Raw genomic sequence first — 288,358 nt, 5'->3', positions numbered from 1 at the left:
ACTGTGGTGTCATTGTTGATGATTACTCATCTGATCAGCAGGGGCTCCTGAAACAAGCATGTTCTGAAGAAAAATCACTGATCAGAGAAATGAAAGCAGTTTATGTAACACACTCGGCAAGCGTTTACCCAGTATGTGTGGTCTGAGGAGCCGCAGGCAGCTGACAATAAAAGGTGATGTGCGTAGGTGTGGCAGCGTGCCACTGGGCTGGTGGCCTGGGAATTGCGTGCATTCATACCAGCTTTCTGCATTTGCTGCTGGGTCTCTTCTGAAAAGGCATTTGCACTTAAAAGTGTGAGAAGTATTTTAGTTATTCTGACAATTTCATGTCTGTCACGATTTTTTCTATTACTGATTGCGCACACAAAATAGTGTTGAATTTCTTGTTCCTCTAAGCCTGCAGTGTGTTGATATGATCAGGAAAACCTACTGATATCTGCAACATCAGTAGTTAGTAAGATTTCTTTTTGTCTTACAACAGAGTTTCAGAAGACTATTTTTACTATCCCCCCACTTATATACACGCACTTTAATAAAAAATATCTCAGTAGTAATTCCTGTTAGGAAAAGTGAGCAAGTGAGTATCGTAGGCTAGAAAGACCCCTTTTATATAATTTTCTTTTGGCTAACTCTGTAACCTCAGTGATGGATGATTTTGTTTAGATGAAGAAGTGAATAGGACCGTAATATTTCTACGTCTTTCACAGCACTTTCAAAATATTGGGAATGGGGAATGTCAGAAGCTGACATTTTATTTCTGGGAAATACTCTGTTAAACTTCTGTGTTTTTAAGGAACGTTATTCTTACCAAATGCCCTTAAGAGGGCGCTTGTTCACCACCACATTTGTTTTAAGCATCTTCTGTTATAATATTGAATTTAAAAACAATGTTCTGCTGCACCAGTTTAATGTTTGACTGAAGCGTTTTTGAGCCAGTTATGATTACTGACACCAGCAGATATTAGGTATACAACATTACTGCATTAAGTGGGCTTAATTCAGGTAAACATTTAGTCAATTGACAGGAGTGTAATTTACACCTGAAACAGCAGGTTCAAAGTAGTTCCCCATCTCATAGAAGAAATAGTTTTGCCCTAGCTGGATTCTGGTTTGGTTTGGATTTTTCTTTGGCTCTGTTTTTGCTTTTCTGTCACAGTCACTAGCAGCAGTAAACTTCCATACTTCATGCTCTGGCTTCATCCTCTGCAGCCATCTTACTATGAGTGAAGCATCACATAGCTGTAGGATACGGAACAATGCTGGTAACAAAATCAGGCTATCAAATGCTTATATTTTTAAGCCAACTGAAGAGGCATTATGTTCTATTTTCTTAAAATCCTTCTGATTAAAAAGTCATTTCATAAAGTGCTTGTTTGTAATGGTCATTGCAGCTTGATGGGTATGCCAGTGGCATCATTCTGTCATGTTTCCAGCATCTTCATTTTCAGTTTTTCTAAATTAGCTAAGGAGTGTTTTTATTCATCTTGATGCTCTTCATGTGAAGGACAGCTGCTGGCGTATGGTAAGGGAATCTTGCTCAGCAGAGAGCAACCTGCTGCCTATGGACAGCGCTGGCCAGTTCAATACTAGCTCTTACCCCTTTAACAGCATAAAGCAGTACTGCATAGATGGGATGTGACAAATCTCCCTACACTGGATTACTATATATGAATCTAACTCCAGCTTCATAATCCCTCTCATCTTTGTACTTTCTGTAGCTGTCTGTTGGGAGTGTGAAACCCGAATGCCTGAAAGAAAGTGAGCTTCAGAATACGAATGTCCTGCATTTAAAAATACAGGGTTGGCTGTGTGTATTAATGCAAAGCTGTAGGGAATTGATTTCTACTTTATCTGTATCACTTTTAAATTTATGCTTGTTTACAAATGAAATAGTATTTGCCACTAGATCTGTTAGTCTAGATCTCTGTAGTGGCTCAGTGATTAAAGCCACGCTGAGCACTGGAAAATGAAAGTGGTTGGGGAAAACTTGGCATCAGAGTAACTGGATTATGGCATATAACACTAGCTGTGATTTCAAAATAAGTCCATACGTAATAATCCTACCACATCAGTGAACACAAAGTTCACATGTAGCATTGTCTGCCTGTCTGGAGGGCTGTTCTCCCCCAGCATCCCCTTCAGATTTGACATTTTTGGTGAACTTGAAATGGTTACAGAGCACTTCCTCATATTGTTTAACTGGAGACAGCTAAACTGTATCAACAGAGCTGAGCTTTTCCCTGCCAGTTTAAGATCTGACCCTCTGCTTCAATTTTAAAGCTCTTATTTTCCATCGATAATTAATTCCTTTCATATGAACCTGAAGAAGTCAGAACAGTGGCTTCTGCATAAACATGAAGGTTATGTATAGGCCACAGAGCGAATAACCAGATAATCACCTTGCAGATTTAGTTTGCAGCAATACAAACTCTTCTAGTGATAGATATCCAAACTTTATGAATTTATAAAGGCATTGCTGGCTATTGTTTGAAATGTGCTGAATGTGTGGGCTCCTGTAAAGCCTTATGGTCATGCAGTTGTACAAGCAAAGGTAGAGCTCTGTTACTTCTAGGCTGCAATGGAAGTGGATTGCTAATACTTCTCCAGAAGAGAAATTCAGGCAGTACATTTGTTTCTTCATCACAGACGTCTGTGTGGTATTCTTCAGCTGAAACCAGCTAATTTATTCCAGTGCTGTATAGCAGGGATCTGTCTCCAAGGCTTTGTAATTTCTTTCCATTTCTTGTTAGCCTTTGTTTAATATTCATCTAGACAGAGACTGCAGATACTGAGAAGCACATATCTCTAGCATAACATTTAATTTTCTTATCGCTAGACAGGGTATAGATTCTGATACTGGAATAAGTTGATCTTTTAGGAGCTTAAGAAATATTACTTTGCCCCTATATCACCAGGTAAAGCTGATTCTCATGAAATAAGCACTACCTCTCATGTCTGAGGTTAATTGAGGAAGACATTTAATTACTTTTCCATAAACCTGCAGGACTTCTGTGCCTTTGTAAAGCCCTTGATCAGTTTATTGCTACCAAATAATTCAAAGCTGATGAGAGCAGTTGTTATTAAAATGAAAGTATCTTTTTTTTATTTTATTTTTTTATTTATAAAACAAACTTTATTGCATCTATTCCAATTTGGTAAAGAGGGCCTCTTAGGGGCTTACAAGCATATGGAAATGTTTTGATGGCTTTGTCTTTTAGAAGAGTTGATTCTGGAGTTTCAGCACTAAGCAACTTTTCCTGTCATTTGTATTTTGTTCGTAGTGCTGGGGAGACCTTGTGTCTTCTGGGTGACCTACAGGTGGCAGTGGGTGAAATGATAATGTAGCAGGGACTTGGTAAACGATTGTGACAGAGCTGCTCCCTTCCTGCTACAGGGAATATCATTAATTTGTGAAACTACGAGATTCCAGGGTTAGGAAATCAGCTTAGGAAGCCATGGGTTTACTTGGTGCACTGACAGCACCTGTTTACAGCAGAGAAATTCCTTTGCTGGCTAAGCGATTGTCATGGGGAGTGTTTAAAGCCACTGCCCGTGTGCCACAGCAGGAAAGCACAAATTAAAGCCTGTTTCCAAGGGTAGCAGTGGGGACCCTTGCCCTGGGGGGGCTCAGAGCCGCTGTCCTGAGACCTTCTCCTCAACTGTTCAGTGCATTTTGCTGTTCTCACTGCTGACATTGGAATTTCCTGTGTTGCTCTCAGGGCAAGTTTATGGGGACTGTTTCATCAAAAGGACTCTGCAGTTCACAAGTGCAATCCCTTCTAGAAGGAGAATAGGCTGGCTGTATTGTAGGGTCTCACAGTCAGTACAAAACAGTCCAGGCAGTGATTCTCCTGAAAAAAACCTGACATAATTACAATTAGCAAGCAAGAACTCCCGTCACAACTCTAACTGCTGTTAGACTATTTTCTATTTTAGCTGCTTATGTTGTTAAAATGGCACAACTGACACCTTCTTAGGCAGGCTGACTGAAACCAACATCTGAGCCTGATCTTCCGGATCCCATGTTGTGTGTCTTGTGTGAGAGCTACGTACAAGAGGTTGTCTGCAAAACTCTGGAGTAATACACGTTTCAGCTTATGCAGATTTGCCTTTTGAAGATTGTTTATGGTGAAGAGTTTAGCAATACAGAGCGTAAGTAAATAACGTAATGATACTAATAATGGAGTTGCTCAGACATTGATTACAGCTTCATTAAGCAAGATTACTCACTGTGATCTCTGCACTACAAATTAGGTTTTGATAATTTGACCTATTCTCTATTTTAATTTAGTGAATTAGAAAAATAAATTGCCAGAGCAGAACACTTCTGAAAGAAAAATATTTTTCTAACACTTCGTAAAATATTTATTTAAAATGATAAAAATTACCCCTGCATCTCTTGTTTATTCATCACAGACAAGCTCATGTAAATTATTTTTAAAGGGGACTATTTTTATATTAAAAGCCCCAGGAGTATTGCTTATTTCTTTTTTTTTTTTTTTCCCACTATTAATTCCCAAGTGATAAGAGATCTTTCCAAATAACAGTTCTTTTTTAATGAAGTACTTAACAAGTAATGCTTTAATGCAATATTTTTGTTGCTAATTTTTATTCTATGAATGTCAGATTTTTGCAGCACAGTCTAGTAGTCAGCTCTGTGGTTTTTAGAGATCTATTTGCACACAGAATCAGAGATGCCACATCTTCTGTAACAGCAAATGCAGTTTCAAAGTGGAATTTGCCAGCATGAGATGCATTAACCTCAGAATGAACGAAGGGCTTTTGCTTTATACATAGACCAAAATGTCAACATGTATTCCTAGTTTCTAAACCTTTGTGGCATGCAACATAATCCAGAACAGTGACCCAAAAGTTGGCATCAGCTAAACAGTGCAGGATCACAGCACTAACTGCTGTGCTTCTGCTAAAACAGATGGAATGAAGGTTGTGTCCATCCTCTGTGAGATTCTGTGCGTAGGTGGTGTGAAGGAATGAGGTATAAGCATCAGGCTTTGTTATGGTAACTGGACAAGCACTCTCCAGGGCTCACTTTACAAAATATGCTTTTTGTTTGTTTTTGCAAACACTGGAGCTGATTTTTGAAGTGCCTCTGAGAAAACTCCATTAGAGTTGGTAAACTCTATTTTTGGTGTGATCCAAGCGTCAGCTTCTCTAGTGTAGTTCAGCTTCTGAAGGACTTCATCTGAATAAGGTAATTTGACATCAGTCTGAAAGGTTTACTGGAATCGTCTTTACGATAAATTAAAACATGTTGGTTGATAGCTACCATTAACTCTGAAGAGGATTGCTTAAAATGGATCTTGATTCATGGGAGACTATTGTACCATTTAGAACTTCTGTAAGTCTCTCAGGCTGCAGTCTTAATTTTAGGCTTCTTTAGTGCTCATGCTAGATAGTATCCATTGCCTGTCCTCCTTTCTCATAATAAAGAAAATCTTTGGGATTGTGACAACAAAAATTTATATAGGATTCTTTTCCGTCCAAATGGGACGGAAATTTCTTAATATTAAACTATGAATCAAGTTCATGTTTAATTATTGTGTAGACAAAACTATCAATCTTCAATTATATAATTGACTATATTAATATGAAATTTTAGAGCTATACAGAGAAAATGTGCCACAAGGTAGGAATTCAATCCTGTATCTCAGTTGTTGTGTGGTTTTTTTTTTTTTTTTTTTTTTTTTTTTTTTTTTTTAATTTTTACCATTCCTCCCAACCCTGCTTATTAAACACATGGCCTTCAATAACTTGTAGGAAATTCAACTTCTTTTGGTTATGCTTAGTTAGACTTGTTTTTAACATAGCTCTCTGCTGCTAATTGTCTTTCCAGAAAGCAGCCAAAAAAGCCATATTGTCTCAGTGAGAGTATATTTGTAGTGTCAGTCAAATGCCCCCACTCTGAGCTGGTCTTTATTTATAGTCTTTATCTGCTTTTCCATTGTATCAGCCCTCAGTATGTCAGCTGAGTATCAAATTGCTGAATTAATAGAAAAACTGTAGTAAAAAATACTAGCACAAAGGTGATAAACACCTCCACATGAATTACCCTCAGCACTAATTACTTAGGCTTTGTGAGAAACAGCACACTGAAATGTTCCTGAAATAATCGTACTCTGCCTTCAACTTTTTAAAAATAGCCCCCCAAACATGCATAAACATCAGATGCTGTGAAACAGACCTCCCCTGCTAAATGTTTGTATTCTAATTAACAGATTTGCACAGTTAAATCACTTGAATGCCTGTTGGTATTATGTGTATTGTTTATAAATGCCTGTTGTCAGATGTATTGATAAACCTTTTTCTCAGATTATCAGCACTTCTTTTTTTTCATCTGCTATGACAGAAGTGGAAGTTTGCATTATTATTACTGTTAGACTTGTTACAACAGACTGAGCTGCAAGGTTCTAGGGCAAATACATCACTGAACGATGACTGGCGGTGTGCCTGCTCTATAGACACCAGAATGGGGAATCCTTCAGCAGGTTCACTGATCTTTTTCACAGCTGCAATCCTCTGAACATAGAGCAGAGCGATGGTCTTTATCGTTCCTCTTCCCTCTTGCAGAAGAAGCACATTTCACAAGAACTGAGCGACTTGGCATGCCTGAAGCATATGGATGGGGTCCATGCATGGTGGCTAAAGGATGAATGAAAGATGCTTGAGTCACCCTTCCTTGGGCTTGGCATGGGCAACCAGGCAAAGCTGGCTTCCTGAGTTACACCAGCAATGGTGACTTTTCTTTTAGAGAATGTCTGAGCCAGAGGCATGGTAGCAAGAGCAATGGAGTCAGCAGCATCTCAGCACTGGTGGGTTTTCACCATGGTTATGTTTACAGTGTCTTTTATCTGCCCTGCGTGTTATGGGAGGTTCCTTTTGTTTAGGCCCACAGGCTACAGTTGGAGTTTGCCCAAGTTTTGAGCTTTTCCTTGTAAGAAACAAGTTGAAATTCTTACATTGTCATCTCTAAGAACTTGACCTTGAAATCAACCACAAAGTATTGCAAGATACAAAGTGAAAAACCTAGTCTGCTCTGACAAGTAGTTTATATGACCTTTCATATTTAGAACAGATTTATGTTAACTGTGACCATCTCTGTCTCCCAGAATCCCTAATTTACATAAAAACTTCTTCTTTCTTCCCTTTTAAGCCAAGTTCATACTTAAGACCATTTTTTCTAAGCTTTTCAACCTTATGCTGCATGCAGTCGTGTGGTAAGATGTCTATTCGCACATTTCAGTGTGTAGTAGGATTCTTCAGCTTAACCTCTGTACTGTGACAAATCTGGCCCTTGTGCTGTGTCTCCTTAATGTCTCTGAGTTCAAATCTGATCAGCTAATGGGTGATTTGATGCATGCAGTGGTGCAGAAGATTTCAGTTATTGAAGTTAAGCCAAACTAGCACAGAAAGCATTATTAACAACTTCTGAGTCCTTCACATCAGTCTGTAAAAGGTTGCCTGAAGTCACCTTGTTCTCCCAGAAGACGTGAGCCACGACCTGTTCCTTTCTCTTATTCTCCAGCAGTAGAATGGGCTGAAGGTTGCAAACCTAGTGCCGGTGTGCTGTTCTCAGAACTGTACTGCAGGAGCCCTGGATGTGAGGTGCCCAAAACTCCTGGAACATGCTCATCACTCATTCCTTTGCTGTCAGGAGGCGGCTGTCAGTCTCTTTTGCCATGCTGACATCCACCTCCTGGGAGCCACTGTCACACTGCTCAACCTCCTCCCCTCATGCCTTGTCACTGAACAGCCATCCTGGTAAAGGCTTTCAATCACTGTCAGTCAGGCTTGGATTCAGAGGTGAAAGCCTCTGCTCTCTCCATTTATTTATATAACAGCAGCAGCAGAGATGGAATAATGACCTGCTCTTCCATTTGCCTTTCTCTCAGCTTCTTGCAGCTCGGCAGCTGTTGATGGGACATGGACTGCCTGTCCTCATCACAGCTCCTCCCTGGGGCAGGGCCTCAGGGGCTGCTCCTCTTGTGCTGCTGCTACAGCCAGCCACAACATCAGTGAGTCCCTGACATGCCCAGCAAGTGATGTCTTCCCCCATTCGAAGCTGATGTAAGGAGCTGTCAAGAAGAAGCCACTCTGCAGCATTCTGTTACTCAAGTCTGCATTTTATCAGTCTGGCAAAACTACAGGACTCAGTCTGAAAGGCACCGAGTGGTGTTTGTTTACCTGTATGCCTCTGTGCGGACACACAGATGCCCATTTACCAATGAAACGAGACATCCCTTGTAAAAACTCAACTGGACAAAAGTAGCATTGTTCTCCTCTGTCACCTGAAAATCCGTACTGGGAGAATAAGCTACTATAAACAGCTACACAGAACAATAAATAATAAACTATTGTTCTGTGTAGCTGCCAGAACCAGAGACCAGACACCGAGTATGTATTTCTTTATTTGAGCTGTAGGCTAATGTCTACCAAAAGATATACTTTATTTTTAGGTAATGTAATGGATAGCATGAACTCTCTCACATCATTCTTTTTAACTTGCATTATTTAGAAGTGCTGAATTAGTAGGAATATTCCTACAACACCATTTATTTTTGTTAAGTTTTTAAGTTGATGTATTACTGTCAGTAAAATGTATATATATATATATATTTTAACTTGCTTTCTAGAAGTGGCTACACCAGCCCACCAACATTTTAAAAAGTCAGCTTGTATTTGACTGTCACACAACAGGACCTACCTCTAAGAACTGCAATGATGTTAATGCTTTGCTTACGAGTTAATCAGAACTGCAGCAGACAATGTTTAAAAATGTCATTTATTATGACGTTTTGCTAAACAGCAGATGTGTTTTTGCTCAAGCATGTAAATGTCAAGGAGCAGAACACCTAGCAACGAGTTTGCAAGATATTTTCAGCATGCGGAGAAAGTTCATGGAGCCAGTTGGCAGACACACATTCCTCAGTGCTCAATAACCATCCCAGCTCTAGCCCCAGGTAGCTAGGCTGTCTGCCCTACCTTTTGTTTAATTAGCAGTCCACCTAGGAAATATTACTGCAGCATGATTGAAGAGGTATGCTTCTATCAGGTGTTTTCTAGCTAGTCCAGGTCTCTGAAACCACTGTACAGACCTTCTATGGAGGGAGGGTGGTGGGTTAACAACCTATCAATATTAAATCCTCATATCATAAGACGAATGAAGGTTTGATAGCGGTCTGGTCCATTCTTTTCTCCACATGCAGGATCCGTGTCCATCATGACAAAAATTTCTTTCCATTGTTCCACACACATACAAAACATTATAAAATACAACAAAATTTTCCTGCAATAGAGATCCTGCGTTTCCTCTGAACAATCAGTCAGAAGAATTGCTGCCTTTTTTGATAGGGAGACTTGTGCTTCTTTTCTTAACCAGCCTGAATTTTCCTTTGTGTAGGTTTAAGCCTGAACATTTTGTCCTGTATTCACCGTGGGCATGGAGAGCACAAAAGACTGCAAGAACTGCTGTTGTGGTCCAGAGCAAAGGTTTGTTTAACACAGCAGTCTGACTCCAACAGCAGTCACAGCAAGGTGCCTGAGAAGGAGTAAGAAAAGGACAAGCATACATGATACTGTCATCATACAAAAGCATGGCCAGATCCATTTTGGCTCACAGGATTTTCCAAGACAGTGGTGGTTTCTTTATTTAGTAAATTGCAGTGGACTGTTCTTCCAAGTTCTCAGTTTGATTCTTTCTCTTATTGTGGCTGATTTCTGGATATTTGAATGCTTTTACATCTCACGTCCTTCTTCAGATGCCTCTTGTGCAGACTCAACATAATTTCTTCTTCTCTAATAGGTCATATCTTCTAGACTTCTTATCATTTTCTAATAGACCCATGCTTTTTTTAATGACACTGGCCATATTACAGCAGCCCAGCCTTCATCCATGCTGAATATATACCTTCTTTATGTTCCACTTGCTTCTTGCTGCTCTCATTATTAACATGCTGTGTTTTCTGGGAAGCATGGTCTGTTATGGAAAGCCTAATTGGAATTTTTGGCTGTGATCTAAACAGAATATGCGATTTGCTTTTGAAGAAGCTTCCGTTCTAATTAAACTAAATGGACACAAAGGCATTCACTCCTCAGATGACTAGGTTTGAAATCTGTAACCATGGAGAATATTTATACATCTCCCTCTGTATCCGAGACCCATTCTCACAGAGGTTATTGTTAGCAAGCCTGATAAAGCTGGCACTAGCCTTAACTTATGCTTTAAGTGATCTTTCCTTTTGGACTAGGCAGAAAGTTGGCAGCCTGCCCCTGCAAGTTTGAAATTGATACCGTTCCTTCCTTTGTTTCAAAATAATAATAATAATAATAATAATAATAATAATAATAATAAACTTGTTCTTTCCAACCCTGCTGTAAAGTAAGTGGAGTGTACTCCACAAGTGGCGTGTCCAGCACAGAAGTATCACTGTATGAGTACATTGCAATGCACTTAGTGCATAAAACAGTAAGAAGGAGGCAATCTATGACAATCCATCTCCCCTTCACTTTTTTAAAATGCATTTCTTTGTGTTGGACCTCATGGCTGCAGCTCCCTCCTGAGGGGAGCGGAGGGGCAGGCGCTGAGCTCTGCTCTGGGGACTGTGACAGGACCTGAGGGAATGGCATGGAGCTGGGACAGGGAGGGTCAGGCTGGGGGTTAGGGAAAAGTTCTGCACCCAGAGGTGGTTGGGGACTGGGACAGGCTCCCCAGGGCACTGGTCACAGCACTGAGCCTGACAGAGTTCAAGAGCATTTGGACAATGCTCTCAGACATAAAGTCTGATTTTGGGGTGGTCCTGTGTGGAGCCAGGAGTTGGGCTCGATGATTCTTGTGGGTCCCTTCCAACTCAGGATACTCTAGGATTCTAGGTACGCTTGAATTATCTGAGGGCTAAAGTTGCAAATCATACTTGTTCGTGGACAGTAGCCAAGAACAGATTTCAAGGGGAAATTCAAATGACTGCAGCACAATTTGAAGAAATGTCTAGCTGATCCCAAAGAAGCACAAATAAGCTTTGGACTTCTTCCCCTTTCACCGAGGGTACTCTGCAGGAGTAGCAACACAAAAGTCGGTGGCTGTCAGTGGTGCAGTGAGGGGAAGGACGCAGTGACATAGACCATGCACAAGAGAAAATGGGCTCAGGCCTGAACGTCGTGGAGTGCTCTGTCTTTGTCCTTGAGAGTATGTGAGATGCGAATGAGTCAGTAGGATTACTCTGATCTCTGAATGTTTTTCAGGACTGGGACAGAGTGTTCAGCATCTCAAAGGGCAGGGACATCGCTGAATATCTGTGTGACAGAGAAAGCTTGGCCTCTGAGAGGAATGCAGTGATGTGAAAGCAGGAGGATCCAGGTGTCCTTGTTCCAAGTGGATGCATAATTTAGCCATTTGTTGTCTGCTGCTTTTTCAACAGCTGGCTAGTTTAACGTGATATTTTTGTTTAGAGCTGTGTACAAATTGTCCAGTCACGTGTATCTGAGAGGAACTTTTTAAAGAAAGATTGCATCTATGGAAGAAAAACCACACTGCTTCCTTTTCAGCTCCCTTCATACTCTGCCCAAATGAAATCAGCTGTCAGAAAGCTCTGACTTGGTACCAGTTCAAAAAGGTCCCATTCAATAAACATCAGCATTGTTCTGAATGCTGACAAAATCTTGCTTGCTCCTCAGCAAGCTGCAGCATTTTCCTTCCCTGTTGCAAATCATTTGGTAGAAAGGAAGGTGACAAATTTGACAGTTTTGTGGGTCCTGGTCCTCAGTAAGTATTCTATCCTGTCTCGTACAGCCATACCAGCAGCTGAGAGTCTGTCCCAGACATTAAAAACTCTATATCACTGCTCCTTTCAATCCAAATCTTATTAGCTTTCATTTGCAGAGAGGTTGCCCTGACATGGCAAAGATCATGAGCTGTATTTTTCAGATGCTGTTACTGCATAGCAGCTGAGTTGGCCAATGTATCTTTAATTTCCTTTTGGCATCCAGCCTGAGGGAACATGCAATGAGCAATTTCCTCAAACATATCAGTAGGAAATTCATCTTGTCCTGAGCCTGCTACGTGATCTAAACAGAGGACAGTATGATTCTCAGCTTTGATACTCTGAAACAGAAATGGGAATATAAAATCAGCCTCAGTGCTTGGATGGCTGTCCTTCCCCAGGGGGCATCTCAAGTGATACCACTGATTCCTTATCCTGACGTTTTCTTAGAATTTCCTTATAATGTAGCTATCAGTGGGTTGTTTACAAAGTACCGTATAGTCTGCTAAAATTGTGCAAATATTTTATTTCATGTTAAGGACAAAGAGTTTAGAAAACAAAGCAAAACCATGGAGGATGGTATTATATTTTGAGGTCTTTAGAGTCAGCCCCTCCATTATTAATTGATATTCTTAGTTTCTAGTTTGATCTTTATAAAGTCACATCTATTTTTTCTCAACATTTACTTTGACTGCCGCTAATTTATTTATCTATTTTTAATCTGACTCTTCTTACCTTTATCTCTCTCTGTTTCCCCACTTCCAAACTGTTCAAAGATCAGGTAGTTCAAAATCATCCCTCACTCTCAATTCTTCCCGCTGTTCTTTTTTCGAGTGATGGAGAGCTGCATACATGTTAATTGGAAAGCTGCATACACAATAATTGATGCTTTGGATAGGATTCTAAGATTTCTCAAGTTAAGATTGTTGTACAACCTCCCATTGCAGCTGTGTCATGTTTCGTAGTTCCAACAGCATTTTTGGCCAATACTTCTCACTGCTGTGCAGCCATTCTCTGAGCTCAAATATAGGGCTTTCTTTACTCTAAGAGGCTTGCAGTAACTCTAGCACAGCTCAGTTGCTGTTCTCACCTCCTTCATCCATTTCTTTCCATTCAGGTTGGATTTTTGAGGCTGAGACTTGCTGTCCAGGTGAATCCTCAAACCATATCTGTGAGGGACAGGAACATGAGTTGTTACGAAAAAAATAAAAATAATTTAAAATCACTTTGGTGGTTTCATTTATCTCTGTTTTAATGATAAATAAGTGCTCAATATGGCAGTCTCAATCCACCACTGAATTAAAGTTGAGTTTTCCTTGAGTAATTTTATAAGGGCTTGTAAAATGAAGCATCATCAAGCAGTGTATAAACGTGTGCTTAGAGCAACTGTAAATGTCTTCTCTTAATTTTTTGACAATGTGTTTCTTTTGACCCAGAATTCAAGGTGGAGCAGGGAACTAACTTTTGTTCTTTCTTCCATCATAATAGAGACTAAGGTTTTGACTTTTTGATTTACCATTTTCCTCTTTACCTACCATCAGGCCAGTTTTATCTGAGTAGGTTGGCAGTCCTTTCCTTGTCGTGTATGTGTGATTTTGGAAATTTTAGGAGTTGCTATTTTAGGAGTTGTTAATGGTTTTGTTTCTTCCAAAGAGGGCATGAACTCAGTGAGAGCAAACAGGGCTTCTCTCTTCAACTAGGATATGGTGGCTACTGGTGATAAATGGCAGACAGGGTGAAAATAAACACCAAAAATCATACCCCTCTTTTGGGATTAGAGCTATTTCAGTAGCTGAGGCACCTCTTCAGGACAAGGAAGACCTACCTCCCTGCAGGACCCTAATCACAAGCCATGAGGGAACAGGAAGCAATAGGGAGTTTTTTTTTTTTTTTTTTTTTTTTTTTTTAACTACTGACATTGTTTCCTTTAATTTAAGTGACTGTTTTAAATATGCTGTATGTGAAGCACTCCATGCTTCCATGGTACAAACTCTGAGAAGTGGAGTGTTTGCATTTGGTTTTGCTCTTGCAACATAGTCAGTTATGAACAGACATCAAAGTTCACCTGACAACCAAGCAGTCTATCACATCGCACAGATAATAAGTTTTTATTATCATTTTAAACACATCTACTTCTGTTCTACAGAACTTTCTTGTCAATGATAGCAGAGAGGTCTTGTTTGTTTGTTTGTTTGTTTCTCTACTAATAGCATTCTAGATGAATGCATGCTTTATCTCTTGTTTTTGCAGAATTTCTCAGGTGTGACATGGAACAGAACTAAAAGTACCTGAAAGATGTAAGCGGCGCAAAAACCACTCACATGGAAGTAGGAAGCAGATGAATCTTGGAAAGTTTTCAGTTCTTTTTCCAATAGACCAAATTTGGGGTGTTTAGTTCAGTCTTTCAGCACTTGGTATTTGCATATTTGCTTGAGCTTACCAGTTGTTTTTGAATGCATTCACATTGTACTGTGATACAAGGATGCTGTTTAAAGAACGTTTTGTATAATGGCCCTGGCAAATGACAGGATTCCATTTAAGTCCATGATCATAATTAAGTCAATGACTAATGATTAAAATTTGTCACAAAACAAACTCTAAGCTCCAGGCAATAATTACTCATTGTTTTGAATATGCTCCCAAACTTTAAATTCCTAGCCCTTGGTGCTGGAGCATCATGTTGATTGAAGATCAAAACCACCTAACATGAGCTCACTGCAGGAAAGCTATCACCCTGGTTCAAATATTTGTGGGGCAGGGTCAGCTGGGCTTTGTTTGTATCGTGATGAGAGAGATTGAAATGTTGAGAGAGATTAGGAGGAATGACGGAAATTGTTGCCTCTTCCAACACATTACTGAGCCAAAGCCTGCTCTAGCTGAGATTTGGTACTCTTCACTTCCCAAATGTATGCAAAGCAATTATTTGTAGCACTTGGAATAATTTGTATCCATTCACTGCCTCATCTAAGCTGCGGGCACTTCAAAACAAACAAACAAAAAACCTACCCACCTTGTTGTCTCCTCTTAAAAATTCCTGCAGATTTGAAAAGTCCTGCTAATTTGAAAGAAGGTGTTACTGGTTTATTTGAAGCGTTAATGTGTGTCAGACAAGAAGCAGAAGGCTGGAAATGCTGTGTGAAGTAGAACAGCTTTCTGTTTGTGAGGGAAGAGGAGGGTGGCTGCCAGACTAGACAGAGCAATTGGGCAGTATAACCCATTGTGACTTTGTATAAAAATAAAGAGATGAAAATGATTAGTGATACTGAAATGGGCAGCAGAATCATCTTTGTGAGCTAGAATAAAGCGTGTTCAAAGCAAAGGTCACTTCAGGCACTAACTGAACATCCCAGCAGACAAGGCCACTGGATCAGTGCTTGCTAAGTCTTGGGTACCTGCCCACTTCTTAGCTGAGTAAAGTTTTCTTAACAGAGATGGGCATAGCAGTGGGATGCATCTAGACCTTAGATGCAATTAAATGATTTTCCAGCAGGTACAAGAGAAAATAAGCCTGTCATTTGGAGTAAATCTTCCTAAAGAGAAGAGGCAAAGGAAATACCAGAGATTTAGATATGGAGGACCCATCCTCTGTGAAGCTACAGCTGCAGTTACCATCAGAGAGGAGAAACACTGGGACAGGGAATATGTTGTGTTTGGGGAAGGTAAAACTAATGAAAACTTCTTGCTATCAAACAACAATGTCAGTTCTAGGTGTCATTGCTCAGTGACACTTGGAAGTGCGCTACACCTCTTAGACAAACCGGGAATACCTTGCCTGGTCTTCAGCAACCAAAGTGCTGCTGCTTTTGTTGGACAGAGAAGTCCAAAGTCCACAGAAGTCAGTGGGTCCCAAATAGCTGACACTTGGTCTGTAGATATTCGAACCATTTTTTAAGACTAATGGCCTACAAGCATGAAGCATCAGAATTTGATCAAAACCAGTACATCTTCTGTCCTGCTTTTTTCCTTTCTCCCCTCCACTTTAGGAGGTCATAAATAGCCGATAGATAGTTAACATTTTGCAGCTGAGGCATGGTAAGTAGATCTGTTCGCTCAGTAGAGCGCACAAGAAAGAAATCTCTTACTATCATAAAGGACAGACGCACGTTTTTCAAGGCCTTAACTTATTCGTCTTCTCTGTGCAGGTCTGGGAATAAACACTGCTGTTAGCTAACAAAAACAGCTAAACCAGTACAGAAAACAAATATATATTAGACCTCACCAAATATGACATCTTTCTATCTCTCCGTATCTTAATCTCTGCTACTGAGCCATTGTTCAGTGCTAATCTTGCAAGCAGAATATGTCTTCAAGCAGCCACGTCTAATGGAGCCTACTGAATGCCCCAAGACCTGTGCTTTCACCCTAGCATAGTAGTGATGAAATAAATAGAAATGCCTCTGAATCCTCCCATGATAAAACCTCCATTGTCCCGGAAGAATGCTGCTTGATGTGGAGAGGGAAAATAAGCTTCAGCTGAGTTCTTAAAATGAGAAGAAAAAAAAAAAGTTTGATTTAACATGTCTGGTTAAATCTCTTTAACTCCACAGTTTTTGTCTGAAACTTTTCCTCCTTCAACGTTTTGCCGAGCTCCAGGGAAATTTCATGTTGGCTTTCAATTTCTCTAGCAGCCTTCTGTATAGCGCAGGGATTTCACTGAGGAGACAGCTCTGCCCTGGGCTGTGCTCGTTGCAAGGATGGCATCGGTGACAGCATCTCGGTCACCAGCTGTCTCAGACCACTGTGCTTTTATGTTCTGGCCCAAGCTCATGACTCTACCTACCTCTCGGTGTCTATGCGTGACTGCAGTGTCCCAGAGCAAGTGGGTGTATGCACCAAAAGGTGGAGTGATAAGGTAATTATAATTCATAGTTGTCATGTAGCGTTTATCCCGGCATTATAAAGCAATTTACAAAGGAGTGCAAGTTTTATTAAACCTGTTTTGCAAACAAAAGAAATTGAAAAGGCACCCAGTCCTATCAACTGCAGCCAGGAAGCCAGTGCCAAGCTCTGGGCTTGGAAAAAAAAAAAATAATAATAATTAAAAAGCTTTGCAAAGATCTAACATCAGCAATGGACCAGATAAAGGGCGCCAGGAGAGCCAGAATGTCAGGGAGAAGTCCTGAGGGAAAGTTTGGCAGAGGAGTAAGCGGGGTGGTATGACTGGAAGGAAGGTAGAGGAGATGCCATGGGAAGAAGAGGCAGGTCCTGTATATACTGAAAAATATGAATGTCAGTGATGGAGTCTGTGCCTTTAACCTCTTAGATGATTACTGTTGCAGCAAGGAAAGAAGCGACATCTGCTTTCTCTGTTTCAGAAACAGGCATGTCCCGACCCACCAGCTGAGAGAAACCAGAAGAAAAATAAAGCAAGAGGGAGGCCTTGCTGCCTCAGGCGCCCCAAATACAGTCGCAGTATTGATGCTAAGGGAGCCTCGGCAGAGCAAGCATTGGTCTCTTCGTTTCCAGGAAAGCCAAAGTGAGCTGTGCTCTGTGGTTCGTGGTGGGGTAGTGCGGTCCTGCTGGAGCTCGCAGGCCTACCCTCACCTCCCCAGAGCCAGCCTGGGACGCGAAGCCTGCCATGGGAGGTGAGACGGTGGGGGCATTCCCTCACAGCACAAACAACTTTGGTCCAAGGCAGTAAAAAAAGGATAGAGAGGGTAGAGGAGAAGCGAGGCTTTGCACACAGCAGTGTCTCTCACAAAGTGTTCGAGAGGGTCGGTGTGTGTGACGGTAGCAGTTGTTTTAAGCTAAACAACAAAGAATTTCTTTTCTTTTAATCACAAATCCAAGCATATGAATGTTTACAGTGTATTCTAATGATGCCTGTCACTTTGCACAAGCCATGTGCTTTATGCTGTGATAAGACTTGTGCTGTCTTGGTTTGGACTGTTTAATGCAATATAATGCAATATAAAGAAAGGTTTGGGTTTTGCATTAGTTTTACCCAAGAATTTTCTGAGCAGAACTGACAAAATGCACTAAGCTTAAACATTCATACTGTAAATGTTCCATGTAAAACATGTAGAGAGTGCTTTTCAGGAGGCTGCATGGGTGATCAGCTCTTTTCTAATACAAACAGTCCGTGAGCCGAAGTCATCAATCCAGAGAAAGCTGAAATCTGAGAGTGATGATGCTAACGGGTCACATCCACAAAATGCATGCCTTAATGTGCTTCCATCTATCATCTGCATGATGAAAAGGTTGTAAATAAAGCAGTGCCCCTCCACCATCTCTGTCAGCATGGGCTAGCTTAATTCACCACTGCCTGCTCCATCTGCTCAGGAATGCAGCGATGCTCGCTAGGGGGAGCATGTGATATTTGTTATAAGCCTTGCCTGGTGTGACTTCCATTCGCCTCTTTTCCCTGCAAGTTTTTCCCCTCCCTACTAGCATACAATTTGCTTAACAGTGCTGGTTCTTTTCATACCACTGTAATTTCGCTTCATAAATTTTAGAGTTCTCCAGTGCCTTCACGAAAAAAGCCATTTGGCTTTTTAGCAAGGCCTCGTGTTGTCGTCTGGCGATTTTAGTCTTGTTGACTGGGTTGTGTTTGGCAGGCTTCCTGCCAACAAGAGCTTGGGCTCTGCGGGGTCGTTCTCCTCCTCCCTGGAGCACAGGCAGGGGATGCTCTCCATACACTCTTCTGAATATCTACCGTATTCATTCAGTTTGCAATAATTCCAGCTAATATTTGCCTTGTATGTTCTTAGTTGTATTACCGCTTTTTATGTTGTTTGCTTTCTCTGTTCTTGGTATTTGCCCATGCAGCTTTTCTGGTAAATTTTTTCACAGCCTGTGCTTTCTATCCTGTTCCCCTATGGCTGTTTCTTATTTGCTTGTTTGCTGAATCAGAACAAGCCTGCCCAACTGTACAAGAGAAGGAGGTCTGTGCTAAATGCACAGCTGCAGAAGAAACAGGCCATTCTTCTGTTACTGTACTTTTCCTAGCAAAAAGCTTTGGAGGGAAAAAAATAAATAAATAAAGGAAAACCACTTATTTATTTTGACCAGCTACAGCCTGGTTGGTGTGCACTGCTGGGGTACCTGTTCCTGCAGTTTCCAAGAGCAAAGACCCCAATCAAGCTCTTTTTCAATTCCATGGATCAGACTCTGAGATGATGTCAATAGAGACAGCATCTCTCTCTCTCCCTGACTTATGGATCTGGATTCAGGTCTTTTTGTCAACTTTTTGCATTGAAGCAGTATTATAAAATACAATACACCCACTGTCTCTCATGTTGGACAGTGGATTTGTACCCCGCCTAGCTCAAAGGCAATTTGCTTGAGTTTTTCTCTCTTTGTGACTTGATAATGTTTTCAGAAATGCAGCACAAGAAATGCAACACACAAGGAAAGACTGTTCCAACAACTGTAGTTCCTTAGTTGCCATTAAGATAGCTGGCAAAGGCAAATCTGGAAGGACTGCTCAGACACGTTGTAGCTGCAATGGGAGGTAAATGGAAAGAAGCCCACTCTTTTCCTGGTGAAAGTTTTGGGTTTGCTTCTGTAGTGCAAACCTTTCAGCAGCTCTGCATCACTTATGAATTTGATACAGATATTTTTTTTTTTGTTACATGCATACATTTTTTGTTACCTGCCTTCATGTTTAATTTTACTTTTCATTAGATCAGGAAAGGCTGCTAGGAAGGATGAGGTAACTTACATGACCATGATCTTCTTTTTGTCACCACACAAAATGACACTTTGTGTCATCACCACTGCAAAATGTCTAGATACTTGCAGTGCAGAAATCAGAAAAGTTAGCACAATTTTATTGAATTGCAGATCACCTCCTCTGCTCAAACTTTGGAAAGTGGGCAAACAAAACAAACTATTTTAGAGTTTTTAGTCCTTCTGTGTTAGAAGCATTGTGTTTGCTTTTCTGGATCAGTCCAAAAGTTCATCTAGTCTTGTAAATAGTCTCAACCGGTAGCTACACTGGGAAAAACTTCGTAAAGGACTATATAAAACAGGATGTGCCTAAAATATCTTTCTGTACATATTTCTTTCTATCCTTTGGCAATGTGCTGAGTACTGTTTTCCAGACTGGGAGACTGGCTGGGCCATCCTCATTAATATTCACCAATGATGAATGAGTCTAATTTCTTCAACCTATTTATAATTTGGCTTCTGCAAAGTTCTGTTGTGGAGAGCTCTGGAATTAAACTGCATATTGCACAGGGGAGAAAAAGATCGTGTTTGTTCATCAGCCTGCAAGTGATTTTGAGTCCAAGCACCAGAAATGTGAGCCTTTCAAGACCTATTTCACTCTCTGGCTGAATCTGTCACTTTCCTGCTGTTAAAGTTTCTCTGAAGATTATAAAGGGCTCTGAATGGTCGTCTGTCAGTAGTGCCAGAAAGTGGTGAAATCTAAACCTAGGGCCTGTATCCGTGCTTCAAATATTGCATTTGTTTGGTGAAACTTAGCTTTGTCGTTGCAAATATGCCTGAGAGTGAAAAGGAGAATAGTCTGTTACGGTGGCAGAGGGAGTCTCAGCTCTGCCACAGAGCTCTCGAGGGAAATCTTTGGAAGGCTGGTTGTGTATCTGAGAATACCTGGTGAAAAGCAATTAAAGATTTCTAATGAGACACATCATCCTTTATGCAAGCAGCACTCTTTAATTTAGCATTATCTTTTCCTCTGCTGGTTTTGCTTTCCTCCCTCAGAAATATCTGCTTTGTGTGGATTTGTTTGTGTTTTTGTTGTTGTGTTTGTTGTTGTTGTGTTTTGTTTGTTTGTTGGCTTTAAGAAAAGAAACAAACAAAAAAGCCTCCTTCAGGTGCTGTCTAGTAGACAGTGCAGATTCTGTCTGTTTACCTCTAGGGAACGATGGCTGCTGGTGAAAAAACAAGAGCACGTCTCAGGAAAAAATTGCATGCAGTGGGCCAGTGATATATTCTTTGTACACGGCCATTTGATTACAGTCGCTTCTGTAATAGAGTGTAATAAGACAGAGAACCCAATTAACAGTCCACCAGGAGCGGTGCTGATGGTCTTTGTGCACTGCTGAGGTGAACTAACGTCAGGATTTAGTTGGGCTGGAGGCTACTGACTGCATTTACTGAATATTTGGCTTGGTAGTGAAAGATGCTGGCTTTATTCCTTTAAGGGGAGGAAGCAACGTGAAAACAAAAAGAAAGCACGACTGAAGGTTGCTAGCAGCAGCAGAGGATGGCTAGGCTCTGCTCAATTTAATTTGGCTTGACAATTTACTTTATAACTACAGATCTTTTTCCCTAACCCCCAATGACTCTCAAAGACGATTATAGGAATAGATCAAATATGCTACTAATTAAAAAAAAAAAAAAAAATCACTGTAACTTGGGATGGCTCAGTTCTGCTGTTTCTAGATGCCCTTAAAGTCAGAAACCTTGATGCAGTTAGTCTGCAGAGATGCGAATATTTCCAATGTTTGAAAGGTGTCAAGAAGAATATAGATAAATAATCAAGAATGCATCTGCTAAACAAGAATCGAAGCAGAGCATCCTCTTCTTAAAATGGCTTGTTTTGTTTCAAGAGAGGTGGGCAGGTCTCCATGTGGCTGAAGCACTACCCAGCAAGGAGATTAGCTTGTATCCGGGAGCAATCGCATTGGTGACTATTTGGAAAGCCCTGCAACTCTGTGTTAAGAAGTAGGACAGAGTTTTGCTCCTGGAAAAGATTCAGCTGCAAGGTGTGCAATGTTTGAGCTGTCACTGCCGTGACGTAGCAGAGATGTGCTCCTTCAAGTTTGCCATAACTAAGGGCTATAACAACAGTCGGTCCAAGGACTCAGGCTGGCTTTGGTAGCATCTCTTTCCCTCTTCCAGCTCAGGATCCTGAGACTGCCAGGTCTGCTGCCCCTTTCTGAATGTAAGGCATGTGCTGTTTTTTCTGGATTTGCTGATCCCCAACTCTGCAGGAGTAACTACCCCACGGGTCTCGGTGCCACCCCCATCCACTGTTGGGGCTCTCTGTAGCACTTAATCTCCTGCTAGCACTGCTGAGATGGGCTCCTTCTAGTTAGCTTGGGCACAAAACTGCCAATTTCATTGTCTTGAGCAGGACTTCAGTGTTCATCGGGAAGGCACACCTATGGCTGAGGTGGCATTTCCCAAACCACCTCCTGGAGTTGCACAGATCCCTACACCCTTTGTTGGCTGTAGGGATTCGCACGCTCACAAAGAAAGAAGCCCAAAATGTTTTATTTAGCTGTACACAGACAATGGCTGGTAGAGAAGAAGAATAATTGCCACATTTCACCTTGGGAATGCAGGCAAGTCTGATGCTCTCACCCATGCAGAACTGCACAGAAGCCCCACTGTAGAATCAGGAATGAAACCTTGAATAAAGCAGAAATGTATCCTTCCCCTGCAACACCAGGCTTCTTGATTTTGTAGTGGATGTGCCATTGTGTTCTCAGATAAAGCCAGAGCCTTCTCTGACAAAGACAAACCCAGCCTTTTCTTAGAAATGCAGGTAGGTTCATGCAGTTCTAAGTTCAAAATGTAAATATTAAAATGTCAAAATAAGGCTGCTTCTGCAATTTTGGCAGTTTGACTAAGTTGTAAGCAACAGAAAACAACATCTTACAATGGGAAACATTGGTGGATTCTAGTTGCAGTAATTACCAGCTGGAATTGTATGTGGTCCCTCCCTTGCAAGAATAACAATGGGATTAAACAACTAATTTACAATAGTCTCTTTTTATGGTAAAAGAAAATCCTTCTGGCTTCATGAATTGTATTTGGCCCATGGAGTTCACGCAAGGACTAAACCACCAGGAATGAAGATCTCATCTCTTTCTCATTTTCATGACTTCTGTTACCTGCAGCAATGTTTGATATAACTGCTTTCCAACCCTCACCAGAGAGACTCTTTCTCTTTGCCATGCCCTGGAGTTTTCAGCATTGTTCAACTGGAGCTTTATTTAGATAGGACTGTTTTTTCTTTTTTTTTTTTTTTTTTTTGGCAGTCAGTTTTCCCTTGTTAAATCCTGAGCGCTCTGGCACTCGGTCATTTCAGAGTAATTTATTCATGTTTACCTTGGTTTTCCTCCACAGAAAATTAAAAGATGCTCTCACTAATGTGGCCATTACTCTCTGGAATTGCGTCCAGTAAGCCTCTGCTCCCACAGGACCTCCCATACAGCCACACCGGAGAGGAAGCTGCTTCCTGAAGCTGTATTGTTCTCCTACAAAGCCGTTCTGTTCCTATTCTGTGCTTCTGCAGGTAGGGCTCTCACCTGGGCTGCAGAAATGTTGCTTGTGTCATCTGTTTTGCTCAGTATCTTTGAAGGCACAGTGTTTTGCAGAGATTTCTCATCCTGTCTAGCAGCTGCTGCTAGTTTCACACAAAGGAGTTCATCTCATCTCAGACTGTCACATTCATCTGGTTGGGATGTTACAGGACTTCAGTAGAGCTTAGACCCATGGTGGATCTGGCCCTTTGTACCTGAGCCCCAAAGAGCGAGCTGCAGGTGTCCTTCCTGCAGGGGTTTCTGCAGCTTCGCAAGTTTCCTCCGAAGCCTGTAACTTCGTGCAGATATCCAAAGGGGTTGCCTTGGAAACGAACCCTCCGAGCCTTCATTTATTTTCAGGGGAGCAGAAGGTCGAATGCCCAGTCAGCAGAGCTGTGTCGCGGGTACTAACGGGGAGGGGAGCCAGTAAGGCCAGAGGTACTTTTGTTTTTAAATGTCAAGAAAATGGAAAAGCGTGTGAGAAGTAAATGATAAATTTCTGTGTTGAAGATAATGGCTGAAGCAAGTGCTTTGCTTTCATGAGGGAACAGAATTCAGCTTGCCAGGAAGGTATGATGTCTGTACCTGCTTAATCATGCTTTTATCACAGGTGACAGTATTATCAGCATGACTATAGTGCCAAGCCCTTTTGTCCCTGACAGTAAATGCAAGAGAGACATCCTCAGCCCCGTGCAGCTCTGGAGAATTAAATTAAGACCAAGGATCAATCACAAAAATTGGACCAGACCTTTGGCTTCTCTAAACACTGCTGCTCCACAAAATGTGCTAAATCTACCCCACAGTTCGGCATGGAAAGATGAAAACCCATCTCCATGAATTGTTTTCCCGCCTTTTAGTGATTTATTTTGTGTATCTGACAGCAAGTGAGATTTAAAAACTCTTCTACAGTAAAACACAGCTGTTTAGAAGCTGAGCATACTGTTACTGCTCAGAGCAATACAGAGACCATGTCAAGGAGAGCAGCCCTGACGGCTGACTGACGTGTGGGTGGTCAGCTCTGCGCTGATGCTGTGATGAAGTGGGCACATCGTCCTTGTTACAGCTTGGACTCCTGCTTCTAAATGCATCTGTATGGAGAGAAGCAGCGATCAGATGTGGCGGTGGCAAGCACAAGTGGACACGGTGATTGTGTGAGGTTGGTCCATAGGGGTTGAGAGCACTCAGCCACACAGCAGCAGTATGCTGAGCAGTGAAAAGCTACACTCTCTGCCATCCTTTTTTAGGTGTTTTGCTGAAGTTCTGCTCTAGTCTGTACTGTTCTTCGGAGGAAAATTAGTGAGGAGTGATTGGGAGGTCATCACTGAGCTGCAGTATATGAACTAGAAAATGTTACAGGAGAATAGTTGTGAGAAGAGTGCTCTGAATGTCACGTCTGGAGCTGCTGACCACCTGCCTGACCAGCTGCACTGGCTGAACTAGAGCACGGGTATAATACTTCAGTTGCTGTTCTCCAACAGCCAGATAGCTGATGAGTACCTCCTTGCCTGGATTGGAGAAACTGGGAGAAATAGGAAGAAAGAAAAGGACAGACTGACTTGGAAGCATCTGTGCATCATCATACACGACTTATATATGGCCACCAACTTGATATCAACAGCTCTCAGCCGTTCAGCTCTAGTTCCCTGTTCTGCTAAACACACAAAAGCGAGTGTGGCTACCAGGTACCCTGCTGCTGTTCATCTGACACCATTTCTGACACAGCATCATTTCCTTCCCCATAAATTTCTGACTCTGTATGCATTGCCAAGTGTTAAAAGGTTTTGAAGGAAGCGAGCAAATTGGAACCACCTTATGAGAGGCAAGTTCAGTTGTGGCCAAGATTCTGTGTTTAACAAAATCCTCAACAAACAGGATGTTGTTCACCACTTACCGGCTCTGTCACATTTTGGGGTTGTGAAGTTTGTTGTATCTGGGCTGAGCATTTGTATTCAGAAATGTTTTGCTATGAAGCTGACATTTGTTGAGGTCGTGTTATCCCTGAGGGCGAAAGGGTGAGACAAGATATGGTTTTGATGAGACAACCAACAGGCAGAGAATATCTGTCAGAGCTAGCTCTTCTACAGGTGACTGCATGTTCATTCTCCTGACAGTGAGGCTTAACTTGGCTGTGACATTTAAAATAGAGAACCAGAAAATCCTGAGATGGAATGGCAGCCATAGCCACTTTAGATACAGTACAAAGTGGATTGAAAGAAGTCAATATGTTATATAAAAATAACTTAAAAAAAAAAAAAAAAAAAAAAAAAGGGTCAAGCATGCTGCTCACTCCAAGCCCTGATTTACTGCTCTACCAGCAGGACAATCCCATTGGTCAGGGGGTACATATTTTGCTCTACAGCCATTGTGTGATCACCATCAAGAGCCTTGCATACAAAAACCTTCCTGGCTTGAACTACATGTGGCTTTGGGGAATTTGCTCCATTTGAATAGGCGTGGGACTTGCGGTAGCAGTATGAAAACTGGCATCCCAGGTCCCAGAGTCTCTGCCACAGAAAGGAACCTCAGAATAGCAGCTTGCTAGGCTCACTTAACTGGGAAATGAAAACCTGTTTGGGCAGAGCAGTGTTTCAGATCTCCAAGGTTTGCAAAACCACCGCACAGCCTCATAATCGGGTTAAGGTTAAGTGGGAGACATGTAAGAAACATCTTCCTGGAGGTGATAATTATTTATAATCCCTTAGGACTGTTTTGACAACAGCAGCTATTAGGCAGCTATTGTACAGATCAAGGGTCACTCTGTGCCACTTCGACACCTTGAACTACAGTCAGTGCTGCTGCATTTGGGGCATGAGAGGTTTCTGCAAGGCCAGCTTGATGCCTTATTATTTCTTGAAGGTTCTGCTTTGGAGGTTTTGAATAAATGTACTGAACCCTGATTACCATTTTCTTTCATTTGTAAAAACAAGGAATGTGAGAGTACAAACAGCCTGCCTGGTACGCACAAAGCAGTCTCAGCAATATTTTAATTCATAGTCACAAGGCTGTCCCCCCACAATTTTTAATGAGACAAGCTTATATAGCACAAAATTATACTTGGAAAGCATTTAATTCAGCTTGATTGGAGTATCATGAAGATCTTAAGCTTATATATGTAGACAGAGCTAGAAGCAAGAATTATCCAGTAGCATTATCTTTTAATGGCTGTTTCTATTTTTGTCCTGAATTCATTTGCTTAGAATAATAGCTAAAATCTTGTGCAGTATATGGAGAAAGAATTACTGATGGTTCAGTTAGCAGACAAAGGGATAAATAGGTTTAATTTCATGGAAGCTTTGTTAGATGAATTTTGTTTAATGCCAAATCAACATTTTGTTTGTTTTTAGCTAGAAATAATTAAGCGGGATTTATGGCTAACAAGTTACCAACTGGCTAAAATGAACCATTGGCAGAATACGTGAATTCACAATAAACAAAGAACCAAGGTCACTGTTAAGTCCCCTGATTATCTCGAGATATCTTGAGATAATCAGTTGTTCATCTTCTGAGGTATTCTTTTGCTTTTCAGAGCTTAAAATTTTTAGAGGGGGCAGAAAATTAGGCTGAATATTCATGGCAGTAAGGGCAAGGAACTGAAACCTCTTTTTCTACAGGGTGCCTTAAAAAAAGTGTTTTTGTGTTGCTTATGAAATATGTATACACTTGGGAACATTGCATCTTTATTGGGTTTAATGGGTTTTAGTATATTTACAGTTGTCTGTTTTCTTTTCTTTCCTTTATTTTATTTTTATTTTATTTTTTTATTTTTATTTATTTATTTTTTTTTCTCTGCAGATAGTCTACATCTGATGTATGAAGTTTGGGAAGACTTTTAAAAGACTTTGGGCTAAATACCAGATCTGGAAACTATGAGGTAAGATCAGTCTTCTAGTGCTTATGGGTGTATTTACATTATCTCATAAAAATAGGTGCTGATTTCAGGTGCTGTCTGTATGTGCAGCTATAATAAGATTTCAGTTTGGATTTTCATTGGTCAGTTATATTATTTGATGTTCAAGATGAGCTCCAAAGATTAATTTCTCTCCATCTCCCGCATCTCACACTGAGATCCATTTTTTTATTGTTTTTTTTTCCAGCTCAGTCTTCAGGTTATTTGATAATGCAGCTGCTGGTATTCACTCCATGAAACCAATTGTCTTATGAGTTAAGTGCCATGAGGCCCTGTGCTGGCTGTTTTTATAATGACAGTTTTCCTGGGAAAATAGCAGCACACTTAGACTCAGATTCATAAATGCATGCAATTCAGAGCTTTATACTACACAGTTATTTGCAAAGAGAACAAAACAAAACAAAACCAGCCCAGGCAAAGCTCTCCACAAGCAGTAGGTAGAGCTCATTCATGTAATGATATCACTTTGAAACGGATGCTACTGAAAAATGAATGGTATGTAAGTAGCTGCCATTTCCAAATGTCACAGAATTCTTTGCCCTTAGAGGGGGAGTGCAATGCCTAGATCAGGTTAGCTTTACATTTAATATGGCTTGCTCTCCAGGCTTAGAGTTGAGAGAGAGGGAATGGATATTGATTCTGTAAGTCGCTTTTTCTATTGATCTTGCAAAATTGTTAGTGATTTGGGTAAATTGGGTAAATTGTTTGGTATACACTTGGAAAAGTTTCAGCTTGCATCGTTTAGTAGGTCCTATTTTTCTTAATAGATTAATGAATAGCTGCTGACCAAATTGCAATAGTGTGGGCATCATTGAATTTCATCTAAAATGTATTGGCTTACCTTTCTGTGTCATGTCAAGAAATGAGCCAGACTTAAATGAGGAGTTAGTTACACTTTGTGGAAAGATGTAGAAGGAGAGAGATCAAAAAGCCAATATGGTATGCCAAACGTGGGGAGGGAGGTTGACATGGAGGGGACTGAGAATAAAAAGGTGGGATCAAAGGAGGAGATGGAAATCAAATCAACCCTCTAAATTACCCTTCTCAGGTAATCTTTACATAGGTCCCCAAGTCAATTGAAAATTAATTCCTTCCCCTATTAAAACATGAAATCTAAGTCCCTTTATCATGTTGAACACTAAAACTATTTTATAAATCAGCCAGATCTGGGCAGAGTTGATTCTTCTCACCATTTTCTGCAGTGCATCATCAAAACGTGTCCTATGGTTTTTCAGCCTAAAAAGCGCAGTTGTTTTGATGGTGAGTGTAACATGGATATGCTCCACAAATAGCATATTAAATAAAGATGTGCCATTTTCTCCCCACACTAGCATTCTCCACCAATAAGAAGTATCAGTGCTTTATATTTTTACATGGATATAAAGACACAGTACATATAGATACATCTATATAGAAGCAACTTTCCTGGCTTCTACATAAGAGTGTACAGATGTAAATTTTTAGAGTCCCCTTCCTTAATGATTTACCCCATTCCAAGAGGTTTCCTAAGGATATTAAAGGCAAATGGAGCAAAGTGTTCATCTTAGGCTATCAGTACCAGGAATCAATGTTACATGATGTATGGTCTTGCACAGTGTACTGCCTCCTGGATAAAGGTTTTTATTAAGTAAAGGGCTTTTCTGAGCTCTGTTTCTCCTTGGGGAACTTTAGGAAAGAGGATTTAGAAACAGGTTTATAAATCTGTTTTGTGCTCACCCGAGGGACAGCAGATTGCTACCTTGGCTGCACTGGGCTTGTCTCAACAGACAGCACGAGGAGCTAGTTGTCAGTTCCTCTTCATTCCTTCACCTTGTTGAGTCATTTCTGCCTGTATTGAAGAAGAAATGAAAAATCCTAGTTGGTAGTTGGTATTAAAATCCAAGTTGTTCTTGCCTTTTTGGGGAAAGAGCTTTTGCTTAGAGATATATTCAGCACTTCTACAGAAATTTCTCATAGTATTGCTTGAAGAGACCCCTTTTGTTTGGAATAGACCAAATTTGTTGCTTGGATTGAAGAGGAACAGAATATTTCATCTACATTGAATGTGCTTTAGTGGGTTATTTTAGAGGTGAGTGAGTCTTCTGCTTTAAATAAAAGAGTCCAAACGTAGGTTGGACTTTGACCCCTTCCTGCCCCTGTTTCACCTCAGTCAGGTCTGCTTTGGCCAACAGAGCATGTGGAAAGGCTGTTATCCTGCAACATGGTGGGAATGACATCTCTGACCCAACATGTGAAGTGACCTCCCAGGTCAGTGTCATTTGCATAACATAATGCTTATTTATGGCACGCTGCACTTCGTAGTCTTGCTCAGGATCAGAGTGCCAATTTGTAAATATGCAAAGCTTCTCAATCTAAATCAGTAGGGCAGACAAAGTGATAAGAAAGGAAACAGAGGGGGGAAATGTCTTTTTCTGTGCATGGACAGGGACAGGAGTAAAATCCTATTGTCCTGAATGCCAGCTCCATGTTCTTCCTCAAGACTGCTCTCCTGGAATCAGCTCCCTTGAGATATCCCAGACATCATACATTTCAGGGCTTGACCATCTTTCTTCCCATTCCCTCTCTCCTTTCTTGGGCTGGCTAAGGCACATAGACTATAGATTAATTACTTCACCTTCTACAGTGGGAAACTGCAAGATTCCCAAGTGCTAACAGTTTCTGCAGCTCCCTAGGTATTGTTCCTGCCCAGCACCAATGTCACTGACCCTGGGGCTTTTCTTTAATTCTCTTTAATTATATGGAGCAGTGTGGGACAGCATTCAGCTTTTTGTTTCCTTTTAATTTTGCTAGCCTGAACTGTAATTCAAACAGCATAACAAATGTGTATTTCATTGATGGCTTCTCTGGTCTGGGGACTCATTGGCTGAAAGCTGCCATGCATGCAAACAGGAAAGCAAGTGTGTTTTCATCAAATGGCAGATTGCTTGCAGAATTTATGTTGGAGGCAGGTAATCGAAAGGTAAACACTGAAGAGCAGTCATCCCACTGCTGGGAAGAATGTATAGGGAAGCTCAGGTAGTCTCAACCTAAACTAAGAATGTTTCAGACTAGACTGGAAAAATACAGTTGAATGCAGCATGAAGCATGTAGAAATGGTACTGGTCAGCACATTCCCCAGGGCAGAACAAATTCTTTGGTCTTCCAATTTTGTGAGGGTCTTTTCTTTTGGAGGGCTTTCTGGCCACCTGTAACCAAAACTCAACACAACCCCCATTAGTCTCTGTACAGTAATGGTAGGGCTAACTCTAAATCAATGCTGCTCTCAGAGAACTAAGAACAGGTGCCAGGCAGCTGCTGTGTCAGTGCAATATGCAAAAGCAAGGACAATTTCTGACATACTGCAAATCACTAAGTTTGGTGCTTCAAAAACTGTTGCCTTCAGTCTCCTTGTACTGTCTGACAAGAAGAGCAGCAAATCAGGAGTGCAAGCACGTTCACCTTCTCCACCATTACTGGTTGATGAATAAGGTGTCAGGTGAGGTTGTTTACTTGGAGAGCAAAATGAAAGAGAGCAACCCTAGAAGAGGAGACAGTGCTTCAGGAGGAAGACAGATGCTGAAGGAGCACAAAGCTGCAGTTAATTCGTTGTAAAATATTATTTGTGCTAGATGTCTGTGATAGACAGATTTAGATTTACGTCACAGTATATACAAACATACCAGTTACTGGTAATTGGATAAGCACACACACACAAAAAAAAAATCAATGAACAATTGTTTTCTTGTTTATATTGATCTTCTCTCCATCACAATGCCGGGTGTATTTCTACCACAAGCAAACTTTCTGTAGCTGTTATTTCCTTGGACTGAGGAACAGTGAATCCCATAAACTATTCTGGCAGTAGGAAGAGATCAAGATTAAATATGCTTTAGGGAAAGGCTTGTTTATGCAGGAATTTTCTTCTTCCAAAGCTGGATTGAAACTTATTTTGTTAGAATTAGAGCTGACCTATCTCATCAAGCAGGGAATGAAACCTTGTGCTCTCTGTAGAATAAACCTACAGTGGGTTGTGTGGTGTGGATGATTTCCCATATTATACTATTCTTAAAGTCCACTCCAGTAAATTCAGTGGGGTCTAACTCAAAGTACAGCCCTATTAAAATAAACTTTTTTTTTTTCCTTTCCAGAAGCATTTTTTTACCTTGGACACAACAATAATCTTCATTTTCTAGTTTGATTATGTTATGTTTTATTTAATGTTAAAACGTTTTTTTTGGGTTCTCCCTAAGCTGGTTGTATATCCCTGCTTTAACAATAGATGTTTGTACAAAACCTAAAATCATTTTCTGACTGGTTGGCTGGATCACTGGAATTATTTTAGACTTGTTATATACACAGAAGAGTATGTCTCACATTTACTGCATGCTGCTTTTAAGGCATGAGCAGTGAGCATATCTGAAAGCATGTACTATTGCCAGGATAATTTCAGAGAGCTGTGACTGCCAGTTGGAAGTTGCTGAGCTGATCACCTGGAGCATTAATGTATTGCCATCCCTTAGCCCAGCCTTGGCACTAAACCAGAATGGTATTACTATTTCGTAGGATAAATCTCTGATAGCAAAACATTTTGAATACAGATTGAGTAGCAGAGAAATGAGAAACATGGGCTGGTGGGACCCTCAGCCATCATAAATTGGCCCCATTGGGCCATAGAGGTGTCCTGCATTTTGACAGCATTCCTCTGAGAGCTTCCTTCAAATAGGTGTAGATGAGGAGAGCAGTTTTCTCAAAATGTAGGCTTCAGAGAAAAAAAATGCAGGGAGGTCTCCCTACTAATTATCAGGAAAGAGCCCTTGTAAGTGAGGCTGGCTGCTGCTGCTGCTCGCAGGTGTGAAGCTGCAGGTTGGGGCGGCAGGTAGCTGTGGCTGCAGCCCCCTCCTCCAGCTGCCAACCAGGCATCCCAGTGCAGCTCTGGGTCTCTGTCCCTGCCCTCCTTTTCTCTTGCTCCTCAATTCCTGTGACAGAAGAAGCCTTAGACATTTTTAGCTGGTAATGAGAAGAGATCTTGAACCAGAGCTGGCTGCTGACATAAGCACAGGTGCAGCTTTGGAGGCCTGTTAATACACTCTACAGAGATGCAACAGCAGTTGAGACAGTGTGTCTGTAACACCCTGGTGATCACCAAGCAGCATGGACAGCTCTCTTGCTTTTCCAGCTTCATGGTTTTCTTTTTACAGCAGATACACTTCTGGTCATCTTTGAATCAGTAACACAAACTCAAGAGGCAGTACAAATGATAGAGAGATGCTTCAATGCATTAAAAAGCAATTGTAAAATGTTGATCTGTTGTAGACACAGTAGAGAAGATGTCCAATTTTTCTTTACTGTTCCAGAGATTACTTGCACCTCATAGGGACCAGCATTGTGCTTTACTTAAATTCATCCAGGCAGAGAATGAAAAAAAAGGTGCGTGGCACTTGTTGCCTGAACTTAACCCTAACAGAAACAGCTCTGTCTTAGCAGGGTAGCATAGCCAATAAAGGGCCATGCAGACCTAAATCCTATCAAGAAAGATATAATTCTTGCAAATATGAATCCATTTCACACAGAGGCAGGAACCTCTGGTGGTTTTTAACTTTTAGAATAAAATAATTTGAATTCCTGAGTGCGGGCTGAATGGGAAAGCAATTTTCAAGCAGACTTCAGTGGTGAAAGAGGCACTCATTTTACTGCTTTTAATTTAGAGGTTTGGGCACTGTAAGAAAAGCAGAAAATATTTTCTCCCTGCAATTTTTGTCCATCGTAATTGAAATACACCTGGCTGTAGCATTTGTTTCCATAACTGCCAAAGAGGCAAGACTGGAGTTTTCAGAATGGTTTAGAGGAAAAAGGCTTGTTGGAAGTCACTTGGGATTGCACCGAGAGCAAGGTAGGTGCCCAGCTCTTACAGGGAATCAAAAGAACTGAGGCGTTTAGCTCTGTTCATGCCAAAGAAATTCTTAATGATATATTCAACCTTGAAGTCTCATTCACGCAGAGCTGGGTGGGTTTTTTCTTTATGCAGAGTGTTTTTAAACTTACTTCTGCAAATGGAAGACTGCTGGGTTGAGAGAGGGGAAGCATACATATATTACTTCAGCCTGCCTCCAGCGAGCAACTCAGGTGATTAAAAGTTAGCCCATCAGCCTTCTGATTTGCTCAGGTGCCCTGAGGAGGGCACAGGGAGTTTGGTGTTTGAGAAGGAGCTTGACTTCTAATGCAAACCATATAATAAGATTTAAAAAGAGGTGTCATGAGCTGTGAATCTGTTGCAGATTAAAAATAAAAGATAAAGCTCTCTAATGGCACCCTTTTCTGGTCGCTATTTTTATTCTGTCCTGCTGAATGCCCATTCCTGCTGCCTCACTTAGTTGTGTGCATTTTGCTTTTCCTGACAAACCTGCAGATTTAGGGTGAAAACAGTTTGCAGCTGATTAAGGACGGTGTGCCTGGCAATTTCTTGCTACTCTCTCTTATTGTGCCCTTCGTAAAAATGACAGGCATGGTATAAATCCTAGTTTAAATCAATACCTGCAAGTGCTAATCTCTGAAGAGGAAAATGTCAAATACCTCCTGCTGTGTGCAAGGACTCAAGTTTTATGGCATCAGGTATTAAAGGCTACCTAAATTGTTCACCTTTTTCCCCTTGCCCAATGCTTTGTGCTTTCTTTTCTGCCATTCATTATGTTGTTAACCATTCTCATAAACAATGCCTTATTGGTAGGGTTAACAACCTGGGTCAGCCTTCTTATTTATCCCTCAGACCTCTTCAGAGAAATGTTTCTGAAAGCGCTCGGCGTTAGTTGCTCATTTAAGTATAACATAGCACTTCGGGTGGATCTTGGAGCCAAAATCGTTGGTAAATTTAGTCGTTATTTCAGAACCCTAAATCTTGAACGCTGCTGGTCAGCATCCTACTCGTCACCCATGGATGCTTTTGTTGCTGATTAACATTAGGGTGCATAGTGATTTTATAAGCCTGCTCTGCACTCAAAAGTGTCAGAGGAGAAAAGCAAGTAAGTAAATGATAAGATTGAAAGATCACTTGGCAGTGGGAACACAGTGTGATTCGAGGTAAAAATGATTTACCTGCCCACTTTGCATCTGCTCCATCTCTGCAGATGTATGTGCGCTGTTTTTCAAATTGAGATGATTGGACAGACCATGTTAGCTCATAAAATTATTTCAGAAAGTGGATAGGCAATTTCTGCCTTCACTGACATCCTTGATCGGCTTGAAAGATAAACTGCTCATGTATTTGGGACTGCATTTGGGACCCTGATTCTAGGAAGTACTTGAAATCATAGCTTTTTGGGGGGTGAGGGGGTATTAACAAGCCGAGAAGGGCTGAAACTCTCTATGTTACTATTTTTATGGCTCTTAGCTATTTATTTATTTATTTATTTATCTCATGTGCATGCCTGAATTTTACTTCTCATTGCATTAGTTCTGTCGCTAAAATATTACACCAATTTAGAAAAATCTTTAGTTTCAACTCGTTGCAGCCCTAGATAAAAAATGTCATTGATGCTGTATCAGCCCAAGGGAGAGCCAAGGAATACTGGGCCACTAGTGCCTTCAGATATGTCTAAGTGCTCTGTGTTTTTTTTTTTTAAGCTCAGACAGCTGCTTCTGGCACACACAAGCTCTTCAAGTACAAGCAGCAGAGAGCATGTCGGACAGAAGTCAGAACTGGGAGATTCCTGTCATCTTGAGAAACTGTAGTGGGTTTACGTGGCAAGGTTTTGGTAGCAGGGGGCTATAGGGGTGGTTTCTGTGAGAAAGATCTAGAAGCTGCCCCATGTTTGGGAAGGGCCCCATTGTTTTCCAGATCTGAGCCAATAAGCGATGTTGTTTGCACCTCTGTGAGAGCATATTTAAGACAGCAAAAAAAAAACGCTGCGCCACACAGCAGCCAGGAGTGAGAAACAGCCTGCATGTGCCAAGGTCAGTGTATGAGGGAGGGGGAGAGGTGCTCCAGGCGCCGGAGCAGAAGTCCCCTGTGGCCTGTGGTGAGGACCATGGTGAAGCAGGATGTCCCCCTGCAGCCCATGGAGTACCACGGTGGAGCAGGTGGCCCTGCACCGACGGAGGCTGCCGCCTGTGGAAGACCCCTGCCGGAGCAGATTCCGGGCCGGACCTGTAGCCCGTGGAGAGGAGCCCACGCAGGAGCAGGTGACCCAGCAGGTGCTGCTGCCCGTAGGGGAGCCAGGTTGGAGCAGTTTTCTCCTGAGGGATGGACCCCGTGGTACGGACCCATATCTGGAGCAGTTCTGGAAGAGCTGCTGCCTGTGGGAAGCCCACGTCGGATCAGTTCATCAGGGACTGCATCCCGTGGGTGGGACCCCACAGCACAGGGGACGAGAGTGACCAAGAAGGAGCAGCAGAGAAGAAGTGCTGTAGACTGACCATAACCCCCATTCCCCCGTTCCCCTGCGCCGCTCGGGGGGAGGAGGTGGAAAAGGGTGGATGGGGGGGAAGGTGCTTTTGGTTTGCTTTTTCCTTTGTTTTCTCACTTCTCTTGCTTGTTAGTAATAGGCAATAAATCTTACTATCTCCTTATGCTGAGTCTGTTTTGCCCGTTACAATAATTACTGCGTGATTTTCTCGTCCTTATCTCAATCCTTGAGCCCTTTTCACATATTTTCTCCCCATTCCTCTTTGAGGAGGGGGAGTGAGAGAGCGGCTGTGGTGGAGCTCGGCTGCCCACTCGAGCAGAACCACGACAGAAACACATTAACAAAGTATTAGCAGATCTGAGTCCGCAGCCGCACTAGATGAACGGCTTCCTAGGAACAGACCTCTGAGTTTTGGTTATGTCCCCTCAGCCATGGAACAGCACGAGAGAGGGCTGTCTGCCAGAAGAGGGGTATAGTGTTTCCAGATGGTTGCTCACAGCTACCCCAGTAAGGACTGGGTCTGTAGCAATGACTTAGGGGATTTGTTGTGAGACAGGGAGGGTTTCCACTAGAGGAGAAACTCTGTTCTGTTTCCCAACAGAAGCTGCTTTCAGCTGCTATCTTTGAGGAAGTGTCCTTGGATTGTGCATGCTAACACTAATTTCCTACTGTAAAAGTCCTGTCACAGAAAGAATATATCTAACAACCATCATTTTTTCACAGCTCTGCAACTGGGAGGACTGCTACTTTTCTGTCATTTCACACAAGAAAAGAAGCTGTAGTTCCTGTTTTATGGCAACTTTTGGAAGCCAGGAGCAAATAGGTGTTGGAGAATAATATGGGCTTACGAGAAGTAAATTTGCACCCTTTTGCCCAAGATAGCAAGTGCCAAATTCTGTTCATATAAACAGCCCTGCTGGGGAACACCAGGTCTGTGTGAAAGCATATCATGGGTCACAGGCTGTTTTATAGACATTTGCTACCAGATGAAAACAGTGCAGAAGTGCAATCCATTCTGCCTCTACTGCAGCTGTGAAATTCCTGCTGACCTCAGCAGGTTACAGTTACGTTTATGGTTGTTTGGAAAGAGTGAAGACACAGAGTACGGCTGCATGTGGGGTTGCATAAAGGCTCCCCAGAGGAGTTCAGGTGTACCCAAAGGTTTCTGTTGGGGGCACTTTTTGATGGGAGAAAGGGGCTCCGTACAGGTTTTCTAGGGTCCCACCTGGGGTTCTGATTCAAAGATCAAAGCCGAAATTTCCTTAAGTGGTATATTCTTTATTGCAGCGCTGGATGCACAGGGGATCTCTCCACCTATCGTGCACGTTCGAAGTAACAAACTATCTCATATTTATACAGCAAAACAATGAATATTCTATTAATGTATATACATATTCATTACCTAACCCCGCCTACTCTCGCTTCGTATGCTAATTAGCTTATCAGTCCTTGCGCTTGCGCAAAGCCTTCCAAGAATTGTAGGCCGGGGTCTTTGGGATGTGGGCAGTGGTCTTTGGGAGGAAGACGGTAGGTCTTCCTCGTGATGCACTTTTCACCTTTTGCTTAAAAAAATGCCAGATTGGATGAATCAGTTGTTTTCCAAGCTGCAGAAATGCCGAGTTGGCTCAAACCTAACTGAGGGTTGGCAGATAATGGGATGTTTCAGTTAACAAGACATAACAGAAGGTTGACTCAAGTTATCTCAAGTCTCAGCCTGACTGATGGTCGACAGATAACGGGATGTTTCAATTAACAAGATTCTTCAACATAACAGAAGATCGACAGATAACAAGATGTCATCTATTTCGTTCTCATTAATTTTTAACCACAAAATTTATTCTATCCTAAAGTGAGTTTATACAATATCAGTTCGGCTCAGTGTTCCGGTTCCGGTTACGTTTAGAGTTGTTCAGAAAGAGCAAAGACAGAGTCCAGTTGCATGTGGGGTTGTGTAAAGGCTCCCCTGGGGAGTTGAGGTGTACCCAAATGCTTTCATTGGGAGCACTCTTTGATGGGAGAGAGTGCTGTACCATGTGGCTGTCATCATTTAAGAAGACTGCTTCAAAAGGCTTCAGCTGCTTTTCTTCATGTCTTGTCCTGTTCCTCACAAGAAGCTTTCAGCTGTGATGCTCTGGCTCCTGTAGTGGAGAGAGCTGGATAAACCATGAGGTTGGCAGGCTAGAGCATGAACGTCCAGGGAATGTACTGATAAAAACACAGCACCATTCGTTCTTTGACAGATGCTTTTTGAGAAAGTCTGGTTTCAAAGGTAACAGCAACTCTTTAGCAGAAAAGAACAAGGAACCAGTAGCTGATTTGACAGTTTGGAGGCATTTGTTGGTGTTTATGTTTCAGACAGAAAACTCAAATACAGTGAACTTATTAACAGAAACCAATAAAAGGGAAAGTAGAGGCTGGTAACTCAATACAGAATATTTTTCCTACAGTTTTACCAGTTAGATCTGTGTTGTTAAAGTTGCTGAATATTTCTTGTTAGAATTCTCTAATTGGACATGCTTATAAGCCAAATTTCAAGTATTTGGGGTGAAACTTGCAGTTGTTTTGTTTTGTTTTGTTTTGTTTTGTTTTGTTTTGAGATATCTAAGTTGAAAGCTCATGGTGTCCTTGAACACGTCAAAAAAATGTTGATGGCAAAAGTTATGACTGAGAAGGTATCAGTCCAACTTAGCTTTTCCTCTGTGTATAGAATTAAAGCTATAATGAATTGTAATGCAATTATGAGAGCTATGGCTCCTGGATACCTGGATGTGACACTGTTAATCAAGCTGGAGGTGTGAGCTGTGAGCCAGGGCAATTTATTACACAAGGCAGAGATGGAATTAGCTATTCTTCTGGTGTTTCTGGTGGTTATATCTCCTCTAGTGAACGATGAGGAATGGAATTGTTAATATAAAGTCACAGATTTTTGAAACAGAAGTCATGGATTTTCTTGCACCTCAGTGGAAAGTTGTGAAACTGCAGATTTATTTCTAAATTCTTACTGATATTTAATATTCCCTAATATCTTGTCACTGTTCTCCCAATAATTTGGACAGGGAAGTAAATGTGTTGCTTGCAGTTGTGTCCAAGGCTTGTATTAAGATAATGGAGGCAGTTACGTATTTCAGCATAATGCAGAATTATCAGTGTTCCAGATCTTAAAACTGGAATTCAGTTAAAAATTCTGTTCTTCTAGCCCAGGCACTGCAGGATCTCATTGGTTTTGTGGAGAGATGACTAAAGGTAGGGAAAGCAATTATGAAATACATAAAATTCCAAGTGACCTGGATCTCAGTTCCTTGGGCTTCTTAATGAACCACAGTCTTAATGAATAGTGTTAATAGATCTTGCACATGAAAGAAGCAAACTTTTAACTTTATCTCATCTCAGACTCGTATTGAACGTAAATGCTTTTATTTGTTAGCTACATATGCAATGAATGACACCTTTTGTTCTGCTGGTTATTTTCTTTTACGCTGTAGTACCAAAACTACTGCATGTCCATCTCCCTCCCCTCTCTCCCCTCCCCCCACCAAAAAAAAAAAAAAAAAAAAAAAAAAAAAAAAAAAAGGTGAGAAAAAGGTGAGTAAAGGAACTACAACAACAATTTTTTTTTTCACTGAAAATGATCTCAAGCAGAAATCTTAATAGTTACGCATCAGTGTTTTCACATGTATTGCACAATGTAGCATAGTATCTCAGACAACCCTGAACTTGGAGCTGCCCCTGTTGCTTGGCACCAGTTTGTTGCTCTCAAATCCTCATGGTCCCTCCAGCATCCTTCACAGCTGTAGTAAATTCTTACATTGAAATAAACCATCACAGAACACTCAGGGTGTTGTTCAGACGGAGACCAGTGCAGTGGAGCGTTAGCAAAAGTATGGCATTGTAAAGTCAAACATGAAAGGCCAGGTAATGTCAACCTCAATCTGAAATGGGTGGGAATGGAGGATAAGAAATGTAATGAAACTTGATTAGAAGGAAAGACAAAGTAACAAATATAACCTCAGAGTTTAAAGTTTTGGTAAAGTTATAAATAGGTAAAAGCGAGGTCCATTTGTATGAACTATCGGACACCTTTGATAGGAAGTATTTGTACCTGAGCTACTTATAACTGAATTTCAGTGAATTATTTTATGCGGTAGTTCATGAAATATTCACATTGACAGACACAGGAGCTTGTTCTGATGTATTGGTTAATGGCTGAAAGACTCAGCGAAGGATGGCAAATGTCAGATCTGAGCTGAGCTAAAACATCTCTAGAGAGGTGCTGTGGAAAAGGGTAATATCTCTTGTTCTTTTTAACACCTTTCCTAGCAAACGAGATGAGAAAAAGTGGGGTGAAACTGCCTGGAGATCTTCAGTGCACCTAGCACTACAAATGGAAAAGCTCATCCTAAAGGAGGGAAGGAGTGGCAGAAGATAGATCAGCTTCACACACCCTGTGGAAGAGGTGGGCGGGAAGAAAGGAAAGGAGTAAGACCTGGGAAGTTGCAGAAAACAGTAGGTGCAGATTTACAGATCTTCTTATTGGGCAGAAGGGAGTGGGAGATGCTGACAGGGGAGCGGGAGATGCTGAGAAGCAAATCTGATTCTCTTTCGTAAACATAAAACCCATGTAAATTAAATAAAAATGTCTTGCAGCAGACAAAAATAAGTGGGAGGGAACAGAGGACTGTTTCAATGGTGGCTTCCTGCATGGATCACAAATTGTCCCAATTCCCTCTATGTGCAGCAGTCTCCCTGCAAACAACACAACAATTTCTGACTATTTAATTACCAGGGAAATACTGACAGGCTGGAGGGTATTCTGGGAAGAGGAATAATTACTTTTGAGAGGGCTTCAACTGATTGAAGTTGAAGGCCTGGACGAGAAGGGAGGGAGACAGATGCCAAATCCCAGATCAGCCACCAGATCTGGCTCTGTTCTGGATAGGAACATTCTCCTTAAATACAGTCAGTATTTTCTTCACTGCATGATCGTGTCAAATTACTCACAGCTTTTCAGTATCTTCCTACTTGCTTTTCTGTCATCACTGCGTCTGTTTGAAAGTGTCTTGAAGATGAAGTTATTTCCTGAAGGATTTCTTGTATGTTTTTCCCCCAGCAGTTCATCATTCTTATCTGCAGGTTTTATTGTCAGGAGGCAGCTTTTTTTTTATTGTTGATTTGTTTTGGTTTTCATTTTTTTCTGCAGGTTTTATTAACTAGCTCCTGCCAAGTTGTGACATTTTACTTTTCTAGAAGCTTGTCTTTGTTTCTCCTCTTATTATCATCCAGTTACTTGTGTGTTTTTTGTTGTTGTTGTTGTTGCTTGTTTTGTTTTGTTTTGTTTTGTTTTGTTTTCCCACTGAATTTATTTCTGAATTCCTCTCAATCTCCACTTGACCGAAAGGATGCAATAGCACTTACTACTCCATTTTAAGTCCCCTCTTCTTTATTGAATGAAAGAAGAATATTCTAATCTCTCTCTCTCCACTGTTAGGTAATAAAGGAAGCAAAGCCCAGACATGAGTTTGTTTGAAATATGTCTTCTTATAATGACACGTCCATCCAGATGCAGTTCATCAAAATGGAGACATCCATCACATGAGATGCATGTCAAGTCAGGCAATAAGCTTCTTGCATTTCAAGTGAATGTGTGAATTTCCCACCCGTGTTATGGGGTCACTGCATATTTTTCCTAGAGAGGACACAGATCACATTATTCGTCTTCTCTACAGACACCCATTTCATATGTGCAAATTGTTATTGGTTGCCCCTTACTGCTCTGAGCATCCAACACTCATGTATCATGTCCCAGTCTGATTCTTATCTCAGTTACAAATGGGAGGATACTGCTGGCTCCCATTGAACTTATCAGCCCTGTTATTACTATCAATCTTTTTCTGCAAAACTGTCAGCTACCTAATTGCTCCTCATCTCACGTTTGGGTAGATGATTATTACAAACTAAATGTAGGATCTCTGTTTGTCTTTCTTTTTACACTTCTTTTTTTTTTTTCAGTCCATCCCTGCAACTTTGTTCTGAATTTTGTCCTTAATAGGCCTAGAAAAATATGTTCAGATTTACATTCCAAATGAGAACTTTGAGGAGATTCACTACCACAGGAAAATCCAGTAGTCATTGTTAAGGGGAAATAGAAGGCCAAAAAAAAGGAGCTAAGAAACACACAGAAAAACCTAATTAACCAGGAAGCGTGCTTGAAGAACTGACATTTGTAACTAGTTATTTAAATAAAAGTAAAAAACAAGAAGCAGAATGTACTGCTAATAACAAAATTTATCATTCTAGGGGATGAAAAAAAAACAACCATTCTTCTGTCATTTGCATTTTAGATACCTGTCTGAAGTTAAGGAAACGGAAATAAATGACCAGTTGATAAAGGAATGTGTACTTGGAACAAATCAAGTTATGTGTGAAAAGAATGGGGAGGAATGATGTTTCTGAGAAACCTATGTGTACTGGCTTTGTTAACAAAGTTTGGAGTCATGGTAACACCTTTGTGCTTCATGAGAGTGATTGTGGTGGCTTTTCTAATTACAACGTGTTCAACCATTTCAGCAAGCAGACATTGGAGTAGAAATGCAACTCTGATGTGTGTTGATTAAAAGCAGTGGAAATCTGAATTATGCTATTGTAAAAGGGGCAACATTTGGACGTTGTAGCAAAGAATTTGCTTCTAAAAGAAAAGAATATATAGGCAAAAATACTGTTGTTTTTTTTTTACAACAAAAATAAATGTAGATGACATAAGTTATCATGTCTATTGGACCACTGCTATTGGTGCAATTTCACTGCACAAAGTTAGTATGTCATAGAATATTTCTATCTATTTATCTATATTCTTCAAAATCCACGGTCCAATCAATGTCCTTTTTCTTTAACTTGAAAAAGGATGGGGAAAAAATTTTGACTTCTGAGATCATCATGCAAGGTCCCCACTGACAGCTGCAGGAGAAAAGGAAAAATTAAATGAAGTGTTTACTGGCTTGCAATTCCTAATTTTTGGTACCAAAGGCTATTGTTGACAGTCTTATTTGTTTTCAGAAAGTTTAAATTGTTGTGATTTGGGGTTTGTTTGTTCTCAGAAAGGAATCATTGTATTAGTATAATAATTGGTAGGAGAGCTGCCTGAGGCTGCCCTCATGGTATGCCCTCAAAGGCAAGCTCCGGATCTATTCTCTGTAGCACCTTTTGTTTTTCTATCCTTTCCTGATTTGTGAGGGTGTGAGCAGCCTTGGAAAACACAATTCCAGGAAAAAAATCAAATAACAAAAGCTCACTTTCATTCTACCTGAGGCAGCAAAGCACCAAAAGGTTACTACCTAGAAAATAGTGATATCAATAGGGAGATGTTTGTGATACCAAACAGACTCTGCCAAAAAGGGAAGACTTAAATGCAAGTATAGTTTTATTTTAACAGAAAGCCACAAGAAACATTTTCTCGAAGGGAGGAAAAAAAAAAAAAAAAAAAAAAAAGCTCAAGTAACTTGTGCCTAAATCCTTGAGGGGAACTCAACGGCAGCCAAAAAGCTGATCAAAGGTGAACAAAATCCAATACCTGCCGGGGCTATTTACCAACTAGGGCCAGGCAGGTTTGTGTGCTTATTGTCCTGGAGTTGATGAGGACTAAAAAGCAGAAGTCATCTGGGATTCATCTTCAGCATTGCAAATCCCTCCACGTATTGAAGAGCTGCTTTTTCTCCTTGCCACTGAGACACTTCTCTCCCTTTTGTAAGGTATGTGGAAAGATGCGAGCACACCTGCTAGCTGATGGTGGTCCTCGTAAGATCAAAGGGAATAATAAGAAACAGGTGAACTGATAAACAAATGCAGGATAGACTAGTGATAAAAGACATAGTAACTAAGAGTAAAGCTGTTTAGTCAGAGTTGGTGGGCACTAAAACTACTGGCGTAGCCTCAAAGGAGTTTGACCTAGACTTTGTAACTGATAAGAAGAGAAAAGCATGATGAATGCCTGGTTATGAGATCATCAAAGGGCAGCTGTGGAAGTATGCTTTTTTTTTTATTATTTAAAATAATCTTTGTGACCCAGAGATATTTAAATCTGAATATGTTACTGTGAACAATGCTAGCCAGAAAAGGGTGTTTGTGATCAAAGATGCCTTGTAGATGGTTGCACCATCAGTAACACTGTGTGTTTGCAGGAATTACTGTGTATTTGCATGCAGAGTGACTTTGGCTTGATTTGATTGAGCCCTGCTTCAGGAGCAGCTAATAAATCAAGAGAAAGGAAAATACAATCTGCTGGTGTGGGCATGCTGCTCATTTCAAGTGCATCAGGCTCTGGTCAAAGTGGAGGGGGAACAGAAAAAGAATGCAATTACGTGAATGCTGTTCTGTGCTCACTGGACAGGGCACAGTGGAGGTAATAGTGAAATTCAGCAATTGTTACAAGGGATTGAATGCAGAACAATCCTGCTTTTCGCAAGGGCAGGGGATGGCCTGAGGAACAGGTCACTCCCAAACGGCAGTAGGATGTAACTGCACCCGATTCACCTCTTCCTGCCTTACACAGCCCTCCAACACTGTGTCACCGTGATTTGGACACCAACATGTGCAAAACAGTTTGGTCTCATGCTGTAAAGCATGACTGACAGTGGCTTTCAGTATAACCCTCTATTTTGGATACTTGGAGGAGGAAAATCAAAACACTACATCTCGTGGCACTCACAGGCCTTTTTGCTGCAGGCTGAACCAAAAGGGCACCAGCTCTTCCACAAAGCATAGGAGAACATCTGCAAAATAGGAAAGATTCCACATATTGATGTATAAATACCATTTTACATGCAGAAGAATAATAGAAGTACTATATTATATGAGTAGAATGTTTCCCTTTATCTTTACAGAAACCACCAGATGAAGCTTGGCACTCTTTGGTTTTACCTCGTTCTCTGGTAGAGAGCAGGAAACCTCGCTCCTGTTAAAAGCAGAGGTAGACTTTGCACACACAGGCTTTCCTTTTCCTAAATTGCAGTCTTAAGAACTGCTGTGCTGGAATCAATTCTGGTGTCAATAGGGCTACTCTATGCTGGCACTACTTTCACTTTAGCCTTAGGTAATTCTAACAGAAGACAAGCCTACAGCTCCAAAAGTGCCCGGTGGGGTGTATTTACCCACAATTTAAACAGAAAACAGGAAGGGCAGGCTGCAGTTTTTCCTGCTGAAGAGCTGAACAGAGCAGGGTCAGGCTGGCAGCTGGTGCCCACGCTGCAGTGACCCAAAACATTGAGCAGGAACCGAGCAGGAACACAGCTTTGTGTAATGTTCACGCAGATGACTTCTTCCAGGAACTGGGGCTACCAGCAGCTACACTGTTATTGCTAAACACAGTCCCTGTTTTGTTCCTTTATTTTATTCCTTCCATGATAATATATTATTGCATTCTGCCAAACCCAGGAGAGCAAACTGGGACAGTGCATATGAAATCTCTGTGTATATTCAGGCCCATTTTTGCCATCCTGGAGCTGGGTACATTTACATTATATGACATTACCTTGGGGCTAGCTGGACACAAATTGACAGTTAAGCATAGCTGTGGGCAACTGCCTTTTGGTGCACAATTGCAGTAAATAATTTAGACTAATTTCTTTTGCTATTCTGTTATGTCAGGTTTTTAACATTTGTAAGCCGTTTAAAATGAAAAGACATACTGGGGAGTTTGTTATAAACATGCCTCAAGATGCCGTTTAGAATAATTGTGATGCTCCAGCCCTGTGCAAACCTTTCACAGTGAGGAGATAAATACACTTTATTGAAACAGGAAGCATCCACAGCGAAGGCCAACATTTATGTGACTGCAGGAAACAGCATTAAAATCACTTCTTTCAAAATTCAATGCCTTTGGTGAATACACAGCCTCCACTCCAATAAAATTTTGCCTGAAGCACTGGATACTGAACTCCAACCATTCAAGGAAAAAAAAAAAAAAGTCCAATCTATCAATTATATATGAAAATTGGAGTTCACTACTTAGTGACTCAGTGGTTCAATAACATTTCTGTAGGAGAATGCTTGGTCCCTGCTTGAAGATCTGGAAGCGACTGGGAAATAAGTGCTCTCTGAGTTCATGGGACATGCTTCTTTTTATCAACAAACTTACTATACTGGAAAACAACGTGTGTCCATCCTGAAGGGTGTAGCTGGCTATGGTGTTTGGGGGAACCTGGCTTTCTTATGGGTTTTGATTCTGGCGTTCCCCCTTCACCCCTTCATAGCACTCAGAAATCCAAAAGCCACTCTCAGAACTGCAAGACATTTACGTGAGAAACATTGTGGAAGAACACTTCGGCTACTAATCTTTAATTGTTGTTGGAATTTCATCTAGATAAAAGCCAAGGAAAAAATTGTATTCCAGTTTTGTTTTTGCAAAACCTTTTAATGGCGCCAGGACCATTGGAGATGGATCACAGACGATGTCACTGCTACTCCCACTAATATCTATTCTGCAATTTATATTCGTCTTGTGGAAAATTGATCTGAAGTCTTGGTGCTTTCCTAGTTTCCAGACAGAATGAAAAAACAAACAAACAAACAAACAAACAAAAAACAAAAAAACAAAAAAACTTTGCAATGATAGAAAGAATAGAGTGGAGCAGTTCATATATGGAGTGAAGCAGTTCAGTTCAGACCAATCCCAGTTAGTTTGGGAAATTTCAACGAAGCTGTTTAATGAATTACACGGTACGTTGTAAGAGGAAGAGTGTGCAACAGTGCCTGATTCCTAATTCATGAATTTACAGTAAAAAAATTAAAAAGCTAATAAATTGTGTTCTTTCCAAAGATTGTAGCCATACTTCCATATAAATTATTTTATGGCAAGAATTCATTTTTTACATAAAATGGCTTGTACCTGCAAAACCAGTAGTAACATAGAGAGTGAAAAGGAACAGAATTCAGGAAGCGGGATTATGAGTTGTGGGTCGGGGGATTGTGGGAATTTACAGCACTGCTGTGGGGGTGACAGTATCAAGGTTGATCAAGCAAATGCAGCAAAATTACATGTGGAAGGCTGTGAATAAAAGCAGCAAGTCCAGCACTGAGCTAGAAAGAGATTGAGTTTCTGAAAGCAAACTGTAGGTTCAAAACAAATTGCGCCATCCTACAGCAAAGAGCGCATGGCTGAGGTGGAGGGGACATGCTAAAAATACGTGATGCGAAAAGGATAAAGTGGTACAGACACCTCAGGACAACTGGGAACATGTAATTTGGGAGCAGTCCGTTCAGATGCGCAGCAGGAGCTGGAGGACGAGGGAAAGGCAGATAACAAGTGACATGAAGCACTCCCCTCCCGCTCCCAAGGACAGCGGGTATGACAGCGACAGCCAGGACCTGGAATCAGCAGGAGGAGTAGCACTGGTGTCTGCAAACCCCAGCCCTGGAGTCTGCAAACCCCAGCCCAGCCAGATCCTTCCCCAGGTAGCCACGGCCGAGGTCTACAACAGGAGGAGACCTGAGAGCTCCCCAAACAGCAGGGGGAATTTGTGGCGCCATCAAGAAAATGGAATTTTCTTGTGTATCCAGAAATACACAATGCTTGGAGTCCTGTCTCTCAGCTGACATTGGGGACCTCTCTGTCCCTAACACAGCTCTTTTAAACTGCACAGAAGGTTGCACAGTAACAACCGTGTCCTCTATTTGTATTAGGGGATTGCAAAATAACAGCGTTTGTAGGATCTGGCAGTGAACCCCAAGTAATTCTGTGTGGCCGTGGTAGAGAATTTGTCTCAAGTGATTAGGAAATGTTTCTCTGAATGCTGATACAATGAATTTGGAGTAAATTATAACCAGTTCCCTTTTGTCAGGTGCTGGACTCTGATCGATTCCAGCACAGATCAGGGCGCAGTTCTTTCATGCGGGCTGTTCATAGCACAGGCTTTACTCCATGAGAAACACATCGTCAGCGTGGGAGGCCATTGACTAATGCTGCAGTGAAGGCCAAGTGACATTTTTCATGCTTTGGAAGGTGAAGGCTGTGGCGTTAGGAGCATTATTTCATGTGACGGCGCCTCCAAGTTCAGCACGTCTGCTGGGGTGAGCATTGGTAGTGGCCAGGGCGGGCAGGGCAGTGAGGCTTCTCTGAAACAGGACCTCCCCTGGCCAGACACCTCAGCATTGCTCCCCTGCTCCCCCAGGATGCTCTGTGTCATGTGTTCAATTCAACCTGCAGGATCATGACATTTTGGCCCTTTTTTCCCCACCACCCCCAGAGGACCGAAGATCATGGCCTAGCTCTAGCTCAGAACCAGCACTCGTGCCTCTTGCATTAAATCAAGAGGCAACTGGTCCCTCAGCAGCTGCAGAACGCTTTAAATTGACCCAAGGATTTATTTGCATAATGATTTGGTCCCCCCCACACACACCTTTCTGGAGGACCCCAAAAAGGAAAGAAAACTGCGGTGTTTTTCACTGCTGAGAGGATTTTTCCTGATACTGACTGAGTTCATTTTGGAAGCGTGATCCAACTGAGAGCTGCCTCAGATTACTGCTGCTGGTGCTTAGATGTAATTGAGACTGGAGGCCCATGGACAGCCAAAAGTACCTGCAAGGAAGTCTTCGATGTCTCAGGCATGTGCATGGGCACAGGACAACCTCGATGAAAAGCAACACAACACTTAAAAGGCTAATTAGGACTGTGACCCTGGAAAGGCATTGCCAGTACTGTTCATTTAGGCTGAAGCTAGAGACAGACGAAGGTATGCACTTCACATTGTAAGTGCTACTTCGGGGTTTTCCAACAAGTGCTTTGTTTGCAAAGTACAGCGGTTTTAAAGTGTGTTTTAGAGAGGTGGTGATGTGCTTAAAGCAGATGGATCATAACAGGCTGTACTGAGACAAAGAAAAAATAAAATCAAGAGTGCCCATTTATTTGTGAGGTGACCAGGCAGCAATCACCAAGCAAGAAGATGCTGGCCATGCTGGCTCTTTCCCCTCCTGTCTCATAACATCTACACACTGCAGAAGCACGTGCAGTACTACATTGCCAAAGTGCCCCCCTTATGGCCTTGCAAAAGAGCAGTGCTGGTGTTACAGACCAGTACAGAGCAGCTGAGGGTGAGAGGTTTAGAGGTGAAATCTTATATTCAGGTCTACTTCTGCTGTTGCCTTCTTTGTGAGGAGCTGTGAGCCCATAGGGTGGCCTTTTCCTTTTAATCCTCTACTTGTGTGCTTGGGGGTTCCTTAAAAGCTATGTGATGCAGCTGCAAAAAAAAAGACCTTATGACCTGTTGGGATGGAGGAGCATCCGGAGAGCCTAGGAAACACCTGTTGTCCCCAGGTGCTCTCTTCAATTACCCAGAGACCAGTCAGCAAGGATCATCATTGTACCCCAGCAGAAACTAGACAGAAACATGCTGGGAATAAACAGGACCCTCATATTTTTACTGAGGTACTTGTGAACGCCAGTGGTTAATGCTACATCCATGGCCAACTTCTCCCCGATGCAGGAAATCAAAGAAGGGACGAACAGGAGACTTTGTAAATGGCTTTATCACATGGAAAACCTTGGATTTATGGTGATAGCTGATGTGTGTTTTTTTTTTCCGCAATATGCATCAACCTGATTAATTTCATTCTATATTTATACCTGCGTGTCCTCTAATCTATCGTATGCCATAGCAACAATAACAAGCTGATTGCTGTACCATTTCCATCAATACCAGTGGCACAGAACAGATGTATTGTTGCTTCAACAATAGCAGAGGCTTCATTTCGGAAAAATATCAGTTGGGCCTTTTACTCCAGTCACAGACATTATCTTTTGTTTTCTGAACTTGTAGCGAAGGAGAACTAACAAAGTGTTTTATAACATTTTCTGTTTAATGGAATTTGTGGTAGGCAGGATTGAAAGGCAATGCAAGCAGAAAGGGAAATAATTTTGTTTTCAGCTTTCATTTGCTCAAAATTCCGTAATTTGTCCTTCTGCATCTATTACAATGCTCTAACATTTCTCCTTTCATTTTCGGTGAAAAGAAATCAGGGAAATAGCAGAAGAAAACATTACCCATGTGCCTGGTGTTTTGCTGTTTTAAGTGGTTTTAACTTTCTTTAGTTTGATCCATTTTGCTGCAGTCAGTGGGCTCTCAGTCTCCTGTCCCCAAGACACAAACCTCTGCTTTCCTTACTTTTCCCTCTCCAGGTTTCAGTTTGTTGCTGGACTGCCTTTGACAGCTGTGTGAGGCTGAGTGGTTGTATGGACAGACAGTGCAGGTTTTAAAAATTGCTTTTTGAATTAGAAGCTGTCTGGTTTGCTTTAGTGATGATGCACAGAAGACATGATCCTGTAGAAATCAGCCCTGCATGGTACTTTTCATTACATATTTGCTGCCAGAGAGAATTCGAGTATCTTAGCTCATTTTGTTCACTTTCAGAAACTTAAGGCAGGATTTTAGCAGTCCTTTGCTGCATATTCAAAGGGAGAAAAAGAAAAATCAATGACATGTTTTTAGAATTCAGTTTTCTCTGTGCTGAGAGTGTGTAATGCATCATTTCGGGTCTGTGTATTCAGCTCCACACCAGACCTTGCTGAGAAGAAGCATCTGCCAGTAACGCAGCAAGGCAAGCAAACACCTCCCTGAACAGAAACCATTAGGAAAAAATCCCCTTTTACCAGGGTTCAGAGCATGGTTTCCCAGGCAGGAAAAATGAGGAATGGCTGCTGTGGCCAGTGGCAGGGAGGAGATGCTATGCATACCCTGGGGAGGGAAGGGAGCAGTACCTGGCCTCCCTCCCACCATTTTTTTTTTGGCCCATTGGGGTAGGAGGGCCTTGTTGGTTCCGAATGTCAACATGTCCCGGAGGGCAGGTGATTTTGGTAGCTGTAAGGGTCAGAGACAGCTTTTCAGATTTGCCTGTGCTGAAATGCATGCGGCTTGTGGTCCCGCTCCTCTTCCTCAGTGAAGGTGGCTGAAGGCCCCCACTTGTCTGAATACAGGGCTCACGCTGAGCTACCCCAGGGCAGGGGCAGGGAAGGGACAGGAGCAGGGATTCAAGCTGTCCTTTGCTTCTCTTCCCAGCCTGCTGGAGGCTCCCAGCCCCCTTTGGCAACCCAGACTTGCCATCACCATCACTTCTGAGACAAAACGAGCTCGATGTCTTCATCACTGTTAGTGATGTCTTCATTGCTCCCCACACACTGCATTGCCCTGGCTGCACAGCTGTCTCATATCAGCCCACAGCCAAGGTTTCTCCTTCTGACCCCTTTCCAGGCTCTTCTCATCTCTCCTCCCCAGTTCTGCTCCTTCATCCATTCCCCAGCTATCTCCTCTGGCTCCCGCCCTCATCGTTCTGGTACTGGAATTCAGATTTATCCCCTCAGGTGGAGACAAGATTCAATGCAACTGCCTTTTCTCATTCATTCTTCTTTCATAGGAAATCAAACAAACGCCCTATCAGAAAATTCAGCCTTCTATTTTTATTTATTTATTTTTTTTCTGGGTGGAAGGGAGACCACGTTATTTGTCAAGCACACCATTTGTCAAGCACACCTTATCTCCCTTGGATCGTACATTCTTTGGGACAAAACAGTCATTGTGAAGTATAGTATTAGCCCCATCAACATTATCTATTGATTATTTTTACCCCAAAAAAAGGAAATGTGGGGAATGTTAAGTTTGCATGGAAGATTCTGGGTTGAAATGCTAAGTTTCTGGGAGCCATTCTGAAACATAAGAGATGTTCAAATGAGTTATTTTTAGTTTTGAAGTACCAAGAAAATCGTCAGAGTTTTTACTTAACGTTTTCTGGATCAAAATCCTAGCAAACAAATGCCATTTCTACAATGACAAAATAGGTATTTCTGATTTTCATCATTTTTTCTCCAAAAAAATATGTTCTTCCAAATCAGCAGTATTATAAATAACAAGGCACAGGGAGAGGGCACATAGTATGGCCTAATGAGGGAAGCTGAATGCCAGGAGGAACTTTATGTACAATTAGGTCTTTTTTTTTTTTTCTCTCTTTATTTTGCCTTCTTCAGTTCCACTTTTTCTTAAGAGTCTGAGGTCTAAACAGCTGTCATCTTCCAGAGGCCTCATTGCTTTATGATATATTGTCCTTTGCTGTTTTGTACATTATTCAGAAAAGGAAACAAACAAAAACATGTGGGTAGATTCAAAATAAATGGTAAAATGACACAAAACCCCTGAGAATTTACCCCATTTTCATCTTTGATCCTTTATTTGACTGAAAGGACATCTTTCAGAGTGGTATTTTTCTCTGGTTGGTAGCCAAAATGATGGAAAAAAAAATATATCTAGCTTTACTTGGTCGAGCTTGTCTGTCTGACACTGGAGTTGGGAAACTTCTGCTAATACAGACTTGCCAGAAAAAAAGTAGGCCAAAAATTTACAGCTGGTTTTAATTTTGTTCATGATCGCCATAGAAAATTATCGGCGTTGTTTTCTTTGATCAGATTCCTCGTATGTCCAGCTGATGTCCAGCTCTCTGAAGGCGACAGAGAGACACCAGGTGTGTGCAGCACATCTCGTGCTGACCTGACCTCGCAGTGGGAGCTCAGCAAAGAAACTCAGCAAACTTGTCCCAGGGCAGCTGCTAACTCCAGGGTGTTTTCCTGAGCTCGTTTCAGGCAATGCATGTCCTCAGGAATGCAGCAGGTACATGGCGTTACAGCACCACATGCACCACCATCAGGGGACCGATCCCAGCCCCACTGATGTGTGGTCTCCTTGAGCAGCAGCTTGTTGCAGCATGTCTGCTATTGCAATAAGGACAATTCCCAGTTTGTTTCAGAGCAAATTCTCTGCAGGAATCACTGGTGTTACTGAAGTCAGGAACTGGCACATGTGATACTGACTCCAGCCTGCAGCCTGCTCCTGCTGTAGGACTACAGCCCTCTGGTAGTTGCTAATCGCATATTTGGTGGAGGGCTGCTTAACAGTGTAGCTGAAACAGCTCTGAGCCCTGACCTTTAAGGTACTGCCTGCAGGGATATGAATATTCCTGCTCTCCAAGTTCATACATGAAACATGGCACTTTTTTTTTCTTTTTTTTTTTTCTTTTTTTTTCTGAATTCTCTTGGAAACAGATGCTGTTCCGCCTGATTTGCAATTCATGTTGGTTCGACAAATGTCCTGGTTTTGAGAGCAGTAATATTTAATGTTAGTTGATACACCAGGGTAGGCTGGGTGCCCTTTGCTTAACTCGACTAGGGAAAAAAAATCAAAAGGACAGGGTGCAACTCAGCATCCAGATGTGTTGCACCACACTGGAAATCGCCAACCAGAGAACAATTTCTAAAACAAATAGACTGCATATAAGGGTGCTTAAGGAATGAAAGGGTATAGCTCTCATATATGACAGGGAGAGACCTCAGAAATAATTGCCAGGGCACTGAGGCACTAAGAGGCCAGTAAGGAGCCCCCTTGTAGTGTCCTGAAGATCAATAAACTCTCAACCTTCCTAAGATCAGATGAACAAAATGTCCCTCGATCCCGAGTGGTTTCCTTAGCCTGGTCTTTGAAGCATTCCAGTGACTGAGATTTTGCAGGCTTTTATTCCGATACTTCATTATTCATCCTGTTAGACCACTTTCCTCACAACTCATTCATGTCTTACATTACACCATTTAAACCCATTATTTCTTGTCCTATTCACTGTGGACGTGGAAAAGAAGAGAAACCTGCTTTTCCATTGTAATGGACTCTTTCATATTTGAAGATATGTGCCTTTGAGTCTTCTTTAAAGCTGATCAGCCCAGATTCATTTCATCTTCCTCATTGGTCATGTTCACAAAGATGTGCTTTGAGCACCTTCACTGCAGCTCTTTTCAGCCATGCAACGTGACGCACTCAGACATGGCCTTTGGAGCATCAGTGCTCAAAATTAAGAATAACCTCAGTTGCTGTCTAATGAGACCTTGCTGTGCAATGCTCCTGATGCATTTTGTTAGCAGACCCTTCTGTGAAGTTTCATTTTGGACTACAGGAATAGGGAGCTTGGGGCTATCAGTGTCAGCTTCTGCATAAAGCAACTTCAAAAGACAGCAAGAGAGAAGTGAGTGCCTCAGCTGGGCTGTACTGGTAGAGCCTCACTGGTCTGTGACCGGTTCATAACAGCCGAATAGGCAGACCAACAAGCTGTCATACTATTACTGAGAAAATAGTATGCTGGAAGGATTAATTTGAAATCCCTGAGCTGTCTGTGTGGCTGTCTGTGGGGATCTGTTTTGATTCTTAGCCTTGACCCACTGATGTTAAAAGGGTTTCCCCCATAAGGAAAGGAAGCTGGAAGTTCCCCAGGTAAGCCACAGGCAGCACAAACTGAGCTGACAGACCACAGATAGGGCTGGACCTGTTCTTAGCAGGAAGATAGGATTCAGATTGTTTGGTTCCTTCCTTCCTTCCTTCCTTCCTTCCTTCCTTCCTTCCTTCCTTCCTTCCTTCCTTCCTTCCTTCCTTCCTTCCTTCCTTCCTTCCTTCCTTCCTTCCTTCCTTCCTTCCTTCCTTCCTCTCTCTCTCTCTTTCTTTCTTTCTTTCTTTCTTTCTTTCTTTCTTTCTTTCTTTCTTTCTTTCTTTCTTTCTTTCTTTCTTTCTTTCTTTCTTTCTTTCTTTCTTTCTTTCTTTTAAATTGTTTAGATTTAGTATGAGAAACTTGTGGTGGCTTGGCTGAGCAGTAAGGCATACAAGCAGGTTTATGGCACTGGCAAAATCTATTGTGCAAAGGGATACAGCCGAGTTAGAGTGTGAGGGAGTTTATGGCAATACAAGCAATTAAAGAGGAAACAAATGATCCACTGTACCAGGGGTTCATTGAGCTGTGCAGCAGCAGGTAAACACTTGTTCTGGGGTGATGATGTACTACACAGCGTGTTTAAGGAGCCAGCCTTCAGATTGTGTCCTCACAAGAATAAGATGTGTATTCTGGAGACAAAGAAGGAAAGATACAATTTGTTTCTTGCTGTTCTTTCTTATTTGTATTACAGGCACCAGGTAAAAAAGGTTACATATTTTATATAGAAGTTATATTTTATATGCACTCACTGATAAAAATCTAAAAAGCTTCCAGGCAGCAATTTATCAGAGGTTTCATTAATGTGTGTATAGCTAATCTTTCATTCTTTGAGCCATCGCTTAAGTGGAAAACAGCGTGCAGGATCCCTGTGTAAAAAATTAACCTTGGTGGGCCATTAGATAAGTCAAATAATTCAGCACATAACAGGAGGAGATTGATATTTCTGCATCGTTTCTGACATCCTGTGCTTGAAAGGAAAGAAAATAACAATTGCAGTGTAAGACAAACTGTATTATTATTATTATTATTATTATTATTATTATTATTATTTCAGGTAGTGTCACACTGGTTTGCTGCATTTGAGTGATCAGAAGCTTTCCAGAGGCCAGTGTGTCTCCTGAAGTTGCCTAGCTAAAAGTCTGAGCATCTGTCACAAAGAGTCAAGACCACAGAGCCTGAGTCAATTAAACTTGCTGTGGCCACAGTAAAGGTACATCTACAGCAAGCCAGCAATGGCAGCAGCCCAAGGTGAGACCTTACTGTGTCAGGCATCCCACCTTAGAGATATACGTGCTGCAACAGATCTTGACATTTTCGTGTTTATTACCTAAGGAGTTAAGGTGCACGGTCAGCATGGAGTCAGCGTTGCCTCCAGCCTCAGAGGGAGGATTCGGATGGTACTCCCATAGGTTGTTGCTGTTCTGAAAGGATATTGAAAGCTCAAAAAACTCTTCCAGTTAAAACACACTGCCCGTAGTCCAGCAGCATGGGCTTTCTGATCCCTTCTGGAAGACTAACTTTGTAAAAAGGGCAGCAGCTGCTACATTATTTAGCTGGACCTGCTTGTCCAGCCAAAGAGCTGCAAATACTGACCTTTGTGCTGCATGGAAGGCTCCGCTTTCCATGCTGTATAAAATCCCAAATGTTTCTTAAAAAAATCCCCCCACTTTGATATTTCTGTAGTTGAGAGGCTGTGTGTGGATATGAACAATACATTTGCAAAGCCTAATTTGATTTTCTGAAAGATCCCTAGGTCTTTCCTCCTTGCACTTCCAAATAACCTGAAGCAAAAAACTTCCAATGGACTTTTGGTTCCCTTACATGCAGATCTGGTAACACAGAAGCCAAATTTTGGAATCACCTGAGTGTTATAAGTTGCCCCCTTAATTAATTTTCAGAGAGCATTGCATTAATAATAGAAAGGAATTTATTGAGTAAGCAAGAGCAAGCAAAACAGCGCTGGGCGGCCGGGGAGTCTCGGCTCCGCCAACGGTGCGCACCTCAACCCCGCCAGGGTCCCTTTTTATATCTTGGTAATTCTGGGATTACGCAGCACATCCTGGTATGTTCTGCAACTGCACGCACTGTTGCTAGGGGGTCGTCTCTGTCCCTCTGGTGGTCGTGAAGATGAAGGCCGTAGTCTTCCTCAGCGTTGTGGTTCAACTTCTTTCTTTATTTGGTCATGTTGGCCCAGCGTGAGACAGGAAGGCAGGATGTTGATACACTAGTTTAGCAACTTATCAGGAGATGGTTACATGAGCTTTGCAGCAGTGTCTTTGAACAAAAGAGGCAACTGAGATGCAGAAGGAGAGAAGGGGAGGGGGTTCTCTTTTTTGTTACATTAAGCAAAGGAATTTTCATAGTGTCTAGCCAAGTATTATACAGCTCCTTACTTCAGCAGGGAGCTTTCGCAACTCCCGCTCCTCAAACGGAACTCCTTGTTTTTATAATGCAAAAGACAATGAACAAACATTTATTGTGTATTACACTGAGCACCCAGCTTCTCTCCTCACCTCTGCACTTGCTGCCGGTGAGGCCACCCACCTTCCATCAAGGTTCCAAGACATACAATCTAAATACTCATCTTAGATGTGTCCATTAAAGATTAAAGAGCAATGTTTACAGAATTTTTATTTTAATGTAATATATTATTTTAATATAATATATTATTGTAATATAATATATTATTCTAATGAATTACTAACGGAGATCTCAGTGCTGGATTGTCTTGCTGCTGGGCTTTTTGGCTGTGTGTATATGTGTTTTTCTGGAGGAACAGGCCCAAGAAACAGTATTTTGAAAGGGGAAAGACTGAAAAAAATGCTTGAGGAAATACATCCATCACTTTCAGAGAAACTAAAGCCTCTCGGACAGCATGTGAGATTCAGCTACAGTGGGGGTGAAGGGATGGAACGAGGCAAGGGTGGTGGCTCCCCATGAGGTAACTTGGTGTCCACCAAGTCACAAGAGGACATGACATTTAGCTGTTCCCGAAGAAATCTAAATCCCAGCAGGGCTCTTTTAGCATGGGACTCTCAGTACCTCTGTGCACCTCCTGCTTTGATGCCTCTAATGCCTCACAGAAGTAACATGCAGGAAAGGCTGACATGAAGAGCTATGAGGTGAGAACCAAGGGCCAAATCCTGTGCTTGGAGCAGGAGTCGTACTATCATGTCATCCTAACCAACTGCAAAACTGTCAGATAACAAAAATCAGGCAGTGCCATCCAGTCACACCAAAATCCTGGCTCAGCAGAAGGCCTCTCTGCACGGCCTGGGGGCAACAGCAAGGACAAAGCTCTCCCCTGTAACACGGCCAAGACAGGCTTTGAGCTCAGCCTCTGAAAGTGCAGAGCGCTCGTTTTGTTGTTCGTAGATAATCCCCCAAGCAAAAGCTGGATATTGCTCTCTTTTATTCTGGCTCTGCAGTTGCAGTGCTCGAAAAGAAAGCCCCTCGCCCCCCACTTGCTGCTCCTCTGAACTGCTGACGCCCAGACAGGCAGCCCCAAGGCGGGGCCACTGGCATTTATTTAGCTCACTGCTGCAGACCATGCCCTTAATGCCACAAACCGCCCTGGAGACAAGTCCTAATCGTCTGGGGGGGTGATTATGGTCAATTCTTCCTCCCCAGGCCCCCAGACATAAATCGGATCCAAACTGGAGAGGCAGGAAGGCACGCAAGAGGGGACGCCGGCACCGCGCAGCCCCCCTGAAGCCATGTACAGGAGCAGCTTCCTCCGCGAGGTCCGCAAGGAGAAGTACGAGCGCTCGGACGCCTACGATGAGCTGCGGGGCTCCCCCGAATTTGACAGCTTGGCCCAGGCCCAAGGTTTGGAGAACCTGCAGGAGCTCAACGAGCGCTTCGCCAGCTACATCAACCGGGCCCGCGTGCTGGAGCAGCGCAACGCCATCCTGCGCAAGCAGCTGGACACCTTCCAGCGCGTGGACGAGCTGGTGGGCTTGGACGAGGCCTTTGCCGGGCAGAACGAGTTCAACCGCCAGCGAATGCGGGAGCTGGCATCTGACCGAGCCAAGCTGGAGCGGGAGGAGAAGGATGCCCAGCGCATGCTCGACGAGTACTGCAACAAGTAAGGCTTGAGAAGGGAGGAAAAGAGGCAGCGTTGTTTCTGTACTTACATCCTGAGGACAGGTTTGGTCACTAGCTGCTTCTCTTGCATGGGTGATGTCTCGCTGTGTGTTTCAGGCTTGTGGCCAGGGACAGTGTGTAGGACTTGGGGAGCTCCAGCTCTGCATTTCATGGCCTTTCCAATCGGCTTTCCCTGTCTGTGGCAGCAGGTCTTCCCGTGGTGCAGTTTGGATGCGGGTGCTTGGAGGGCTGTGCTCCAAGCTGCAAAGAGGGAATAGCCCAATTTAAAAAGTTACATGTCTCAAAGTGAGCCTTGTGTCTGAGCAGCACAGAGTTAGGGGACCCCAGACATCTGAAGTAATGTAGGACATCTCCAAGAAACTTAATTACAGGTACCATAAGTCACCTGGGCCAGTCTGTGCTAGCCACTACAGATGTGGATGAAAAGAAAGTATTTTTTTCCTGGTATGTGAAAGGGACTTGCCTAATTGCCCTACTCTTTTTCCTTGCATCCCAATAGTTCTGTCTTGTATTACTTAAGCAATACCTGTAAGAACAGTTTTTTCCTAACCATCTCTCTTTAACGTCATAGGCACAATAAATCAAAGGGTAGGAACATTGAGGGGCTGAGGCATCCAGGTGCCTCCAGACACATGTGGTCCCTTCTCTCCAGCAAAAGTCAGTTTTGGCTATGTTGCTTAATTAACTATACAACAAGACTTGGTGAGTGCTGCTGATATAAGGACTGCTCACAGGAGAGAAGGGAAAAATTAGCAGCAGTGTAGAGACTGAAGTGGAAATTTTCATCTTCCCCACCAAAGAGTGAGGGGTGAACTCTATATAACACGCTCTAGTTTAGAAACCCTTCTCACTGACACTGTTGGGAAGGAGAAAAAATAAACGTTTTCAAGAAACACAGCCGTGGTAGAAGTACTGCTGCTCCCAGGCAGTGCTCACTGCGCTCACCAGAAACAGTTTTAATAAGGGAGAGGGTGAATCAGCGGGAGCAGCACCACATTGCTGCTGCAGATATACATACATGAGTCAGTGGAGATCTCATCCCTTGTCTCCATCAGACTTTTTGTCAGGCCTTGGCCAAATCACATCAATTTTCAGTCTGATCCTCTACGGATTTCATCTGGACTGGTAAGTGTCAGACAGTTTGTACTTCCCTTTTGTTTTTGCAACCATTTTGCACAATTGGAATGAGCCAGAAAGCAGATGTGAGACAACTGATGTGGTGACCATCTGTGTCCTGAGCCATGGTTTGGTGATACATTGCTCTCAGGAGCTGTGCAGTCCTGACACACCCTCACCTGCCCTCTGAAGCCCTGCCTGCTGCCCAGCACACACCTCCTGCTCCGCTGTGCTGCTAGAGCTATTCATGGAGCACCTGAGAAGTTCATCAGGAAAATGAGCCAGATAAAAAAAATATTAAATATTATCTGCAGCCCAGCTCAGTGACCTGCCACACAAACAGCATGTGGGAGCTGGGAGCTACAGCAAAGAGAGAGAAATGCCAAATTCCCATCTCTGCTTGTTGTCTGAAAGCACAGGACAGCCCCTGCAGGGGTGCTGAGACTTTATGCTGGAAGTGGTCAGGAGTTCACGACTCAGTGTTAGAGGCTAACAAGCACCTGATGAGGCAGTTTTGTATTGCAGTAATCGTGAGCAGGCAATTGAGCTATGAGCCAGTGCTATAATTTACCTGTCTGCTGTGATACTTGTTCATTTGTTCTCATTACACAGTGTCGGTGAGATTTTGACTAAATTCAGTGCTGGCTGCATGGTAGTTAAAATATATACGCAAACTGTGTAGAAAATACCTTTTGATGGATCCCTGTGTCCACCTGGGCAGTCTGCTCAAAGCCGTCCTGATGGCTATGCTTTCAGCTACTGAAACTCACAAATAGGCTCTCTAAACAGTATATGGGAGCAATAATTGTGATGTTGGGGTCTTGACATGCTCCTGAAGCCAGAATTATTCCCGTGCTGCAGACCTCTCCCACCCCGCTCCATGTTCAGTGGCAGCACGGTGCTCTCGCTGCACTTGCAGCTTAGGGAATTCTTGATTCATTTGGGGACATAAAGCACCTACTTCAGCATGTTGGGATTAATGAAATCTCTTAGAGTGCCACGTTGTGTACCAGTTATTGAAAAATGTCTGGGCTTTTCACTAACATAAAGAATTTTACTCTTGCAGCCCATTCATTTACTCACATTCACAGTTCAGGAAGTAGATTTATAGCTATAACCACACCTTTTAAAGCTACATTTAAACACAGTAGGCGCTGGGACCACTGTGTCTGTGAAATTAAATGTGCACGAACCAGTGGAAAGTAGATCTTCTGTTTAAATTTATTTTTAAGTCTTCTGTAGCCACATTCATAGCTTTTCACATTAACATGAATAATTCAGACTGTGCCAGTGGATAATTCTTTCTCTTGAATTTGCAAAAAAGCGTTGCTAAGAATTGTTTGGATGCAGCTCATGAAAGGGCTAATTATGCTAATTTTATTGAGCATCATTATTACAGCAGGATTACATCTGTCTGTGGGAAAGGACTGTATTTCTCTCTCCATGAGATCCAGAAGGATACTGAAACCCCGGTTTTAGCACCCCTGACTGAACAGGATTAATTAACTTCAGGAATTAAAAGTCCTGCTAATCGATCATTTCATTTAGAATGCATTCAGTGCTAATATTGTGGGTTTTGCCTGTAATACAATTCCCTGGAAGTCGCTAGGCACAGAAATTGGCGCTTGGCTCTCCCATCGGTGCGGCGCAGTGATGCTCAGACAAGATGACACCCTCTGGGGCTGCACTGGAGACCCAACACCAATGAGAGGTAACAAAACGTGATAGCTGGGATGAGCAGAGATGTGGGGACTCGGCAAAGCCATCTTCAAGCCCTGTCAGCAGGGATTCTCTGCACTGCTACCACTTCTCTGGTTGTACAGAGAGTTTTATCTGCTGCAGCTGCAGGTGAGGAGGTCCTGCCTCCCTCCATCCACTCCTCAGAGTGCTGAAATCTTGCACCATGGCTGTGAGCCACTTGACAGCAGCTTCTTGCTAATGCAGGTAGCAATGTATTCACAAATCGGCAGAGCAGAGCCTGCACAGGGCTCATCCTAGCTTGCAAGGTTTGCTAAAATGCAAACATTATTAGCCTGTCTGTCATCCTTGTAGGACCAGCATTTGCAGTTTGTGCTCTCTTTGGCCCCCTAATTTCTACTGTTTCTGTTAAGAATAGTCTAGTGAAGTGCCTCAGAAACTTGTCAGTAGAAAACTTTGCAGTAGAAAAGTTTTGTCTTGGCTTGTGGCAAGCCAGGAAGATTCTTCCTGTATTGCTGGAAGAGTTCAGCGGAGTTCAGCAGAGAGGCAGCATTTGTTCCCTCTTCATGTTGAAGGCACAGGCTTGACACCAAATTGAGTATCCGGCCACTGAAGCGCACTAAGTGGGTGGGTGTCTTGTGAATGTTTTCTCTTTGAAGGGATGCCGGCCCTTGCACTGCAACAGGGACAAGGTCTAAATAAAAAGGGCCTTGCCCTGCCCCATCTTCCAGGAGCAGACACAGCCTGTTTGTCAGCTGAAGCTGGGAGAAGTTATTTACAGCATTGCTGGAGCTGTGCTTCCCAGGTGAAGAACCAAGCCTGGCATCAGGCTCCCCTCCTGCATGCCCAGTGGTCTCACAAGGCCAGCACCTGTAACCATACAAGGGTTCGAGGGGCTTAGCAAATGTCTGTAAATCTGTAAGTGCCCCAGCAGAGAGCTGTTAACCTCAGGAAGGTGAGGTAATGGGAACCTTCATGGCTCTGTTCTGCTCTGTTTGAACCTGGCAGCTCCATCCACTCCATTTCTTTTCCCCGATGCAAAAAACAATGAATAATGCTTTTTCTTAACACAGTCCAAGAAGGTTTATTGCATCCCTAAATCTACCTGACTGAGTGAGAAAGATTTTTTTTTTCTTTTCAAAAAAGCAAACAAACCTCATGGCTCTGAAGGACCAGGAAAGGCTGGCCAGCAACCATCTAAGAAACATATGACCTCTTTTAAACACTACTCGAACGTGGAAATCAGGTTTGAAGCAGCACAGTGCTGCAGTTTGTTAGCCACTGCACCTACATACATTTCAGCATCACAGGGGCATGCACATTTCACCATAAGGGCTCTGAAGCATTTCTAAGAGGCCCTTAGCCCTTTTGCGTTGAGCTTATGGTGTGCGTTGAAAATCACTTAGAAGCAGTCCTTGTTCCAAGAGAAATCACACATTGCTAACTGTATGTGCAGCTGAAGGCTGCCAGGTGGACTGATGGCTGGGTGGCAGAGCAGGTATTTGGGTTGTTTGAGAATGAAGGAAAACAAAGCTGAGTATTCTGGTCATTGGAAGAAGTTTTGAGTGAGGACCCAGCAATCAGCCAGATTGGAGCAGGCCTGAAAGGCATCAGGACTCAGACCCTGGCACTATTGTGTTTTTTTCTTTATTACTAGGAGTGTAAACCCAGCATTACAGTGTAGTGATACATTTAATTTTCACAAGCTGCCACAACGTGCTTTATTCTTTCCCAGTTGCCAGAAATTGTCTAAGTTAATGAAGTTTTCCTTGTTGAGTACACACAATTTATAAGGTAGAAGATTGGTTGGAGGTGAGATACTTAATAAACAACAGATACAAAGGCAGTCTTGCTTTTGAAGCTGAATGTTCTTATCTGTATCCTTGGAAGTGGAGCTTGAGTTAATACAATTCGGCAAAAAAGATGTTGTTTTAGTTTAGTTAGAAAACGGCACTTGGCAGAGGAGGCACGGAAATTTGTAGGAATGACGATGAAATGAAACCTCATGGGATTTATTTGCTTCTTTGCTGTTCACAATAAGAATTGAAAACAGTCCAGTGACCTGCCCAGGTAATATCATTCAAAAGAAGGAGAAGTTGGGAATCCAGAGCACCAAGTCGAACCCTTTCCTTTGCTCTGCCGAGTTCTTCCATCGTGTTCCTGGTCAGATCCCATGAGTGAGCCCTTCCTGTTGGCTTTCCGAGTCATGCTGAAAGAGGTGGGAATAGCATTGGCTGTTCATTCTTCAGGACATAAAAAGAAAGGAGATCGAAGAAAAAAGGAAAAAAAAAAGTAATAGTAATGCATAAATAAATCTTCTGGCTCCATTCAAGGTTCATATTTTGTTTTAATGTTAAGCATATATTGTACATGACAGTGCAAATAAAAATGCAGTTTGCAGAAGGATGTGCCACTGAACTTCATCTCGTTTGTTCTGTTTGCAGGTACAGAAATGAACGTGAATATCAGCAGAAGCTAAAAGAAACCCTTGAACGCCTCAATAAGGTAAACCTGGAAAAATGGAAAAGAAAAGGTCTTCATCTTTTTTTTTCTTTCTTTTTTTTTTTTTTTTTTTCTTCTGTGGTTTCATTTACTACAGCAAGCTGTTTTGAAGTCCCTGTGACCTTCTTCTTTTGAAGAATTGCCTTAGTTCTGCAAAATCATTTGGGAATATGCCTCAGTTTTTAGACCATTCTGAAATTTTCTCTCTGTCTCGTAAACCTTCCCCCTATTTTTTGACTGCTTAGGCACCACTGACATTTTTGCTGGTGTCTGACTGCTGTTTTAAGCCTTCGGGGACCTTTAGTTTAATCCAGCCAGGTCACTAACTGGACTCCATTCTTTCTTATGGTCTGTTGCCCTATTGAATCCTAAAGAGTAGGAACTGATTTCCCTAAATAAACAGTATTTTAGTTGTAATTACACCCATGGGGGTTGTTAGATTTTAGTTCGAGGTTTGCATAAGGCTAATTCTGCTGAAGATGAGAGTTTTGGTTGAGAGGGTTGCTACTGGGATCAGTACAGCAGTGCAGCAGTCTTCTTACATCAGCAAAGACACGTTTTGTTAAGGTGTTGTAACAAAAGGGCCGACTTCAAGCAAATTGCAGGTGCAGATGTTAAGTTTGTTTCCTTTCCAGGCATTCCTCTGGGCTTCTTTAAGTATTGCCTTACTTACCAGTGGCTTTCAAACCTGTGGCAAGCCTTCATGACAAGCAGCATCACAGGAAGAACCGCCTCTGCTGGAACCCTTTCAGTTTCCTTCCAGTTTGTGTCTGTGGTTCTCTGTGGAAGAGAATTGGGAGCGAAGGTGGAAGAAAGACCATTGCAGAGATAGTATGTAGCATCCAAACTGCCTCCCAGGAAAAGCCAAAACAGCTCTCCGAATTTGTTTAAAGCAAATGGAGAAGAGATGTTGTGTTAAAACTTGGAATGGAGGAACAATTGCGATGAAAGGGTCCTTTATTTCCTTCCCCTGTTTTGCTGGCTTTTGGCCTCTTTCTCCTGAGTAAGCTGATGTGGAGCTTTCTGTTCTGCTGATACACTGTGCTGTTGTGTTGTAAAGCATCACCAGTGAGACCAGCCTATCTGAAAGCAAGGGAAACGAAAAACAAAAGCATTTTCCCCTTTGAAGGAACATTGGAAAGCCGAATGCTGCTTTTGCTTATTACATGCAGAAATATTTGCTTACCTAGGGACCTGGGGGCTTTTTTTGGCTCTCCACAAGCCTCCTGACATCCCCATTGTTGTACTGATCTTCTTCTCAATAGGACAGCAGAGGAGTGCAGAAAAGCAGCGTGCGTTCGTGATGACTGGCTCCAAATGTGCCAGTCTGGATTAGCTGCTGTCCTACAAAGCAGGGAGATGGCTCTAGAGCAGAGCGGGTACATGGGTGGCCTCCGAGCGCGTCAGCAAGCCTGGCTGGGAGGCTCGGCAGCATAATGAAACAGCTAACATCCACACATTTTTGGAACAGAGCATGCTGTGCATGTAAAAAAGAAAAATCCCCTTCTACCAGTCACATGCTGCGCCCATGGATTTTTGTGCTTTATTTTCAATGCATGATCCACTCGCTGAGGCATAATTGCAGCTGGTAATGACACGTACGTAATTTTAGAGGGACTCATTTAAATCCTTTTTTTTTAAATGTATTGCTCTTAAAATGCAACATCTGGGGTGACACTCACTGAATTCTCCCTAAAATGTTCCTTTCTTAAAAAAAAGGGGGCTGGGGTGGGACCACCAACCCTCCTATTCTGGTACGATGTCTTAGAGCTCAGTAAAGGTTTTCCAGCTATAAAGCACCATAAATCCACCACTTTTCAGTTGGACAAACTACACAGTCATTTCCAGTTAGGTCTTCTGTGAAGTACAGTGAAGTTTTCTGACAAATAACGATTGTAGCAACTTCCAAGCTACTGTGAGCAATGCAGATGGTGAAATTCAGATTTCTTGTTCTGTTCTAGTCTATAGCACCGAGGTCAAGTTTGAGTCTTTTTTTTTTTTATGTATATATATAATTACACGTATATATATGCATATAAATATAATAGAAGCTTCTGCAGCAAACTTTTTTGGGTCTTGCTCATCTGTCATGTTTAGTTCCAGAAATGGGTCCAAACCATTTGTGATTTGTAAGAACACACCAAAAGGAGAAGTGAAAATAGTTCGGACCAGTCTGTTTATTTCCTAACAGATTTTTTTCTGGGAATAGTAAAAAGGTATCAAGATACTTTAGGTCTTATCATAAACACCGGAGAAATCAATGCCTTACTGTGCTGATGCCATCCATTTAAAACTCATGCCCCATTGCAAGATTTAGCATCAAACATCGGTGTTTCCTAGTGTCTATTGCTTGGCTCCCAGCATTCAGAAAGCATATGATAAACATGTTTTAACACTGCCAGTGCTAAACTGCATTGTACACTATATTTGTGCAGAAAAGCAGGGTGTGCAATGGGAGAACGTGGTGTATAAAGCGTGGTGTACAAACTTGTTGGTTTCATAGCCCTTCTGCTGTCCCAGTAGGCTTCCCATCCCTGCTCAGGTTGCTGCCCTCATGGGACGATTCCCGCTGTGGGTTTGTGGCACTGCAGCCGTGGGTACTGAGATGTGTCTCTGCCTTGCAGGAAGCGGACGAAGCGCTGCTGTGCAACCTGGAGCTGCAGATCGAGTCCCAGTTCCTGCAGGATGACATCAATGCCACGAAGGACAGATACAAGAAGGTAACCAGCTGGGTTTGCCATCTCCTTCAGGTCTTTCTTCTGGAGACACGTGTGAGGCTTTGCCCTTCTCAGCGGTCTGTTCCAGTGGCCAATTAAAGCACATCCAGTTTGTGTTTTAGTGCATAAATGCAGCACTTTGTATATTCAGTGATCACAACACACTGCAGTGTGGGATGGATCCCAAGGGCTGGATGGCTGCAGGCATCCAAATTGACTCACTCAGGGTCCAACATTGACAGCCGTAGCAATGTTTGGCATTTGTTGACCAGTTATCACGATTTTAACACAGCAGGCCAGTCAAGCTGTCTCACAGTTCATGCTAAGAAGCTCTTGCTCTCATAAGAGAGGGTTTCCTGATCTTCTGGCTCAGCATTCCAGTTAATCTGTGGCCATTAGCCTGTGGCCAGATAATTAAATTGCAGCCAGCTTTAATACATGCAGCTCCTTTCTCCTTCTTGGGAGAGCTGCAGGGCTTTGTACCAGGCCAGGGTCCCATCTTTGCCACTTTTAAAAGAAGAGGCTCACTTTTTTGGACCACATGCAAAGGTATCTTTTGGTCCTTATTTTGCAAGAGAAATTACATAGTCTTTAAGTAAGGCTGTGAAGTGTATTATCACTTAGACAAATGCCTGTAATGTATCCCAAATGTGGTGAAACTCATAGCACCTGCAGTTGAAATCAGGACTAAAACCTCATGGAAAAAAATACGTCTTAACATAACCTGAACTTCTCTGGGTTGAAAGAACTAAATATCTAGGAACAGGCCCCAGAAGTGTAAAACATTGCGGGAAGCACCTTGCTATGACAATTGCTGATGAAAATGTTTTTTACTTCACCCCAGAACCTTATGGAAATCCAGACCTACGTCAATATTTTACAGCAGATCATCCAGACAACCCCTCGTGTGTCCCCCATAACCACTGGCATATCTGAGGTAAGCATTGCTGTCAGTAAATGCATACTGCACAGTCGGTACTAAGTAAAAAAGAATCCATGTTTATTCTTAAAGCCTGACTGATCCTCTAACTACTTAGCTGAAAACTGCAACAACTGTGATTAACTACTGGATTCTGAATAGGAGAGAAAACCTAACTCTAGCTTTGGAAAACTGAAGTGGGCAGGAGAAGGGGCACTGTGTTGGGTGGGTGCATGCCAGCATGGGTATTAGTCCCAGAAATGGCTGGGGCACAGGTGGTCAAGTAGCTGTGCTCCCATCTGAGGAGGAGCTGGCAGGACGTATGAGTATTTTCAGACAGTAAATCTTGTCTGGAAGGATCAAGATGTGGTAAAAATTTGTAAATAAAATAAATTGCTATGGACAGGATGGAAATTTGGTGATTCCCACCAATGTGAGTGGCTATGCTCACATTTATTAGCTGGAAGAAGATGTGAACAGCTACATCCATAGGGTCTAATTTCAACATAAGCTGTACTTTTACAGCACTGCCATATGATGTCTTTTATGCATAAAGTCATGCCACAAGGCTTTTCTCGAGGTTCACTGTTGAGCTTTCTATGTGTCTTTTGCCATTTTCTGATTGCCTTTATGGATTGTTTTCAGTAGCAATTTCTTTTGACTGTTTTTAATAGTGTGAAACTTACGTTCCTGTACACATTGTTTTCTTCCAACCAGGAAAAACTGGTAGCAGAGAGGAGGATCCCTGTTCTGCAGAGCCAGCTGGAGGAATACAAGAGCATCCTCTGCCAGCTACAGGCACAAAAATACAAGCTGCAGACAGAGGTACTGCCATAGCTAGCCATAAACACAACCACAGTTCTTGTAAACTCTGCTGTTTCCATGGCCTCATGGTAAATCTGAGTGGCCTTTAACAGGGTTTTGGGAGCACAGAGGAGTTGGAGACCTGGAGGTGTGCTTTCCTTTTGGTTTCCATCTTTTCCTGCAGATCTTTCATTCTTGTCCACTTGGCGGCCCAAATTATTGGGTTTTGATGGCCAGGCAGGGCTGTGCAGTGGGTGTCCTGGCCATGATGAAGCCATCTCAACTTTAGTGGAGCAGCTGGTGGGAGAAAGTTTCCACATCACAGATAAACTTCTGTGGGATCGAGTCAGCAGGAGGCTGTGGATAGAAAAGTGAGGCAAGGATGGTCTCACTGTCTTACTGAGGTCAGGCTGGAAGCTGACCCCATGAAAAATGATGGGGGATCTTCGGGGCTCTGCCCAGTGCTTCCTGTCAGTGCCACATTGGATGCTGAGCTTGCTGTGAGAATAGCTGGGTAGACTTGGTAATAAAAACTGAATGTCCTTTGACACAGGTGTCCAGCTGTGTTTGGCACCATGCATTCATCCCTGTCACTGACGAGCACTAAATAGCACCTGTCCTGTGTTTAGAAGCTACCAACAGCAAGAACAGCTGCTTTCTGCCAGTTCCTGATTTGCAGAAAACGGCTGCCCATTTCTTATTGCTTACTCATTTTCCTCATTGCTCCTGCCCATCTCCCTGACAAGCCTGCAGTAAATCAGCCTTCCTCCTCCAGCCAGTGAGCAGTGCCAAGATGCAGGAGGCGAGGACGAAGGAGGCAAGAGATGGGGTAGCAGCTGAAGGCTGCGCTGAAACCAGCCTCATAGAACTGCAAATGTCAGATCTACCTCAACACAGCTGAATGTTTTCTTAGCAGATAGGGTGAGAGAATGACCACCTTATACCCTCCAAGTGCAGCTTCTTTTGTGCCTCAGGCTGTCAGTCCTCTGTATGTGTGGGAAGGGCTGATACAATAATAAAATACCTTGTGGTGGGATTTTGGACTCTTCTAGATGGCTGTAGCAGCAGCTCCAACTTTTAGGGCATAACTTTTCTCACTAGAGTACATGGGGACAGTGGTACCCCCAGGTCTTTTCCTCAGTTTCTTACTCATGTCTGATGCTTTGTTGGAAAGGACAAATGTGCTCCAGTGAGGGCAGGAATCAATATAGTGACAAGTGAGATCACAAATCAATATAGAGACAGGAAGAGAAAATCACCCTTCTGCTGGCAAATGAAGAGATGTGCTCTTTGGGGAATTAATCGTGCTGCTTTCAAAATGAAATCTTCGTGTCCCATTTAGAGATAATTTATTAATTGATTCCTTCTCACACTTGGAGATTAAAAGAGTGAAATAAATGATTGGAAGGCAATGACATGGTTGCTTGTGACAGCAAAGGCTCAATCTGATGACTGAGTTGTCTCTGAGGGCCTTTGCTCTCATGTTTCTGAATATGACAACCACGTGGCACCCAGGTTATGGATTCCACCTTGTGATCACTGAACGCAGAAGTGGTTCACCTGTTGGTGCACTCTGACACCACAGCATAAACAAATTAATGCCAAGGGACTTACCTCCTAAATTCAGGCTCTTAAAAGGTTTTTGAAACTCTTGCCTGTAACATAGATGGATCAATCAATTATTAAAGAATCCATTAGCCAGTTATTGTCCCATTAGCTTTTTGAGAAGGCATCTCTTTAAAAAGTGTTTGAAAAAGGAAAAAGAAAATCCTAAGTGATAAAGAAACTATGATAAATAGCCAAAAATCAGCAAATTAAAGCAAGAGCAGAATTACACAGTCAAATACCCCACTTGTAAATCCTGTCCCTTGCTTCTGCAAGGAACTCACGCCACCTGCTGGTTAATGTGCACTCCAATGACTGCTACTTAGGCCTTACTGAACAAAGTCTCAAAGTCTTTTTTTTTTTTTTTTTTTTTCTTTCCTACAGTCAAAAAGCCCAGGAATAAATGAAAAAGGGTAGTGTTTTTTCTTTCTTTCTTTCTTTCGTTCTTTCTTCCTTCCTTCCTTCCTTCCTTCCTTCCTTCCTTCCTTCCTTCCTTCCTTCCTTCCTTCCTTTCTTCCTTCCTTTCTTTCTTTCTTTCTTTCTAGTAATGATCCTTCCTTATCCTCCAGTGCTTGGTCTGTGGACCACAGCTAAGGAAGAACAGGTTTTGCCTGCACACATTTTCCCAGCTGTTAAGCTCTTTCTGCCTACCAGAGATGAGAGATGGCTCCTTTTTCTCTTAAGACTCTGCCCACTCTTCACAGGCTGCCCACAGTGAGCTGCAGCTCATGCAGTAAGATGTCAGCCAGCCCCATGTGCACGAGGAAGGAGACATGACACAGCTCTTTCCCTGCTTCAGACTGTGTAGTGGGAGACCAGGGATAGACGAGGGGATGGAGATGTATTGGATTTGAATAACTAAACAAACACGGTGAAACTGTAAGTCAGCAGTGCAGCATCATACAGCTTAATAAAGCTGTTTATTAACAGTTAATACCTGTTAGACAAAATGCCTGTTAGGTGGGGATGCCAAATAATTTAGAGCTGATTCTTTTACTCTCTCACTAACTTTGTCTACCAGACAACCATGCTGGAGCAAACAATTAGAAACACCCAGCAGAGTTACGACGACGAAATTCAGCTTTACAATGAGCAGATCGAAAACCTCAGGAAGGGGATAGAAGAAGCTGAGAGGACCTTGGAGAAGTACACGACCGACTGCCGCCAGCTGGTGATCTACCAGCAGTCCCTGGAGAACGAGCTGGAACGCTACAAACGCATCATCGAGAATGAGGACAGCCGGTAAGGCTGGGTTTGTATGCTTCCAAAGGGCCTGCTGATCTCTTCCATCTCATTTGAAAAAATGTCTGTTCAAGGGCAAATGTCCTGTAAAGCAAAGCACTCCTCACAGCAAAGCCACTCTTCAGGCAAGGGAGGAAAAGGGTAAAGAAAAGTGCAGGTTGTGCTTAAATCAACAGAGGAGCACTGGCTCCCTAGATGTTGCCCATCAGCCTCACAAGAGGCAAGGAGCTGGGCTTTCACAGCAGCAGCTGGTGCCACTTAAACAGGCTGCTGCTGCAGGGCCAGACCCCTGGGTGCCCAAACCACTGCCCTGGGTCATCCAGAAGATGCAGCGAAGGACACTAACTCATAGCCAATTCAGCGTTTCACACATGGGCAACAGATTTTTAATCCAACTTCCAGCATCTCATTTTGGACAGTGTTTTGATCAGGAGTATCCCATTAGGGTAATTCTCAGCACTGAAAGTCAAGATTTGGCTCTCTCTCTTGGCTGCAAGAGGAGCTGCAGCGCTAAGCTAGACACAGCTCTGGGTCTAAGTGTCTGCACGGTGTGTATGTCCTCCCTCCAGGCAAAAATCTTCTCTCAAGTGTTGGCAGAGCAGACTTGCACAGGCCACAGATATGGTAACTGGTTTGTGTGTAAGCCAGCCTCTCATTTAAAATTTTAACCCTTAATACTACCAACTGCTCAAATATTTTCCAAGAAAGACTGCTCAGTTTTCTCTTGCCCTTCTGAAGTCAGGCGTATGCAGGTGATTCCACCAAATCTCACATTTTACTGGCCAGCATTTGCAAGGTGATGGTGTCAATTGGAGAATGCATCCTGTGACGCTTCCAAAGAGGCTCTGTTGTTCAGGAAGGATTTGTCAGAAAAATCACATCCGTTTCAGATACTCAAAGAGAAAAATCCCCACTGCACAGGTACCTCTGAAAAGCTTGGCCATAGGAGAATCTACATTTTACCACTGGAGCCATTTTTTCCCTTTGAAATGAAGTTACTGTCATGCTTTAGAAGTTAAATAACAGATATGAACGTATGTTGGAAGCTACACGGTAGGGCAAAAGATGGTGTATTTCTCTGAGAGACTCAGCCAGCTCCAGGGTAAAAGGCAGACAGAGCCACCTCACTGCAGAGTTCACTGAAGTGACTGATGGAAAGAGCTGCAGGTGCAGCTTTGCATCCCTTTCATAGCCCTGGACTGGAGGCTATTGCAAAAGCGTGTATGAGTTGAAGCAAATCTTATAGGCCAAGACTTTTTCCATACACTGACAGGCTCAAAACACTCAGGGTCTGACTCATCTGGTGCCTTCTGATTCCTCTGTCGAGGAGGAGCTCAGCATGAGACTAGCTTTTTATCTGTATCTTGAATCTTTATTTTTTCATGACTTAGAGACTTATTAAGTCTTTTTTTCCCCCCACAACAAAGGGAGTCACTCTTAAAAGTCATAAAAGGGAAAATGAGCTGGTGCCTGTTGACGTGTGCTGCCAGCTTTCTCCCTCACATCGCAATGTACGGCCGCTTCCTCGGGGGCACACCCCTTGGTCCCTGTTCTTGCTGAGGCACAAGTAGGAGGCAGAGACACAGCTGACGTACAGGTCTTGGCAGGCCTGGACTGACTGCTTGCCATCCAAAATCTCCCCATCCTTTCTAAGTGCTGTGGTATAAAGTACAAACGTGTTGCTGTGGGTTTTTATTACCAGTGCACTGCTCCCGACTCCTGCTGGTGGAAGCCAGCCTGACGCCTGTGAAAGTGCTGTGGCTGTATTGATTGTCCCAATGAACAGGCTCCCATTGCTCTCTTTAACTCCTCATCACAGAGAAATGCATTTCTTTAACCTCCGTGTTTCATTTTGCACGATTTCACTTGCTCCTGATGGAAATGAGGGGAGAGGTCTGACTGATGCGCATCTTCTCTGGCAGGTTAAACTCTGCTATAGCAGGAACGCCAGTCACACTCTTCACGCAGATCTATAGACCTGTCCAGCCTCAAGCTTCGAGGGGAAGAGGTAAACCTGTGCCACGTCTTCCTGTGTCTGTCAAGAGCAGCATCACTGTAATTTAAGCTGTTTTTCCATTTGTCTTCCATATGAACACCAGCTGCAACAGCCTGACTCAAGGCTTGTTCAGTAAATGCAGCGGTTTCAGCTTAGCTCAGCTGCCTTTGGGACAAGCTGTCAAAGGCCAAAGCCACAAGCAAACTTTTTTTTTTTTTTTTTTTTTTTTTTTTGCTTATTTTTGCAGTTTTCTACTTACGCCAATCAATAGAGCAAAGTCAAAGGCACCTGAAACTGTGCAAGGAGCTGGGGTGTATTTTGCTGGCTTGCTGCAAGTTGTCCCACACTTAGATCATGTGCAGGCAGCATCAGGACAGGGTTAGTGCGGCAGGCCGGCAGAGGATATTGCTTTCATCCTGTTTATGTGCCATGGCCTGGTCTCCTCGGGACGGAGAGCTTCCTCTGTGCTGTAGGATTGCCTGTTAGAATCAGGATGTTTGTTCCATTTCCCAGTGACGTGGGAATGGCCAGGACTAAACAGGGGACAGATTAACAAAAAGGGAATTTGTTCATAGAGCGGGGAGTTTGTAGTTAGTTACAGCACACACCATCACTCACTGTAGCTGAAATCCAAGGTCGCTGGGTTTTTACTGGCAACAAACCACTCCTGAGATTGAAGATACACTGTCTTTTGTTGAATAAGGGCTGTTTTTTTTGGAGTGCAGGTGTAATTTGTCTAGCTGTCCTGTGAAATGTAGCAGTTTTAAACGGAGTGGGCCCGTAAGGTATGAGGCCAAATCCTCAGCAGCTGTATATAACTGCTGTCCTGCCAAGGGGTGTTTTATACCCGCTGAGGATTCGGCCCATCTCGAACTATACCTCCGTGTGGTGCCTGCAAGGCTCACAGGGCACTTTATGTGCCTGTAGCTGTGACACTGGCCAAGCACAGCTGCTTTGGGAAGGCATCTTAATGTCAGTTGGTCCTCGTGTTCCTGTAATTCCCAGTACTGATCCCTCTGCCTTCTCTGCTCAAGCTACTCATGCCATGGAAGTCAGTAGCCTCCTTGTGCTCCTGCTGCTCCTGAGCTGCGACAGGGCCCACAGTTAGCAGCTGAGCATCAGCAGCCAGAGAGGCAGCAGTGTAGCTCTGCTGGCTGGGTGGCTCCCAGCTCCGCACCCACTGCTGCGTGCTGCTCCCTCCTGATCTGCCTCCCTGCCTCTGCCCCCACCCCAAAATGGCAGGGGAGGCCTGGCTGGCTCTGAGCCCCACCGGGACCCAAAACCGAGGCGTCCCCCTGCTGTCCTGTTGGAGGCCCTGCAGGGGACACCCTCAGAACCTGTCTTTGGGAACACGGGAGCAGCTGCTGCTGGCGCTCGCCTTTCCCTTTAGGCCTGGACCGCTCACCCAGCCACTCAGCACACAGTGGGAAGGTTTTAAATAAGATTTTGGGGTTTCCCCTACACTCCCCCAAACCCCTCGCAGCTTGTGGAGCTGTACAAGGCCAGGCAGCCTTTTCCCACTGACTCCCACTGCTGGACTGGGGCTCTGACTTTGGGCACGTGGCTTCAGTCTCTGGGAGATGAGGTTTGCTGTCCAGCTCAGGGAGCTGCCACAATGCCTGGGAGGATGGTGCTGAGCCCAGCTGCAGCAGCAGGCTCTAAACTCTGCTGCTGAATACAAATACAGGCCTGGTGACAGGGAAATGTGCTGTGCCGCTGCCTTTCGTGCTGCAAAGTCGCCGTGTCCTCGTGCTGTGTATGGAAGGGGCTGTCTCAGATGCCAAATCGCTGTTTGGCCAAAGGGGGGGTCAGGAAAAGAAACATCTGTCCGATGTGCCAGGGGAAGCTGTGCTCACATTTTGCTGCGTTCAGTCTCCACCTACAGCAGTGAGGGTGAGGGATGGCTTTAGCGTTTGCAGTAGCTGTGTCCAGCACTGTTTGTTTGCTTTGTTTTCATCTCCCCTAGATATCACCGAGGCTGTGCAGGAGATTGCCAGTGTAAAGCCCAGACAAAAAGCGCTGACAAAGAAAATTTTCAGGAAAAAGGAGATCATGTCTAAAGACATAACCGACGGGCTCTCACCTGAAAAAACGTATGAAAGAACTCTGGAAGTTTTTGACCTTGACCAAGATCAGATAGAGTTCAGGCATGAAGGCTCGGTCACATGTGAACCTGGGCAGGAAGGATTAAAACTTGTTGAAAAAGAAATAGTCCCAGAGGATGTACCCGACGGAGCCCAGATAAGTAAAGCCTTTGATAAATTGTGTAACATTGTGAGGGAGAAAATAAGAGTTTACAAGCGACCAGAAGCTAAAACCGATTCCCATCCTAAAGGACGTTACGTGCTGGTAACTGGGGAGGGAGGCTATGAAGAACCTTGCTTCTTGTCCTCCTCCATCCCGGCTGGGGGAGGGATCACGGTTTCCACCAGCAATGGGAAGGTGACAATCAGTGGTGATGTGGAGCCCATACCAGAGCTGCCCGAGCCCACTGAGCCATCAGAAAAGAGGGATGTCTGTGAAAGGAGGGAAGAGTTTGAACCCCAAGATAAACTGAAAGAAGAAGAGAAAGAAGACATGTTTGAATGGGACAAAAGAAGAGGAAAAATTGAGCAAGTCACAAAGTATCCAGACATCTCTGAGCCTGAAACAACTCCTTCCCCAGGTCCCATAAGCCCAACAGAGCCAGGAGTCCTTCAAGAGACAGAGTATGACCGCGAAGATAAGCAGGACCTTCTCTTCAGGGAAGCAGGCTTGCCTGGCTCAATGAGCTATGAGAAGGTGGAGGTGGTGGAGTCCATCGAGAAGTTTTCCGATGACAGAATTCAGACGTATGAAGAGACAGCAATGATCGTGGAGACGATGATAGAGAAGACAAGCAAGAAGAAACCGGGTGACAAAGGCTCCTAAGTGACACTCATCCTCAGTAGTCAACTTGTCTGGCGTAGTTCTTAAATAATGTATTCTTTTTTCCTGACCAAATGATACAGTAGTGAGAGTTTTGCTGTTTGGTATGGACTAGATTGAGACTTTGATGGCAATCCTGTCTGATGTAGGCTCACCTTTGGTGTAACAACTGTGCGAACGCTCCAGGACGAGGAGCAGTAGGCACATTCTATGCGACTTATTTTCATGATTAGGACAAGTTGAAATTAATTACCATTATTGAGTTGCCTGGCTTTCCAAAGTATCCAGGGCAGGTTGCCAGTGCATATTCCCCTACTGCTTCTCTAGCTGCCATACGATTCCTCCTCTCTCAGACAGCTGCAAATGTTAACTTGTGACATCTGGTTCCTTTAATAAAAGCTTTGCCTTCTACAGAAATACCCACTGCAGGTGTGTGTTGCCTTTACCATTGCACGCTAGGCTCTGCTATTAAAAGTTACCTGACTGGGTATGCAGGAGTCCTTCCAAAGGAGGAGCTGAAAACCTGACTTTTGTAACCTATTCCACACCTCTCTTATTTACAGTCTTTAACTAGAGGTGAGCTTGGCAGAATGCTCTTTTTGGGTATGAAGAAAAACTCTCCGTGTTTGACATAAGCTCTACTGCACATCTTCTCAGAATAAAATTTGAAGTTCCACCAAAGTAAAGCAAGGAAAACCCTTATAAAATACACTAAAAGCATAATTTTTCTTTCACCAGCACAATTAAGGTATTTAAGATTGGCAAGCAGCTTTTAAGCAGACTGCAGACAATTTAAAAGACTGCATTTTGGTATTTTCTCGTTAGGCATTTCCTTGGACTGTAGCATTTTGCAGTTTAACTCTGCTATGTGAGTCTGTTGCATCCTAGTCACCTGCAGCACCACAGGGAACAATGAGTGGTGCCTTCCCATGTCGCCCTTCCTGGAGAAGCACAAAGCAGTACTTCTGTAACATCCTCCAGAGATCCTTGACTCAGGATGAGAAAAAGAAGTCCCTGCAGATGTGCTCATGTAGAGCATGATTTAAAGCTCTGCTGCAGTAAATCATTTAGGCCTCAGCTTGACTTTAGGCTTAACAAAACCAACAAACCATTAAAGTGAAGTACCCATTGAAATGCTTTACTGGGTTGGCTCTGCACTTTTCCTTCTCCCGTCCCAGCAGAGTTTTTAAAGTTTTATTTTCGAGCCCACTGCATTGTTAGGGCTTTCCTTTCTATCTCATTATGCCCGTCAGCTGGGGAGGAAAGAGCTGGCTAGCCTGAGCTCGTGACTTCTTGACTGTCTTCTCACAGCCAGTGAGACTTTTCTTCAATATTGTTATTTTCTCCTTAGTAACTTCCAGTGCAGGTTTAGTATCGCATCTGTTGAGGCTGTTCTGTCTGGTGAAATGGCACCTTATTCTTGAAACCAGGGACAGGTGATCCCACACAGTCACTTTTTTTTAAGTCAGGATTATTTTTGGATGCTGTTTTATTGAAAAGCTGTGGGAATAGATGCCAGACATTTCTTGCTACAGGTTTTGGTGATCTTGAGTTTCTTAGCACTGTAAATAACTGCATAGAAGGGATTTATCAAAGCATGCACAGGCTGCACTCTGGTGAGCTGGGAGCAGCTGCTCAGCGTTACCCCTGCTGGAAGCAGGTTGTGACTACTGCAAGTACAAAGAAGTCTGCAGCAACAGGAAGCCTGGTTAATAATTCCGTAACAAAACAGGATGCAAACAGATTCATGCGGCATGTAGCCAGAACTGGGTAATCCCCAACCATCTTAATCTCACTGCAGTACGGAGAACTTAATGCTCAGAATATAAAAAATCCTTTAGTCAATGGAAAGGAAGCAGTATTTCAGGAGAGCCTGAGTTAGGTACCACAGGTGTGACTATCCCCTGCCACTTCCAGCTGTTCCGTGCTGGCACACAGAGGTTTTTCTGATGCTCATAAGCCCTGGTCAGTGGCTGCTCAGTGTAAAGGGGCTCCCACGGCGCAGGAGCTGGGCAGCACGTGGTGGTCCTGCACCAGCAACAACGCGGAGCTGCAGGACTCAAACCGAGCTGGTGCTGAGTGCGCCGCTGACAGCAGCCTCAGGGGAAATCAAGGACCACGAAGCTCTACGGCCTAAATGCTGATCAGATCGCTGGCCTGCCACATGCACGCACAGCAGTGGCCCAGTAGGGCAGCAGGTGATGGGCAGATTCTCATTGTGAAATACAGATGACAAGGATATAGAAAAGCACTAGTACACATTGTTGGCAGTGACAGTGCTGGCAGGGCTGTTAAATCTCCTGATAGGTGGATTAACCGCTGCTTTAAATGCAGATTCTCAAATACTAAAATGCTGAAGTGTAATGATGAAATACTTCTGAGCATCTGTTCAGTAAAGCCTGGGCTGAGGCACAGGTTAACACAGCCACGTTCCTGCCTCAGTGATAAGAGCTAGAAAAGGAGCCTCCCGGCCATCTTTTACTACTGCAGAAATAGTAAGAAATTATATTTCAAAAGCACACACACCCTGTACTATGGGATTATGTGTGTTTAAAAAGTATCCAAAAGTGTGGGTGGGAAGTAGGGAGGTAGAGGGAAACCAGTTTTTTTGTGTGTCTCAAAGTGCTCCAAACAGCAGAGAAAAGCACTGCTGTGGCAGATCCTGTTGTTTCCTCAGGGCCTGAACTGCCATTGCTTATGAAACACAGTTCAAAAAATGTCACTGTCTGTCCTGAGCATCCATCCCCTTCCCCAGTGAGAGCAGCAGTCCGGGAGCCGCACAGCCTCGCACACTTGCAGAGCTTTCCCTGGAGCCTGGCCGAACCATGTAAGTAATGCCCAAGGCTCCTCCTAGCCTGCACCCATAATCTCCTGCATCCCACCACGTCACAGAGCTAACGTAAAGCCTGTTACCATTCACGTACTGCTATCAGCTGGTTCGTAGGATCGTGTTTGTTTTCTTAGTCTCCAACATAGGACACAAATTTCCTTACCAGTATGAAAAGTATAAAAAGCAGAGGGCTAGGAAGGCATCCCGCCTATATCAGCTTACCTCCCATGTACCTATGGGTAAGCAATGATGATAGGGCCTGCCAGTTTACAACAGCTCTTTATTTTACTCAGATTATAAAACATCATCACAGGGTGTTAGTTAAACAATATTCACCTGTTTCAAACCATGAGCTTCATTTTCCCCTTTATTATAAATACTAACAAATTAACTTTATTTTCCATCAGCAATATCATAAAAACTTTGCCTAACTGGACATATTTTTTCAGCAATCCCCTGATGCAAAAATTCTGAAGAATTTGAAGTAGATCTCTATATTGTATATACACTTAACTTTATATATACTTATATCAAAACTCACCATTTCTGTTTATCGTTGTTGTGATCTTTCGCTTAATCTAATAAGTCAACATTATGAAAATATGAACAACCATCTAGTTATTTTGTTGCTATATAAGATATTTAATGATGAAACAGCCTTGCAAAATCACATGAATGCAATGGAAAGGAATGTACACATTCATTTAAGATTTCCACATGGACATTTCTGATTCCAAAACTTTTTCCACATTTTAGAAGTCCTTCAGTAGCTTCCAGTTCTCTCTGTTTCTTTGAACACATACACAAAAAGTAAGTGTGTGTATGTGTTATACATTACATACCATATGTAATTCTGTAGATATTTGTAAGCAAATATATGTAACATACTGTGAATATACATATTGTATGTAATATGGGGAGAGAGAGAGAGATACCACTGGGGTGTTCTATGCATTTAGACATACGGGAGTATGCATAAATAAATATATATGGTAAATTCTTCCCTCTGATCTGTACATGGTGCTCTTTCTGAGAATTCTGTGCCTTCCCTGAAAACCTGTTGAAGTCAGCGCAGTCCCTTTGGTTCCAAACAGCCACCAACGAACCTGTCCCCTCATTTAACTTCACAGAGTTTAGGGTTATGCCTCATGAGCTCCAGTTCATGTTTTGAAGTAGGCCTGTCTTGTCTTTTGGGTAATTTCTAAATCATCACGTTGAACATAGTTGGCACTATAATGTGTTTGAACAAATAACTAAGAGCATTTTTAAAATAAAATCACGCAGTGCCTGATTCATCTCCTGCTGAAATACCATTTATCCAAATGTGACTTCGTTGTCTTAACGGACTGCTGCATGTAACAAAGAACCTGTGAAAGGTGTGAGGCTGCTTGTCTTGGGTTTACAATGTAATTCACATAGACTTCAAGTAGGTTGAGCTGTTTATTTGCATTTGGATTTGTGAAGGAAAGAACAGGCCTTGTGAAAGGATAAAAGATGGATATTCACTTGAAATAACAGAATAAATTATACATTCTTCAATGAAATGTATGCACCATATAACCTTTGGGTTGCATTTTTGATTTGTTAGATAAATATTTACTTACTGAATACGTTTCTACCACAATGCACCTGATTACCCAGGAAAACTCTTATTAAAACACTTTAGATGAATACTCTGTATATTAAAAATACATAATAAAACTCTGAAACCAGTCACTGCTAAAAAGTAGATCTTGGATCCTCAAACATCTTAAGCACCTGCTTAAAATTAGTATTTGAGTAGGTTCACGGATTTTACTGTGAGTGCCTAAGCATTTGCAAAATCAAGACCCTTTATTATTCAAACGTTCAAATTGGGATCTCACACCTGAGAACATGTAGTGGTTGTTAGCATGAGGAATCCCCCTTGAGGGAACGTTATGTCTTGTGGCAATAGCCAGAGCAGACTCCATGGGCAGGAGAGACTGAATTTACTCACATATGAGAAGTGAAGATGGGACTGACTCTTTAAATGCCAAAGAGCAATGATTACTGACAAATCTTCCCAAACACACTACATTTTATTTCCCAAGAAGGCCAACTTTGCATTACATGTAAATAATGTAGGCATATTTTTCTCCTTAAATATATTTGTATAACACAAAAATAACTTTTTTCTTTCTTTTTTTTTTTTTTCTTTTTAATGAAATCTGAATAAAAAATTGCTCTGGGACTGAAGCTGCATACTTCAAATTTTCCCACAGCAATTTACTGACAGCCAGGTTTGCAAACCCCAGAAAACAGGGGTCTGTGCTTTCCCTATGTGCTTATGCTGCTGTAAGATGGTATATTGATTTAAATTGCCAACATTAAAAACAAAAGCCAAAAGTAAACTAAACAAAAAAGAAACAAAAAAAGCTCTTGAAATTTGTGCTTCTAGAATGCCCTGACCCTGTTTGCAATGCACTTCTTGTCACCTGGCTTTAGCATCACCTGGCCTTCCTTATTGCATGCTCATTGAACCATTCTGCAGCTGAAGTGCTAGTGTGTATGTTGTGTAAGTGTATATACTAAAGAATGCTCTGAGAAGAATTAGTTTCTGCAAATTGGATGGGTAATTTTTCTTCATCTGTGGATTATTTCTTTTTAATGGGTCTAGTGCTACTTTGGTTGAACCCAGGGGGAAAGTCCCACTGAAGTCCATGATGCAAAAGGAGCTGTTAGACATTCAAAGACCTCTCCAGCCAACCAAACTCTTTGTGATTCTCCCTCTCACAATATTTTTTTAAATGCACCCGTTATCACCAACTGCCAATGTTAAAATTCACTCTTTCTTTTTTTTTTTTTTTAATACAAACAACATGTATCACAAAAATATGAAGGGAAAAGCCATAAACGTGTTTGCAGGTATTACCTATTTGTATGACACAGAAGAAAAATCATTTACAGTCACAAACTGTACATAGTATTTGGTGGGGGACAATATATTCGTGGTTTAGAGTAAAAAAATGATTGCTTCAGTGGTAATTAAAATAATTATTGACAAGATATAAGACTTTAAAATCAAGAAAGTGTGATAATTTGGCTACAGAGACGATCATTGTAATATGTCTAACACAGAGGTTTGGATAGTAGAAAGGTGAATAGAGGGATCTGGGAAAGGAAAGACACCATCATGCAGAACAGACTAGTTCTTGCTCAGTATACTCTTCAGGCTTCTCTCCACTGCTTCGTCTAATTCTTCTTCCAGCTCTTCCTTCTTGGACATGGCCAGTTTGGACTGATAATCTTTTACTATTTGGTCTATATAGGGTGCGCTCTGGGTCCCATGCAGCATCAGTGTCCACTCCTTCAGCACTCCCCGCTGTGGCACACCGCCGACAAACCCAATCTCTAGGACCCAGGTGCCTCGGGGGTCTTCTCCCCAAGTGTGTGTGGTCATGAAAGGCCATTTGTCAAAACCCACCTTGGAGTCGTCATCCCTGGGACGCCGGCTCAGTAGAATGGATTTTGTTCCCATCGGCGAGGTCATGTTGATGTTGAGGTCTCCTCGCCTAGTTGAATTCACAGTTATAACTGCTTGGACGTGTTCAAGGTAACGGACAAAATTTTCCTTCCCCTCACAAGCATCAGTTGTAAGTGTGAGGAGCAGCTTGCCACTTGGTGGTATCTTTCTGCAGGTCAAAAGATAATGAAGCAAATGAAAAGGATATATGCAGCATGACGTGACTTATTCTAAAACCATTCTTCTGGTGCCTCACAGAAAAACCTGTACTAGCTTCCTTATTAATATATGGAAAGGTAAGGAAATAATAGCTGCAAACTTAGCCAGAAAGAAAATACTCTCATTTTAGAAAATGGTATTAAAACTGTAATTTGGAAATACATTATGAAATGTACACCTACACAGTGAGAGAAGGAATACAATTAAGAAGCATATGCTGCTATTTGAGAAATGCTAACATATATTTAATAGCTGCCTCTACTGATCACTGCTATATTGGGTAATTGCACAATTACGTCTATGGCCGATTAATGAGCCGCGGGTGGTTGTGTCAGTCACCTTAAAGGACGGCAGCAAATGACTCTGGAGTCTCAAGAGCCAGCTGCACGGATTTTCAGTGCAGTCATATTCAAGTCTGGATCCTTTCTCTGATTTGGAAACTGACTCTAAGGTTGGATCCTACTTCCAGCTCATTTGGAGAATATTTTTTTCCACGAAGATTGCTGTCCTTAAACTGCTCCCATACAGGAACACACAGGAGAAAAGGTTGCGCTTGTTTCCTGAGCTCCCGGAGTGCTAAACCTTCAGTCACAAATCTCCTGGTTGTAATAAGTCAGTCCTGAGGAAGGTGAACTCAGTGAAGTACCATTGTCCATGTGAGGGTGGACAGAAGAATTGTACCAAGAAGCATACCAGATCCCCAGATGGCACATAGGCTCAGTCCTGCAACGTTTATTGTGCAAGGACTCTGTCACCCAGCAGAAGGCAGACCCCTGACATCAACACACCGAGCTCCTTTGCTGGCGAGCTGCAGGCACGGAGGATACACGGCCTGGCAGCTCCCTTGCAAGAGCATCAGGCTGCCTCCTGCCCGCTCTGGGGAATCGCAGCTGGGAATGAATGAACGGTCTCAGCAGCAGCTGTCAGCATGGTTAGTGCCATACTTGAAAGGACCAGCATTACCCCGGCTGGTGCTCAGGGCTCCCCACGTGCTGGGCAGGCAGCAGCATCGCCCCAGCACGCCTCCAGCGCTGCCAGAAGAGGCGAGAGCGTGCTGGGGGAGAGCACATTTCTCCGATGCCTTCCCAGCTCTTGCAGCTGAGATCTGGGCAGCCCTGCTCAGGGCCCCGCGCAGCCCTGAGGATGCTGGTGCCTGGCCCACGTACTTCAATTACTCCAGTGACATTTTACTACCGCTCCCGGTGCTCACGGCGTCTCTGTGCAAAACCTAGGTTTTGCAGTAAAATGAGGAAGAGTGTCCCTTTTTAAAAGGGTGTCCCCTTTTAAGGTACACCGGCCTGACTGTGTTAATGGAACGCCTTCTTTTCACAAGAAATTTGAGTATAAATCAAACCTTTCCCTTTGCTACTGAAATAGCGAAGTCTTAAGAGAGCAGTGAGTGTTTCATTCAAGCCTCATTTCCAGGAATTCTGTTCTTCCTGAGGCGAGCTCCGGGTATTGCTCAGTGCATTGGTAATTAGCTCAGGCCTGTCTCAGCTTTGCTTTCATAGGATATAGGCTTCTTGGGAATACTTGCAGCATAAAAAGACATTCACACCCAGATCCTCAAGGCATGTAAACACTTATCTTACACTGAAAAGAAACAAAAGGTGTTGTTCTGAATTTAAGGATGCCCTGTTGCAGAAGCTGGTTTAACGTAAATATTGTATAGCTAAAGTATTTGAACACATCAGTACAATACCCTCAAGATACATTTTGTGTCCTGCAGCACAAGAATATTGCACTACATGCCAGCCAGAGGTGAAGGATGTAATCTCACAGTTGCCATATGCTTGAAATTTCTCTGCATGGGAAGCAGCATCCTCAAAACAATCTGAGTTGGCATCGTCTCACAGCTATCTCACACAAGGGACAGCGCGTTGTTAAACAATGCTTCATTCTGAGAATTGTGATAAGTGCTTTGTATCTCCTGCAGTGAATGAAAGAGGACCCCACAGCACGAGTCTTTTCTATCTATCAACAACAAAATATCAAACAAATAGGAGAACGTGCAGTGTTACCACTCCATCTGCTTTGCAGACAGCCCGACAGCTTCTCTCCATCTTTATGAGGGCTGCAGTGCAAAGTTAGCTCACTGAAACACGTGAGAAAAGGCTTGCTCCTTTTGCCCCTTTCCTATTAACTAGAATACAGTGCTCTCTGCTTCACTGGAATAATTACTCTAGGCCAGGTGAATTTCCCAAAAGAAACTAAAAGAACAAGGGGCTGGGGGAGCCAGCCACAAAAGGAGCAGAAGATGGGTTTTCCACCCTTGGGTACCGCTGCCCAGTTGTGCCGTGTGTGTTTGCCTTCACATGGAGCATAGGACCCAGCTTCAGAGATGAGCAGGGGGAGCTAACTGCCTGCCAGAAGCTCGCTCCTGTGCCTCTGTTCCACAGCTAATGAGCTATCACTGATTTAATCATCTTTGTATTTCCCTGGGCCAGCTACAATCATAAGGTTTGTCCTTTTTTTTTTTTTTGCTTTTTGCCGACCTAACAAAAATCCCTTCTCAGGGAAAGTTCCCGTTGCTAACAAGTGATTCTGCAGGCAGCAGAGACATACTGCACTTTCAGTACTGATTCCCCCAGCACTCTGCATGTTTCAGGCTGTAGGTAATTTCCTGCCGTGCTTCTGCCAATCAACAGTGCTGCTGTGGCACACACCTCTCTACCACTATTCACCTACCCAAGTATATAGGGAAAATATCCATTTATATATACAAATATATTTAGCTATATAAATACATACAGAATGCATATAGTAAATGTTGCTGCCGCAAGACCAAACTGAAAAAATAAATCAATTGTTTATGGCAAAAATGGAGTTTTTATTTCCAGAAAATCTCTGGAGATACTAAAACTTCAACAGTTTTATTTACAGTGCAGTTCAAAAGATGTAAATTTGCAAATCATGTTCATTATCTGCTGTCATTTGCTTGGGCGGACATAAATACTATAGCAGCACCATTAATGTATAGATGTATCACATATAGGGGCTCACCCATACTGAGTGCACACTTAAGCCTTTACTGCAGTATCATTAGGAGGTTTCAGCAGGGACTGACTTGGTTGGAACAACTTCGCTGCTGTTGTACGCTTTTAAAATCTCATCCTTACCTATGTCTGTGCTCTTCTAGGCACTGCTCTCAAAAGACACCAATACAAGCCAGCGTACTGCCCAACTCGAGTTTTTGGGGCAGCCATAGCTCTAGGGGAGCCTTACCGCAGCGCCAGGTATTTGGGACAGAGGAAATGCTCTGCCATCACCCAGGGAAAGCAGCTCTTCGGAACATGCCACGACCTTTTCTATCCAGTACTCCAATCTGTTCCCAGCAAGCCTCAACCACACTGCCTAATGCATGCAGTCAAACCTTCATAATGAAATTCTCCCTCTAGCGTGATCTCCATTTCTAAAAATGGGGCCACACTGAGATAAATGAAATGCCTTGTCTTCGCAAACACCATCAGTCGGCACTTAAATTAGGAATAAACTAGAAAGAGCTCAAATTCAGCCTCAGTACCCTCTCATTTGTCTCCTACCTGTAAGCACATGTAGGCCATGTCAATTAAAACTCAGATTTCACCTGGAGAACCTTGGATCCTGCAAATACAAACCCATCTGGGGGTTGGGAGTGAACTTAGTCTTTTCCTGGCTGAGCTATCTACTAGGGCAGCATTTAGATTTGATTTCTTCTTCCAATAGAATAATGATGCTTTCAAAAATGGCACTGAAACGTCAAATTTCAAATGTTAAGGACATAAATTGGCCATTATTAGGTTAGTATTTCAAACAATTAAATTGAACTATAGCTGTTGTAGTTAATTAGTATTAATTCATTCACTTGTTGACTCATTCACTTTAGCACACAAAGGTAATCAGAAAATAATTTGACTACCTAGCCTGCATTAATGATTTGAAGAACATAAACCAAACACAGTTAAATGAGGTAATATTGAAACTGAATCACTGCTACCTGTAGATGACTGTTTCAGTCTTCTGGAGATAAAACTGTCTACTGGAATAGGTCACAAGGAGATATGACCTGGCTGACGGATATTTCATGTGGCAGCAGTTTATGTAATTTACGGTGCCAGCTTCTCGGGTTTTCCCTCATGCACAGGCTGTTTATTGACACAAACTGTGGCACAAACACACCTGTAAGTATTTAGGAGAAATGGATGCTGCTATTAGCACTACTGGCACTCGCAGTGACGCTACAGATCAGCTGTCCTATGTGCCCAGTTTTCCTCCAGCAAGCCAGGAATTGAAAGATCATGTCATTCATTTTATCAGCTTACTGAAATATCTACAATGCTACTTATAATGTTAAGTTTTCTTAGAATAAAGTATTCATTATGTTTCTCTGATTATCTTGTTCTTTGTCAAGATATTTGCCTGCCTGCAGTCTCTTCGGTGCTGGCAAGAGATGAACCACAAACACTAGACTATGCACTTACTCAGGCTCCTGTATTGACCCCCCAACACAGTGGAATCGCTCGGGAACGGTCTTCCAGTCTTTTGCCATCTTAACCATCGCTCCTGCATCTAGGACACCGTAGCCAAACAAGTGGTTGAATTCCAGCCCAACGCCATTTCTGCGCCACTGATGAACTTCATCGTGAAGCTGGTTCCTTTTGGAGGTGAGGACTGTCAGATGCTGCATGTCTCTCCATGTCAGATCCAAGCTGTGGAAGAGTAGCATGTCAACAGTACAGTACCCACAGATATTAAAGAAACGCAGTGTGTTGGAGTAGGCCCTTTGGTAAAAATTGCTTCTGTGAGTCACACATAAATTGTTTCTACATACATATCAATAACAAGCTTCTGATGATTTCAGTGGGAAGAAGAATAGGTTTTAATTGTGTAGCACTTCCCCAAAATTACAAAGTCATTTCTGACAGCAACTGCTTTCAACTACACGTTAAATATCTATCGTGCAATTTTTAAGCTAATAAAATGAGAGGGATATTATAGGAGATGATGAAAATAATACAAAAAGAAAAGGATGACGACACAGTTTAGTCTAACCTTCCTCTTAGATCTTGCCCTCTTTTCCTTGCCTGCTCCTCCTGCTTTCCCCATGGACCTTCCAAGGGTCACCCAGAGAAGCTCTGATCAGATAAAGATGGCGAGCTATAACAACGAAGTCTTGCTAATTTCAGCAGACTGTGAATATGGGTTATGCGCTGTGGGGGGCTGTGGGTTTGCACCGTGAGGTATGATGGAGGTTTGTCACCGGTGATATACTAGCACGGATGGAGGCAGTTAACGTTTGTCTAGATTCCATGATCATCCTTCATCATCAGCTCTTGTCTTCCTAGATTTGCAGTGATTATGATGACAGGAAGGGCACTTGCAAGTTTTTTTCTGGAAGCTTTAGCACTGACATTGTAATTCTACATAACTAAAGCTATTCCAGTTGTTTTATGATGAACTCTTTCAACATTACAATGTGTCTGATTCAAACCATCAGCCCCAAAGGATCAGTTTTTCAGCTTTCTGTGCACCAAGTAATAAGCATGTGCGCATGCTGAACATACACCAGAATAGCCAATTCCTTCAATTTCTTTGAGGTGACACAAGGTAGCTGAAAACCAGAGATCACTTGCATCATTCTTAGTGAAACCCTTTAAGAGTTGCCCTGTGTCTTAAAACTGTACTTTCCATTTCACAGATGAGCTAGTTTTTAGAGACAGTCAGATATATATGAGCTGGGAAACATTGCAGGCAAGAGGGAAATAGTTAGCCACCCCTGCCAAGGGCACTGCAACTCATCTAGGGAAATCCTGCACAGCACAGCAGAGGAGCAATAGAGTCAGGCTGGAAGGAGAGAGGAGACACTGACAGTTCTTTGTCTTTTTCTTTTCTGTCTTCTCAGCAAAGGCTAGAGAACCAATTTCAGACTAAAAGTTAGGCTAATTTTTAGTCGTGATTTCTGCTTGTTTGGCAAGATTTATTAAGGTCTTCATGGACAGCCCAAAAGAAGAGGAGTGATAGTTAGCACTGAGATAACAGGGTAGTAGTCCAGGTTAAACATGCAGTGGTCGGAAAATTCATTAAGTCTTCATATTTTTATGACCATGTTAATTTATTACCCTGTGGCTGTCCCACTAAATAGATTTGATAGTAGAAGGATTGATCATCCAAAGTTGAACACCTGGCATGTTTGTTTGATGTGCATAAAACCTGAAAAATGAGACTTGGTCCAAGTCACGTTCTGAGCACAATTGCTCTGCTAACGGTATAAACCTTGTCTCCTCTGCTAAATCTTCATTCTCCTACATACAGCTGAAGAAACCTATGTACACAGTGTTCAGTTTGTGCCAAGATTACAGCAACTGAAGCTGTATAGCTGAGCAAATGTTGTCTCACTTCATAAAACAGCTTAACACAAAGTAAAAAGCTGGTGTAGGTTATTTTAAGAAAACCTTTTCCTCATCATTAAAAAAGATGATGAACAAGAGGTCTCCAATGTCGTGAATAGCATGGAGAAGGTAAACGGACAATGGACATTTATTCTCTCACATAACGCAGCAATTATGTAGCACAAAAGCAAATTGCCAGCGATGGGGTGAGAATCAACAAAGGAAGCATTCCTCACTGCTGCCAAAAAATATTATTACTGTGGAATTGATTGCCACTGGATGATACAGGTGCCAAATACACAGACAATATGAAAAAGAATTGGACAAATTCAAGAAGGATAAATCTGCTCGCGGCTATTAAAACGGGATAGGTTGACTGCTCCCTTTCCAAACAACTGATTGCCAAAACTGCTTGGTGAAAGATCACTCTTAATCCCCGTTTGGTATTGTCGCCCCTAAGCACGAGGAACACAATGAACTCCCACAGATACGTTCATACATTTTTGTAAGCTGGGCATTCCCCACTGGGCATGTGGAGAAACAACACAACCCGTCCCTCAGACAGGGAGAAGACAAACCCCTGGAAGCTGTGGATGTAGAGGATGGGCAGAGGGAAGTCAGCCAGCACATAGACGCCTGGTGTAAGGCTCTGGCAGGGCTGTAGCTCCATCTGTAAGTTACCAGCCGTGTTTCTGCTGTTTCAGGCAGCTTGTCAGCTGCTTGTTCTACCGGCTGTGCCACAGCCAGCTTACACGATGAACAACGTTAAACAAACCCTGGGCCCCCTCCTCTCTAGAGCTCACAAGGAATTTCTTAACAGCATACTTAGCCTCCAGGGCCAAGGCGAACACTCCGGCTGCTTCAGGGGCAGCTGCAGACGTTCCTGAGTGACGCAGGGTGCAGTTGCCATACAAGTCTGTGGTAGCCTGCAACGATATTAGAGTTAATTAATGAAACCAGCTAGGCCATTGTCCTTGCAGCTACAGACCCAGAAAAACATAGAAAGTGGAGTTTGTGTCCTTGTCCTTCAGATGAATTGTGTATTTGTTCCCAGGATCTGTTTTCTTCTTTAGACTTGTGTATAAATTTGAAAACACGGTGAGAGACAGTTACAGAAGGTGGGAACGCAAGAATAAATTATGATGTAGGAAAACAATGTTCATTGTCGCTTAGGACTCATAAACTTCTATGCATATCATTTAATTCCTATAAACATGGTTTAACCAAAGCCCTTACATTTCCCCGTGGTTATCATGCAAGTTGGAAACTAGAATTGTTAACAGCACTGAGATGGCTAACATTAGTGCAAGTCCAAAGCCAGGACCAGTAACAGGTTGCTACCTTCTATGCAGATTAGTCACTACGAGAGACCTGAGGGAAACCTTACAAGTGAATTTTCTGGTGATTAAATTAAAAAGGTGCCACAGATCGTTCCAGCTGACACCAGCACAGTGCTGATACCATGACAGAAAACAGTATTTTTTCTTCTGCTGCTGCACATGGGCCTTTAGGATGCTGCAATGGACAAAGTCTCTGGGGTTTGAGACAGGCCACGCAAAATGTATAGCTGCCTTTGGCAAGGGCTGACCTTGAGTTACCACCCTTCCATTTGTCACTCTGAATTGGACTATGTCCTTGCTAGTGTGGAGGTGCTGAAGAGCAGTGATCAGTCCAGTGGAAGAGAATCTCAGTTACACTCAAACACTGCCTGTTTTCCAGTAGTAACTACAGCCCCTAAAAGGACTTGAGCATGATTCTCCACGCTGCTCTCCCTGTGAGAGTGTACCTCTGAGGGTAATCTGAACCTCCACGTTTCCTCTGTAGGTGACTGAGTGTCTGTCTGCTCTGTGCAGCTTCCAGTGCAGCAGAAGTCTGGTTCGTGACTGCTCTGCCAGCACAATTAAGGATGATTTCAGATGTCAATGCTTTTCATTTAGATTTTTACAGAGACCTTTTATCACACTGTCTTCTGGAAAGAGGGCAATTGAACTTTTAAATCAGGTTTCTGATAAAGCACCAACAATATGAAGCTCTAAGATACGGAAGATCATTGCTGTCCTCAATGTTAATCCCACATCTCCTCAGCTGACAGTCCTGGCACGATCACGTACTGCAGATGAGAAAATATCCATCTCAACAAAGGACCATCTGCTGCTCCACAGCAGACAGGGTTGTAATGGGTCGTGGGAGTGCAAAAAGACAGCAGCGACAGGACAATAATATCTGGACTCACCACACCAGCCTCCGGATTTCTCTTCCTCCCATTACTAAAGGTGGAGGCTAGGGTTGAAGAGCAGCTTTCATCATACAGAGCTGTCCGTCCATCATTTATAGCGGAATTGATGGAGATTGTCCACATGCTTGATGCATAACCATCACAGTTACAGTCATCGTAGCTGCCCCCATCTCCAGAAGCCCAGACATAGATGCTTCCTTTCCCACCCCGGCCCTGTGAAAAGGGAAAATTGACACTTTTAGGTTAAATTGCAAATAGGAAACAGCACCCACTTTGAACAGCACATTTAATTGTGAAGCTAGGCATCTCTAAAGGAGAAAACTGGTCCAAATAAAATATACATCAAGCTTAAGCTGAAATAAAATGGACTTCTACAGGTTATTAAATCTAGTTAACTGGCAGCCACAGCCAACTGTGCAACTTCATGCACACAGAGCGTTTCCATTTATCTCCTGTTTTTCTTGATGCCCTGAAGGCTTCTGTGCCAAATGCTAAGACATTTTATGGATTCATTAGCACTTATGTCAAGGCCTAAGTGCTATGAGGAAGGTGTTCTTTTAAAAGGGATATAGGTCATCTCAGGCACTAGGTTTGTAAAATCCAATTAGGCTTGGGCAATGGCTAAAAAACCCTGCAAAACTGGCACCTTTTCCTCTCAATAGATTTCTCTCCATAGGTATCATTGACTCAGAGCTGTTTTTCTGGCAAACCAGCTTCTACCACTGAGTAGAAAATAAAGTTATGAGATCGTATGAATCATCTAGAGAAAGACAGCCTACTGAAACCACTGCAAAGTCCAGGGATGGATGGGAGAGAACAAAGTTGAAGGGCAGCTATAAAATCTCTGTTGGTTAAAGGAAAGGCATTTGTGTCCTCTTCCTTACCTTCAGATAAAGAAGAAGTGGGAAGGGATCAACCAAACTCCTTCTCATCCCATACTAAGAGAGAGGTAGAGGCTGCCTGGAAGAGTGCAGGACCTGAGAAGCCCAATACTTGGGAAAAGATCAGTGCCACTGAAAGCAAGGCTCGGGGCCCCCACCAATTCCAGCACGGCCACAGTTTTTCTCCCTGTGTTTTGACTAATGTAATCCAATGTTTACTTCCAACAGCATCACAAGGGTGCAAGGCCTCAATTTAACACTCTGTTTACACGTTGGGCAGAAAATGAGAAAAAATATCTTCTGGCCTCTTCATTGTCCAGCAAGAGATGGAAATTAAGGAATACACAAACATAGCAACTTGCGAGGGTATTTTAATAGGGAACCTTTTCTGCAAGGAATTTAAATCAAATCTGAGCTCCCAGCAGTAGCCTCTATTTTTCATCATACCCCACTGAACAGAGCAACCTCATTATTTCAAGCATGTTAGTGAATTGCATTATAATCCATTGAATTGCACAGCAGGTTTGCTGCCACTGGGGTACATAACATCTCAGGACAGAGATTTTCATAATAAAGATGATAACTATGAAAAAGCCTTCTGAAATCAGCCTGAGAACTCCCACAAAGATCTGAGATCAATCATTTGTGTTCTAAGGCAAGAGGACACTGTTGCAAAAATACATAAAAACAAAGCAATTCCAGCAAATTATAAAAAAAAAAAAAAAAAGCAAAACAAACAAACAAAACAGCCTGCATAAGGAAAACAGTTATGCCTTTTTCCCCCTTTTTATATATCCCATCTCACACTCTGACTGCTGTTATCTTACAGGGCCCAAATGTGGTCTCTGGACTTGCTTCCCAGGCTACATCACAAGCTTGCCGTCACAGCCCCCATCACAGCACCTTGCCACCATCTGTGTCTTTTGGACAGCCTCAGGGGCAGCTGGAGCACATTTCCGTCTGTCCCCAAAAGGCAGGCTGCTGCCCAGCACAGAAAGCAGGTGGCTGCAAGTGCCAGGAACAGGACGTTTGGCATGTTGTGAACCCGTTCTTTAACAACTCTTTCTTTCCAGGGAAGAAGGGAGATGAAACATGCCACTTTCATGCCATAAATTCACAGAAATAGTTTGGTGCCTGGCAGTTAGCCTCTGCCACATTCAGCATAGGAAAGCAGACTTGGCCCTGCCTGGCATATTGTCCCATGCTGCCAAAAGTGCCAAAGCATTACCCCCCATGGCTGGGGTTGATGGAAGAAAACAGGCAAAACAGATGTTGGAGGGGTCAGGTGGAATCCAGAGAGAAACGGAAATTTAGGCTTGAGTGGGGGGCAGGTTTTATGCATGCAATTAGTGTCATGGGAGAACGGTCTTGGGATATCATTCTAAAGCCGTCACATCCATGAGCATGGCTTAGTGTTTTTTGTTGTTGTTGTTGTTGTTGTTTGTTTTGGGTTTTGTTTGTTGTTTGTTTGTTTTTTTTTTTTTTAAAAAGTAATTTACCTCTTAATATTCTAATTTCAATTTCATTTCCCTCTTAGCCATGAAGGACTGGAAAGAGAAGCAATCAAATGCTACTGGACTAAGCTGATGGCAGCCCATGTGCAATATATATTTGCAATAATGCTTAGGACTTGTTTGCTTACATTTCCTACTGCCAGACCCGCAGGAGTTGGATAGCTTGCACAGGCAAACTGTTTGTTGCCTGTCCTTAAGCATTGTTCCAAGTACAGAGCAGAAATACACGGTTTCAGGGCAAGTGAATTATCAGTTCTCTGGATGGTATTTGTCTAAACCAGAAAAATCTCGGTGGGGTCAATTATGTGTCACATTTAAAGCCAGCTGAAAGCTCCTATTTGTATCTCAACCTTAAATGAACCTCAAAAGTGTCAGTGGTGTCACTCAACTTCATCTGCTGTACATTTAGACCAAAAACGACTGGAGAAGGTGCCAGTGATGTATGGTAGAAACACCAGAGGGAGTCTGCAGGAACATTTAGGAAGAAGAGGGGAGGCTGCAAGATAAGATACATTTTAAAGAGAATCGTTCCTCCAGAATCCTGTTAAAACCTGCTCATTTCCCCCCAAATCAATGCAGAGCAGGCAGTCACACTTCTGAGCCATCTGAAGCTGTAATCACGCTCAGAGCTGAAAATGGATCTCAGTGCATTGAGGAGCAGCCCAAAAGAGGCCCACACCTCAACTTGCACTAAGCCAGAACTAAATCCTGGGCAAGGCTAAACGTTTGGAAAGTTGCAGACAGTACTGAGAAGCACTCTCTGCAGAAACAGCAGGCTTTCTATTTCCAGCGCTCTTCGTGGGATACGGTGCTACTGACAAAAAATATCCCTGTGAAACTTTATTGCCCATTTTCTCATCTTTTGAAGAGCATAATCCCAGTAAAACATCTTTACTTGATTATCTTGCAAAAGTGAGCTGGCAGGGGACTGCAGGCTAATTCATTTTAACTTGAGGTACATCTTGGACTCTTTTTTCCCTTGTTATTGTGTTCATTTGTCATGCTTGCTGGGCAAGTGCCTAAACCAGTGTTTCTCAAAGTTTTCATTCCTGGATCACACTTTCCAGATAAATACTGGTGGTATTTGACAAATAGATCTCCTCCAGCTTCCCTGACCTCTCCTGTCAAGGCTACAAGTGCTCATGTGAGTAACAACTGGGCCTCTAACAGGGCACAGACTCTGCCTTGGCTCCTCTCATTCGCTTCATCCAGAGCCTGGCCTCTGGGGTTGCTGAAACTGGATGGAAGGAACATTGTGGTCTTTCTGGCATGTTTCTGATGCAGACCCTTCTCTTTAGCCTGATCATCAGTCACGGATTGGGATCAGCACTAAGTTTCCAAGCAGGATGAGCATGAAAACACGGCACAGAGGCCTGCCACGCATCACGGAGTGCCGTGCAGACAGAACTGCAGCAGGGCCATCCTGCGTGAACTGGCTGCTGCTGCTGGTGGCCCTTAGCTGGTCTGCCTCACCCCCGGGTGTTCGGTGAGGAGGGAGGACAGGCTGTTCTGGCAGCTTTTTCCTCCCCTTCTCCCTCCTCGTGGCCACACACTCGGCTGTTACGCAGAGGACGGCTGCTTGGAGCTGTGTTTCAGTCAGGCTTCCTCGTGCTTTCATCTCATATTTTGTTGACTTCAGTAGCTGGCTGACTGGTTTCTCCTAGCAGACTTCTAAAACTAATTGGGTCAAGTAATAATCACCCAAGTACAAAAGACTGTTGCGTATCAGATTGTCAAAGAACTGGGCCCTGTAATTGCCAAACCCTAACAAAATGCTTTATGTAATTTACTCCAGTCTTTATTAGGTCACAGAAGAGTACTAAACTCCCATCCACCAACCCCCAATTAATTGTGCAAATGTTAATACTTCCTTTGGCTAAAAATAATGCTTGAGCAATTTTCTCTGCCTAAATTACTGTTGAGACTGGATAGACTTCTGTTATCCAAGAGAAACGAATGGAAAAATACAGTTTTGGTGAAGAGAGACAGCAGGGAAATGGGGAGGGAACTTGAAAAATGTTGAGAAAAAAACTTTTAATAAAAAATAAAATAAATCAGCCTGCTCGAACATTTCTTCTTTCCCTTTAAAATTTGCTCTCTGACTTAAATTTGATCAGTTTCAGTAAAGCAAGCAAGAACTTGATGACCTGTGAAAATAAGCAAAATACTTCGAGCGAAATGCTCTGGCTTGGCCTAAACTAGACATGCCTTTTTGTTGGATCCTGGGCTGTGTACCACAAGTGATAATGCATAGCTCTAGTCCAGCAGTTCTGCAGGCATAATTCTGGTGCTGCTAACATAGGTAAAAACCAATCCCATCCTCTCTTCAGTAGTTCTGAGCTAGACTTTCAGTAGGAAAAAGATTTTAAACATACAATTTACTTTCCACCAGCAGCAGTGCTGGTCTCTCTGTGCAGACTTCCCAGTGTTTGTGATGTTTCCTGGCCTCACCGTTTCACCTGTGGTTCTTGCAGTGCTGTGCATAGGTTCCCAGCCTTGCTGAAAGGCAAAGGCACATGGCTGCTGAGCTGTGGCACACAGATTAGGCAGAAAACATTCCTGGGGGCAGTGAGACAGCAAAATCTACATTTTGAGGCTAAATTAGCATCTTGTTTCCTTAGAAAAACATTAATTTACATGTCAATAACGACTATTCACATTTGGAACTTAGAAACAGTCCATGTAGGCCCACGCTACTGCAACACAGCAGCTTTCTGCTCTTGACATGAAAGTCATTGAGTCTTTGTGAAGGGCAATATTTAACCCTGTTGTAGGAACACATGAAGCACAAATGATACAAGAGCCAAGGTCCTCAGGTGACCAAGGCATCCCTGAAGCAGACAGTATCACAACAGAAATCAGTGGCACTTGGGATTTGCTCCTGTCCTGTCCCCAGAGAGGCATGGCCGTTCCCCGACCCATGGCAGGAAAGCAGATGGCCACAGACAGAACTCCAAACCCAGACCATGTACACATTGAGAGGTGGTGTATCCTACCATGAGGTCAGAAAAGCTGGTCAGGCTGTTCTACCAGAGCCTGAAAAACCCTCCCACCTGATAAATGGGGCAGCTTCAGAATACCAAACAGATATGATATACTCATGTGGGGCTATAATGTGGTTAGATTCCCAGACACAATAGCAATATGACAGTAAAGGGCTCACAATGTATAAAGAAGCTTGTAAGGCTTCCTTAGAAATGGAGTAATCAGAGGCTGTCGTATCATAAACTAATTCCCCTATCCTCGCTTGGCTGCCAATAAAATAAAGTTAGAGGCATCTAACTGTATATACTTCGATAGCATGCTATCCTCAACGTATTTCAAACACAAACGCAATGTGCGTGGCCTTGACTGGAGGCAAGTGAGAAATATTTCATTTTTAAAGCTGTCCTTTCTTCCTTCATTGGTGAGCCCAATTACAGAGCCATGATGAGACTATAAATTCTTAATATTGTTCCCTTGGCAATTTATACTCGTGCAGCATTTTCTTAGGTAGAACCATATTATGGAAGCAATAACACTTTCACCAGCACATGCACAAATGGATCATGGCTTATGTATTCTGGTTGAGCTGGCAAAGTCTCAAGAAATTAATTCCGTCCATGAGCAATTCCTTGCAACCTACTAATATAAAAGCCTACATCATAAAAATGCAATAGATAGAGACCAGCTTAGCTTGATAACTTCCTTTTACTGCTTTAAATTTCTATTGCTGAAGCTGGAAATACTGAACTCATAAAGGAGCAAGAAAGAAATGTTTTCTGGGTATTGCATTAAAGACGGGATGTACCCATAAAGCATGGGTGGAATTAGTTCTTGAGCTAGTTACCTCTTCCTGAGCTTACAGTATTAGATGTCTGCTGATATAATTCTGGATATAAGGCACCAGAGAACAGAAGTCTGTAATTAAGAGAATTAAGAGAGTTGTGCAACCACTGAGATGCCATTTACTGTCTCTCTTTGCTCCCCTTACCCCAAGTTGTCTGGTCCCCAGGACAGGGAAGCACAGGTCAGACACGGGCTATGTAAATCACACAGCATTGCTCCAGCCAGCCCTATTTATAAAAGGCTACTACAGACTCACTCCCCCTTCTCTGAAATGGAAGTACCTCTCACTCAGATGATATAGCTAGCTTGTATTTGGCACTGCTGTATTTGGGCTGCTTAGTCCTGGGTCCACCACCATGGTTTCTTGCTCTGCTCTGAATTTCAGTTTGTATTTCTGCACCTGCAGTAACACCCCTCCATAGCTCATAGAGGAAATACACATGCAAACAAGCAACACATTAGGGGCGATGCAACTGAGTGTATAAGCAGCCTGGTCTCGGTGCAGGGGAGAGCCATCTCAGGACAGCCCAGAACGTTAGGCTGGAGACTTCCTGGGGCTGTAAGGAAACATACACCTTTTGTCTAGACGCCGTAACTTGCTGCTGTCCACAGATGGCGTCTAGAAGCCAGATAATAAAATCCCATGACATAAATCCATTGTAGCTCCTGGCAAGTGTGTCTAGAGAAAGAGCAAGTGGCAGCGCACGCTCTCTGGACAGCTCTTCCACCAGGCACAGCAGCATTTGTCCCTAAGCCCACTGCAGGCCACCCCCATCTGACTCGGGCACAGACTAGCGCAGTCTCCTGTCACAGCCAGAGCCAACATCAGATATCTCACAGCCCAGGGATGTTTGTGTGTCTGAAACTATTCCAACCTCTACCCTCAAGTGAGCTCATTTATCTTTGCAATTCAACTACCACTGTTCGGTGACCTGGTCATGCTTTATGGGCTACTGACCCTGAACAAAAGTTATGAGATAACACAGTGAAGAGCAGATTGCATGAAAAATGCTTGGGATTACAGCTAAATAACATAAAGCAGTTTGAGTTCCCTTCCCAACACTTGCTGATTGTGTGTATTACACCAACACCAAGTTCTCACATGTGCCATCCCATTGTGTTCAGCCTTAGAAGTGCAATTAGTAAAGAGAGCCCATAAAGGAATTGCCAATGTGATGGACAGATTCTCCAGTCCTTAATTATACTATTTACTGTTGCCTTTATTTATGCTATTTATCTCATGAGTGAAGATAACACTAAAGTGATGGTATGATTAAGACAGAAGGTAAGAATTATTTTAACAAATGCCAGGAATCGGAAATGGAAGAGAAGATTTATCAGCCTTAGCCCATCTGGTTATGAATGCATCCCTTCAAGCCATATAAACAGACATAAACAAACACGCAAATGAGAAGTCTCTGAGTTTCTGCAGTTATCATCATGTTAAAATTACCAGGTGGGTGTTTACCCCAGGCCTCCCCGCAGCTCAGGAAGGAGGATGCCAAAAGGACAAGACAGTGGAATGGAGTTTGGGGAAGGATGAAACCCTTTCAAGTCTCTCCTTGAGCCAAGTTCCCAAGCATGGTGGCAACAAGGCAAATGTTACCACTGTTCATCAGCTTGGTTAACTACATATTCCCCATAAGAACATCATATCACTCCCAATTACTTTTTAGTTTATTGCCATAGAGGCAAGGATATTAATCTTGCTCTGTGCAAGAGATCTTACGTTTCCTTTCAGGACATTTGAAAGTATGGCTTTTAGTTTAACAACACATTTTTATTCTCAGCATGTTGCTTCTTCCCTGCCAATATTTCAGCTTCATCACTAATTCATGAACCATCACTCTGGTGAGAATCAGCCCTAGACTAAGAAAAAGCATTCCTACATTTATTTGTCTCTGTTTGTAAAATATACTACTTTTCTTTTTAACAAGTGTTGTGCTTTTTTTTTTTTTTTTTTTTTAAATTCTGAAAAATGATCATAAATTAGATTTACATTTTTATGGCCAACAGAGAATTTGGTGCATAGAGTGCAGATGTAAGCTAGATAGAATGGCAATACATCAAAAGCTTGTCAGTCTTCCTTTACATGCAAGGAAGACTGTAGTGGGATTTTCAAAGCACCGTGGAGAGTACCCAGCATCCACTGAAACCCTGCAATATCATAGGAAACCTGGCTCTCCATGAAAAGAAAAAAGAAACTAGAACAAATTACACACCAAAACTCTTCTATCACATGAAACGTAATGCACATAACAAGGGTAGATAAAGCTATGAGCACAATGTGAAGGGATTTATTTGTGGGGGGAGCTGTCTTTTTGCGTGTATGTATTGCCAAGAGATAGCTGCGATACCATCACTGTAAAATTAAGTGTAATCGTTCCTCAACAACAATTTATTTCTTAGCTAGAATGCAATATTATCCCTTCTGTTCTCCAATTCTGCAATGGCTGTTTGACAGAACTTTTTCCTAATGCAGGCTCATCTGTTCATTTTATGCTTTCTGGTATGATATGAGAGCAATCCTTCCCAGAGGGCAGCTCACCATCACCATTCTGCCTTCTTAGCAAGCATTAACCCTAAGTTACCCCAGGGTCCTTCTGGCCCTAACATTATAAATTATTTCTTAAAGAGAATTGCAAACACATTCAGGGGGAGGGCATTAAAAAAGTTATATGCCCAACACCCCCAGGTATGGGACCACGACTAGAGAATAAAACAGCAGAGTAAAATCCCTTCTCTCATGCTGAACATTACAGAGGTGTAATACCAGTGTAACTCCACAAACAAGAGAACAGGATGACACAACAGCAAATTAACTGAAAACTCTTTTAAATATCAAGAAACTGAAAAAAAGAACAAACAAAAAAAACTCTAAAAATTAAAACCTGCTTCTCTTGAGAGGATAAAATCTCTTGTTTTTGACTAGTTTGCATTACCCTGCCTGCGTTATTCATGCCTTTTCTGTTACTTTTAGACTAGTTCTGCATGGAGCAGAATAACAAAAAAACAGGATGGGAATTTTTCTGTAGCCAGATTCTCTGCTCCAACCAACACTGGTGGAAGGATGATCAAGTATCCACCAACTGTAAGACATAGAAGTGTTGCTAAACATAAAACAACCATGCCACACATCAATGAAAGATTCTCCTTATGACAGGAGTATGTAAGGGGATCAAGGAAATCTTTATGGAAACTCTAGACAGATGGAAGAAAGACATGAGAAGAAAGCCAGCTTGTGTAAGTTGACTTCATGGGGACTTTGAGCTGGTCAGAGGTTTGTAAAGTTCATACTACAAAACTGAGAAGACTCAGGAGAAATTCATGACAGGTATTCCTGAGTTATTGGAATATGTTGCCAAATTTGTAGGCAAGAGCATGAAGATGAACATGAAGATGCCCATAATTCATGTTATAGGCAAAACATTACAGTCTCTGAATATCTGAGAATGCTCACCACCTACCACAGCAATAGATTTAATTATCATGTCACCAAACATGGTACACTGAATGTGTTGTTCACAGGGAGGTGGTGATGAAGAGTGGGTGAAACTGGCACAGGCAAGAGGAAAAAATAATTTGGATGGAAAATGAGTAATTGCAGAGCTCCCACACAAAACCACCCCAGATGTTCTGGGGAATTTCAAATCTTTTCATTATGGAAACCCAACTATAATCCACAAAGAGAGGAGGCTCCTTCCCTACAACAGGAGTAACTGTGGTTGTCACAACTGCATGACACCAAAGAGAGACAAGAGACATGCAAGGTTTGCTTTTTTGGACTGATTTGTTTCCTTTTTAACTTATGGCATGCATTTTACCTGACCTTCTAATATAATATAGATTTAACAGATTCCGAGATGCCATTGAGTGTCTTTGACAAAGAGCAGAGACTGTCCCTGGAAGGAGCTGAAAGGATGGGAATAAAATAAGGAGGTTCCTGGTACTGCAGAATAATATTAGTCCACAGACCGGGTGGTGCAATCACAGCTGTAATAATGATCACATGAGTGATCTGTGTCCGAAATGACAATTAAACTGGTAGCACACCAAAACAGGCAACGTGACATCAGTAGTACAGCTGGCATCTTTCAAAGCAGGGACTATTTACAGGCCTCTGGAGCCAGGATGTGATCAGGCTCTTCCATTTTGAATGCAATAGCATGTGAAAAGCATATGGAAGCTGACTGGAGAAAAACACAGTTGCATGCAGGAGAGCACAGTACCCTGAGACTGTGCAGTAAAAAAATTGCCACAATAGTGCAGGGAGAATGACAACGGACCTTAGAATACACTGAAATCTGGGATAGTTTACACAACTGCATTGTGCCCTGTAACAGCTATTGGAGGATCAGGTATGCCCTCCATGAAACCAGGTGACTGGTTTCAGTGCAAGTGTGTACATACCTCTCTGCCCCGACACCTCCGTTAGTTAATAGGAGCGTTACCTTGTTCACACCATCTGCCATCGCTTGCAGTGTTAGCTCTCTAGGTCCATCCACGGTCTTTCCATTATCAGTTGGTCCCCAGCTGGCACTGTATATATCTATGACTTGGGGCATATGACTGATAGAGGAAGCCTCAATAATGTCTGTCATAAATGGCTGGTCGAGCATTCGAATACCTGTGGATTTAATCAGCATAAGCATGAATTATGCATTGCCCAGGGCAAGATGAAAGCTCAGCACCTGGATAAGTCCCCCACTTACAGGTATTTTCATGCATTCAGCAATTCTGCACTTGTCATTCACTTTTCACCAGGGTGTGTTTACCCAGCAGGATGCTAGCACTTAAACATCCAGCCGCAGCAATGCAGCATGGTTCAGAAAGAGAAAACTCCTTACTGCTGATTACAGAGTATCTTTCACCTACTATTTGAAAACATTTGTGTTCAGCAAACTCACTTTTAATATTATTTAAATATTATAAAATGCTATTTAAATCATAGTTTGTAACAACTAAGGATAAGGATTACCACCACCACTCAACGTCCTGCAATTTATACTCAGTGATGTGTTGACACTTCGTTTGTTTTTCAAGTCATTTTTCTGTTTATTTTGGTTCTTCTCCAGAATTTAATCAGGAAGGGAAAAGACAGTAGACAATGATTTCCTGGAAAACTATTGATGTCTCAACATGCAGACACAATAGTAAAGCATGGCCAATATTTGTAGGGAAAAAAAATAAATAAATAAAACCTGCTTCCTATAACCTATGTCACAGTAGAAATTGAGTTAGAGTTTAAGTGATATGATCCAAGGACATGTCAACTTCATAAGACATTGGAGAGCTGGCTGTAAGCAAGACAGAGTGTATGACAAAACCAGCAGTGCAAGGCCCTGCATCCATCATACCCCTCACAGGCCAGCTGCACTGCCAGCCAACCTCTTGGCCTTTGGATGAGACACGAGTAACCAGAGACACTTTCCAAAGAGCTGTGACAGAAATCAATGCCACAGAGCCCAACAGTGTGCACGGCAGTGGGGAGCCCTGTGTACAAGCCAGTGCTTTCACTGTATTCCATACAAAATCCGCGTGGCAAATATGAGGCTGGGAAGAGTGGTGTTTGCCAAACAGGCATGGTATAAACTTCAAATGGAAAATTGACCAAAGCTGGATAATTCCTGATCTTCTAATTCAAGCTAGAAATTATTAAGTGAACCTCAATGGCTGAGAAATCCCCTGACATGCTTGTAAAATGGAGGTCTGCACTGGAACCACAGAATTAATGATTGATCCTGGGAAGACCGAGGACAACAGGGGGAGCCAAGCAATCTGGCTTGACTTCAGGGAAGAAAGAAAAATAAAAAATAGATATGAGAATGAAAACACACATTTCCCCAGATCACTGCTTACCAACTTTCCAATTCCACCTGCAAACGTGACCCCGAATCATGTCACCTGCAGCCTGCCAGCTCTAATTAACTTCTGATTTTCCACTGACCACAGGGTGGTGCTGTAGGTGCACACCGCCCTTATGCAGGAAAGGCTAGTTCCCCCAAATCAGTGGGGATTCTGCTACGAAGGAGGCAAATCTGGAAGACTATTTGTAGGCTACTGGCCATGAGAAAAAGCCTTCACCTCTCGATTTTTAAACAACCAGCTTGAAGCTGTACATTTTACCATTAATACAGATGTGAACCTGCCAAAATCCCATGCCTCAAATCACATTTCCTCTAAAACCAGTTATTGCCAGAATGTAAACTTTAACATGTCCCATCTGTGAAGGAGACACTGCCTCTGCTGAAGGAGAGGGACAAGCACTAGACCTGCCTTTTTGGTTACTAACTCTTATGGGATGTTTCTTGGATAACAGCTTAGCAAACGCTGCTTGGGGTCCTTCTAACGTGGAAGTTTGGCTTTGGGTCATGCAGTGACAGGTAAAACGTGGCCTTCCTCAGACTCTTCTATCATGGCAGTGAACTGGGGACTGGCCCAGCAGAGCAGAGCTGCCCTTGCACACCCACTGCGAACCTTCCCCAGGAAGCAATGGGTGCATCCACACTGGAGTTTAGTGTGGATTAGGGAATGAAATTGAATTCATAAGCATCTCTCTACTTGCTGTGCCCTTGTTAACATCATGGAACAACCTTTCAGTGGGAAAAACAGATTTCTTTAGGATGAAACTAAACTGGCACATGCTGTCCAAGCATGCTCAACTCACTCCAACCACTGTGCTCAGTCTGTCAGCGCAGACAAAAGCTATTTGAAGTAAAAATACCCAACACATCTCAGGTGTGAATGCTGGGTGCTAAGCACCACCAAGTCCACTCTGTGCCTTTACTCCTACCACTCTGCCTTGTTATGGGAGAGGAAAGCAATGACTGCAGAGATTCCCAGCACTGCAGGGCCTGTGCTGTGAAAGCCTGAGGAACAGAAACAGCGTGGGATTTGCCTTTTCAAGTACAATTTCCAAGTACAGCAGAAATTTGTATTTTACCTCCTGAAAAATGAGATTTGTCACAAATGATTCTGCAACTGTGCAGGGAAGGAGCATTGCAAGCAGGGGATAACATAAGGAGAAGATGAGCTGTTCCTCTGCAATGTCTTTGAAGAAGCAATATAAGGCCCTCAGCTGAGAAGACAAAGCCATGGAGAAATTCCTCTCTCCAGCTTCTGTAAAAAGTAATAAACACATGGTCCAGTGCCAGCCTGCAGTCCTGTCCTGGGCAATGCTACCAGTCCCTGCAGGAGCAGTTTTGCCTGAGGAGCATTTACACCTTGGATTGCGACTGTACCTGCCACCTTGGAGTTGTACGCAACTCCCACACCGCAGATGTTGTTGTTGGCAGCAGCAGACACCTCTCCCGCACATCTTGTCCCGTGGCTGCAGAGGAGAAAACATAGACACCATGTGAGCCCAGCTAATTCGGTGGTCAACTGCATGTGCTGAATGAAGATGCATCACCCTGGTCCTGGTTTTGCCTCATTGTAGGCAGATCCCAGAGCTTCAGAGGAAAACCCTTCCATGGCAAACTGCCGAGCGCTGTACTAGGATCCTTGGATGAGCTCATTCCTTCCTGAAGCACAAATAATCAATTTCCCCTCTGCAGTACGGATGATGCTCGCTCGGAGGTTAACATGCATACTTATGCTTCATTTAGTCCTGAAGTTATTCAGCCCTTTTCTTTTTAACTCTGGGTGTCAAATTCTGTCTTGTTACCAACTATTAGGCAGCAGAAACAGCCCCTTGAAAGAACAGTGCAGAAATAAATCAATATTAAGTCCTGTATTTTTGTGACTAGGCAGCATGACACCCACTATTTTAAGCCCCACAGAACTAGGTACAATTGCCTTTTTGCTCTTCAAATATGTATCAGGAGTATATCCTTGCCCACAACAAAATGCTATGCAAAGAGGTGGTGCAAGATCAAGCTGGAGCAACAGAAAAGAGCCGCAGGGGTCACTGCATTCCTCGGCACCAGCACTGTGGCCTGGCTGGCCAGGCCCAAGGGCACCTGTACCCTCCTCTTCCAGCCCCTAATTCCCAGGAGAGCCAAAGGCAGAAAAGGGGCTGCAGCTGTCAACTCGCAGACCTCCTGCTTTCAGCTCAAATGGGAAATGTCTCTGACACCGAGGTCCAGGTTCAGGCTGACACGTGGCGTTTCGAGAACACTTGGTGTCTCTGAAGTGCTTTACAGCTCTTAACAGCTGGTTAAGAAGCTGCTGGTGGCTTTGAGGCAGGCTTGCAGGAAGGCACATTGCATTTTTCTTTCTCCTAATTCATCACAAAAATTAAACAACACAGAAGTTAAATAAAGGCAACATAATATAGTTTTAAAAAACAGCGCAGCAGCAGAGCAACTAGCAAAATCTATGCTGATGACAGTTTTTTTAAGATGTTCCATCAATATGAATCCTTCCTAGCACTCACATCCATCCCCTCTGTGCATTACAGCTGGCACTGCTCCTACAGCATGCTAAGGATTCATGCAATTAGCTGTGCTGTGTTGTAAAGGCTATACAGAGTCCCAGACGAACCATCACTGGAGGCAGCAGGATTGTTTTCTTTTAATCAGCTTTTTTCTCCCTCTCTCCCTTTAAGCACCTCTGGCAGAGGTGAGTGTAAAATTAATAAAGGGGTGAGAAGCGTCACATCCTTTTCACTGCTGCACTTGGAAGAGCGTGTTTTTCAAGGTAGCTCCAAGAAAAAAAAAAGGCTGGTCTCAAATGGACACAGTGTTGTGATCACGATCTCACGCAAGTTCCTTTTACAAAGGGGGGAGAGAGGTGAGTGATACAGACTTCTTATTCAGCTGCTGGAGAAATTTCTTTCAACATTCAAGCAGGTTTTCCCTCATGCCCTTGTTCAAGGAACTGTGAAAAAAAATATACGGTTGCTAGGCATTCGTTATCTAGTCACCTGTGGGCTAGCTCGAAGCCACAAAGCAGAGTAAATGGCTTTGTTAAAAAATTGGCTTAACTGAGGCTGGGGCACAAAAAAAAATAATAATAATAAAAATTAAATAAAAATGGTGATGCTGTCAGGTGAAGTCTGTATCACAGAAGCAAAAACCGTATTAGGACTGCCAGAAGGTCCTCTTCCCTACTTCTGCTCTCCAGCGGTCCGCATGATGGAGCCTGTGAGCAGACCTGTTCCAGCAGCTCAGGGTTTAGACACCATGCTGCTGGCTGGAGGGAAAAAAAATCACATGCGAGTTACTGCAAATGCATTTAGTTGAATTATTAATGGAAAATAACAGACTTTTCAAGTCTAGCCCTTTCTGCTGTTCATGTATCATTGATAAACCCATTGTGGTTTCTGTGAAGTAACCTGTGTCATGGGCCCAACTCACAGCTTCTCTGTCCAATGGTCACCTCATCACCAAATTTCAATCTTTAAAACCAGGGGATAAAAATAATTAAGTCGCCTGATATTGTGGCCTCTGAGCCTTTGAGTGTTTGCACATGGGGAAGCACAGCAGGAAGGGGGGCACTGCTTTGGGAACATGCCACTCCACCTGTATCCAAACACTCAAAGAAACAGAAGTAGTGCTGCGGCTCTCCATTATTCGTGTGGTAACGCTGCAGGTAGAAAGAGCTGTTATATCCCTTTATATGAATTCTCAATTATTGCGTGGTTTCCAGTGTATCGATTGAAAAACAGAGGAGGAGGGGAGCAGGTGTTTTTATACTTTTAATGAGCGCTGTCTGGAAGCCAAGGGGAGACTCAGTGGGATTTTGTTTGAATCCATAATAGATAAAGGCCTTCTTTTTTCTTTAACATCTGAAGAAAACAGATTTCCAAGATAGAAAATAATTTTATGCCCAGCAAACTCTGATCTGGGTGAGAGAATATATTGAATACAGAGGCTACAGGAGTGAAAATAATTATTTGTTATTTATGTCCCAGCAGAAATTCCTAATCTCAGAGCTTTGAGATGGGGAGCCCCGTGCAGGCTCGCAATGAGGAGTCAGAGGGCCATACAGCAAGGCTGAGCTATCCCTGATGTGCACAGGTACCTCTGCACAGCACAACGTGGTCCCTGCCGAGCTCCTGAATGTTATGCAGGAGGTGGTGGTGGAAGCACAGCTGCTTCCCAAAGTGGGCACCAGAAAACCACTCTGAGTGCTGGGGGGCTGCCTCTGCTTTTGGGAACTGGGCTTGGTTCAGGTTCCTTCACTGCCCTCACTGCTTCTTGGGCTCCAACACGGCCCTGCCTTGTGTTGCACCCAGCATTTCCCATCCCAAAATGTCATTCTCTTTGTGGGCTTGGTCCCCAAGCTGTGCTCTGAACACAGTCAAGCAGAAAGTCTGGGGAGCATGGGAATAAATACCCTTGCTGCCCAGCCATCTGCACACCTCTGCTGGGAACAGCAGCCAAACTGCCTGCCTGCAGCTCCCTGCCTGAAGCACCAAATTGTCCCCTTCCAAAACCCACCCTGCTTGATTTCACAGGCCAGTGGCTCCTAGATATAGAGGCCAGAGTGCTTCCAGCAGCCTTAAAAAGCACCAACTGGAAACGGAATCTGTACTTAGGAGCAGAGCAGCTGTGATTAATGAAATACTCGATGCAAAAACCTCTTCCTTTTTTCTTAAAGTCTAATGATACTTGGCACATGCAGCTGGCAGCTTACAAAAGCCCCTTGGTTCATCTTTTTTAAAAACAGTCTTCTGCTTCTTGTTCCACAAATCACTTGAATTGCTTAAACAGAAACATGTTCTTTATGGAAAAAGGAATACCACGCTATCCTATTTTGAGTGTGATCCTCCTGCATGCATAAAATTCAATGGGAGATATGTAACTTACTGCAAACTGAGCAAAATGGAGCCTTTATTGGCTTCTTTGAATGGCAGTCCTGTATAACTACTGTCTATCCAGATGCACCTGTGCAGTTACACATATGACACAGTCAGACCATCACAGGCAGACGGTTGTAACCTCCCAGTAATAACAATTCAGGAGTCACAAGTCATGACAATAGCTTATAGATGGGCACGTCAGTTTAACTGACAATACAGCATAGGAATCTGCAGAGAAAAACAGCCACAACTACTCCTGAACAACTGGACACAGTGTGTTGGTTCTTGTCTTAGTCTGGGCAAAAGGTGACATCTCACTTTTTGAAGACTTCCTGAATTGTGCAGGCAAGGAATGGACTTGATATTGAAATAGTTTCAGCTCCCTGTCTGCTCAAGAAAAGAAACAGAAAGAGATATTGCAGTTCTGAAAACCTGCATCACGCTGTTCTCAATAATTATAGATTGAGTCACAGGCAACTGTGCTGCTTACTCTTGGTTCTTCACTCGAGTGCCTGAGGTTAGGCAGAGGAATCTGGGGTGAGAGATCATAAGCCTTGTCGTTTCCAGGATACTCCAGGCCTGTTTAAGAGACTTTAGGAGGTAACTCTGTCTGCAGTGCCACCTTGCCGAACATGTGAGGACCGCAAACTGCGCCCTGCTATAAAATATTTGATTGCAGCACAACTGGTGTTAATGGTGCTTGGCAGAACACACTTAGTTTTATGAAGTTCCACACTGAAAATGACACAATCTACCATTACCCACTAAAGCTAAATTTAATTTTCCTCTGTACTGCTCCAGAGCTAAGTGATATCTTTCTCCTACAAAGATCCTTTGCATAAATAAAGCAAGAAAGCTAGCAGACCTTCACAAATTAGAGCCCTAGTCTTTCTCTGGCTTTCCATTCACTAATTGGATTCATGCTAGTTTAAAATTGTCAGATGTCCTTTCCTAAAATGAAGGAGAAATATCACTGGCATCTTGCTTTTGCTGAAAAATGGCAGGACTATAAACGAGGACATCACAGCTCCTAAATCTGTTTGATCCATTCCAGGAAGCCTGTGTCTGAGGTGGAAGCACAGCTGCTCCACATCTTTGTTGTGCCACCCTGACTGACGTAAAATTGATTTCTTTAGAAACAGAAACAAACAATAACAAAACAATCTACATCCAAAACTCAAGAGGCCATTCATGCAGCCACACTAAGTTAGAGATGAAAACAAGTTCAAATAGCTCCAATGTATTTCTACAAACACTATGAGCCCTGAAAATCTTAAAATACTCCAGCTTCTCAGAGCTGCTGCTATATAAATGCTGAAGGCATCAATTATACTCAAATCTAGACAACATTTGGAAATTTCCTTGAAAATAGCCAGAAACAAGTTTTGCAAATTGAAGCCAGAACCTGTCCGACACCCTGGTGAGTATCCTGAAGAGCCAGAGATGCTGGAAGATGAGATCGCCAGGTACTAAACGCACCTTATAGGTGCGCCTTGGACTCTGCACCCTTGACTATGTTAACATCTTGCTAGGAGCAGTTTGCCTGGCAGAAAGGGCATTGTATGGTATGGATGCAGAAGCCAGGGATTTTTTATTTTATTTTATTTTATTTTATTTTATTTTATTTTATTTTATTTTATTTTATTTTATTTTATTTTATTTTGTTTTGTTTTATTTTATTTTATTTTAAGAACCGTCAACATGTTTCTGTTCTATTTTAATCAAAAATGTGTTTGGGGAAACCAAACAGTTATGTTTCCTAAAATCTGGAGCCTTTTCTTTTGGGCCATTCGCATTTATACCATACCTTTAAGGACCAGACAATCACGGGTTAGAAAGTGGTTAGGTTCAGAACATACTGATGGAAAAGTGGGACTTGGACAATCACGCTGTGATAGAGAGAAATACCACAACAAACACAGTTGCACTGTTGATTCCAGGCTTAAAACCCAACAGAACAGGTTCCCAGTCAGTGGTGCATGGACTTTAATTCCTCCAGCCATCTGAAATATCTCAGAATCAAACTCTGAAATGCTATCCACATACACTGTCCTTAAATCATGGTGAAAGGATAGATGATTCAGAACTTCTGTAAAATGTAATTTTTTTTTTTCCAAGCTGGTTATTTTACACCATGCTGCTCTTCAGCACTCTTAGTTTACAATCAAGTGAAAAAGCTGCTCCGTCCCCCAGAGTCTTTTCCTGTCTGACTCCAGCTGCACAAAATTCCTCCTTGCAGCTTATTATCTTTAAAATTAAATAGTGGTCATACTATATCAGGTGCAATAGATGGGAAACCCATCAAGACTGCATTAAACTTACAGAGCTGGGTTATCATAAAGTCATAGACTAGCTGGCAGAAAACTGTATGTGTCTGTCACCCGTACAGACAATGTAAATATATACTCTTCTGAAGCATCAGCTTCATCTAAAAACACAATAAACCATTTATAAACTGCTTATGAACCACTGTTCAGCATCATCTAAAAAATGAAGTTAGAAGTAGCCTCTCATTTTTAAGCTGTAATGAGATTGAAGCTTCTGTTTTGGCAACCACAGAATTTAGAAGAAAACAGACATTCCACAAATATCAGCAAATACTTATCATTTCCTCTGCCAACTGCAGTGAATGGCAGGTCAATTGGAAGCCATTTACCTGTTAAACCAGTCATCTGTGTAGCGGGGGTAAGGGTAGGGATCATTACTGCTGAAGTCGTAGCTGGCTTGGGCATTCTGCAAAACACAAAGACATTCAGTGAGTTAGCAGAAAAGCAGATGTGCAGGGCAAAGTGGGACAGGTTGTAGGGGCTGGGAGTCATCAGTAATCTTTGTCATGTTCATTCTCTGAGATGCATTTTGGATGCTGATCCCTGTAGTGCTGCACATTTCTCATACCAGAATGCCTGGGGAAAGATGCTCTTTGGGGTGCAAAACCTCCATTAGTATTGCCCTACCAGGGTGGCTTAGTGTGATGTGCTGTGAGTGCTCAGGCTACTTCTGACACACTGCAGGCCACAGCTCTTCTGGTCTGCTCCCTTAGCACTGGGGATCCTAAATAGCTATTTTCCAAAGACAGATTCCAAACTGAAAACCTCACACCATAAGTAGTGATGTCCAACTGACAGTAATACCTTAGTCAATATATCCACAGAAAACTTTGTTAGGTGGTTTGTATTTTATTTTTCCTCCCCTTGGAAAGAAAATGTCATCCTTTCTCTGATCCCATCCAAGATTCAGCAAGAGCCCTGCATAGTTACATCTCAGCACCAGCTCAAACACGGGACACAATTTCCAAAAGTACTTTATCTACTGGGATCTTAAGAACAGCTTCAGGTTAATTTGACTACCTCACCAATATCTACATCCATATTTAAGTGTTGGTTTACTCAGTGTGGCAGGAAAAACATTAAATCCTATTTTTCAAATGGCAGTGGAAATTACCAGACACTTGGGATCTTCCTTCCTATAATTATCTTTTAAAAATTAATTTGCATTACTAAGACAAACAGTTTTGTACAATCATTTCAATCTCTCAATTTCTCAGAATTCAAGCATGAAAACTATATTCATGGTCAGCACATACATCTGAGAATCCCATTTATGTATTTTCTTGATCCTTCAGTTGCTTGAATAGCTTCACAAATGCGGCTTGCAGGCCCTTCTGAAAGTGCCATCCCATGCCTCTCCTTTCCATATAATCTAAACCATTCATGATTTTGCCCCATCAGCAGCATAAAGGACACTCAGCAACTTTTTGATGCTATATTTGAGAACCAAGTGGAAAGTTTCAGAAAGTCAAGTGCCATCTTCTTTCTTCTCTCTCAATGAAAACACATAAATAAAGGGTGACTGGAAATTAAGCTTTTAAAAATATTTAGAAGCTTCCTCTCAAGTGTGTGATCACACAGTTTATATTTTAATAAACACCATAGTCAAGGAACAGAATTATGTTAATTCTTAATTAATGTGTACGTACATTCTTTGTAAGATTTGGCTGAGCATGCTATTGAACATAATTTGAGACTCGTGTATGAATAGCTTTGTTCCCAAAAACATTCCCCTTCAGCAAATTATCAGTTTCAGGGGTACAGGAATAGGCAGTCCGTTGGTAGCACCAAAGCCTTGGGATTTTAGATTCAATAAACCCAGCTCCCAAAAACTCTTCTGCCAGAACAAAACGGAGACAACGCTGTCCTTGTTCCTTGGAGGGTATAACTAAGTATCCAGTCACTGCACAATGGTTTTTTGGGTCATTTTTTTTTGCAGATTTTTTGGGGTCATTTTTTTGCAGAATGTCAATCACGCGGTTTGATGCTGTTCTCCTTCTCAGATATAGCTGAATCCCCTTGTGAGTATCTTTACTGATCTCTCAGTATCTCTAAACTAGGGCCCTGATTTTCAGCCTGTAGCTGAAATTATTAGAAGGCATCTTAAGGCACAGATTCTTAGTGGTTTTGAGTCTCTGTGCTCAGGTGTATGTTTAATTTACCTCTTTTAATTAGCTCAATTCCTTATACTGCAATTGAAAGGCATGGATTTGTATGAGTGAAGAGTAAACAGAATATGACTTTTCGGCCAGGGAAAGGGGAATTTGACAGAGATCTATAAATCATGGATAGCACAGAGAAGGTGGACAGGGAGTTATTGAGTACTCCTCATAATGTGAGAACTAGCGGGAATCCACAGAAATTACCAGAGGGAAGATTTAGAAGCAGCAGAAAACAGCAAGAAGTACTTTTCCACAGAACATGTAATGAGTTACAAAATTCATTGGTCCCCAGCAACACAGAGGTCAAAACCCTGGGGAAAAAAGAAGAAAAAAAAAAAAGAAGAAAAAAAAAATAAAGAGAAAAAAAATAAAGAGCTTAAGACAAATTAATGGAAGATAAATCTGGAAAGGGTATTATCTGCTGTGCTTTTTCCATTTCCAACAGTCCCCAAAACAACGGATGCTGGAAGCCAGGAGGCCACAACCTGGAATGACACAGCCTCTGATCTGGTGACCGAGCTGCTCCCCCAGCAGCCCCTCTTGGCTGTTGTTGGTCCTTGGCTAAATGGCTCTGGGCCTCTCGCATTGCCCCTGTACGTGCCATGTCCTGTTGTACAGCAGTGCTGTGCTCTCCGGTGTCACAGAAACTAAGGTACTGCAGCTGGTGCTAACCGTGAGCATGAAGGGAATGTCACCAGCAGCAGCTCACCTGGCTGGAAGGAGTCTAAAGCTTTTGGGGGTCACTGTGGCAACCAGAACCAAGTCACTTCACCTTTCTGTTCCTTTTTCCCGGCTTTCAAAGCACTCCCAGGTACTTGTGTTAAGTGTAACCTGTATTCCTGTAACTACAGCTCATAATAAAGCACGGTGCTGGGGGCACAGCTTACGCTGGGGTGCAGTAAATATTGCTACAGTGACAGACAGCAGAGAAAGGCATCTGACCTTGTGCTAAAGAACAGTGCTTGCTAATCAGATGCTGCAGCCCAAGACAGGCACAAGCAATGTAAGAAGTAATAGATAACTTGGGCTGACTACTTCCCCTTTGTGTAGTTGCAAAAGGCTGTTTCTGCCATAGTGGGAATTTCAGGAGTAACACCAACTCTTTTGTGGGGTATGACAAGTCACACAGGAGACAGGGGATGTGCCACAAGTGGTGGCCTGTGTGACAATGGCCTTGCGGCACAAACGTCCCCTGCCAAAGCAACAGAAGGGGTTTGCAATCTGCAGTGTCCAGGGGAGCTGTGACAAGGATTTGTGCAAGGACCAAGGTTTCATCCAACACCTGGCAGTAAAAAGAAATGAACATCAGTAAAAGGAAATGAGCTTGTCAATGGAAGATCCTGTCCTGTTTTTTATTAACAAGCGCAGTATCTACTCCTAGCAGGACAGGCTGGAAAAATACCTCCAATGGTAAAGTCAAAACAGAAACAATTACTCTTTCGGGGTAATTTAATTAGAAGATAAAACCTACTCTGTCACAGAGTCTAGTCTAGGGTTGGCAACTTTTGGAGAGAAATGAATTTCAATCACAAATTAAATAAACTTTTTATATTACTGCCTTGGACTAGACATGTCCTGGAAACTGTGCAGACTGCAGATAACTGAGCTTAGTTCCAGGGATTTGAGATCTTTTTCGCATGGGTATGATATAACTGGATACTAAATGTAATTCCATCAGTATATTGCCAGCTCCTTATTCTGTTTTCACTCTAGAAGTATTGTATGGACGAGAAATTAAACTCAGTTGTGGGATATTTTCCCTCCCTCATCTGGAAGGAATGTGGTCCTACTCACACAGGCCCTAAGTTCAAAGAAGGGCTGGTGAGGCTGATTTTTCAGGAATACATCAGACACAAAAGCACCCTGTGGAAGCTATCAACCACTCCTGACTCTGGAATTCCCCTGTGCAGAGAATTATGGACTCAAAATCCCTTCTAACTGTGCAGATATATCACTTGTGTCCAGAGTAGTGAGAGGCAAATGGATTCCGTGTGTGATTCAGTAGCCTGGAGCTCTGCTCTACGTCCCATGTAGCCACCTGTCAGACTCTGAAAAGGTTGCTTTTGGCAGGCTAAAAACAAACTTGTGCAACACAAATCCTGCAGTTCTCATTCACTTGATTTTAGATCACTGCACTCAGAGGAAAAAATATCCAGTGTAGAAGGAACCATCCACAAAGTGCAAAATTAAGAAGAATCCTTGCAAAGAAAACAACTGCTGACTGCAAGATTTACCTTCATTAGGGTCTTTGAGAAAAGGCAGCAAGTTTCAGCTTCATGAACGAATATTCCGCCCACACTATGAAAGTAGTAGAACTGGTAATGAAACAGCAGTGACAAGTACAAATGGACTGTTTCAAGTTCCTAATTTAAAAGATCAAACCCCTAAGTATCTAAGCGAGAACCCAATTTGTTGCTTTTTTTCCTTCTTCCTCCCCCATCCTCCAGTACAACACTGGATCGAAAAAGGAACTGCCTCAGTCACAGCCAAAGTGTTTCATCTTGTGTTTTGGGAAGTGAATATTAAAATCTGTCATCTGCCATTCTCTTCCAAAGGCTGGAATTCCCAGCAGGCAGCTAGGGCCAGTTCATTGCCAAATCAGAGATGAGGTAGCAACCAAAACCAGTGCAAATGAGGATCTGCAGCAGCACAGTGAAATTAAAACATTTTGCCTTTCAACTCAAGTGATTCAGTTTTATAGTTTTAATGCCAAACCAGCATGACAGCAGGTGTTTCTCTTAGGCTTGAAGTATCTAGTATTTAGTTATCAATATCGATGGCAGTTGCTCAGTTGTTTTTTTCTACCATCAATGGAGACAATCAGCTCCAGGGAACAAGTCCATGCTGTCAGTCTTTGGCACGGAAAATAGACTTGGGCATAGCGTTAGAATGTGATCAGTCCTATCCCCTGTGTTCAGTCAAAACCAGTTACTTGCTGCGAAGAGAAACTGATGTTTATCTGTCACCAAAATTATATATAAACAATGACTATTATATAATAGAAATGGCTGTTTTGCCAAAGAGAGGTATTATCTTCTGTTTTAAGGCGTATCTCTTCTTTTGCTTTCTAGCTTTCTGCATCTCTATCCCCAATAAGATGCTAACAAATAAAGAACTGGATCAGATAATGAGATTCTTTCAACTGATTACTAAGTAATGCTTCATGTACCATGATACAAATAGATGACTTTTGCCTATGTATAAAATTCTGCTTTCCTTTTAAATAAGCTTTGACTGGCATTTCCAAAGAATTGCCTTTTATTTTTTAACATATATGCAGTACAATCTTCTTTGTAAAACATTCATTCTCTAAAATATGACAATAACTGTAAATCAATTGTCCCATGTGTTGCTCAGATCTGTAATAAAATTATATATCTTGAATAATGCAGGAAGCTCATAAATTTTTATATGGCTTTATGAGCCTCTAAAGAGTAATTCACGTAGAATTCCCTTTTTTGCCTTATTCAAGAAATTTGCCTATGATCACATGAAAGTATGTGAGAGAAACAATTAAAGACAAACGTTCCGCTGGTCACAATCTGATTCTATTTATGGCGTTAAAGCACAGGTGAATTTAGCCCAGAGACTGGATCTTTTTGAATGAGAAAAACATTTTTAACGCAGGTGGCATCTGGTCTAACCATTTTCAAGCAACTGCAATTCCTTGGAGATCTAAAGCAGAAAGATACCTTTTGCTCGTTTGAGCTCTTTACTGATGCGAAGAGCGAGCAAACCCCTGGGCTCAGATTACAACATATAACATCTTTGAGAAACTGTACTAAAATAACACTGAACGTCATGTGGTGGAAAAATGAAATTCAGTTTTGTAGACACAAGCCTGAGAAAATGTAATATGCTCACCATGAGGCAAAAGAGGAGGCGATGTGACATTTTGCCTAGGAGGGGTGCTAGAAGGCTTAAAGGTCATTAATGAGAAAGAGTCATGATTGCCAAGTCAGTAGTCATACAGTAAGCATCCCCTCTCTGCCAAGGGAAGCCTGCTGTTCTAGCTCCTGGTTGGTTTTGTTTGTTTGTTTTGCTTGTTTGAAGCAGGAAATAAAAGAAAATCCACAGCTTCCTCAACAGCTCTGCTTCTCCATGAACCAATTTATGTGTCCCATATTACCATCCAGCAAATCCACAGCTGCATTCAAGACCTTGTCAACGCTGACAATACATCCACAAAGTAATAGGTTGTGTTCAAAAATATTAACAATAAAGAGAGAATTCACTGCCTGCGAATGCTGCCAGCCCCTCTCCAGAAGCATAAGCCTTTTACCCAGTTCTTACAGGCACATCTTAGGAGGAGGAATATTCAGCCATACCTTGAATAATGAATAACACAGTGACACGCTTTCCTGCCATCCTCCTTTTCAAAACAGTCACAGAATAATAAATCAGGGTATCATTTGAAACAGACAGAGCAGAGAAGTATGCTGGGTCCTGAATACTATCCAAGATGCCCATGAACTGTCCTTGCATTCCAGTTTCAGGTATTCATTAGAGGCTCTGCTTGTCCACAAAACGAGCAAGAACATAGCACACCGCAGTGGTGATCTCACAACACAAAGCAAACCTGCTGCAGCCAAGTGGACTGCACCATCCCAAAATACATAATTTAAAATAAAAAGGCATGAAAGATTCCTGGAGCAGAGTTCTTGGACGCCCTTCATTTTATGCGCAGCTAACATCATTCTGTTGTTCCTCATTACTTTGTCTTACACATCTAGACAAGTGTGGCTTTCCCCATAATATTTGCTGCATAATGATGGTGTCTTAAAATGGAGCATTTTTGGAGGAAGCTCTGATTTTGGTGAAATGATGAATGACCCAATTTGTCTTCTCAAGTCATTAGTCTTGCCCATCAGCAGCCTGTTAGCTGCTGAAGAAACCACTTTCTAGCCTCCTGGACCTATTAGGGAGCTGAGAAAGCTTTCTTTAAGTGGACATTTTTGTAGTTACCACTGAAAAAAAAATTCCTACCTCAATTTCCTTAACACTTAAAAATTTGAGATTAAGTCAAAAACTAAACTGGGGAAATTACAGCCAAAAGAGAATAAACTGACTATAAACAAAACGTGACTGCTGCAGGACAAAAAATAAATAAATCACAGAAACTCAGAGAAAAAATAGGTTGGGCAGTTGTGCCTTTTTTTTTTTTTTTTTTTTTTTTTAAGAGTGGAGATTTTTTTTCCTAGCAAAATTTCATAAATGTATCTGGCTTAAAGAAATACTCTTCCTTTTTCTCTCTCCTGCATCTTCCCATGGCATAGTAAATAGCATAAGAAATTGAGACAGCCATAAGCCTTTATTAAAAAGCAAGCAACCAAATGAAGTTGTGCTTATAATAAAGAGGCTACTTCACAATTTACCTCTTGGCATTCTTAGCTCGCTCCATGATTTTCAGGATGGTGTGGAAAAAAATGTAGTGGAAGCTCACTACGAGTTGTTAATTACTTACAGTCCGGGCTCTGAAGGCAAAAGCAAGTTTATGTACCAAAAAAAATGCAACATATTTCTGCTCAGCCAAATTCCTTGATTTTCAGAAGGGATGCATAAAAATCTCTGATATGCAGGGAACATACTGAATATTCACACAGAGACACATTGCAGAATACAATTAATAAAATAAATTAAGACTATTAACTACAGATAATGATCTTCAGGGCAAGTGGCAAATTTAAAGGTTTAATTTTTCAGCTTATGAAATGAACTCCTTGGTTTCTTTAATTGGGGGTAGGATGTGTGTCAATAAAAAACAGGGCATCTGAATAGCTAGATACCTAAAAGCCTTTGGGTTATTTTATCATGTTAACAAATACAAAAAGCAAAATGAATTTTACTGAAAAATACTCTGAATGCACACTCCATCTGGCTTTAGTGTTCTATCTTATTAAAAACCTGGTCCACACTCTCTTTCCAACACACAGATTTTTCCCCCTTCAGACTACTCTTGTTATGTATTAGTGTGACCTACTGAAGTTGAGAGACTAATAGAGGTATAAAGCTAGCAGCAGAAAAATGAGGTTCAGGTCCATTACTCTTAGTTATAATCCTGTAAGAAATAGCTGACAAGTTTGTTGGTACATCAAATACGTGTTGGGTGCTGAGCTGTAGTAAGGTTGTGTTTGCAGAGCTGTGATAGCAGCCAGCACTTACAGCCTCTTTGAGGGATGAACTCGAAGAGAAGGGAAGCTAAATTCTCTTGCTCCTATCAATGGGCTTGATCCAAAGCCTTCCAAAATCTGCCACAGGCTTATCCACCAAATACCATAGGCAGGATTTGGATCACACCCTACATAAAGGCCACTTTCTGAAGCACCACGTAGTGGATAAAGTACAGTTTTTTTCCACTGGTGGAAGAAAACCTACAGATCAGAGTTTGCAGTACTCAGGAGTAACTCAAACACAGGTCTTTAGCATGACATAAATAGGGTGAAGTGCTTGTCCTGGGAGAGCAAATGCTTCCCTGCTGCTGCACTTGGCTAGCAGGCACTGACACCCACATCACCGTCCACACAGAGGCATCACAGAGTCGGTAAAAGCCGATCAATTATCAGCAACGCTTCCAGCAAAGTACAGAAAGACTGGACATATGGTTATAATGGCACTCATAAAACAAAAGTGGCAGGCTCTTGCGGCTGATCACTTTAACCAGTTACACCAATCATGCCGTTACTAAACAGGCAACTCTGGAGAAGATGGAAATCAATGTGGCTTCAATGGTTTGGGGAGCTGGCTACAACAGACAGACCTAGTTGGTGGTGGTTGTGGAGAGGGAGCGAAGGGGAGGACTGGGAAACTACTCTGGTTATAACAAAAAAACTAGAAGTAAGCACAGACAAGACACACAAGTGTCTGTTTTTTGTTTGTTTGTTTGTTTTCTTGTTCTAAAAGGTTTTTCAGCTGACAGAAGAACCAACTCTTAACAAGGACTCAAGCAGTGTTTCACCTTAATTGCATGGATATGGAGGATGACAAATGGACACAAGAAAGGCATTGTAGGTGAATCAAAAGGAGGTAAAAAGTTTGGAGAAGAGACTTAGAAAATGTAATGCAAGCCATTATCTCCATGTCTTTCATCACAGAAAGCAAACAGGTTGACTTACATGCCTTAGAGTTAAACAGTCTGGAGGATCTACTCTTTTTTATTCCAGTTGCATGCTAACCTCATTAGTGTAGATTAAGAGCATCCCAGGGGAGTATTCATGTGACTAATATCCGGCAAGACATGCTGGGTTCTCAGGGATTTTAATGGACTAATTTATATGCTTTTCCATTAATTAAAAATCATTTGCATTGTTTATTCTGTGTGAAAGTCAGTGAAACCAATGGACAGCTAAATTCAAAATTCCAGGGAGAGAAGGTGGGCTCTTCAGGACAGGCATTCTCATGTAACTCTACACATACTATATATACTGTGCAGCCATTTATGCTTTTAAGTAGTACATGATTATTCCAGATTGTTCCCTTAAAGATTATTATGCTTGATTACAGCTAATGTTTCCACAGTAATTTATTGGATACATAAATTTAAAAAGTGTCCTAGACATCATTAGCTGTCTGAATGGAAGATTCACAATTACATCAGTCAGACATGCTATCACTGTTGACTAATTTTGCAACTGAGTTAAGTGCCACACTGAATTAAAGTGATTTAGTTTCTTACAATAAGCATTCTAAAACACATGTGCTGGCATTGGAATTGCAAAGTCCTTAAACAGAGCAGTCTTTTGTGCTCTCCTTTGTACATACTCAAAGAGACATTTCCAAATGTACATTTCCAAAGATCCTCAAACTCTATAAAAGCTTAAGAGCAAGTGTGACTGAGCTATGCACTAGCATATCCATTTAACTCCCACCAAACAAGCTACACAACATAGGAAGTAGCAGAAGTTTAATCAAATAGAAGCTCTTGTCCTGTATTAAAAGATGTTAACCCGGGCTGTCATGTTTCTACAGCTTTGGTATCCTTATTTGCTCAGTTGAAGCTAGGAGGCCTATGTCTCTTGCTGTGATCATTAAAAAAGCAACGCACAGCAGAACAAATATTGCAAACCTGTTGTTTATGCAATCTGCCAAATTTCTGACTGCTCTAGACTTAATGAAAAAACTACCAGTGACTTCAATGAGGCCAATGTATTGTCAGACATTGTGCGCTGCTATTCTGTTCCCCTGTAAGAGATGTTCATTATGTTTATTGCTTCTGTTGGGAATGCAACAGAAAGGAAGAAAATTATATTTAAATTAAAGCAATCTGAAGTAGGGCAGGTATTTAAAAATATCTTAACCACCTACATAGCTTACGAGAAGATATACTCAGAAGTAAAACATTAATATAGAGAACATAAGGGCATACACAAAAATCAAACAATGCAAAGCAAACAGCTGTGTCAGGATGAAGTATCGGGACATACAAAATTGAACTAATTTCAGATGAACCAAAATAACTTGCAGGCACAGCAAAGGAGAGGTATTTTGTTGCTGCTGTTTTAATTCAGCATGTTTCAGAAGCCAAATGTTTAAAGTGAGGTTGAACTTAACCAAAAAAAAAATTACTGTTATTTTCCCACAGACACTTCTAGTTTATAAAACACTCATCTCTGCTAGCAAAAAAATACTGTTCTAATTGACAATTTCTGGCCAGTTCCAAAAGCAAATTGGTCTGCAGAAAGGGATGTAATATGAAACCAAAACAGAACTATGCCAGGTCCCTCCATGGCTAACAGTGAGGACTGACATCTTTCCTCTACTTTTCTTGTCCAAATAAAAGAAGAAAATAATTCCAGAAAAAAAAAAAAAAAAAAGCACAGGAGGGAGGCACAAGCCAATTTCAAAACCACCTGCCAGAACTGATGAAGGAACGTCCTTATCAGTTCTCTTCCACCCCCGTGCATTTCTCATTTCAACAGTCTTAGTTTACTTTCCCTGGATGATGCCTTAAGTGAAAATTAATACCACTGCTTAATGATTAAAGTGATTAGCCACCTTGCACTTTCTCAGTGTGTAGCTGATTAATTAAGTACATTGACTATAGAAAAAAATAAATGCAGTGGACATTGTGTGGTCTTTAGCTTGCAAAGTGAGTATCTTTGGCACCGTGTCACATCGCCTGTACACCAGGCATGCATTTAATTTGACAAATATCCCTTTCAGGTGGCTATAATACAGCAGAAAGCTGGACACTTTTTGCAGCATTCATTGCCTTGAAAATAATCTCAGGCAAATGCAACTACAATGCATTAGTATCTTTCCTACTGTAAGGGCATCGTACCTTGAGGAGATTTTACAGCCAGTTCAGAGCAGCGGCCTGGAGAGGCCCATGTCAGTGGAGCAAGGCCAACTCCAGTGGTATAGCAGGTGCTAAGCAGTGAATCCCAGAACTTTCCAAGTATTTGGGGTCCAAATCTCCTATACTGGGCTTTAGCAAAGTCATAAGGCCATTAGCGTAAAATCTTTTGGATTGAGAAATCCTGTTTTCAGCTACAAGCATGGCTCTGTGCACAACACAAGTTGACTACTGCTAGAGCAGTTGTGCTTCCTTCACAAGTTGCAGCCTCCTCTGCAGCAAAAGCCTCTGTCTATGTCCTCTGGCCACATGAAATGGTCTAGAGGAGAAAGAGTCTTTAAATTCTTTTGACTCTTCCATCTTTTTAATTGAGTTGAAAGCTAGAAGGCTTTGATAACATCTGTGATTACAAAACATTTTTCTCTCTCATGAAGTAAGAACACACCGGTGTCTCCTCTACATAGCAGTGTCTCCCTCCTCTTCTCACTGACCGTGTTAAGTGGCTATCAGATGGAGAAGAGGAACTGTACAGTCATCTTACTTAGCCTGCAGCACACGAGCTCCACTGTCACACGCACCTGCAAAACCAGCTACAGTTGGGAGCAGGGGAGGAGGAAAGGACTGTTTGAGGGACCTCATTATGTTTTCCAAGATGTGAAACATTCTCTGTATGTGGTAACCCAGGCCAGCCTTCCAAGTACATAGAGAACCTCATTTGCCTGGCTGATCTCATCAGAGGAGGCATCCTCTCTTTTTCAGCCTTCCATATGTTCAGAGAAAAAAAAAACAGATTGCACAGAACAGAGAGATGAGCCCAGACACTGATCCTGCACAGAATAACAGAAAAAATTGCCAAGTCTGACACAAAGAACTTCATTCTCTTCCCAGTAACTTCTAATTTATGCCAGTGAGACATCATTGTCTTGCGTTTCTTTAATGATCATCTTCCAAACACTAAAGCCAGCCTCCTAGCCACTAGAAGCCATGTGAGAAACACAGACAGAAGGCCACCAGTTTTTGTTGCTGAGGCATCAGTCAGCCTGGCATTTCAACACCTGACCCATCCTTCCAGCCTGGCAAGAGAGAGGTTCCATTTTCTCTGCCTAACAATTTCTTGAAATTTCTGCCACAATCGACTTCAACAGCACCCATCAGGCTGTGCTCGCTGCATTTTCAAAGCATTAGTAGAAGGATGTGATATGAATTTATTCCAGATTTTGGTGGCTACTTTTTAATTGCTACACTAGTGTTTATTTTAGAAAACCTATTAGCAAAAAACCCAATCCCAAAGCAACATAAGAAAAAAAAATAAAGAAACCAAACCATCTAAAATCCAATTAGTGATGCACTGAACCATCTGAAACAGCTTGTTCTTTATTTTTTGATACTGTAAATGTTATTTCGACATTGCAATTAAAAATAGGTACCAGCAATAATGGCCAGCATGCAGAATTTGCCCATAAAATACCTTCGATGTATTAGCAGTAAAGCTTTATTGGCATTAAGTGCATAGCGTATGTGCTCAATAACCCTTTGAAATGTACTAGGAAATGCCAGTGAAACTGTCTCAGGCTCTTTTGAAGATCTTGCTGTAGGAATCAGATCTCATAACGCTGATTGAAATCACTCACTGATGCCAGGCAGGGAGGAACGGGACTCTGCTATGGTTTGGCTTTAAGTTCCCTGGGGATCCCCTGGGCTGACAATAACAACAGTGTGGAGCCTGGGAGCTTTTCAAGGTCTTCAGAGGGTTTCCAACAAATTTCTGTCTTAGAAGGGCAATGTTTTTCTTGCCATAGGTGAACTCTATTTGACTTGGGCATTACATCAGCTGGGATTTCAGTGGGGCAGATCATCAGGGTCAGAGGAGCATGGGTCAATAGCTGTCAACAGAGCTTTGTCAGCTTACAAAAACCCACAATTAGGCCCAGGGATTTTAGTGGAGATGCTGACGACTTACCCTGGCAAATCACTGAGATCAGGCTCACAGCCTCCAGAACAATTTGTGTGCCCTTTTGGTAGCATGCAGGGAGGGCTAAGGCACACACAGAGATTCATGTTAATGAGGGAAACACAGACTTTCTAAAAGAATGAAGATCCTCTATGCTACTGCTATGCTTCACTGCACATATTGCAGTGTATACTTTACTGCCTGTACTATTTCTTTCTTCTTTTGTGGTTGTAAAAATTATTCAATGATGCTTCTGTTCCTCTAGCAAACAATGGAAATTGCAGGTCATAACAGAAGTAGAACATTTCCCTGCTTCACTGCTTCTATGATAAGATAATTATCCCAAAAATATGCTTCTGTGTGTCTCCCAGCAGGGCAGGAGGAGCTGTTATCATATTACCTGGTGACAAGTAACCAAAAGTTGCGAGGGAGACTGTTTTGTCTTTGGAGCTGTAATCAAGTGGAGAGAGAAGACAGGTAAGTCCACCAGGTCTTCCCATTTCAATACAAAATGTGTTAGATGACAGAAAACATCATTTAACCCCAGGGTAACTCCAGAAAGTCTTCTCTCATTCCTTGCACGAGGCCTGTTTTGCTCAGGAAATCCCTTCCTGTGTGCAGATTGAGTGACAGCTGGTAAGGACCTTGGTAGATGGAACATAAGGTGTGCCAGAAAGACACATGTTAAAAAGAAAAGACAGAAAGTTATGGGAGGGACAGCAATTAAAACATTGCTGGGATGACTGCACGTTTTTACACATTTTACAACTCTATAATTCCACGGATCTCATTTTTTTTTCTTATCTGAATATCCTATATTACTACATACCACTATCACTAAGAACTACTACATGATTCACATTTTACAAGTAGCAATACTTTCTTTTTAAAAAAAGTTTTCTATTCACATAGTCACCTCCACTTTCCCACAGCAAATGTTTGCTATGTTCTCTCCCTCCCCTGTTTTTTTTTTTTGTTTTTTTTTTTTTAAACCAAGCTTTTAGCTTCAGGCAGAGTTCAGACACTGAAACCACCAATTTTTTAACTCCTGGCTTGAGTGTCTTGATGGGATTCTGATTTTCTTCACTGCTGCTAATCAGGGATGCATCCACGTGCCTGAGATGATCAGCTCCCTACTGCTCCAAGTGGGATAATGCAGCTACACTGACCTTCACCAGCAGACACGGGGCCAGGTATAAGAGTTCCAGAATACAAACTGATGTGAGGGAGAGATCAGCTTATATTTATGTTCGTGGCAAAAATCGCCATTTGCTCCCTTAGGTTTTGCTTTAAAACAATGTACTTAAGCTTGTCATCTACACCCCAGCAACTGCTGTTCTCCTCTTTTATTAGAGGCATCCAATATGCAGCCCTTGTTACTTCACTTTTCTTTCTCACTCAGATGCTGTATCTTAGAGAAGCCAGTCCTGAAAATTGCTGGCTTCATATGCACAGTCTGAGTTGAAAGAAAAGCATGGAGTACATTAGGCTTCAGCTTTTTAATTATCAGTTCATAATGAAGGGTTCTCTTTGTGGGAAAAAATAATTTCCTGAAGGCTGAACCTCTGCAGGGTTTCCAAGGCTTGGAAGAAAATATCGATCCTTTGACAATGAGTCTCTCTGCATTCACAGTGCAGAACGGAAAATTCCAGCTTTGCAATAACCCCCTAATTCCCAAACAGCAAGTAGCTGTGCTGCAGCATGCTGGAGGGGTGCTGGGAGCGCAGTCCATCCAGACCATGAACAGGCATGCTCCTTTTTAAGTATATAGAATTAAAGAATAATTTAGGTTGGGAAAGACCTCTAACTTCATCTAGTCCAGCCTTTAACCTAGCACTGCCAAGTCCACCATTAAACCACATCACTAAGCTCTACATCTACATTTACGTTTTTTTAAGACCTCCAGGGATGGTGACTAAACCACTTCCCTGGACAGGTTCCAATACTTCCCAACCCTTTCAGTGAAGAAAGTTTTCATAATATCCAACCTAAACTTCCCCTGGTACAAATCAAGGCCATTGCCCCTCGTCTTATCACCTGGTGCACAGAGGAGACAGATCCCTACCTTGCTATAGCCTCTTTTAAGGTAACTGTAAATTGTGATAAGGTCTCTTCTGAGCCTTCTTTTCTCCAGGCTAAACAACCCCAGTTCCCTCAGCCAATCCTCATCAGACTTGTTCTCTAGAAGCTTCACCAGCTTCATTGCCCTTCTTTGGGGCACCTGGATGTCCTGTCATATTTCGTAAATGTTTAAGAAAAAATACAAAATGATTTTTGTCTTTAGAAAGCACTTTCTCTTCCCTGACCCCATTGTGTCTAAGTGCTAACCTCCCATTAAACAGTTCAAGCAGAAAACCAGCAAGTCAAAAACATAAAAGCCAAATTAAACCGAGTAACCAAAGCCAAGTGTCTATATTTGAAAAATGCTAACGTGCTGAAAATACCACATTTGAGAGACTTTCTAATTGTTCCCAATATTCCATGAAGATGAACAGATATTGCCACGGCATGTAGGCATGTACACACCAGAGACACATTAGCTGTAGGCTTTTAATTTCCTAAAAATAAACAGTGCAACTTAAAAGAAAGCTGCCCCAAAGTGCAAATGCCAGCAAATGCCAAACTTGTGGTACGGGAACCATGCGAGGGTGACTGCAATTGTTATGCTGAAGAGAGTTAACAACTCATTCCTAAGAGACCAACTTCATTGCATTTCTTGATCTCAGCTGATCTTTCCTTCAGCTGAATTTAAGTACTTGTCTTTAGTTCATGCCCAAATTACCGCCTACTGGGAAAAAAGGCCCCTGTGGCCTCTGAGACTCAGTAGATGCTATCAGAGCAGGCTCTCTTAGGACTCAGAGGCCTGCATAGCCCTTCAGGGAGAGAAGGAGAGGCAAAGCATGGATGAACCAAGCCCTGCAACCACTGTGCTATGCTTCGGTGAGGGAGGAGAAGGCAGATTTTTGCAGCAGGAGCAGGAACAGCCTTGCCCACCTCTCAGACACAGCCACGGCAGCTGGCTCTGTGTGCGGAGGTGCCAGCAGCTTTACTGATTACCAGGTTTACCTTTTTACTGTTTGCCTTGCCCATAATGTACTAAGTTATTAGTACATTTCCTTGCCATGTCCTCTGGTATATTCAGCTCATATTTCTGTATTTCTGCATTAAAAACATTTGACTTATATCTCCTTTAAGACTGTGATCTTTCAGATGGGGTTTCTGCTGCTCCTTAAAGGATTATTTGCCTCACCAACCACTTGTTCCTCAGTCTTTTCTACCCTGTGTCTGGCTATTGATCTGCCCTGCCCAAACCAGGTCCAGCCATGCAATTTGCATTGGCCTTCTTTTATCCCCCAACAGCCTCATCATTGCTCCACTACGGGATCACCCTTTTCTGGGTCAAAGCCACCCCCCCACAGACTTTTTCAGATTCTCATCTCAAGACCATTCTCTGCACAGGTCTTTCACCTTTATCATCACAGATTTGTTTTCCCTAATCCCAGCCAGCTTTTTTTCTCTGATTTTCAGCCCAATAGTTCTTAGTCTGTGTACAGCTCCACTGCTTTCTGACTTCTAGCATCATGTCTGTGCATTGCCATTACATTCTCTATGTTATTTTCATTAATTTCTAAAATATTCAGCATTGCCACTCTAAGCCAAATACATTTCTGCTAAGCCTGACAAGTATTTATCTGTCAAACAGAAAAATATTCTTAGAAATAAAAGAGAAAAACACCATAATACTAAGAAATCTATTTGTACTTTCTGGGCATGATCCTAGGTTCACTGCTAACAACAAAAATGTTCCCATTTGACATTAGATCAGATACGATAATGCAGCTTTAGCTTGTTTATTTGAAACATGTTTTTTAGGAACAGAATATTCTCTCATGCTTTGTTCATGCCTGCTGCTGTAAAAGCAAGTGAGTGAGTAAAAAGCACACCCTGGCCCTAGATCATAAGCTAAAAACACACATGCAGAGAACAATTCCTGCAAAGACAAAGGCTATTTTTTTAATAACTTCTTTATTAGTATCAATTTATGGAAGCATTCTACTGAGTTATTTCTCTTGGGTGAGGATTTTGCAGTTAGGGCACAGGTTTTAATTGCCTGCTATCAAGTTAGTAAGCCAGTTCATACAGAGTGCACTTCACCTCTGCAGTAAAGCTTTTTCTCAAATTTCTTGTCCAAAGTCAACACCTCCTGTATCTGTATAACCTCCACCAAAGGTGCTTTGATGTTTACTACATGAGTATTCAGTCTGTGTAGATTTTATTGTTTTCCAAATTGCAACAACTAATACATAAAAGAATTGTCTTAGTTTTTCTCATTTTGAGCTGTTCTTCCTGGATGGCTCATGTTTTTATCAAAATTTCCATTTATTTATTTATTTTTAATTTAATTGCAATTAAAAACCAAACCATGCTGTTCAGCTGAGGAAGCCTTGGTTTCTAGTGAGAAAGCCACTGACTGCAGGAAAATAGCAAGACCTAAAGCAGAAACACTGCAAGCCTCTGAGCAAAGAGCCACAGCTTCTTGACCATCACTGCCAGAGAACTGCCTGAAATAACAAGGGCAGCCTACAGTCTGAGGTTGCTGGGAGCCCTTGTAGACACCTGGAGACAGGAGCTAGTGTCAGTGAGGGATTGGGGAGAGCCAGGACGAATTAAGAAAGATAAAAAGCCTCAAGTCTGAAGGTAAGCCTGAGGTAGGTTCGAGCAACAATCAATGGACAAAGTATGTGCTGATAATACACGATCTGTCCTGCGTGTGCTTTGGAGCACTGGACCAAATCACCTGTTATAAAGAAATTAAGCTGTTCCTGGAGGTTTCAAAAGCTAATAAATACTAGAGCCATGGTGAACAATAGCAGCCTTGCCACAGCACACAGCTCTGTGGCCCTCCAAGTGACAGGTGCATTCTGCATCTTAACAGCAGGATTTAGAGCCAATTCCCAGGTTACTCATTTCTGCCCTAAATCCAATACTGCAAACTGCGGCTTATTTAATGTGAGGCAGCACTGTCATTCCTGCACAAAAAGCCTTGTCACCTTTTCATTCCTTGCAAAGGCAGTCCCATTTTTATTCTGCTTATTTCGACATGGAATGTATCATCTATAAGATCAGTAGTTCAGATGTACTGTTATTTTACTCATTGTTTAAAATTTTGTAGCAAAGAGGGATCATAACAATAAGAAAATCCACATTTTACAGAAAAGGTCAGCATGTACTTACATAATTAGAGGCAAGATCAGGATGCAGATAATCAATTCCTGCAATAAAATAATGACAGATCACAAACCAAAGGTTAACAGTTTCAAAAAATATTTTCTAATGATCACATAACAAAACAAGAGTCCTTTGCAACCACAGGAAAACAATCAAGGCAAATAACGCAATTGACTGAAGTGCGATTCCAATTTTTATATGTTGACTTAAAAATTGCAACATCATTTCTGATGCAGTCCCAGCTAGGAGTTTTAAATCATTTATGTCAAAATCCAGGTGCCAGTTGAGAAGAGGTGCTCAGTGACAAAATTTATTGGCCTGTTTTGTAAACTAGATCATATTTGTTTAGTAAGACTAGTTTAAATAACAATTTATCTTTATACAAAGTGCTGTTGGCGTCAAAGCATACCAAAACTATGAACGTCAGCAAGCACTGGATCAGTACAGAATATAAAAAAGGAGTAATTTAAACACTGAAAATGATAAACTAAGTAGACAGAAAATTACCTAAACTAGACCTGGGGAGATCACTCAGGCAAACACGTTTGACTATGTGAATGATAGGAAACATGTTGGATTAGACTGTTTTAGCAAATATCTGTCACAGTCTGAGGTGTTGGCCTCATGAGGTGCAATATCATGATGCTTAAAAATTTAGATTGTGAGCATTCATATAAATGGTTTAAAAAAGCTGACACAAACCAGAAATTCAAAACAAGTCAAATATTCACTAAGCGCTCATGGACTTAACTGATTTGGATCTAGCACTACAAGCACTGAAAAACTCTTTCAGAAGAACTCTCAGGTCCCCTGGATCTCTAAGCAAATCAGAAAAGAAAACAAAAATACCATATCCAAAGCTATCAAGAACACGTACACAAATAGAAACCCTGATATTTTACACAGCATGAATTGAAACAGTGGCTCTGCACTTTGGTGGTATGCTAAAGCCTGTAACAGGGCAGTGGTGTGGAATATGCTCGTGCTACTGCATTAAATCTTTCCAAAGGTGGCAAATATACATATCCCCGTAGATGGAATAATAGAAGCAGCAGATCTACACTCAGATGGGATAAACTGACTTATTACATGTCCAGTTAAAATGTACAAAGAAAAGGCTGCTAATCTCATGTTACGTTTTGAACATTACTCTGCCCTGTTTTTCCAACCAACACATTATTACGTGGTCAATTTTATCTGCAAAGAGAATGGCACGTTACTGCGATTGTTCTGATGAAAATATTACCTCCCATTACATAGGGTCCTTAGCATTAGATTTGCAAGAAGGGACCCTTGCACCCGTGGAGGGCCTTCCTGATCCAAATGGGAGATGGGGATGGGCAACAGAAGTCTCAATGAAGAATCATTTTATTGAGGTGCTCCCTTCCATATTTAGTGGAAGAGAATACAAGTCAAAATAGTCAAAATACTCCCTTCTTTAAAAGCTATATCTGATGGGCTAACACCTCTCAATAGCTTTATTTGACATGAATCTTAGTTTGTTGTGATCCCCATTGTAGTCATGCCTTGCCATTCTGAAAGCAAAGTCCTGCCTCTGTGGGGTCAGTAAAAATGTGATTTCTCATGACATCAATATACATATGTGTGAATCTACTTTCATACTTCCACAAAAGCCCTGTCTTGGAAGTGAGCAGATGAGCAACAGAAATGAATGAGGACAGAACTCAGCTGACCCTAGCAAACACCGGTGGATCCAGCCTTTTTATTTATTTTTAATATTATTCAGTCACCATAAAAACAAAACTTTCAAAATTTAGCCCAAAGAAAAGTGATGAAAGACTACACAGAATTCCTGTACTTCAGCAAGGAATCCATGAGTAAAACAGCTGTGACTTCAACTGTATCTTTTATCTTAATCTTCCCTGAACTTAGCCTCAAATTAGTAATGTATTTAATATGCAGGTCTTTATTGACATTCAGCATGAAAGTGTTTAATTATTTCAGCTGTCAAGTATGACTTTGAGAATAATGTAACCCAGAAAATGTTGTCTTAAGTACATTTTGCAAGGCAATTAAGTCCTCCAGTCAGTGCCTACAGAAGTCAAGGGGAGTCTTTCCTTTGGCTTAATGGTTGTTATAGTGTGCCCTGGAAGACCTCTATTTGATAACAGCAAGCTACTTTTAGTGCTTTGGATATCCATGCCTCTGTATCCCTATTGAAGGCTTTGTAACATATTTTCCCTGAAGGTTGGAAGTCTCAGCACTGTAAGCAATCCATTATAACTTTTTAATCTTTTTTTGACTTTGATTGCATGGGAAAAGCTACTTTAAAATATTAAATTAGCATGCAGTCTTCACTTACCATCATCCATAATTCCTATGGTAACTCCTTTCCCCGTGTATCCCAGCTCCCATGCTTCAGCTACATTAAGGTCAAGTCCAGGAGTCCCATCTGCTTGACCAGTGTTAATCTAATATATCAGTGAAAAAGAAGAATATCTTTTTTTACTTGATAGACATGCTACCACAGCCATTGATTTTTTCATTATACCTTTGCATGTTTCTTTGATATGGAAAATATGTCCAATTTGCTTTGGGGTGCACAACTCTATGTAATCCTATCTACTGCAATAATGCAGGGATTAAAAAAAGAAAGAAAAAAAAAAGGTGGTGATAGTAAATTCACTTCTTTGGGGCATATAAGATTTGGTTAAACCCTGAATCTTTTCAACCCAAAGAAGGATTTTTCTATTCAAGCATGTCAGGGCAGCGGGTCAAGCGAGCAAAAGTTACTCTAGTAGTTTTACAGAGGAATTTTTTATGAGCAGGTAATGCTTTTTTTTTTTTTTTTTTTTTTTTTTTTTTTCTTGAAAGCAGGGAGCTACTGGAAGTCACTAAACCACTGGGTTTAGTGCCAGAAATGACTTCTTTGATAAACTAATTAGGCCTGCTTTGAGCAGGAAGGTTCAGCAGATGAACTTCAAGGGTCCTGTTCAATATTGTACGTGGATGTGATTGTACATGGGGTTAGGGCAATCCCCTCTGTCTTCAGGCACTAGTCATGTTTACCAGTCTCATTCACAGATTTCTCAAGTTCCATGGTAAACATAATACAGATGCTGCTCTTCCAAATGTAAAACTTCAACTTTGTGTCAGACAAATTGTATCAAAGTGCATTTTAGTGCTCTTTATAACCTAAAAACTACATGTACAGCTTGATAAAAGTATGGTTATTTTTATCACTGCAGCATTTTTATTGACTGAAGTACCACAAATAAGTGAATTAATTCACACTTTAGTTTATTATTCTATTAAGGATGAAGTCCCATCCATGCTAACATGTCTTCATTCATCTGGCAACTCTCATCTTAGAAAAAATTAACAGACATCTTTGATGGATTCATAAAACATTGGATATGCATTAAGAGGAAAGAGAACAAACACTTTTCATAATCAAAAAGAGCCATCTTAAGTGAACATGATGATATTACATTTACAAAGTATTTTACTGTAAATAGGTTGCAATGTTAAAACAGCAAAGTTGCTTTATCACATTTTTAAGAGAAAAATATCTTTCTTAGGTACTTTTATGTAATAAAATATTTTTTATTTTAAGACTAAAAACTTCTTCCTGTAAAATGGGACACATTAAAAATGCAACAATTTAGTAAAACATTAATTTGTTTTGACATTGGCCTCAAGCCCGAATTCATCAATTTTCAGCTGCTCTGCTTTTGACAGAAGAAAGTCAATCAAACAGTATTCAAATTTCTACAAGAAAAGTAAAACCTCAACTTCTCCTAGTTACTACACTAGAACTTTTTGTTATAATTCTGTAACAATGCTTTACCTGGCAACAGCTCAAAGACATGATTCATATGCAGTTTTAGGGGTCACATCAGCACACCAGGAATGCCCACAGGACACCAATACAGTTCTCTTTCTAGAAAGATCCTTCTAAGGATCTTTCTGTTGACTGAAATGAAATTAGCTCTTGAAGTTTGCTGGGTCTTCCCAGCATAAAAGAGGTACAGTTAAATACCATAGGCCAGTGTCTTGGATCCATGCCCAAGTTCTTGTGAGAGAACTGGAAAGAACGCTTGCAAGACATTGCAATGGCATGGAAAAACTTGAACGCCAGTTATTTAGTTACGATTTCTGTGATTTTCTTTCAAACTTACCAGATACCATTGCTTTGTAAATAAAGGATCATTCATGTTGATGTCAATGTCATTGATATCTCTATATCCTCTCTTCCTTCTGCTGAAGCCTTCCTGTTGCACAGCTTTCTTTACCTGGAAGGGTTAATTTTTACATCGTTAGCTCAATGTTCTTAACTACAAAGATTTTTTTAGCATTGCTTTCAGGAAAGAGAAGGCTTATGAAATCACATTATTTGTGTGTGTGTTATTCATTCAAACCCATGGCTGATTTCAGCTGAAATTTGCAAAGAGGCAGAGAGCTCAAGGGCTAATAAAATTCTTGGGAAGAAGATGGCTAGGTAGAAGAGAGACACCCAGAAGTGTCCTACCTGGAGGAAAACTAAAGATTGATCACATTTTAGATACCCAAGAATCTGCAAAAGAAATAGTCCCTATTCAGACATCATTGGTGTCATGGAACTTCTTGCCATGCTTTGAACCATCAGTATCAAAACCACTGCCATTATTAGATGACAAAATTATTTAACTAATGGAATATTTAACTTGGAACACGACTGTTCCAAGCTGCAGGCAACTGATAAAATGAGGATGCATGTCTGGGCCATGATGTCTTTTACTTTTTCAGATTTTAATCCATGTATTTTCAGAGTATGCCTTTTTTAGAGTATACCTCTGTTGCCTTTCCTGCAAGAGATTTGCTGGGAGAAAAGTACCTGGGGCTGTGTGTTCCCATTGTACTTCTGAGGTTCTCAAAAACACATCTTACTGATCCATTCACTTTCAGGGGTTATCTTTGCAATAAATAAGTGATAAATAAATACATTGGCAAGAAAACTAAATGAGAAAATGCCGCTAAGTGGACCAGACCAGCGAAAGTATAAGACATGAGAATACTAGTTATGAAACAGAAGCAGCCACAGTTTTTTAGAGATCCTAGTTTTTATGAACTGCAAAGTCATGTGTAAACATAACTAAGCACTATAGAAAACAAGAAAACTTAGACACACAAATACCTTTGGAGGCAGAAACTACAAATGTCAGACCATAATCATCTTGTTTGTACCCACGTAAAAGGACTCTCCAAAAGGACACCACTAATTGGTTGTAATTGTTCCAATATGTGTTAACACACCTTGCAGACATGCTTTCAAGTCTGGCATACTCTGCTTGGCCTAACACCTAGAACCAAGACAACATGATAGTCCCAGGATCTCATTAAAAAACCATCATCAACATCAAAAAAAAAATCCATCCCTCTTGATCAAACAGAAAAGCTGAAAAACATTAATTGGGAACACCTTGAGAAGCAGGAAGAAGGCAGCAAACTAACATTTCCTTAGGCATTTAATTAAAAAAAAAAAAAAAAAAAAAAAAAAAAGAAGAAGAAGAAAGAAAAAAAGCAACAACAACAACAACAAAACACAGTTATTAAAGAAATCTCCTAATTTTTGAGCCATTTCTACATGTGTGGCTTTGGCATTTCTGATTAAGAAGATGTATACAGGAGTTACCCTGCTGTGTCACAGTAACTCATGTAGTGTCAAAATCAGCAGAGGAGAAATTCATCCAAAGGCTAAATCAGCCATTATATCACCTGATTCACTCTTGGAGGTGTCCTTCTGTCTCCGTTAATTAAAGCAGGAGCCTCAAAAGACAGCACTCAGTGAGGTGCCTAAGGCTGAGATGAAACTGGGATCTAACTGATTGGAGCTAAAAGCTGTTTTCCTCACAGCTACATTGCTTCATTATAACCCTGAAAGCCTAATACCAATGCATAGGGAGCAGGCTGAGGCACCGTGTACCTGACCCACTCTGACAGAGGCTACTGGAAATCACTGATCTGCCCTAAAAGGCTGTATCAATGTTTCTAAAAATCTACTTGTGTGAATTCCAACTCCTTAGCTAAAGGTACAAAATGATAAAATACTAAATTGGTAGCTTTCATTTCTATGTGTTTCCGTTACTTGTTCACATTCATTAAAAGCAGAGAAGACTGAAAAGAAAAACTAAAACAAAATAAGCTGAAAAGAGGACAGTGATTAAGCAGGAACCACATGAGGTGTACTTAGTGGTGCCAGGTATCTGTATAAAGAAAGGTATAAACACACTGTTTGATACCTCTAAGATAAGGCTCAGTGATGCCATGGAGACAACAGAGCAATCACCTGTCATTATGCCTTCCTCCGTTACCACCCCTGCCTCTGTGCTTGCAATTGCAAACCCCGAGCTGTCACCACATCAAATAATTACGAACAGAAGCCAACCCTCACTTAGAGGGATGCCAGAGAAAAAGATTTCATGCGTTTGTGCTCCCACGCAAACTTGCTGGCTCTGCAGGACCTGCTGCATTAAGGCACTGAATTAGGATGTAGCACAAAAGGAATTCTTCTAATTAAAAAGCAAGGCTTTGGAGCCATGGCTTTTCTTTAAGACAAGCTGGAGGAAGCGGGGAGCAATTTGCAGAAACAGCACAGGCTGGTTTCACTCTTCAGGATCATCTCATTTGTCAGATTTGTTACATCTTTACAATAAAATATAATTTGTCTCTTGTATTATATTAAATTACATTATAATTCCCTGAGACGAGGAAATATATATGAAATATACATATGTTCTCTGAACTAAAACCCCTCTACAGGCTGTTTTCTGAATGTTTCACATGGAGCTAAGGTGTACAGGATATTACCATCTAAAGAGTAACAGTCTCAGAAAGCCCGAGGCCTCTTACACTACAGAAAGGTTTTTCCACCTAAGTTCAGTAATGGTGGTAACTCACACAATTGCATCCAGGAAAGATCAGGCTTTCCTGTCACGAAATGGGTTGAAAGCTTTGGGTAAAGCCCTGGTACCTTCCCACTCTCCAGAGCTACAGACTGCCTCATCAGTCGCCTTGTGTAAGGATCTTACCCTGCATGAGAAGCAAGAACTTGCCTGATGAAAATGTGATCCCAAGATCTGGTAACATCCATACATTCCAGAAAAAATCCCCAATCAAGCAAATTTATCCTGGCAAGGGATGACGCAATTCCAATGATTTCAGTGGAGAACCTCCCATTTAGCAGATAGCTGATTTGAGTGAATCCTTGTCCTCTTGCCAACAGGGTATCTCGATTAGAAAAACAGCATTTTTCCGCTTCTGAAAACTTGTGTTTTCATCCCTAGTCTAGAGAGACTAGGTCTAGAGAGGGACCACATCTGATTTTGCTTCTCTCTTAAAGGTTTCTTCCTAAAGAAGAGCAGTCCTTCCTGTGTTATCAGTAACATAAATGCATTAAATATCATGATGCAGGTCATATGTTCTAACAATACCTAAAAGAGAGAGCTTAGGATCACATCTTTGCATGTGGAACGGTGGAAAACCACTGAAGAACATTCTGATAACAGCCATAATCCTGTGTACTTCTGCCATGATCAGACCTGGAATCCAGCCCTCAGTCGGATCCACAATGCACCCCTGTGTCAGCTTTCAAATACTTATTTCTCTAACTGAAACAGGAAAATCAGTGTTTGTAAGATGGACTTTTGATAATAGCATCTCTAAAGGATTTGAGCCTGTGAAACATGATGCTTATTAGAAATTAGCGAAGGAACAAGATTTCCTTACAAAACTAGCCTGTTTTTTACTGTCTCAGATTTAGGCTTATTTGTCAGCAATAGCAGCTTGTGTTTATTTCATTCCTAATTAATTTATTCATTCTTCATTATGATACAAGCTTAAGCAGTAAGCAAAATCTGAGCATATATTTTATTAGCACATGACTAAATCATGCAAAAGTTACTAGATGTGTCATTATCAGAATGAAGGCCATGGATCAAAGAAGGTAGTCCATGGATGATAAGACACTTACAAGGAAAAAAAGGTTCAAGTATCGATTTTTAATATACTTGTACTTATGCATGGTGCATAAAGTCACTTGGATGATAATAAACCAGCAGGATACTGATGCAGAACAAATTAACAAAATAATCAATTGACTGCGATACTGCACCGGGAGGGCCAGAAACCACAGCACTCTAACTGTGCTCCATGCTCCTGTGAATGCCAAGACAATCAGCTCCTCATTTTGAAGGAACAGGGTTAATTGTATTGGTGAGCTCCTGCAGTTAAATGACTCTGTTATACTGAGTATAAATGACAGATTTACTAAATTATACCAGTGGATATTAAAAAAAAAAAGTGGAACAGTGCACTCAGCCCCCAACCTCAAGAATCAAGAACTTTGGAACAGGAGAATTCTGGGCAAATTCCAGAGGAAAAAGGGAGTCCCAGTGATGACATGCAGTACGCATGGCTTGCATGGCTGTTTTAAAAAAACATAGCAGTGAGATGATCAAGGATGACCAAAGGGTATGGTGGATCTTTTTTCTTTAAAGGCTCAGGGTCAACACAGGTGTGCTCCTGAAGATGAAGGATGAAGTTGAAAACCAACTGCCTGTATTTTTAAAGAAGTTAGGATTAGGCTCTATCAATTGTGCAGAGGAGCAATCTTCCATGAATGAAGGTGGCTCAGAACAGCTTGCCCAGATACCTGAAGGCATCATCCAACAAACCTCCGCCAGCTAGTGGAAAGCTGTCCTGACTGTTGCTACCAAAGAAACATGGTGACAACAGAAGAAGGCAGAAAAATTCAAGTGAGCCTGAGTGATCGGCACACCTAGCTGTCTTTAAAAAGGAATGAGAATGGGATATCAAACACCTACAGCAGCTTGTCAGGGTCTTAGCCACAAATGACATCCCCTCTCTCTGATTTCAAACCCCTTACAGAGTTAATGTGTGCTTAATTTTCACCTCTGATTTCTAAGTAAACACAGACGAAAATATTTAATTTTACTGTCCATTCCATCTGTGTAAAATAAGAGACAGATGTCTGTTAGAGAAATATTGATCCCATTCAGAGAATACATGCTCATCACCTGTACTGTCCAACAGATGCTTGCTGGTTGGGAGCTCTGAAGACGTCAGAGAGTACCCATCTCATATGCTTCCATGTTTTTCCTAAAGCCCCAAAGCAATGAGGATTTGTGAGACTGACCACTACAAAATAAAAAGAATAATGCTGACCACCAGGGAAAATGCTGACCACTAGGGGAAAAAAAATGTACAGACCTACTTGAACTGCACCTATAGTCAGATAAACCGAACAAAAACGAATGACTTTTAAATGCCAGTGTGGGTGTCCCTGGGAATGGATGTGGCCAAGTATCACTCCCAGATTATGGTTCATTACCCATTCTCAGTCAGCCAGACTTTCAAGGACTTGGCTCCCTGACAAATAGAGACAAATCTCGAAAGCAGAGCGCCTGTTGCCTACTCTTACCAAATACGTTTCAGTTTTAGACCTCATGGTTGATTCTCCAATGAGCAATGGGAAGCTGAGCTCTCTGCCATACAGTCACGGGAGCTGTTTGTGGCTGAAGACACCCAGGGGAGGGTCCAGGGTGTGATACCAGGGCATCCAGGCAGAGCCAGGATCTCAGCAGCTCTCGGTTTAGGAAACCGAGACTTGTTCTTCAAGGTACACGTTGTCTCCGGTAACAAAAATGCCAGCAAATTATTAAGAGAAAAGTGCACAGCACCAATAGTAAAAGATTCCAGCTGCCATTTGCAGATTGATATGTATTCTTGTGCATGGCTTCCTATTCAAAAAATCTGTCAAATGCTAAAAATAGATATTTGAAAATAAATCTTCAGAAATCTTTCCCCACCTGCTGCATCCTCACAGAGAGCAAAGTGTTCTCTAGCCTTCTAAAGATCTGCCTCCTGCTCATGAAAAACAAAACCAAAACAAAACAATATATTTTTTTCTCCCAGTAATACCAAAAGGGACTGGTTTTCAGGTGTAGCTAGCTAATGTAGCCATTAACCGATAATGTGGGGTGGTAAGGCTGTGAGACTTCATCTGGCCATGGTGCTGCAGAAAATTGATGCCTTTTGCCTTGCCATTGTTGGATTCATTCTCTTGATTTTAAACCTTCAGAGCCCGTTTCGAGGCACGGAAGGAATAAGCAAAGATGTCAGGGAGCTTAAGAGTGTCACTAATCACCCAGTATTTACTAATTAAATGAAAACCTCTCCTCTCAAGCAAGCTAATAATTTTCAAAGATTCTCACGAGTCTCTCATAGCAATGAGTACATAGCAATGGGTCCCTGTCGGTAACCGGAGGTGTCTCTGGTGCATAAAAGGGTCTCCAAGTGCCTTCTCTACCTACACTCATTAGTCCCTGGGGAGTTTTGTATATATGGATCCTTTCCCCTGGCAATCCTGCCCCTCCTTGGTAGGTGCAATCAGAACAGCTACACCAAAGATGCAGCAGCTGTTGAAGTACAAGGCCTTTGAAACAAAATATTTATCAACACAACCATACCTGTGATTTCTAAACAAAATAAACAGGAATAAAATTGGTTTTGATATCCAAGATTTCATGAAAGTTAGTAACGCACATCTTTCCATTAAATTACTGTATTTTTTTGTTTTATACATTTAAAAATGTGTATTTTCATAATGACTAGCATAGACAGCATGAGAATTGCTTTGATTTCTAGAATAAGTCATGTTTACTATAAAATGTGTCAATCTTTCATTGTTCTTAGCCATTCTTCTTCCACCTTGCTGCTCATTTTTTATTTTGTTACTAGCTAAAACTGTGTCATCACATACCAAGAACCTGCTGCTTTTTTGGTTTATTAACCTTAGATGTTCTGCAACAGTCCAAGAGTTTTCCACTTTCTCTAACCAGCCCCATTTGACTGCTCAAATGCTTCTGAGTTTATGTAGACCATCAGCAGATACCAAAACTTCTGGACACTGAGGTTGTCTCCAGTCATCACTCTTGGGATGTCTTCTAAGTTTTTCCTGGCTCCAGCTTGTGCTTATTGAACTTTCTTCTCCACTCTGGACACGTCACTGCAAAAACGTCATGCTCCCAGTAGCACAGAACAAGGGTTAAACACCACCCCTGTTAGACTCTCCAGAGAATGACCCTTTCTCACTGCCTCACACAGCAAAATGTGGCATAGCTGGGGCTGATCACTAACTTCTCTGCAAATATTGCTGAAAACTATAACAACAGAGGAACAGCCACTTAGGAAACTACCACAGAAGTTCAGCATCAATCAGACAACACTAAGACATTCAAGTAAACAGCCTCAACTCAAGGGGTCCACTCAGGCAATTAACCTTTCTTGATGGAAACACAATTTGAAGAACTCACGTATCAACCAAGTTCATATTAAAATAAAAAATAAATTCATAAATTCCAGAATCAACTTGCTTCTGCCTTTCTTTGTGACCTTTCATTTTCCTGATGTTAGCTCAGTGCCTGGTAAATAAGGAGCTTTCAAAAATAAAAGAAGGGAAAAAGAAATCAATATTTTTGTCCATTTAGCAGGCCTCTCACAGTTCAGTGACATTCAGGAAGCAGTGAGTAAAGAGACAAGGGATCAATGTGTAAGAGGAGGCTGAAGATCATATTCAACCTGCTCAGCTAAGCAATCAATAGTGCTCCTCCAGCTTCTACTTTGAAATGCAAGTGAATTGTTTAGACTGCAATGTAAAATGAATGCTGAGTATAGATGGTCTGCAAAGGAAAATGCCAATTTGGTAAAACTGAAATTTTCATAGGGTCATGCCCTCTTTGACAAAAGTTTTTTTATTTGTTTGTTTTGTTTTGTTCTTTTTTTTTTTTTTTTCCTTCTTGTTCTCAAAATAGAATTTATTGAGGGGAAAGAGTGAAACAGAGAAAAATCCCTGGCTACCTCGATATCCAGTGCAAAGCCTCAAGAGCAAGCAAACTCTGATTCACATGGCTGCTGTCTCTTCAATTTGGCATGAGGGTCATATCAGGAATGGTACTATCACAAGTGCTGGCTATTCTAGGAACACTGTTCTTACTTCCATTTTTTTCAGTGCTTCAAAAAGCCAAAATGAGGGCAGGAGCATATCTGAAATCTTAAGGTGTTTCTAAAGGAATAAAAAACTGTTTGTTATCCTACCTGGAGAAGCTGACATTACACTGTATGGTATACAATGACAGAAGAGTCAGAATAATTTCTATTTCAAGCAATGTCTCTTTGCAAGACAGCTACCTCCGTTACAAAACCAAAGATCGCCGTGAGAATGAAATTCCCCAGAGATGGGATGCAACTGCTTGCATCAGTCTCAGCAGTGGGTCACACTGTAAACCACAGGGACATTTTATCAGCAGCATGCGGGCAACTTTGCTGGCTCAGCAGTTACAGCAGGCTACGCAAATCAATCAGAACAACCACATCTCTGTGCAGGTGGAAACAACAACATGCCTGCTGACAGAAAAAAAAAAAGGGGGGCCCCATGCATGTAGGGCACTCTATTTACTGCACACCGTCCTTTCTTAGCTGCAAAATCAGTTGCTGCAAATAAAAGCTCTCCCTTCTCTTGCATCCCTTAGCCAGTTACTGCAAATAAACGTTTTTTAAAACATCATGCTTGAAAACACCCATCGTGTTCTTTCTCCTCAACAGTAAAAATCTTTTCATGGAGTTATTTTCTTTTATAACTAAGGCCACCATCAGTCTTTCAGCTGATACAGCAGCCCCAAAGTAGGTCTAAGTTATATTTGCACTCTCTCTACGGTATAAAAAGGTTTTAGTTTAAAAGGCCCAGTTCATCTTCAAGATTGCAGATCATTTGGCATTGAGAATGGCTTTTGGATATATTTATGCAGTACAAAGAAGAGTGATGCTCACATGATGCTGAATTTTCTAATTTAATAATTCCCTCTTTGTCGTCATTTATAACTTCGTGCTGTTTTTTAAAATCCTGGGCACTTCTCCAGCAAAGGACTTTCTTCCTGCTCCACAGCAGCACACTGGTCCTACAAGGAGAGAGGTACTACGCAGCCTACCTTTATATCACCTCCATTTATAGATGCTGTTAGTGTGGTTGCTGCTCCCACACAAGCAATGAATATGCTATCCGATACATCCCAAGGGAACTGGAGTGCTCATAGGCTAAAGATTCTCCTAATTCTGTTGATTTTAAGATAATTTATTTCACAAAACAAGTCTCCAGTTAAGTGGGGATTGCAGGAAAATACCACTTGGAGAAAATCTGTTCAGTTTAGTCTGTATGGGAAGACTCATCAGGTAAAAGTATTCTCTTCATTCAAGTGTATCCTTGACCCACCCTGAGGCAGAAGAGACTTCTTGCAGATGTGTATTTGTGGTAATGCCCAAACTAATTTCCAGTCTTAAAGCATCATCTGTTGCAGCTTTACCTCTAATGTCATGCATTTTCTTTCTAAAGATGCCAATTTGCTTTACAGATGCAAAGTTTAAGTGTGCTCCATATGGACAGCCTGAAAGAGCCTTGCAATATGCCTGTGTAGGTACACATCGCTCCTTAGGGAAACCAAGTCAGCAGGGAATGTGACCTTAAAACAAGTCTACAGCATGTACTGGAAACAGCCCCCATTATCTCCAACCCAATACCTAGATTTGCACTTAATAGCTAGCTTCTGACCTGTGTCATAACTCAACTTTTCCACTTCATTCTCCACAGCCTCCTTCCCACTCAGATTTCATCTAACAGCTCATCACTCACCTTGAAACATCTGCTTGGAAAAAACACAATACACGTTTCTGTCACAGAATTACTGGCATGGATTATCCCCTTCCCACGTCAGCAGTAAATATGCCATATTGTCACACTTGTTGAAGAATTACATGTTGCTCTGTCCTTTATGTGAGGATCTATTTTGCTTTTGGTATAGCTGTCCCCCAGGCTCAATGTCAGTATTCAGTGGTGGTTACAGTACTGGGAACTGTTTGGGGTTCCTCATCCTTCTGGCCCTTCCAAGCAAACGAGTCCTGCTGGATCCAGTGGCAATGAAAAATCGTCATACGAAAGCATTGACAGAATCTCAGGTAAAGAGCAGCTTCCCAGAATAAAAACTGTATCATGGCATTGGCAGGTAGGGAAGGCAAGCTTATGTCAGTGCCATTGTCCTACATACACTTGTGAACCAAGCTCCAATCAACTTGACTGAAATTCATTTCAGAAAGGTTGAATTAAAAGTTGGTTAAAACTAGCTGTGGCTCCTCAAAACCTGGATTCATGAGGTGAGCATGAAGAAAAGTTGGCTCCATCCTACAGAACACAGGTGTTCCCAATCCTGAGTTCAGAAAGGGCACAAATGCCTTTTGATTTCATTTTCCTGTCTGCAATCCACAGAGTGCCCTGCAGAATACAATCCCACGCTTTTATACCCTTCTCTGCGTTGTCACTGTTCAAAACAATTCTCCTTTCCCCATCCCTTTCTGTTCTGTGAGCAAATGTTGCACTTTGAATCTGGGGAGAATACCACTCTAAGAGGCATCTGGTTTAGCATCAGCAGAAGGCAGCAGCTCTGTGTAGGCAGAGGAGGCTATCACAAATGGCCATGCTATTTCAGCAGCTCCTGCAGCCTCTGCTCTCAGGTCCCCACTGCACCATGCCAGCAGGATGCTGGTACTGCTCCCTTCCCAGTGCTGTCAGCTCCTCCCCAGCCAGGTGGTGCTGACAGCTGCAGAAGGCCCACTTAGCTTTAATAAAAAGTAAGCCTAATTTTACAAAGCTGCCTGCCTGCCTGGAGTGATACAGCGACAACTGTCAAAAAGTCAAAGCTTATTCTAATATTTCAAACCTGTAATACTTAAACTTCAAGGTTCACACGAGCGCTAGCGATATATTAGTGAGCCTTTCTTGTCCATTTGTTACGCCTTCTGAGCTGCCTTGCTACCTCAACGGAGATGAAATACGCCATCACACAACACCAACCTTCCTGAAGTGCTGCCTGGTGGGAATTAGACTGGCTGCACAATGTCTTCTCTCAGGAAATTTCATAACTAGAAACCAGAGACAAAACAGAAGCCAATCTCATGACAGAGGGAAGCCACAATTACGCGGCTGCTCACATGCATGTATCTGCTCTTGCACCCAGCAGCAGTGTGGTTTTGTGTAGCACAGCTACCTCTTTATCCTATTACCATAAATACACCGGGCAGACAAGACAAGGGAGCTTGCTCCCATGAATGCCTTTCCCAACCCACTAGGAAGTAACTGGAATTTGTATCGATTGGGCTGTATGCTGTAAAGCTTGCAATTGCACTTTTTCAGCTCCTAGATTCAGAGGCTTATGGATTCCCATCACAAAGCACGCTAATAAAATCAGCAGAGGTTTATGTACTGCTGCTGCACAGCATCGGGTTAGCAGCGTATTGCTGCCAGTGAAAGGCCATCTGCCACAAAGGATGCACCAAAACAGAAGGGCTTCCACAGACCAATTTCTGTATCAAGAGGAAAGGCAGGAAAAGCTGGGAAATAAGGGACTGGTTTGCAAAAAAGAAAAAAGAAAAAACTGGTTTGCAAAAGGAGAAGAAACAGTCCATGTCCTATGCATCTAGCTTTTACCCCAAACAGTTTTTAATTTGATACTTTCAAAGGAGTAACCCTGATGGTTGTCATGACACCCTGCATGTCAGAATCCTTCCTTGTAACCTTCAGATGCCTTCCTTCCATTTCCACCAGGGAACTCGCAGAGAGCACGGCTGCAGAGCTGTCCGGTGCCTGGCACCACGGAGCAGGACCAAGGCAGGCAGCTCGCCAGACCGAGGGCTTCTCCCACCTCGTCCCAGGACCTGGTTGCCACAGATCCTCCTTCAGTTGCCACAGAGACAGGGCAGGGGAAGTGTAGGCTGCATATTCACATTGTGTTATCTCAGCAAGCCCTTAGCAGAGAGGCTTTTTACATAACTGCCTGTCCCCTGGCTGCTGGTCAGGCTGCTTTCTAAAGCACATCTGCCCAATTAAAAATATTTTCAAAAATCTTAGAAACAAAGGAGTTCTGCCTAGATTGCACCGTCTGCCTGGTTCCGATTTGTCACAGGTCCCTCTATTCAGCCATCACCTACAGCACAGAAAAGTAGCCCCAGAAGAGCACAAAACTCATTATTCATTGGAGTTGCATGTGCACGGCTGTGGATTTTGGTGCCAGAACCTTCCCCTGTCCCCACTGGTTCATAGCACAGGCTGGTTTAAATGAAGTGCTAAAATCATCATCCTGCTACAAATTCTTTGAACTGCTGCTGCTTTTTTTTTGGCCAGGAATGAGGGAGTATCTTTACAGTGAGGTTATTAGCATAAAATAATTAGACTTTGGAGTATATTTTCCTCCCAGAGCATGTACATAATTCGCATCAATATTTATAGGAACCTCTATCCACACTCATTGACAGGAGGCTGTACCTCAAGGGAGTGAGAGAGTCTAAACCTTAAATATGCTTTTGCTTATCACTGAAGATTTCCATACGCTCCTGTAAACTGCTATCCTCATTATCTACTACTTACTCTTCCTAGTTTATTTCCGTTGAGACAAATTTTTAGCAAATCACGGAAGAAAATCATTTGCTCGGGCCTCACACAGCAGGCAATCAAAAAATGATGCATGCAAATTCTACGGAAATTGCTCTTTGTGTCCAAACTTTGAGACCCAGTTCCCATTATGGTTTCCATGGAATAAATGGAAAAGCTTCCTTGATGAAATTACATTCCTTTGGTAGGAAAAGTGATGACTCTCTGGTTAATGCTAACAGTGCCTGCTGCATGCCTGTTTATGGGCTCTTGCTAGTTCCAAGCAGCCAGCATTAATCTCGGCTATGGCGAGCACTGAAGAAGTGGCTTGAGACTATCAGTGCTTCACAGAGTAATAGAAGGGAGATTTGGGGAAATAAACTCCTACAGCAGAAGGACCGTCTTTAGGATGGTTTAAACAGATACCTAGAGGGGCTGTTAAATTTCAGGTGTCTTGGATGGTCACAGTCTAAAGTCTGAAACACCCAGTGCTGAACGACAATCACAGACTTAGCAAGCTGTAGATGACACAGTGACATCAAAGAGAATGTCTCTTCTTCTGGGACCTGTCCTTTAGGAGAGAGGTGCTGAATGACCATAACAAAAGGGAAACGATGAACAGTGAAGTGCTGCCAAAGACACAGCAGGATTACGTAAAGAATGGAACTGCCAAAATCTTGGCTCAAAATGTCATTTTATGAGTCTGCAGGTAACAACAGCAGTTTGCAAAACAGGGAACAATGAAAAAATAGAAAACAAGGTCCCTGAAAAGGGCTGAAAATTACAACCACTTCCATTTCATCAAGGGTCAGCCCAACTGAAGTTACTCCCTCATTTCACCTCACCCCATACCACCCCAGACTGAAATGCAGTTCAGATCAGAGAAATGCCCTAGCTCAGAAGCAATCACTTTCTTTGCATGGTATTTTTTAAAATGCAGTCAGACTCCTTTCCCAACAACAGCTATTTGTCTGAGAATAAAAGCGGCAATGGTCAGAGGAACAAATAGTGAGGACACAGGAGGCAGGAATATCTAAACTCAGAAACACCGCTGAGAAAAACATCAGGTGAAACCACCACGGTGGAACAACAGCGCACGTTTATTAGCTTCTTGCCTTAGATTCAATCCTCCAGAAGTGCAAAGACCCAGGTTCCAACTCTTCTTGCCCAACAGTAAATACAGACTCACTCCATTTATTTCAGTGAAATTACTTCAGATTTTCACTGCTGCAAATTGAAGCAATGTCTGTATCTTGTGTTTAACGCCATCCCTGCGAGGAGAAAAACTGTTAAAAGCCTCCCTCCAGTTGAACTCAAGCTCAGTCATGCTGGGCTGAACTCACAAGGACAAGATATTATTCTTCGCTTCAAGGGCTGATGTCTGTTCCCGAAGAAGTAACCAAATCAGAACACAACCCACCGGTGAGGAAAAGATGCTGAAATACTGAGGGGGAAAGAGGGAGAAGGGGTGCTGAGAGAAGCAGCACACAGGGCCCTGATAGTCAGCGTGTATTTGCAGATTGGTCCTCCTCAACATGTCCCTCCCGGGGCTTGTGAGGGCTCACCACAATTGGCTGTCCCCAGTTCCACAGAAATGCTGTGAAAATCACAGTGCGATCCCCACTTGAACCATGTGTTGTTGCTTCATGTGTTTCTTCTCCCTCCCATTTAAGCCAGGTACCTTCTTCCTCCACACTTGCCTATAGGTACTGAAAACTCTCCATGGGGAGTTTCTCTTCTCTGTATCACAGCTCACCACGAAGGCAACTTTTAGACAGGCAGAGAGCATGAGCCCCTCATACCCTACACAAGCATGCAATGGAGGTCATGATTTGATCAGGAGTAAAGGAAGCAGATGGTTATTTTGTTTGTTTTTCCCTAACATCTGTTATGTAAACAGAGTCCTGGAAAACTATTGTCTTGTCCAGTAAAATAAGTATCTGAGGTTCTTATGGAAAGTATGTCTGAAAAGAAAAAAACGCCCTTGGCACAACTGAGATGTCTGCTATTTGTCCCCCTCTTAAGTCTCTTCTCAGTTTAACTCAGAACTTGATTAAAAAAATAAATAAATAAACAAACACAAATAAACAAACAACAGCAAAAAAAAAAAAAAAAAAAAAAAAAAAACAACCTGAAGGAAATCATTCTTCATGTCTCATCCAAATCACTACTCAGAGTAGGTAAACGGCCACTATTTTAATCAGAGAAAACACAGTAAAGGAGGTTTCGAATTACCTCCTAAAGGAGATGAAAACTATTTTTCATTTCATTGCACATCTACATCTGACGGTAATGTGCCGAGTGGAGACAGAACCTCAGCTTGGAGGCAGTGCTAAAAAGATGCCTTGTCCTGGTGTTACACTGCTGCTGCTGGCAGCTGGGGCAGGAGAAGGGAAGGAGCTAAATGCCAGCTTCCTACTTGCAGAGCCCCAAGAGAGCTCCAAATTCCACAAGCAAACACTCTAATAAAACCTATGCAACACCTACACAGCCCTAGTGCTGAGAAGTCACTGATACATCTCTCTGACAAACCACCCTTTACCCTGCTGATCAACATATTTTTGGGGAGCCTGAAGCAGCACAAAGACACCCAGCTCCCTGGCTTTCTGCTTCCACTGGAGAATGCAAGGGGTCGAGGGCTAGATTTTCCCTTCTGGAAAATGCTGCAGCTATATATGTTATATGGATACACTGCAGTGTGTTCAGCCAAATAACTTGAGCTTAGATTATGTAAAAAAGGAGTTACTTATTGAGCAGCAAAGAATGAAAATGTTATTTAGGTTACGGTCTCTTGAGCACAAAGACCTCTTACTCAAATTCCTACTAGGCTGGAGGTGAACATGCTTTCTCCATCTGCTGCTGCTACCCAGGATGGAGAGGGGCAGTCCTGAGAAAAGCTGGAACGAGCCCTGGGGAAGCAGGGACAGGAGCGGAGGCAGAACCACTAGTGCTGCATCATACCCAGGGACAAATGCCTCCATGCAACTCTGTTATTATTTTACGCTTAGATAGCCTCTAGCACAGTAATTTCCCTTGAGCCTCTAGATCGTGCATGTGGAAACGCTAAATGACAACAGTAATTACAGTTTAAGGTTACTGTCCTTTGTCTAAGTCTTTCGGGCTTCAGAGGATCTGCACTAATCTCTTGTTTTTTATTTTTTCCCTGCTGTTCTCATCTCAGTTTTCTTATTGCCCAGGTGCTGTAAAGACCACTGAACACCACAAATGGCTATAATCCAACCCCTTTTTTTTTTTCTTTTTCCTTCCTTTGGAACAGCAGACTGCATCTGGAATCTACTTGTGCTTCTGCTCTGCTTTGCTATATGCTGTTTTAGAAACTTTAAAATGCTCTCTGTTTATTGGCAGCATTTGTAAAAAGGACATAATCCATGTTTGAAGAATGTTTTGAATCCTGTAGTTAATGATTAGTTCATTACATTCTGTAAAATACCACAAATTATTTCAGATGGACAGGCTGATCATTTCAGTGGGAGATCTGCAAGTACAAAATCACCAAGCCAGCCCTCTTCCCAGTCATCTATTTTGCAGGCAGATGTAAAGTATTTGGAAAGATTTATTGGAAAGATTTATTTGACTTTCTGGTTTAGACTGAATTATTCATTGTTTCAAGTCAGGCAGGTAGTTCACCTTGCACACAGTTCTTAAGAACAGTGCTAATAAGAAAAACGCAATAGGTAGATTTTCCTGACAAACAACGTTCTCAGGTAGACAGCTGTCTATACTGAAACACATCCTTTCTCTGTGCAAAAACATTCAATGTTCCACAGCGAACGGCACAACACAAGTAGACTTCACTGTGACTCATGCCCCTAAAAGCAATGTTCACACCTTCTAATCCCAATCTGAAATTTGCATTTCTTTCATATGCTCAGATTTTTTTTCCAAGCATGCAAAAGTTGAAACATTTCATAATTAAATTCCAAATTGCTTCAAAACCTGCATATACCACCACTGCAATTAAACAAAACCTAAGTTTATTTTTATTTTTGCTGTGGCAAGTTGCTACAGAAGTTTCTCCCTTCGACGGCAAATATTTCCCCATTTCTGGGAGCAGAAGATGGCTGCAGTTCTGGACAATAATCAGGTGCTTATTTCAGAGGCTGTCCCGGACTACCTACTTGTCCTTGCATGAAATGCAGTTTTCACATCATTATGGAAAATGGAGTCAGACCTAGGGATATCTGGAAATAGGATTTTCATTTTGAAGGAAATACTGAAACTGAAGAAAATAATAAAAAGTTCCAACTGGAAATGTTGAAACAAACTTTTAACTAAATGAAATAACTTGGTGCAATGAAGTGTTTTCGACTGATTCATTATTTTGACTATGAACATTTGGACTATATTCCTGTTGCTTTACTGTTGCACAATCAGAAATAAAGCAATTGAAATTTTCAACTTTTCAACTTTTTTCAACTTTTTTTTTTTCTCCTGTACAAAAATAATAGTAATTTTGATTTGATTACCCTATGGAAATTTTTTCTTAAGATTTTCTTGTAACATGCCTTGCACAACTGGGAAAAAGATCCCTGAGAATGAATCTTTTATAAGAATATTGTTAGGTCAAGAAACAAGGGGAAAAATATTTAACATGCAGGTCTCCCTTCTTCTTTTCAGAAAATAAGTAGTCCAGACAGAAATCCTTTTCCTATAGCAATCAAGGGAATTATTCCAGGAAGAGCTCATGTTCCAAAAGAAATAAAATGGATTCCAATGAACATTTTCCCATGGTAGCACCACAGTTCTTAAAAGAGAATAAAGAAAGCACTGTTCAATTACAGTAGTGTCTCCTGGACTTAGAAAATCAGATTTTTTGTCCAAACCCTCAGAGATTGCTTGTTGCCCCCCAGCATCAGACCCATGCAATGTGAGAGGCAGGCTATTACAAGAAAACTTCAGCCTGTTGTGAGTTGGAGAAAAGAGCAATAATAATGGTACTTAAAGGGTTTATAAAAGGTACCTCATGTTTGCGAGACACTCTGCAGACACTGCCTAGCATGCAGCTACACCAAGCAGAAGGGCTGGGATAGCAGCTACCAGCCGGAGCCAAGAGCTCCTTGGTTCACCAGGAAGCGAATGCCTCCAGGCACCATGACGCTGACTTTGGCCGAACCACGTGTAGGACAAAAGCAATCCAGCGATCCAGCAGCTCTGCAGGGGAAAGCTGGCTGAGCGCCAGGGAAATCAGTGGAGTAGCACGGAAGATAGGCTCAGGACTGAGTTTATCATATCTGCTAGATGACAAAGCCAAGTTAGATAGGAGCAAATGTAATCAATCACTCAGCCTTCAAGACAAAACACAGGGCATCTTCTCACTACCGAGGCTTGTTTAATTTTTCTGCTTTTCGATGAGGATGCAACCATAGCACTTGGACTTCCTCCAAAGAAAAGAAAGAGGAAAGAGTGTGTGGAGGTGGCGAGGAAGAAGAGAACCAGCTATTAATGTTCAGCATAGCACTGCAGTGTTACATAAGATGGAGCCAAGCAGTAATCAGCTTAGCGTAAGACCAGTAGCATAGAAGAAACAATTAGATCTGGCAATCCTGGTTCTTCTGTGAAGACTTCAAGTTTGCAAAGCTCACAGACCCACGACTGTGTATTCCTATGTATGAAAGAATAATGTTTGCAATCAATGAAGGTAAAAGGAGTGGAGACAGACTATTTACATTTATGAAATATTAACTCTGTATGCATAGTAAGAGTGTATTTCTTCTCAGCAGTAGCCCTGTATCAATACAGAACATAAAGCAGTATCTTTACTTAAATGAGGCCATCCAGATGCCATTTCATGTAAGCAGACAAAGTTGTAATATTGACCAGAGCCCGTTTATGACAGTGTGGAGCTGATATTATAGACCTAAGGAGGAAAAATAACTAAATCACGTGGTGATGTTATGGTATTTATTAGTCTTTCCACAATGTTTTATTCTACCCAGTCCTGTCCTACTCCTCAGCATGGAAGTTTACAAGGCCAAGAAGCATTATGCAACTTCATCAACCCATGACATACATATTAGCATTTTAATTACTGTTGGCTATTCTCAGACATTCAAGGCATCCATTTTACTGAGAAGCCATGTTCCAATGCAGCTTCAAATAATTACTGCAGAAAACTATTCAGAAACAATTTAAATTGAAACCTTTAATTCATTTCCAGTCTATCTCCAAATACTGCAATCAACTTTCTCTGACCTTTTAAAACTCTTTTTTGTATTCATGGAATGCATCATGCATACAAGCAATGCTTTCACAGTTATATTTGTAAATCCTTGGTGGCTTCTGGGCTGTTGAGTTTGTGGCAAAAAAAAAAAAAAAAATCTTATATGTGGGATGCAGCACACATGCTTTGTAGAACTGGAAACATAGAATGCTTGTAGCAACAGTGTTTGGAACAGATTGCAAAAAACCAATAGGCTGAAATGCCATTCACAAAGGAAACACTCATTAAATTTTAAACAACAGTAAAAAGCATGTGAAATGGCATGAGCGGATGCACTACATAAGACATTTATTATGCGATACATTAACTTATACCATTATATCAATTCCTTTAGCTCAAATCTCTTAGTAGAGAGGGCTTCTTATTTTGTTTTTAAACATCACAGATATCCCAGAAACTACACCAATGCAAAAAATGTTCAAGTCTTCTTATGTTGCTTTTGATTTAACTGTTCATCCTTGGCAATAAGTACAAGGCAGTGCAGTGAATGTCATAAAATGAATGGTTTTGTACATCTCACATACACATAAGAAGTCTATTTTAACAGCTGATTTACTGACATCAAGAAAGAATAAACTGTTAGAAATTAATTTTCTTCCATTCTTAATCTGCTGTGGCAAAGTCTAAAATACATGGGCATCATATGCTATCAATAGCACAACATTTTGACTAATTCTAGATTATTCCCAATGTATATGTCAACTCATTTATTTCCAGTCTTTTAAAAGGATTTAACTCTCAGTTTTCCAGTCTCCTGTATCCCAAATTTTGTGTTTGGATTAGGGATTTTCCAGAAGAAAACAGACTATGAAATGCCTTGTATTGTTCCTGGGGAAGTTCTTGTATGCAATTAATTTGTTTGCAACAAGAAAGTACAGCTGAACAGTACACAGGCGCTCTAAACTTAAAGCAAAGTTAACCCTGAAGACAGGCTCTTGCATGGCAGTCTGGGTTGTATCACAGCTCAAGCACCAGTGAATGGGAAGGGAGAGCAAGCATTGCACCCTACCTTTTCTGCCATCACCAAGCACAAGAGCTCTCAGGCTGCAGCTGAACCCCTCCAAGGCAACGCCTGCTGTCCTGAACTGAGCCTTGCCAAGAGCAAGGAGAGGCATCAGCGTCAGCGCGTGGGGCCAGTGCACTCCGGCACAACTACAGCCTGGAGAAGGCCGAGCAGCAGCTGCCTGCATCTCACCAGCACAAGCGTCGTATACTCTCACCACTGCTTGCATTATAACATTAAACAGACCCCATCAAAGAGTGAAAGCTGCAAGCTGCACAGGCAAATAACAAAGGCAATGCCCACACTAATGCTCAGACTGTTCTCGAGACAGGAAACCAGGAGACAGAAAAAGCAGAGGGAGACTGGAGCATGAGGGTGCTGTCAAGAGAACAAAGATCAGCAATGCAACTAATGCCAACTCAGCAATTTGCAGGCAGCAGAGCAGAGGCTGAAGGTGGTCAGCTGTCTCAACAGATTTCTGTAAAATTAATGGACTTCCCACATGGCTACAAATATTTCTGAGGGATAGAACTCATTTTATCACCTTACTCTATGTTATCCTGAGCATCACTTTCAGCATTATGAAAATGATACAACATGGGACGAGAAGCAATGCCAAGAGATCATCCAAACCCTCTCAGGCCCGGGGCAGAACCAGCCCAAGCCTGTTCCGATGGCTGTCGGACCTTCACTTCAAAGCCCTGGCCACGTGGACTCCACGGCCCCCCATGCACCAGGACTGCACCATGGCAGTACTTTTATTTTTGGAAAATTCCACGGGAGTCTGCAAAGCATCGTCTTCACTTACCAGTCTATTATCTTGCCGTACTTTTTTTTCCCTTCCTAATAGCAATAGTTTTAGCTTACCCTGCAATTTTAGTTATACAGTATTTCCATAAAAACCACATGCATGTTTGAGCTCAGTGTCATTTTGATAGTCTGTTATTTTATTATGTGGAGCTAATGGTCCTTTTTCATACAATATAGCTATACAAGATTTCCAACTTTCTTTAATGCTGATGCTGCTGGATTGATTTTTGCAGTTCTCCCCCCCCCCCCATCCCCATAACTGCCTTTCTAGTTGCAAAGTAATAGGGCAATTCAGCTTAGCTTTTACATAGGGCTGGATATAACTGCACTCACTCCACTAGCAAATTGTTTGAAATACTCTATTTTCTATACTCAGCAGTGTTGTGACGGTTTACATTAGAACTGCATTGCACATCATGGAAACAATATATAGCTTCTATATACAAGCCAGCAATATTGCACTTAACATCAGAAATTCGAACTTGGAAACTGGAAATTTTTCACCATATGCTCAACAGATTTCCTCGGAGGTGAAGGGGACTCCTGCATTAACCTAAGTGACAGCTTAAGTGTCTGAGTGACTCTAGGCCTCAGTACTTTTATAAGTTTCTTTTTACTCTTATTACAGAAACTGGCTCTTATGAGCTATCTCCTGATATCTCAATTAAAGAGCAGCTATGTGCCTTAAAGCTGGAGCCACTGTTGATCATCTCTGCCAAGCAGCTGCACAGGGCTTTCTGTGGGCTGTTCATTTTCATCCAGCTCTTTTTGGGCATGTACAGAGTTTATAAGAGGCTGGGGAGAGCTAGAAATAGGACCACCTCAGGTTCAGTTTTCAAAAAACAATCATAGAGAATTTAGCAATCACTACTTGTAGTGATAAGAGTCATGCACTGACAACAGTCATGAATCAAATTTACTACTTCACTGAATTTTCACTTTTCTTGGAATGACAAAGATCATATGACATGCAGATTTCCTACCCTTACTTAGCTTTGTCCTACTGGCTGTGATTGACCACTATCTGCAATTTTTTTAAATAGCATAAAAGCAAAATGTTTCATGTAAGTGGTAAATTCTCTCAGTTACAAGACATACACCAGACCACTCACCAGATTATCTAATATATATGGATGACTAGAGTTCGTTCAATAATTTTTTCCCTCCTCTTACAATGCTTGTCATCTAGCTTCATTATGAATGAGAAGTACAAAATCTTAGAAAAGGACCCCGACCTGTATGGGAAAGCAACACAAATACAGTTCAAGATCCTGTCAAACTGAGAAAGTTATTTCTAAAAGAATCAGGCCTCCCACTGAACTGGAACAGACTCGCAGAAGCCCTTCCTCACATGCACTGGATAAAGTGCAAGACAACTTACTACAGGAAGAGATAAAACGGTGATCCATTCATTGAAGACGCTATCTGTTTTCTGCCCAGCATGCTTTGCGTTGGCAAAGATGTCTTCAGCTCTTGTTTGGTGATCAAGCTGGCAATGCAGTTTTAATGAATAGTGTGTAGTTTGGAGGGTGGCTGCTTTTGTTTCAGCATTGGAAAGAAGATATTTCCTCTAATGAGTTTTCCTTGGTCGTTCAATATTTATTACAGGTGCTTAAACAGAGCTTTTATTACTTAATGTTCCATTTCCTTCCAAAGGATAACACCAATGCTTGTGTAATACTGCCCAACAGTCTCATAAAATTTACAGCAGTTCCAAACTTTTCTTAGGCGTGATCCTACCAGCACGTCAGCCTAGTCAGACCATGTATTAGGGCAAAACTCCAAAGAGCCTTCTCTGGGAAGTCTGTCACCTCTATCATCTGCAGCACAAATTTACATAAAAGAGCTAAAAATGTGAACAGTTTTTTATCCTGCTATTCTCTCCTGTCTCTCTACCCTCACGCACACATCCACACCTCCCTGTGTGGCAGAGAACTGGCTGGGGGACCTGATGCTTTCCCTCCAGATTTGAGATGGGTCAGTAAGTCTTGGGCATTATGCTCACAATGCTGTTCCACACAGATACTGAAAGCTTTCCACAGATCTGGGGTCACTGCTGTGGTGAACTGCTTGGAAATTAACCCCTCTGCCTGCAAAAGGAGTCATTAGCAGTGCACAGGTCAAGTGCTGCCCCTTTCCTATGGGATGGATATGGGTACTGCTGCCCCTTTGCTTTTGGGAGGGAGCTAGCTCTCTTCTCAGAGATAGGAAGCATCTCAGGATACCTTCCAAGCCTTGTTCAGGAGCTTATCAGAGAAGGAAAATACTGGTCATCGGCCAAGAAGTTGGGAAGGCAAGAAGGGGGACATGAAACAGAACTGAAGAAGCCAAATTCTGCCATTTTAATAAAAATAATTTAAATGTTATTGCTATGTTTCAGGGACAGAATTGCCAGTCATTGGTACCGGAAGGATGAAGAAACAGGTTACACCTCCGTCAGCAGTTACAGAGATCTGACCAAATCCACAAGGAAAGCTGCAGGGCAATGGCTCCTGTCACTTGCAGCCCCAGGTCACTTTGCTCTGTGTCCACTGGAGAACTGAGGAAAACTGGCTTCTGATCTCATCAGGAGCATCTTGACATCTGCAGAAGGCAGGATCTGCGCTGGCATCAAGTGGAATGGGATAAAAGGCTCCCTCTTTAGGCGGCGTCAAGCCTCCCACTACTGCTGCCAGAAAAGCTACTGAAAGTTGGCTTATGCTGCAGTGCCGTTGCTGAGGGCGGCTGCCTGCAAAGCAGCGGTGGCTCTAACCAAGCTGCCAGCTCTCCTTCCCCCTGTTGGAGGTGACTGCAGATGAAACACGCAGGCTCTGGCAGCACGGGGCACTTCTGCCTTCGTGCAGCAGGCAAGTGGTGGGGCAGCAAGGGAGCTGGGGGGCACGTGTCCCAGCACAACAAAAAAAAAACAGACAGCCAAAGAGGAGAGAGGAAGATAAAAGACTACTGAGAGAGCCGACAAAGACTAATGAGGCTGGTGAAGGCAAAGCCCAGGGCAACACCATCAGTGCACCTGAGGCAATGGCCCAACCAAAAGCCAGTCACATTACGGGGGCAGAGCAGGGAGCTAAGGTGAGGAAGGATATGGAAGGTTGTGAGGTATTTAATTAAAAGCTTGGATCTTTTGCATTTATAACTCCCTTTGCTTCCCTTGTCTCATGATAGCAGCAGTTTGGGAGGACTGGCAACCCCGGGCATCCAGAAGAAGCTGCGCACCTGTACAGGCACGTGCATCAGCTGAGCCTCCCAGCCTAACCCCTTTCGGAAAACACAACAATTGCCATTCCCTGGGATGTTTATTTCCAGAGAAGTCATCAGCTAAGTGCCAAACTCACTCACTCTCAGTGGAAGATTTTCATTGCACCTTCCCCCTCTCCACACATATATATTTATTCCCCTAGCACCAACACAGATGCACTTGCATATAGATATCAGTAATGGGACTCAGCTCTGCTCTGTATATTAAAGCTGCTTTCTTGAGTGGGATTAATCTTGGCAGCTGTCTGACAGGAGAGACTGTGTGGGAGGAGAATGGTTTTATCTAAAACTTGAAAGAAAGCAAAAATAATCTTTGAGAGAACAAACGGTGTTTCAACTCTTGGTCCTTCAGTGGAAGACTATTTACTAACAGAAGATACACAACAACAGCAAAAATACAAAAGTATGGCTCTAAAAGGTAACATAAGGACTGTGTATTTTTTTCTTTCCTTTTATTTATGTGGCCACTTTTCAAAACATGTATTAATAATATAGTTTAGTCTTCCTATAGAGACACAGAATCTGAAGCAGTTTTGAAAATGCAATGAAGGAAATCCCATGGCTTCCTTTCAGCTATGGTGGAGCAATCCCACCCTGCCTCTGCTGTACCTTCAAAGATGGGAAACCTGTCGAATATGACAGTATGAAATATCTCCACATTTCTGATTTATTTCTCCAGAGCAATCACATAGCTGAAAGGTCTCAGTGCTCCACGTAATTATAAAAAAAGTTTGCTCTTACAGAAGCTGTATTTCCCCTCACTCCCATGGAAGTTTCACGTGGAAAACGTCACCTCACTACTGCTGTGCCCTTGCTCAGGAGGCAGCGTGCTTTCACATCAGTGTGGCTGCTCTGTTTTCAGTCCCTCAGTCTACCCCTTGGGCCCAAAGTCCTCCTCAGCTCAGGAGCCAACTCTGTGCCCAATCACTCAATCCTTTCTTCTGACTCTGGGCTCTTGTTCCAGCCTGTCCCACTTATCCTCTCCTCACCTTCATGCTGATGTCTGGCAGGATAATGCTCCATCCTACTCTGGCTCATCACTGGCTTTATGTCACTCCTGAACATGTCCCTTGCTGTCACCCTGTTATTTCCTCCTCCCACGGACCAGAGCAAGGACTGCCTCCTTGCTTGCAGCTCCAGGGCAAAGAACAGCAGCTACTGAAGTGAAGGGTCCCAAAGCAAACCAAGCCTGATGGCTGACCTTTTGGTCTGAGAAATTTCAATTGAAACAATTAACAGATAAAGGCAGATGAAAATGCAGTTTCTCATGGGGAGTGCTGAGTATCTTTCTGCAACGTCTTATTGAAAGTTCCAGCTTTCACATGTAAAGATGTTCAAGAGAATCTTTTTCTTTCCCCAAACCTATTCAGCCCCAAAGATATGTAAGGAAAAATAAGAAAATAAAAGTGCACCTGCAAAATATGGAAATTTGCAACTGATGCAGAAGAGTTGTTTCTGAACAAACCTCTGCTGGCAGGTTCTCTGTACATCACAGAATGCAATTTCAGTAACAGAACAGCCTCCCTTTGAAATGGTTCAACGCTCTTTGGCATTTGCCATCTTGTGAAGGAGGGTCTCTGCAAGGACTCTGCTGGCAGCAAAAGCCACAGAGCTTCATGCACCTGCACCTCTACCTCAAACAGCTCAATAGCACAACGCAAATGATACTTTTATGCACACCCTCACCTGCTGCCAGCACTGCTTCAGGCTTCAGCAACACTAATGTATTAAATAATGTCAAATTAATCATATTTGAGGCTGTTCCTCAGGATGAATATTCAGTTCTTACTGGATCTCTAGGAAGGCATCTTAATAATGCTACGCTCCTGCTCTCTTGAGAGCAATGACTTATCACGCAACCACTCCACGTTTCGCAGATCTCCAAATTATTTTGGTAAAAGCATGCTGCAAATGTTATGCAAAAAAAAAAAAAAAAGCTTTTTTTGAAGCTTTTCAAAAGACATACAGAGCATGAAAATGATGCGGTAACCTGTTTGCATAGAGCTCTGCCATCTATCTCCCCAGACTCTTGGAAAACTGACATGGTCCCTCAAGGGACTTACTTGATTAAAGAACATTAATTAATTGAGCGAACATCTGTGCTGTTTTTCAACTAATAATTAAGATTAGCTAGGAATTGTAATCCCTGTAAAAGTGAAAAGTATACAGAATAACTGTAGCCCTGTTTCTCACAGAATTTGGGTAGGGATAAGCAACTGCAGCATGTGCATAGCAGTTCCTGAGAGGTTTGTAAGGCTCTGTGGTGCAAGCAGGCAGTTTGTTTCCTCACTAGCCCAGAAACAGGAACATTTTATTTTTGGCTTCATGTGTTAACATATTAACCATGACAGTGCTGACATCTGTTGCTAAGTAAAATTGAGTATAAATGGTGTAGAAAGCTACCATTAAACTCAGAAATTATTTTTGGAGTTTGAAATTAAGTACTGTCAACACAACTGATGTTTTCACTTATACACAAAAATGACAGGAATTTTAATGATTTCTCCAAATTCCACATACAAAAGTAAGAAGGAAAATAAAAGTAAGTTTTTAAATTGCTCTCAAACTGTACTACAAAAAGTGACCAACCTGTAAGGTATCGTAAGAGCCCAAAGACTATTTAAGTGCACAGAGTATGTAGCAGGGCTAGATGAGAAAGCATCATGTCACTTGTGGAAAGGAAATGTTGTTTCCAGCCCACTCAGTGCTTCCATCTCTCACTGCAACTCACGAGGTCAGGATACACCCAGGAGCACCCTTTTCCTCACACAGGAGATAGTCCTAGTTAGCCACAGGGCTTTATTACTGAAGCCAAGGAGAGCCAAGGCATTGGTATGCAACACCAAAAAGAAGCAGAGATTAACAGCAAAAATGAGATTTCATTGCACATGACAGAAACCAATTCAGTGCCTAGAGACCACAAATATCAGATGATTGCAAAAGACAACACTTCTGAAAGAGAAGATAGATTCATTTAAGCTGTTCTTAATAGCTTTTTGCTACTACAGGCATAGGTCTAAAGGTAGTCAATGGAATTACCAGTCTGGAATTAGGATGGGACTGCTCAGCCATCTAATACTGAGGCTGCAGTGAGAATTGGTGGGTTCATACAACTAGCATAGAAATTTTGTTAATTTTTCAGAAATTTACAGAAATACTGGTTTCTGGTATGGACACACTCTGGACAATGACTGTACTCAGCCAGTAGCCCGCAATGCCCTCCCTCAGCTGTATGCTTTTTCTGACACGGCTTTTAACGAGATTGAGTGGTACAGGGTAGCAAAAGACCTGTCTCACAGTACGTTTGCATTGAATTTACTAATTGTAGGTGGTTTCTGAAAGGTTTACTTTCTGATCCCTGCTTGGTAAGCAAAATGAAGGGAGCCTGAGAATTTCTGTTCTAGGCAGGCTGAACTCTTCCTCATAGCCCTCCGACTCCAACTGCTACCTGCTTTAGAAAAGGGGGCGAGGAAGAAATACCTTACTGCACTTAAAGACCAGCAGCGGCCCCAAGGAAGCTGCCAGCACTCAGCTCTCAGCACCTCAGGATTAAGGGATGGGGACAAGCAGCACTGGAAGCTCTGTGGTTCACTCGCACAGCTCCCAGCCACAGGAGCAACTGGCCACATGCATCCTCACTGGACCTGGGCCCAGAACCACTTGAAATTTCTGCACAAGTAGGAAAATTAAGTTGGGAATTCAACAAAACTTGCTTCCTGTGGTGTCACAACAATTACAATCCTATTTAACTTATTTTTTTCCTCTTTTCTTCCTACTCATTTTTTTTTTTTCATTTTCACATGTTCCAATAACATATAATGTCTGGCAATAAAATTCTGTCTGGATAAAATTATTCCCTCTCTCTTTTTGTTGCTCACAATGCCGAGAGTTTAAAGCCTACTGAAGGATTAAAAAAATAATCTATTTGCTGTCATGATATCAAGCTTATCTACTTTATTTGGGCAGTAAATACACTTTTTGTGCTACCTGGCCCCACTCCAGCCCAGTACTATTTTGGTCTAATAACTCTGATGAAAATAAAATAGAATTTGCTACTGCCAACCCTGGCTTGAGGGGTTTATGCTTCTGCAAATGGAACATACAACTTGCAGAATGAGAGCAGGAACCTCTAAAGAAATGCTTAAGTTTGACAGCGTAGAACCTTAGAGCATCCAGGGTGTGCATTTCCCTAAGAAAAAATCCCTGCATGACCAGAGGAAATGTCACAGTTCACACCATAAAGTATTCTAGGCTGGAGAGCCCATGGACCAGCAGGATGCAGGGGGCAACTGTAAAGGGGGTGTACCCTGGACAGCCCCTTTCCAAAGTGCAGGTGCAGAGTGCGTTGAGATGCTCTGGAGGCTATGGCATCACTTAATCTTATTGAAGAAGGGATACATCTCTGATAATGTGGAGTAGTTGTAGTGTTACAATCAGACAATAGCTGAGCATGTTTGGAGGCATGTGCATATGGCAGTCACCAAGCTTAAATAAAGCATGTAAAAAAGCACGTAGGCATAACAACGGATTTGATTGTCATCTTGAGCTCAAAAAATAGGCTGTGTCACATAGGGGGAAAAAAAAAAGTGAAAATAATGGTGAAATAATGAAAAAAACACTTACCCTGGAGTCCTTTTCCAGGTGAAGCTTGTGTTGAAGACTGCGTCTTCTCCTGGCCTTGGCAATGCCATTGTGATAAAAGAAGTAACCAGTATCTAGAAAAGGGAGCTGAGGAAAAGAGAGAAAAAACATCATGAGGTTATTGGCTCCTAACAAGGATGACACGGAACATTTTTACCTGTGAAGTGACTCGGGAGTCTGCAAAACAAGACCAGTGAAGTTACACCAAAGGGCCCAAGGCACTCTTGAGGATGTCACTTCCAAGTTACTTTTGAAACAGGTGCCCATCAGCAGTAAGGGTCTTTGCTACAGGTTGAGGATGTGTAACTTTACTTGCATACGCTTGGTACTACTTTCACCTGAGGTTTAAGGGCAGCAGTGCCAGTATTTCTGAAGGGCTTCCCAAATCACATCAGGACAATTTCCTACTTCCTGAGAAAGCCAGAGTAAAAGAACAAAATGAACTTCAAATGATTTGAAACTATCACAAACCATCCTTCAGCAATAAGGCGTTACACGAGCGCTTTCCTCAGCCATTATAATGCCCTGACCTGATGCCGTAAGCAGTAAGGCAGAAAGCAGAGTGATTTCCTCTCTCTGGTATTTGGAATTTCTTCTGGACAATTTAAAAATGGAATACAGAAAGAACACCAAGAAAACAGACGGACACCAGCACAGTGTCAGAGTGGGAGCAGTCTTTCACAGCTTTAAGAGACAAACTTTATATTTAAGACATTTAGGCAACAACCAAACACCTCCTGAGGGCTTTCCAGCCCACCTAAGGCAGGTGCCAGGGAAGGACGATACTCTTCCTTTATTAAAAGCACCTCTCTCTGCAAGATTGGCAGAGAGCAACCAGAAGGCTAGCAGACACTTCACTTTGAGAAAGCGAACAGACATTTCCTTAAGAGAGTACCATACCACTTCCAGAAGTCAATTAGAAAGCCCCGTTTGCATCTCAAGTTCTACAGTTTTTCCTCATTCCAATTTAACAGGGACAATCTGGCTGAATGTTTAGATCTAAGCAAGTAACTGCACATTCTTAAGCTAAGCTTCTACTTGTAGAAGTTGGAAAAAAAAAAAAAAAAAAAAAAAAAAAGGAAAGGGCTCTTGTTGTGAAGTTACATGTTAATGCTGTGAACATTTCAACTTCAAACATTAGATTACCCTGCATGTAAAGTAATTACTTAGAAGACATATTCCAGAACCACCGTGACAGCCCTGTCCATCTCTCTTTTATTGTCTATACTTCATAATAATGTAAACCTCTTAGCAGGAGATCAAATTTCTTTACTGAAAAGGTGAGGCTGAAGTCTAGACAGAATATTCATTGCGAAAACCTGGGGTAAATAAGGGCAGCGGGACCTTGCTGTCATAAAATAAATTCTATTCCTCTATACAGGTATATGCAGTTCACAGATATAATTTTCCTGCCATGAAATTATCTCCTGTTTCATTACATTTATCTGTATGGCTGCTGCAGTTCTGCAAATATATTTTGGCATTTATGTGGAGTGGCGTGGGAATGGAAGTTTCACAGTGAATTCTGAAAGTTTTACATTTGGGCACATTCCAAAAACGACTGCGGTTTTCTTTCTTCTGCAAAGCCTTCTTTTTAGGTTATTTCAAACACTCAATATCAATGAAATCAAAGCATTTCATTTTTACTTTTAAAATTAAATTTTAAATTCAAATTTTAGAATTAAATATTAATACAAAGTAACTTTAAAAAAAAATCAAAGCATTCTGTTCTGATAAAAAGTCCTGCTTTTATGCATATAGAAGGTCAAAAATATTTCATCAAAATCATTGTGGTCCCTTGGAACTGATTTGCAGGGGTGTCTGGAGAGCTTTTCTGGGCAAATAACCAGAATATTTTGTATCACCTCCATACACATGTGAAAAACAACACAGCTGAGTCAGAAGGAGAAAAGAGACCACAAAAAGCTCACATAAGTGGCCACAGAAGTCTCCAACACCTCCCACCTACCCACACCAATTAAGGCTCAAAGTCTATCTGGTTTTATCTCTTTTTAAAAACAAAACAAAGCAAAACAGGTTTGTGTTCTATGTTTAAAAAGCCTAAACCTGGTGCCTTCACCAAACAGACAACAGGGTATTTCCATAATGCAGTTTGTCAATAGGTGTGACTTTCCAGAAAATGGCTCTTCCCCTGTGTAGGGTACATTACACCTCAAAAATAAGCAGGAAAAATCTTAGTAGTCAGACCAGTGAAGGCTTGAAATACATCTAGCTGTGCTAACCATTACTGTGCAGCAGAAGCTGTGGTCCAATTTCCCCTCTAATTCTCTCAGTGCAATCAGGCTGCTTTCCCTCTTTGTATCTCAGTATCAACCACTCAAATCAATGCCAGTCAAATATCAATCTTCTGTTCTTCCTTTAAGGAAAACTCTGAGCAATGCTGAAGATGTCTGGTAATATATATAACATGTACTTGCTGTCCATTTTCAATGTAGGGCTAGTTTCTAGGAGCAATTAGAATGAAGAAATCTATTTTATAGTGAACTTTTAAAATCAATGTGTTCAATTCTGGCCATATGTGAAAGCAACTACAGTTTGTATCACAGTGGAAGAGACCAGATTAATGGATAAAATTGTGGATAAGCTCAACTCACTTATTTCAGACTCTTCCACTTTTCTCACAAACGTCCCAGTAACCTTTGGGAAACTCAGACATTTTATGATTTGCAGTTTTCACTCTCCCTCAATGGTGTTAAGGGAAGGTAGACTGGAAGGGAGCTAAGTGAGGCAATACCTGACACAGAACATGATCAAACACCACAAATGGTAAACACTTAATAGCAGAAACCAAGAGATGGGCAGGAAGAAACTAATCTCTTCAGTAAATGCTTAAAATTAATGAATTTGCTTGCAGGAGAAGTCAGATGCCAGCAAAGTGCCTAAGATGTCGCCTACTCTGATGAGGATTTTGCAGTGAAACCTGTGAATAGCACAAGCAGCCACAGAAGTGCTCCACTTTTGATGAGCTCCTGTTACTGGCCCCGTAACTTCTCCGCAGCAGCCAAATGCCAGGACACAGGGACCTCACAGCGGGGTTCATGATCCTGCTATTAGCTTCTCTGGGAGGTCAGCACTCATTAGGAGCTCTGCAGAGCAAAATGGATGCTGAATGCAATGAGGTGAAATGAAAACAGAAGGGCTCACATGCGTTAGAAGCTCCAAAGATTCACCAGCAGCAGCAGCTACTCTGTAATATGCTCCTTGTAAAGCTGGGACTGTATTAGAGTAAAATCCCCTTTCAGCAGCAGGCTGTGCACGTAACATGGAAGAGTAACGCACTCAGCCTTGTAGCTCAGGCTTTCTGTAAGACAGGAACAAAGCTTCCTGCCCTCACAGGAAAATTAGCAATTATGTAAGATAAATAATTACTGGAAAGCACTTGAAAATTAAAGTAAGGAGGATTATTAAGAGTTAGGAGAGGGTCTACAATTGCCTTGATGTATAAATATGGCCCAATACAAAGAAGGACTCCGAGAATCTCAGGAATTATGGGCACTTCGTTACTTGCCATAATTTGTATAAAATTACAGTTGAAAAAAACAGAAGCAAAAACAATCACAAATTCAACACAGAAAGGGGAGCAATACATCATACATCAGCCCATTTCCTCCTTTTCTTTAGCTTTGAAACCACCTTGATGAAGTACTACTTAAAGTAGAGATGAAATCCCGCTTAACCTCCTTCCTGAGAAGGATGAGGACCAGAAAATTACTTTTAAAATTTCAATGCTCAACTAAATGGAAGAAAGAAAATAACTCTTTAAACGGGAGAGTCTTATCTGGAAAAAAAAATGGCTAGGATGTACCATTAGGTACAGAAGGAATCAGGGAATGCTTCATGTCGTGCACTGTTTCAGTGTACCTGTGGCTCTGAGGCATCTCTGCTTTTATCAGATGACTGCTGCGACAGAGCTGTCCAGGTGCAATTATTATTGAAATAAAAAGAAGATAAAGCCATGGTTTAAAGGCAGTCTGCTGCTGAGCCCCTGGCTACTCATCTGCTCCAAGAAGGAAAAAGCAGACACAGGGCAGCCTCTTCCCCATGGGGGCCTGATCCAGGACAGGGCAGCACCCAGCTGTGGCAGGGCAGATGGCTCCCATCCTGCTCTGTCTGCTTGACCGAGAAGGTCCAACTGTATTTCCAGGCTTCCCTTGCACTATACACAGTGGCACTAGGCTTAATTTTGTCTGTCTGAAAGCAAAGGACATCAAGATCAGCTGCACAGCAATGCCAAGGTTCAAAGAAAAGGAACTACAGAAAGCCTGAACTCAGACCGTCCCTTGCTCTAAACTGGTAGCACCTAGGCCACCTTGGGCACAGCTAACCCTGATAACAACTGCAAAAGCATCAGTGTAATCTGGCCAGGGCATGTCTGTAGCAAATGTGTACTGAAGCACCAATAAATGCTAAAACTAGAAGCTTAAAAATACTGACCAGAGCCGCCAGCAGGATCAGTGTTTTACCTGGCACTCAGTGAGAGGTCCAGAATTCACAGCCTGTCAGTACTGTTAAGAGGTGACAGATACAACAACACAAGCCTAAAGAGGAACCTTGGCTCCCAGGCTTATCTTTCACACCAAGTTTTACTGCCTCACTTTAGGGCTCTATTTTGCAAGTCTCACAAGCAAATTATGGCACACACAGGAAGCTCAGAGCAGATCAGACAGCCCCAGCCTATTTTAAGGGGACTGGTCTCTGCCCAGACTTCACAGGCAGCCTGTCCTGCTGCATCATGTAAGAGCATCCTTCCAGTACTCCGTGAGCTTCTCGTCTCGCTTCCAGTGGTTTCTCCTTGATACCACATCATCCTAAAGCAGCTTACCTGAACCTACTACTAAGGTTCCTCGCCCAAGTTACCAGTGGAGCCAACAGTCCATAACAACTTATTCTGAACAAAATATTTAAAAAATGCAACGTCTAATAACAGTTACCCCTGGGTCACTGTTCTTAATCATCACTGAATTCAGAGTAACAGGAGTAAGATTCACAAGAAGTCCTTATCCAGGCAGGCTTTCAGAGACCTTCCTTGGGGCTCCTTGCCTGCACCAATACGGGGCCAGGCATGTGGGGACCCCAACCAATACTGGTGCTGAAGAAACCCATTGTCTGCTCAAAGGAGAGAAAATAAATAAATAAAAGATAATAAAAAAAAAAACTATCCACTCTCAATTTAAATAATAATTTTTTAAAAAGTACACTAACACAAAGCATCTCTCCTCCACAGAGCACAGCTCCTGACTTTAAAAGGGGCCATAAACCCACACAGGTGAGCTCTTTCATCCCATTACTGCTCAGTAATTACACCAACAGAAAATGCAGCCTAAACCTGGCACAAGTAAATGTGTTGGGAGCCTTTGCGGGCCCCACAGGCCCCACTCCTTCAGCTGCCATCAGAGTTGAAGTGCAACAAAGTGCCTCACAGCAGAAATTAGAAACCTTTTAGAAACCTTTTCATCCCAGCCTCACCAAATGCACTGAGGATGCTTATAAATATTCAATATGAATTTTTCAACTCTCTTTCTCTCATTTTCCCTCACCCCAATTAGCATTAGAAATCGTTTTACTTTTAAATACACAGATGGGAGCCCAATCTGAAGTCAAAGGCACTCACTCACTATAGCGACGAGGAGCATGTAAGAGCAGAGCCAGCTAGAAACGCAGGCAGCCCAAGGCATGGAAATAGCACAGAACAAAGCCCAAACGAGAAAGGATTAATTCAGATGTTGGTGGAGGAGAAGTGCAGCACAGCACAGAGGACTGAAGCTGTGCCAGAGCTTGCTCAACATGAAATCCAGTCTGCTGTGTCCCCAAGGCCCCAGGCAAGGATTTCACACTTTCTCATTAGTTTGTTATAATTACTTAGGAGCCTCAGCCGAAGGAGCTCAGGTGGAGCTAAGGATCCACATGTGCTCTGAGCTGCCCAGGAGGCTGGAGCAACCAAGCCAGGCCCAAATGCTGTGACTCAGTCTGCCTGGCCCACTTCACATTGCACCTGCTTCTCCGTCCAAGTAATAATGAAGCCTAATCGTGCTTATCTTGGCAAATCGGGCACGTGAAGGTGTTATCCACGGCTTCAACGCTGCCAAAACGTAAACCTCCTATTAAAACATCCCTCATGCAGAGGATGATCTCTGTGAAATCAGGTGATTAACAGAGTTCAACATTTCTCCTACAGAGTGATTCAGAAATACCTGGCTTAGTTACTTAGAGATGTTCTCGGCTCTGTTTCACGTGCATCCGATCACCTCTCAGGGGAAGCAGCTACTGGCAGCAATAAGACAGGATTGTGACTACTTGGTTGGAGAACATTGATCTGTTCTTCCTTTGTCCTGAAGTCAATAGAAATATTGTAATACACATGGTAACAAGGACATGTTATTGTTTTTTAGGATATTGGTTATCCTGTGAGAACATGACAACATTGCTTAAAAGTTATATTTAGTCTTTTTCAAGCCAGCAATCATGGTTTCCAATGTTCTCTGAAGTGTTTCCTCTAGAAACATGATAAAGTCAGGTGTGTGGTATCCAAAGGCTGCAGAATATATTCCTTTGGATTTTTTTTTTTGGAAGTCCTTTTTCTAGTTCTTTTGCACACAGCAACCACGAGGTTAAATAGTCCTCCTGATAGCTGGACATGAGTAAATGCAGATAAATAAGCAGAAGAAATTGAACCAGTTTGGGGCTGGAATTATGCTTACATGTCCAGGATGTCCATGGGGAATTTGTCTGAGCTCCCCAGACAATTCACAGCAAAAAAAAAAAAAAAAGAGACTTCTTTGAGAGCGTGATTCATCTGACCTATTTCAGGTGGCCACATTAACTGAGCAGAGCTGTGCCCCAGGAGCTTCTCTCTTGCTCCAGAGACCATAAGAGAAACACAGCTACGTGCATTCAGGTAGGTCGCTTCTGATGTTCAAAGTCTAGCTCTCATTTTCTCATTAGTTTTGTTTTCGCACTAACTCAAATAGTGCTTGCAAGAAACTGCCCCATTGGTTTGGCTTCAACTTTGTGATACTTGGAATTTGATTTGCCATTGAATGACTCATTGAGGTTTAATGTTTTACTGTATTTATGTTGCTGTTAACTTTGTCACTGAAGAGCTTCATCCCACAAGCATCCAAAAGTCATCAGCAACAAGGTTGGGGATTTGCTGTTAGTTTTATCAGCGAATTGGACAAGCCATTTCAGGCTTTTAGAAGAGTCATTCTAGCTTATGTGAATGGATCTGTGCATTTTAGAGTTTTATCCATTACTCCCCAGTAACCATAAAACACATTATTGATTCTACCACGTGCATTGCTGAATCCAGCCTGAGCAGGATACTCTTCAGGTTTAGAGAAGGATGTTCTTGCTTACACAATAACATTGCACTGTCTGGATTGATCCAGATCATCATTACTTGGAGCTGCCGATTGTTACTGTTGGGTGGAAAGGCTTAAATGAAGGCCTAGCAATCATTATGCCCTCATATGTCTTGTGAAAAGAGGAGCACCTCAGGCAAGTCCAGGCACTATGTTTTATGACCACAGGCCAACAAAATTTTTACTGTTCACACTTTTCTCCTATTTGGAGCAATGGGGTAGTGCCTCTGGATATCCTAGCATTCTTTCAAGGCTCTTCTGTGTTTTCAAAGCACCGACCAAGACGGTAGTGTTTTGTGAAAGCTTTCACACCCCAAATATCCTTCACACCAAGATCATTCTATCCGCAAGCTTTTAATTTGCTTCTTCCTTTTACAATGTTGCTTCTGATGGTGGCAATCTGCTGCAAGACAGAGCCAGTGCTAAGACACCCAGGACATGAGTTTTCAGCTCCTTGCAGCTCAGCCCTGGCCAGTCTTCTGAGAATCTGTGCCTCTGAGATGCTGGGCAACCCGTTTCTACTATTTTTAGTAGAATTTCAGGCAATTACAGCTGTAATTGTCTTGTTTCAGTTGCATGTAAAATGGTATGGTCTAATAAGTACTTGTTTACTTATCTTATTTATTGATGGGATTCATTTCATTAATGTTTGCACAGCACTACTGAAACTATAAAACACCAAGTGCCATTGTCCACTTATACTAATGGGCATGTCTAAACGTATGTATCGGGTACCTCTTTGGCAACAGGTACTTAGTTAATATTTTAATATCTTTAAATAATACATGATGGAAATCTCTTCTTCATATCAGCACAACTGCCTTAGGGAAAAGTCACGTTATAATAAATAACTTGACTTAGTTACAGTCTGCAAATTTAAGTTACCGTGGTTTCTTTCTAACAAAGCTGGTCCAATACTGCTGACAGCAATTAGCACTACTAGCAAAGGTTGTTTTGCCTCCTTCCTGATCTACAGTGTAGCTCTGTCCTTTTAAGCACATAGCCAAAAAGACTGACTACTCTTGTCACACTGGGACCTGGTGCAAGATCAGATCTAAGATCACTGACATAAAACCATGCAATAGAAGTTTGTTATTTCTGAAACACAGCACTAAGATAAAGCGTGCCCCTGCTGAAAATTACTGATACTTTTACATCTCAGAGATGGAGAAGGGACAAGACATGGCTACTCACAGACACCCTGAATTTCAGCAAAGCACTTCAGCATCATTTTTTAATCTATGTCCATGCAGCAAAGAGTGTAGGATAAATGTGTGCAAGTGCTCAGCTAATGTAACACCTAAAAGCAAAGTCATGAACTCAAACTCTAATGAAGTAGTCCTACAAAAGCTGCTCAGGCCAAAATTAGTTGGTTACTGACAAGAACAACTCAAGAAAGCACAGAAAAGGTGAATTGCACTAATGCAAAGATGCTAGTCCTTCCCAACACTTAAGGAAGATTTGTAGCTCTTTCTATACAAGCCCTTTATTCTTTTCTTTTTTCTCCATGTCTGTTTAATGCTAGGCTGCCAAACAGTAGCCAATTGATAGAAAGTGCTTCGCAGGGAGGTTTCTGTTGTTAGACCACACTGAAGACGCCTCCCAGTTCCCAGAGAAACAATCAATTCCTGGAGAAAAATATATGCTTTATGGGAGAGAAGCTGATAGACAACAATCAGAAATAAAACTGTCACATTAAAGTACGGGAGGGCATGCTGGTTTTTGTTGTTGTTTTTAAAAAAGACATTAAGGTAATAGGCTTGAAAAGAGCAGTTCAAGGAAGCTTTAAGAAAAACATTTTCAATGGTGCCAAGGAAAACAGGAATCTGAGGGCACTGCTGTTTTCCTTGTTTTTGTAGTTCTTGACTACATTAGTGGAAAGTCACGGTAATTAATCCCTGCTGGTTGAAGACTCCATTAGACATGAGTTGTACCGTTCCTCACACCACTGTGAGCTGGAGACAGCTCACCTCAGCTCCAGCACACCACAGCACGGTCATCACTTCGCAACTTGCTGCTCTCAGCAGGTTCAAGAGCTCTGCATTAGATGGTGCATAAAGGAAGAACCAAACCTGCCCTGAAGTTAGTGGTACCGATGAGAAAAGAAGGAAAAGAGCACCACCACCTCTTCCCCTTCCTCCCAGGACCTACCTCCCTGACCTTTCAGGCAGCTGTGCAATGAGCTTCGTTATTGCCAATTGACAAATGACAAAAGTTTATTGCTGGCAGAAATTGTGGTCAATCCAGCATGTGCTGATATGTTATCATTCTTTATTACATCAGCCAGGCAAGGCAAATATAGGTTTTTAATTAATTACTTAGCATGTTTCAGCATTTAGAGTCTGGAATATCGGCTTCTCTACTGAGGTACGATATTTTTAATGTGAATAAAATATGCTCAATGTTCAGTTCAAAGGGAAGAAAGGGGATTTTTACAGAAGGAAATTGAGTGACTTAATCCCATCAGAAGGAAGAGAGAAAAACATCCATATCTGTTCTGTCTGGACTTTATTCTGAACTGTATTTAAGTTGTATGAGAAATGGAATGGTTTTAGTGTGAAGATCAAACATCAGATGATGTCCAGACCCCCAACCATCATTCCACTGATGTTAACAAGTGATTTTTTCAAACCTGCAAACACGTTCAGGTTCCTATTTGTCATACTTCACCCAAATTCAGAATTGTTGATTGTGTTGCGACTGGCTCAGAGCAACTTGTAAATCGCTAGATTTCCTCGACACACATTTCTAAAATTAATTGACACAGGGAAGCACAAGGTCCCTGTGGGGACTGGTTAAGGTTACAGTGAATTCACCACGTCTTGGCTGTAGCTAAAAGCCTCAAGCAGAAACTTCTGCTGCACTTGGCATTGCACAGTAAGTGACAAAGGCAGCAATCAGCTGTACAGCTGATTTCAGACACACCAGTTAATTTCACCCGTGTTTCATACAACATGGACAGGCAGAAAGGAGGATCCTCTGCCATCAGGACAGGGGAGCCTATATCCCCCCTCCTTTTTTATTTTACTACCCATCTAAAATATTCACCTGTTTAGCCCTAGTTTGATACCAAATATGCTTCTAATAGAGTGCAAGTTTCTCTACTTAATAATAAGTAAATATATAGTTGTTGGGCTTTAGTTTTCACAATGTGGTTGTATGCTCTAGGAGAAAGCAGGTCTGGCACGTTACCCTTTTACTCATCAGGTAAGCAAATAACCCAGTTCAGTCAGGAGTATCAGGAACGCGCTTTTGCTGACTGGTTTGATGCAAACACTGAGGTCACTCTTTCCATTTGCTTTCTGTGGACAAAGTAGTTAAGAACATAACATTTACACAGAAGTGTTGTTTGAGAAGGTAGATAATACATGACAAAGAACGTTACATCCCAGTTCGTTTCGTGAGTGAGCAAACTAGGACCTCCACCACCTAGTTTAGTTTATTATCCCTGTGTGCAGATGGTCCCTTTTCAGGTACGTGCTCACAGGACTTGCCAAACACAGCCAGAGCTCAGTCAAGTTTGCCTTTTGAGCAACTCAATGTCCTAGGTGGATTTCATGCTGCCTGAGGTGGCCATACTGAATTTCGCACAGTAACAAATTCAGCTTTCCCTGGGACAGCTCACTGCATCCCAAAGCACAGCCCAGGAGCTCTGAGCTGACATAAAAGCTCCATTTCAGTGGTGGAGGGTTAGCTTTCCCAATGAACTTACACGAGTTAAACACAGAGCTCTCATCAATTCACAGCAAGAGCAACAAGACAGCAGACGACTTCGGGTTGCTTGGAGAAATCCCCTCCTGACAAATAGCCGAGCAGTTCGGCTTCCTCCCACCAGAGGCCAGTGATAGATGGAAGCACCGCGCTGCTCACGGCAATATTTATAGCCACTGCATAGCCAGCGTCCTGTAGAGACCTGACCCATTTAATTATTTGAAAAAGTTGAAATGAAAAGAAAGATGAACAGTGCTTTCTGATGACTAGGACAGCACCGCATGACCAAGGTAGACTTCAGGTCCACACACCACAGCAGGGTCAGTCACTGCAGCTCGCATGGAAACTAGACACCCGTCCTACAGGCTGACCTGCACAAGAGGGTTTCCTAGGTATAATATTTTAATAAGAACTGATTGAATTTATCACTAATTTTTATCGGTTTGGCTTGATTTCCAGCTCACAGAATTTTCCATGAACACGCTCACATCTCTGGGCTCACTAAATGAAACTATCTACCAAATAAATTCTCCGTGCATTTCTGCAACTTCTTGTGAAGTGCTTCATGACAAGCATTTGGAACTTGAGTTGCACAGATTAATTTTAATTGGAATCATTCTAAAGATGGATGAGGGTACAGGTCACTTGCAATAACATTGGGAATCCCACAGTTCACCTCAGTGCTTTCTGCAAGAACCCAGCCTAGCAGCACAGTCAGCCTCTAGGACCATTTGCCTGATGATAAAGAGATGCCAGGGATGCTTCAGGTACTCAGATGGAAGCACTTTGAGCTGGGAGAGGATTGACAATGTATTTATTTTGGTCTAGGGATTTGATCTGGATTTGAACGCCCAAGCTAGAAACATAATGCTCTACCTCATGCAGAGTAACCTAAACCATCTGGTTCTGGCTGTCACACAGCAATAAGATCTGTCTGTCTGGCCTGATCCCAAAAACCAACCCTCTGAGACAGCTTACTATTGCAAAAGCAGTTATCCTTTTGTTGAGCAGCCCTGAAGCCTCAGGGCTGGGGACAAATTTGGCTTTGGTGCAGACAATAGGAACTGATATCCATATCACCTCTTAGAAATGGCCACCAGGCTGCTCTCAACACCTGGAGACCCTGCCCAGAGGAATGCCAGCATCAAGCAGAGTCCTAGGCAGACCCACAGCATAAGAGGTCCTAAAGTTAAACGTGTGCAGGCAGCCAATATACCTATGTGATGGAGCAACCAGAGACAGCCTGGGAGTCATCTGCTAATGAGCTACCTGGGCAGAACTAGGAGATGCTAGGCTGACAGCAGGGTGGTGTAGTCACAGGCAGTGACACCATACTAATACTCATTGTTTATCTGTCGGTAACATGAAAATCCCACTCAACTATATATTCCACAGCACGGGTCAGAAATAGCTAAGTGGCAGACCCGAAGCAAAGGAAACAAAAACTAGAGATCCATTTCCCATATGCTAAATCTGTCTCTCCTGGTGCAAAACCTGAACCTACTTGTGTGGCACAAACCTCCTCATGCCATCATGGAGGAGAGAAATAACAGGGAGCTGACATCGTTGCAAGTGACACTTTAAAGGGATTTCCCAAAACTAGGAAAAGGAGCTTCACCACTGTGAGGAGAAGCACTGGAGGGCAACAGCCTGTTTCCTGCCATGAAATTGCAAGAAAGAACTCCTTATGGCTGCTCTGCTGGTTGCTCCTCCTCATCACAGGTACTCCCCAGAGAAGGAACTGTAGGAAACGAGCTGGGGGGTTTCTGGGCATTCAACCTGAATGTACTGGCTCTGGTCTGGTGCGCAGGCAGCTCCAGCAGGAGCCTGCTCTCCCTTCCATGAGGCACGAGGCACCACCAGCACCCAAGCTTTAAGCTCTGATGCTCCTCAGCAGCATAAGGCCCTCACACCCTGAGTTGCATGTCATGGCCAAAAGCTGCCCTGGTACCTCCACAGCACACCACAAGCAGCTTTCATTGGGCAATGCTCGGGCTAGGCCACAGGCTGGCACGCACCACGCTGCTCTGCTGTTGGGATCACAACATTTGGAAACGCGGCTCACTTCTTCATATGTTTTCTCTTTCTATTTTTCTCCTTGACACTGGCAAAACTAAATGTAATTTAAATGAAAACAAATAACCACACATCCCCAGTTGGGCTGCAGCACAAAGAAAACAAGCGAAAAAAGAATTACTAGCAGCACATTTCCTGGGTCTCTACCACATGTGCAATCTTGCCAATGAGTTCAGGCAATATGGAATAAATAAAATTATAAATGCAGGCAGCTTTATAAACAGCTGCAATTTTGTATCTTTGTGTTTACCGAGCTGTAGCTCAGTGTTACAAAACAAACTTATCTGTAAAGGTAAGGTTTAACGTGCGTGTTTTGCCAAGGAACAGAATTGTTCTGCGTATTCAAAACAGTAATAGAGCAATTACAGCAGGGACCAGTAGCAGGAGAGTCTGACCTTCTTGTTTTACAGTCGGAATAAATGCTGAGAAGCTGACAAGGTAATTATTTTAAACCTCATACAGAAGGCTCAGCACCAACAAGGAATTGGTTTGGGTCCTGCTAGAGGAGGAGCTCGACAGGTACTGGCTCGGGGATGTACTTGAGTGTGGGTTTTACATTCTTCGTGTTGAGAGCTTACAGCTTCCGCATGCATAAGCGAGTACATTTAAGTAACGTGGGATTTTTTTTATTTAGCCAGCCGAAGTCCTTGCTCCTGGGGCTGTTTCTGCATCCAAGGCAGAATGCAAAATAACAGGAAAAAAAAAAAAAAAAAAAAAAAAAAAAAAAGCATGAATTTGAGGGGAATACATTATTTCCACATTTGAAGCAATCTCTCTACTGTCACAACATAACTCTGACTTAACTCCACAGGCACTGCTTTCAGGTGTAACAGCCAGGGCCCGCTGACACACTGTCTGCACTCCACATGTGAGGAACCCACAAGGATCCTCCAAACCCAGCTGCTCTCTCTGCAGTTCCTCAGCTCCTGCCTGCCAGGGTTTTTCTGGAAAAGGGAGAATCCATCATCCCTCAGCAGCATGCCTTACCACAGCAGGATCAAACTTTTCCTAGTAGTTAATTGCTTCTTCCTCTTAATTTGAACACATCAGCTCAGAGACTCTCTTGGAAACTGGAGCATTCTCTTTATGGTGAGGAGACCTATTGGAATCTCAGCAGCACACTGTTAGCATTTGCATAAATTTACTTTTTCTTATCTTAGTTACATAAAATTGCAACACTCCTAGGAAAATAAAGCTTTTGGTTTCCTTACAAAATTTACATTGTACCTTCCATTTCTTAAAAGGTTTTTCTGTTGCTATAATGAAGAATCCCTTTGTGTGAACAAACATCTTTTCCTCTAGGTCAGCAGAAGATACAAAGCTAATTCATTATTAAACACATGTTAGCGCATGGAAACGCTGCAGTCTGAGGCTTGACCTCAAGTCCTCAGGCTCCAGAGGGCCCATGTGGGAGGCTGGGCTCTCATCCTCTTTGGATGGGATGCCCTGCTGCTGCAGTGTCTGTTTCCACATTAGATGCAGAAGACAGAGGCTACCAAAGCAAGAAATTTGGCTCATGTTAGGTCTTGCTTTCAGTAAATCTGTGTTTATGCAATGTAAAACCACCCAAGCTCATGGTCTTTCATCCAGAAATTCATGGCCAGCTCCAGAAAGCTTGGTCCTTAACCAGCAGCCTCCTAAGAAAAAATGGCTAGCAGAAAAGTCACGGTGGCAAGAGTTACCTGGTTTTTGCAATATTTAGAGGGAGAGGTGAGCAGGTGATAAATATATCAAGGGATAAAAAAAAATAGACAAAATTTAGGGCACATAGGATTCCTTATGTTTTGAAATCCAAGTTTGGTCTTCATTGTAAAATCTGAGGCCACTGAACACCAGCCTTTTAAAATCCTTCACCTCAGTGCTACCAGAAGGGGAACATTTAGCTACATTGGCAATTGTATCGGCCTCAGTGTTGCTGCTGAAAGGGAAAGAGATGTCTAAACTCTGATCGCAGTTATGAGACCTTTCCAAACGCTTCATCCAACTCCCCTTGGTAGAAATGAATTTAGAATGGCAAGGCAAGATCAAAAAGGGCCTTTTTTTTCAGCCTGCATTAAGAAATATCTTCTGGTGGCAACTGTGCCAGAAGGAAAATAGAAAGAAAAAAAAAAAAAAAAAAGGTGTTCCTTTCCTATTTCTCACTATTTAAGATGATGTAGCTAGGAGGCTGCCTCCTGACTGCTTGAATATGGTAAGACTAACCATGTTAAAGAACATGCATTATCACTGTATTTGTTTCACAAGGAATAGAGAGAATTAACATTGGCATGTACAAATTGATTAAAAAACTGCAAACGTTAAAAAAAATCAAATAGCACATTTAGAGTTATAGAAGCCTCTACTGGGGATTAATTCAAGGAAGGTTAAAGAAAAATTGGCCAGTGTTTTTGAGACTGTGTCTCATGGTAGGGTTGTAGGTCTAAATGCAGACACCTGTTTACATGAGCACTGAGCCCCTTTTAATCAGTTCAACAGGTGCTGAATTTAAAGCCCACATTTCAGCCCACCTGAAATCTTATGGTGGTTTTAGAACAACAGTAGGAAACTCGGCCAAGGAATCAATTAGAGAGCGCATTGCGCAGTTCATAACATTAATCTTCAAGGCAACGTTTCCCCTCGCATTTCTGCAGAAATCATGTTATTAAGTAGCTGCAATATGTACTTGTGCTGCTTGTTTGTTATCAGGCAAAGCCATGTGCACTAAAAACATGTAATTCAACAATCAGCTCCCATGAGGTCATGTTAAAACACACCTATGATACATCACAAGTACAAAAGCAGTCCCTCTCATCCACATCTTAAATCCACCCAGACAAGAGCTCAGACTGCCCTTGTGCCCCTGCTGGGAAAGTACCCGCGCTGAAACAGCGATAGTTACAGCTCTTCTCCACCATGGGCACGGGTAACTGGATTGGCTTCAGGTAACTAATTCAGTGTATCACCCAAACTACGCGTGTGGTTGAAGCATGCAAAGCATCACTTCTCCTTGCAGTGTAATTTGGTTCCTGATATTTTCAGAAAACACGGGCAGTGTATCTGTCTACACATGGTCCTTCCCCAGAGGGTGCCACTAACAGCTCTGCTTCCATCTGCGTGTGTGCCCACGGTCAACTTCTCGCGCTGTCGGTACCCCATGAAAGCTGAGTCTGCAGACTGTAAGCTGAGAGGCCAGACAAGCCTGATGACAGCGAAACAGATCAGGAGGCTCTTCAGTACCGAAGAAACACTGGAGTAGATGGCACAAGCTTTTATTGATGCCCGACTATTGCCTCCCAACCCCTGTTACCCACTTCCCTTGCAGATTGCTATCAGGCTCTAATGGATTATGCTCTGACACAGCCAGCTGAGTGCCAAACCCCACGAACTCTTCCCGTTCCCTAAAATTGCTGCCTTGCAGATAGTAGGGTGCTATTTTCTCTCACACTTGCGGGGGCGGGGTGGGAGGCTTTCGAGCTTTTCAGGGACTGGGATGATGTAAGCTGGAAACCTCTTGGGACAGCATGTGCATGGTACGGGAGCCACAACCTCCCCTGCCCCCCTGCACCTCACGCAGATCATGCCACAGCTCTGCCTGGCTTCGCTCCTACAGACACCCAGGGCAGGAACAGTCCCCGAGGCACACACTGGGCAGCAGGTACTCTCCTCCCGCACACCCAAGGGACTTCCCTCCAGCTCTCGCTGGGACGAGCTCCAAGATTGATTTCCGTGAGGAATCTGTATGCCGCCTAACATGCTCAAGGAGCCCTGGGGAGGGCACGGCGGAGGGGAGAGGACTGTCACAGCCCGGAAGCAGCACTTCTTCATCCTACAAAACCCCAGTCTCCTCCCCGCATGGGTCATGGGATCATTTCTAAGCATCTAGAAAAAGTAAGAAGAAATTCAGCTCTGCAGCAAGGTACTCTCCTCTCCTCCCGAGGCCCTATCAGACTGATATCCCCAGGGTAGCAGGGAGTGCTGACAGAGGGTAATAAGAAGGGAAAAGCATCGACCAAAGAGCCATGTCTAAGAAGTTTCATGTAACAAGACCTAATCCCCGCTACAGACCCTTTCCCAAGGGCAGCAGCAGCAGCACAGCTCCAGCACTACTGGGACAAGGCTGTCAGCCCAAAACAAAGGCATCTTATCAGCAGCAGGAACTGGCTGCGGTCAAAGCAGCGCTGATCTTGTCCTCATTTCTCTAATGAGCCCCCAGCGGAGTTGAGACAAGGCAGCCTGAAGGAGCGAGTCTCACTTCACATGCCTTTGAGGTAGAGATATAGGCATCTCCTTAAATCAAGGGCTTAAATCTCTCACTCAAGTTCAGCATGCAATTCCCATTCACTTCCTTGGAAGTCAGAGCAGTCTCTCATTGCATAACTACCAAGGAGAAAAAAAAAAAAAAAAAAAAAACACAACAACACACACACCACAAAGCACCAAACAAGCAGCAGCAGCAATGCTCACACAGCCTGCTCTCCCTCCACGCTCCTCCCAGCTGAGTGCTGTTGGGCATTAAGGCTTCCAGGAATTGTCCGGAGCAGGGCACTCCACCAACCTCTCCCTGTACCCCCCAGGTCTGGCTGCACCCTGAAGCATTTAGGGCTCTGCTCGTTACCTACACGGAGAGGTCTGCAGGGCTCCTCAGGAGCCGGGCAGAGCCTTCCTGTCACCGCAGCTACTTGGGGCTTCCTCGGGAGCCCAAACAGCCTCCACCAGCACTCGAAGTTTCCCAACTTGCATTAATTAGTGGCAGACACCTAGCGCTTACCAGGCTCGACACCCAGCGGCTTCCTTGGCTTGGGGACGCCCTATTTCTCCGTGAGAACAGCAGGGATAACAAGGAAGCCGCCCGCCTCACAAACTTCAGTGCCGACCCCCAAAAAAACCTTCCATTTACACGGCACGCGAGCTCTCCATGGAGATGCAGCTCCAATTCTCGGCGGTGCTCGGGGCGGCTACGGCTCCAGCCGGGCTCAGGAGATGCCGGGGGTGAAGGGGGGGGAGAGCCCGGCCCCGCAGGCTGGGAGCTCGGCGGGGCTGCTCCCGCAGCGAGCCCCAGGGCAGCGAACTAACGGGGGGCACGGGGGGGGAGACCCCAGCTTCCCAGCCCGAGGAGCGGTCGCAGCGGCTCCGTCCCCACTGTCCCTGACCCCGGGAGCGGCCGGGCTCCGTCCCCTCCCTGTCCCCGGGCAGGTCCAGGAGCGGTCCCCAGCTGCTCCGCACCCTCGCCGAGTCCCCCCTACCCCCCCACCCCGTCTTTTACCTTGCGCACCCCGCCGAAGCCGTGCTCCGCAGCCAGCCGCTCGGCCTCCGCCTGGCCCCCGGCGTGCAGCTCCACCAAGAAATGGTTGGTGTAGACAGCAGCCCGGGTCGGGGAGCCGAGGAAGAGCAGGAGGAGGAAGAGGAAGAGGAGGAAGGCGCCTCGCAGCAGCAGCAGCGGCGGCCCCGCCGGCATGGCCCCGCAGCTAACCCGCAGCCCGCCGCGCCGCGGGGAGGGCGCCGGCAGGGCGAGGCGGGGAAAGCGGCCGAAAGCCGGGGGGGTGGGGGAAAAGCGGGGAGAAAAAGGTGGGGGGGGGGGGAGGGAGGGGGAACGGGGAAAGATAAAAAAAAAAAAAAAAAAAAAAAAAGAAAACACACACACACCAAAACCACCCCACCGGGAGGGAACGGGGCGAAGCCGAGCGGGAGGCGGGGAGCGGCCGGGCTGCGGGGGCTGCTCCGGGGGGCGGGAGCGCGCTGCCGGCTCCGCGGCGGCTGGAGGGGGGGCACCCGCCGGGAGGGGACATCGCCGCGCTGCCAATCGGGGCCGAGCCGGCCCCCCCGGTCCCCCGAAACCCCCCCGGTCCCCTACAGCCCCCCCTCCGTTCCCCCCCCCTATTCAGGGGTGCGCCCCGAAGGGAGCCGGGGCTCAGGGAGGTGCCCGGGGGAAGCCCCCGGGGGCGCGGACATGGGGTGGGCACGCAGGGGAGTGCCCCGCGGTGGGGCTTGGGGGGCACAGGTAGGCAGGGACCGGCCCGGGGGGCTTTGGTGGGACAGCCGGGGACGGGGGGGTGGCAGGGGAGGGGAGTGCTGTGAAAATAACCCGCTGCTTTCACAGCTCCGAGGGAGGGGACGGAGTGGGGATGCTCACGGCAAGGTGTGTGCCAGGCTGGTTCTGCAGCTGGCGGCGGGGATTTGGCTGCATTAAGTGAATCCTTTGCTCGGTGTCCCCTGGGGAGGGCTCGGGACACAGCCAGCAGGGGAAGGCAGGGCCACCTTGCGACCACACGGCCGCGGGGTTGCTAGAAGCCAGCCGCAAAGGACCCGGCCGAGCACCCAACTTAAAACAGTCCGGGGAACAAAGGCAAACAAAAATCACGGGCAGGAGTCTGCTCCCGTTAGCCTCAACTGCTTGAGAAAATGACAGAAAAGCCGACCGCGTGATTGTGAATCCAAATGAGCATCGGTTTGCCATGACAAATTATTGATTTCCTTCTTCTGGATTAAAGAAAATCCCTATTCAAACAGAAGGGAAATGGTAACTGGGAGCCTGATCCAAAGCCCGTTTAAATCAACAGCAGTGCTGTAAATGAATGACTGATGTTGGGGGGAAAAATCAAACACCAGGGAAAGGTAAAACATTGGAAATGGCACGGCAGAGAAGGAAAACATCTTTGCAGCCTCATTAAGAACCTATGTCAATAGAATTCTGCTTTTAAATACCTATTCTCAGCACATGCAGTTATTAAAAACAACTTTATATGTTATTTCTTGAAGCTGAGCTGTGTTTCCATCGATGTTCAGCAAGCCCTCCCCCAGCACCAAGGCTGCCCCTGCTACAACGGGTTTCCAGGTGACTTGGGGCCGATGAGGCTCTCCAATCAGCAACACCTGCTGGCGACGGCTCACCAGCCAAGGCAGGCCCTACTGCTGTCCATCCCCAGCTGTTCCTTGTGACCAGAAGCTGAGGGAAATGAAAACAGAAGCAGCAGGGAGGGATTTTCTCTGCTTTAAAATTTCCTGCGACCGTATATATATATTTTCTTCCCCCCATCTTCCTTTTCTTGGTGTGCCTCTTTCTGTTTTGTTACTAACCCACAGAGAGAGGCCCATCAATAACAAAGGCAGCGGAGCAGCGCTCCTGGCTCCATCAGTCAGCAAGACAAGAGCCTGCCCTGCAGGACCCAGGGCCATGCCATGGATCTGGGTGAGCAGCGTGACCACAGCAGTCACAGCGCATCTCCTGATGTCCCCCACTGCCAGCCAAGGGTACAGCTCCACAAGCCAGTGCTGCCAAAGAACATGCGTGGTGAGGGGATAGCACCAACTGGTTCTAGCTTGTAAACCTCGTGATGTTGAGCTTGGATAGTTCTAGTGATGATAAAGAAAGCCCCCAAAAAGAGATCAGATTAGGAAAGATCAGGTTAAAAAGTCAGATCTGAATGGTTCCAGAAAACGTCAGTTCAAAGATGCCATTCACACAAAAATGGTCATCTTGAGTTTGTGACTGTAGAAGTTTTAGACCAGACATGACCACTGGGATTTCTAGCCTAGTACTTTATGTAAGCTGTAGGACTTTATTCATTCTTGCTTGTGACCATATTCCTTTTTTTTTTTTTTCCTTAATGTGACAAAACTTGAGTTAAAAATCAAGACTGTTCCTTCACAGCCATCATGTAGATGTCCCAAGTGATTGCTTACAGCCATTTGTAAAAACAAATTGTAACACTGCCTCTTTTTAAAATACTAATTGGTCCCACATTGACATCTAGATAGCGTTTTTGTTATGAATTTGTCTGCTGAAGTGCTGAAATTTTACCGAAGTTCTCCTCTCCAAATAGTAACTTCAAGGTTGTGATGATAAAGCATCTAGCTGGTGCTCCCTGAGTCTCTTTATGTAAGGCACATTTTCCAGCCCTTCAACAATTCCCAGTAAATCTCCTTGTTCTGTGAGCTATAACTGCACCAGGTGTTTCAGCAGGGGCCAGACCAGTGCTAAATGGATGGTGCATCACGTTTCTGTCCTTGCTGGGCACCCGGAGTTTCATCAGCCAAGGAGCCCATTCAGTCTCCTTACTGCAGACACTGCCCAGTGCCCAGCAGAGTACCCGTGCTGACTTATACACTGCTATTCTACCTCAAGCCCTCTTCAGGACTGCTGCTCTCTAGGACAGGTTATTGCATCCAGCATAGCCAATGATCTTTGTCCCCCACTTTAGCATAGCCAATGATCTATGTAACCCCACTTTATTGAAATAGATAGATGGATAGATGTCATTTACTTGCATGCAGCTTTTCAAATAATCCAGATCAGTCAGCACTCCTCCCTTTTATGGTTTATGACTTCCTTCTTTAACCTACAAACTTTATCAGTAATGAATATACATTGATGTACTGGATTTAGCAAGGTCTTACAAAGATCATTTCTTGGCCCCAGTCCTCTGGAACATCTCCAGAAACAAATCAACCTCAGCAATGATTCCCACTTTCTAATCATACTTAAGCATTTAATCAGTTTTTAGTCTGCCTCACAAATGCCATTTTGATTTTGTATCCAATTTATTCACCAACATGTCGTGCAATATCAAGTGTCTCCCAGATACAAGCAATGTTGTAGATACGATGGATCAAAAAGCCTGCATGTTGTTTTCCCAGCAACATCAGTTTGTCCAGTAAAAGAGACTAAGTTTCCCCATAAATCTTGGCTCATTTAACAGAAGACTAATGAACAACACTACTAGTTTTACCAGTCAAAACTAAAACAGTGCTAAATATATATATATTTACCTATATAAAATGAGTTTAGCATTTCTTGTTCCCAAATGTGTTGCTGGCAACAGCGTTAAGCAACCATTAAATCATATCCCTGTGGCTATTTTACAAGTAGCTGGCATTCAGTATGAGATCAACATTTATAGGTGTTTCTGTCCTTGGGGACTGCACAGGATGGTACCATGCCAAAAAGGCCAGTATGTCAAAGGAAGGTGGAAGAACTCATTTTCTCACCATGAAAGTCACTGAGTCCTAAGAATAAGATTCACACTGGTTACATCTTCAACTGGTTGTCCTAGCAGGAGTGTGAGCAGTAGCATCCTGAGGAGGTGGCAGCAGAAAGTTGCAATGACTGAATCTGAGTGAATCGCACGAGCATCCTTTTGCACAAGTTCAAGTCTCCATGAAACCTATCTTTCTGAGGCTGTGAACTGAGCAACCACCATGCTTTAACTGGACTCTGGAGCAGGCTGAAGGATAATACTTAGATGCAGAGCAACAGAAATGGGGCTAAAAGGGCATGAGGAGAGATTTCGAAAGGAAAAATTGGATACCTAATTTACAAAAACAAAAACATGGTTCTAAGAGCAACAGTATTGCTTGACAGTCGTATTTAGAAGTTATTAATGGAGATGGGGAATAAGCAGATGTATTTGAATAAAAGCAAGTAGAGCCCTATATTCTCTGCATATCCAGAACACCAGAGTATTTGTGTAATTAAAGGTACGGTATGAGGAGAACAGAGTGCAATGCTATCCGAAATTTCCCTTTGGCCTACTTCACCTAAGCCACTTCAGCTAAAGTCACTTCAGAGTGATTCCAGAGCAAGAACTCCAAAGCTATGTCTGTGTGGCAGCCTTGCTGTTGATCATCTCGTGAGAGCATTTAAGAGCAAGCTTTACACTGGCTTGTTTTGATGCTGAGCAGCACCCAGATGAGGAAAGCAAAGCAGACCACAGTAAATTAGCCCAGAGAGAGCACGGCTACCACTGCCTCACTTTGGGCTGATTGCCAAGTCAGGCATGACTGTCCTGCAGAGGGTTTTCATAAAACACATCCAGGCCATCTGAGCACAACTGTGCTCAAAAGACTGCAAATTGATGAAGCCAAGCAAAACTGGGGTTTTTGTGAGGTGGTGCTAGGTTAAAGAGCTTGGGATAGTTATCTCTGATAATTTCGAGATCACTTGCCCTGCATAAAAATACCAATCTCAACATTTTCATTGCTGTTTACTGCCGGACTATTACTGTTATAAATACATTAATGACGACCGCATTATTCACAGTCTAATGGCTTCTGATTGCTGTATGTTATGTTAAAATGCAGTTAGTGGAGAGAGAGGGCCATGGCAGGCACCACTTCATATTTAAGGTATGTGAACCTAGGCAAGTCAGCAGCCACCAGGCACGGAAATGAAGCACCAGGCTGAAATGATTCATGCCATCACTTTGTGGGGCTGTAAGGACCTCGCATGCTTAAAGGATACCTGAAGACTGGAAGCCTAGACCACACTTTTCTAATGACTTAGACTTTAAGTTGCAGGCATAATTCTCTCAACACACGTTTATCTATACAAGTGTCATACTGCCAAGCATCTGAGCAAATTGGAATTATATGCACTAATTTAGTGACATGATAATGCAAATAGTAAAGAAGAAGAGTATCAGAACCGTTTTGGGGCATTCATTGACTGCAGGGCTGGTGGGCTGAGCAGAGAGTTGCAATTTCCTCCCCAGTCAGTTTTGTGTTTCTTCCATTTATTACTTCTAGATGTAAGGAACAACAGAAGGGCTGGTAAGCAACACTGTCTGACAGGCAGAAGGTGAAAGCCATTGAGATAAGCAGTGAAAGCAGCTTCTCAGGCTTACTTTACAAGTTTGCAATCCGAAACAGACAGAAATAGCTTACGTATAAAATACATGGTCACAAAACAGAAAAATAAAGCCCTTAAAAAAACAAACAAACAAACAAACAAACAAAAACCTTCTAATTGAGCATTTGAATATGCTCAAGTTTAGGCACATGTTGAAAGCTTGATGGATTTCCCTGGGAATACAGCATGTATGTCTGTTTGTTAAATGGGAATATGATTACCCAAGTCGTTTCCTGAATCTGACTCCTAGCCTCTGCTTAATACCCACATAGACAAATGTTCAGCTCAGGCAGCCCTGGCAGAGAGGTACTAAAAGTAATGAAAATATGTGGCCCATTTATATTAAAAGGATATGCTGGTCAGGATTACCAGACTTACTTGGGTTTTGTGCTACCGAGTTCTCTGCTGTAGACAGAGTCTGTCTGGAAAGGAGGTCTGTGCAAATGATATTAGAGAGCTACAATTGCTCAGCAGCAGAGTCAGTTTGAAGCAGATGGTCTTGGTGACATTTTAGGAGATAATGGGTGAAAGAAAGCTACAAAGTGAGACATAGAAATGCTAGTGTACAACAACAACAACAAAAAATTAGACTTGAGGGGAAAGGGCAAAAGAAAGTAAACAACATCTCTGAACCATGGGAAGGACTGGGAGAGAGGAAAATGGCTGGATGTGTGCAGTTAGGGACAGAGATCATGGACTGAAAGTGGAACTCAAAGAGAACATTGAAAGATCCAGAAAAATGATCTCCAAGAAATCCACCTACCTCGGTGATAAAACTTTCATGACTTTCTAACAGATCTGTCTGCCTCAGGAAGGGAATGCTGGGCAGCTCCCAGCTGTGCCCCATGTGAATTACAGAGCAGTACTTGCAGTTCATTCCACTTCCTGAGCCTTAGCAGTTGTTCATCTCTCTGATAAAGAGGAATGGGTGACACCATGCAGCTGTGGCACAACTAATAACCAGCTCTTCAGCTTTGTTGAAGCACTAACTTGTAAATGTTTGGCTATTGCATGGCTGAAACAAAGGATAACACTGCAGTTTATTGCAATCAAAACCCATATGCAGTGTTGACAGTTGTCATGACAATTTTGTTGGGTAAAAACCAGATGCTTGATTCTTAATTAATGTTGAAAATTTTTGGCTTTATTGTTGTCTGTTTCATTTTAGATTTAATTCATTGAACCATGTTATGCTCCCATAGCATGCTTAATAATTGTCATCTCAGTAGTGAGCAATCATCAGTGTGAAACAAAGATACACTTTCAGAAACTTTTTTAACATTTCCATTTACTAAAATTTCAGGGTTTGTTTCCAAGCAAGAACAAAAACTAGTTAGGAAAGCTGTGATTTAAAAAAAAAAAATCTTACATTTTTTAACTCAAATTCTAAAAAAGAGTTATGATCACGGAATAATTCAAGAAGGCAAGACTGAAAATAAAACAAGATGCTCCCATCTGAGCTGAGAGCTCTCTGTGGGCAGAGTTAAGGTTGCTTCCATAAATTACAGACATGGCACCACATACTCAGGTAAATATAGTGTTCAACTTTATCTTTGAGACTCCAAGATTCAAAAGGGTAAATCAAACTCTTTCACAATGGACTTGCTCTCCTTGTTGACAGGAAAATAATTAGAAAACTTCATTGTATAAATGTCCTTTAGAACTTACAAAATTTCTGTATTTTCTTTGCAAATTAAAGCCTTGCAGCCCATTGAAAAGCAGAGGCAAGTATAGACAACCGATCTTAACTTGTAGTCTACAGTCTTCAATTAGTCTCCATAAACATCTTGGAATGGCAAAGATTAAGTTTAGCTTGGTTTTGGTTTGAGTCTGATTTTAATTTTGCTACATCATCAGATTTTAAGGAGCGAGAACCTATTTGCCACCAGAGCTACAGTTCTGCCAGAGGGAGGCCTTCAAGAGACTTCTCCATAATTTGGTAATTCTTTGTGACCCTGAAGTGTTGTCAGTGTTCAATGGGAGCAGAGCAGCATCCAAAGGGAGGACCTGGGATTCAGCAAATTTTCTGTTTGAATTTGTTTAGAGATTGCAACAATACCAATGAAAGAGAGGCTGGCACTTCATTTGAATTCAACAATTTCAAATCCCAGACAAAGGGCTTGGGATGGGAAAGGAGGAAACAAAAGCTCTGGTCCTTACCACAGATTAGTCTTTGTACAGCTGCCTCACCTAGATTCATGACAGGACGCTGGTGTTGTTGGAGCCGCAGTCCACCATTTAAACCACAGCAAGAAAGAAAAGCATCACGCTCCCTGCCTGCTCGTTGCTGTTTCACCCAAATAGCACTTTGGCAGGTTCTTTTAGCCAAGTCCTGCCCAGCATACTCTCAAAAACCATCCCCGTGGTGATACCTCACATGGCAAAATTAAGCAAGAGGATCACCAGCATCATGAAGGGTATCGCAAGACAAAAATCATCTCAGTTGGAAACATATCAATTCAATCTTCTTATGGCAGTGCACAATGCAGAACAGTCCACATAATATTGCTATTACAGGGTCACAGTAGCACAGCTTAGATATTGAATAACTGTTTCTGTTACCAGGAAATATAATAATGAAAAGAAATATGAAAAACAGAAAAAAATGAACACTGAGAAAAGGAAAGAAAAGCCTGCAGTGTTCTATTTGCAATGTGACAATGATGCATCTTATCAAATCATGCCATTGTGTCTCTGCATAGGCTCCTCTGTGTGATTATTGCTGAAATGTGGGAAGAAGTACATCCTATACCCTATTGATATAGACTGTAGAACATTAAGAACTGAATAAAAGATTTTTATTTTTTTAATAAGGAACAGATGGTCACCTTATTCAAGCAGCTGTTGAGGAAAAAAATGATTCGGTATCAGGCATCAAAGGCTAAAAATGTCCAGATTCAGGCATACTTTCTCCTGCTAAGGAGTGGCATCAGCATTCGGCCACCAAGTGGTGTAAGGTAGGAGAAAAGAAGTGAGGCTGAGAGGGCTCCTCCTGGGCAGCTCTGCCTGCTGCTCTTAGTGGTGTACGAGCCACACCAACAGATCTCAGCTGGTGCTGAGCAGAAGCTCTAACCATGCCTCAAAGCCTTTTGGATGTCCACATTCTATGCTAACAACTGGGATAGCTGAAGAGTACAATAAAGGAATAAGCATCTTAAAGCCTGTGAAATGAACATTGAGTTATTTCAGGAGTCTGTATTTTATCACTAGGTGGCATTGCTCTAAATCTTTCAGCACCCGTCTTCTAAGCTCTTTACAGTATGGGTATTATTTAACAGCAGCTGAAACATGCCAGTTACACAGAGGTGCTGCCAGCCATGCTGCTGGAAATACATACAATGCTTCAGTGAATCTATCTGCTAAGAGATTTTATTCTGACTTTGACCTCAACTCTTTCATTTACTATAGAAATAAACACAGTCCATAACCAGATGTTCAATTATTCCGACCCAAAACCTCAGCCTATTCAGAAGTGTTTATAAAATGCTCTCAACCCCTCCTGATGGTGTCCCTCTTCCATGATTCACTCTCCCAAATCTTGCCACTGAGGACAGCACAAGTTGTTTTCAGCCCGTGTTCAAGTGCCGTACAACGGTTCTAAAGCCAGTGCTTTTCCCCAATTCACTGCACTGCTCTGTTGGCTCACTGGCCCATGGAATTTGGAAAAAATGAAAAAGGCTAAAAAGTTACTTTTGATTTTTTTTAACTTTAACTGTTGAATGGTCTGTGAAAGCTGTTAATGGAAAGTCTGGTAGCATGAAATACAGGAGTAAAAAGCATGAACGTTTTTGTTACCTTTACGCCCAAATAAAGTTTTCAACAGCATAGAAGTGATACAGGAACTCAAGGCTCCATTTTGAAACAGCCTTAGCAAAACCTGTGTCCAATTCAATTTTGGAAACTACTGAAATCTCATTCTGACTTCACTAACTAAATCCTGTGTTTTGTATCTGGAGCTTATGACCCAACACGCAATGCTACTGTATCCAGAAGAGAATTTAAAGCTTCAAAGATGCAAAACTTAGCCATGTCCAGAAATGCCATCTTTAAAACCCACTAGTATCTGTAATTACCTAAAGCATAGACATGGAAAAAAGACTGTTTATACACTTCATTTTTACATATCACTGGCCAAGAAATAAAACGGGCTTAGAAAAGGGACTAGGGGCCTGAACTACTCACTCTTAGCTGAGGACCACAAGCTCCCACTGAGAAATTGTGATCCTTCCATGTGTACTTTTTAAGGGATACTAAGTGGGGACGTTCGGCCTCACACAAGAAATCCCTGCAAATTTACTGTGTTAACAGCTACAGTCTCCGTACTATTGCTAGATTTTCTTTCTTGTCCAAGACGAACCCTTTAATAAAACATATTCTGTTCCCTGATGATTCTGTCCACCGATTTGATGAGCTGATTTGTATTTGCCTCTGTTTCAACACATCAGCTTCATTGTCCGCACAATGACCCTTCCTGTTTTCCTGAGCTCAGAGCAGTGCCAAGCGGTCAGAGCAGCTCCATGAACAGCAGCGTGAGCGTCAACCATTCTCATGCCAGGATCGCAGTGATTAGCAGCAGTCACATCGTTCAGCTTTAGGAGAAACACATGACCATTGCAGCGGCTTTTAAACCTTTTCAGATCAAAAAGACAGAGTGCTTTTTAGCAGAGAAAACCAAGTCAGTTTAAAGAATTGTTATTTTCATTTTCTATATTACACAGAGTTATTTTTCAGAAGTCTGTGAATTGTTTTATTTTATTTTACTTTTTTCTTTTCCTTCACACATCTCCTTCTGTGCCCTCTCACCCTGGTAGAAAAGCACACACAAACGCCTTCCAGCTCTGGCCAGTGAGAGTCTCACCGCTGCTGTGCTGTCAAGGCACTTTTCCCCAATCTCTGAGCCTGTGCAGCCTGTGTTTCAGCCACTGGGCTCTCCAACAATTGCTTCAAGTCCTTGTAATTGGGTATGTGTAGCTGTTCAATCAGATTGATAACACTTACTCATCCTCACAAAGCACTTGAGTTGTAGGGATGAAAGAAGCCTAGCACTAACAGCAAGCATTGTCTTTAGCCTGCAATGGCCCTGAATTCAAGTGGGGGATTTTTTTTTTTTAATTATTTTTTTTTTCAGCAATTTAACTGAATCAGTTTAGAAAGAGTTTAGATAAAATCAGTGAACCTCTCTTATACTGGCTGTTAAAAGAAAATGTCTGTAAATCAGTTTCTGAAGCACACCCAGTGGGAGCAGGAAGAGCTGAGTGCTGTGCTCTCAGCCCAAGGTGGGTGGCTCTGCACTTGTGCACTGCTTGTCCAGGAGACACCACTGATATTGTAATAAAACAGTTCTCCTCCTGCTCTCCTTGTCTTCTGAAATATATTCCCTGGCATGTACAGCCTGAAAATAGAGTCCACTCCTTTGTGAAGGGTCCAGGAATTTTATTGGTTTTTATTATTATTATTGTTTTCATTTTCATCCAATCCAGTGAATACTGGGCATTGATGAGCATCTCATTTCCACTCCTGCTACCTTGCAGGCACCACTTCTTCCTGAAATAGCCCCATGTGGATGGGCAGTATCACTCATCAGTACATATTTTGAAAATCACACACTCAGTCACTGTGGCCAACAGGTGATTATCACAGCCTGACACTGCTGGATAGATGTGGGCTGTGCATACGTGATATATTATTAAGGAATAATTAAGTAGTCTGTTAATAATCTTAAAAATGAACAGGGATTGACATCAATATATTAGGCATCTTAATAAAAATACCCACATATTCATGATAGATGATTATGCTGACAATAGGGTTTAAAGAGTAAAATGCGATGACAGAACACCCTCAGCAAAGGGAGGTGAGCTCTGGGGTTCAAACAGATGAATTAAGGGACTGAACTCCCTCCCAGGTCTGCCACTGACTTCCAGTGTGATAACTGGAAAGTGTTAAACTCTCACCTACAAAATGGGGACATTTGTATTAATTTGGAGTATCTAATTTAATCAGGCAGTCCAGTATTGGAACATTTGCATGAAAAATTAAGAGGAAGTGCAAAATCCCACATTTGCTCCCTCCAGAAGCAAGTGACCGGACTCAACAGGGCCCGTAATGTTTTGGCAGAGAAACAAGATTTTCTTTCTCAATAACAGAGCATTCTGAGCCATTTATCCTCCCTCCCAGCTGCCTGTGTAAGGTCTGGCATTTCCCTGCTCAGGAAGTGATTCCATTTATTTCTGCAGTATCCCTCAGGAGAGTCTCACCAGGACTGAGCACTGAAATGAAAGGTCACCAGGAAACCTAAGCAAAAGTGAACCATGATACCACGGCAGCAGGAGAAAAGGATGGCATTGTGGATACTAGACCATGGGCTAATTGCAGTTTTCTTGATCTCAGAGGATTTGGCTAAGATGTCAGATCTCAATTTCTCCTATTGAATGTACAAGGTAACGTCAGGCAAAAGCTAAAAGCTCGAATGCCTTCTGGAAAGAAGACATAATTAGAACATTGTGGGAACTACTCACGCATATCCAAAGCAAATTGTATTTTAAAATCAGTATTTTCTGCGGGGTTAAAGTGGAGCAGTGTTTGAAATTCTGAAGTATTTATCAGCTTTCTACTGACAGTCATTGGTAATTATTAGTTACCTGGTATTTCAGACAAAAACAGAGTTTCCCTTTAGTCAGGCATTTGATAAACTGCACTGGGAATATTTGGAGTAAAGTGAACAATTCTGGTCAGACAGATTCAAGAAAGACTGAAATTACTGCAAGTATCAAAAAATAAACAAACAAACAACCTTACCACCAGCAATGAGGACACTTGTGGGAACAAAGAGTCGACCCAAAGGTTGCCAAGTCTGGCTGTTATTTTTCAACCAAACTAAGCAACAGAAAAGAAGAGACTGGGCTGCTCTGAAAAATCACAGGATTACAGAATCACTGAAAATACATCCTGGGAAAAACACTGAGAAGGAAAGGACACAAGACCGGGTGCAGTATTGTTATAAGAGCAAATGGGTATTAACCCATTGTGAGGAATGATTAGACCAAAAATTAAAAGATTAAGCATTAAATGGAAAGCATTAAAGGAGTGAGGTTTATAGATGGAAAATAGGTTTTAAGGTGCAGCCTGCTAAGTTTATGAAAAAGTCTGTGGTGTAGCGCGTTCAGCAAGAAGGGCTTGGTATTGCTAACCTGGTAGGGGTCTCCCAGTTCTTTGTCCTAACGTTTCTCTTAAAGTATAAGAAAATAAAAAGGCAGGGTCACGTAAGGCAATTTTTCAAGAAACACACACATAAAACAATCTGCATTGAAGCTTTGTTCCCCTGGCAGGTTTGTAAGAAGTTTGTTAAACTTCCCCATTACAATTAAAACAACTGCTGTGACTACACAGTGAACAAAAGCAAAGAGCTAAGAGTAGGCATTTTATCAAAGGTTGGCAGATTTCTGAAAAGTCTCTCAGCGGTGCTTGGAAGCTAATGGATAAATTACAGCCCCATGATAGACCATAACTAAGTTCTGTGGGTTGAGCAGATGCCAAACATGGCAGCCAATTTTTTTGGACTACAGAAATTCTCCAAGGGCAGACAGTTCCCAACACAATGTGTTACCCCTTGGCTCCTAAAGCATATTATATAGCACATACCCCTCTGGCAGGATAACACCTGCATCATTCCCAAAGAAGTTTGCTAGTTCTGTCTACATTAGATTTAGGGTCACTAGGGGCAAAAATCCCCAAACACCTGGTATGTCTTTACCTGACCTGCTACACGAAACAGTACAGGAGACCTAAGTGCTCCTGAGTAAGTGATCTGAATACGACTGCTCAGGTCCTTACTGCACCTCAAGGGCCTCCTTGGGAAGGAATGGCAATCCCAGAGCCTCTCGGAAGAAAAAAATGAGCTGCAGCTCCTGTTCTGGGCTGCCCTGTGCAACAATTCTGCCTGGATCCACTAGTGCAGCAGGAACAATGTGCTGGTCCTCTTGTTCCTCAAAGCCAAAAGAAACCTGGAGAATGCAGTGGGTTTAAGGTCTCCAGAGGCTTGCAGCCCTGGTCCCATTTGGATACAGTCAGGGAGATTACACCCTACCAGCTGTCCCTTGCATGTTTTCCAGGAAAGCGTAGAGATGGGAGTAACAGAGGAAGAGGCATGATGCAAGGCGACTAGAGAAAGGGTGTTAGAGAGAAAAGAAAAGCAAGGAGAAAAGGCGGTGGAAGTACAGAGTGGGTTGGAGGAGGGTGGGTGAAGTGAAAGATGGATAAATCAAAAGCACTATGTAAAAGAAAGATGGCACGAAAAAGGGAAGAGACAGAGGAGAGATGGGGCCAAAACCCTTGCAAAGCCTTACCAGAGCAGTGTGAGCAAATGCTATGAGAAAAAAAAAGAAAAAGAAAAAGAAAAAAAAAAAAAAAAAAGCTTAAAGGACATGCGAATGAGATGTTCTTCTCTTTGTCATGGCCAAAGGAAACCCCCTGCTTCCTGCCTGTCTCCTTCCAGGTCACTTCCCTGTAATAACTTGCTTTGCTGGTGCAGCTGACCAGCAGCTTAAATATTCATCTCCACATGTACTGATTTTAATATATGGCATAGTGTTGTACAAAGCACCTAAAGCCAGCTCCAACTATAACAAACTGTACTGCAGACATTAATCACCTAGTGCAGTCGCTGCACATCTGGAAGGGCTGCAATGCAGCACCATTACAGGCACCCGAAAGCCTCTGCATACAAATCCACATAGAGCACCAGTTTATTCAATCAAGAAGTGCTCTCAACAGAAGATTTTGGGTACACCTGAAGTCAACTGGGAAACCTTTATGCAACCCCACATGCAACCAGACTCTGTGTCCTTGCTCTTTCCAAACAAACCCTAAATGTAACTGTCACCGGAAAACTGAGCCAAACACCAAGTGGGGCCCTAGAAAACATGTTTGGAGCCATTTTCTCCCATCAAAAAGTATTTCCAACGGAAACCTTTGGGTACAGCTGAACTCCCCAGGGGAGCCTTTATGTAACTGCACATGCAACTGCACTCTGTGTCTTCGCTCTTCTCAAATAACCCTAAACGCATATCTAACCTTAACCGTAACCATGACCCTAAACCTAAACCTAACCCCAACCCTAACCTGAAACCCTACACTAACTCTAACTGTACACTAAACCTAACCCTAACCCTAACATTAACACTAACCCTAAGCCTAAACCTAACCCCAACCCCTAACCCTAATCCTAACATTAAACCCTAACCATAACCCTAACCCTAAACCAAACCCTAACGCTAACCCTAAACCTAATCTCTAACCCTAACCCTAACCTTAACCCTGAGCCAAACACCAAGTAGGACCCTAGAAAACACATACGGCGACACTTTCTCCCATCAAAACATGCTCCTAACAAAGCCTTTGTGTACATCTGAACTCCCCTGGGGAGCCTAACTCTAACTCTAACCCTAAACCTAACTCTAACCCCGAACCCTAACCCTAACCATAACCCTAACCCCTAAACATAACCCTAAACCTATAACTAACCGGTACCCTAACCTGACCCCTAATCCTGACATTAACACTAACCCTAACTCTAACCCTAACACCTAACAACTAACCCTAACCCCTAACACCTAACCCTAACCCTCTCAGGTGCAAGACCCACCGAGTTCAGCATGGGGAAGTAAGTGATCAACTCAATATGAGTGGTAGTACAAGCTTCAGCTTTATTGTGCAGATATCCGTATATTTATACACACAGCCATAATTATGCCTACTGGTCACTGTCCTATTTACTAAGCCTAGAAGTGTTGCAAAGATACTGTTCCTTCTACTTGCAGTTAGAGCGCATAAGCTACTTCCTTATCTTCCCGGGCCTCAGATCCACCTGTTGATCTCTTTCTCAAGGACAGACTGCTCCTTGTATATTTCAAAGAATGCTTCTCATCCAGCCTTCTCCATGGCTATAAACTCTGTATTTTCTTTGCCTTGCTTGTACAATTCCTCTAGGGACCCATGCCCTTGCTCTTTGAGCCATTCTTCAACAATTCCCTCTTTTTCTTTTTGTACAAGCAAGGCCCCATTCGTCATCTTTGTTACCCCTTTCATAATACAATGATAAGCTATCTTGACAACAATGATTATCAGCAGTATAATAAGCAGCAATCTCAAACCCTCCTTAATAAGGGATACAAGCCAAGGGGAAAGGTCACCAAACAGGGATTTCAACCAGGTATCAAACAGGTTAACATTCACTCGTATTCTATTTACATGTTCTTTTAGCCAATCCAACCTTTTATAGATCGACTCACTATGATCTGACAAATTAAAACAGCACATTCCTTCAAAGTCCTCGCATCCGTGTCCTTGGGCCAGCAGCAAAAAGTCAATGTCTGCCCGATTCTGCAACACTGAGTGTCGTAGACTGTCCATATCGTCCATCATTTGAGAGAGGATGTTGGTAGTTGCATTGAACGGTTTCACTGTCCAGCATGCCAACTTTTCTATTTGTGTCAGCGCCCACGTGGCTGCCACCCCTGGAGTGAAGAAAGAGGCAAATATTCGTGCGGTTGCTGACCATAATTCAACATCATCTTTACAGTCAGGTGTTAGACCATGAGTGTCTCTTTTCGCTCTACTGGACATCGTAGGTAACATTAATAATACCAAACCCCCAGTTGATCCAAATCCTTGACTGCCGCATTCTCGTTCCAATGCAGTTTGCAGGTCTGCTGTAAGTACAGGTACAGGGACTCATTGAGCAATCTTGCTTCCCTTCGGGATGTGGATGGGCAGGAAGCTTGTTTGGGCCACGATTTGTACTATTCCATTGTAGTCCACGTCAATAACTCCTGGTAGCACAAAGAGTCCCTTTAATCCGCTAGAGGACCGTCCAAACAACAATGCTCCTTGCGGCCTTCTGTTGATAAGCAGCGGTCCTTTAAAAGTTGTCGGTATTTTTAATGGCCGCTGATCTATTCAAGTCACTTCTACTGCGGTTTCCAAATCCAGTCCGAGGCTCCCTCTTGTGGCTGGTTGTAGTTGTTGTGATCTGGCGGCGTCTGACTGTAGCCGGGCTGCCTCGCAGGCGGGGCAGGTGTTGGGATCGTGGGCGGCGGTCACTAACCCCATAGCGACCCTGGCTGCCCTCATGCTCTCTAGGCATATCTCCGGCCCTAACTCTACCTGCCTATCCACCGATGCAAATCTCTCATTAATTGCTCGGTAGTTACGTATTCTAAGGGATCTCCCGGTGGTCGGGGCGTGTGAGCACTGCTATCACACATGCGTTGCCCATGAGCCTGCCATAGCAGCTGGCCAGATTATGTCAGAATCATTCTTACAATAGCTTTGACGTCCTCGGGACATAAAATACTGCTGCCCCAAATATAATTAAGCAGCTGAATGGTCGGCTCACTATGCAACCCACTCTCGTTTACTGTGTCTCTCAGCTGGGATAGTAGTTTCGGATCAAGCGGGGTGTGAGCTCCGTGCAGACCCGCAGCCCCCTGCCCATAGGTTACTGGGAAAGCCTGATCAGTGAGCGGGCTCAGCAATTCAAAGTCCTGAGCATCTGCTGCCTCTCTGGCTATCGCCTGCCAATTAACCCTTTCTATCCCCTGTGGGATATTTTGGCAGTGGCTTAGTGGGAGCCTTAAGGCCCTCCCTGGGTGTATCCTCTTTCGGTTTTAAAATGAGTTGCCCCACCACTTCCTCCTCGCTGTCGGAGACCACGTCTTCTGCTCCTGAGACTTGTATCCCAGTTTCGACCGTGGTTGGAAGGGGTGGCCATACCTCCTGATCTGCATCCGGGCTTTTAGTGTGTGTGTGTGTAGGGGGGGTGATGCCCTGGGGGGCCCCGGCAATGGGTGCCATGGCTTAACAGTTATCGGTCTCCCAGATGGTGGTATAGGGAGTAATCACTCCCCACCGAGAACAGCCCCTCTGATTCTTGGGGCTGACCTCCTAATTGCTGGGTAGCCACAGCTGAAACTTGCTGTTCTAACTTGTATTTTTTTATACTATTAATAGTTTCCCACTGCGGTTTCATTAATTTTTTAACCATTTTATCATCATCTATAGCTAAATCCCACAAGCAGTCCCCATAAGCTCTCCATTCTTCCACATCAAAGTATGACTCAGGGTTACCAAAAAACCCCTTTGCTACCCCAAAGGCTATAAGCCCTGGAATATGCTTAACTCCTTCTACCCCTCGCTTTTCTAAAAAGCGTTACAATAAGTTGAGGGCTACCTCCTTATCCATAGTGCCGGCCTTTTCTCCGCGTCTGTCCACGCCACGTCCATCTGCAATTTGTGCAGCTCCGTGTCTAACCACGCTGGTAGCCCTCTGGACTGTGCAGACCCCTTTTGGTCAGTCTAGGCAATCTTCTGCCCTATGATTTGCTGCTAATCAGTGCTTCTCCTCACCGCGCTTCTCGGTTCCATGTTGTCCCTGTTTGGGTGCCACTGTCGGGTGCGAGACCCACTGAGTTCGGCGTGGGGAAGTAAGTGATCAACTCAATACGAGTGGTAGTACAAGCTTCAACTTTATTGTGCAGATATCTGTATATTTATACACACAGCGATAATTATGCCTGCTGGTCACTATCCTATTTGCTAAGCCTAGAAGTGTTGCAAAGATACTGTTCCTCCTACTTGCAGTTAGAGCACATAAGCTACTTCCTTACCTTCCCGGGCCTCAGATCCACCTGTTGATCTCTCTCTCAAGGACAGACTGCTCCTTGCATATTTCACAAGAATGCTTCTCATCCAGCCTTCTCCATGGCTATAAACTCTGTATTTTCTTTGCCTTGCTTGTACAATTCCTCTAGGGATCCATGCCCTTACTCTTTGAGCCATTCTTCAACATAATCCTAACCCTAAACAGAACGTTAACCCTATCCCTAACACTAACCCTAACCCTCATCCCTAACACTAACCTTAATCATAACCTTAACCCAAACCCTAACCCTAACCCTAACCCTAACCTTAAACCTAACCTAACCTTAACCCTAACCCTAACAGTAAACTTAACCCTAACCCTAACCCCTAACCCTAACCAAAACCCTAACCTAACCACTAAATCTAACAGCTAACCCTAACCCTAACCCTACACCTAACCCTAACACTATCCCTAAACTTAACTCTAACCCCTAACCTTAACCCTAACAATAAACGTAACCCTAATCCTAAATCTAACCCTAACCATAACACTAACACCGACTCTAAACCTTAACCCCAACCCTAACCCTAACCCAAACCAAAACCTAACCCTAACCCTAACCGTAACCATAGCCCTAACCCTAACCATAACACTAACCGTAACTCTGACCCCTAACCCTAACACCTCACCCTAACACTAACCCAAACCCTAATCAAAACCAAAACCTAACCCTACACCTAACCCTAACCCTAAAACTATCCCTAAACCTAACTCTTACCCCAAACCCTAACCCTAACCATAACCCTAACCCCTAAACATAACCCTAAACCTATAACTAACCGTTACCCTAACCCGACCCCTAATCCTAACACTAACCCTCTCTCTAACCCTAACAACTAACCCTAACCCCTAACACCTAACCCTAACCCTAACTCTAAACTGAACCCTAACCCTAAACCTAAAACTAACCAACCCTCAACATCTCACACCCATGCCTTTGAGCCAAAAGCAAGAAGTCAATAGCAGCTCAATCCTGTAAGAGCACACGTCGCAGACTATTTTGATCTGGTAACATCTCCTCAAGTATCTCTGTCGTGGCATGGGCTTGCTTCTCAGCCCAGCATACCAATTTTCCTACGTTGTTAAGTGCGGCCATGGATGCCACTCCTGGCACTAAAATTGCCAATGCCGCTCTAGCTGCAACACCAAACAATTCAACATTATCATTGCAATCTGGTGCAAGCAATGCCCATTTATGTCTGGTGATCTCAAGCAACTGTGGCAAGCTAGGAGCAAATATAGTGAGTTTACCTAAGTAACATGGACCTCCAATAGCATTTGCAGGGATATCTTGCCAGGTCCTATCCCTGCAAATCAGAAAAACATCCGGAGGTAAGGCCAAAGCTGTACAATTGTTCCAAACACTATAGTTGTTACCCCTTGTCTCCATGCCATAAAGCCCTAAACCCTGCCTAGCAGTGTCATTGTAATCACAGGTGTTACTTGTATTTCTGTACCCCTATGGCCCTTTCCAAGTTCCTGTAGCAGGATCTTGGTAATTCATTCTTATTTGTGGTAACACATTTGGTGCTGCTATAGTTATTGTTTGAAAATGAATACTTGCAGGAGGGTCTTCTCGGTCCCTAGTCAAACATAAGTGATTCAAGACACCCAATGCCTCGGGCAATCGCTCATCAATGTTCTTGATCTCTTTTAATCTCACTAATTGTTTCTTTAAAACCTGGTGTGATCATTCAACCATCACTTGGCCCGTGGGAGAATATGGAACACTCATTTTTGGCTGAATCTGTAGGAAAATCCATTCCAGAACTCGAAAATGCTGCCCTATCATTCCACCCTTGCCATCACCTGTGTCACTTATACTACTCCTATTACCTGTGCTTTTAGTGTCAGTGGCATCCTCCTGGTACCATTTCTGTCTTTGTCGCCCCTTACTCTCCCCCTTTTCTTTTTGCCACTGACCGATCACCGCAAATGGATGGGACACATGATTGCTAATTAGGAAAGAGAGTGCAACGTCTGCTATAGGTCTGCAAGCAGTGCCGGCTGCAACCTTAGAAGCTATTTGTGAAAGAGCCTGCCAGTGGTCATTTGGCAGTGTAATCTGCGGCTCTGCACTCCTGCACCACAATAAAGGTAGTAATATGGCTAAATCATTAGCAATGCCCCGCTGCTATGCGCCAACTCGCCACACGGTGGTGGCCGTCGGCCGCTGTTCAGGGACGCCTCTGGTCTCCCGGAGCAGCTCGATGCCGGGTGTCCCGCGTCACAGAATCACAGAATCACAGAATTTCTAGGTTGGAAGAGACCTCAAGATCATCGAGTCCAACCTCTGACCTAACGCTAACAGTCCCCACTAAACCATATCCCTAAGCTCTACATCTAAACGTATTTTAAAGACTTCCAGGGATGGTGACTCCACCACTTCCCTGGGCAGCCTGTTCCAATGCCTCACAACCCTTTCAGTAAAGAAGTTCTTCCTAACATCTAACCTAAAACTCCCCTGACGCAACTTTAGCCCATTCCCCCTCGTCTTGTCACCAGGCACGTGGGAGAACAGGCCAACCCCCACCTCTCTACAGCCTCCTTTAAGGTATCTGTAAAGAGCAATAAGGTCACACCTGAGCCTCCTTTTCTCCAGGCTGAACAAGCCCAGCTCCCTCAGCCGCTCCTCGTAGGACTTGTTCTCCAGGCCCCTCACCAGCTTCGTCGCCCTTCTCTGCACCTGCTCAAGCACCTCCATGTCCTTCTTGTAGCGAGGGGCCCAAAACTGAACACAGTACTTGAGGTGCGGCCTCACCAGAGCCGAGTACAGGGGGACGATCACCTCCCTAGCCCTGCTGGTCACACTGCTTCTTATGCAAGCCAGGATGCTGTTGGCCTTCTTGGCCACCTGAGCACACTGCTGGCTCATATTCAGCCGACTATCCACCATCACTCCCAGGTCCTTCTCTGCCTGGCAGCTCTCCAACCACTCATCTCCTAGCCTGTAGCTCTGCTTGGGGTTATTGCGCCCCAGGTGCAGGACCCGGCACTTGGCCTTGTTGAACTTCATGCAGTTGACCTCAGCCCATCGGTCAATCAATAAATCAGCCAACCGCATTGCACCGCGATTCCTTTCTCCGGGTTGGTGTTTGGGGTTTCTCAGTGTCTCTCAGGTGTGTCGGCTCCTGTCAGGGCTCTCCGTGGCTCTCAGGGCTGGCCGTGTTCCTGAAGCGTCTCTCAGGGCTCTCCGTGCCTCCGAAGTCTCTCCGTGTATGTCAGGTCTCTCAGCGTCTCTCAGGTCTCAGCTTCTCTCAGCGTTGGGTACACCTTTACTCCCCTGGGGAGCCTTTACGCAGCCCCACATGCAACAGGAATCTGTGTCTTTACTCTTTCCAAACAACCCTAAACGTAACTGTAACCGGAGCACTGAGCCGAACCGCAAGTGGTACCCTAAAAAACACGTACGACAACACTTTCTCCTATCAAAAAGTGCCTCCAGTGGAAGCCTTTGGGTACACCTTAATTCCCCAGGGGAGACTTTATGCCACCCCACATGCAACTGGACTCTGTGTCTTTGTGCTTTCTGAACAAACCTAAATGTAACTGTAACCGGAGCACTGAGACGAATTTTAAATAGGACCCCAGAAAATGCATACGGAGCCACTTTCTCCCATCAAAAAGTGCCCCCAACTTAAGCCTTTGGGTACAACTGAACTCCCCAGGGGAGCTTTTACGGAGCCCCGCATGCAATTGGACTGTGTGTCTTAGCTCTTTCCGAACAACCCTAAACGTACCCGGAACTGGAACACTGAGCCGAGCCCCAAGGAGGGCCCTTGAAAACACATATGGCGACACTTTCTCCCATCAAAACAGTAGTGACCAAGGGCTCAGAGAGCATATGCAAGGAGACGTGATGAAAAGTTCAACCCTGATGAAGACATCTTATTTCATCCACATGACCCTCAGCATCCACCACCAGAAGGCACTGCACAAGCGCAGAAGGGAGGAATTTATGGAAATGACTTCTTGGAGCTAATTTTAATACTATGCGGGGACATGTTATGAATATGTATAGGCATAATGGGAAACCTCATGAATATGTAAATCTTTACTGCGTATAAGCAGAGCAAGTTGCTGTGTTAGGCACACGACTTTGGTGGGACTACCCCCAGTGCCGCCCAGAGCTGAATAAACTTACCTACTTTATAATCTTACTGATTGTGGAGTCAGCTTTCCATGAGTCAGTAAACCTTTAACTTCTCCATAGAAGAATTCGTACTGAATTAATGAGTACAAGGGATTGAATTACACAAAATTAGAGAATTTCCAGGGAACCGTCCCTGGAAGTGGGAGAAGATGAAGGGAGGGTATTTAATCCCCCCTCCCCCCCACACCCCCCCAAAGAATCCTGGTAAGTTTGTGGGTTTTATTGTCTTTCTTAATTATTATTTATTAATTACCGTAGGGGTGTCTATATATATACATATATATATATATCTGTGTATATATACACACAGATATATACACATACACAATAGATATATTTTAAGATTGTTTTAGTAATACCTACTCTCAATGGATTAGTGATAGGATGGAGGGAAAAATCAGTGTTCCACTGATCCACATTAATCCAGAATTTCTCTCGAGTTCTATATCAAAATAATTGTTGGATTTGCACCCAGATACCTAGACTGAAAGGGCCTTGTCCCTGCTGGCTATTCTAGCAGCAGTGGTGTTTGGATTCTCAAGATTACTAACAAGGTCAGATCATACTCAGTCCTGGGAAGGAAAAGATTTTGAAGTTGAGCTCCCTACAGCTTTTAGTGTCATCTTCATGTTGCGATACTTGAGGAGATTTGCATCTTCCAGCTTTTGGTATTTCCCATTCAAAAATTCCTCTGAGGAGTTCTTCATCTTGCAATCTTTGGTGTTTTCTTCTTTACAGCCCTGAGGAGTTCTTCATCATCCAGCTTTTGGGGTTCTCTTCACCACAACTCCCTGAGGAGAGCAATATCATCTAGCTTTTCACGTTTTCTTCACCTTGTGACCCCCGAGGAGTTCTTCACAGCGCGGCTTTTGGGGTTTCTTCACTGCAGCCTCGGAGGAGTTATTTCTTGAGCACCTTTGGTTATTTTCTTCCCTGCGACTTGAGGAGCGCTTTTGCGTCCACCTGTGGAGGTTCTGCACACCACGTTTCCCCTGAGGAGAGCATCATCGTCCAGCTTTTGTTTTTTTTTCTTCAGCGTGGCACTTGAGGAGTAATTCTTTTCGGAGCTTATCATATTTTCTTCACCTTGTGTCCTCTGAGGAATGCTTCTGTGTGCTGCGTTAGTTTTTTTTTCTTCAGTGTGCGACCAGGAAGGACTGAATCCTCATGCAGCTTTTGGTGTTTTCTTCATTGCGGCTCCAAGGAATACTGCATTATGCAACCATTGGGGTTCTCCTCACCATGTTTTCCCTGAGGAGAGCTTCATCATACAACTATTGGTATTGTTTTCACCTTGTTGCCCCTGAGAAGTGCTTCATCTTCCAACATTTGTTTTTTTTTTTTTTTTTTTTTCTCGTTGCAGGCCCTGAGGATTGCTTCAGCGTGCAGCTTCTGGTGTTTTCTTCAGTGCAGTCATGAGGAGTTTTGCATTGTTCTGTGTTTGGGGTTCTCTTCAGCACGTTTCCTATGAGTAGAGCATCTTAGTTCAACTTTTGGTGTTTCTGCACTGCAGCCTCTGAGGAGTGATTTGTTGAGCAGCATTTGGTGTGTTCTTCCCTGCAACTTGAGGAGTGCTTCCATGTCCACCTTTTGAGGTTCCTCACCCCACATTTCACCTGAGGTGTTTTTTCATCGTCCAGCTTTTGGTGTTTTCTTCACTACTGCCCTGAGGAATTCTGCATTGTTGAACTTTTGGGGTTCTCCTCACCATGTTTTCCTGAGGAGAGCTTCATTGTACAACTATTGGTATTGTTTTCACCTTGTTGCCCCTAAGAAGCGCTTCATCTTCTAACGTTTGGTGTTTCTTTTCTCATTCCAGGCCCTGAGGATTGCTTCAGTGTGCAGGTTTGGGGGTTCTCTTCACTGTGTCTCATGAGGGTGTCTGCATTGTCCAGGTTTTGGGGTTCTCCACACCACGACTCCCCTGAGGAGAGCTTCATCATCCAGCTTTTCATGTTTTCTTCACCTTGTGGCCTTGATGAGTGCTTCATCGTACAGTGTTTGGTGTTTTCTTCAGTGTGTAACTGCAAAGGAGTGCATCATCATGCAGGTTTCTCCACTCCATGTTTCCCCTGAGGAGAGCTTTTGGTGTTTTCTTCACTGTGGCACCTGAGGAGTAATTCTTCATGGAGCTTTTTACATGTATTTTTTCTTCACCTTGTGGCCCTGAGGAGTGCTTTTGTATGAAGATTTTGGAGTTTTCTTCACTTCACGACCCCAGAGGGCTGCTTCTTCCACCTGTAGGTGTTTTCTGCACTGCAGTCCAAGAGGAGTTTCTTCTTTGCATTATCTTTTATGTTTTGTTCATGGTGTGGCTCCATAGTAAAGCTTCATTGTGCAGCTTTTGCTGTTTTCTTCACTGAGCAGCCTCTGAGGTGTGCTTCATTGTACATCCTTTGTTTTTTTTCTTCATAGTGCTACCCATGATGACTGCTTCATCATGCAGCTTCTTGTGTTTTGTGCAACACATGTTCCATGAGGAGTTCTTCATCGTGCAGCTTTCTGTCTTTTTTTTGACCTTGTGGAGCCTTGGGATTGCTTATTTGTGCAGTGTTTGGTGTTTCTCTACATTGTAATGCCCCTGAGGAGTGCCTTATCCTACCTGTGTTGTTTTTTTCTTCTCTGCACTAACCCTGAGGAGTGTTTCATCGAGCAGTTTGTTGTTGTTTTGTTTTTTGTTTGTTTGTTTTTCCCTTCTACTTCTCCTGAGCAGTGCTTCATCATGCAGATGTGGTGTTCTCACATTCTGTCCCCTGTGGTGTGCTTCTCACTGCAGGTTTTTTTGTGTGTTTGTTTGTTTTTCAGTTCTCTCCCTTGGAGGAGTGCTTTATCATCTTGTTTTTAATTTGTTTTACACTTTGTGTCCCTTGAGAAGTTCTTCATTTTTCATCCGTCTGTGTTTTCTGTGAAGTGCAGCGTTTGAGGACTGTTTCACCACGCCGCCCTTGAGGAGTGCTTCATTGTTATGTTCTTGTTTTTTTTTCTTCACAGTACAGCCCTTCAGGAGTGCTTCAGTGCGTGAACATGGAGGAATCCTGCAGCTTTTGTGGTGCTTTACTCTGGGACTCCTGAGGAATGTTTCATTGTGTGGCCATTGGAGTCTTCTTATTGTACATTTTAGGTGAGCTTCAGTACTCGGCTCTCAACGAGTGTTTCGCTCTGTGTCGTTCAGTGAGCTCTTCTCAGCAAAGCTTTCCTTATGTTCTTCATTGCACCGGCTACGAGGAGGGTGTTGTTGCATGTCACATGTGGTTTGTTTATTTTTTTTTCTTTTATTTTCATCTTGAATAAGGGGCTTTTTTTAATTTTTTTTTCTTCTTGTTATATTTCTTTCTTTCTTAGGTTTGCTATTGTCATGTGATCTTTACCATCTTTGATAGTTCTTTCCTGTTATTGCTACTCTTTCATGTTTTTGAGAGAGGAAATCTTGATTCTCAGTATTTGTTCTACCTATTAGTACTCCACTTGATGGTTCTGTAGCTTAGTTTGTGTTGCTTGATCTTGTGTTCTGGGATGTATATTTAAGTTCACTTTTCGAACCGGAACACTCAGTAGAATAGGGCCATTTCATGGTAGTTTAGGTGGAATCTTTAGATCGGGGTTTCAGCAAAGGATATGGCTGAAGAGGGTTACTGGTGAGCTGGAGAGGGCAGCGTTGTTCTTTTCTTTATTCTACTTTTTTTTCTGTCCTGTGGTGTTTTTTTTTATTTGTCTTTTTTTTTTTTTTTTTTGTCACCACAAATGGCATTGAGTGTCTGTGAGGCCTTTTCACTAAGGTGGTAGGTGTGAGCAGGGACATTTTTCAGGGCTGTGCGTTGTGTGTGTGATGCTGAGTGGTGGAGGTGGCAGCTGGAGGGTGCTCTCACCACAGGAAAGGATGTCAGGCACAAACGAGTGGGAGCAGCATTAAAGCTGAGCGCCTGAATAGGTTGGTTCTCAGGGAAATTTCACGTCCTAACTATGTTTGGACATGAAATATCCTATCTCTGGAAAATTTCATGTCCACCTAAACATCCCAGCCAGGGCTTTTTAGGCCATCCTCCTTTGGTAGAGGGACAACGGCTGCAGTTTCTGTTCCAGCTATTGCTTTATTGAAATACTTGCTTGTTTTTTTCTCAGTGCTTGTTGCTGACACTAGTTGTTATTTTCCTCTGTTAACTTTCAGGGTTCACCACTTTGGTTTCTAGTTACAGCTGTTTTTCTTTTTTTTTTTTTTGTTTTTTTTTTTTTTTTTTTTTTTTTTGTTTTTTAATTTATTTCTTTACAGACTCAGTGTGAAGGAGCAGAGTCTGGATTTTACTTTTGTTATTCCTCAAGTTGCTGCTGCAGAATGATGTGAGCCAGTGTTTGCTGGATAACTCTGCTGCCCACAGCCCTCATACCCATCACCTGCAAGCTGTGCTACGGGGAGACAGCTGAACAAGAATCAGCCACAATAGCACCACATCTTTGCCTTTCCAACTAAAAATTGGAGTGAGCCACAAAGGAAGCAAGGTTGTGTGTGTTTTATTCACAGCATGTTCCATCTAAACTCTCCTGACAGCTCCCAGAAGGATGCAGCACCCCAGTCCCCTTGGCACATCCCACAGCTCCTGCTGCAGCCCTCACTGCTGCTGTGCCACTGGAGCTGCTTCTCCTCCATCTCAGATGCTGCCTTCCTCCCAGCTTGAGCTTTTCTTTCTCTCTGTAAATGTGGCTCAGGCAAGCAGAGCCCCAGGCAGGTGCAGGCCCTTCCCAGTGAGATGTGTTCCTGCAGGGAAGGGCACCAAGCAGCAGGGAAACCCAGCCTGACAGGGAAGCAAGGGAGCACCACTAGGCAGTCGCACTGTCCAGTGAGTGGAGTGGATACAAAAAAGCTTTTGTTTTTGTTTATGTTTTTTTTTTTTTTTCTTTTTTCTCCACACACAGCTCACTTTAAGGAGCATGGGTCTGCCCTGCTCCCTCACTGCTCTGCTCAGACCAGGATCTGCCTGCTCCCACCCCAAGGGAGCCACTTGGGTCAGGGCCTGTCCCTTTTGCATGCTTCTGCCCTGACAGGAAATTTTTTGATGTCTTTAAGGGCTCCTTTTAAGTGCAGCTCTGGGTGGCAGGCCAGCCCTGCTCAACGGAGGGGGCCAGACCCTGTCACCCCCTAGACCAAATGGATTGTGTGGGGACAATAAAGTGCCATGGTGTTTTTGCTCCCATGTGAGGTCCTTGGGCTTGCTGCCTTTGGCTCTCAGTTGCTGCAGCTCAGTTTGGGAGCAGGCATTCGTCCCTGAAAGTGAATCCTGTGTCCAGTTTTGGAGGATTTGGAGTTGGTGCAGACATGGGCTAAAGGCAATGCAACTGCTTGGCTGCTTGGTGAGGGAGCAGGGGACTGCTGCCATTCCCTGTTGGGAGGGCTGTGTCGTTCAGGGTATGCTGGTCACAACACATTCAGTCAAAGGCAAAGCACAGCTTTTCTTACTGCCCCATCCAGTGGTTGAAGCTGAAACACTGCTGTGCTGCTGGGAAAACACCAGTGTCAACACACGACAGTGCTGTGGACCCCAGCACCTAAATCCCCAGCAGGTGTAGGAGAAGCTGCTGCTTTAGTGCTCTTTGCAGGCGAGGCATGGGAACGCCAGCCAGGCCAGAAGAGCTTCTCAGCTGAGCAGTGACACAGAGGAGGCTGCTCTTCCCCTCACCTCTAGGAGCTGGGGTGATTAAGGAGACATTGGGGAGGCTAGGACAATATTAAGGAGGTATTGGGGAGGCATTGGGGAGGCAAGGACAATCCCCAGACAAGGACTGTATATCTCGAAACAAGACACTGGAACTCATGATAAGGAAGTGGCAGACGGACAGAGAAACAAATGTAAGGACTATAAATCTCAAAACTGGACATTGGAATTCATTATAAAGATACAACAGATGGAAGAATTAGCAACAACCAGCTCTTGCAATTAAGAAACCTGCCAACTCAGCAGATTTCTGGCCAAAGGTGAAAAGTACACTGTGAGGAAGACTCGGGGTCTTCCTCCCAAAGACCACTGCCCACGTCCCAAAGACCCCTGCCCACAATTCTTGGGAGGCTCTACGCAGGCGCAAGGTGCCCAAAGGCTAATTAGCATGAGAAGCGAGGGAAGGCAGGGATAGGTAGTGAATATGTATAGGCGCTTGTAGAATATTGATAGATTGGTTGTATAAATTCAAGACTGCTTTCCGCTTTGGGTATGCACGATAGGCGGAGAGATCCCCCATGCATCCAGCGCTGCAATAAAGAATATACCACTTAAAGGAGTTTCGGCTTCGATCTTTGAGTCAGGGGGATGGCAGAAGCAGGTGCAGAACTGAGCTATCTTGCTGAATTTCTGCTTATGTTTCCCCAAGATGGGATATGCTACAAGGAAGATAAAACCCTGCTTTGCGTCCTTCATCTTGTAGCCTTCGCTGAGCGCACAGTCCTTGGTCCAGACTCCCTCAGGACTGAAGCCTTCTCAGCCCAGGCAGGACCTCCGGGTTTGGGCACACCAGGCCAGCAAAATGAGAAGACTCCAGTTTGCTTTTGCTGAAAGCACTGCCTTACTGGGCCACGGGTATGTCAGGAAAATGGGGCTCAAGGGGCGCCAGCAACCTTTTCTTGGTAATGACTGCAGGGAAACCAAGGCGCTAAGAATAACTGGTGTCACTTGCTGAGCATCACTGGAAGAGGAGAGAAGCTGAGGCAGAGAGCTGCCTCACACGGAGGAGTTCCTGCCCCACAGCCCTGCAGGAGTCTACTGAGGCACGGTGCTGGTGGTTTTATCACTTAGGGGCTTGGAGGAGCCTAGCCAGCATGGTACGGAAGGGTTTATTGTCTACCAAACACAGAAGAATCTAGTCTTGCACTGCCCTGGAAGAGTTGATGCCAGGCACCACTTGGAGGAGTTACTGCTCTGCACCCTGGAGTAGTTTTAGTCTTGTGTGTAGAGCAGACTGTTCCCTCTTACCCTAGGGGAAACACTGCCCCTAGGAGAAGTTAACTGTCCTGGAGAAGTTAACGGCTGCTACCCTTGAAAAAAAATATTGCTGTGCATGCAATTAGTGTTTGGCCTTTGAGGAATCAATTCTTGCATGTCCCTGAGGAGTTATTGCTGAACACCCATGAAGGACTTTTTTCCATCACAGCCCATGAGGAGTCTATCACCTCAAGGCCCTGGAGGATGCTTTTGAGAGTTTCCCTTTGGAATTTGGGGAATTTCCTCTTGTGGGGCAACAGAGCACTCACAGCGATTTCCAAAATGTTAAAGCAACCTTTTTCTCCCTAGTGTTTGCTTGGCATTATATTATTTGGTGGGTGTTGTGCTTTTTGTGATAACTCCACCTGTGGTGAACTCCCAGATGTGGAAAATTGTTGGTTGTGTGGCTCTGCTCCCCTGAGAAGAGTCTAGGAAAAATAGGAGGGAAAATATCAGGACTCAAATAACAGGTAGTATTTCTAGCTGCCCCCCAAATAGCTACTACAGTTTTCAGAAGATAAATGTGGGCAGATAGTTCCAGGAGAAACCATGAGATTTCAGGAGAAATCCCAACATTAAGGCTCTCGATGGTGTAACACTGCAGGTCTCTGGTCCTTGTGATTCCTTTGGCAGGGTGGGAAATGAGTGGATTTAGTACTTTTCCCTAAAAAAGTCATTTAAAAGAATGATTTCAGTAATGGCTTTCCCGAAGAGAGGAAATTATGTCTCCAACATTCATTTTTTAAGAGCAGCTAATGACGAGAGGAGTTGAGCGCTTTAATGGATTTGAATATCCTTTTGCCATTAAATTTAATTGGTTGGCCTGGCCGTTTTTCTTTAGCAGAAATTGGATAATTTGTGTTAGTCAGTATGGTAGAAAAACGATGGCAAAGGGAAAAACACAGAAAATAATTCAGAAAGCTGATACCGACCGTATGTTTACTGTTTTATTATCAGGGTTTGCTGCTCACTTAATATTCACAAGTAGACAAATTATTTACAAAAGCCATTTACTCCAAAAGTAGGTGATGCCACATACTTTAAAACAGGAAGCATTTGTCATCACAATAGAAAAGACTTGATTTCAGTACACAAAAGTCCATGATACTTTGTGTGTCGTTCAAATGAGTATGTCTTACTGCTGCTGTCACCATTTTTTTCACAATTCCCAGTTAAGAAACACTCATTCTGGAGCTGCACAAAATGAGAACAGTAAAAGTGGCATTGTGGGAGGCAATGCAGAACTCGCCTTGTGTCGTTGCCTTACATTTGACCAGACAATTTGCTACTCAGCTCAAGCAGCGACCAGCTTGCTAAAACCTAGAGTCTGTCTCCATTGCTTGCAGGACAGATCATCTCCAGATCTTTGTATTATTTTGGCTCTACTTGCACTTTATTTTGAAGGTGTGCACAGACCTGGTGAGATCTCTAGAAGTGGATTTTTCCCACCAACCTGCTCTTCTTTTATCTGTGTCCCACTGAAGAGCAGGACAAGTCCCATGAGCACAAACTGAAATGCCTGAAATTCCATCTGAGCATAAGAAAACCCTTTCACTGTGAGCGCTGTTGAACACCGGCAGCAGTTGCCCAGCAGGGCAGTGAAGTCTCCATCCTTGGAGTCAGTTAAAGCTCGATGGGACACAATCCCAGGCAACCTGCTGTGACTGACCCTGCTGGAGCAGGGGGTGGCCCGGGCGATCTGGAGGTGTTGTCCACCACCTCTGCAACTGAGTCTGCGATTCCACGATGTGCTCAGTGACCTGTGGCAGCAGAAGCTGGCCGTAAGGTGCCTGCAGGTGAGAGAAGGGAACCAGTCCCTGTTACAATCCGTAGCTGTGCCGTTGCAAATACAGAATAAACAGAGTAACACTACAGAAAACTACAGGGCAGAATGCTGATAACAGATTCTTAAACCGGGTATCACATGAAGAGGCTTGAGGTTTTTGCTAGACTGCGAAGCAGTATTTAGCTTTGTAGGGAGTGTGCCTTTTGTAAGAGCATGCTACGCACTGGACAACAGAAAGCTGGTGGTCTGCAGACTGTGAGGAGCTTCTTTGTGAGAGGTAAACTGAGAGGGTGAAGAGGGATGTGAAGCAAAATTGGCTTTCTTTGCCATCCTCCCTGTGCGTTGCTGAGCAGAAGGAAAAGGACACCAAGCAGCTTAAGGGTAGGTTGATAAGCTCAAGAGAGTACAAGGTTTCTATTAGGAAGAAACAAAGAGACATCATGGCTAGGGGCGGCAGTCAACTCTTCTGTCTCTGTAATACGTTTTAATGCATTCATAGACTTCTTTGTTCTCCTTAAGTTTTAAATGGCTCTAAAACGAGTGCCTACATCCCAAATTTACAGATGGGTAAACTGACGCACAGCATCAGTCTGGATTGTGGGATTATGCAGCAGTCCAGTAGAAGGTTTCTGGTGGAAACCCACAGTGAGCTGCTTCTTCAGGCCTCTCACCAGCGGTGGGTATTCCCACAGAAGAGAGAGGAGCTTCCTTTTTCCCTTTTCCTGCCCCCCCTCCAAAATATATGAGACTTGAAACTGCCTAAAACTTATTTCAGTTTTATGCAGTCTACCTCCTCTGTGACTGGCATTGCACTTGTTCTGAGGTCGAAATCTGTGCTAGATTTACTTCCATTGTATGTTGATCTCCATCTGAGCAACATGATCTTCTTGAAGTACTTCATGGTATTATTTTTTACAGTTACAAAACACATTGTGTTTATCATGCTGTTACTCATGGCGATGCATTCAACTATGTAAAAAGCAGTAAGGTAATGCTTCTCTTTCACAAAGATTGTGGGGAAAAAGTCACGGACGATGGTGAAGCCATAGAAGGGGGCCCAGCAGAGAACATAAGCAGTCAGGATGCACATCAGTACCATTACAGTCTTTCTTCTGCATCGAAGCCTCTTCCTGATCTGTTCTGTCTGAAATCCTGGTACAGTTTTAAACCAAAGCTCTCGAGAGATCCTGGCATAACATAAGGTCATCGTAATCACAGGTGCAACAAATTCGATGCCAAAGATGAAGAGGAAGTAGGATTTGTAGTATATCTGCTGGTCAACTGGCCAAATTTGACCACAGAAAATTTTCTCCTGATTTTTTACTATAAATAATACAGTTTCAGTAGCAAAGTATGCAGACGGGATAGCTACAAGTATGGAGACGATCCAGACCAAGGCAATCAGGATGGTTGCTGTTTGGTAATTCATGCGTGGTTTCAGTGGGTGAACAATGGCCAGATATCTAGAACAGACAAATACATTCAAAGTGAAGCCTGGAAACACTGTTAATCAGAGCACGCTTCAAAAAACAAGTGGACAGAATTAGGCAGAAGGAAATGCTGTGATTGTTAGACTGACATATTTGTTTCTAAGAGTTAAGAACAAAGTTGTCCAAAGTAGCAGTCTAGAACTGAGATCCTAAACCTGGACCCAAGTTCTGGAGAAAGTGGGTGAGGAGTCTGTTTAGACAGTGGGTACGTGGCAATCTGAAAACGTTGAGTGTACATTTGGGTGTCTGAGGGTGGTTTTAAGAAATCAGTCTTAAACTCCCATCTACTAATGAAATCAAACTGAGAAAAAGATGTAATTTAATATCACAAACCTTTCTTTTTTTAACAGGGATCACAGGTACGGAAGTTGTGGATAGACTAGAAGAGAAAGGGAGGGAATACTCCTATTACTGACAAATACATTTGCAGGAGGTAACACGATGTGCAGGTGGTGGTGTATCCGGGATGTGCCATGATATAGCAGCTCAAAATACTTCAGTGGACAGCACATGGACAGGTCAGAGTTTAAAACATGCATTAATATCCACCTAGTCAGGTGCAGATAAAAGAACAGATATGTAGAAGAGGAATGTTTTGCCTAGACATGTTTTGCCTATTTGAATAACTTTTGTTTTTAAACATACACAAGTGTTTTTATTATTTTCTTTGGTAATCCATGGGGTGAAGAGTTGAAGCTGATACTAATAATGGTTACAGCTGAATATGCTTTCAAGCCACCAACAAAGGACTATGTATCCATTTTCTGCTCATGAAAATTTTTGTTTAGGTTGCTGGAGGTGACTATAACTAATTAATCTTAAATATACTGTGTTAGGTAATATGCCACCCTGGACAAGTCAAGTTAGGTGTTTGCAATCCTTATGGCTGTAAAGCTGCAAGAGGCACTGTGGTGTTTCATGAGGAAGTATGGAGAAGTGGAAGCACATTGCATGATCAGTCAAGGACTCAATTCATTTAAAAAAGGGCTAGGACTGAATGTCATTCACTCTATTGTTTTTTTCGTTTATTTTTGTCTAGTTAGATTTGGGAGGATTTTTTTTTAAAAGAAGCTGTAGATGTAAGAAGAGCTCATATTAGAGTGCTGCCTCTACCCCAGAAAGATTAGGATGCTTCTGTGAAGAGGAGTTTTTTATCAGAGAAACTCCAGAGCTCTCCATGTGATTGTGTTTGACACAAAGGACTGTTTCAAACAGTGGCATTACTCATTCAGTCAGAGGCTTTTCTATCTGTATATATCCTACACATAGATAGCATCCACAGGATGTACTTATTCTAAAATAAAATGGAAAATCAGTGGAGCTTTTCACAAGCCAGATCTTGGAAGCAGATAAATCGTTCATTACTTTTAATACTGCAGGCTAGATGTCAAGGGACAGTAGACTTATTCAGCCTCATTGTGGAGCTGATAAATGAGTATTTTTAGATAGGGTCCTGGGGAAAGAAGGTGCTGGGATAATGTATGTGTATGTAGTTATAAGTATGCACATCAGCTCAGCAGAAGGTTTGGCTGGATGAGGTAAATCTCTGCAGTAGCGTCAGGAGGGAGCTTTTGTGGTGGCTTTCCTGGCTGTCATTGCTTACCCACTTTGGGTGTCACTGCAGAGTAGTGCTGGAGCACACAAACTGGACTTAGATGAAACTGCCCTAAAGATGTGCTTCAAGAATGTCCCTAAAACACACCAAGTGCCCATGAGCATTCATTCCAGGGGACCCAGCTAAAGTTAACCCCCCCGTAATATTTACAGCATGGGCATTGGGCCCTTAGCACAAGTTCTTGCTCTTCAGAGCCTCTCCTTTCACACTGCACTATTTTTTAAATATGTGTAATTCCTATCTGTTTTGTGCAAACAGACATCCAGAAAGGTGAGAGAGAGTCCTACCTGAGGCAAGTCCTACAGGGCAGGATTACTCTCTCTATGCAGGCAAACCTTTTAAAATGACCTAAATAGGGGAAAAGTTTCAATAGTTAGCTACCCACATGACACAACCAACATGGAATGGTTGGTTGTGAAATGAATCAGCTTTTCTCACTGTTTACCAATTCAAAAGCTCACACGTAACAGGCAATAAAACCAAAACAATGTGTTCTTACAACAAACTTCAGTGATTAATCATTTCCAGGGTTATTTTTAAAGATGTGTGGGGAGATATGCTAGAAATCTTCCAATTTCCTAGCAGGCAAAAGGGCTCAATGACTTGTATTACTTCATCAACCTGGGAAGCAGTAGAAGGCCTTTCAAAAAGAAATTCAGAAGCTGTAAAAGATATGTAACAGGAAATGGTAATGTGTAAATGACAGTGTTTAGAAACTTAAGCTGAGTCCCCCAGGCTGTGTAAAGGTTGTTGTGTTAAACACTGATTAAGGAATTTTTTCATAGGAGCTGGTTCTCCTTTCCCACACACAAGGCAAAACATCTCTTAATGGAGATGTTCCATGGAGTCTTTCCAGAGATTTTTGTTGACCTCGATGAAAACTGAATCAGCTGTGCATGAGCTATATAACCACCAGCAGGGTTAAACTGGTCCTGAGTTGTCTTTTGGGTCAGGTGCTAAAAACTAGGCAACACTCAACTAGAATATAAAATGGCATGTAAGAGAAAATGAAGAAGGGTGTGTGTGTGTGTAAATGCTATTAAGGTAAACAGTCTAAAGTTCTTAAATGAATCATACAGCGTGTATTTGATGAGGATATATGGAGATGTGTATTATGTTCATACACAAAAGATGACTTATTTCTGTAAACAGTTTGCTCTGCGGGGCTCTGGCTTTCTGTGAATTTGTCATGTCAGACTTGTGTCAGCAAGAAGCTGATCCTCCGTGCTTGAGTCTGCCAGGGTCCACAGTGCACAGAGCTAAGAGAACAGAAGTTGTAAGAAACAATACAATTAAATGACACTGTTAAAATTCCTGGAGTGAGAGGCAAGCATAGAAATATCCCAGGACTGCAGCTCAAAGCAGGTAGTGCAGGGTAGCTTTGTGTTCTGCTCACCCCATTATGAAGGCTATAAGAAAACCTCTGTGAGACTGCATTGGTGTAGCACGTTATCATTTTCTGGATGCTGCAAGCATCACTGTTTCATCATTAACATGGGTTCTGTAAATGGCATTCGGATGTTTCCTGGCTCATTGCTCTGCCATCCTCAGAGAGGCGTGTAAAGAGAGAGAAGCGTGTTATAATGGAGACACATCCTGGTCACAGGCACTGAGTATGTGCTAGTGTGTTGGAGCATCCAGCGAAGACATCAGTACTATCAAATGGTTAATTTAGCCATTGTTGGGTTTGCTCAGTAGGGCATGACAGAGAACAATAATCCTATTTGGCAAGCTAGATAGAAGTCCTATCTTTTATTCTCTTTCACACCAAAACAAAAGCTGGAAAAAATACCTTACAGGGAGAAGAACATGTCCTGTAAGGCAGTAACCCTGTTAGGAAACTTAGCTGCTAAATTCTATATTCACCAGTCAACTATTTCTCTCCCTGAAGAGGTGAGACTGAGAAAGAAAAGCTGCGTAGCCCGGTAGTAAAGTTTCCCTAGAGATACACAGTTCAGTCAGGATTATATACTGCTGATGAACACCTTCCTCTCTGGACTACTGACTGTTTCTGATTCCTCTTTCTCCTCTTTCCTAAACTTCCTCCTACCACTGAGTCACGTATATTTTTATGGAAAAGAATTGCTTTAATAAATGGTCATTCTTTCCACCTGAAAAGTTCCATCGGGAAATTTCCACTGAGCTTTCTCCGGGACAATCTCATGACCACATGTGAGTAAGTTGCTATGAAACGAGATAGCCAGGTCTGCGTAGTACCTACCTTGACATCAGCACATCCTAGAGAACAGCCGAGCTTGTTAAAAACCTAGGAAATGGGATGGGTGATGTCAGAAGCCATCTCCTTGTGCAGCCGTAGCACCCCACTTACCTGTCAACAGCTATAGCCAGGAGAGCATTGGTAGAAACGTAGAGGGAGACGGTGCGTAGGTAGTTGACTGAGGCGCAGAGGACGTGGCCATGCTCCCAGGACAGCTGCCGTACCACATAGTAGTCCATCTCAAAGGGGCAGCACACGATCGCAACAATAAAGTCGGAGATGGCCAGGTTGGCAATCAGCAGGTTGGTGAGGTTCCTCAGCTTCTTGTAGCGGGCAAGGGCCGCGATGAAGATGAAGTTGCCGATACCACAGACCAGCATGATGCCAACGAGAGCCACCCCGATCACAATCTTGGCTGCGAAGAAGGTGCGTGTTTTGGTCATGTCGTCTTCGCTGTCCAGGGGCAGGTCGTAATCGCTGTAACTGAAATTGAAAGGGAAGGAGAAATTTCTCAAGGAGGTTAAGCCCCCATCGTGGAGATTGTAGATTGCAGCAAAGTTGAGGTTGATGGTAGCATTTGGGTTATGTTCATCTTGCTCCATGGCCATGTCTGTCTTCTTCTGACACGTGGCTTGTGTGGCCCTTGGTTTGGGGTTCGAAATACCCAGGGTGTCGGGGCACAGCAGTGGCAGGCAAGAGACCTCATCCAAAGTTTTCTTGTGAGCAGTGAGTCACCTTGTCTTTGTCCCCAAGAGACTATAGAGCAACAGCATCATTTATCTCTGTCTGTGGGAACAAAAGGAGTAAAACATTTCCTGAGAGGAAATTACAGCAAAAATACTGTGCTTGGGGGAAAGTAATATCCACCTGATTGCCCTGCGGCTCTGTCGCTGGCTGCGCACAGTGGGAAGAAATACACTGTGAAAGGATGCTTCAATTATTGTAAAATCCCTAGAGTTGCATAATACACTGCTTGTTACACCCGGCCGTCTTATTTACCCAACAATGAAATGCTGTTTTCAGCACAGAGTGACATGACAGTACAGCAAAAGAGTACAATCCTCTTCAAACTTCTGCCAGCCTTCAAGCCCAGAGTGCTGTCATCCCTGTGCAAGGTAAAAAAACCCTAAAAGGAGATGACACCTCAGTTTGTTGGGAAGCATCTGATGTCTCTCTTGGGCAAGGTCTTTGCTTTATGCTACATGTCTCAGTCAGGACAATGTGATAGACAAGAAAAAAAAAGAGAACTGATGTCCTGGCTTATAAATACATTTCTTAATTAAGTAAGAGTTGCCAAGATCCAATAAAAGAGCAAAGCCAGCACTTCTTTTCTTTTTTTGGCAGCTGTAAATTGAGTAGAGGTCCCAGATTTTCAGCCAGCATAATCTATTACTGCTTCTCTCAAAGCAGTGGAGTCCGGCCAATTTGCACGGACAAGACTTTGTCCCATGAACCTGCTCTTAGGGCTGTGCCGTGAACACAAACCTGCTGTTCACAGGAACGGCAGTTCGGACAGGTTCTTCAGGTGAAAGGGAGAATCTTCCTCAAGCAAGACAAAAGTGCCTTGGATTTCTGAAGACAGGGAGGAATAGGCTTCCCCTTTTGTACTGGCAATTGTTCCAAACATTAAAAACGGATTTATTTTCTGCACAGAGGAAAAAAAAAATCCAATCTACTCCCTAATTTTTCCTCTATTCTGTATCAAATTGATGAGAGGTCTGTCTTCTCGCATCCTCCTGTGCTACATCTGGTAATCCTCCCACCAGACTCACGGATGTCAGGACAGTCCCATCCCATCCCCCAGGAGAGATTTGGGGGGATTACTGCTTTTTCTGCATTACAGCAGTAAGTCCTGAGGTCAGACGCTCCTGAGCAATGCCCATCGTGGCTACAAAGGACAATCTGTACAATTGTGCTGCTTCCTTCCCTAGAACCACCCTCAGCCCCTGGTGTACCAAAGCTTAATAAATTTCTGAGAAAAACTCTGGTTCTGTCCAACTTCTGTCTCCACATTGCTTTTCAAGCTGAGAGTTGCAGAACAACAGCATAACAGAAAGCCAAAGCCTGATACTAAATAACAGTTCAAACAATTAACTGTTTTATAAGACATCCCCAAAATGCCTGGAAATGTGAATGTTCATTGAAGAGAGGTGTTAAGCAATTACTTGGACACAAAATCAGTATGTTGGTCAAAACAAAGAGCAGTATCTGTTTCAGACAGGTTTCTCTGCAAAACACCAGGAAAGATCTTTAAAATAAATAAAAATAACCACCCACAAAGTGACAACACCATCAACTAACTACCTGCAGTTGCTCTCATCCTCTTCGAGGTGTCTGGCACCCTGGGTATAGCCTCCTGGTTCCTCCCTTGCAAATACGCTGCTGTCACTGGAGCTGAGGAAGGATTACTACAGAAGCAGCCAGAGGACTTCTCTGAATGATCATTTCTCTCCCAAGCAGGTCTGCCCTGTAGCTCAGGGGGAGGATAGCTCTGCTGCCTCTGTGTATGCATCTAAAGCCTTTTCTCAGTGGGAGGCACCTTGAAGCTGTCCGTGCATTTCTAATTTTAAAGAGGCAGTACAGTGCAGAGACAATACAGCACAGCTCCCCTCACCCTTTTTTTCCCCCTCACTTTAACCCCCCTGCATGCTTGAATTGCAGAGCATCTTTGTTACCAAATCTGAGCATGGAAGGTGTAAAAACCAGGTCTGCATTTGCTCTTTGAGTTGTGTCTGTGCTGGGCGGCAGCTACATCTACCTGCTGTGAAAGAGAAGCAGCATACAGAGCTTCTTCCCAGGGTGGAAGAAGGGTGAGCCCCTTTCCCAGGGACCTTTCTCTGTGCATCTCTCCCCAGCTATTGTCCTTAGGGCTGCTGCTGTGGCAGCTTCAGCAGAAGGAGGGTCAAACATTGAACAGCCATAAATCAGAGGACCTCTGACACCTTCCCTTGCCCTCTAAGGGAATTAGAGTGGAAAAGTGGCAGTGATGCCCCAAGGACTTTGCATCCTTGTTGCTCTGAAGTGCCCACACTCTGGGAAGCAGTCCTCTCGCTTTCCAGTTCTCCAGGGAAGAGATTCACAATCCCTTCCAGAAAAGGCAGCGCACAGCAGATCTCTTGTCCTCTTCTGTACCTCCGGTCGTGTTCACAGTAGCTGACGTTTTTCAAGGTGCGTAGCTGGGACACATTCCATAGTCCCCAGTGGATGAGACTGTAGAAAGTTGTAGGCAGCCAGGAAGAGTGCAGAAGGTTTGCATAGAGCCTAAAATGTGATTTACAGTGCACACTCTTAAGACTCAGCTTCTGTGAGCTAGTGAGCACTTCTCTCTAGAAGAATTAAGTAAAGAAAGCTGTCTGCTAAGTACCTACAAATGTGAAATGTGTCTGGAATAAAAGAGCTGCTAATACATTTCTGCAGGACATTTCCAGAAAACCTGTGGAAGGCCACCTCCACTGTCCAGAGCCAGCTGACATCATTAAGAATTTCACATCAAATACTTCATTTGGCTTTGTTTTGAATCAGTGTAGTAGGTGAAAAGCCACTAAGATGTGGTTAACATACTAAAAGGGCACAGCCAAATGAACAGAAGGGAAACTAGATAGTCTGTTGAATTCTGTTACAATACAATGTCGGAGTAAATAAAGGGAGAGACAAAATGAACATACCTCGTACATCAGAACCAGGTCTAAAGCATCTTTAAAATGGGCCACATAAGCCAGAAATGTCCCTTAAGAAAAGCTGGTACACTAAAAGGAGCTATGGGAAGCTTTACATTAGGAACACGCATGTTCTCTTTAAGACTTGGTTCAGCTGTCTCCCATTAAGTTATCTAGTGAGTCAATCAAGTAACATGATACCCAAATATTTATATTCCTTTAGGCCAAAACCTCAGCTGCTGTAGAACAGTCTGTCCCTGTTGACTCGAGGCAAGTTGTCACTGGAGCTCTGATAACTGCAGCCCCTCCAGATGTGCGCTTCAATGCCTGGTGCAGAGCCTCTGCACAGCTGTTCACCCGCCGTGCTCCAAATGGTTGTGCTCAGGCTGTTCCTTAGAAAATACTTGCAATGCTGTGAAACGATGTGAGTGGCATGTGCTGTGCAAGGTGGGGCTTTGTAGTTATTGCACGGGAAGCGCTGAACACACAGCGAAACCCCAGGTCCTGAGAGCTGCCCGTAAAGCCAGAGGGACAGACTGGAGGCTAAAAGCTGGCTTTGGGGCCTCAGTACCTGGCCTGGTTGCCTGCCCTGCCCCAGCAAGGCCTGGGGAGGGATTAAAGCCATGGGGCATATACGGGAGGATTTCCCAGCTGCAGATGCAGTGCAAGAAGTCCCAAAGGCCACCTTCCCCAAACAGCAGGCTGGTGTAAATGTGCACAAGGAGCAGCTCCCCAGAGCTGCCTGTGCTGGCTGGGAATTCGTTGTCCCAGCGCTGCCGAGCCCAGGGGCTTTGTGGCCAACAGGTCTCCTCCTCGGAAAAGGGCACAGTTAGCTGTGCCTGCGAGCATTCCTTCCCCACAGCCCACACATGACCCCCATTTATCACTCAGTTACACTCTATTTATTGCATTGTTTTTCAACATCCCCATTATTTTGTAGAGCGCACGCAAGTCTGGCACTGGATTTCTGCATATGAGTAGGTTTCTCCTTCGTAGCTTTAACTGGGTGTTCCAGAAACTTCCCCCAGTGTCACAACATTTTAGCAGTGCATTTCCCGAGACCCCTGTTACAAGTCTGGCAAATTCGGTCTGAGAAACAAACAAACAAAAAGTTGATTCTGAAAATTATCATGTAAACAACTTACATTCCTGGGTTGGTTTGTTTGCTTTCATTAATATGTTCAGAGTTTGAATAGGGGAATTATTTGCAGGCTAAATGATGCAAAAAAGATGGCATTGCAAAGTACTTGTTTAAGGGCTTGCAAATAATGAATTTCTAAAACTAACATTTAGCCTGGTAACAGAGCTAAGGACTCTGGCCTTTTATTTTAAAACAGCAAATGCACCACCTATTGTCTAAATTTTCTAAATTGCTAAATAAATTGGACTTTGAGCTAGGTAATTAATCCTAGGGGACTTACATGAGCTTTGCATAAATTATAACTGGACTTTTACAGAGGTTGCTAATACAAATCAGTTGGTGAAATGCGACAGGAACCTGATCAAACAATAGCATCCTGCATCCCCGTGATGCTGTGGAAAAAAGAACAAAGGTTAGCAGCACACATGGGTTACCACTGGCAGTGCATCTTGGCTCAGAGTCCAAGCCAGGTGCTTAGATGTTCCTGGTATACTGGTACGGTCAAGAGGTCACTAGACTTGCTTGCATAAGGAGTTGGGTATATTTTTCTAGTGTGTGAAAACGTGCTTCATGGTACCAGAGGAACATGACTTTGGGATGGAGTCTGCCAAAATGTGCACATGGGTAATCCTGTGCTCAGCTCTTTCAGTGTTCGACCTCATTAATGGGTTATATCAGCACGTTCCTTTCCTTCTACTACCTTTTTCTGCTTCCTTACTGAGCATACTGTGCTTCTCTTCCTCTGAACAGGGACAGAGCTGCTGAAGGAGCAGCAGAGCAAGTTGTCAACAGCCATACTGACACCCTGCGAAGACGGCTGTCACCGCTGTTGGAACAGCAGACACGGTGCTTTCATCCGAAAGGTCTTTTCCTTTCTGAGCTGCACAGGTTTCTAGGGACAGTGGCATTCAGGCAGATCTCACAGCCCAAGAGCACAAGGTTTAGCAGGGCTGCACAGAGGTTGCTCAATGCGCAAGGTGACCCAGGGGCAGTCAGCAGCTTTCTTCCATGTAGAAGTTCCTCTCTTTTTACTTATTTCTTTTTTTTTCACTTTTTAGTTCTGTGTGTTTCCTGCTTCCATCATCCCTGTTCCTCATTTTGTGATCACATAAAGTGGTGCTTGTTCTGCTCAGCTCAGAGTGTTGATCTGTGAGAAGCACGGCCCCTGCTCTCCACAGCAGTCTATAAAAAATATAGATATAGATATAAGTAGTTTATGTTCCTAGCTGCTGCTGATCACCCCTTGCTGCAGAAGCCCATCTTACCTAAAATACAAATGGCAGGATCTGGGGCAGTGCAGGGAGCAACCTAGGGACTGTGCCAAGTTTTGACACAGCTGTGTTGTGGTGTGAATGGCCACAAAAAATGTCTCAGTCGTTAAGCATTCAACATTTGTTTAGTTATTAGATATTACATGTTCTTTTTTCCTTTTCTTCTGGGTGTGTTAGGGTTTATTTATGTTTTTTGTTTGTTTGTTCTTTTTTACTTTGGCCTGTGCCTGTTAAAACAAACCCTTCTTTTGATCAGAAAGCCATTTGCCTCTGGAAGGCAAATGTTGAGTGCTTTTCTCCCCAGATTTTGCCTAGACACACTCATAGCTTCGTGAAAACTGATGTCCCAGCTTTGGGCAGTGGTGGTATGCAGCAACGTATAGCCTTGCATAACAGCAAGGCAGAGGGTTCCTGAGGCTGTCTTTGCCTCTTACCAGCCAAATTTACCATCTTTGTTCTCTGCTAAGACTCTTCCCACTCCCAGTAGTCCCCATCTGCTCTGAGGGATTGCTTAATTTTAGACTAAGACTGTCAAACCCATTTCCAGAGATTCCTGGAAAGCCACGTCACTGCAAGTTCTGTTTGCTGTGTGACAGATGTACGAAAAAGCAAAGATCAGTACTTGGAAACTTCTTGCTAATTGGAGAAAAGGTCAATTTAGCCTCTTGAAACATTTTATTTTAGCATTGGCCTCCAGGGAATGTTAGTAAAATTACTTGGAATTTCTAGAAAAGTCTTTTCAAAGTCAAGAACTGGAGATTTTAACTGGAAATGGGAAATTTTCTACTGCTTCTGCCTTTATGCCCATTGTTCAAAAGAACAGTTATTAGGCTGGGCTTACAACTGCAGAAGACAATTTTCCTTTATCTCTAGCCATTGTTCTAACAGCTTTAGTATGAAATAATATATAGCTCATCTAGAATAACAGTTTGGAAGGGGTTCTCAGAACTATAATTTATACCACTGCTCCTGGGCATATACCCCTGCAATTTCTGACAGGGGCTTGCCTGGCCTGTTGTAGAAATTCTGTAATGCAGAGCTCGTGTCTTCTCTTGGGAGACTGTTAAAAGTTTGTTAGCTGCACCAGATGGAGCTTCAATGGTCCTGCTTTAAATTCTTCATTTTAATAGCTCTGATCCAGATCTAAGGTTTGCATTTGGCATCTTCCTCAAGAACTGGTTTACTTACACCCCGTATTCAGGAGCCCTCAGATTTCAAAACATCTAAAAGGAGCTTAATATGTCCTCTGTCTCAGTCAAGCTTGTCACTCCTTCAGATTTTCAGAGATGGTCTTGTTTGGTTTGGATCTTTCTCAAAGATGCACTTAATGCGTCTTTGCTTTCTGTGGGTGCTATGGGCTGCAGAATGTGTTTGGAAAGGAAGCAGCTTTTTAATCGATGTGTTTCAGTGGGAGATACACCCTTTGGAAAACCTACCGACTTCTTTGTAGGCCTAAGGGGGAGAGGTTGGATGCTGAATTTCTTAAAAAATTTAACCCTCATCCATTACAGCTACAGTCTTAGATTCAAGCTAAATTGTCACCACTTCCCTTTGTTGCTGCTTTCTCTGCTGACAAAGCCTTTTGAATTGTATTCTCTTCAGCATCTCCCTTTTTATGTGCCTTTTATTCAGTGAACATCGCTTTCTTTTGCCACAGACAATATCCTGCCCCTTCGTTTCACCCCTTTTGAACATTGTGGTGGTTTTGCCATAGATATTTGTCACTGGCAGTTTGTCCTTTCACCCTGGATTTTCATGTCGGGCAGAATGATTCCAGGGATTCCCTTTGCAATTCCCATAGCCCCACTTTACCTAAAAGACACTCTCCTTTTCCTTATGTCTACAATCTCAGCATAAGCAGACACTTACAGACTAGAGCATGTTTCTGTGAAGCACTTTTACCTTTAGCAGCTTGCATCATGCAGTCTGGTTTATTTTATACATGTGCAGAGAGGGGCCCTTTCTGCTCCATGTCCCTGGCTTTGCCCCACAGCAAGCCACGAAGTATTTAAAGCTTCAGTCTACTGGCTGAACCATATTTTGGTGCTATGTTAGAAAGCAATAGTTCTTTTTTTTTCTCACAAGCTATTTGAGATTTAAATGGCCGTCAAGAGTTCAGTGTCAATATGAGAAAGAGATTAACGTGCTGTGAAAGCCTTACCGCAGGTCACCTGTGCCGATTATTTCTGCATGCTCTTGAAATGAATTTGGGTCCAACAGAGTAGTGCCTAATGGCAGCTTCATTTGAAGCTGCTAAGAGCGTGAAACCACAATCTTGGTGTCAGGATGAATCACGGAAAGCTGCTATCATACCTTATTTCTGACTTGAAAAGGTTTTTATGGTTCTTCAGTGCGGTGTCACAACTGCAGGGTCAAATCAGCCTTCTACCCATAGCATTTCTGAAGTCGGAGAGTGGTGCTGGGGAAGCGATTACACTGACAGGAGATGAAAGCTATGCCTGTGCTTCCCAAACTCGCTGGAGATGAGGCAAGTCCATCGCAGGAGGTGCCTGGCCAGGTTTTGACATGACGGCTGTGCCCACGCCGCAGGCGCTGCCTGCTGTGCGGGTGGCTGGGAGCGCGGCGGAGCAGGACGCGTGCTGCTGCCTGCCCGTGGCTCCTTGCCCGTGCAGGGGATGGGCCTTGGGGTCACAAGGAGGTGGGCACTGGTGGCTGGGCAAATTAGAGGCAACAGGAGGTGGGAAGGGGCTACAGCCATGAGGGAAGGGGCAGCCCCCAGTTCCAGGACTGCAAGTCCTTAAGGAGTGAAATGTAGGCGAAGTCTGGAGAAGTGGTAACGTCTTGTAAGGTACTCCACAGGGACTAGGGAGAATCACAGGGTAGCCAAACGGAGCCAGGAAAAACGGGCTGTTGAGCCAGAACTGCCATCTCAGCTCCACGGATTGATCAGCCAGAGTGTGATCTCTGGAAGTCTTTTAAAATGAAATACAGGTGTTCAGAGGCTGTCTGAGCACAGGCCTGGTGACTGGCCATACCAGAGTCAATCGTTAGGAGCTCACAGTGAGAAATAGCATCCTGTGGCATATAATGCACAGGGACCAGCGTAGTATATGTAATGCTATTTGGGAACCAGAGCATAAGTTAGCTGCTGTGGGGTACCCTCTGGAGGAGTTGCTGCCTATGTGACTGTGGGGGGAGGCAGGGGAGATGAGCAGGTGACTCCAGTGATGTGTTACACCTTGCTCTGGGGCTGCAGCAGGACGGCCTGCTGCTGGGCAGCCTGCTCTTTGCCACAGTGTTCTTTCGAGCAAATTTTTATTTCAATGCAATTGGAATTTTAAGCCTGAAGTTTTCCCAGAAGAGACATTTAATATAAGCCCAGCTGGCCTTTTTAGATGAAATTATTTATTAATCAATTTTTTGTCATTAGCCACCAGGAGGCACACCTGTAAAATCACTTTAACTGTATAAAAAATTCACAGTTTCGCAGTCTCATAATTTATGTAATTTTGCTGCAGGGAGTTCATTTTGAAGAGAAAAGGATGACAGATTGGATGTTTGAGCACCACTCCGAAGGTTTTTTTAAGTTAATTTTCCTTTCAAATTGACTAACCCTCTCTCAAATCATCACCAGATTTTTCTCTATCCAATCCCTTAAACATTTCCGTACCGCCAAAGGTTTCTGTCTTACCAATACAATATTCTGCCTTTTGTTGCTTTCAGAGATAACTCTGTTTTCCAGGTCTGTAGCTCCCTGTTGAACCTGACACAGCCTTTAGCCAGAGATAAATACAGTGAAAGAAAAATGTTGAGAAGTTGTCCCTTCCCCTCTGGACACAGGGACATAAAGCAGTGTTCTTTCTGCCAGGGCAAATGGATTTTCTTGAGCTTTCTGCATTGCTTTCTTGGGCAGAGGAACATTTTTTCTGCTTGTGTTTTTATTCTGTTTGGCTGATTGAGTTAAGAGGTCATTTGCTAAAACCCACGGGAAACTAGACCATGACTGAATTTACTTCAGCCCACTTAGTAGGGGAGGCACAGACATGATGGTGTGAAACACTGCGTGAAGGAGACCTTTGGGAGGCAAGGAGCCTACTTCTTTCCCCTCTAAGGACAAGCAGCCTCAAGTTACACCATGGATGTCAGAAGGGCAGTGCTCCCCAGGATAGCTCAACTGCCTTTTGTCTTCAGGGCATAATTTTTTTACAGTGAAACTTGGCATCCTCCAGCCCTGTCTCATGTGTGGATCTGACGAAAAAGATTAAGTCAGAAAATCTAACATCAGTCAGGTGGAAATGTGCCAGTCTGCTCCTGTGACATGAACGTTCCTCCTCAGATGCATTTGTACCAAGCATGGGAGAGCGTGGAGATGGCTGACGACACAGCAGCAGCAGAAAATCCTCTGCACCACTTCTTCTGAGTTGGGGCAACTTAGAGCAAAGCTGCTCTAAGGTAATTTCGATCATTTTAAGGGTCATTGTCTACGTGTTGAACCTTGGCATTGCTGGGCAAGGGTCAAACAAATTCCACAGATAAAATCACAGGCAACACAAGTTGTTGGTCATTAACAACACTTCTGTGCTTCATAAAGGCGAACTATCGAAAAAAAAGATCTAATCGGGAAAAGATTAAGAATTAATCAAAGGAACTGGATTGCCTGAAGTTGCTCAGGGGTGGTGAACCTCTTCTGAGGTCCTGCAGGCAGGGAAACAAGTTACTGCTGAGCTGGGTGGGGTGAAGGGAGGTGGAAGGGGGCTTTTATGTGCAAGTGTTCTGGGGATGCTCTGGTACCGTCATAAGTCTGGTGTAGTTATTTTATGTTATGAAATGATATATTTGAAGCCACATTGAAGCCCTCACTGCCCATCAATGCCCATTTCACTCCTCTGCCAAAGGAAGAGACAAAACCTGTCTTTAAAAAATTGATGCAATTTAAAGCTTAAAGAAAAGGTATTTCAGCTCCTGCACGACAAATAGAACACAATGGATTTCAAGAGTGAGTAAGATGTTCTCCATGGGATTATGTTACCTAATGCATAAAGCTTAAAACCTCCAAGCCTTGAATTTCCCATAAGTTTTTACAAGTCGTCAGTGCTGGATCAAACATTGCTGTCTATCTCCCAAAAGGTCAAAATTTACTTAAATGTGAGGATGGCTCACAGTTCCTAAAATATCATTTCAGTGATTGTGGTGGAATTGGAATTAATAGAGCCTGTCAGGCTGCAATACAAATGGCTGAAAAATCTCATCCCTTCACCATTCATCAAACATTGAGCATGGATTTGCTGTGGTGCTGAATTCAGTATTCAGGTATTCATAACTTTTAAACATGGTTTTCTTTTTCTCCTTCTTCTAGTGGGTACAAATGAAGAATGAATGGGACAAGGCTTGTGTTTCACATTCCTCTCTTGTTCAGGCCAAGATTTCTCAGAGCAGCTGGTGATGTTGGTCACCTTGAGGGGATCAGTTCAAGGCAGGCAAAGGAGATGCACTTTGTAGCTCTAGCAATGTAGCCTCTGCTCTAAGCAGTGCTGTTTGAAAAAAGAAACAAAAGTCACATCTTTGAATTAAGCTCATAAAATAGAGACAGCAGAAAATCACCCCAAAAATCACACACATGTTTGCAAATGTTGATTCCATTCCAGTATCAGGGCTTTGCAGGTGTTAATGGCTCTCAGTGGCCCTGACCAGGCTCACCTGGAGCCTCCACCTGCACCCCCTACACATGGCCCAAGAGCTCAGTCTCAACTCAACCCTGTGCCCATCTCCCTGTCTCATACCAGGCATGCTATAGCTGTGGCTGCCTCCTATTTCTTCTCCGTCCCCATCTCCTGGATGGGCCTTAATTTATGTTGTAGCTTTGCTTTTGGATTTATCTTGTGCTGTTCTGAATAGGCTTTGAGTTTTTGCCTGGAAAATCCCCCTTTGTTGAAACTATTGCTTTGAGAACTGTAGTTTGGAAATGCGGATTTCATTCTGACTTATCTGCAGGCTCAAGAAAGATTTGTGTACCTCTTAGTTTCAAAGCAATCTCTTGTGGTCTGTGTCCTGCTGTACGCTATGTCAGAAGCAAATGTGAATTTGCATGTATATGCTGCTTTTGGGAATGGCATTAAAATAGACAAGTGACAAAGTATTCTTACAGAAGAATTTGATGCTTGGTAAGAAAGCAATATCCACAGTTATTTTTGAGATTAAGATTTAGTAATGTTTTTTTCTCATGTATAAGGAAGCTCAGTAAAACACATTTACTTGATGTTGCTGTAATTTGGCATGTAATTTTGCCACAAGGCAAAGATTCGTCCCAAATCAATTCAAAAAACTGCCCAAGAAAGAGAAAAAAATATACTAAAATATGTCACTGTATGTCTTGGTATATGAATCAAATCCCTGGCCAAGGGCAGGGAGCAGAGGTCGGATGTTAGCTCTGCTAGTAGTGTTAGAATGTAAAGGTCACAGAAATCGATGGAGGCTCCGTCAAAATTGTATTTCTGATCATCTGCGGGCTCTCATAGGTGGAGCTTAGGAATAGAATTTAAGGAAGAAGTATTCTTGGCTTGGTTACTGGTAGCTGTGGTTGATTTGCACGCTCCCTGGCTTTCCCACCTGTGAAATGAGAGGATAATGTCAGTGTCCTGTGCAAAATGTTTCAATACCGGAAGATGACAGGCACCATCCAAGACAGTCGTATTTTCATTTCTGTGAGATTTCTAGTATGTTTTAGTCCTATTAAGTCTGTTACATGTAATAAGTTTACATTCCCCTTGGAGAAAGGAACACATATTCTTCATTGTTTGCAAGTTCAGGGCATACTGTGTAACTGAGCCTGATAAATTTGTTTTTGGGTGGTAATAGCAGCAACAGTAATGTTCAACATTATATATTTGGGTTATGGTAAGGGATTTGGCCATGGTTGGTGGAGCAAAGTAAGGTAAGGCTGGACAAGTCTTGATCTGGTGTGGGCACAATTGGCCTGTGTTATCCTCAGGAAAGAACATTTGGCCTAGAAAGCAGTGGTTTAGGTGAAATGGGGTTATATTTGGCAGCACATAGAATTGGCTAGCATTTAAATATAGTTTTTGGATTGGTGGAATATAAGAAAGGGAGATATTGATTGCTGGACAAAATGCTGAATCAGACCACTGTTGACCAACATAGGAATCCATCTGCAAACTGCTGGATCAGCAAATTGCGGTTTGTGCTAGGAGCTAGCATTTAAATTGATTTAACATTTGTTTTCTAATAGCTAGGTACCACAGCAGCCAGAAATGTTTCATCACTTGTTTTTCTATAGTTATTTTGCCTGGGATAACAGCGCACATTATTCTGTCCTGGAGATTGAATTTGCACAATTTGCAGTTGATTCTGTAACTTTTTGCTTTTTTAAGGACTATGGAAGGAAAATTTCAGAAGCTGTTTTCTTTAAGCACTGCACAGTCCAGAATTTCAAATTATGTTTTTTTGTTTGTTTGTTTGTTTGTTTTTCTATTGAAATAGCTCTTTAAATAGATTTATTCACGGATGTGATGACTGGCCCCTGGAATCACTGTAAATACATTAGGAAGTAATGACAAGATACTTGCAGATGTAATGGTGTTCAGCCTCTGGAAATATGGTGAGTTGCTGAAATGCTGCGATACAAATGCCAAGGATTTGACAGTGTTTCTTGAACAAAGCCATTGAAGAAGACAGCAAGGATGTGAATTAGAAAGGAAAGGGATGAAGATTCAACAGAAGGACCTACAGATCTAGAATATTGTTCTGCTGTGCTACCCTCAATAGAAGGCGATTTTTCACATTTTTTACCCCCCAGAAATACTGGTCAGGAAAATAGCATTCTTCTAGTTTTCTGAAATATAGGAATTAAATTACTTTGATTGTCTGCAAAAGAGCTCTGATATAGAGGAATTTGGCTGCCAAGAGAACAAAAATCAGCCTCACGAGGAAAACAGAGCAAAACAAGCTAGTGGCTGGGGACAGATTCTGTTCTGAATTTTATGCCTACTAATATTTTGCTCACCATCAGAAGCTGCCTTTCCAAAATGTCTTGCTGTGCCTTCATATTTCAGAGCTAAATTCACTGTTGGGCTTTCTTCTCCATTAGGGAAGGCGTATTCACAGGGAATTATTTATGTTTGGGGGGAGGAAATTAAAGAAGGCGTGTATCTTAATGTTAAACCTTACAGTCACTGAGCACCATTTTTACCATGAGAATAACTTAAGCTAAAAACAACTTTGGACTGTCAAGGGCTTCTGTCAGTTTGCGACTTCAGGGCTATTGCACCACAAACCAAATTACAGGTAATTGTAAAAGGCAAGCTTCATTAGAGCCAAGCAACCAAAAAGACAGAACAGACCAAAGAACGTCATCTGCTTCTGTTGGGATTCTGATTAACTTGTACATCTCTGGAGTATTGTTACAGATATTACGTTTTCACAATAGTCACTAGATGTAGCTAAAAACTCAACAGTTTATTAAGTCAAAAGCAATGTTCCATGAGAGCACTTCAGCTTTTGGCTGTGAGTAGTTTAATATGTTTGTTGCAGGGGTTCCCAAGGGTTTCATTCTTAGTGATACTATCAAAGTGATCTTGTGGTTGGTCCCTTTCCACTTGAGACCAGTTTTGCACCTTGTGGTAGGTCCCATCACACGCAGGGTTTGGTAGTCTTGTGCTGGGCTCATCTGGCGGCTGATCTGCCATTGATGCTAAGCTATGGTGTGTATGCTTCATGGGTAGCAAACATCCCTGTCTGGGGGGGGGTCAGAGCTTGGTTACTGACCTTGGGCAGCATGAGGAAGGTTTTGGAAAGTTGGCAGTGAAATGTGTGCATTTCCATGACTTCAGAAACCTGTACTACCTTTGTGAAAGTGGAGGAGTGGCATAAAGTATTGGAAAAGATTTCCTGGGGAATGGATTTGGGTTTAAACAGGATCATTGGTTCCATAGCTGATGCTCCAACAAACGTTGTCGACATGAAGCAGTTTTTATCAATCATGTTTGATGGTGCAGATTGGTGGTGATGCAGAGCTGAAGGTGGCTCTGAGCAGATCTGTTCCGGTGTATAATGAATGATAAATGCTGCTGAATGCAGCCAGTGTGGAAACAGTGTGTTTTCTCTTTCTTGCCAGAGCAAATGAAATAGTGTCCACAGAAACCAGACCACTGGTCTGTCGCGTTTGTTCAGCTTCAAAACTGGTAGTTTTATAAGCCTCTTTAGCATGACACAGCTATCCCTTTTTGCATTGAGTCCCTGAGGTTTCCCTCATATCACGCAGGTTTGCATCAGGTAAAGATCTGGGTGCTCCAGGATGATTCCCCACAACTACTCATCTCACTTTGCCTATTAATTTAACAGCTGCGCTCTGAAAAACATGTCAGCAGAGCAGGACAAATTAAGAAGTTTGGAAGAATGTCCCTGTCCTGATCGAGGAAGGACTAAATCTAATTCAGCCTCCACATCTGTTTACGGTGTCAAATAAACAGCTCTGTACTTTCAAAAAACAGAGCAGGTCATAAAGAATCCATTTTGAAAAGCTGAATAAAAGAAATTGGAAAGCCAAGAAAGTGGCTTTTTGAAAGCTCTTCAACTGACAAAAGAAGCAAAAATCAAAGAGCAGAAAGAGAAAATTGTGTAAGCATTATTAATCTCAAAGGGTGACTTGTCAGCAAGTGAACTGCATGGGAGATAAATGTGGACAATGGAAACTTCAATGGAGCTTATAAATGGGGACAGAATACAGTTCAGGCTGAAGTCTCGGAACCCCACTGGGGCAGATAACCCGCGACAGAAGTCGTCTTCAATTAAAACTCTTGGTGCGCTACAAAGGTGACCTTGAAAATGGCACTCAGAAAATAGATTTTGTTCCTAAGGTGCTGATAGGGACTGTACCTAATGGAACCAAATGTAGTATCAATCATGCTTATGGCTGGTGGCACAGCGCCAAGTGGCTGATTGCAGCTTTTGCTCTGGTCATGTGTTCGTTCCCCAGCTCCAGAATGTCAGAGCAACCATTTGGGGGAACCTAACAGCGTTTGGCTTTTCTCCAGGAGTTATTCCAAGACTTGGAAATATGTCGAGACCAGAGCATAGGGGGCTGCAGTTCCGCTTGCAGTGCCCTCTCTGGTAGATTCTTAGGGGCACTTTGCAGCAACAGACAGGTCCCCAGCGTCCTCGCATCTGCAGTGCATTTACTCCCATTTCCAATGATGGTGAGCACTACCCTGGCAGAGCAGCAGCCTTCTGTCCTCAGCTGCTGCTGCTTTTTCTTGAACATAATTAAACAGAGTGCAGACATAGGGGGAATCAGCCTCCAGAGCCATATTTGCAGCTCTGAATTAATTTGCAAGATAAGAAAGGAAATTTATAGAATCATTCCAACGCTCTCAGGAAAGATTAAGTACATCCATGATGCTATAGAGTTAAAGCAAGTTGCACTCCTTCCTGAGGGCAGAGGGGTTTTTATAATGCCGTTGTATGCACCCTGTAAAATTAAGGTAGTGTTGATAGACCTGATATTTAAAATCTCACCAGTATGTTATTCTTTTGAATTACTTTACTCATTTCCAACCTCTATTATCCTCAGTACTGCAGGTGATGGAATGAACACACAGTGATCCTGAGTATGCAGTAGTGATAAGGAATGTTGTAGGCATGCTTACTGTATTGAAAAGTTTGGTGTAGGACTATGGGAGTAAGGGGAGTGTTTGGTATGCTGAGGACTTTATCTCCATTTGCCTGTTTTCGAAAAGAAGGTTCAGATTTTCTTTGTACCTGAAAGAGATTAAGGCAGGCATAAATGCCAATTCAGAAGACTTGATGCAGGTTAAAGAAAATGGAGATAATCAGCAAGTAAGATTTATTCTCTTTTGATAGCATGTTTCTTTCCATGAAGTGTTTTCCATGCTGTTCAGACACCTGTCTGCCTTGTGCTGACCATGTCGCAGGCAGGACTCGCTTATTCTTACCGGCACCTGACTCTGCTGCTGTGTCCCTTCCTCCTGGGTGAAAAGCTTGCTGCTCTCTTCCCTGCCTCACTGTTGGCTTGTGTATGGATGCATTTAATGTTAAACCTTGGCAGATAACGTGGCCATTTGTAACGCCTTGTCAGCAAGGCTTCTCCTCACATTGCCTGACTTGACAGTGAGTAGTTCAAGCCAGTTGCCACTTGTTTCAGGTAGACAGAGTAGTAGTTGTCTTTGCCTATATTTGTGGTTTGGTATTGTTCCCTAACTGGCCTGGGAGCCTGGTTTGCCTGGATGCTCCCTCAGGCTACAAAAGAAAAGCCATTGGAGGGGATCTGTTTTAAAGCTCCATGGGACTGCTCTCAGTTCTGTGTTCAGTCCAGTTGCCCAGCAGTACGCCTGGCTCAATTAGCAGGGCTGTGGGTGGAAGGACCACTAAGTGTTTTGTGATCCAGTCTGTACAGGGGCAGGGCAGGCATTCCTTCAGTACTCAGACCTGATGGCTTTGGTCCCAGCTGCACAGCTGCGTTAAATGATGGATGGCCTTTTGTTGCATTTGTCCTTTCGGGTAAGTATGGTTGCATTGTGACGGTGCCATGAGCACACAACTGGCTGGGTGGTAGAGGCATGCCAGGGAAATTATGCACTGAGAAGCTGTGCATGTGGAAAAAGTGCCTGAGGGAGTCCTCTGGAGCCAATGTCAATCTCCTCTAGACTGAAACGCCAGCAGAGCTTCTTAACAGGGAGATGTTTTGTACTAGGATCAGAAAAGCTGCCACAAAAAGCAAACCAGGTACGTGGGCTACCTGCTCCTGTACAGCTCCAGTCCTTCCCTATGGGCTGTACACAAAGCATCGAGTCTGGTTAAAGCTGTAGTTCCAAATCCTGCACATGTAGTGTTTTTTGCCAGAAGGGGGAGAAACAGAGTCAGAGGCTCCCTGAGAGCAGAAGCCTTCCCTGCCACGCCAAAGCCACGCGTGCTTTTGTGTGCGCTCACCTGGGTGCCACAGGCACCCTCCCTCAGCTCTGCCCGGGGTCCCTGCATTCACTGCACCCCTGCAAGGAAACTCCCAGCCCTTCGGCTGTGGGAGATGAGGCAGCGTGTGGGACGTTTAAGTGTGATGGTGTTTTTCTGTGTGAATTTAAGAGGCTTAACCTTCATCCCATCTGAAGCGTGAGGTGCCGGTGTGGGTCTTCACAAAAAGCCTCAGTCACCTCCCTCAGCAGGTGCGAGGGACTTACTGCCAGGGAACTGCACCTTTTGTAACGAAGGTTGGTGACTCTGTAATCCCTGAAAATGCTGCTTGGGGACATATATTTCAGTGGAATAACTCATTGAACTTCTAATTCACTGAAATTGCCTACAGTCTATTCTGAACATGATTTAGTGGATTGTTTGGAATGGTACATGTCAATTTGGTGGAGCCTGGTGCTGAGGGTCCATTACTTTGTTCGTTCTGCAGCCCCCTGAGTGCTCCCAGGGAGTGTTCGCACCATCAGCGTAGCCATTTCATGCAGGGAGGATCTTGGAGGATCTTGTGAATGTCATTAAATGTAAGATAAGCTAATCAGCTTTTCCTTCGTTAATGTACTGTATAAGCTAAATGTGCCACTGCTGTGAGTTTTATTTTGGACACCAAAAATATCTCTGGTAACACTGAAGCAGGACAATTAGTCTAAAATTTACACTGTTTGCTCCCGCTGAAAAAAAGACTAATATCACTGTCCCTTCTCTCTGTTAATCTGATCTGTGTATCTGCTGCCTCTCCAATTAGCTTTTTTTTTTTTTTTTTCAAAAGTTAATGAGAGGAAACATTTTGCTTTCTTTCTCCTTGTGAAGATAAGTCTGTTCTGTGTTTTAGAGCTGCCGTTGTAGATTACTGTGTAGTTAATCAAAGCTGAGGCTTAACACTTCAAATCCAGCTGTTTTTGGCAGCAAATGCTAGTGGGTCAGTAAATGCACTTAGCCTAGATTAATATGCCTTAGAGCAATTCTCTTTGGGGAGGAAACAGTTTTCAAGTTAGCATTTATCTTCTGCTAATCCTTGGTTTTTCTTAGATTTCTGAGCTAGGATGGTTTTACAGTGCTCTCACAAACTGCCTGGCAGGTTGCTAGCAGCCTGTTAGACACTCAGGATATATCTTTATTGTAGAGGAACAGGGGCAAATCTTCAGGTGGCGTAAAGCCATTATTGATTTGTTGTATTTGCAAAGCTACCTAGTAGTCTCTCTATTCTTAACAAAACATGTGGCTTTTACTTTCTCCCGGTTTTGTTAATGTTATTTCTGGAAATGTGAACAGCAGAATAGGGTTCTGATTTTTCTGTGGTTCAGGGTTGTTCCCTGGAAAACCTGCTGTCTTTTAGTTAGACACCTATTCCTTAGTAAGGCCAGGTATGTCCTAAAATAAAATTTCATCTTGTTAACAAGCGAGTATAGGCGGGGATTCAGCATTCACTCATTTCCAGCATTTGGGAATACTAAGGCTCACCTTGGTCATGTTTTATCTACGCTTATGAGGAGATAGGTTAAGACTTGGGTTGCTGTGCCAAAAGAGTCTCTGATAATTTGCTGGGGGAGGAGGGTCAAAGGGAAACCAAACACATTAGAGTACCAGTTTCTACCTTTTTTTTTTTTCTCCATGTTTTTATAGCTTTACCCTGCTATGTCTTGCTAAATAATTCCTATTGCTCTTACTCCTGTACAGCGAAAAAGACCAGAGTAATACAGCATGAAAACCACAGATAATGGGTTTGGGTCCTTTCTTGCTTTCCCACTTCTATAATATGAAATGTCTTGCTGCTCCCTGCTCAGCTGATATTGCTACAGATTATTGGAGTGAAAAGCTGTAAAATAGATCCTTGATGACGCATGTGTTTGAATTTAATGGTTATGAAGAGATTAACCTTGATCCAAGAGGAGTGACAACCTTGTCTTGATTTATAACAAGCAGTTATGATACTGGAGAAACTTAATTGTCTTTGAATGTTCTTTGTATATGCATTGTATTGCATTGGCTGCTGTGCTATTTGCAGAAAAATTGTCAGCATTTCTGTGAGTAAACACCTACTAACCACCTCAGAAATAGATGGTTGGCTCTATCTAAATCTCAGTATGTGCCTCAGTGGGGCATCCAATACAGACGTGTGATAGCTGCTCATGATTTAGCATCTTTGTGAAGGCAGGTGTATGTATTCAGAGCAGCTAAGCTTTGTTATTACTGTTCTGACCTTTCTCTGAATAAATCTCACTTTTCAGAAACTCCAGGATTTCAATTACCTGAAATACTGTAAATGGCAAGAACGTTGTAAACTCGGAGGGCTTGTATTCCTTAGTAGTAAACAGATCTTAGTGAAAGAGAGCATTTAAACACAACGTTAATGCTATGACAGCATGTCTATTAATGATGAGCTTTGCAAGCATCAGAAGACACCTGTCTGTACTACTGCTGCCTGGCAGCTTGAATGTTCGCTGAACTCTGCTTTTAAGTGGATTTACAATTTAAAAAGCAAAAATGACTTCAACAGGCAGTAACACTAGGCAATAACATTTTGTTTCAAAGCATAGCCTATCGTGCCATCTCTTCACAATTGAAAACTGTTTTTCTTTAATTCTGCATGAGTGTGCTGAGAAGAGTAGCAATAACTGAAGAATATCTTATTCTCCTCAGATGTGATGTGAGAAGCTGTTATTAAATTTGCCATTTTCAAAAATGTCTTTTGTTGAAGCTTGGTGACTGGCAAATTGCTATAAAATAATACCAAACAGTTAGGAATGCCATCTATATTAAAATAATTTTATTGCTCTGTTCTCGCACTTTGATTTAGCTTTTTAGCCTTATTAAAATCCAGAGGGTGAGGTGGCACATGTTTAAATTTGCATACTGATCCATGTTACCTGAAAATTAAATCAAAGATCAAGCCCACAGTGGATATGTATCATTTCATTTGCAGCGTTGTGAGTTACTACTTGCACTTCAGGCAAGCTCACATTACAATTTCCCTCCCTTCTGAACATCAATTTTCTTGGCAAGAGGAATTTGAAGCCACTGATTAGGTTTTTAACTTGGCTTTCCACCACCAGATGGATTTATCAGGACTGAAAGTCTGTTTCTTCTGTCTACTGTGAGATGCAGGGAGGAGCAGGAAAGAATAGCTGGGAGTTACTGGAAAATCATGGGTTTGTGGGGAGCCCTAAGGTACCCTCCAGATTTCCTGATGCTTGTAAGGGTCAGCATGTCAGAAGCTCTTATTTATGCGTCTGCTGATCATTGAAGACAAGGGCATCCCTCAATTTCCTTTGTAGCTACAGAAGACTTCCAGTTGTGCTGGCTTCCAGCTGGAAAGTTCACTAAGCTTGATTACATCTGGCTGAAAGGCGAAGGACTTCTGGCACACTAAAGTCACTTCAAACACTGTAGCAGTGTACTGAAAACATCTCACCTACTTTTATATTTGCTAGCTCTGAAATAAGCAGACATGTTAATACCTGTTTTCCTTATGTGTTCTTCAGCATGGCTTCCTAAGGGTGGCTGGCCAGTATTTTAGTTCAATGTTTGTGATTTCAGCTTTTTTTGTATTATGCATTTGCTCACTTTCCCTGTTAAGTAATTGACATACGCTTCTCTTCATTGCCAAAATGTTGGTGTATCTCTTCCTTCCTGCTCTTACTGCTCTTCTGCCAGTTTTGCGGTCCTTCTGCATATTTTTGCATCTTCGAGCTTTTTGCTTTTAACTCTCCCTTGCAGTTGACACCATCTGTATCACACTGCATAGAAGCAGTCTGTCTCAGCACTGAGTGCTGAAGAGATGCAAGTGCAGAAAGCCAAATGAGCTTCCTCACCACTCGCTTCACAGCCTGGTGACAGGAGGCCATGCCTGAAGGGGATTTTATTCAGATGGAGACATCAACTGACAGCACTGGATATTGCAGTTGTTGCACACCAGCAAGAGGTGCATTCCGAGTTTACCTTTTTGGTTTCTTTAGAAAACAGTGACTGGGATATATTGGAAATGAAGCTGGGTTACAGAACATCACTTTTCACTAGTACTTGTGTTGCCAATAACTCTGTCATAGACCAATGCTGCAGAAAAGCAGTTCTGTGGCTACTGTAAGGCTTCAGCTGCAAGCTACAGGTGAAGTAAAACTGCAGACAGTCTGTCTACAGAAGGGCTATTTATGTTAGCATCCTTGGTAGTACTTAAAATTTTCCACATCAGAAGAAAAGCAGATTTTTAAAGGATGCACAGATGGGACTGTCTCACAGCTGGATGTAGGCACAGCACAGCACAGTGTGATAGCAATTCTGCCCCCCCGTGCAGTCAGCAGAACAGCCCCTGTGTCCTAGGGCAGGGCGCAGCTGCAGCCCTCGCGTCCCCTGCAGGCTGTGCCTGTGCCCAGCTGACATGCCCTGCGGTGGGGACCCAAAGATCCCAACATCCTGGCCAAGGAAGGACGTGGGTGATTGCGAGGTGATGCAGCTGCACCATGCCCTACACGGAGGCAGATACAGTGAGCCTCTCATAAGCCTTTTCCACTTGACTGACCAGAACATGCAAACAGTTGATGTTCCAAAATATTAGTTTTGTCACAAAACTCATGAAAATGAGAAGAACTTGTTTTGTTTCCTTATCTATTATTTGTCTGGACACAAGCCTATATTTTCCCTTTCACTTGTTCTGCTCCCTTATAATCATGATAATCTTTGAAGCTGACTGAACTGGATTGCTTGTGCCTATGCATGGGAAGCCCTACAGATTTTTGCCTGGGTTTGAATTTGAAGGGATAAGAAATTCATGGGAAAAAAAAATAATAATCTTGTGGTTTAAGTTCATTGATGTTTCAGGGCACGTGATTCACTGGCAATCCCTATTTTCTGCTAGGCTCTGTGGATTTAACCGTGAGTTTATAGGATGTGGCTGTGTCTCAAGAACAGCGTGTGCAAGAGATGGAAATCCAATCTGGAAATAGCCTGCTTAAAAAAATCCTTGCCAATCTTGACTTCAGTAACTATGCTTCTTAGTTCAATTACTGCTGATGATATTATGAGATGGTGCTAGTAGAAAACTTGCAATTTGTGAGGGCAGCAGTGCTGTTAGGAGGAAGAGAGCCACAATGGGCACCGCAATTCAGAATTTTTAGTGTTGTTTCAGCAGTAGACCACCTGCCGCAAAGCTTCCCTTTTAGTCCATGTAGATGTTGTATATTGGCGGGGGAGAACTTGTTTTCCTACAGAAAACATTCAAAATGAATGGAACATCTTCACTAACTCTTACTAGAGCAGTGAGCAAGATGTTTCTTCACGGTCATCTCCTAACTGCTCCTGTACTCTTATCTGCCCCCACAGCTGTAAAATAACCTTTCCGATGTTTCACTTGAGCTAATCTACAGCGTACACACACCAAGAGATGAGGTGCAGTGCTGTTGCCGCCTACCAGACCTGAACAGATTGTGTTTTGGCACATTTCGTCGGGGCTGATGAACCCCCCGAGATGTGCTGAGCAGCAGCCCTGATAGCGAATTGATCCGGAATGGCAGCATGCCCTCCTGTGCTCAGCTCTTGGCAGGCTTTTGCTGGGCTTGCTGGTCACCGCGATGGATGCAGTCTCTCTTTGAAAGGGGCAAAAAGTAAAGATTTTTATTTCTAAAAAGGAGTGGGACTGCCTCAAAGGCACTTGAATATTCATTTCCTCTTGGTACTAACAAAGAACATTGGCAGCAACTTGAAAAGTTCAGGCTACGCTCTGAACTTCCCGCTTCCACTCCACAAAACACTCGATTTTTTTCATTGTATTGATGTTTTCTATTCAAAGCCTGTGCTTTTCCTACCTGCTGGGAATGCAGCTCGTGGATCATACTAATTTGCAGCGGAATGCAAGAGCTTCCTAGCAGTTTGACTCTAACAACATCTCGATACCAACACTACTGGGCAGTTATCGTGCTGTTGTTTGCACAGTTGTAAATTACACAGCACTGTTCATTCCCATTGTAATGAGAGCAAATAGTCCAGGCTGTGGCTGCTGTATGTGTCTCATGTTCCTAAGGAGATGGGGCAACTTTCAAACCTAACGTAGGAAAGGCTTCAGAAAAACCTGCTGTATGAAAGGCTTTGTACAGAGCTGGGTGCTGTAGCAGCAGAGACCCAGCAGAGGAGCAGAGGGGAAATCCAGTTATCTCAGGGGCCTGGCAAAGGCCAGAGTAGCTCTGCACCCATTGCTGCATTGGCAAGGATCGGTTTGTGACATATTCTTCCTTGCTGAAAAGGTGATAGGAAACAAGGTGGGATTTCTAATATCCTCAGTTGTTGCTGGGTCTGAGCTATGAGGCCTGGAGCCAGATATGTAGGCTGAGAACTGGATTCAAGGAGAGGGACTAAGGGTAGAGAGGATGCAAAAAAGAGAGGAAAGTCTTTAGAAATATCCCCAACTATTAGACAATCAAAAATGAGCATTTAATCATCTAGGAACGTGACTTTGTTTTCCCAGGGAGGCTGCATTTCAACACTTCACGTCTGCCCAGCCTGAGCTTTTGTGATGATCTGATTGCTTTTGATTACTTGAGATTGTCATGAAGGGCATGGGTATGAATAACTATAACTCGAGTGTTTTGTCAGTTGCGGGAGATGATCTGTTTAGCTATGCAGGCAGAAGAGCAGCTCAAGTTTTCACATAATCAGCTGCTCAGATGCAGACAGCCTTAAAATTGTGTGTGTGCCAGATAAAGGCAGCCTGTTCTGTGTGTTCGGCATTTGTGTGGGTTTTGCAGGCACGTTTGTGGAGGAAGAGCTAGCTGCTTAATGAGGGGGACAGGAGTTACTGAGTTTCCTATGCTTTATTATTATTATTATTATTTTACCTTGGGGTAAGAGAGAGGACCCTCCTCCGTCTGTTGACCCTGACGTTGTCTGACAGATGAGAAGTTTCAGGCCTTGCTGTTCAGAAACGAGTGATTTCCAAACAGCACGGGCTGCCATGCTATACACTTTTGTCTTGAAAACCAATTTCTTTCTTAGTTAAGATGAGGGTATTTCAAGAAAGAATTCCCAGCCCTGAGGAAACTCTCAGGGCTTTCCTCTGCTAGGAAAGTTCAGTGGCACGATGTAACCGTTGGTACCTTACTAATCATTAAGAAAATTATCATTTTAAAAAGTGATTTTTTGGTACCCACAGGCAATATCTTTACTGTTATTTCCGCTGTTGTTTTTTTCTCGCTACTGCCTTGTTTCTCCGTTAACGAGGATAGATTCAAAGGAGTTTATATCAAGCTTTCAGCTGGTTTTACAGGGTGCTTGCATACAACAGTGGGCTGAACACTTTGGGCTGAATGTATTACCCTTTGGAATGAATAAAATGATAACGGTGTGTGTGCTTTATTGTCCTTATTGTGCTATTTCTGTTGTTTTCACTCTGAACGTCCTGCTACCGTGAAGGATACAGTGCAGTTTCTTTGACTGCAATTAATACCTTTTTATCATTGTGCCAGAAACGTACCCTAGAATGATTCTAACAAGATTTAAGCTCATTTTTATTGAAGTTTTTGTCTTCTCCACAATTCATGACTATGAAATGCACACGAACTGTAGGACCATGCATCTTCTGCACTTAGACAAAGACAGCTTGTGCCCTCTGCTCAGCCACCACTGTTTTAGACACAAGATGGATGATAGGAAGTGGGAGAAGGCACGGAAAAGTTGGAACCCAGGAAATAAAACACATGTTCAAAGTAGTTTCTTTTCTCAATATACACTTGTATTAAGACATTTGCAGGGATTTCGACAGCCTGGGGTTCTTTGCACAGGAGAAGTCTGACTTATAACTAGACAAACATGTTACTGCAAAAGGGAAAAGGCTGGGGGATCCTGCTCTTTTCGTAAAGTCTTTCTGTGCCATCCATAAATGGTATAAAAAAGAAATCCCCCCCAAACAATAAGAAACTGAATAAAGTCATGAACAGAAAAGACCCAGGCCTGACCTTTCTTTTGAACTATTGAGCCACCATTACAACTACTCTGAGACCAGTCCTGATCATTTAGAGGGTTGTTCTGAAGAAAGGCAACCCCCTTTTTTCCCTCCTCTTTCTCTGGCAGAAGCAGGCTGTGTGAGCTTATAGTTTTATTTATTTTCATTAAATAGCTGCTACAGTGTGAGGAAACCCCTCAGAACAGGAGCGGTACCCCAGAGGCAGGAGGGCTGGTGGTTTCTGGGGTACAGCTTCAGGACAGGACAGTAATGGGGCACAGCAGCAGCCTGGGTGCCCCACCAGGAGCCTCTTGACATGGGTGCCTGGCACCATTTGGCAGGGGTGTCTGGATTTAATAAATTCTGAAAAAATAATAAAAATAATGAAGTCTGAAGTGTCAGCTTAGATATTCTGGTTTGAGGTTTTGCTTTTTTTTTTTTTTTTTTAAATGTTCTTTCATGGGCATTAAAAAACTAGATGGCATTTTTGCAAACTGAGTAGCACTCGGTGTGGAAACACACTTGCTCATCAGTGAGGATTAACTCCCTGCTGAGCTGGCATGCTTTTCCAGCCTCTCTGCATGCCCAAGCGGGGTGGGCAGCCGTTAAGGGCGAGTCAGGTACGGACTGTATGCTTTCCCATAGCTCTGAACGTGTGGACAGTGCAGCTGAAACCTGCACCTTGTTGCTGGAGGCAGATCACTTAAGACCCCTTAAGGTCAGTGCAAACATGCTTCTGCAGGCTCAGTAATGTCAAACAATGTCAGGGAAAGAAGTATTGCAGGGACTGAGGCACCGTCTTTTATTCCACCAGGTGATGAAGCCGAAAAGAGGCTAGCTTTGCCATTTCTGAATGTAACAGTTCTCAAATAAAAGAATATTGCAGCTTCTGCAACCCTGCTTGGGAAGTGCAGGAACCAATTTTAATCAACTGTTACACAATTTGGAAACTACTTTTTTTTTTTTTTTTAATGATAGGCTTGTGAAACTTGTGAATGGGAAATGGCAAACTTTAATGCAGCCCCCACATATACTGCACAATCCCAATTACAAGTCTGTTTTTTCCTGTAAATCTTCTTTTTTTCCATTATCATTCAAGTATGCTGCGTGATAATATAATTACATACAGATAGGTGCCAATTAGTAGTGATGCTACAGTAGACCCTTAAGTCAGTTTCTGACATGCATTTTTCCACTGTACACATTCATTATTGGCGTAATACTTCTCAGTAACACCTCCACTGTTTAAGTGACAGCAGTACAACTCACCAGTTTGATATTTCTGTTGTGTCTTTACAGGAAAAACTGCTGGAAAAGGCAACCTATTATTCTAAAATCAGCATTGCTGAGTTCCTGCTGCGTGCATGTGAAGTTATAGCAGAAACTGGAATGAGCAACACAGCTGAAGGCAGGTCCGTAGCAAACATCAAACGCCAAGCAGTCACTCAAGAATCAGTTGCTGGGAGCACCAAAACAAAATACTTTGCGTGTTTGAATACCTGTTGGCATGTTTCCTGGCAAGAAGGTAAGAGTGTTTTTATATTAATTATAAACTAATCATTTATTGCACCCTTAAGTGTATTTAAATATATCCCGTGAAGAGTGCAAACATGATGTCCAATGAGTAATGATGGGATTCAATGATATGCTAACACTGCTCTATAAAACTGAAATCTCAACAACAAAAATTATTCTCCGGTTCTCTAGTCCAAAATACTTACTACTTTTCTTCTACTTGAGGCTTCTGAAAATATGAGTATTCTTTACATAGGGTGCTAGAATGTCCTGGAACAGGTGTTTTTCCTCTAGTTAGACGGATGAGGAGTTCTACAGGCAGCTGACAGAAGTATGGCACTTGGATGTGCACAAGTCGATGGGGCCGGATGGGATCCACCCAAGGGTACTGAGAGAACTGGCAGAGGAGCTGGCCAAGCCGCTTACCATCATTTATCAGCAGTCCTGGCTATCGGGGGAGGTCCCAGGTGACTGGCGGCTAGCAAATGTGACGCCCATCTACAAGAAGGGCCGGAGGGCAGACCTGGGGAACTACAGGCCTGTCAGTTTGACCTCAGTGCCAGGGAAGCTCATGGAGCAGATCCTCCTGAGAGTCATCACGCAGCACTTGCAGGGCAAGCAGGCGATCAGGCCCAGTCAGTATGGGTTTATGAAAGGCAGGTCCTGCTTGACAAACCTGATCTCCTTCTATGACAAAGTGACGCGCTGGGTGGATGAGGGAAAGGCTGTGGATGTGGTCTACCTTGACTTCAGCAAGGCTTTTGACACCGTCTCCCACAGCATTCTCCTCAAGGAACTGGCTGCTTTTGGCCTGGACTGGCGCACGCTTCGTTGGGTTAGAAACTGGCTGGATAGCCGGGCCCAAAGAGTCGTGGTGAATGGAGCCAAGTCCAGTTGGAGGCCAGTCACTAGTGGCGTCCCCCAGGGCTCGGTGCTGGGGCCGGTCCTCTTTAATATCTTCATCGATGATCTGGATGAGGGCATTGAGTGCACCCTCAGTAAGTTTGCAGATGACACCAAGCTATGCACATGTGTCGATCTGCTTGAGGGTAGGAAAGCTCTGCAGGAGGATCTGGATAGGCTGCACCGATGGGCTGAGGTCAACTGCATGAAGTTCAACAAGGCCAAGTGCCGGGTCCTGCACCTGGGGCGCAATAACCCCAAGCAGAGCTACAGACTGGGAGAGGAATGGTTGGAAAGCTGCCAGGCAGAGAAGGACCTGGGAGTGATGGTGGATAGTCGGCTGAATATGAGCCAGCAGTGTGCTCAGGTGGCCAAGAAGGCCAACGGCATCCTGGCTTGTATCAGAAACAGTGTGACCAGCAGGGCTAGGGAGGTGATCGTCCCCCTGTACTCGGCTCTGGTGAGGCCGCACCTCGAGTACTGTGTTCAGTTTTGGGCCCCTCGCTACAAGAAGGACATGGAGGTGCTTGAGCGGGTCCAGAGAAGGGCGACGAAGCTGGTGAGGGGCCTGGAGAACAAGTCCTACGAGGAGCGGCTGAGGGAGCTGGGCTTGTTCAGCCTGGAGAAAAGGAGGCTCAGGGGCGACCTTATTGCTCTCTACAGATCACTCCTTAAAGGAGGCTGTAGAGAGGTGGGGGTTGGCCTGTTCTCCCACATTCCTGGTGACAGGACGAGGGGGAATGGGCTAAAGTTGTGGCAGGGGAGTTTTAGGTTGGATCTTAGGAAGAACTTCTTTACTGAAAGGGTTGTTAGACATTGGAACAGGCTGCCCAGGGAAGTGGTGGAGTCACCATCCCTGGAAGTCTTTAAAAGACGTTTAGATGTAGAGCTTAGGGATATGGTTTAGTGGGGACTGTTAGCGTTAGGTCAGAGGTTGGACTCGATGATCTTGAGGTCTCTTCCAACCTAGAAATTCTGTGATTCTGTGATTCTGTTATTTAGTAATGGTTGCCAGAACAGTAGTAAACCTCAATCTGTTTGACATCAGTCATTCCTTTATAGGGCTGAGAATATTCAGGGGCAGAAATGTGTAAGATGTGTGTCAGAGATGTGCTATCCCAACTTCCGAGTCAGCCTCATTTCAGTAGGCGCAGGTTGTTGTCAGGAATACGTATAGAGGTATAAAAGTTAGTTATAAAAGACCATGTGTTCTCAGGCTTTATTTGTACAGAAAAAGGGTAAATAAACACTTCAGTGTGCTGGATGCAGGATGGATACATTTTATGCAAGAGCTCCCAGAATTGTGCTTCTGACATGGGTTGTGTGATTTTTCTTCCTAAGGCTGTTGATATTTTATTTTGTGGATGATCAGGTAATTTGACTCAAGGTAGAAAAAAATGATAGTTCTAGTAAAAGGCTTGAGGATGTTGTTGTGAGGAGGGTGCATACAAAGAAATACTAATTACACTTCTTTTTGAATGAACATGTGTGAACAAAATTATTCCTTTCATAAGAGTTTCTAGTAGCAGAAGCACACAGGTTGTGTCAAAGTAAATGGATGGTCACGGACGTCATTTACACATTCTAAATGTTTCTCTGAGGTGAGTAAAGGTACAGAACAGCTTCTGTTGGATACATTGCAGCAGATCCACAGAAACGCCAAGGATAACCCTTGTAAAATTAGATTAAAAGCAGCTTGCTTTGAATACAGGATTGGTCTGATGCCCCTTCCAACCTTAATTATCCTATAATTCATATTTATCTTACGTGATTCTTATGTGCAATCACATTATATCTAAAACAGCCCTGTCACTCACCCAAGTGTGTCTGGATGCCTCTTTACTCCATCCTGCAGTTCTGCTATGACATAGTTTCTGAAGTACTTGGGTAGGAAATAAGGGAACGTGAGTATAATGAGAGAGCTTCTGTCATTTCCCCGAGTATGGTAAGAAACCAAGAGTTCACATTGTAGTGCCTAGCATTGTAACCTAGTACATGCCTGAGTTTCCTTTATATCAGATGTTCTGCAAAGTAACGGTGCTTGTGTAATGTAGGAAAGTGGTTTTTTTCTTCTCAGATTGCGTGTTCACTTTTGTCATATTGAGCCATAGCACCCTGCTCAGACAAAATGTACTCTTGTGAGCCTTGGTTCGTGTGCCTGCAGCTTAGCTCCTTGTTGTGCAAACAGAAGAATGGAGAACCTGGAGGCAAACTTTGCTACATGTTAATGTAAGAACGGTGCTGAAATGTAGTAACAAAACACTTTGGAGTTCACAGATCTTTCCTAACACATCTAGCAACCCAGTCAAACATGGCATTCCCTAGGGGGAGAGAATATGTTGATGAATATGGCCTTCAAACCTGTGTAAGACATCCTCACTACTGGAGTGAATGCTAATTCTGCTTCAACCACAGCTGAGAGGTACTTCACTGGGTGACAGAGCGCACTGATGTCTTAGCTCCTGTATCCATGTATGACCTCTGGGGAAACGAGCAGATTGCTTCACTTTCTTCTGTGCCTATCCCATTCTGTTTAGCTGGGATGTGCTTGGGGCTTTTGCTGCAAATATCCTCAGGACAGTCAGTACAGGATGCTGTAGGATAAGTCTTATGTTGATACCGGGATAAGCCTTTGTGGACCCATTTATTCTGTTCCTCGCAAGCTGCAAGTTGCAGTGGGTAGTTTATTTCTGGCACCTGCTCCAGCTCCTTTGCCTCAGTGCTGTGTTGACGTCTGCAGCATCAACAGATCTGTAGTTGGTTTTGATGACATACCAGAGAGGAGCCCTGGTTTCAGCTGGAGACCACATAAGACAGATCAGAGTTGCTAAGCAAAAGAGGTATAGCTTCAATTTAAGAGGAATAATAGGTAATTAAAAAATACCACTTAGAAAATGGTCAAATGCAGATTGCCAGTGCTTTCTCCACTGGCTTCTCAGGAAAGAAAGCTTTCCTCCTTCTGTTCCAGTCACCCAACTTAACATTGGGTAGAGTCAATGTTAGGGTATGTGCATGGCAGCTCTGTCATGGCACTGGATCTGTTACTTCACTGGGGAGTTTCATGGTGGGCGGTTTCATGCTACATGAGCAAACTTCCTGTGACTTCAATAAGAAATCACCAAACTGTTTATTTTCTGTGGCTTTCCTCTCGTTACTCAGATTAGAATATATGGCTTCAAGAAACACATGTTCTTTGTTCCTTCCTAGTCATAAGCGTTCCCGTTTGTTAAAAAAAATTCCCACAGCGCAAATCAGAGAGGGGGGGCTCTAATTTTGATTGACATATGGGAAAGGATGGGGGGAACAGAGCAGGCGCCAAACAAAAAGAGAGCACGAGGAAAGTATTGGTCTCTTAATGAGCTGGGTAGTACTGAAGCAGATGAGGGACTGTGTGGATAAAGCTGAATAATTTACTTTACAGCCGTGGATAGGATGAAGCATGTAAAAACAAACAAACAAACAAACAAAAAAAACAAACTAATCTGCCTTGAGTCCCTCTAGGTTAAACTTTGTGCTGCAAAGCAGCAGGCCTAGACTGGCATAAATTGGTGGGAGGTGGATCTGAAGGGCTTTCTGTCTGAACTGTGCGCTGCCCTGCCTGCATTTCTTGGGAGTAAACTCAGTTATCAAATATCTGGTGTAATTACTTCCTGCAAGAGGAGAAGCTCTGGTCCCCGCAGGCTTAGCGCATCTGGTGACGTAAGGCTGGATTTCCAGCCCAGCATTTTCCCCCTGGGATTAGGCACGGCCATTAGTTGTCTCTCTCTGCACCTTCCAGCAGTCTTATGCCAAGTGCTGATGGTGTGCCTGCCTCTTCAGTTGTAGCAGCTGCTGAAACTCGTACTGGATGGGGGGCAAGTTCTGAAAGCCAAAGACAGCTCCGGATGGAATGGTTCCACTCAGTCTTTTACTCGAGTGATTTTTGTGATTAATTCTTTAAGCAAATGTATTCGTTATCCTCCTCCAAGAGATTCGAAGGAAACCCTACTTGAGTTATGACACTTAGTTCTCAAAAAAAAAAAAAAAAAAAAAGCATGACTTTAACATACTTTCTAAAGTAGCTCCATGAGTCTTAAGTCTATAAATACTACATTTTTCTTTGCTGAACATCTCACCTTTCTAACAGCTTTGCTGAAACTCGAGTTTTCTCCCGTTCTGCTCTAAATTCTCACACACAGATCAAGATCACTCTACAATTCTTAAAGCACCCAGGCACCTCAGCTGCTTTCCTGTCCAAAAAAAGCCCTCAACAAAACAACCAACCAGGCAGGATGGCTGTCTGCTGACCACAGTTTTTATTCAGCCCTGAAGGTTTTATCTGTTCTTACATATACACAATCAAAATAGAAGTAGGCACTTGAGGGGATTTTGCTCTCACTTGCCTATGTGCATATCTCATGCCTTAGTGGCTCTTTATGACACCCTAGTAATATAAGGGGCCTTCAAACATTACTACTTCATTTTGATGCATTACCATAAAATAAATGGCTTGAGTGTAAAGAAGTATCAATTTTGTTGTGATTTTAGTGTGAATCAAGTCAGTGTAAACACACGCTAATCTTGTTCTGCTCTTCACATTCCTATAGTCATTAAGAAGGGATTTCTTGTTTCCTAAATGGATTCTTGCAGCCTCCACCCTAGGAGCCCAGATCCTGGGGTGCTGTGCAATTTGCTACAACACTGGGCCCGTGCAATTTTCAGGGGAGATGCATTTTCTAGCAGAGAGGGATGGAAAGTAGTGGGATCAAATTTTGGAAGCTTCTTGTGGTGAGTGAAATATTTTTCCACTTAAAAATCTTGCTCAAGAGGTTGTTGTCTCTGGATCATTGTCTCCCTGAAAAATCAATGTAAGTTTTGTTTCCTTTCTAACGCCCTTGGAGCAGTGTTAGGAATTCTGCCTGTGTTGCTACAAGAGGAATGAATAAGCTGGTCATCTTTTCTGTGTTTTGATGTCATGACTGCTGCTCAGAAGTTGATTGATTCAGAGACAGGAGGAGACTCATTTGTACACAAGTGCTCTGGCTTGAGAACGATTTTGGTGTGAAGTTCTTGCTTGGAAAAAAAAAGGTAGAAGGTCAGTTTTAGGTTGCCTATTTGAGCCATGATTTCTGGGCCAGTTTACCTGCTGCTTCAGAGCAGCAGAATAAAAGACAGTGGTAGAAGCTGATCTGTGTAGAAGGTGGACACCATATTTTCGTTTTGGCATTTGATTTTACAGCTTTGACAATAAAACACCATTTCATTATCACTTAACATACAGAGGACCCTGTGGGTCTATTTTTAATACTGAAACCATGTGTTTCTGTCACAGTAAAAGCTGTCCTTTATATTTTAAGCAAGAAATAATATTCCTAGAAATTGCATTTTAAATGATAAAGAACTGCAAGCAGATTGAGAATCGTTCTCTAAATCTTTCAACTTCTATGCAACAGAGTAAAGATATAAAGGAATGCAAAAAATAAAAATAAAAAAATCGTGATCTCTCACCCTCTGGCACAGTATTCTCTGTGGTGTAAGCTTCCACAGAGCAGCTTATTTTCTTCCACTTGATAGTGAAAGCAAAGGGTTGGTTTTAATTAATTGCATGGAAGGCTGAAAAGCAAGCTCAGAGCTACTAGTACACTTCTCCTGACAATAGATGAAAATGGATTTTCAAACTTGAGAAAATAGAGTTTGCCAGGTTTGGTCCGAACGGCTCTCCTGGGCCAGTACCCTGCCTCCAAAATGCCTGGCTTCCTAGCCAGGAGTAAGAACCTTCTCCACCTTATGCTTTGTCTTGGGTGGTTTTACTTCTTCCTAGAGCCTGGCATAAGCAGTAAGCTGTATTTCCATTCCAGGACTTCTTTCTGTTCTTTGTGTTTAATACCCATAGATTTCACTTCCTTCATTATTACCATTCTGAAGATTAGAGTTAGAATGAGATTTGCTCCTCCTTTAAATCCCCTGTGTAATTCCTCATCTTCAGTGACGTACTGAGGCAGGGAGGGAGTCCCACGTTATAACTAACCACTGTGAGAACAGACATTAGTGTTTTGCCTTTGGGGAGGGTTCATGTGAGCTGCAGACCTCGTCTGTACCACATTTTTTCTCTTTCCTATATTGATAAACAACTTCTAAACAGGTGAGGAGGATAAACCCACTATCAAAGAACTAGTGTGTGTTTGCCTGTCTGCTCTCTGAACATCTGTTTGGTGGGGAAACAGGGAAGCCAGGCTGAATGCATGAATATCAGGCAGCTAAAAATCCATTTTACATGAGCACATTCTGTCTTGTTGGCTCTCTAGGTGCCCAAAGTCTGTGTTTATGCCTGCACGTACCTCATCTTGCAGAAGAGAAGATAGGCAAGGGTTGGGAATGCTGTTACAACCACTTGAATGCCCTTGCTCCACTGTGTCCAACATTTGCCTGCCAGGACGGTGTTAAGAATTAGAGGGGTCAGAGAAAACTTGAGGGATTAAATCAGCAAAAGAATGCTTCAGACTGGCCTGCAAAATGTGGGGTGATGAAAGAAACCTGCTGAGGTTTATTTCTGTTTGGATAAAAGGTGTTACCACCACAAACCGGCTAAAGGTTAAAAGCTGGATTACAAACAGAGAAACATTGGTATCAGACAGCTATCAGCAGTTAAACATACCTTTCTGTGTCTGTACCAAGTGCTCCTGTGCATGGTTAGAAATGACCTTTATTTTCAAGGAAAATAGCGATAATGTTACTTAAAAGTAAGTGCTGATACTAAGAATCCTTCCACTTCTCTGACAGTTGCCTCAAAACACCTCTAGTCATATCTTGTATGAATTAGCCTCTAAATATCTAAATTTTCAAAAATGGATCTAAGATTGTGCAAGGCTAAGATACAGACCAGTTCGCAACTGTGTCTATTCAAATGTCATTGTTTAAGCAATAAGCACTTCCATCCTGTCTTCTATATGCTTTATAAGATAGTGTCTTTCACTTTGTGTTCACATTGGGGGAATCATTATCATTGTCATCACAACAGTGATACCCTCTTTGTGTGAGAACAACAGCTGGCCACAATGTTTCATGAGTATTGTGCAGCTTAAAAAAAGCAAAAGTGCAAAACAATGATTTCTATAGACCTTCCCCGTGCTTTTTATCATCTTTCAGAGGGCATTTCTATACACTCCTTCGACATTTTCAATCCTTTATTTTGAAGAAAGGAAATCAGTGACATTCTCTCAGTTATGGATGTGCTGAGCTGACTTTAGCCAGAAAACTGGTGCATCAGAGCTGCACCAGGGGGGCTGTGCAAATCCTTCTCAGCAGCATCATTCTTCCCCAAAAATCAAAACAATCCTCCTGATTTTGGAGACATCACTTCTATACTCCCTGACATTAAACACACAAATGTGCTGCAGTGCTTTGACTACTGACTGTCCTCTTCACTTGGAGTTTTGTCACCAGTCAGGGGAAAGATGCTAGCTCAGTAATTAATCCACTTTGCTATGATACTTGGCCACTTTGGGGAGAAAATGTTACTGTTTAGACTAAATGGGTTTTTATTTAGACTAGAGTTTTCAAGAAGAAACCAGTGCAGCTTCCCCAGGACCCACAGTGCACTAGAGTCGGCAGGAGGTTTGCTCTGATATAAATACTGTTCTAATTTTCTTCAACCCAGCGCTTTGCTTGGTATGTTTCTCTGGCTTTGGGTGGTTTGAAATCACCTTGTTTTTTCCTTCTTCAAGTCTTTGCATGAGCCAGATGTCAGTTCTGGGAGCCTGCCCTAGTCACATTGTGCTCGCCTCGAATGCCGTGTTCTTCTCAGTCAGTGTTATGCTGGAATATAGCCACAAAAAAAAAGGGATGAGCATAAATATTCTCTGAAAAACAAACAAACAAACAAACAGAACCACAGAAGTATAGATATTTTGATCCTGATTTCTGTCTATGGTAATGTTTGGGGAGTTTCTTTTGAAAAAATGTTTTAAAAGTTCACGATCTAGCACTGAAACTTCCACAGCTGTTTAAGGAACTGCTTTAATGCCTTGTAGGGGAGACTCAGAATCCTTTTGGGACTGTAAGGTATAACACTGGAACCTCATTCTCTAGAAGATGGCAGGAGACTCGTGTTGGCTTTCTGTAGTACCTTGAGATGGGGCAGTGACTGACATCAGATGGCTGCAGTCCTGCTGTCTATGCACCACTGATTTGACCTGCTCTGCATGTTAGGATCTTGATGTTACAAGCTAATGAATGACTAGGGGAAGGAAAAAAAGGCAGCAGAATAATGAAAGAAAGCAAGCTGAAAAGAATAAGTGCCTCAGACAACATTTTATAGTGCAAAAAGTTGTAAAAAATTTATGGCCTTTCTTGGGAGAAATGGGTAAGCAACAATTGCAAGTGTTGTTTAAAGTTCATGGTCAATAAATTCAAGAGATTATTTTATTGGAAGAAATAATTTCAGCTGTTTAGGCACCTTACTGGGGGTTACAGTATAAAAATACTTGCAGTATGCACATGCACACACACACGTGTGTGTATATATATATATCTGTGTGTGTGTGTGTATGTAAACTGGAAAGGTCTGCCAGGTAAACAGCAGCCACTGAAGAGCAACAAAAATAAGAGGATGCATGAAGAATGGGAGAAAGATACCAGAGATCTAATGAACTAAAAGTGAAGTGTTTGGTATAATTATATGAAGAATGCTTGTTTTTCCTCTTGTAATTATGCTTGAATAATGAGGGCTGCAGTGCCTGCAATGAAACTGGGGAGTAAATAACAGCTACTTTCAAGAAGGGACATGATTTAAAGCATAGTATTTGATTTAAATAGTCTCTTTCTGAATTGAGGCACCAGGGAAATAAACCACAATCTGTTCAAGTCAGAGGGACCAGATCTCTTGTCAGTGTATGCACCAGTATCCTTGCAATTAATTTCAAGGCAGCTGTTTTGATTTATTCCAGCTATGTTGTGCAACAGTCGCGGAGGCTCTGGGCTGCCTCACTTGCGTGGAATTGCCATTCATGTCTGGGCTTCAGTAAATCATCGTCAGGCATCCCAAATGAGGGGACGGGATTTGCTGTGTAGCCTTCAGATGGGAGGCTGTGGGGAGGGGAGAGGGGCCACGCAGTCAGGAAGGGATGGACTCGATGATCTTGAGGTCTCTTCCAACCTAGAAATTCTGTGATTCTGTGATGCGTTTCTCCTTTTCCTCCCTCTTCTTTGAGTCAAAATGTTCCTCCACCATCACCAAGAGCAGGTTAGCTGAAGAGCAGTTACTGAGTAAGGTTCGGACAGCCCAGGGACTGCTGTACTGAGCAGTCAGTCTGGAAATTGCTGTGAGGTTGGTTTAATTACATAAAGATGCTGCTCTGATATACTAGGGTTGTTAGAGACCCAATATTCCCAGAAAAGAGGTAGGTCTTTAAAATCGAATGACTGAAAACAGCAATTCAATTAAAGTTTTAGCACTTCTGGGAAGGGTTTTATGATGTAGCCAGAAACACTGGGTTTACTTCATTCTGATTCTTTGGCACCAAGCGCTGCCTTGTGGGGGCTGATGTGTGCTCAGTGCCCACCTGCAGTCCACACCAGGCAAGTTTCGTGCCTCCTACATGGGTCCCAGCTGTGTCCCAGAGGCCCCACCAGTGGGGGAAAGTGGGACCCATCCTGCTGGTCCCTTGGGTGCTGCTTGGCAGGCCTTGCCTAGCCTCCTTTTCTCACCTACACCTCGTGTGTGGTGAGTGAAAGCGGTTCCCCTAGCCTTATCCACCTGTCAATTGGACGTCCAGCAGGCTATCCTAGGCTGCACATTGCAGCCAGAAGTTTCCATCACCCCATAGCAGTCCCGGTCAGACAGAGAAGATGGGAGCACCTCCGTGAGCTGGCTGCCCCCAGGAAGGCAGGCTGCTGGTCTGGTGAAGAGGTCCAGCCTCAGCCAGCAGCACACTGAGCTGCACGTGTCCAGGTGCCTCCCTGGCACAGTCACTTGGGCTCTTTTCTCTATGTGACAGTAAGGTACATAGGAAATAGGTCTGCTGGAAGCTTAAATGCTATATTTAATGCTTAACAGGAACAAGACAAGGTTTTTTCCTTCAGAAGTGTTTGAATGGTATTTACCTCTTCTTCATTTCGAAGGAGGGTGTCGTTTCTCCTAGGAACTCTAAAGGCTGAAATGAGCTATTTTAAAGCTAAAACACTTTTCATCTTCAACCTACTTATCAAGCACTACTCAAATATAAGAAGGGGAAGGAGCGACATGCTGACAGTGAAAAACCTCCACCTTTCAAACCCCATGATCTGCTTAGTACCCAAAAGCTCCTCTGTCGTTTTGCAGCAGCACACACCACTGCTTTATGAGCAAACATTACAATATATATATATTTTTTTAAATTACCACCTCTTCTCCAGCAGAACAGGAAAGCTTTTAGCCACCGTCACTGAGGCTGAAGGCAAAATCAATATCTACAATTCTTTGGCAAGCTGCAGCTTCCTCCACTTTGCTTTCTAGTAAATCAGAACCTTCCGGCCATTTTCCTTTGCCAGGTCAGGATTTTAACGTTTTCTCTCTTATGCAAGAAAATGCACTTAGCTTTACTGCAGGTTAGGACAAAATAATGAGATTTACTGGTTAGATCCAGCCTTGCCATGGGTGTTTATGCTAGCAGTTGTGTCAGACTAGACGTTTTCTATCTGACTGTGTTGGGAATTACAGCAGTTGAAAAGGTGTGTGTAGAAGCAGAGCTGTCTGTCTAGGCACCCCCTCCTCCCCTCAACATTTGCTCCTTTGGTGTTTCTCTGACAGCCCTTTTGTGGCATTGAACTTTTGCAAGAATGCTGGCCAGGAAGCTTGTCATCAAATGGGCTTTCAGTGTAGAAATGTTTGTAGATAGATTTATCTAGATCCCAGATGACAAGGATTAAAAAGGGGGAATAAAAGGGATTTTTGGAGGCTGGAATGTGTGGATTGCTTGCTGGAATTTCTTGTTTGATAAATTAATATGACTGCAATAGTGACTTAAGATGACTTAAGAATAATGACTTAAGAATAATACAAGAAATTTCATCCTAATGAAATTTGAAGGCAGCTTAACAGAAGTGATCAGTGCTGCAAATTAAAAAAAAAAAATGAGGCTTATGAACCAGTGATCCTAAGGCAACAAAATGAATATGTAAAATCTATAAAACACTGACTGTGCTTAAGGGCTCTCTGCTGCCTTGCTGGGCTCCTCGGGGTGGTGTTCTGGCCTCTGCAATCCTCCCGCTGTCAACACTGCTAAGATGAACAAACAAAACTGCATTGGTTTAACAGCAAAGACTGCTGAGCATTTTTGTATTTCTGTATTTCATCTTTTTATTTTTTTATTCCAGAAGGGCTAGCAAGCATTAATTGGGTCCAATTTAACTTGATTACAGTCTGGCAGATCACGGCTGCATGTCGATACAGAACTCTCAGAATAAGGGACATGGGTTGCATGTGTGCCTGCATAGTGTCCTCATCTCCCTTCACCAAAGAAATGCCATTGACATGTTCTTTCCACTGATCTTCCCATACAACAAAAAACCTTGAGCATTGCTGAGGGAAGCAAGTCATCTGAGCATGCAAAAATAATATAGTGTGTTCTGTGGATTTGCGTTTCATCCCTATTGGGAAACCACTAGCTTTGCTTTTTCTGAATGCATTTAAAATCTTTTTTTTTTTTTTTTTTTTTTTTTTTTTATTATAAGCATATTGAGGAGCGTTTACTTATGAGAAATGTAATGTGCTTTTGTGGTTTTCTATTTTGACACCCGCCAAAATATTGAGAGTATTGATATTATTCACTTACCCAGCCCCAGCAGGTGATATGCTAGTCCTGCTTCATACCTAGTTGTGCAGGTTCAGGGGAAGAATAACATAAATATTTATTTACTGAATAGCTATAGTATCCTCTATTCAGCATGAGCTGACCTTGATTTCTAAAATTATGTTTTAAAGAGATACATTTATCTGTTGTTGGTGTCAGTGCTTTAAGTACTTCTTCATCACGATAGCACCAGGGAGATGGTACTCTTGGCTTCTGTCAGTGAACAGTTTAGCACTTTCGGTGAGCATGTGAAATCATAAATGGCCTCTAGAGAGGCTACTTCTGTTCTTTAATTCTCTGATTACTCATTAGCCTTTGCATGGATGGAGCAGGCCCTAATGTCCCAGAAGGCAGGAGCACCGTGATAACAGTCAGAACAGATCGTGCGAAATGCAGTAAGTGGGTGCTCAGAATGGAAAGGTCAGAAAGTGTCATGCACTTGTGACTGCTATCCCCTAAATTACCTTTGGAATTTCAGCCTCTGCGTTGCTGAAATATGCCTTTTTCCATTAGCTGAACTGAAAGCCCTTTGCCAGAATAGCAGGTGCCAGTGCTGTGCCAAATTCACCAACATTATAATGCCAGGGCTGCAAATCCCTCTGGGTAGGGTTTGGGGGTTTGTCTGTCCTGTGGAGATGAGGGCACTGGAGTCAAGTGCCAAAGCTCTGCCATAGAAGGGGCTTTCTGGAGCATCCCTACAGCCAGCAGCTTTAGGAAACCACTCCTGGGCCTAGCACTTCTGACACTTTTCAGGAGTTGTACGCGAAGACTCCAAAACGTGGAGCTACATCAAAGCTGTATGGCTCAGGACACTTCCCTCTCTTCTAATCCTGTGGGGTCAAGGCAAAACCTACTCCTTCCCTGGCCACGGCTTCTGCTTTTGTGTTGGGCTGATTCCCAATCTGGGCAAAATTAAAACTGGGCTGTGATGTGTACTGAGCTGTGTACCTGGCAAGCAGCTTGGATGTGGTATTGTGGGGGACAGGTGTTGAAAAATCAAGTGCAATGGAGAAGAAGATCTTTCACATAAAACAGGAAAATGAATCTCCTTTCACTAAAACTGCGGCTCCCTCTGAGACAAGGAAATGGGCCTGACTGACGTGTGGAAAATGAGTTGTGAAGAAACATCCCCAGTAAGCCCTTTGTTGCCTCTTCCCTTTTCAGCCAGTGTCTAACCCATCACACATCTTTGTACTTTAGCTGTAGTTTTCCAGTTGTTCTTGCAGATAAATTTCCCCAGGGCTGCATGGGGCGAGGAGGAAGGAGCAGAATCACTGTGTTTCGATTCCTGTGATGTGCTGGGGGTACTGGCTGTGCCATGCTTTATGATACAGATTTAGAGTTTGATGGGCTGTAAGGCAGCAAAAGAAATGGGTTCGCAAAACCGATGTCTCCTTTGCACTGAGCAGTGCTTCCTTCCCCACCGGAGCAGGCAATAAGCAGGCTGTGCCCCAGCAGCCAGATGCGGGCAGCAAACCTTTGCTCTACACAGATGCATGGGCATCTGTGTAGGGCTCCAGTGTAAATCTTTCATACTTCCTCATTTCTTTCCAGAGCATCTAGGTTCCTCAGGCACTTAGTTGCCTTAGTTTAAAAACAACAGAGCCATTTAACTCCCCCAGAACACACTGGCAATCGGTGTGATTCAGGGTCTGCTGTTGTTTTTGTGGAGATCTGAATGCCTTTATCATTGAGGGTTTACCCAAACAGGTTCCCAGTGAAGAGTGCCCTAAATATCCTGGCAGCGCTGGACTGAGATGCTGAACAATGGACTCTCTGCCTAATAGAAATCACACCTTGGTTTTCCATGAAAAATCTAGAACATAAATAATAGCAGCCACACAAATCAGGGAGCGTTGTATCTCCCCGCCTTGCCCCAGCAGTATGTTCCCCGCTGGGTAAAGCCACCAAGTCAGCTGTATGTGAGGAATCTGTCAGAAATGAAGCCATTCTGTGCCCCTAGTGCTGCCTCCAGCCCTTACAGCTGGCTCTGGTCTTCATCAGACATGAGCATTTTTGAGGCTGGAAGGGATGCTAACATTGCAGCGTGGTTATTTTTGCAGGGCCATGCAATGTGTGGATAGCTACGTCTTGATGAGCACAGATACACCAGCTTGGGAGTGTCCCAGGTCTGCAATGCCATGATGCTGCAAAGAGGGGTTAGTTAGGGGCAGGTTACTTCACTTTTAAGCAATTTGACTTGTTTCTGTGTGTTTATTTCAGTTCTACTACTATACTTTCTTTTTTTTCCCCCCTCCAGCTGAGCTGCTTGCTAGTACTGTGTTCAGAAATGTGTGCAAGTGATAGGGGGTCTTGCTGGGCAGTGGCAAATCTTTAATCCCATTAAAGAGTCATTTAATGAAGTGCGCAAATAATGAGACCTACTGTTCCACCCTCTATGCACTATTAATTCATGCTTTGTCTTCCCAGGAAGTCAGACAGGCTGGTGTCAGGAACCAAAACTGCCCAGAATCAAGGACATCTTAGGCAAGTCTTACAACAAGTAAGGTTGGAATAAACCCAAGGCCTCGGCCTGGGCTTCCCTTTGCAGAGGGGAATTTTTCTGTGCTTCAGCTGCTGCATACGGAAGGTGCTGGTGTGGCCCATCCTGAGCTGGGGAAGGGGAAAAGAGAATGTAACAAGCCTTTGCATCCACTGTGGTTGAGAAAGCCCGTGTTACACTTGCAAACCATGTTTCTCTGAGGATCACTGAAAGGTAATAAATCCATCATTCATTGTAATTTGGGCAGACGTGTTACAGCAACCGCCTGCAGCACCCTATCTCTGTGGAGGGAGCTGGGCTAATCTTTATAAAACCAGCTTTTTGAAAAATAGGAATTATCCCTAGCTAACATAATACTTAGTTTCAAAACTGTCACTCCTCGCAGATATCTGTTTTTTAACCATTCTATTAAATAAATCCTTTCTCCTCTTCCATTTCAAATGGATTACTTTCATTAAGTGCTTTCACAACTTTTACTTTTTTTTTTTTTTTTTTTTTTTTTTTACACAAATCAAGACAGATACTGTTTTCTTTGGAGACCTGTTAAACATCACAGACCACACATGTTTTTAGTTTTGTATTCAATAATGTGCTTTTGCATATTTTTAAGAGAGTAGGCAGAAGTATTTGCCTTATTTTATTACGTTTTTAATGGAAGTGAGAATTTATTGCTGAACATTTTCATAAAATGAAAATGAAAAAAATCTGACTAGGTTTAAACATTTTACTTTAATTCTGCTGTTTCTCATTTCTAACACTTATCTTCCTTTTAAACAAAAGGTGATTTAAAAGCAGAAAGTAGAATTTGTCAGAAATATGAAGCTGTAGGAACAGTTTCTATTCATAACATTAAAAAAATAATCAAATAACAAATCCCTCAAAACTGAATTTTGCTAGGATTAATTTTAAGAAGTTATGAACACCTTTGTATAAAAACTATCCAGTAAGAAAATAGAGACCAGCTGCTACTGCTACTTTATGCCTATATGTAGACCCCTTGTTTTCCAAGGCGACTCATGTTTCAGGTGCAGTTTTCCTTGGGTAAGAAAAACTAGGGTACACCCTGCACCCTAAAACATGGGATCTGATGCCATCTGATTTAACAGGCTGTTCTAGGCCACTGCACTGCTGGGGTCTCCTTGGCCATGATCTCCACCCACGTAGGAGCACGCACCCTGTGCTGGAAGGGCCCCTGTTGCCCATGGCAAGCATGGGGTGAAGAGGTACAGAGCAGCACTAAATGAACTGACGAGAGCAGAGCACTTAGCTTTACCTAGATGCCCTTCGAAATTTCTAAGGTGTTGCAAAATACGAATTAAGCTTTGCATTCACTGACTAGATAACTATTATTGCTATTACAAAGCCAGCACTGGATAAGAGCCACGGTACAGTTATTGCTTTTGCTATCTCTCTTCCAGATGTAGGACTTACTCCTATCAAGTGGCAGCCTTCTCCATTAATGCGGAGCTTCATTTTGCATCAGAAAAATGGGAGATTTCAAAAACATTCAGTGGCTGTCTAAACTGTTCCCACTGAAGTTCTGCCAACACTATGTGCTCCAGAAAATTAACTGGAATGTTTTATACTTCAGGCATTTTGGCCGGTTATGAAATAGGAAAAGAAAACATGAGAAGAAGCAACAAACTACATTGCCAACCCAAATGGCTTCAGCAAAAGACTTTGGTTTATTTGTCAGTGCACTCTTTTTTAAAAATATGTGACAGAGATTCATTTTTTATTTAAACAGGGCAAAAGAAAATTTAAGCTTCCAGTCCTTATGGCTCCAGGGAAAAATGTCATTATTTTTTCAGAATGGTTTGTTAGATGACTTTTTTTTTTTTCCAGTTAATCTCGTGGCTTCTGGGAGGAGTTCACCTCTTGACTCTTCAGATCTGGTAATTAGTGTGTCTGGAAAGGAACAAAGAAGTTTACCTTACCCGACTTCTTTGTCATCCCTGACATGAGGCAAAGAGGAGTGCTGCAGGGCTAAGACTGAAGCAAAGTTAGGAAGATTGAAAGTGGATGTTTAGTCAAGTTTAGCCAATCTACCTGTATTCAAAATGAACTATGTTAAATGCAGTAACTGTATGATGGCTCGTGACCAAGGTTGGCTCTTTAATGGTAATCTAGACTTTAAGGGATTTGTTTTTTTACATCTAATGAGTACAAACAGAAATCACCTCCCCTGCCACATGTATGAGGCAATGGAGGTGTCATTGAATAAAGGGGTTTTGTGAGACTGATTGCCTTTCTGCTGCAAGCATGTTTTGCAGCAGAGCTGTGTAGCGATGAGTTAGAAGTGCTTCTCTGTTCTCTCCTCCTTCAGCTGAAATTCACTCCTTTGGAAGACAAGATAGATACAGCCCATATGGTGACTGACCTATTCCAAGGCAGAACAGTACAAAAGGATCAACATTTACCTAAAGCAGCCCTGTTACTGGTTGCATCTCTAGTCTCTACAAAGTTATCCATGTCTGGGTTGTTTTGCCCCTAAAATTGCAGGCTCTGTGTGCAAACAGACGTGAAAGTTTGTATTTGTGCAAGTGGAAGCTTACTGAAGAATGGGGATATCATGGGGTTTTTCCTTATATTTTAGCTGTCTGTATGACCGGGAGGCTGATTTTGTGTAACTAGGGGATGAATCTTGCTCCTGTGAAGGCACTGCCACAGGCAGTGAATCCTGATGTGTGCAGGCAGCTTACAGAGCACTGACCACATAGATCTAAGTATTCTCTAGAGCTATCTCCTTGCTGACAGCTTATATTCAACATCTAAGAGAGACTAAATCATGGAGCTGTATTTATGGAGGAAGAAATGTAGCCTCATCTTCTAAAGCTATTTCACTGAGTAGTTCTTTGCTTTTCTCTCTTTAGAAGTTTGTTGCACACACTGTATGTTTGGGTTTGTGCTTTGACATCCTGAGATTTAATACACATCTCGAAGCTACCCCTTTTTTCTCTATCTGTTTCTCTGTCTCTGCCTGGCAGGCTCAGATAACAAACGTGCAGAGTACCATTCTATGCCATAATGCCATGCTTCTACTGTTGAGAGCTCATTTTTTGTTTGATTTCTGGTTTCTGTGGTTACCGTCTAATGGAGAAAAACACAGCAGGGCCATGAAGAATAACATACAATGATGTCAGAAAAGCTATTCATAGCAATTGTACAATTCATGCTTTCTGTGCCTTGAAAGTACCCAAAACATTAGTTTTCCTCAAATACCTGAATCGGGTTGAGATTTATTATTTTTTTTTGGTAATTTTCTTTCTCACCCTGCTGCATGTAGTCTGCTCTGCAACTTCATTGGGTTGCTGGCTGCTTGCAACTCATGGTGGTGAGATGAAGCGTCTTCCCTGCCTCGGGTCTCCAGGGAGTGCCTCTGTAAGGCTCCTTGACAGCACATGCAGCTCAAGGACCAGGGCATGTTGCCCATGGGTGGCACAGCTCACCTTTGCAATCAGCTTTGCAAGCTCCAGAGCATCAACAAAGAACCTAAACATTTAGTTAGCAGTCTAGAAATGAATTTAAAAACCTGAAACCTTATCAGCCTGCAAGAAAGTTAGAATTTTCTTTTTCCAGAGACAGCCTATTGTTTAGTGTTGGTCTGCAGTACTTTGAGAGGCATCCTTGGTGAGTTTTGGTCTTCTGGAAACCTGAATTTTCCTCTGAAATCCCTCCTAAAGAGATGCCATAGAACGCCTGGCCTCTGAGGCAAGTAAATACTAAATAAATGCATCAGAGACTGAGCTCTCAGTCGCTCTGCTGTTACCTCCAGGAGGGAAGGAAAAGGCAAATATCTCTCACGTTCAAAGTCTCGCGGTTATTCTTAGGTGAAGCTTCTCTGTTTCTCCTGATGAGAAGTCTCACTGGATGAAGTCAGGAGATGCACGCACAGGAATTAAATCTATTTATTTATTTATTTTGAATAAAAGGCATTAGAAGTACTCCTTATTTTGTTGTAAGCTGAGAACTTGAGGAGTAGGTGAAGTTATGCTGCAGATGAAGCTCAGGGGATGAGATACCATCTTTGTGAAGGGAAAGCAAGAAAATGAGCCACTCCATTTCTCTTGCAATGCCTTCTGACACGGCCCTCTGCTTGATGGGCTGAGTTTTGACTGTCTTTTCCAAATCTCCTGCAGTATGAAGAAGTGTACTGTTTTCACCATCTTTCCCCAGCTCAAAAAAAAAGGAGGATTCAGTGTGTATTGATCATGACATTATTTATTACATGTGCTTTCAGGCTTACTACATGAGGTCAAGGGAACCAGGAGCAATGGTGCTAATCACCGAGCTTCCAGTCCTGCTCTAACAACTTTACTGTTGCCATTTGCATGTAATTAACATTTATCATGGTATTTTCAAAGATCACATTAATCAGCTAGGAAGATTTATGGTATTTTCCAGGATCTTTACCATCAACATTTCCAATTAATTATTTTGATACTTGATTGTAGAATTTTTTTCTTGGCAGATCAATAAGGCAAAAGGTAACGCTTCAGTGGCAACAGTTTTTCTCCCTTTCTGCTTCCTTGCTAGATCAAAAACCTGCGGAACCACTTGGCCACAGACTCTTGTATTTATTGTGATTTCTTTTCTTCTATTAGCCTCCTAATCATATCTAAAAATTGAGCTGAAAAATAGTGGTCATTTGATACATAATACTACAGTCAGGTTCCTAACCCAGTCAGATGTCTGTTACTGCTGTTGCTCGTATAAAATTGTTCCACTTTATTCCTGATAGTGCTTTAATTCCTGATGAATTATTTTCTTTTGTAGTGTAGGTTTTTAAGTTCAGGAAATTAACATCCATACACATATTTTGATTCTTTGTTGTATAATTCTCTGGTTCACTTTCGCCAGTTGCTCTTTGCAGTCTTCATTGCTGCTGGCATTTCTTGGCCCTTATTCTCTGTATCATTGACAAAATATTCATAATACTCATAACCTTATGCCAACATAGCAAATGTTATGGCCAATAGGGTTATCTCTCTACTGTCTTCCATGCACCACAAGACTTCTCAGTATCCTTTTGGCACTCTTAGAATTTGTGCAGCCCCATCTTTACCCATTTTTTTCACATCCCAAGTGGGATGCTAAATCTAGCTTAGTTGTAAATCTCACTAAATCTCAGTGATAAATGTTACAAGATCAATTTTTTCCTCTGGATGCATTACCATACAGCATGTAGAGTGTATATGGAATTATTCCTTTGAGTCATAACTTCCATTCATATTTCTTTCATCGCTCTGAACATTTATGTAACACTGCATAAAGTGCAATGACTGGGGATATGAGCTGAATAGTTCAGGTATGGGAGTGCAATTTTTTGATAGTGGGAGCCATGTTGGAAGGATTCCAAAGAGAAATGAATTTTAGCCAGATGTTAGAGAAGGGGAGCATCTGGCTCACCAGTGATCCATAGGGAACAATGATTTGGAGGGTCTTTTCATCGCCGAACCTTTCTATACTTAAATCACAATCTTATCTAGGGAATCTGTCCTACAGTGTTGTCAAATTGCTCACTGTGTTGAGACCATCTACCCAAGTACCATAACTAATGTAAAGAAGTGCTGTAATTCCATTTTACGAACAGGGAAGCAATGCACCCACCTACACCGACGGACGGCAACAGATGCAAGCCAAGCACTGCTCGGTAGCAATAAACCAGAAGCTGTTAAATGTCTTGAGGTACTGAAAACTTCATAGGAGATGCATCTGCTTTCAGCTGGGGGCTGAACCCTGACAATACAAATGCCAGATACTTAAGGGAAAATATATTGACACCTCCACTAATGAGAAAGAGTGCAAGGTTTACTGAGAGGTACAAGTTTACAATTAAAGCAACAACTCAGAGGCAGTGATGCCTTCTATTCAAATGGTGTCAGAACTGCTAAGTCCAAAGAAGCATATCCAGACGTAGTCACAGGCACCTGAGCCATTTTCTTCAGCCCCTGAAGTCTTTAGTACTGGGAGTTAGATGTGTGTGTGACCATTGATCTATTATTTCACAGATGTGATATTTCAGTCCTGCAGTTCCTGCCCTTGGGTCTGCTTCTATGAGGCCTATTTTAGGACTGGCTTTTGAAATTTTATGTTTCATAGTGTCTGGTAGAAGGATGCTTTTCATACGTTTATCAAAAGGAGAATATCTCCTACTTAGACATGAAAGTAAAGAGGAAAATGTCTTTGCAGTGTAGCAAATGATTTAAAAGTTCATAAGAAGAAAGTTCTCAGAAAGCCCGTTCAACTTATCAAAACCACTATCTAAAGAATTTGCTCTAAAAGCTGTGTAAACTTGGAGTTAATTAACTCAGAGAGAATTGACAAGCCAAGTGATGTGTTACTGTGGCTACACAGCTACAATGGTGCTTACTTCAGTGATGGCACTGTGGAGACATTCAGTAAATTTATCAAAGCTTTGAGTCTCTTGGATGCTGTAAATTCATCCAATTTCCTCTGTTTCGCATTATAAAGTATATTTTCTGGAATCTGAATACCTTTTCTTAGCCTGCTTCTGAAACCTTCCCAAGATGGCAGCAGCATAAGCACTAGAGCTATTCCCAGGTAGTAATTCCTCGTTTCAGTTAGACAGTCATCTACTTAAACAAGGGGATTAATGAAGGGAAGAGGTTAATGAGGACAAAAGGTGGAAACGATTTGTGTAACAGGTTTGTACATTGTTGAAAAAGGTAAAATAAAATAACTTGTCTTTATTCCCATTATTTATTTATTTTTACTGAAAAAAAAAACAAACAAACAAAAACAAAAAACAGTTTTCCTTAAAATATAGCTATTTCCATGAAATTTTTCATTTCTTTGAAACGTTTAATTATTCTTGAATGCCTTGATGGTAAGCCTTCAGTCAGCTCTGACTATTGATCAAGTGGCTGAAAGCCAAGAGTTATTTACTGCCCAAGTGTTACTTAGGCCATAGCACACAATCAAGGGTTTTATCCCAATTATACCCTTTGGGATGATAACTTTGGAGGAAGATTGTGCCATTTGAATCCATAAATAATGCACTTCACCATCTTAATGTTGTGAACGGGGGCACTCGCGCTGAGTAACTGCAGACTTCTGAGAAATGGCTTTGAGGAGATTTTCAAAGCTGCCGTGAAGGAGGCAGGCATCTGACTTCTGGAAGTCAGGCGACAAGTGGGTGTCATCTGAGCACAAACATATCTGACACCTGGTTGCTTCTGGATTGCTGCTTTTTGCCGAGGACTGCCATCGCCTCATGGTCTTTCAATGCTCTGGAGCAAAGCAGGGATTCAGGGTCACTGCTGCTGTGTGGACCTTCCATGTGTCCTGGTGAAGGGCATGAACAGCCTTTGTCTTGCTAGACTTGTGTTCTTTTGTATGTCCCTGCAGGCTGACAGTGTTACAGGAAAGGCAGTTTTCCTGGGCTGCTTCCCTCCTTGCTCAAAGCAGCCCCCTGTCGTGGTGGAGATGCAGTTATCCCCATGTCAGGCAAGTCACTTGCATCATGTTCTCCCAGACAGACCTCAGGGCTTCACAGAGGACCATCCCCCTCCGGAGGTGGTTGCTTTCCCTTGCCCGTGCTCCTGGCTTTCTAGGGGTCATAAGCTACTAGTAGTAGCATGGTCTTTTTGCTGACATGTCTGAAGTAGCATACACAGTATTTCTTGAATGCAAATATAGGATGCATGTTCTACTTTGCTTTTCAGACACTACCATTTATAGTGAGGTACTGAAAGCTCTTTGAAATTGCGTTACCTGGAATTGTCAATAACTGAAATAACAAAAGACTACTAAAAACTCCTACCAGGGATACCATATAGGAAATAGATTTTATACCTGTTGTTCTAATTTTTAAAAGCAATGTTCATACATGGTTTGCAGTTTCTTACCTGGTTTTGCTTTATATTGATCAATCAAAGCTTGGTTTTGATAAGATCTAGACAAAATTGAGGGGACAGGTTTTTTTTGTGTAGATCAAGGTAAAGCTTTGCTGCTTATGGACGCTAAGAGAAATTTGCAAATGGAAGAGCCCAAGCAAGACCTTACTTTCAGAAGTCTTGATGATACCTCCTCAGTCCCACTGAAATGAGTGGGAGCAGAGGAAAAAGCAGTGATAGACCCTTTATTTTTCCATGACCATAGATATGTTTATGAAGGACTAAAATAAGGCTTTAATCATTTTAGCTCTCTTTCTGCAGATTACTTCAAGCTGTGTCACGCTGAACATGTGGGTGCCTGAGAGTGCAGGAAAGCAACAGCTTTGTGCCCTGGAGCGGTCTCCTTTCCAGACACACAGCACAGCTGTAATTCCCAAGAAGAGTTTCAGAATTGCCTCAGTCCCTGGTATTTTATTTTCCTCCATGACATTGTTAAAGAAATGTTAGCAGTTTCTTCCAAGCTTTTTTATAAATTCCTTGTTTGTGAAGATACGAGGACAGGTTTTCCACTTATCTCTTTTCCACTTCTCTTAACTACTATTTCTGCCATTGGCCTCATTTCACATGTTCAGAAGTTGCAAAGAAAGTTTAGGAATTATCTGGAAAACCGAGACAAGTGTTGGGTTCATTTACCACACTGTGCCTGCTTTCTGCTCGTGTAGCAGACATCTCCAGGTATACTGCATTTGTAGGCTGAGTTATTAACTATTTCTAGCTAAAATATTCATGGAGTATCTCTGAACAGTTTCAGGAGTCATTCATTATAGATTCAGGTTGTGGCTAGCAGTCTGTATTTACACTTGTCTTAATGCACAGCAGGAAAACTCTGCAGCTCAAGAGAGAGTAAACCCAGATTCTGCAAACAAAGGCAAGGTGTGGTTCAGATGTAATCCCCTGTGGAAAACTCTCTTTGCTCCCTTCCTGTGCTCTTCCTTCTGGTCTGCGGTCCTTGCTGGATCCTCCTTATATGGCCAAGCATGAGCTGCAGGAACAAATGAAGTCTTCTGGGGCAGGAAAGTGCAAAAAGAGAAAGTAAAATAACAAGGTAAAAAGTAGCAGGTACCAGGGGACAACAAATAACAACAATAAAGAGGACAGAGAGCAGCCCACCTCTGTGTTCACAGTTAGAGGGTATTGACCGATGCAGGCCTTCACTTTGAACTCTTTTATCTGCTATTTATCTGCTTTGTTCTGTGTTGGATTATTATTGCCGAATTTCCCTTGGTGCTGAGCAGACTGCCAGCCTGCAGGGGGATGTAGCAAAAGCCTGTGATTCTGCTGAGATGCCTGTTGTGAGAGCTGGAAGTGGTGCAGCAGGGCAGTAGTACCACATTTCTACCCACACCAGTCACTCCGTTTTCATTCACGGCTTTCTCATCAGCTTGTCTTCCTGACATCAAGATGCATCACCCAGATACAGTCTTCCTCGTAGGTAACTTCTTCTCCACTACTAATATTGTGCTTCTCATGTCCTCCACAGCCAGGAGGCTCCCCAGGGAGCACTTGTGGACCGCAGGGTACCCATGAGTGTCCCTCTATTTTGGGGGATGCTAAAGGGGCACAGGACCTGCCATCTGCTCCCAGCATTGCCTCTTCAGGTTCTGCTTGATGGTTTCCCAAACTGTGGGGCATCTCCTTTCCTCACAGTTTGAGAATTGAGAGGCTGAGTGAGCCCCGAGGTTAACATTTTCTGAAGGGGATGGGAGAGGCGGGGCTGCTGGGAAATAGGTAGCATGAGGGTTTCTAAAAGTTCTGCTTTTCCAGTATCTGCTCTGTGCATCTCACACCTCAGGACTGATAGTCCTGTCCTGTTTGTGACTCCTGAATTCACAGAAAGGTTTTAAAGTACATGTTGCAAGTGACTTACTGGGTAGAATCATTAAAGAGACTTGAAGGGTGCTTTTCAAGAACACTCCTATGTGTACCCATAATAATGGTTTCAGTTACCTTTTAACTCACTCGATGTAATGATGGAGTTGGTGGCTCAGAGAGAACAAGTGGAAGGTGTTTTCTACCTGTCTTTCAGCACAATAGAAGTATCGTAGAGGAAATGCGTATGAATTTCCCCAATTCCCCAGGTTTGCCTGTTACTTTGATTAATTATCTGTTACTGTAACAGACCAAAAGCCGTGCCACTATGCAAGGTTCTGCAAACTAGAGCTAACCACAAAAGCTTGGATTAAATGGATTTTAGCCAGCTATTCCTTCAAAAGAAAATGAACCATTCTTGATTACTTCTCTTTGGGCACAAGTTCTTGCAAGTCATGTAGAAACAAGGGAAGAGAAGAATTTCAGCGGAGACATCTGAAACTCTAATCTTCTAGACAGGTGATTGTTGCTGAGACCGTGAGGGATCTGTGTTATGGTTATCTGTTGCCATTTGTCCTACAGCAGCAGCTAAAAGCCTCGACTGAGATTAAAAGCCAAGTTCTGTGCTAACGCACCTTGAGAGACAGCAGCTACCCTGTCAGATTTATGGCATAAGCAGAGATGGGCAAATAACACAGCAAATGTGCGAGGAGCCTGCGGGGAACGTGGAGATATTTCCCGTGTAGAAACATGGCCTGCTGAAGAGCTGAGTGCTCCCTGGGAGGTGGTTTGGCACCTTTGGTTTCCATCTACTATCATTTCTCACGGTGCTGCTGAGGCACATCGTGCCCTGATGCTGTGCTTACTGCTGCAGGAAAAGGAGTTGGAGGGTTGACTCTGTAAACACCTCCCTCCTCCAAAAGTGAAAGCTGCAGCCTGCTGCCATCACTTCTTCACTTCTGCTTCCACTGATTTAAAATCTAGACAAAGTGTTTGTCTGCTCAGGGGCTCTAATTAGCTTTTAAGTGCTGGCACTTGAAAGATGACTGTAATGTTTCCCAGTTTCACGTGGGATGTCAGTGGGGTTCTCTGGCAGACAGCTGCTAGGAAGGTGTCGCCATTTAGGAGTGGGTGATGCTCGTTTTGATTTTTATCACATCAGAAAAATCCACAAATTAGCTCACTGGGAGTGAGCAAGAGAAACATCGGTGATTACTTGTGCCTGAAATAGGTCTGAATCTCACACACAGACTGTAATTGCTCACTTGCTTTTATCCTGTGCTTGTGGGCCACTTCATACCTGCATAACATTATAGCTCAAACAAACAAACAAACAAATTGCTTCTCCTTGCACTGGGAAAGCACTGCAGAAATCTGTGAGGAAGGGGGTGGACTTGCATCAACCTGAGGAAGATGTTTTTCTCTTCTAGACTGTTAGTTTTCAGATGGTAATCACCATTGTAAACTGTTTTATTCACCTACTGCTGGATGGCAAAATCAACACGAAGAAATAATAAAGCAGCTGAGACCAGATGAAAAAACTGTAAAGATGGAGTGAAAGGCATAAATCTAAACTGTGTATGAGGAGTGTTTTTTTTTTCTTCAGGAGAAATACTTGGAAACTGGAGAAGAAAAAATCAAAATGCCCAAAGCTTTTGTATTGAGTAAGAATTAATTTGAACCACTAACCAGACTTGAAGTGATTGTCTTTTACTGAATTGTATAAATGCTTCAGGGTTTGTTTGTTTGTTTTCCAGCTATTATTGCTTTGACTTTGGTTAGCAAGGACAGTGAAATGCAAGACATTTAACTAAAGCCTGTTCCCATGAGATAACCAGCTTGCTTACTCAGTTTCAGTTTTTATATAGTGTGGAAAAAGCCAGCTGTGCTCACCTTGTCGTGTTTAATTGATATATGTTACTGAACTGTCTTTTGCTACGTACTGTTCTCAGTAGAGCTTGGTCCCTGGTGACCAACACACTCTATAGTTTAAAATAGTTCTGAATACACACGGCAAGCTTCTGAACCCTGGGGATCACTCCAGATTAGCAAAAAGAAATATGCATTTGTGTGTTTTCAACTTCAGATCTACAAAAACGCCTAGGTGCAGACAGTATAATCCATTATGTTAATGACTCAGCTTGACAGAGAGGAGGTATTCACCTTCTTAGCGTGATGATTTTCTGATCTGGTTCTTTGCACAGCTCCAGAAAGTCCTGCTGGATTTGCAAAGGTGTAAACTGTGAGCACAATTTAGCTTCAGACCTCTGAGCTCATCTCTCAAACTGATCTCGATCCCTTTCCTTTAGCAGAATGCAAATAAGTTAATTGATCATCTGGCTTGTTTCTTACAGAAAGACTGCTTGCTTGCATGAAGTGATCTATCACTTTGTTACCCTGTGGTGATCTGACAAAAGGTGTAGAGCTAGACATTTCTCATCCATTTATATTTAATTAGAAATAGCCATTAGCGAGTTTGGGACTTTCAATAATTACGTATTTCCTGGTGGCATTTATTTTTCCTTATGATTGCTTTCCTGTAACTCCTATATTAACCAGTAAATATACTAATAGTAAATATATTAGTAAATATACTAATTGATTGTGAGGTGGTAAATAGATGGTCAGAGCTGGCGAGTGCCTTTGATTCAGTAAAGTAACAACAGGGCTTCTGATAACTGAGACACGCTGCATAATACCAAATTTTTATATGTTTACTCATAGTAATTACACACTTTTGTTTTGGCACATCAAAAGGCCTTAATGGACCCTAATAACCTTCTTGAAATAACATATTTCTCCAGAATGCCAATTAGAGTGTCAGAATGCCAGCCTAAACTGCCTGCTCCCCACATTTGCCCTATCTGGAAAGTTCATTAAAACGCTGAATTCAATTCTCATAAATTTTAGAATGGTGCATTTTTATTTCAGTAAATGCTAAGCACCACAAAGAGGTACATTGCTGTTAGTTACTCCAAATCAGATGGGTATGGATCCCCATCAAAAACCAATTTGCGCTCATTTTAAAATAGTGTGATAATGAATTGCATTAATTGTTAATGTTCACTTTCAGTGTCATTACAGAACACGTCCTAAATCCTTCCCCATAGGAAAACGAATTGGCAGTATGCACTAAGACAAGAAATGCAAGAAGACTGAGTACAATTATTTGTTTGCAATGGCTCAGGTCCCATTACTTACTTAGGAGAGTGATTTTGCTCCTGCTTTCACCTGGTGGTTTCTGCTCACAAACCACACTGATAACTGTTTCCAGGACCAGTTGAAATAGGACCAGTTGTCCGTTATGAACGTGTTTGGAAGGGCTCAAATTCACTAAAGCAAAATCAAGAATTATAAAAATGTTATGTTTTTGCTGGAGGTCTAAAATTTCAGAGGTAAATAATAGGTGCATTGTAAGCAACTTCTTTAAAACAGTTGAGGCCTATCAAAATCTTTTGCAGAAGCTCGAGTTAGATCCCTGGTTGACTGTATTTGCACCCTGCCTGTCTGAATTGATGCCGGTCGTCAGAAGTAAAAAACCTGGGGAAAAGAGTGAAATGGGAATGTGAGAAGCTTCTGAAAGCAACTCCTTCTATGGAACTGCCACACCCAACTTACAGACTTCTCTGCAAACCAAAGGTCAGTCATTTGGGAGGGCAGATTGGCAAGGGAAAAGACTGAATGACATTTGGAAAAGGAAGGGAAGATAGAGTAATGAAACAGTGGATGAAGGAAAATTAAAACAAAAAGGTGAAAAGATTAAGGTTCCAAGAGAAAAATGAGTGCCATAACTGTACAGAACTCTTACACAGCCAACAGGTACCTTAAAGGCAAGGATTTTTGTCCCTTCAATTAGATGACAGAGGAGAACTGTATGAAGTAAGTAACTAAAGAGGGAAGTATGGGTGAACATTCCCAGAAAGTATTGTAAGGTCTCTTCTTTGTGGAGAAAATACAAGGCAAATTTGCCTGCTAGCTGCCTCAGGATGGAGGTGCAGACAGGCAAATTAAGAAAACTGCCTTAAAACAGCAGGGCCATAAGCTGATCTGGAGTGTTGGCCTTCACATTACTTCCTGATGAAACTGGTCCACTTTCCAGGACAGAATTAAATATTTACAGAGCAGGCCAATATAATCTTGCTTTTATTTGGTTGTTTATTATCATTTATTGGCCTTTATTAACACACATAAAACCTCTGTGTCCCTGTCTGTGGATCAACTAGCCTGAAAGCGTAGCAGTCAGCAAGACAAGCGTGTCTCACTGCCGGTAGTTAACAGAGTCATGCTGGTGCCTAATTGCTTGTTATGGTTCAAACATTTGTTTGCAGACTGCCTGAGGAGTCGTAGACAGGGACACCAGCTACCAGATCCTTGGAGCGTCAAAGTCTTGCTGCCTGTCAGGATAGCAGATGCCGGCGTAGGCTGCATCTTATTAAGGGAGCCTCGTCAGAGTAGTCAGCCTGCAGACAGGATATCTACTACAAACAGCAACAATTCATGGGTAGGTGCATATGAAAATCTCCTCACTCTTTTGCAGCTGATTTACACTATCTGAAGGCCCTGTGTACTCTTGATCTAGATGATTACTTGTACTCAATAGGTTAAATTCGGAGTAGGATATGAGTTAGCTGAAAGAAATGGGGCATATTCAGCAGGTGATGCAGTAGCACACCATTGAGTTTGTGAATACACAGAAGTGGCTCGTGTGTAACTCAAAGGCATTCCTACTTTGTCTTGGAAAAATGACAGCTGGGAGATTAATGACCAGCAGAGATGGAACCAGCAATCAACAGTGAGCACTTTCTCCAGTATGTACCATGATCAGATCTCAAGTAGGCTGCAACTGACCAGACATCATAAAGGCTTTAGCAAAGGTGTGAGTAACGCTGAAGCTCTGCACCATGAGCAGCACGGTTTTGTTAACACAGGAGAGGTCAGTAAGAGCTGCAGCTGTTCAGTATCTTGTGGGGTCTAGATTAGGTGCAGCTTTGGAACAAACAGCCCAAATTCACTCCAGGCATTGATCTTTTCCAAGCACCGGCAGCCATGTCTTCTCGTGCTAGAAGGCAAATATCTACTGTTTAAAGATACCAGGCACATAATACATACAAGATACTTTGCTCTTCAAAACGAACACAAACATTACAAGAGAGGACTGGAGCTGATTGTTATTCAGATGTTGGCCTGGTAGAAAATTGTTTATTTTCCACTTCAACTTAGTGCTGTGGAGCCTCGATATGCGTAGGTCCTGCTGCTATTACAGGCTGAGCTCACTGTGAGTGTGTGCCTATGCCTACACTGAAACAGTGCAGAGGTACTACTACTGGAAACACCATCAGGCCCTCAAGATGTGCTAATACCTGTTTTCACATTTTCAACACCTTTCATTGGTGACATAATATACCTAAGGTATAACTCAGCCAAGAAGTTACTAGAGGGTGGTAAAAGTATCACAGGGTACCTGTTCTCATACTCCTCTGCCAGCTGTTGGTCTTTGCGGTGTACAGAATAAAGGACTATTGGCCTGTGAGCCTGTTTTTGTCCTTATTTGCACTCACGGTCAAAGCACTCACACCCTGACTCTCCTGAGAACGTCAATAATGCTTTGCCTGTTGACGGCAGCTGAGGACAGGAGCAGAACAAAATATGAAGCATGTTCATTAAAGCACAGGACACAGAGTGATGGGCAGATAAATGGCTCAATTTAGCCTGCAAATTTCCGAGAACTCCCACAGGAAGTTACTGCCCTCACTAAAGCTGCAGCTTTGGGATGGAACTGTTTGTTTTACACTGCATGTGAGAAATACAGGTTTTATAAATAGGTCTCTCCCACCAGATGACCCAGTGGCCCCATCGTGAGGGCTTGATCCTCCAAAAGGACCCACAAGGGAGCTCCCGTTTGACTGCCAGGTCATAGTGGCATTGAGGCTGCAGATTCCACAGTCACAGTTCGTGGTAAGGAATTCACTGGTAAATAAGAAGTTGCAAATTCATTTCCTTCCTCATGAAAAAAAGAATTTCAGTTGGCTTTCCTCCCTCTCCTTCCTTGGATGACTGCAGTGAGTAGAAATGTTCTGCCTTAGAAATAGCATCTTCCAGCAGGTCAGACAGTACTGCCAAGTTTGTATCAAAAAAGAGCCCTTGGCATAGATAAGAGAGCTTAGCTGCATCACTAGCCAGACAACCTCATGTGCCTTCTGCTCTGCCTTTGGTACCTCTTGACACACCTTTTGACCACGTTTCAGCTAATGCAGCTATGAATTTGTCAATGAATCATCGCTCAGACTGTGCATCTGGCACCAGGACATAGATCTGAGCCTGTTCAGTTCACAGAAGGGAAAAAGAAAGTGTAGGGGTGCTGCAAAAGTTATAGCTGATATGCCAAAGGAGAGGGAAAAAATGGATCCTCAGTATGGATAAGGGGACTGGAGAAACCGTGCTGAGCCAAAGACTCAGGGAGAATCATAGAAATTCGGAATGTCTTGGGTGGGAAGGGACTTTAAAGATCACCCGGTTCTAACCCCCCTGCCACGGGCAGGGATGCCACCCACTAGACCAGGCTGCCCAAAGCCCTCCTCTGGGTAACTGTTCCAGTGCCTCTCCACTCTCTGAGTAAAGAATTTCCTCTTAATGTCTAATCTAAATCTCCCCTCTTTTAGTTTAAAACCATTCCCCCTTGTCCTGTCATTATCTGCTCGAGTAAAAAGTTGCTCTCCAAACACACTGGAAGGGAGTATGCCAAGGGAAGGTGATGATGAGAAAAAGAGAGAGAAAGGTGGTGAGGAGGTTTTAAAACCTTCAGATTTATGCCCACAGAGATAAAGCTTTTAATAGGTTGCCTTTTAGCAGCACAGTTTTACTTTCCTTTAATGGTTTGCAGTGCATTTATTGCTCTGGAACATGGAAGCCATAAGATGTTGTGTGTGCCAGGGCTGAAACACGAGTGAAAATAAATGGCAGCTCACCAAATGGTCAAGGTTACAGCAGCTGTTTCCTTGTGATTGCTGCTTCACTTCTAATTAGCCCTCATCCAGTTTTAAGATCATTCTCGGCTATGATTGCACAGATTTGAGAGGGTTAAAAAAATCACTGTGACCTGCTTCTGCAGGACCTGTGGTGCCCTGCAGCCAGTGCTGAATGTTTGGGAACTGTAAGCAATCACTGTCCTTTCAAAAGTCCAACGTGCAGCCTTCAGCGAGTAAATTAAGAACAGACCCCTGAGCCCAGCTAAGTCATAGGAAAGCTGATTTGGGGAGAGCCTTCAGCTATGCATGTTGTGAATTAAATTATTTAGGTCTTACGCTGGGGAGGTTTTGCTCTCAAATTTAGCAAAGCTGGAATAATTGTAATTTCCTGGTTTTAACTGTTGTTTGTTTCATTTTATCTTCAAGTTGCAAAGTATGATTCCTAGAGCAGTCACTGGCCAACAAGATATTCTCCTATTAGAAAATTTGGTCTTTGTAGGAATTTATCAGCCTTTCTTAAGTGCCTGGAATGAGATTAATGGGAATTTCTCAGGAGAAAGAGTGGAAATCATTTGTGAGCACAACCGAAAGAGGAGGAAAGAGAAGCTGTGACTTGAGGCAGTGGCAGTGGCAGGTGTGCTAACACCTTTTCGGCAGGACAGGCAGGAACAGGAGGGCAGACCAGCAGCTCCTTCAGAGTACAACTCCCTGCGAAATGTAAATTTCCTTTGTTGTTCCTTCATAACAACATGAGAGCAGCTGTGCTCTCATGAACCTGTGGTTCAAGGCCAGCAGTGGCCATTGAGCAGGTACCTAGAAAGGAGTCATGACAAGGCTGTGGTAAATGAGACCATCCCCTAGTTCTCTTTCTCCTTTTTTTAGGGAAGTTTGTGTGCAATTTTTGGTCTGCTTAAGATATCTCAGTGCATCTCTGGCTTTCAAGCATATGTCCAGTCAATTAAAATAATTTTGATATTAAAAACAATGTGGGAAACAAGAGAAAAATGAAAAATATTAAGGACAGGAGGTGAGTGCAGAGCTTCTAGTAGGAACAGACAGGAACAGAAACCCATGACTAAATCTAGGTTTTGCTTTGGTGGAGGGCTACTTGGGTCGTTTCACAAGGGCTTGCTCACCAGACAGCAGTGCACCAGTTTCTTCTTCATGTGTGAAGGGATTCAGCTGCTTCACGTCTGGATGCTGCAGTTGTGTAGTGCAGCCAGGTGCCAAGAGCTTCAGAAGGTGGTAAAAAGTCCAGACTTTCCCACAGGAGTACAGAAACTAGTGAGATACTTTTCCTTTTCTCCCCTCTCATGCTTAGTTCTAGGAGCAGACTATCTAGGAAACTTAATACCCATTCCATTCTTGCTTTCTCTGCTGTGAACAGCGACCCTCCTGTAGGTGTAAGAAGCCTGTTTTATACAAAGAATGAGAACTTTTACACTAGAGCAAACCAGTACAAAAAGCACAGAACGGGAAAGAAAGTCCAGAGTTTTCAACAGCGACTGGCAGTCAAGACAAAAGTAACTGAAACATTAACAGATCTTCCCCAAAAATATATTTGCTGTTGCCACGAAAAAAAAAAAAAAAAATGTTCACAGAAACAGAAGCAGTTATTCTGTGTTCAGTGACTCTTAAGGGGGAGAAAACAAAAGAGAGTGATCCTTTATGCCAAATCCTGCCCTCCAGACTGGTTTGAGCAGGCTGTTGGACCTGAGCAAAGCCAATAAACCTTATCAAGAGTGGACTGTGATTGTACCTCAAATGGATCCACGTGTTGCTCAGCAATTATTAGCCACTGACATACTAATTTCCAAGAATTTTGCCGCCTAGGAGATACAAGTTTGAAAACGACTCCTGCATTATTAATGCACTTACTGAATGCTTTACTGTGCCATGCCTTGCTTAACACGAAGGATATAAAATGGGAGCTCTGAGGTGGAAAATTGTTGATGGCTAGCCTGGAAGATGCAGAGGAGAAGGCGAACATTAATTTTAAATAATGATGTCTTTTCTTGACCCTCTTTTTGATCAGGTAGCTTTGACACAATGAGCTAAAGCACGTTGATATTTGAGCTCAAAACTAATAATCATTTGAAGTCCATTTTTGCAGTAAGTTGTTGAGAAGGTTCCTAAATAACTTATGGTAGATTATATATGATGAAGGGAGTGAAGACTGATTTTTGTGCCATATTACAAAGATTATCTGGCTTTATCCTCCCTCACAGCCTTATGGGTCAACTTTAAAAGCTCTGGGATTTTTCAGTGAATTATGCAAGCTTCTTCCATGTGTCTCTAGACATCTGCCAGCTTTGAAAGTGTAGTTATCACATTAGATATGTTGATTTAGCACAGAAATCCTCCTAAATGTGTCAAATTCTGTGTTGAAATGAATAAGCATTTTGTCTTAAAAGGTGCTAACAGAGCCTGTCTTGCTGACCCCTCTGAATTTCCTGTCTGTACTCCCCTCTATAAAAGCAAAACAAAAGAGAATAGAAAATGACTCCTATGCATATTTCAGTAGTTGGTACGATGTCTGATTTTTCCATTGCCTTTTTAAAACGACAAATACAATCTGTTCGTACCGTGCATCTTTACAGAAGCCATTCCAGCATAAGTTACCATATTTAGTCAAGAGTAGACATGAAAAGACTTCTGCTAACAGCTACCACCTTCTAGAAACAACAGCCCGTAGGTTCTGATCCTTTTCACTTGAAGTGGCTGAAAATTGATCCAGCATTCACTAAGATTTAGCCAATTCACGGGGAAAGAGAACTTTAATGCACTGCATCATTCCCTGCCTTTCAGATCCTCAGGCGTGCTTTATATCAAAAAACTTTATATCAGGCTTTATTATTATTATCCACCACTTGCATTCACAGTATGCTTAATACCCACATCGGTGGGATAGGGCCTGTGGCACTGAGTAAGATGACAGTCCATCTGACAAGAGGTTATAAAGAATAGATATGGCTGCTGGATACAGGTCTCTAGGATGTATAGGAATAACGGGGGGGGGCGGAAGGCATACAGCAGACTTCAGACACCCAAAGCAAGCCATTTGGAGCCCCTTTTCAACCGCCTGGGAGATGAATTTCCCAAAGCTGTAATTTTAAGCCTTATGACTGCCTCCTGCATCCTTTGCAACACACATTTTAATGTATCCCAATAAACTGGGAAGTTTTCATTCTTTCTTTCTGCACCTGCTTATTAAAATATGAAAGGCTGGTTCATGTAAGCGCTTTGAAAAACCACCAGCTTACCTCATTATGGGCAACTAAGCCGTATCCAGATTGTTTTACGTGTTACTTTCCAGCCAGATATAAAAATTTCCCCGTGGGACTCCTTTTGCAGGGGCAGCCGTTTCAAACGTGACAGTCACCTTTGTGCGGGACGGATCTGTGTGAGGTGTGTTACGTGTGCTGTGACAGTAATTTTGCCGACAACAGAGAAGTGAAAGCTTCAAAGAAAACATCAGTGACAAATGTGCTAGAAATACAGAATACCAGCTGGCTGGTCCTCCCTGAAGGCAAACCTTTTATTTAAATTAAATGGTCTTTCTTTTTAGGTGGCCCGTTATTCTGTCATAATTTGTCAGTGTGTATAAATGATCCGAATTTATGTTTCAGAAGATAATTGCCCTGGCATTTAATCTCTGCGTCATCTCCTAAATCTTTCCAACACTTTACTGTTCTGTTCTTAGGCAGGTTCTGTATCTCTCAAATAGAGTGGTGTTTTCCCTCTCCCAGGCAGTCACCTAGTGGCTGCCACTGAGGGAAAATACCTGCTTGTAGTGGGAGGTGAGCATAGCAAGGAAGAAATACAGCAGAAGGCAACGAGGCTTGCAAGGCGTGTTGGAAGCTGCCCTGTCAGTACCTGAGGACTCTCTCCAGCACACTTCCCACACTGAGTGAAAAACAAATACCCTTCTTCACAGCTTCCTTTGATGCCCGGGGAGCTGTTTCTGTGTAATGGGCTGTCAGAAACAGTCACAGAGGTTGACCTCATGTCAGTCCTGGCCATCTCCTGGCCATTCACCTTCAGGCCCTCCCATGTTAAGCTAGCTGTAAGGGAGAGCAGAAGGGCTGCAGGCCTAGCTCCAGGACACCTAGCAGCTTTGGGATGGTGCCCAGCACTCTCCATGGTCTTCATCCTGCCAGCTCCTCTCTAGTTCTCAATGATGAGATGTCTGATCAGGTACAGAAGGTGATTAAGACTGCTCCTGACTAGCAAAAAAATACAAAACTTGCACAAAATTGTTTGGCACCAGGCACCAAAAAGGTTAATTGCCTTGGCTTTAGACTATGAGCATAAAAAATAAATAAGTCTGTGCTACTACTCTCAGGAGACCAGGATAATTTGATAAATAGTGTCAGTAACTGAGGGTCTAAGCACAGTGGGTAATGTGATATCATTGACCTGTGCAGGATTTGTGCCATGAGATAATTCCTTACACTTCATTATTCTGCTATCCCTAGGTTAACACATTTCTCTTCTAACTGCTCCCTGCCCTTCCTCCTGACCCAACCCCCACCCTCCAAAAAAAAAAAGTAATAGAAATTTTACTAGGACTTCTTTTGAGCGTTTTGCAGTCAATAAGAGTCTGCCTTTCAGGTTCATCACATATTTTATTCAGGCCTCAAATTCTCTATGCAGAAGCCCCAGGACCATTTCATTTGTTATCTTATATTAGATTACATTTTGAGAAATATTTGGTGCTGACAGGTGGGATTTGACATTCAGAACTGCTCAGCTGTTGTGTAAGCTGTTTAGTAATGTAGCAGAATTTACAGTACTGCTCGGCTTTGAGCATCTGCAAATGTACTTTCTTTTTTTTTTCATAGGAACAATTATGCTGCTCTGAGGCTTGACAATCTGGATCCTTTCTGAAATGCCTCAGTTGGTGAAGCTGGATGATGAAACCCCAAAATCTGGCCCACAACCTGCTGTCATTTTAGTTCTGCTTTTTAAAGCAAGCAAAATTAGTGGGATTGTTCCAGTAAAGTTTTTTTTGTTTGTTTTTTTTTTTTTGTTTTGTTTTGTTTTGTTTTGTTTTGTTTTGTTTTGTTTTGTTTTTTTTCAGTGTAGGTAGGATATTTATGTTAAGGAAAGTTTAAAAAAAATACTGATGTCTATTGATACTGTTAAGTCCATAAATCCCCTTACAGTTCTGTAATGTCATAAACCCTCCCTATTCCCAGGTGCTTAAATCATTTTGTTATCTAATATAAAAGCATTTTTGAACCTTTACACTAAGTCTCACTGAAAGATATTGGGATTCTTGGTCCTACACGATTTTTGGAAAATGGAAGTCTTGAAAAACACTATTCCTGTAATTCTTTTAAGTGCATGTTACAAATTGCACTGTTCCTTCTTTTTTTTTTTTTTTTGTCAAAGCCTTTCCTTTGTTTATATTTTGTGCTTTTCTGCAGAAAAGGACTGGACTGGAATTCGGGGTTTGTCAGCTCCTGCTAGGAAGCAGCTGTATGTCCTTTGCACATCTGTCAAGGCAGGATGGAGAGATCTCCAGATCTCAGCACCGTCCCAGTAGATTCTGCTCCTGGAAATTTTTGTAAGTAACAGTGATATATTTCATAACAGTATGCTTTTATTTGTCTGCAAATTTATCCTGACCCCTGTCTGCCGCTGCTCAAAATCACTGGGTTTACAGCTTTGCGCAACAGGGTTAGCTCAGGGCAGTTCTCTGCAGCGCAGATGACATGAAGGTTTAGATGTGTGAGATGTTCATGAATGTGATGCACAGAGGGGATTCAGGGATCTTCACAGCTTGGGCAGCATCTGCTGATTTTCTCATGCCAGCAAAGACACGAGGATTGGGAAATGGAGCAAACACATGGGGATGTGGGGAAGGAACTGGAGAAAATTAATTGGAAGCCCTTTCTCTCTCTCCGATTCCTACTGCAAAGAAATGCTGGTGGGGAATACTTTCACCCCATATGTGATGAAGGGGTTGTGCACAGTAACTGCTAATTCTGCTCATAGTTCTTATCCCAGTCCTTAGCAATTCTGCCAGAAGCTGCTGTGCGTGAAAGCAGTGAGCTATCAATTTCCTGCTGTAAAAGAAAAAGAGCATAAGAATAAATTTCATTTTGCGCAAGTCTGTTAATCATCTGTTAGTGGATTTTCCCTCCTGACTCGCTTCACTGTAGCCTTTGGCTTCACTTTGCTGGTTTTCTCCTGCTTATTCCATTGTTATTGGTAATTGCTCCAGTCTGCTGTGCTGCAGGGAAGCAACACTCAGCCCAGGGCAACAGGATACTGTTGCTCGTCTCAGCCTTGCCAGGGAGTTCCAATTCTGAAATAGAAGTTTTTGTTTTCCTCTAACTAGGGTGTACTTGAAAAGTTCAAGCTTTCAGCCAGCCTGGGATGGGAGTATTGCCCTGGATGGCAGTACTACGTCAGTGGGAAGGAGCTGGGCTGTGGCAGCTCTGATTTTCAGAAGTGCACACAGCTTTTGCTGACTAAACTCAGAAGCTAAAGGCCAGGCAGGTACAAACAGGAGCTTAGCTTATCCCCACAGCTTTTAAAGTTGTTCTGCTCCCTACAAAAAGCATCTCAGAAGCCACAAAGTGGAAATGTTCAAGTTGACAACCCAGTTCTGTTAAAATCAGTGCCAAAATTTCGACTGATTTCCTCTGCTCCAGCCAGGGTTTATACTGAAGATTTCAACCATGGTCTGTTGCATGCTGATACATACAATACAGCTTTCTACTACTCAGCTTTGTTGTTTAGGAAATGTGCTCATTGTAAAAAGAGCATTGTAAAACAGCTTAGACTATTTAAGATACTTCAGAAAGCCTATGTTGCTGTTGGAACCTTATTTCTATAATTTTTGTTACCATTCAGTTAGTTCATACAACATTGGAACCAAAAAAGAACTTTGACTAATTTTCCTCAAAATTCTAGTTCTCAGGAAGATATTCTGTTGATTGAAAATGATTCATACTGCTTTCAGTGAGAATGTAGAAAAACTTTGGAGGCAGAAAAATAACAACCAAGGGACACAGAGATGTAAGCAGAGCAGCATGTTCAGAATACGTGGCCATGCAAGATGAGAGCCCAGCCCACAGTCTCTGTTTTTTTCCTTTCTATCTGAAGGATTTTAGTCTACCAGCAACGTCCAACAGTTCATGATATGTTTCCACCCTAAAATGCTCCCCAAAATACTCTTCTTCCAAAAGGCCAGGGTAGTTTTATCAGATTGTGTTTGTGGATCAGCTTCCTAATGGGAAGGGTGAGAGCTCTCCTGCTGTTGCTTTATTCTCTCAGCATTACTGTACTTCTTAGCAGGCCTCTGAGCTCCTGCCTAACAAAATGTACTATGAATTTACTTTTGTAAATGGATTTACTTCTGTAAATCCATGTTTATTGTACTATGGATTTACTTTTACTGGGTGATGCTCTGTTATGACCAGCCCAGGCTAGCAGCAGTCAGTGTTCCTGTTAATTGAAAAGACACTGATCCTGCTCTTCTGATGAATTATTAGCACACAGTCTGCGGTGATCACTTCCTAGATCACATCATACCCCTGTGAAAGAGGCTCAGTCAGCAGCAATTCATTTCTCTACCTGTCAGTACTCCTCCTGGGTTGCAGGTTGGAGGAAACAACCCCTAAAGTATGCAATACTGCCTGTTTTGGATCAGCTGGAATCAGCAATGCTTAAGGTAGGGTACTGCAAAGGTGGCTCAGCCTCAGGAAACACATAGTTGAACCCAGCAGCCGCAGTGTGGTGGCAATGACCAAATGACAGCAACCTTACTAGGAAGTCAGTTCAATTAACACCACTCAAACAGCAAAATAGCAGACAGCTACTCAGCATGGAAAGGAAAAGCAGGAGCAAATGAGACTCAGATGATGGTAATTAACATTTGGCTGGCAGAGAGGCATTCAGTTGGCCCAGCAGTTGGAAGCTCTTTATCACAGGTAAAATCCCAGTACAGGGGTAGGGCAGTCCTAGATAAGACAACCTGTTTTGAGTGGTAGTGGAGAGGTATGCTGCTGTTCTGTATTGATCTACGTGCTGCAGTATTTGTAGGTAAATAACATGTTTGGTTTTCCTTTTCAGAAAATACATGCTTTTGGTTGTAGTTATGAGAAATGTATCTTGGACCTCCAACATCTCTTTATTAGGAAAATAGTATCCTTAGTGCTGGGCTAGAAGCAAAATGAATATTCTCATAATATGTACTTGGGAAATTGTTTTTTTAGCATAACAACACAGATTTGGACTACTAGAATCTTGTTTCTTAAACCTATGATTCTTTTGGGATTTCCCCACATATGCAAACTTAGTTTTTGAATGTTTCTATAGTTACCCAGTTTTAATCTTGTCTTGTGTGTCGTTACAAGTAATGAATTGATCAGGGCTTGATCCTACCTATTAAAATTACAGGGTTGCTTTTCATTAGGCTTTAATAAAAGATGAACAAAGCCTTCCTCCTAATCTCTCAAAATATTTTGCAAAACTTTCATCATTAACTCCTGCTTATGAATAGGTAAAACAGTGTATTGAAAGCTGCTGGGCAAAGCTCTGCTGTGCTGAATCTCTGGCAAGCTTCAGTAACACAAATATGATGTTGTCAGGCCATCACCGTAACTGACGCTTCTGCAGTCACTCAACAGGCTGAAAACAAAATCCTCACCTCTGGCATCTCAGGTACCAGCTTCTTCTACAAACGATCCTTTCTTTGTAACTCATTTCTCTGCCACTAAAAACTCCCTTGATTATCTGTTACCTATATTTGAAACAAACAAGACTATTTTTCATCTGTATGACTTTTATCCTGTATTCAAAACACTCGCTAATGTAAATCAAGAAATGGCACGCTTCTTGGAGATTGAATGTAGTGTTATCCTGGGCATGGTTTAATGAGAGGAGAGCTTCAGGGTTCAGTCCCACTCCTGGTCAGCTGGACCACCTCCTGGGGCAGGAGGTGGGAGCAACCTAGGCAGACCTCAGCTGCACACAGCCCTCATCAGCCTCCTGTCATTCTGCAAGACAGCTCTCTTAGTTGGTGTTACACTATATGTATCTCTTTTAACAAAATGTAGCTCCCTGCCTGTTAGTAAGAAGGATAAAAAAAGAAATGTCAATGACTTCTCCTCGGGTCTCACCTCATTGCTCTGCCTTACTTTTATGGTTGGAATATCCCATCATTTTCAGGATGGATTTACATCCTTGACAGCACACTTAAGCACATAGCTATAAATCTCCAGTCATGTATGCCATGAAAGAAAGTGGTTTGGATGTAATATCAAGGATGATTTCACCTGCTGTTACCTCTATATGAGCACGTTATATGCTGTTGCATATTTACAAAGCATTTAACAGGCATTGTTCCTCACTATTAACTAGCAGAATTATTTATCACATGCTTCAGTGTGTGGCTCGTTTTCAGCCATTGCCTCTGGGAGGCAGTGACACAAGAATGAAGCCCCACCATAGTGGGTGCCTGTGTTTGCAGCTGCAGATACAACGAACCGGGTGGGTGCAGGATGGCTCACCATGGCTGCTTCCTGTTCCTGCCTGCTGTTTTCCCTGTGGGCAGCTCTGCTCTTTATCAGCAGAAGCTGCTGTCCAAGAAATGTTTGTCCACCAAAACATTCCTCCACTATTGATTTGGTTGCAAAAGCTATTTGCATTTTTGATTGCTGCAACGGCAAGAAGTACTCCATGTTTGAGAGGAGCCAGGTGATGCATGCCATTTCAGAAGCTTCCTAACTGTGATAATTTCATTAGTCTTTATTTATTTTTAATCCTCCCACACTCCCATGGAAAAAAATCTTTATGCCTGCCCTCTTGGTTTTTCCCGTCCCTCATTTCTGAAATGGCAAGATAGCTCATCTATACTTAGAGTTAAATACAAGCGTAAGCTCTGCATCTCTTTTGATGTAGCTCTAATGGAGTGAAGGTACATTGAATTCAGAGTAGTGACCAGAAACCACTAAGTGTCTCTGAGCATTTTTAAGCTTAGTTTTCTTTTTTTTTTTTTTTTTTTTTTTTTTTTGGAATAAAATCTACTCTTACAGAGTATGGCACTGTAATTGACTGATTCCTGAGCTAGAGTGACCATTAATTTCTATGCTTCTGGGAATGTAAAACTGAAGAAAATGTTGTTTATTTGGATATTCATCACATGACTCGTTATTGTACATTAAACATTTTTATCTTTAAAATAATGGTTCAGCTATTATCAGCCACAAGATTCCCACTTCTCGGTGTAGCTTAAAGATTGAGACATAACTGAAGTTCTCCCAGGGTGATGCTGAAGATTTAGAGGACTGTTTGCAATGGGAAGTATTCCTGTTTCTCTATGTCACCAAAAAAAAAAAAAAAAAAAAAAAAAGGCATTTTAATTTCCAAATAATATTTCAGTATCTATGAAGCAGTGGAGACTGATGGTGCAGTCCTTAATCACGCACACCAGAATTGATGGGAGTGAGTAAGGTTCCAAAGAGGAGCCACGGATGATGGATATGGATATATAAAGGATATATATAATGGATAGTCTCTATATTGCAGTTTTTGCTGTTGATATTACTCAGAGCCTAATGCTGGATTCTTGGAGTGGGACGTCATAATGGACAAGGAGTGAGGAGAGACAGAAAGGAAGGAGTAGCTGAAAAAATGTAAAGATACTTTAATATTTTGTCCAAGCTAGCAGCCTTCTCTCCAAAAATAGGCTCTATAGACACCATGAAGTCTGGTTGGCTGATAAATCAGGCCTGCCATGAACCAGATAGTGTTGGAGACAAACATCCATCTGACACAGTCCAGGGCCGAGCTGAGCATCAGCAGTGCCCCATGGAAATACATGGGGTTAGGCCTGCCCTACTGCTCCTGCTGTGGCAGGTGAGAGGGAAAGGGGGCTGAGCAAACAGATCAAAACCATGCTGGAGCCAAGCCCAGAGGAGAGGATGGAAGGAAACAGATGGAGTCGGAGGTTTTGCAGGATTTGGTTTGGATTAGGTGCTGCATCAGTGCATTGTACAAATGTGTAGCAGAAGATGGCTTATTTGCTCTTTTTGTTAATGTAAACTCTTTGCAGGGCCAAAGATATATAGAAAGATATTTAATCTATCACATTAAAGTATTTTTTTGTAGTACTATGGCATGCGTGCTTGAAACAAACCCTGCTGGGCACTGCTTACCCCCTGCCCATTCCAGCCAGGAGCCTGGGCAGGAGGCGGCCCTGATGCCCATCTCTTCCTTTTACATTTGTTCTCCTAAAACAGTTATGGGAAGTTGCCATGCAAAAAGGCAGCTTGGGTTATTCTGCCTGCAGGCCAGGGCTAGTCCCTGTCTAAAGCTCAGTGTCTGTCATGGCATGCGCAGCGTGCATCACTGCTCAAGCATTTAGGCACACAGTGCTCTAGGAGAGCTCACAAACAGCATGTGTGATTTCCAGTGTGTCAGGAACGGGGCAATCCCCACAGAGTGGGGTCAAACACAGGGGCACTCAGAAGAAGCTATTCGAGTCAGGTAGATAAAAGAAAAGGTTACTTTAATCAAGGGATTGCCAGAGAGAAAATACTACTTCTGTGCTGTTGACATTCTCCTTTTTCAGCTAAAGCATATTGGCTGTCTGTCAGTTGTCTCTCCTTCACCTCTTTATATGATATATGGCATTAACTCCAGGTGAGTTTTCCCTTCCCTCTCCTCATCCCTCAGAGCAAGGGATGCTTAAAGACAGGTTTATGTGAAAGGGCAGTGTGCTAGGTCAACACAGCTGCCTCACTGTGGAGTGACTTCCCCACCAAAATGACTTATCTCCTTCAGAAGCAAGGTGCCACAGTCACTGAGGTAAGTCAGGCTGAGGTAATACCTAAGGCTCAGCATTGCCCAGATGGGAAGCTCGATGAAGACATCCTGTAAGAGTTTCTGTCTCTTGTAAGCTAGATAGGAATCCTGTTTTGTACAATTTATTTTGTAAACTTTTCACCTTTTTGGCAGTGTGATGATATGTTGACCTTTGGTGTGGAAATTTTTTTTTTGTTGAGGTAAGTGAAGTTTGTGAAGATTGGGTGATGAGTGTTGATGAATTTTAATAACATAAAAGCAGTTTTGCTTTCCAACATTCAGAGCACTTTGTACATGTGCAAGGAGCTGCCACTTTTATGCAGAGGTCTTATACTAGTCCAAAGGTTTCCTGAGCCCAAGCAATTATTGATGCCAGCTGGAGCTCTGGAGAGGCACTTCTGAGTTATCTGGCCAGATACAAATAAAAGTAACAGACCTGCCTCCTAGGCCCAGCTTTAAGGCAAAGCCCCCCAGAACACCAACCTTTTTGCCACTAGAGCACAGTTTGTTTCTCCCTAACACCAGGCTCAGCTCACAGCCCTTTGCCACTGAGTTTCTGCCACCAGTCCATGCCTCTGCTTGCTTTCTTACAGATGTCCTGGGCCTGCAACTGCAGCAGCAAGCCAGGACCCTGAGGGCACTGACAGCTACGTTACCCTGAACAGCCTCACCTGGGGCTCAGCCACACCTGCTGGCTCTAACTGAGGTCACCTCTGGGCATCTAGAACTTTCTCAGAGCTCTTGGGCTGGTGCTTCACCACCTCTGTCTGCTGGATGGACCTCAGCCAAGCCAATGGTGTAGGTCTCTTTTCTTTAGTGCTTGTCAAAGGGCTTTGCTCTGGGGACTGAGCTGTTTTTTATTTTTTTATTTTTTTTTCCTCCCTCCCTGCTCAGGGTTAGTGCATTTCAGAACAAAGTTTTCCTTTCTGCCTGGTAGTAACTCATCTGTCAGAGCAGTAAAACCTTGTGAAGCACAGGACTTGAACCTGGTGGGGGAAATCTCCTCTTTCTGATAACTCATTTGACTGCCTTGTAGGCGTTTAATAAGGTGCATCAAAGAAAATTGCACAGATTGGCTGCTAGTGAATTGTGAGCTGTTACCTTCTGGTAACATCTAGAATCCCACAGCAATGCACACTGCGTTAATATCCAGTTAACTGGGGAACCACATTGTCACCCCATGTGGTGTGTGGCAGGCAGCTCAGCTACAGCAGCACAGAGTTTTAGTGATAGTCGGCTGATAAACCCTAATTAGTCTCATTTCATTGAAAGAATGTGCCCTAACTTTAATTAAGGGAAATTGGACAGTCTGTGCAGTTTCCAGAGGTCCTTTTGTGATTATGGTGTATAAAAAGCAGAGAGTGGTGAGGTCGGTTTTTATTGTGCTGTGTGTGGGTGTTTGGTGTTTTTTTTTTTTTTTTTTTTTTTTTTTTTTAAGGGCATGTGTATGTTGTAGCAGATTTCTCTACCCTGCCTTATTCTTCCCATCTGTAACAGAGAGACCCTGATACTAACAGAGAGTTAAGGTGAAGTTAAGTCATTCATTCACTTTGATAGATTAATGTGCATCATATAATATACTGAAACCAAACATACTCTTCTTTTTTTTTTTTTTTTTTTTTGGGGGGGGGGGGAGGGAGATATCCCTGCCTCTCAAAAAAAAAAAAAAAAAAAAAAAGCAAAAAACATATGCTCGGTATTCCAGAGTCTAAAGCTGGAGATTCAAAGTCTGGGAATCTGAAAGTACTAATCTGCACTGCTTGGAGAAATGAGCTAATAATGGGCATTTACAAA

The 288,358-nt window shown here is 42.7% G+C and overlaps 3 protein-coding genes across 3 annotated transcripts; 1 reads left to right on the top strand and 2 right to left on the bottom strand.

The window, feature by feature from the left end:
* The first annotated feature begins 57,267 nt into the window (after positions 1–57,267).
* Positions 57,268–75,446, top strand: BFSP1 (beaded filament structural protein 1). The gene is made up of 8 exons (XM_032185030.1): positions 57,268–57,638; positions 62,917–62,977; positions 65,599–65,694; positions 66,536–66,628; positions 67,328–67,435; positions 70,041–70,261; positions 72,184–72,269; positions 74,224–75,446. Exons 1-8 carry the CDS (start codon positions 57,268–57,270, stop codon positions 75,165–75,167), a joined length of 1,980 nt encoding a protein of 659 aa, XP_032040921.1. The 3' UTR covers positions 75,168–75,446.
* A 2,812-nt stretch (positions 75,447–78,258) lies between these two features.
* On the bottom strand, positions 78,259–179,326 carry PCSK2 (proprotein convertase subtilisin/kexin type 2). Its single transcript, XM_032185278.1, has 12 exons — positions 179,086–179,326; positions 160,657–160,761; positions 132,375–132,488; positions 130,556–130,664; positions 128,239–128,276; positions 109,928–110,004; positions 103,766–103,854; positions 100,976–101,151; positions 90,299–90,514; positions 88,891–88,991; positions 86,158–86,385; positions 78,259–81,647 (listed from the first exon to the last, which is right to left on the bottom strand). The coding sequence occupies exons 1-12, from the start codon at positions 179,275–179,277 to the stop codon at positions 81,161–81,163; spliced, it is 1,932 nt and encodes a 643-aa protein (XP_032041169.1). The 5' UTR covers positions 179,278–179,326; the 3' UTR covers positions 78,259–81,160.
* A 29,869-nt stretch (positions 179,327–209,195) lies between these two features.
* Positions 209,196–217,858, bottom strand: PROKR2 (prokineticin receptor 2). Its single transcript, XM_032185118.1, has 3 exons — positions 217,675–217,858; positions 215,482–216,156; positions 209,196–211,510 (listed from the first exon to the last, which is right to left on the bottom strand). Exons 2-3 carry the CDS (start codon positions 215,976–215,978, stop codon positions 210,814–210,816), a joined length of 1,194 nt encoding a protein of 397 aa, XP_032041009.1. The 5' UTR covers positions 215,979–216,156; positions 217,675–217,858; the 3' UTR covers positions 209,196–210,813.
* Positions 217,859–288,358: the final 70,500 nt, after the last annotated feature.

Source organism: Aythya fuligula, chromosome 3, assembly GCF_009819795.1.
Source record: "Aythya fuligula isolate bAytFul2 chromosome 3, bAytFul2.pri, whole genome shotgun sequence".
NCBI lineage: Eukaryota > Metazoa > Chordata > Aves > Anseriformes > Anatidae > Aythya > Aythya fuligula.
The sequence above is the reverse complement of the archived record's forward strand: the minus strand, read 5'-3'. Positions and strand labels throughout refer to the sequence as shown.

Bases quoted from the DNA above. Each gene is read 5' to 3' on its own strand.
- BFSP1 (XM_032185030.1), top strand. From the start codon at position 57,268: ATGTACAGGAGCAGCTTCCTCCGCGAGGTCCGCAAGGAGAAGTACGAG. The intron at 70,262-72,183 runs GTAAGGCTGGGT...CTTCTCTGGCAG, and splicing joins ATCGAGAATGAGGACAGCCG to GTTAAACTCTGCTATAGCAG. The intron at 72,270-74,223 runs GTAAACCTGTGC...CATCTCCCCTAG, and splicing joins TCAAGCTTCGAGGGGAAGAG to ATATCACCGAGGCTGTGCAG.
- PCSK2 (XM_032185278.1), bottom strand. From the start codon at position 179,277: ATGCCGGCGGGGCCGCCGCTGCTGCTGCTGCGAGGCGCCTTCCTCCTC. The intron at 90,515-100,975 runs GTAACGCTCCTA...CCCTTTTCACAG, and splicing joins TGGCAGATGGTGTGAACAAG to GGCCGGGGTGGGAAAGGAAG. The intron at 88,992-90,298 runs GTGAGTCCAGAT...ATATCGTTGCAG, and splicing joins GAAATCCGGAGGCTGGTGTG to GCTACCACAGACTTGTATGG.
- PROKR2 (XM_032185118.1), bottom strand. From the start codon at position 215,978: ATGGCCATGGAGCAAGATGAACATAACCCAAATGCTACCATCAACCTC. The intron at 211,511-215,481 runs GTAAGTGGGGTG...TGTCTGTTCTAG, and splicing joins CTGGCTATAGCTGTTGACAG to ATATCTGGCCATTGTTCACC.